The sequence below is a fragment of the Hippocampus zosterae genome, chromosome 10, assembly GCF_025434085.1.
Source record: "Hippocampus zosterae strain Florida chromosome 10, ASM2543408v3, whole genome shotgun sequence".
NCBI lineage: Eukaryota > Metazoa > Chordata > Actinopteri > Syngnathiformes > Syngnathidae > Hippocampus > Hippocampus zosterae.
The window spans coordinates 117,074-405,431 of record NC_067460.1 but is presented as its reverse complement, the minus strand read 5'-3'; positions in this window follow the sequence as shown (position 1 = coordinate 405,431).

Sequence of the window (288,358 nt, the reverse complement as noted above, 5' to 3'; positions counted from 1 at the left end):
GTTTTGTGGCTTACATGTTCACTAGTAAGCGTCAAAATGACCTTATTAGTTAACTAGTGAGTGTTTTGTGGCTTACATGTTCACTAGTAAGCGTCAAAATGACCTTACTAGTGAACTAGTGAGCGTTTTGTGGCTTACATGTTCACTAGTAAGCATCAAAATGATCTTACCAGTGAACTCGTGGGCGTTTTGCGGCTTACATGTCAACTCGTAAGCCTCAAAATGATTACTAGTGAACTAGTGGGCGTTTTGTGGCTTACATGTTCACGAGTAAGCGTCAAAATGATCTTACTAGTGAACTAGTGGGCGTTTTGCGGCTTGCATGTCAACAAGTAAGCCTCAAAATGATCTTACTAGTGAACTAGTGGGTGTTTTGTGGCTTACATGTTCACTAGTAAGCGTCAAAAGGACCTTACTAGTGAACTAGTGAGCGTTTTGTGGCTTACATGTTCACTAGTAAGCATCAAAATGATCTTACCAGTGAACTCGTGGGCGTTTTGCGGCTTACATGTCAACTACTAAGCCTCACAATGATCTTACTAGTGAACTAGTGGGCATTTTGTGGCTGACATGTCAACTACTAAGCCTCAAAATGATCTTACTAGTGAACTAGTGGGCACATTTATGGCCTTACATGTTCACTTGTAAGCCTCAAAATGATCTTACGAGTAAGCTAAGGGGCGTTTTGCGGCTTACATGTCAACGAGTAAGCCTCAAAATGATCTTACTAGTGAACTAGTGGGCACATTTATGGCCTTACATGTTCACTAGTAAGCGTCAAAATGATCTTACTAGTAAACTAGTGGGCAAGTTTATGGCCTTACATGTTCACTAGTAAGCGTGAAAATGACCTTACTAGTGAACTAGTGACAATTTGTGGCTTACATGTTCACGAGTAAGCGTCAGAATGACCTTACTAGTGAACTAGTGAGCGTTTTGTGGCTTACATGTTCACTAGTAAGCCTCAAAATGATCTTCCGAGTGAGCTAAGGGGCGTTTTGTGGCTTACATGTCAACTAGTAAGCCTCAAAATGATCTTACTAGTGAACTAGTGGGCGTTTTGTGGCTTACATGTTCACTAGTAAGCCTCAAAATGATCTTACTAGTGAACTAGTGGGCACATTTATGGCCTTACATGTTCACTAGTAAGCGTCAAAATGATCTTACTAGTGAACTCTTGTGCATTTTGCGGCTTGCATGTCAAAAAGTAAGCCTCAAAATGATCTTACTAGTGAACTAGTGGGCGTTTTGTGGCTTACATGTTCACTAGTAAGTGTCAAAATGACCTTATTAGTTAACTAGTGAGTGTTTTGTGGCTTACATGTTCACTAGTAAGCATCAAAATGATCTTACCAGTGAACTCGTGGGCGTTTTGCGGCTTACATGTCAACTAGTAAGCCTCAAAATGATCTTACTAGTGAACTAGTGGGCATTTTGTGGCTTACATGTCAACCAGTAAGCCTCAAAATGATCTTACTAGTGAACTAGTGGTCACATTTATGGCCTTACATGTTCACTAGTAAGCGTCAAAATGATCTTACTAGTAAAGTAGTGGGCACATTTATGGCCTTACATGTTCACTAGTAAGCGTCAAAATGACCTTACTAGTGAACTAGTGGGCGTTTTGTGGCTTACATGTCAACTCGTAAGCCTCAAAATGATCTTACGAGTGAGCTATTGGGCGTTTTGCGGCTTACATTTCAACTACTAAGCCTCACAATGATCTTACTAGTGAACTAGTGGGCATTTTGTGGCTTACATGTCAACTACTAAGCCTCACAATGATCTTACTAGTGAACTAGTGAGCGTTTTGTGGCTTACATGTTCACTAGTAAGCGTAAAATTATCTTACTAGTGAACTAGTGGGCGTTTTGTGGCTTACATGTTCATTAGTAAGCCTCAAATGATCTTACTAGTGAACTAGTGGGCGTTTTGTGGCTTACATATCAAATAGTAAGCCTCAAAATGATCTTACCAGTGAACTGGTGGGCGTTTTGCGGCTTACATGTCAACTAGTAAGCCTCAAAATTATCTTACTAATGAACTAGTGGGCATTTTGTGGCTTACATGTCAACCAGTAAGCCTCAAAATGATCTTACTAGTGAACTAGTGGGCACATTTATGGCCTTACATGTTCACTAGTAAGCGTCAAAATGATCTTACTAGTAAACTAGTGGGCACATTTATGGCCTTACATGTTCACTAGTAAGCCTCAAAATGATCTTACTAGTGAACTAGTGGGTTCTTTTGTGGCTTACATGTTCACTAGTAAGCATCACAATGACCTTACTTGTGAACTAGTGAGCGTTTTGTGGCTTACATGTTCACTAGTAAGCGTAAAATTATCTTACTAGTGAACTAGTGAGCGTTTTGTGGCTTACATGTCAACGAGTAAGCCTCAAAATGATCTTACTAGTGAACTAGTGGGCGTTTTGTGGCTTACATATCAAATAGTAAGCCTCAAAATGATCTTACTAGTGAACTAGTGGGCACATTTATGGCCTTACATGTTCACTAGTAAGCGTCAAAATGATTTTACTCGTGAACTAGTGGGCACATTTATGGCCTTACATGTTCACTAGTAAGCCTCAAAATGATCTTACCAGTGAACTAGTGGGCGTTTTGCGGCTTACATGTCAACTAGTAAGCCTCAAAATGATCTTACTAGTGAACTATTGGGGATTTTGTGGCTTACATGTCAACTAGTAAGCCTCAAAATGATCTTACTAGTGAACTAGTGGGCACATTTATGGCCTTATATGTTCACTAGTAAGCCTCAAAATGATCTTACTAGTGAACTAGTGGGCGTTTTGCGGCTTGCATGTCAACTAGTAAGCCTCAAAATGATCTTACGAGTGAACTAGTGGGCGTTTTGCGGCTTACATGTCAACAAGTAAGCCTCAAAATGATCTTACTAATGAACTAGTGGGTGTTTTGTGGCTTACATGTTCACTAGTAAGCGTCAAAATGACCTTAATTGTGAATTAGTGAGCGTTTTGTGGCTTACATGTCAACTAGTAAGCCTCAAAATGATCTTACTAGTGAAGTAGTGGGCGTTTTGTGGCTTACATGTTCACTAGTAAGCCTCAAAATGATCTTACTAGTGAACTAGTGGGCACATTTATGGCCTTACATGTTCACTAATAAGCGTCAAAATGATCTTACTAGTGAGCTAGTGGGCATTTTGTGGCTTACATGTCAACTAGTAAGCCTCAAAATGATCTTACTAGTGAACTAGTGGGCACATTTATTGCCTTACATGTTCACTAGTAAGCCTCAAAATGATCTTACTAATGAACTAGTGGGTGTTTTGTGGCTTACATGTTCACTAGTAAGCGTCAAAATGACCTTACTAGTGAATTGTTGAGCGTTTTGTGGCTTACATGTCAACTCGTAAGCCTCAAAATGATCTTACGAGTGAACTAGTGGGCGTTTTGCGGCTTACATGTTAACAAGTAAGCCTCAAAATGATCTTACTAATGAACTAGTGGGCGTTTTTTGGCTTACATGTTCAATAGTAAGCGTCAAAATGACCTTACTAGTGAATTAGTGAGCGTTTTGTGGCTTACATCTCAACTAGTAAGCCTCAAAATGATCTTACTAGTGAACTAGTGGGCACATTTATGGCCTTACATGTTCACTAGTATGCGTGAAAATGATCTTACTTGTGAACTAGTGGGCACATTTATGGCCTTACATGTTCACTAGTAAGCGTCAAAATGATCTTACTAGTGAACTAGTGGGCACATTTATGGCCTTACATGTTCACTAGTAAGTGTCAAAATGACCTTACTAGTGAATTAGTGAGCGTTTTGTGGCTTACATGTCAACTAGTAAGCCTCAAAATGATCTTACTAGTGAACTAGTGGGTGTTTTGTGTCTTACATGTTCACTAGTAAGCCTCAAAATGATCTTCCGAGTGAGCTAAGGGGCGTTTTGTGGCTTGCATGTCAACAAGTAAGTCTCAAAATGATTACTAGTGAACTAGTGGGCACATTTATGGCCTTACATGTTCACTAGTAAGCGTCAAAATGATCTTACTAGTAAACTAGTGGGCAAGTTTATGGCCTTACATGTTCACTAGTAAGCGTGAAAATGACCTTACTAGTGAACTAGTGACAATTTGTGGCTTACATGTTCACCCGTAAGCGTCAAAATGACCTTACTAGTGAACTAGTGGGCGTTTTGTGGCTTACATGTTCACTAGTAAGCGTCAAAATGACCTTACTAGTGAACTAGTGAGCGTTTTGTGGCTTACATGTTCACTAGTAAGCATCAAAATGATCTTACCAGTGAACTCGTGGGCGTTTTGCGGCTTACATGTCAACTAGTAAGCCTCAAAATGATTACTAGTGAACTAGTGGGCGTTTTGTGGCTTACATGTTCACGAGTAAGCGTCAAAATGATCTTACTAGTGAACTAGTAGGCGTTTTGCGGCTTGCATGTCAACAAGTAAGCCTCAAAATGATCTTACTAGTGAACTAGTGGGCGTTTTGTGGCGTACATGTTCACTAGTAAGTATCAAAATGACCTTACTAGTTAACTAGTGAGTGTTTTGTGGCTTACATGTTCACTAGTAAGCGTCAAAATGACCTTACTAGTGAACTAGTGAGCGTTTTGTGGCTTACATGTTCACTAGTAAGCATCAAAATGATCTTACCAGTGAACTCGTGGGCGTTTTGCGGCTTACATGTCAACTAGTAAGCCTCAAAATGATCTTACTAGTGAACTAGTGGGCATTTTGTGGCTTACATGTCAACCAGTAAGCCTCAAAATGATCTTACTAGTGAACTAGTGGGCACATTTATGGCCTTACATGTTCACTAGTAAGCGTCAAAATGATCTTACTAGTAAACTAGTGGGCACATTTATGGCCTTACATGTTCACTAGTAAGCGTCAAAATGACCTTACTAGTGAACTAGTGGGCGTTTTGTGGCTTACATGTCAACTCGTAAGCCTCAAAATGATCTTACGAGTGAGCTAGTGGGCGTTTTGCGGCTTACATGTCAACTACTAAGCCTCACAATGATCTTACTAGTGAACTAGTGGGCATTTTGTGGCTGACATGTCAACTACTAAGCCTCAAAATGATCTTACTAGTGAACTAGTGGGCACATTTATGGCCTTACATGTTCACTTGTAAGCCTCAAAATGATCTTACGAGTAAGCTAAGGGGCGTTTTGCGGCTTAAATGTCAACGAGTAAGCCTCAAAATGATCTTACTAGTGAACTAGTGGGCACATTTATGGCCTTACATGTTCACTAGTAAGCGTCAAAATGATCTTACTAGTAAACTATTGGGCACGTTTATGGCCTTACATGTTCACTAGTAAGCGTGAAAATGACCTTACTAGTGAACTAGTGACAATTTGTGGCTTACATGTTCACCCGTAAGCGTCAAAATGACCTTACTAGTGAACTAGTGAGCGTTTTGTGGCTTACATGTTCACTAGTAAGCCTCAAAATGATCTTCCGAGTGAGCTAAGGGGCGTTTTGTGGCTTACATGTCAACTAGTAAGCCTCAAAATGATCTTACTAGTGAACTAGTGGGCGTTTTGTGGCTTACATGTTCACTAGTAAGCCTCAAAATGATCTTACTAGTGAACTAGTGGGCACATTTATGGCCTTACATGTTCACTAGTAAGCGTCAAAATGATCTTACTAGTGAACTCTTGTGCATTTTGCGGCTTGCATGTCAACAAGTAAGCCTCAAAATGATCTTACTAGTGAACTAGTGGGCGTTTTGTGGCTTACATGTTCACTAGTAAGCGTCAAAATGACCTTATTAGTTAATTAGTGAGTGTTTTGTGGCTTACATGTTCACTAGTAAGCGTCAAAATGACCTTACTAGTGAACTAGTGAGCGTTTTGTGGCTTACATGTTCACTAGTAAGCATCAAAATGATCTTACCAGTGAACTCGTGGGCGTTTTGCGGCTTACATGTCAACTCGTAAGCCTCAAAATGATTACTAGTGAACTAGTGGGCGTTTTGTGGCTTACATGTTCACGAGTAAGCGTCAAAATGATCTTACTAGTGAACTAGTGGGCGTTTTGCGGCTTGCATGTCAACAAGTAAGCCTCAAAATGATCTTACTAGTGAACTAGTGGGTGTTTTGTGGCTTACATGTTCACTAGTAAGCGTCAAAAGGACCTTACTAGTGAACTAAAGAGCGTTTTGTGGCTTACATGTTCACTAGTAAGCATCAAAATGATCTTACCAGTGAACTCGTGGGCGTTTTGCGGCTTACATGTCAACTACTAAGCCTCACAATGATCTTACTAGTGAACTAGTGGGCATTTTGTGGCTGACATGTCAACTACTAAGCCTCAAAATGATCTTACTAGTGAACTAGTGGGCACATTTATGGCCTTACATGTTCACTTGTAAGCCTCAAAATGATCTTACGAGTAAGCTAAGGGGCGTTTTGCGGCTTACATGTCAACGAGTAAGCCTCAAAATGATCTTACTAGTGAACTAGTGGGCACATTTATGGCCTTACATGTTCACTAGTAAGCGTCAAAATGATCTTACTAGTAAACTAGTGGGCAAGTTTATGGCCTTACATGTTCACTAGTAAGCGTGAAAATGACCTTACTAGTGAACTAGTGACAATTTGTGGCTTACATGTTCACGAGTAAGCGTCAGAATGACCTTACTAGTGAACTAGTGAGCGTTTTGTGGCTTACATGTTCACTAGTAAGCCTCAAAATGATCTTCCGAGTGAGCTAAGGGGCGTTTTGTGGCTTACATGTCAACTAGTAAGCCTCAAAATGATCTTACTAGTGAACTAGTGGGCGTTTTGTGGCTTACATGTTCACTAGTAAGCCTCAAAATGATCTTACTAGTGAACTAGTGGGCACATTTATGGCCTTACATGTTCACTAGTAAGCGTCAAAATGATCTTACTAGTGAACTCTTGTGCATTTTGCGGCTTGCATGTCAAAAAGTAAGCCTCAAAATGATCTTACTAGTGAACTAGTGGGCGTTTTGTGGCTTACATGTTCACTAGTCAGTGTCAAAATGACCTTATTAGTTAACTAGTGAGTGTTTTGTGGCTTACATGTTCACTAGTAAGCATCAAAATGATCTTACCAGTGAACTCGTGGGCGTTTTGCGGCTTACATGTCAACTAGTAAGCCTCAAAATGATCTTACTAGTGAACTAGTGGGCATTTTGTGGCTTACATGTCAACCAGTAAGCCTCAAAATGATCTTACTAGTGAACTAGTGGTCACATTTATGGCCTTACATGTTCACTAGTTAGCGTCAAAATGATCTTACTAGTAAAGTAGTGGGCACATTTATGGCCTTACATGTTCACTAGTAAGCGTCAAAATGACCTTACTAGTGAACTAGTGGGCGTTTTGTGGCTTACATGTCAACTCGTAAGCCTCAAAATGATCTTACGAGTGAGCTATTGGGCGTTTTGCGGCTTACATGTCAACTACTAAGCCTCACAATGATCTTACTAGTGAACTAGTGGGCATTTTGTGGCTTACATGTCAACTACTAAGCCTCAAAATGATCTTACTAGTGAACTAGTGGGCACATTTATGGCCTTACATGTTCACTTGTAAGCCTCAAAATGATCTTACGAGTAACCTAAGGGGCGTTTTGCGGCTTACATGTCAACGAGTAAGCCTCAAAATGATCTTACTAGTGAACTAGTGGGCACATTTATGGCCTTACATGTTCACTAGTAAGCGTCAAAATGATCTTACTAGTAAACTAGTGGGCAAGTTTATGGCCTTACATGTTCACTAGTAAGCGTGAAAATGACCTTACTGGTGAACTAGTGACAATTTGTGGCTTACATGTTCACGAGTAAGTATCAAAATGACCTTACTAGTGAACTAGTGAGCGTTTTGTGGCTTACATGTTCACTAGTAAGCCTCAAAATTATCTTGCGAGTGAGCTAAGGGGCGTTTTGTGGCTTACATGTCAACTAGTAAGCCTCAAAATGATCTTACTAGTGAACTAGTGGGCGTTTTGTGGCTTACATGTTCACTAGTAAGTGTCAAAATGACCTTACTAGTTAACTAGTGAGTGTTTTGTGGCTTACATGTTCACTAGTAGGCGTCAAAATGATATTACTAGTGAACTAGTGAGCGTTTTGTGGCTTACATGTTCAATAGTAAGCCTCAAAATGATCTTACTAGTGAACTAGTGGGCACATTTATGGCCTTACATGTTCACTAGTAAGCCTCAAAATGATCTTACCAGTGAACTAGTGGGCGTTTTGCGTCTTACATGTCAACTAGTAAGCCTCAAAATGATCTTACTAGTGAACTAGTGGGTATTTTGTGGCTTACCTGTTCACTAGTAAGCGTCAAAATGATCTCACAGGTAAACTAGTGGGCAAGTTTATGGCCTTACATGTTCACTAGTAAGCGTCAAAATGACCTTACTAGTGAACTAGTGGGCGTTTTGTGGCTTACATGTCAACTCGTAAGCCTCAAAATGATCTTACGAGTGAGCTATTGGGCGTTTTGCGGCTTACATGTCAACTACTAAGCCTCAAAATGATCTTACTAGTGAACTAGTGGGCACATTTATGGCCTTACATGTTCACTAGTAAGCGTCAAAATGATCTTACTAGTAAACTAGTGGGCAAGTTTATGGCCTTACATGTTCACTAGTAAGCGTGAAAATGAACTTACTGGTGAACTAGTGACAATTTGTGGCTTACATGTTCACGAGTAAGTATCAAAATGACCTTACTAGTGAACTAGTGAGCGTTTTGTGGCTTACATGTTCACTAGTAAGCCTCAAAATTATCTTGCGAGTGAGCTAAGGGGCGTTTTGTGGCTTACATGTCAACTAGTAAGCCTCAAAATTATCTTACTAGTGAACTAGTGGGCGTTTTGTGGCTTACATGTTCACTAGTAAGTGTCAAAATGACCTTACTAGTTAACTAGTGAGTGTTTTGTGGCTTACATGTTCACTAGTAGGCGTCAAAATGATATTACTAGTGAACTAGTGAGCGTTTTGTGGCTTACATGTTCAATAGTAAGCCTCAAAATGATCTTACTAGTGAACTAGTGGGCACATTTATGGCCTTACATGTTCACTAGTAAGCCTCAAAATGATCTTACCAGTGAACTAGTGGGCGTTTTGCGTCTTACATGTCAACTAGTAAGCCTCAAAATGATCTTACTAGTGAACTAGTGGGTATTTTGTGGCTTACCTGTTCACTAGTAAGCGTCAAAATGATCTCACTAGTAAACTAGTGGGCAAGTTTATGGCCTTACATGTTCACTAGTAAGCGTGAAAATGACCTTACTAGTGAACTAGTGACAATTTGTGGCTTACATGTTCACGAGTAAGTATCAAAATGACCTTACTAGTGAACTAGTGAGCGTTTTGTGGCTTACATGTTCACTAGTAAGCCTCAAAATTATCTTCCGAGTGAGCTAAGGGGCGTTTTGTGGCTTACATGTCAACTAGTAAGCCTCAAAATGATCTTACTAGTGAACTAGTGGGCGTTTTGTGGCTTACATGTTCACTAGTAAGTGTCAAAATGACCTTACTAGTTAACTAGTGAGTGTTTTGTGGCTTACATGTTCATTAGTAGGCGTCAAAATGATCTTACTAGTGAACTAGTGAGCGCTTTGTGGCTTAAATGTTCAATAGTAAGCCTCAAAATGATCTTACTAGTGAACTAGTGGGCACATTTATGGCCTTACATGTTCACTAGTAAGCCTCAAAATGATCTTACCAGTGAACTAGTGGGCGTTTTGCGTCTTACATGTCAACTAGTAAGCCTCAAAATGATCTTACTAGTGAACTACTGGGTATTTTGTGGCTTACATGTCAACTAGTAAGCCTCAAAATGATCTTACTAGTGAACTAGTGGGCACATTTATGGCCTTATATGTTAACTAGTAAGCCTCAAAATGATCTTACTAGTGAAGTAGTGGGCGTTTTGTGACTTACATGTTCACGAGTAAGCGTCAAAATGATCTTACTAGTGAACTAGTGGGCGTTTTGCAGCTTGCATGTCAACTAGTAAGCCTCAAAATGATCTTACTAGTGAACTAGTGGGCGTTTTGTGGCTTACATGTCAACTAGTAAGCCTCAAAATGATTACTAGTGAACTAGTGGGCGTTTTGTGGCTTACATGTTCACGAGTAAGCGTCAAAATGATCTTACTAGTGAACTAGTGTGCGTTTTGCGGCTTGCATGTCAACAAGTAAGCCTCAAAATGATCTTACTAGTGAACTAGTGGGCGTTTTGCGGCTTACATGTCAACTACTAAGCCTCAAAATGATCTTACTAGTCAACTAGTGGGCATTTTGTGGCTTACATGTCAACTAGTAAGCCTCAAAATGATTACTAGTGAACTAGTGGGCGTTTTGTGGCTTACATGTTCACGAGTAAGCGTCAAAATGATCTTACTAGTGAACTAGTGGGCGTTTTGCGGCTTGCATGTCAACAAGTAAGCCTCAAAATGATCTTACTAGTGAACTAGTGGGCGTTTTGTGGCGTACATGTTCACTAGTAAGTGTCAAAATGACCTTACTAGTTAACTAGTGAGTGTTTTGTGGCTTACATGTTCACTAGTAAGCGTCAAAATGACCTTACTAGTGAACTAGTGAGTGTTTTGTGGCTTACATGTTCACTAGTAAGCGTCAAAATGACCTTACTAGTGAACTAGTGAGCGTTTTGTGGCGTACATGTTCACTAGTAAGCATCAAAATGATCTTACCAGTGAACTCGTGGGCGTTTTGCGGCTTACATGTCAACTAGTAAGCCTCAAAATGATCTTACTAGTCAACTAGTGGGCATTTTGTGGCTTACATGTCAACCAGTAAGCCTCAAAATGATCTTACTAGTGAACTAGTGGTCACATTTATGGCCTTACATGTTCACTAGTAAGCGTCAAAATGATCTTACTAGTAAACTAGTGGGCACATTTATGGCCTTACATATTCACTAGTAAGCGTCAAAATGACCTTACTAGTGAACTAGTGGGCGTTTTGCGGCTTACATGTCAACTACTAAGCCTCACAATGATCTTACTAGTGAACTAGTGGGCATTTTGTGGCTTACATGTCAACTACTAAGCCTCAAAATGATCTTACTAGTGAACGAGTGGGCACATTTATGGCCTTACATGTTCACTTGTAAGCCTCAAAATGATCTTACGAGTAAGCTAAGGGGCGTTTTGCGGCTTACATGTCAACGAGTAAGCCTCAAAATGATCTTACTAGTGAACTAGTGGGCACATTTATGGCCTTACATGTTCACTAGTAAGCGTCAAAATGATCTTACTAGTAAACTAGTGGGCAAGTTTATGGCCTTACATGTTCACTAGTAAGCGTGAAAATGACCTTACTGGTGAACTAGTGACAATTTGTGGCTTACATGTTCACGAGTAAGTATCAAAATGACCTTACTAGTGAACTAGTGAGCGTTTTGTGGCTTACATGTTCACTAGTAAGCCTCAAAATTATCTTGCGAGTGAGCTAAGGGGCGTTTTGTGGCTTACATGTGAACTAGTAAGCCTCAAAATGATCTTAATAGTGAACTAGTGGGCGTTTTGTGGCTTACATGTTCACTAGTAAGTGTCAAAATGACCTTACTAGTTAACTAGTGAGTGTTTTGTGGCTTACATGTTCACTAGTAGGCGTCAAAATGATATTACTAGTGAACTAGTGAGCGTTTTGTGGCTTACATGTTCAATAGTAAGCCTCAAAATGATCTTACTAGTGAACTAGTGGGCACATTTATGGCCTTACATGTTCACTAGTAAGCCTCAAAATGATCTTACCAGTGAACTAGTGGGCGTTTTGCGTCTTACATGTCAACTAGTAAGCCTCAAAATGATCTTACTAGTGAACTAGTGGGTATTTTGTGGCTTACCTGTTCACTAGTAAGCGTCAAAATGATCTCACTAGTAAACTAGTGGGCAAGTTTATGGCCTTACATGTTCACTAGTAAGCGTGAAAATGACCTTACTAGTGAACTAGTGAGCGTTTTGTGGCTTACATGTTCAATAGTAAGCCTCAAAATGATCTTACTAGTGAACTAGTGGGCACATTTATGGCCTTACATGTTCACTAGTAAGCCTCAAAATGATCTTACCAGTGAACTAGTGGGCGTTTTGCGTCTTACATGTCAACTAGTAAGCCTCAAAATGATCTTACTAGTGAACTACTGGGTATTTTGTGGCTTACATGTCAACTAGTAAGCCTCAAAATGATCTTACTAGTGAACTAGTGGGCACATTTATGGCCTTATATGTTAACTAGTAAGCCTCAAAATGATCTTACTAGTGAAGTAGTGGGCGTTTTGTGACTTACATGTTCACGAGTAAGCGTCAAAATGATCTTACTAGTGAACTAGTGGGCGTTTTGCAGCTTGCATGTCAACTAGTAAGCCTCAAAATGATCTTACTAGTGAACTAGTGGGCGTTTTGTGGCTTACATGTCAACTAGTAAGCCTCAAAATGATTACTAGTGAACTAGTGGGCGTTTTGTGGCTTACATGTTCACGAGTAAGCGTCAAAATGATCTTACTAGTGAACTAGTGTGCGTTTTGCGGCTTGCATGTCAACAAGTAAGCCTCAAAATGATCTTACTAGTGAACTAGTGGGCGTTTTGCGGCTTACATGTCAACTACTAAGCCTCAAAATGATCTTACTAGTCAACTAGTGGGCATTTTGTGGCTTACATGTCAACTAGTAAGCCTCAAAATGATTACTAGTGAACTAGTGGGCGTTTTGTGGCTTACATGTTCACGAGTAAGCGTCAAAATGATCTTACTAGTGAACTAGTGGGCGTTTTGCGGCTTGCATGTCAACAAGTAAGCCTCAAAATGATCTTACTAGTGAACTAGTGGGCGTTTTGTGGCGTACATGTTCACTAGTAAGTGTCAAAATGACCTTACTAGTTAACTAGTGAGTGTTTTGTGGCTTACATGTTCACTAGTAAGCGTCAAAATGACCTTACTAGTGAACTAGTGAGTGTTTTGTGGCTTACATGTTCACTAGTAAGCGTCAAAATGACCTTACTAGTGAACTAGTGAGCGTTTTGTGGCGTACATGTTCACTAGTAAGCATCAAAATGATCTTACCAGTGAACTCGTGGGCGTTTTGCGGCTTACATGTCAACTAGTAAGCCTCAAAATGATCTTACTAGTCAACTAGTGGGCATTTTGTGGCTTACATGTCAACCAGTAAGCCTCAAAATGATCTTACTAGTGAACTAGTGGTCACATTTATGGCCTTACATGTTCACTAGTAAGCGTCAAAATGATCTTACTAGTAAACTAGTGGGCACATTTATGGCCTTACATATTCACTAGTAAGCGTCAAAATGACCTTACTAGTGAACTAGTGGGCGTTTTGCGGCTTACATGTCAACTACTAAGCCTCACACTGATCTTACTAGTGAACTAGTGGGCATTTTGTGGCTTACATGTCAACTACTAAGCCTCAAAATGATCTTACTAGTGAACGAGTGGGCACATTTATGGCCATACATGTTCACTTGTAAGCCTCAAAATGATCTTACGAGTAAGCTAAGGGGCGTTTTGCGGCTTACATGTCAACGAGTAAGCCTCAAAATGATCTTACTAGTGAACTAGTGGGCACATTTATGGCCTTACATGTTCACTAGTAAGCGTCAAAATGATCTTACTAGTAAACTAGTGGGCAAGTTTATGGCCTTACATGTTCACTAGTAAGCGTGAAAATGACCTTACTGGTGAACTAGTGACAATTTGTGGCTTACATGTTCACGAGTAAGTATCAAAATGACCTTACTAGTGAACTAGTGAGCGTTTTGTGGCTTACATGTTCACTAGTAAGCCTCAAAATTATCTTGCGAGTGAGCTAAGGGGCGTTTTGTGGCTTACATGTGAACTAGTAAGCCTCAAAATGATCTTAATAGTGAACTAGTGGGCGTTTTGTGGCTTACATGTTCACTAGTAAGTGTCAAAATGACCTTACTAGTTAACTAGTGAGTGTTTTGTGGCTTACATGTTCACTAGTAGGCGTCAAAATGATATTACTAGTGAACTAGTGAGCGTTTTGTGGCTTACATGTTCAATAGTAAGCCTCAAAATGATCTTACTAGTGAACTAGTGGGCACATTTATGGCCTTACATGTTCACTAGTAAGCCTCAAAATGATCTTACCAGTGAACTAGTGGGCGTTTTGCGTCTTACATGTCAACTAGTAAGCCTCAAAATGATCTTACTAGTGAACTAGTGGGTATTTTGTGGCTTACCTGTTCACTAGTAAGCGTCAAAATGATCTCACTAGTAAACTAGTGGGCAAGTTTATGGCCTTACATGTTCACTAGTAAGCGTGAAAATGACCTTACTAGTGAACTAGTGAGCGTTTTGTGGCTTACATGTTCAATAGTAAGCCTCAAAATGATCTTACTAGTGAACTAGTGGGCACATTTATGGCCTTACATGTTCACTAGTAAGCCTCAAAATGATCTTACCAGTGAACTAGTGGGCGTTTTGCGTCTTACATGTCAACTAGTAAGCCTCAAAATGATCTTACTAGTGAACTAGTGGGTATTTTGTGGCTTACATGTCAACTAGTAAGCCTCAAAATGATCTTACTAGTGAACTAGTGGGCACATTTATGGCCTTATATGTTAACTAGTAAGCCTCAAAATGATCTTACTAGTGAACTAGTGGGCGTTTTGTGACTTACATGTTCACGAGTAAGCGTCAAAATGATCTTACTAGTGAACTAGTGTGCGTTTTGCGGCTTGCATGTCAACAAGTAAGCCTCAAAATGATCTTACTAGTAAACTAGTGGGCACATTTATGGCCTTACATATTCACTAGTAAGCGTCAAAATGACCTTACTAGTGAACTAGTGGGCGTTTTGTGGCTTACATGTCAACTAGTAAGCCTCAAAATGATCTTACTAGTGAACTCGTGGGTGTTTTGTTGCTTACATGTTCACGAGTAAGCGTCAAAATGACCTTACTAGTGAACTAGTGAGCGTTTTGCGGCTTACATGTCAACTAGCAAGCCTCAAAATGATCTTACTAGTGAACTAGTGGGCACATTTATGGCCTTACATGTTCACTATTAGGAGTCAAAATGATCTTACTAGTGAACTAGTAGGCACATTTATGGCCTTACATGTTCACTAGTAAGCCTCAAAATGATCTTACTAGTGAACTAGTGGGCGTTTTGTGGCTTACATGTTCACTAGTAAGCGTCAAAATGACCTTACTAGTGAATTAGTGAGCGTTTTGTGGCTTACATGTCAACTAGTAAGCCTCAAAATGATCTTACTAGTGAACTCGTGGGCGTTTTGTGGCTTACATGTTCACTAGTAAGCCTCAAAATGATCTTACTAGTGAACTAGTGGGCACATTTATGGCCTTACATGTTCACTATTAAGAGTCAAAATGATCTTACTATTGAACTAGTGGGCACATTTATGGCCTTACATGTTCACTGGTAAGCCTCAAAATGATCTTACTAGTGAACTAGTGGGCGTTTTGTGGCTTACATGTTCACTAGTAAGCGTCAAAATGACCTTACTAGTGAATTAGTGAGCGTTTTGTGGCTTACATGTCAACTAGTAAGCCTCAAAATGATCTTACTAGTGAACTCGTGGGTGTTTTGTGGCTTACATGTTCACTAGTAAGCCTCAAAATGATCTTACTAGTGGACTAGTGGGCACATTTATGGCCTTACATGTTCACTATTAAGAGTCAAAATGATCTTACTAGTGAACTAGTGGGCACATTTATGGCCTTACATGTTCACTAGTAAGCCTCAAAATGATCTTACTAGTGAACTAGTGGGCATTTTGTGGCTTACATGTTCACTAGTAAGCGTCAAAATGACCTTACTAGTGAATTAGTGAGCGTTTTGTGGCTTACATGTCAACTAGTAAGCCTCAAAATGATCTTACTAGTGAACTCGTGGGCGTTTTGTGGCTTACATGTTCACTAGTAAGCCTCAAAATGATCTTACTAGTGAACTAGTGGGCGTTTTGTGGCTTACATCTTCACTCGTTAGCCTCAAAATGATCTTACTAGTGAACTAGTGAACTAGTGGGCGTTTTGTGGCTTACATGTTCACTAGTAAGCCTCAAAATGATCTTACCAGTGAACTAGTGGGGGTTTTGCGGCTTATATGTCAACTAGTAAGCCTCAAAATGATCTTACTAGTGAACTAGTGGGGATTTTGTGGCTTACATGTCAACTAGTAAGCGTCAAAATGATCTTACTAGTGAACTAGTGGGCACATTTATGGCCTTACATGTTCACTAGTAAGCCTCAAAATGATCTTACCAGTGAACTAGTGGGCGTTTTGTGGCTTACATGTTCACTAGTAAGCCTCAAAATGATCTTACCAGTGAACTAGTGGGGGTTTTGCGGCTTATATGTCAACTAGTAAGCCTCAAAATGATCTTACTAGTGAACTAGTGGGGATTTTGTGGCTTACATGTCAACTAGTAAGCGTCAAAATGATCTTACTAGTGAACTAGTGGGCACATTTATGGCCTTACATGTTCACTAGTAAGCCTCAAAATGATCTTACCAGTGAACTAGTGGGCGTTTTGTGGCTTACATGTTCACGAGTAAGCGTCAAAATGATCTTAATAGTGAACTAGTGGCCGTTTTGCGGCTTACATGTCAACAAGTAAGCCTCAAAATGATCTTACTAATGAACTAGTGGGCGTTTTGTGGCTTACATGTTCACTAGTAAGCGTCAAAATGACCTTACTAGTGAATTAGTGAGTGTTTTGTGGCTTACATGTCAAGGAGTAAGCCTCAAAATGATCTTACTAGTGAACTAGTGGGCGTTTTGCGGCTTGCATGTCAACTAGTAAGCCTCAAAATGATCTTACGAGTGAACTAGTGGGTGTTTTGCGGCTTACATGTCAACAAGTAAGCCTCAAAATGATCTTACTAGTGAACTAGTGGGCGTTTTGCGGCTTACATGTTAACTAGTAAGCGTCAAAATGACCTTACTAGTGAACTAGTGACAATTTGTGGCTTAAAAGTTCACGAGTAAGCGTTAAAATGACCTTACTAGTGAACTAGTGAGCGTTTTGCGGCTTACATGTCAACTAGCAAGCCCCAAAATGATCTTACGAGTGAGCTAAGGGGCGTATTGCGGCTTATATGTCACCTAGTAAGCCTCAAAATGATCTTACTAGTGAACTAGTGGGCACATTTATGGCCTTACATGTTCACTATTAAGAGTCAAAATGATCTTACTAGTGAACTAGTGGGCACATTTATGGCCTTACATGTTCACTAGTAAGCGTCAAAATGATCTTACTAGTGAACAAGTGGGCGTTTTGTGGCTTACATCTTCACTAGTAAGCCTCAAAATGATCTTACTAGAGAACTAGTGGGAATTTTGTGGCTTACATGTCAACTAGTAAGCCTCAAAATGATCTTACTAGTGAACTAATGGGCACATTTATGGCCTTACATGTTCACTAGTAAGCGTCAAAATGATCTTACTAGTGAACTAGTGGGCGTTTTGCGGCTTACATGTCAACTAGTAAGCCTCAAAATGATCTTACTAGTGAACTAGTGGGCATTTTGTGGCTTACATGTCAACTAGTAAGCCTCAAAATGATCTTACTAGTGAACTAATGGGCACATTTATGGCCTTACATGTTCACTAGTAAGCGTCAAAATGATCTTACTAGTGAACTAGTGGGTGTTTTGCGGCTTACATGTCAACAAGTAAGCCTCAAAATGATCTTACTAGTGAACTAGTGGGCGTTTTGTGGCTTACATGTTAACTAGTAAGCGTCAAAATGACCTTACTAGTGAACTAGTGACAATTTGTGGCTTACATGTTCACTAGTAAGCGTCAAAATGACCTTACTAGTGAATTAGTGAGCGTTTTGTGGCTTACATGTCAACGAGTAAGCCTCAAAATGATCTTACTAGTGAACTAGTGGGCACATTTATGGCCTTACATGTTCACTAGTAAGCGTCAAAATGATCTTACTAGTGAACTAGTGGGCGTTTTGCGGCTTGCATGTCAACTAGTAAGCCTCAAAATGATCTTACGAGTGAACTAGTGGGTGTTTTGCGGCTTACATGTCAACAAGTAAGCCTCAAAATGATCTTACTAGTGAACTAGTAGGCGTTTTGTGGCTTACATGTTAACTAGTAAGCGTCAAAATGACCTTACTAGTGAACTAGTGACAATTTGTGGCTTACATGTTCACGAGTAAGCGTCAAAATGACCTTACTAGTGAACTAGTGAGCGCTTTGCGGCTTACATGTCAACTAGCAAGCCTCAAAATGATCTTACTAGTGAACTAGTGGGCACATTTATGGCCTTACATGTTCACTATTAAGATTCAAAATGATCTTACTAGTGAACTAGTGGGCACATTTATGGCCTTACATGTTCACTAGTAAGCGTCAAAATGATCTTACGAGTGAGCTAAGGGGCGTTTTGCGGCTTATATGTCAACTAGTAAGCCTCAAAATGATCTTACTAGTGAACTAGTGGGCACATTTATGGCCTTACATGTTCACTAGTAAGCGTCAAAATGATCTTACCAGTGAACTAGTGGGCGTTTTGCGGCTTTCATGTCAACTAGTAAGCCTCAAAATGATGTTACGAGTGAGCTAGTGGGCATTTTGCGGCTTACATGTCAACTAGTAAGCCTCAAAATGATCTTAATAGTGAACTAGTGGGTTCTTTTGTGGCTTACATGTTCACTAGTAAGCGTCACAATGACCTTACTTGTGAACTAGTGAGCGTTTTGTGGCTTACATGTTCACTATTAAGCCTCACAATGATCTTACTAGTGAACTAGTGGGCGTTTTGTGGCTTACATGTCAAATAGCAAGCCTCAAAATGATCTTACTAGTGAACTAGTGGGCACATTTATGGCCTTACATGTTCACTAGTAAGCCTCAAAATGATCTTACCAGTGAACTACTGGGCTTTTTGCGGCTTACATGTAAACTAGTAAGCCTCAAAATGATCTTACCAGTGAACTAGTGGGCGTTTTGCGGCTTACATGTAAACTAGTAAGCCTCAAAATGATCTTACCAGTGAACTAGTGGGCACATTTATGGCCTTACATGTTCACCAGTAAGCCTCAAAATGATCTTACCAGTGAACTAGTGGGCGTTTTGTGGCTTACATGTTGACGAGTAAGCGTCAAAATGATCTTACTAGTGAACTGGTGGCCGTTTTGCGGCTTACATGTCACCAAGTAAGCCTCAAAATGATCTTACTAATAAACTAGTGGGCGTTTTGTGGCTTACATGTTCACTAGTAAGCGTCAAAATGACCTTACTAGTGAATTAGTGAGCGTTTTGTGGGTTACATGTCAACGACTAAGCCTCAAAATGATCTTACTAGTGAACTAGTGGGCACATTTATGGCCTTACATGTTCACTAGTAAGCGTCAAAATGATCTTACTAGTGAACTAGTGGGCGTTTTGCGGCTTGCATGTCAACTAGTAAGCCTCAAAATGATCTTACAAGTGAACTAGTGGGTGTTTTGCGGCTTACATGTCAACAAGTAACCCTCAAAATGATCTTACTAGTGAACTAGTGGGCGTTTTGTGGCTTACATGTTAACTAGTAAGCGTCAAAATGACCTTACTAGTGAACTAGTGACAATTTGTGGCTTACATGTTCACTAGTAAGCGTCAAAATGACCTTACTAGTGAATTAGTGAGCGTTTTGTGGCTTACATGTCAACGAGTAAGCCTCAAAATGATCTTACTAGTGAACTAGTGGGCACACTTATGGCCTTACATGTTCACTAGTAAGCGTCAAAATGATCTTACTAGTGAACTAGTGGGCGTTTTGCGGCTTGCATGTCAACTAGTAAGCCTCAAAATGATCTTACGAGTGAACTAGTGGGTGTTTTGCGGCTTACATGTCAACAAGTAAGCCTCAAAATGATCTTACTAGTGAACTAGTGGGCGTTTTGTGGCTTACATGTTAACTAGTAAGCGTCAAAATGACCTTACTAGTGAACTAGTGACAATTTGTGGCTTACATGTTCACGAGTAAGCGTCAAAATGACCTTACTAGTGAACTAGTGAGCGCTTTGCGGCTTACATGTCAACTAGCAAGCCTCAAAATGATCTTACTAGTGAACTAGTGGGCACATTTATGGCCTTACATGTTCACTACTAAGAGTCAAAATGATCTTACTAGTGAACTAGTGGGCACATTTATGGCCTTACATGTTCACTAGTAAGCGTCAAAATGATCTTACTAGTGAACAAGTGGGCGTTTTGTGGCTTACATCTTCACTAGTAAGCCTCAAAATGATCTTACTAGAGAACTAGTGGGCATTTTGTGGCTTACATGTCAACTAGTAAGCCTCAAAATCATCTTACTAGTGAACTAATGGGCACATTTATGGCCTTACATGTTCACTAGTAAGCGTCAAAATGATCTTACCAGTGAACTAGTGGGCACGTTTATGGCCTTACATGTTCACTAGGAAGCGTGAAAATGATCTTCATCGTGAACTAGTGGGCACGTTTATGGCCTTACATGTTCACTAGGAAGCGTGAAAATGATCTTCATCATGAACTAGTGGGCGTTTTGCGGCTTTCATGTCAACTAGTAAGCCTCAAAATGATGTTACGAGTGAGCTAGTGGGCATTTTGCGGCTTACATATCAACTAGTAAGCCTCAAAATGATCTTAATAGTGAACTAGTGGGTTCTTTTGTGGCTTACATGTTCACTAGTAAGCGTCACAATGACCTTACTTGTGAACTAGTGAGCGTTTTGTGGCTTACATGTTCACTATTAAGCCTCACAATGATCTTACTAGTGAACTAGTGGGCGTTTTGTGGCTTACATGTCAAATAGCAAGCCTCAAAATGATCTTACTAGTGAACTAGTGGGCACATTTATGGCCTTACATGTTCACTAGTAAGCCTCAAAATGATCTTACCAGTGAACTAGTGGGCGTTTTGCGGCTTACATGTAAACTAGTAAGCCTCAAAATGATCTTACTAGTGAACTAGTGGGCATTTTGTGGCTTACATGTCAACTAGTAAGCCTAAAAATGATCTTACTAGTGAACTAGTGGGCACATTTATGGCCTTAAATGTTCACTAGTAAGCCTCAAAATGATCTTACTAGTGAACTAGTGGGCGTTCTGTGGCTTACATGTTCACGGGTAAGCGTCAAAATGATTTTACTAGTGAACTAGTGGCCGTTTTGTGGCTTACATGTTCACTAGTAAGCCTCAAAATGATCTTACTAGTGAACTAGTGGGCGTTTTGTGGCTTACATGTTAACTAGTAAGCGTCAAAATGACCTTACTAGTGAACTAGTGACAATTTGTGGCTTACATGTTCACGAGTAAGCGTCAAAATGACCTTACTAGTGAACTAGTGAGCGTTTTGTGGCTTACATGTTCACTAGTAAGCCTCAAAATGATCTTACGAGTGAGCTAAGGGGCGTTTTGTGGCTTACATTACAACTAGTAAGCCTCAAAATGATCTTACTAGTGAACTAGTGGGTTCTTTTGTGGCTGACATGTTCACTAGTAAGCGTCACAATGACCTTACTTGTGAACTAGTGAGCGTTTTGTGGCTTACATGTTCACTAGTAAGCGTCAAAATGATCTTACTAGTGAACTAGTGGGCGTTTTGTGGCTTACATGTTCACTAGTAAGCCTCAAAATGATCTTACTAGTGAACTAGTGGGCGTTTTGTGGCTTACATGTCAACTAGTTAGCCTCAAAATGATCTTACTAGTGAACTAGTCGGCACATTTATGGCGTTACATGTTCACTAGTAAGCCTCAAAATGATCTTACCAGTGAACTAGTGGGGGTTTTGCAGCTTATATATCAACTAGTAAGCCTCAAAATGATCTTACTAGTGAACTAGTGGGGATTTTGTGGCTTACATGTCAACTAGTAAGCCTCAAAATAATCTTACCAGTGAACTAGTGGGCACATTTATGGCCTTACATGTTCACCAGTAAGCCTCAAAATGATCTTACCAGTGAACTAGTGGGCGTTTTGTGGTTTACATGTTCACTAGTAAGCGTCAAAATGATCTTACTAGTGAACTACTGGCCGTTTTGCGGCTTACATGTCAATAAGTAAGCCTCAAAATGATCTTACTAATGAACTAGTGGGCGTTTTGTGGCTTACACGTTCACTCGTAAGCGTCAAAATGACCTTACTAGTGAATTAGTGAGCGTTTTGTGGCTTACATGTCAACGAGTAAGCCTCAAAATGATATTACTATTGAACTAGTGGGCACATTTATGGCCTTACATGTTCACTATTAAGAGTCAAAATGATCTTACTAGTGAACTAGTGGGCACAATTATGGCCTTACATGTTCACTAGTAAGCGTCAAAATGATCTTACTAGTGAACAAGTGGGCGTTTTGTGGCTTACATCTTCACTAGTAAGCCTCAAAATGATCTTACTAGAGAACTAGTGGGCATTTTGTGGCTTACATGTCAACTAGTAAGCCTCAAAATTATCTTACTAGTGAACTAATGGGCACATTTATGGCCTGACATGTTCACTAGTAAGCGTCAAAATGATCTTACTAGTGAACTAGTGAGCGTTTTGCGGCTTACATGTCAACTAGCAAGCCTCAAAATGATCTTACTATTGAACTAGTGGGCACATTTATGGCCTTACATGTTCACTATTAAGAGTCAAAATGATCTTACTAGTGAACTAGTGGGCACAATTATGGCCTTACATGTTCACTAGTAAGCGTCAAAATGATCTTACTAGTGAACAAGTGGGCGTTTTGTGGCTTACATCTTCACTAGTAAGCCTCAAAATGATCTTACTAGAGAACTAGTGGGCATTTTGTGGCTTACATGTCAACTAGTAAGCCTCAAAATTATCTTACTAGTGAACTAATGGGCACATTTATGGCCTGACATGTTCACAAGTAAGCCTCAAAATGATTTTACTAATGAACTAGTGGGCGTTTTGTGGCTTACATGTTCACTAGTAAGCGTCAAAATGACCTTACTAGTGAATTAGTGAGCGTTTTGTGGCTTACATGTCAACGAGTAAGCCTCAAAATGATCTTACTAGTGAACTAGTGACAATTTGTGGCTTACATGTTCACGAGTAAGCGTCAAAATGACCTTACTAGTGAACTAGTGAGCGTTTTGCGGCTTACATGTCAACTAGCAAGCCTCAAAATGATCTTACGAGTGAACTAGTGGGCACATTTATGGCCTTACATGTTCACTATTAAGAGTCAAAATGATCTTACTCGTGAACAGGTGGGCACATTTATGGCCTGACATGTTCACTAGTAAGCCTCAAAATGATCTTACTAGTGAACTAGTGGGCGTTTTGTGGCTTACATGTCAACTAGTAAGCCTAAAAATGATCTTACTAGTGAACTCCTGGGCGTTTTGTGGCTTACATGTTCACTAGTAAGCCTCAAAATGATCTTACTAGTGAACTAGTGGCGTTTTGTGGCTTACATCTTCACTCGTTAGCCTCAAAATGATCTTACTAGTGAAGTAGTGGGCGTTTTGTGGCTTACATGTTCACTAGTCAGCCTCAAAATGATCTTACCAGTGAACTAGTGGGGGTTTTGCGGCTTATATGTCAACTAGTAAGCCTCAAAATGATCTTACTAGTGAACTAGTGGGGATTTTGTGGCTTACATGTCAACTAGTAAGCGTCAAAATGATCTTACTAGTGAACTAGTGGGCACATTTATGGCCTTACATGTTCACTAGTAAGCCTCAAAATGATCTTTACAGTGAACTAGTGGGCGTTTTGTGGCTTACATGTTCACGAGTAAGCGTCAAAATGATCTTACTAGTCAACTAGTGGCCGTTTTGCGGCTTACATGTCAACAAGTAAGCCTCAAAATGATCTTACTAATGAACTAGTGGGCGTTTTGTGGCTTACATGTTCACTAGTAAGCGTCAAAATGACCTTACTAGTGAATTAGTGAGTGTTTTGTGGCTTACATGTTCACGAGGAAGCGTCAAAATGACCTTACTAGTGAACTAGTGAGCGTTTTGTGGCTTACATGTTCACTAGTAAGCATCAAAATGATCTTACCAGTGAACTCGTGGGCGTTTTGCGGCTTACATGTCAACTAGTAAGCCTCAAAATGATCTTACTAGTGAACTAGTGGGCATTTTGTGGCTTACATGTCAACCAGTAAGCCTCAAAATGATCTTACTAGTGAACTAGTGGGCACATTTATGGCCTTACATGTTCACTAGTAAGCGTCAAAATGATCTTACTAGTAAACTAGTGGGCACATTTATGGCCTTACATGTTCACTAGTAAGCGTCAAAATGACCTTACTAGTGAACTAGTGGGCGTTTTGTGGCTTACATGTCAACTCGTAAGCCTCAAAATGATCTTACGAGTGAGCTAGTGGGCGTTTTGCGGCTTACATGTCAACTACTAAGCCTCACAATGATCTTACTAGTGAACTAGTGGGCATTTTGTGGCTTACATGTCAACTACTAAGCCTCAAAATGATCTTACTAGTGAACTAGTGGGCACATTTATGGCCTTACATGTTCACTTGTAAGCCTCAAAATGATCTTACTAGTGAACTAATGAGCGTTTTGTGGCTTACATGTTCACTAGTAAGTGTCAAAATGACCTTACTGGTGAACTAGTGAGTGTTTTGTGGCTTACATGTTCACTAGTAAGCCTAAAAATGATCTTACCAGTGAACTAGTGGGCGTTTTGTGGCTTACATGTTCACTAGTAAGCCTCAAAATGATCTTACTAGTGAACTAGTGGGCGTTTTGTGGCTTACATCTTCACTCGTTAGCCTCAAAATGATCTTACTAGTGAACTAGTGGGCGTTTTGTGGCTTACATGTCAACTAGTAAGCCTCAAAATGATCTTACTAGTGAACTAGTGGGGGTTTTGCGGCTTATATGTCAACTAGTAAGCCTCAAAATGATCTTACTAGTGAACTAGTGGGGATTTTGTGGCTTACATGTCAACTAGTAAGCCTCAAAATGATCTTACCATTGAACTAGTGGGCACATTTATGGCCTTACATGTTCACTAGTAAGCCTCAAAATGATCTTACCAGTGAACTAGTGGGCGTTTTGTGGCTTACATGTTCACGAGTAAGTGTCAAAATGATCTTACTAGTGAACTAGTGGCCGTTTTGCGGCTTACATGTCAACAAGTAAGCCTCAAAATGATTTTACTAATGAACTAGTGGGCGTTTTGTGGCTTACATGTTCACTAGTAAGCGTCAAAATGACCTTACTAGTGAATTAGTGAGCGTTTTGTGGCTTACATGTCAACGAGTAAGCCTCAAAATGATCTTACTAGTGAACTAGTGACAATTTGTGGCTTACATGTTCACGAGTAAGCGTCAAAATGACCTTACTAGTGAACTAGTGAGCGTTTTGCGGCTTACATGTCAACTAGCAAGCCTCAAAATGATCTTACGAGTGAACTAGTGGGCACATTTATGGCCTTACATGTTCACTATTAAGAGTCAAAATGATCTTACTAGTGAACAGGTGGGCACATTTATGGCCTGACATGTTCACTAGTAAGCCTCAAAATGATCTTACTAGTGAACTAGTGGGCGTTTTGTGGCTTACATGTCAACTAGTAAGCCTCAAAATGATCTTACTAGTGAACTCCTGGGCGTTTTGTGGCTTACATGTTCACTAGTAAGCCTCAAAATGATCTTACTAGTGAACTAGTGGGCGTTTTGTGGCTTACATCTTCACTCGTTAGCCTCAAAATGATCTTACTAGTGAAGTAGTGGGCGTTTTGTGGCTTACATGTTCACTAGTCAGCCTCAAAATGATCTTACCAGTGAACTAGTGGGGGTTTTGCGGCTTATATGTCAACTAGTAAGCCTCAAAATGATCTTACTAGTGAACTAGTGGGGATTTTGTGGCTTACATGTCAACTAGTAAGCGTCAAAATGATCTTACTAGTGAACTAGTGGGCACATTTATGGCCTTACATGTTCACTAGTAAGCCTCAAAATGATCTTTACAGTGAACTAGTCGGCGTTTTGTGGCTTACATGTTCACGAGTAAGCGTCAAAATGATCTTACTAGTGAACTAGTGGCCGTTTTGCGGCTTACATGTCAACAAGTAAGCCTCAAAATGATCTTACTAATGAACTAGTGGGCGTTTTGTGGCTTACATGTTCACTAGTAAGCGTCAAAATGACCTTACTAGTGAATTTGTGAGTGTTTTGTGGCTTACATGTCAACGAGTAAGCCTCAAAATGATCTTACTAGTGAACTAGTGGGCGTTTTGCGGCTTGCATGTCAACTAGTAAGCCTCAAAATGATCTTACGAGTGAACTAGTGGGTGTTTTGCGGCTTACATGTCAACAAGTAAGCCTCAAAATGATCTTACGAGTGAACTAGTGGGTGTTTTGCGGCTTACATGTCAACAAGTAAGCCTCAAAATGATCTTACTAGTGAACTAGTGGGCGTTTTGCGGCTTACATGTTAACTAGTAAGCGTCAAAATGACCTTACTAGTGAACTAGTGACAATTTGTGGCTTACATGTTCACGAGTAAGCGTCAAAATGACCTTACTAGTGAACTAGTGAGCGTTTTGCGGCTTACATGTCAACTAGCAAGCCTCAAAATGATCTTACGAGTGAGCTAAGGGGCGTATTGCGGCTTATATGTCAACTAGTAAGCCTCAAAATGATCTTACTAGTGAACTAGTGGGCACATTTATGGCCTTACATGTTCACAAGAAAGCCTCAAAATGATCTTACTAGTGAACTAGTGGGCACATTTATGGCCTTACATGTTCACTAGTAAGCCTCAAAATGATCTTACTAGTGAACTAGTGGGCGTTTTGTGGATTACATGTTCACTAGTAAGTGTCAAAATGACCTTACTAGTTAACTAGTGAGTGTTTTGTGGCTTACATGTTCACGAGGAAGCGTCAAAATGACCTTACTAGTGAACTAGTGAGCGTTTTGTGGCTTACATGTTCACTAGTAAGCATCAAAATGATCTTACCAGTGAACTCGTGGGCGTTTTGCGGCTTACATGTCAACTAGTAAGCCTCAAAATGATCTTACTAGTGAACTAGTGGGCATTTTGTGGCTTACATGTCAACCAGTAAGCCTCAAAATGATCTTACTAGTGAACTAGTGGGCACATTTATGGCCTTACATGTTCACTAGTAAGCGTCAAAATGATCTTACTAGTAAACTAGTGGGCACATTTATGGCCTTACATGTTCACTAGTAAGCGTCAAAATGACCTTACTAGTGAACTAGTGGGCGTTTTGTGGCTTACATGTCAACTCGTAAGCCTCAAAATGATCTTACGAGTGAGCGAGTGGGCGTTTTGCGGCTTACATGTCAACTACTAAGCCTCACAATGATCTTACTAGTGAACTAGTGGGCATTTTGTGGCTTACATGTCAACTACTAAGCCTCAAAATGATCTTACTAGTGAACTAGTGGGCACATTTATGGCCTTACATGTTCACTTGTAAGCCTCAAAATGATCTTACTAGTGAACTAATGAGCGTTTTGTGGCTTACATGTTCACTAGTAAGTGTCAAAATGACCTTACTGGTGAACTAGTGGGGATTTTGTGGCTTACATGTCAACTAGTAAGCCTCAAAATGATCTTACCAGTGAACTAGTGGGCACATTTATGGCCTTACATGTTCACTAGTAAGCCTCAAAATGATCTTACCAGTGAACTAGTGGGCGTTTTGTGCCTTACATGTTCACGAGTAAGTGTCAAAATGATCTTACTAGTGAACTAGTGGGCATTTTGTGGCTTACATGTCAACTAGTAAGCCTCAAAATGATCTTACTAGTGAACTAGTGGGCACATTTATGACCTTACATGTTCACTAGTAAGCCTCAAAATGATCTTACCAGTGAACTAGTGGGGGTTTTGCGGCTTATATGTCAACTAGTAAGCCTCAAAATGATCTTACTAGTGAACTAGTGGGGATTTTGTGGCTTACATGTCAACTAGTAAGCCTCAAAATGATCTTACCAGTGAACTAGTGGGCACATTTATGGCCTTACATGTTCACTAGTAAGCCTCAAAATGATCTTACCAGTGAACTAGTGGGCGTTTTGTGCCTTACATGTTCACGAGTAAGTGTCAAAATGATCTTACTAGTGAACTAGTGGCCGTTTTGCGGCTTACATGTCAACAAGTAAGCCTCAAAATGATCTTACTAATGAACTAGTGGGCGTTTTGTGGCTTACATGTTCACTAGTAAGCGTCAAAATGACCTTACTAGTGAATTAGTGAGCGTTTTGTGGCTTACATGTCAACGAGTAAGCCTCAAAATGATCTTACTAGTGAACTAGTGACAATTTGTGGCTTACATGTTCACGAGTAAGCGTCAAAATGACCTTACTAGTGAACTAGTGAGCGTTTTGCGGCTTACATGTCAACTAGCAAGCCTCAAAATGATCTTACGAGTGAACTAGTGGGCACATTTATGGCCTTACATGTTCACTATTAAGAGTCAAAATGATCTTACTAGTGAACAGGTGGGCACATTTATGGCCTGACATGTTCACTAGTAAGCCTCAAAATGATCTTACTAGTGAACTAGTGGGCGTTTTGTGGCTTACATGTTCACTAGTAAGCGTCAAAATGACCTTACTAGTGAATTAGTGAGCGTTTTGTGGCTTACATGTCAACTATTAAGCCTCAAAATGATCTTACTAGTGAACTCCTGGGCGTTTTGTGGCTTACATGTTCACTAGTAAGCCTCAAAATGATCTTACTAGTGAACTAGTGGGCGTTTTGTGGCTTACAACTTCACTCGTTAGCCTCAAAATGATCTTACTAGTGAACTAGTGGGCGTTTTGTGGCTTACATGTTCACTAGTAAGCCTCAAAATGATCTTACCAGTGAACTAGTGGGGGTTTTGCGGCTTATATGTCAACTAGTAAGCCTCAAAATGATCTTACTAGTGAACTAGTGGGGATTTTGTGGCTTACATGTCAACTAGTAAGCCTCAAAATGATCTTACTAGTGAACTAGTGGGCACATTTATGGCCTTACATGTTCACTAGTAAGCCTCAAAATGATCTTTCCAGTGAACTAGTGGGCGTTTTGTGGCTTACATGTTCACGAGTAAGCGTCAAAATGATCTTACTAGTGAACTAGTGGCCGTTTTGCGGCTTACATGTCAACAAGTAAGCCTCAAAATGATCTTACTAATGAACTAGTGGGCGTTTTGTGGCTTACATGTTCACTAGTAAGCGTCAAAATGACCTTACTAGTGAATTAGTGAGTGTTTTGTGGCTTACATGTCAACGAGTAAGCCTCAAAATGATCTTACTAGTGAACTAGTGGGCGTTTTGCGGCTTGCATGTCAACTAGTAAGCCTCAAAATGATCTTACGAGTGAACTAGTGGGTGTTTTGCGGCTTACATGTCAACAAGTAAGCCTCAAAATGATCTTACTAGTGAACTAGTGGGCGTTTTGCGGCTTACATGTTAACTAGTAAGCGTCAAAATGACCTTACTAGTGAACTAGTGACAATTTGTGGCTTACATGTTCACGAGTAAGCGTCAAAATGACCTTACTAGTGAACTACTGAGCGTTTTGCGGCTTACATGTCAACTAGCAAGCCTCAAAATGATCTTACGAGTGAGCTAAGGGGCGTATTGCGGCTTATATGTCAACTAGTAAGCCTCAAAATGATCTTACTAGTGAACTAGTGGGCACATTTATGGCCTTACATGTTCACTATTAAGAGTCAAAATGATCTTACTAGTTAACTAGTGGGCACATTTATGGCCTTACATGTTCACTAGTAAGCGTCAAAATGATCTTACTAGTGAACAAGTGGGCGTTTTGTGGCTTACATCTTCACTAGTAAGCCTCAAAATGATCTTACTAGAGAACTAGTGGGCATTTTGTGGCTTACATGTCAACTAGTAAGCCTCAAAATGATCTTACTAGTGAACTAATGGGCACATTTATGGCCTTACATGTTCACTAGTAAGCGTCAAAATGATCTTACTAGTGAACTAGTGGGCGTTTTGCGGCTTACATGTCAACTAGTAAGCCTCAAAATGATCTTACCAGTGAACTAGTGGGCACATTTATGGCCTTACATGTTCACCAGTAAGCCTCAAAATGATCTTACCAGTGAACTAGTGGGCGTTTTGTGGCTTACATGTTCACGAGTAAGCGTCAAAATGATCTTACTAGTGAACTAGTGGGCGTTTTGTGGCTTACATGTTCACTAGTAAGCGTCAAAATGACCTTACTAGTGAATTAGTGAGCGTTTTGTGGCCTACATGTCAACGAGTAAGCCTCAAAATGATCTTACTAGTGAACTAGTGGGTACATTTATGGCCTTACATGTTCACTAGTAAGCGTCAAAATGATCTTACTAATAAACTAGTGGGCGTTTTGTGGCTTACATGTTCACTAGTAAGCGTCAAAATGACCTTACTAGTGAATTAGTGAGCGTTTTGTGGCCTACATGTCAACGAGTAAGCCTCAAAATGATCTTACTAGTGAACTAGTGGGTACATTTATGGCCTTACATGTTCCCTAGTAAGCGTCAAAATGATCTTACCAGTGAACTAGTGGGCGTTTTGCGGCTTGCATGTCAACTAGTAAGCCTGAAAATGATCTTACGAGTGAACTAGTGGGTGTTTTGCGGCTTACATGTCAACAAGTAAGCCTCAAAATGATCTTACTAGTGAACTAGTGGGCGTTTTGTGGCTTACATGTTAACTAGTAAGCGTCAAAATGACCTTAGTAGTGAACTAGTGGGCACATTTATGGCCTTACATGTTCACTAGTAAGCCTCAAAATGATCTTACCAGTGAACTAGTGGGCGTTTTGCGGCTTACATGTAAACTAGTAAGCCTCAAAATGATCTTACTAGTGAACTAGTGGGCATTTTGTGGCTTACATGTCAACTAGTAAGCCTCAACATGATCTTACTAGTGAACTAGTGGGCACATTTATGGCCTTAAATGTTCACTAGTAAGCCTCAAAATGATCTTACTAGTGAACTAGTGGGCGTTTTTTGGCTTACATGTTCACGAGTAAGGGTCAAAATGATCTTACTAGTGAACTAGTGGGCGTTTTGCGGCTTGCATGTCAACTAGTAAGCCTCAAAATGATCTTACGAGTGAACTAGTGGGCGTTTTGCGGCTTACATGTCAACAAGTAAGCCTCAAAATGATCTTACTAATGAACTAGTGGGCGTTTTGCGGTTTACATGTCAACTAGTAAGCCTCACAATGATCTTACTAGTGAACTAGTGGGCATTTTGTGGCTTACATGTCAACTACTAAGCCTCAAAATGACCTTACTAGTGAACTAGTGGGCACATTTATGGCCTTACATGTTCACTAGTAAGCCTCAAAATGATCTTACTAGTGAGCGTTTTGTGGCTTACATGTTCACTAGTAAGTGTCAAAATGATCTTACTAGTGAACTAGTGAGTGTTTTGTGGCTTACATGTCAACTAGTAAGCCTCAAAATGATCTTACTAGTGAACTAGTGGGCGTTTTGTGGCTTACATGTTCACTAGTAAGTGTCAAAATGACCTTACTAGTTAACTAGTGAGTGTTTTGTGGCTTACATGTTCACTAGTAGGCGTCAAAATGATCTTACTAGTGAACTAGTGAGCTTTTTGTGGCTTACATGTTCACTAGTAAGCCTCAAAATGATCTTACTAGTGAACTAGTGGGCACATTTATGGCCTTACATGTTCACTAGTAAGCCTCAAAATGATCTTACTAGTGAACTAGTGGGCACATTTATGGCCTTACATGTTCACTAGTAAGCGTCAAAATGACCTTACTAGTGAATTAGTGACAATTTGTGGCTTACATGTTCACGAGTAAGCGTCAAAATGACCTTACTAGTGAACTAGTGAGCGTTTTGTGGCTTACATGTTCACTAGTAAGCCTCAAAATGATCTTACGAGTGAGCTAAGGGGCGTTTTGTGGCTTACATGTCAAATAGTAAGCCTCAAAATGATCTTACCAGTGAACTAGTGGGCACATTTATGGCCTTACATGTTCACTAGTAAGCCTCAAAATGATCTTACCAGTGAACTAGTGGGCGTTTTGTGGCTTACATGTTCACGAGTAAGCGTCAAAATGATCTTACTAGTGAACTAGTGGCCGTTTTGCGGCTTACATGTCAACAAGTAATCCTCAAAATGATCTTACGAGTGAACTAGTGGGCACATTTATGGCCTTACATGTTCACTATTAAGAGTCAAAATGATCTTACTAATGAACTAGTGGGCGTTTTGTGGCTTACATGTTCACTAGTAAGCGTCAAAATGACCTTACTAGTGAATTAGTGAGTGTTTTGTGGCTTACATGTCAACGAGTAAGCCTCAAAATTATCTTACTTGTGAACTAGTGGGCGTTTTGCGGCTTGCATGTCAACTAGTAAGCCTCAAAATGATCTTACGAGTGAACTAGTGACAATTTGTGGCTTACATGTTCACTAGTAAGCGTCAAAATGACCTTACTAATGAACTAGTGGGCGTTTTGTGGCTTACATGTTCACTAGTAAGCGTCAAAATGACCTTACTAGTGAATTAGTGAGCGTTTTGTGGCTTACATGTCAACGAGTAAGCCTCAAAATGATCTTACTAGTGAACTAGTGACAATTTGTGGCTTACATGTTCACGAGTAAGCGTCAAAATGACCTTGCTAGTGAACTAGTGAGCGTTTTGCGGCTTACATGTCAACTAGCAAGCCTCAAAATGATCTTACGAGTGAACTAGTGGGCACATTTATGGCCTTACATGTTCACTATTAAGAGTCAAAATGATCTTACTAATGAACTAGTGGGCGTTTTGTGGCTTACATGTTCACTAGTAAGCGTCAAAATGACCTTACTAGTGAATTAGTGAGTGTTTTGTGGCTTACATGTCAACGAGTAAGCCTCAAAATTATCTTACTTGTGAACTAGTGGGCGTTTTGCGGCTTGCATGTCAACTAGTAAGCCTCAAAATGATCTTACGAGTGAACTAGTGGGTGTTTTGCGGCTTACATGTCAACAAGTAAGCCTCAAAATGATCTTACTAGTGAACTAGTGGGCGTTTTGCGGCTTACATGTTAACTAGTAAGCGTCAAAATGACCTTACTAGTGAACTAGTGACAATTTGTGGCTTACATGTTCACTAGTAAGCGTCAAAATGACCTTACTAGTGAATTAGTGAGCGTTTTGTGGCTTACATGTCAACGAGTAAGCCTCAAAATGATCTTACTAGTGAACTAGTGACAATTTGTGGCTTACATGTTCACGAGTAAGCGTCAAAATGACCTTGCTAGTGAACTAGTGAGCGTTTTGCGGCTTACATGTCAACTAGCAAGCCTCAAAATGATCTTACGAGTGAACTAGTGGGCACATTTATGGCCTTACATGTTCACTATTAAGAGTCAAAATGATTTTACTAGTGAACTAGTGGGCACATTTATGGCCTTACATGTTCACTAGTAAGCCTCAAAATGATCTTACTAGTGAACTAGTGGGCGTATTGTGGCTTACATGTTCACGAGTAAGCGTCAAAATGACCTTACTAGTGAATTAGTGAGCGTTTTGTGGCTTACATGTCAACTAGTAAGCCTCAAAATGATCTTACTAGTGAACTCGTGGGCGTTTTGTGGCTTACATGTTCACTAGTAAGCCTCAAAATGATCTTACTAGTGAACTAGTGGGCGTTTTGTGGCTTACATCTTCACTCGTTAGCCTCAAAATGATCTTACTAGTGAACTAGTGGGCGTTTTGTGGCTTACATGTTCACTAGTAAGCCTCAAAATGATCTTACCAGTGAACTAGTGGGGGCTTTGCGGCTTATATGTCAACTAGTAAGCCTCAAAATGATCTTACTAGTGAACTAGTGGGGATTTTGTGGCTTACATGTCAACTAGTAAGCCTCAAAATGATCTTACTAGTGAACTAGTGGGCACATTTATGGCCTTACATGTTCACTAGTAAGCCTCAAAATGATCTTACCAGTGAACTAGTGGGCGTTTTGTGGCTTACATGTTCACGAGTAAGCGTCAAAATGATCTTACTAGTGAACTAGTGGCCGTTTTGCGGCTTACATGTCAACAAGTAAGCCTCAAAATGATCTTACTAATGAACTAGTGGGCGTTTTGTGGCTTACATGTTCACTAGTAAGCGTCAAAATGACCTTACTAGTGAATTAGTGAGTGTTTTGTGGCTTACATGTCAACGAGTAAGCCTCAAAATGATCTTACTAGTGAACTAGTGGGCGTTTTGCGGCTTGCATGTCAACTAGTAAGCCTCAAAATGATCTTACGAGTGAACTAGTGGGTGTTTTGCGGCTTACATGTCAACAAGTAAGCCTCAAAATGATCTTACTAGTGAACTAGTGGGCGTTTTGCGGCTTACATGTTAACTAGTAAGCGTCAAAATGACTTTACTAGTGAACTAGTGACAATTTGTGGCTTACATGTTCACGAGTAAGCGTCAAAATGATCTTACCAGTGAACTCGTGGGCGTTTTGCGGCTTGCATGTCAACTAGTAAGCCTCAAAATGATCTTACGAGTGAACTAGTGGGTGTTTTGCGGCTTACATGTCAACTAGTAAGCCTCAAAATGATCTTACTAGTGAACTAGTGGGCACATTTATGGCCTTACATGTTCACTATTAAGAGTCAAAATGATCTTACTAGTGAACTAGTGGGCACATTTATGGCCTTACATGTTCACTAGTAAGCGTCAAAATGATCTTACTAGTGAACAAGTGGGCGTTTTGTGGCTTACATCTTCACTAGTAAGCCTCAAAATGATCTTACTCGAGAACTAGTGGGCATTTTGTGGCTTACATGTCAACTAGTAAGCCTCAAAATGATCTTACTAGTGAACTAATGGGCACATTTATGGCCTTACATGTTCACTCGTAAGCGTCAAAATGATCTTACTAGTGAACTAGTGGGCGTTTTGCGGCTTACATGTCAACTAGTAAGCCTCAAAATGATCTTACCAGTGAACTAGTGGGCACATTTATGGCCTTACATGTTCACCAGTAAGCCTCAAAATGATCTTACCAGTGAACTAGTGGGCGTTTTGTGGCTTACATGTTCACGAGTAAGCGTCAAAATGATCTTACTAGTGAACTAGTGGGCGTTTTGTGGCTTACATGTTCACTAGTAAGCGTCAAAATGACCTTACTAGTGAATTAGTGAGCGTTTTGTGGCCTACATGTCAACGAGTAAGCCTCAAAATGATCTTACTAGTGAACTAGTGGGTACATTTATGGCCTTACATGTTCACTAGTAAGCGTCAAAATGATCTTACTAATAAACTAGTGGGCGTTTTGTGGCTTACATGTTCACTAGTAAGCGTCAAAATGACCTTACTAGTGAATTAGTGAGCGTTTTGTGGCCTACATGTCAACGAGTAAGCCTCAAAATGATCTTACTAGTGAACTAGTGGGTACATTTATGGCCTTACATGTTCACTAGTAAGCGTCAAAATGATCTTACCAGTGAACTAGTGGGCGTTTTGCGGCTTGCATGTCAACTAGTAAGCCTCAAAATGATCTTACGAGTGAACTAGTGGGTGTTTTGCGGCTTACATGTCAACAAGTAAGCCTCAAAATGATCTTACTAGTGAACTAGTGGGCGTTTTGTGGCTTACATGTTAACTAGTAAGCGTCAAAATGACCTTAGTAGTGAACTAGTGGGCACATTTATGGCCTTACATGTTCACTAGTAAGCCTCAAAATGATCTTACCAGTGAACTAGTGGGCGTTTTGCGGCTTACATGTAAACTAGTAAGCCTCAAAATGATCTTACTAGTGAACTAGTGGGCATTTTGTGGCTTACATGTCAACTAGTAAGCCTCAAAATGATCTTACTAGTGAACTAGTGGGCACATTTATGGCCTTAAATGTTCACTAGTAAGCCTCAAAATGATCTTACTAGTGAACTAGTGGGCGTTTTTTGGCTTACATGTTCACGAGTAAGGGTCAAAATGATCTTACTAGTGAACTAGTGGGCGTTTTGCGGCTTGCATGTCAACTAGTAAGCCTCAAAATGATCTTACGAGTGAACTAGTGGGCGTTTTGCGGCTTACATGTCAACAAGTAAGCCTCAAAATGATCTTACTAATGAACTAGTGGGCGTTTTGCGGTTTACATGTCAACTAGTAAGCCTCACAATGATCTTACTAGTGAACTAGTGGGCATTTTGTGGCTTACATGTCAACTACTAAGCCTCAAAATGACCTTACTAGTGAACTAGTGGGCACATTTATGGCCTTACATGTTCACTAGTAAGCCTCAAAATGATCTTACTAGTGAGCGTTTTGTGGCTTACATGTTCACTAGTAAGTGTCAAAATGATCTTACTAGTGAACTAGTGAGTGTTTTGTGGCTTACATGTTCACTAGTAGGCCTCAAAATGATCTTACTAGTGAACTAGTGGGCACATTTATGGCCTTACATGTTCACTAGTAAGCCTCATAATGATCTTACCAGTGAACTAGTGGGCGTTTTGCGGCTTACATGTTCACTAGTAAGCCTCAAAATGATCTTACCAGTGAACTAGTGGGCGTTTTGCGGCTTACATGTAAACTAGTAAGCCTCAAAATGATCTTACTAGTGAACTAGTGGGCATTTTGTGGCTTACATGTCAACTAGTAAGCCTCAAAATGATCTTACTAGTGAACTAGTGGGCACATTTATGGCCTTAAATATTCACTAGTAAGCCTCAAAATGATCTTACTAGTGAACTAGTGGGCGTTTTGTGGCTTACATGTTCACGAGTAAGGGTCAAAATGATCTTACTAGTGAACTAGTGGGCGTTTTGCGGCTTGCATGTCAACTAGTAAGCCTCAAAATGATCTTACGAGTGAACTAGTGGGCGTTTTGCGGCTTACATGTCAACTACTAAGCCTCAAAATGATCTTACTAGTGAACTAGTGGGCGTTTTGCGGCTTACATGTCAACAAGTAAGCCTCAAAATGATCTTACTAATGAACTAGTGGGCGTTTTGCGGTTTACATGTCAACTAGTAAGCCTCACAATGATCTTACTAGTGAACTAGTGGGCATTTTGTGGCTTACATGTCAACTACTAAGCCTCAAAATGACCTTACTAGTGAACTAGTGGGCACATTTATGGCCTTACATGTTCACTAGTAAGCCTCAAAATGATCTTACTAATGAACTAGTGGGCGTTTTGCGGTTTACATGCCAACTAGTAAGCCTCACAATGATCTTACTAGTGAACTAGTGGGCATTTTGTGGCTTACATGTCAACTACTAAGCCTCAAAATGATCTTACTAGTGAACTAGTGGGCGTTTTGCGGCTTACATGTCAACTAGTAAGCCTCAAAATGATCTTACCAGTGAACTAGTGGGCACATTTATGGCCTTACATGTTCACCAGTAAGCCTCAAAATGATCTTACCAGTGAACTAGTATGCGTTTTGTGGCTTACATGTTCACGAGTAAGCGTCAAAATGATCTTACTAGTGAACTAGTGGCCGTTTTGCGGCTTACATGTCAACAAGTAAGCCTCAAAATGATCTTACTAATAAACTAGTGGGCGTTTTGTGGCTTACATGTTCACTAGTAAGCGTCAAAATGACCTTACTAGTGAATTAGTGAGCGTTTTGTGGCTTACATGTCAACGAGTAAGCCTCAAAATGATCTTACTAGTGAACTAGTGGGTACATTTATGGCCTTACATGTTCACTAGTAAGCGTCAAAATGATCTTACCAGTGAACTAGTGGGCGTTTTGCGGCTTGCATGTCAACTAGTAAGCCTCAAAATGATCTTACGAGTGAACTAGTGGGTGTTTTGCGGCTTACATGTCAACAAGTAAGCCTCAAAATGATCTTACTAGTGAACTAGTGGGCGTTTTGTGGCTTACATGTTAACTAGTAAGCGTCAAAATGACCTTAGTAGTGAACTAGTGGGCACATTTATGGCCTTACATGTTCACTAGTAAGCCTCAAAATGATCTTACCAGTGAACTAGTGGGCGTTTTGCGGCTTACATGTCAACTAGTAAGCCTCAAAATGATCTTACTAGTGAACTAGTGGGCGTTTTGAGGCTTGCATGTCAACTAGTAAGCCTCAAAATGATCTTACGAGTGAACTAGTGGGCGTTTTGCGGCTTACATGTCAACAAGTAAGCCTCAAAATGATCTTACTAATGAACTAGTGGGCGTTTTGCGGTTTACATGTCAACTAGTAAGCCTCACAATGATCTTACTAGTGAACTAGTGGGCATTTTGTGGCTTACATGTCAACTACTAAGCCTCAAAATGACCTTACTAGTGAACTAGTGGGCACATTTATGGCCTTACATGTTCACTAGTAAGCCTCAAAATGATCTTACTAGTGAACTAGTGAGCGTTTTGTGGCTTACATGTTCACTAGTAAGTGTCAAAATGACCTTACTAGTGAACTAGTGAGTGTTTTGTGGCTTACATGTTAACTAGTAAGCGTCAAAATGACCTTACTAGTGAACTAGTGACAATTTGTGGCTTACATGTTCGCGAGTAAGCGTCAAAATGACCTTACTAGTGAGCTAAGGGGCGTTTTCTGGCTTACATGACAACTAGTAAGCCTCAAAATGATCTTACTAGTGAACTAGTGGGTTCTTTTGTGGCTGACATATTCACTAGTAAGCGTCACAATGACCTTACTTGTGAACTAGTGAGCGTTTTGTGGCTTACATGTTCACTAGTAAGCGTCAAAATGATCTTACTAGTGAACTAGTGGGCGTTTTGTGGCTTACTTGTTCACTAGTAAGTGTCAAAATGACCTTACTAGTTAACTAGTGAGTGTTTTGTGGCTTACATGTTCACTAGTAGGCGTCAAAATGATCTTACTAGTGAACTAGTGAGCGTTTTGTGGCTTACATATTAACTAGTAAGCCTCAAAATGATCTTACTAGTGAACTCGTGGGCGTTTTGTGGCTTACTGGTTCACTAGTAAGCCTCAAAATGATCTTACTAGTGAACTAGTGGGCGTTTTGTGGCTTACATGTCAACTAGTTAGCCTCAAAATGATCTTACTAGTGAACTAGTCGGCACATTTATGGCCTTACATGTTCACTAGTAAGCCTCAAAATGATCTTACGAGTGAGCTAAGGGGCGTTTTGTGGCTTACATGTCAACTAGTAAGCCTCAAAATGATCTTACTAGTGAACTAGTGGGCGTTTTGTGGCTTACATGTTCACTAGTAAGTGTCAAAATGACCTTACTAGTTAACTAGTGAGTGTTTTGTGGCTTACATGTTCACTAGTAGGCGTCAAAATGATCTTACTAGTGAACTAGTGAGCGTTTTGTGGCTTACATATTAACTAGTAAGCCTCAAAATGATCTTACTAGTGAACTCGTGGGCGTTTTGTGGCTTACATGTTCACTAGTAAGCCTCAAAATGATCTTACGAGTGAGCTAAGGGGCGTTTTGTGGCTTACATGTCAACTAGTAAGCCTCAAAATGATCTTACTAGTGAACTAGTGGGCGTTTTGTGGCTTACATGTTCACTAGTAAGTGTCAAAATGACCTTACTAGTTAACTAGTGAGTGTTTTGTGGCTTACATGTTCACTGGTAGGTGTCAAAATGATCTTACTAGTGAACTAGTGAGCGTTTTGTGGCTTACATGTTCAATAGTAAGCCTCAAAATGATCTTACTAGTGAACTAGTGGGCACATTTATGGCCTTACATGTTCACTAGTAAGCCTTAAAATGATCTTACAAGTGAACTCGTGGGCGTTTTGTGGCTTACATGTTCACTAGTAAGCCTCAAAATGATCTTACGAGTGAGCTAAGGGGCGTTTTGTGGCTTACATGTCAACTAGTAAGCCTCAAAATGATCTTACTAGTGAACTAGTGGGCGTTCTGTGGCTTACATGTTCACTAGTAAGTGTCAAAATGACCTTACTAGTTAACTAGTGAGTGTTTTGTGGCTTACATGTTCACTGGTAGGCGTCAAAATGATCTTACTAGTGAACTAGTGAGCGTTTTGTGGCTTATATGTTCACTAGTAAGCCTCAAAATGATCTTACTAGTGAACTAGTGGGCACATTTATGGCCTTACATGTTCACTAGTAAGCCTCAAAATCATCTTACTAGTGAACTAGTGGGCACATTTATGGCCTTACATGTTCACTAGTAAGCCTCAAAATGATCTTACTAGTGAACTAGTGGGCGTTTTGTGGATTACATGTTCAGTAGTAAGTGTCAAAATGACCTTACTAGTTAACTAGTGAGTGTTTTGTGGCTTACATGTTCACTAGTAAGCGTCAAAATGACCTTACTAGTGAACTAGTGAGCGTTTTGTGGCTTACATGTTCACTAGTAAGCCTCAAAATGATCTTACCAGTGAACTCGTGGGCGTTTTGCGGCTTACATGTCAACTACTAAGCCTCACAATGATCTTACTAGTGAACTAGTGGGCATTTTGTGGCTTACATGTCAACTACTAAGCCTCAAAATGATCTTACTAGTGAACTAGTGGGCACATTTATGACCTTACATGTTCACTAGTAAGCCTCAAAATGATCTTACCAGTGAACTAGTGGGGGTTTTGCGGCTTATATGTCAACTAGTAAGCCTCAAAATGATCTTACTAGTGAACTAGTGGGGATTTTGTGGCTTACATGTCAACTAGTAAGCCTCAAAATGATCTTACCAGTGAACTAGTGGGCACATTTATGGCCTTACATGTTCACTAGTAAGCCTCAAAATGATCTTACCAGTGAACTAGTGGGCGTTTTGTGGCTTACATGTTCACGAGTAAGCGTCAAAATGATCTTACTAGTGAACTAGTGGCCGTTTTGCGGCTTACATGTCAACAAGTAAGCCTCAAAATGATCTTACTAATGAACTAGTGGGCGTTTTGTGGCTTACATGTTCACTAGTAAGCGTCAAAATGACCTTACTAGTGAATTAGTGAGCGTTTTGTGGCTTACATGTCAACGAGTAAGCCTCAAAATGATCTTACTAGTGAACTAGTGACAATTTGTGGCTTACATGTTCACGAGTAAGCGTCAAAATGACCTTGCTAGTGAACTAGTGAGCGTTTTGCGGCTTACATGTCAACTAGCATGCCTCAAAATGATCTTACGAGTGAACTAGTGGGCACATTTATGGCCTTACATGTTCACTATTAAGAGTCAAAATGATCTTACTAGTGAACTAGTGGGCACATTTATGGCCTTACATGTTCACTAGTAAGCCTCAAAATGATCTTACTAGTGAACTAGTGGGCGTTTTGTGGCTTACATGTTCACGAGTAAGCGTCAAAATGACCTTACTAGTGAATTAGTGAGCGTTTTGTGGCTTACATGTCAACTCGTAAGCCTCAAAATGATCTTACTAGTGAACTCGTGGGCGTTTTGTGGCTTACATGTTCACTAGTAAGCCTCAAAATGATCTTACTAGTGAACTAGTGGGCGTTTTGTGGCTTCCATCTTCACTCGTTAGCCTCAAAATGATCTTACTAGTGAACTAGTGGGCGTTTTGTGGCTTACATGTTCACTAGTAAGCCTCAAAATGATCTTACCAGTGAACTAGTGGGGGTTTTGCGGCTTATATGTCAACTAGTAAGCCTCAAAATGATCTTACTCGTGAACTAGTGGGCACATTTATGGCCTTACATGTTCACTAGTAAGCCTCAAAATGATCTTACCAGTGAACTAGTGGGCGTTTTGTGGCTTACATGTTCACGAGTAAGCGTCAAAATGATCTTACTAGTGAACTAGTGGCCGTTTTGCGGCTTGCATGTCAACTAGTAAGCCTCAAAATGATCTTACGAGTGAACTAGTGGGTGTTTTGCGGCTTACATGTTCACTAGTAAGTGTCAAAATGACCTTACTAGTGAACTAGTGAGTGTTTTGTGGCTTACATGTTCACTAGTAGGCCTCAAAATGATCTTACTAGTGAACTAGTGGACACATTTATGGCCTTACATGTTCACTAGTAAGCCTCATAATGATCTTACCAGTGAACTAGTGGGCGTTTTGCGGCTTACATGTAAACTAGTAAGCCTCAAAATGATCTTACTAGTGAACTAGTGAGCGTTTTGTGGCTTACATGTTCACTAGTAAGTGTCAAAATGACCTTACTAGTGAACTAGTGAGTGTTTTGTGGCTTACATGTTCACTAGTAGGCCTCAAAATGATCTTACTAGTGAACTAGTGGGCACATTTATGGCCTTACATGTTCACTAGTAAGCCTCATAATGATCTTACCAGTGAACTAGTGGGCGTTTTGCGGCTTACATGTAAACTAGTAAGCCTCAAAATGATCTTAGTAGTGAACTAGTGGGCACATTTATGGCCTTACATGTTCACTAGTAAGCCTCAAAATGATCTTACCAGTGAACTAGTGGGCGTTTTGCGGCATAGATGTTCACGAGTAAGGGTCAAAATGATCTTACTAGTGAACTAGTGGGCGTTTTGCGGCTTGCATGTCAACTAGTAAGCCTCAAAATGATCTTACGAGTGAACTAGTGGGCGTTTTGCGGCTTACATGTCAACAAGTAAGCCTCAAAATGATCTTACTAATGAACTAGTGGGCGTTTTGCGGTTTACATGCCAACTAGTAAGCCTCACAATGATCTTACTAGTGAACTAGTGGGCATTTTGTGGCTTACATGTCAACTACTAAGCCTCAAAATGACCTTACTAGTGAACTAGTGGGCACATTTATGGCCTTACATGTTCACTAGTAAGCCTCAAAATGATCTTACTAGTGAACTAGTGAGCGTTTTGTGGCTTACATGTTCACTAGTAAGTGTCAAAATGACCTTACTAGTGAACTAGTGAGTGTTTTGTGGCTTACATGTTCACTAGTAGGCGTCAAAATGATCTTACCAGTGAACTAATGGGCACATTTATGGCCTTACATGTTCACTAGTAAGCCTCAAAATGATCTTACTAGTGAACTTGTGGGCGTTCTGTGGCTTACATGTTCACGGGTAAGCCTCAAAATGATCTTACTAGTGAACTAGTGGGCATTTTGTGGCTTACATGTCAACTAGTAAGCCTCAAAATGATCTTACTAGTGAACTAGTGGGCACATTTATGGCCTTAAATGTTCACTAGTAAGCCTCAAAATGATCTTACTAGTGAACTAGTGGGCGTTTTGTGGCTTACATGTTCACGAGTAAGGGTCAAAATGATCTTACTAGTGAACTAGTGGGCGTTTTGCGGCTTGCATGTCAACTAGTAAGCCTCAAAATGATCTTACGAGTGAACTAGTGGGCGTTTTGCGGCTTACATGTCAACAAGTAAGCCTCAAAATGATCTTACTAATGAACTAGTGGCCGTTTTGCGGTTTACATGCCAACTAGTAAGCCTCACAATGATCTTACTAGTGAACTAGTGGGCATTTTGTGGCTTACATGTCAACTACTAAGCCTCAAAATGACCTTACTAGTGAACTAGTGGGCACATTTATGGCCTTACATGTTCACTAGTAAGCCTCAAAATGATCTTACTAGTGAACTAGTGAGCGTTTTGTGGCTTATATGTTCACTAGTAAGTGTCAAAATGACCTTACTAGTGAACTAGTGAGTGTTTTGTGGCTTACATGTTCACTAGTAGGCGTCAAAATGATCTTACCAGTGAACTAATGGGCACATTTATGGCCTTACATGTTCACTAGTAAGCCTCAAAATGATCTTACTAGTGAACTAGTGGGCGTTCTGTGGCTTACATGTTCACGGGTAAGCGTCAAAATGATTTTACTAGTGAACTAGTGGCCGTTTTGTGGCTTACATGTTCACTAGTAAGCCTCAAAATGATCTTACTAGTGAACTAGTGGGCGTTTTGTGGCTTACATGTTAACTAGTAAGCGTCAAAATGACCTTACTAGTGAACTAGTGACAATTTGTGGCTTACATGTTCGCGAGTAAGCGTCAAAATGACCTTACTAGTGAGCTAAGGGGCGTTTTGTGGCTTACATGACAACTAGTAAGCCTCAAAATGATCTTACTAGTGAACTAGTGGGTTCTTTTGTGGCTGACATGTTCACTAGTAAGTGTCAAAATGACCTTTCTAGTGAACTAGTGAGTGTTTTGTGGCTTACATGTTCACTAGTAGGCGTCAAAATGATCTTACCAGTGAACTAATGGGCACATTTATGGCCTTACATGTTCACTAGTAAGCCTCAAAATGATCTTACTAGTGAACTTGTGGGCGTTCTGTGGCTTACATGTTCACGGGTAAGCCTCAAAATGATCTTACTAGTGAACTAGTGGGCATTTTGTGGCTTACATGTCAACTAGTAAGCCTCAAAATGATCTTACTAGTGAACTAGTGGGCACATTTATGGCCTTAAATGTTCACTAGTAAGCCTCAAAATGATCGTACTAGTGAACTAGTGGGCGTTTTGTGGCTTACATGTTCACGAGTAAGGGTCAAAATGATCTTACTAGTGAACTAGTGGGCGTTTTGCGGCTTGCATGTCAACTAGTAAGCCTCAAAATGATCTTACGAGTGAACTAGTGGGCGTTTTGCGGCTTACATGTCAACAAGTAAGCCTCAAAATGATCTTACTAATGAACTAGTGGCCGTTTTGCGGTTTACATGCCAACTAGTAAGCCTCACAATGATCTTACTAGTGAACTAGTGGGCATTTTGTGGCTTACATGTCAACTACTAAGCCTCAAAATGACCTTACTAGTGAACTAGTGGGCACATTTATGGCCTTACATGTTCACTAGTAAGCCTCAAAATGATCTTACTAGTGAACTAGTGAGCGTTTTGTGGCTTATATGTTCACTAGTAAGTGTCAAAATGACCTTACTAGTGAACTAGTGAGTGTTTTGTGGCTTACATGTTCACTAGTAGGCGTCAAAATGATCTTACCAGTGAACTAATGGGCACATTTATGGCCTTACATGTTCACTAGTAAGCCTCAAAATGATCTTACTAGTGAACTAGTGGGCGTTCTGTGGCTTACATGTTCACGGGTAAGCGTCAAAATGATTTTACTAGTGAACTAGTGGCCGTTTTGTGGCTTACATGTTCACTAGTAAGCCTCAAAATGATCTTACTAGTGAACTAGTGGGCGTTTTGTGGCTTACATGTTAACTAGTAAGCGTCAAAATGACCTTACTAGTGAACTAGTGACAATTTGTGGCTTACATGTTCGCGAGTAAGCGTCAAAATGACCTTACTAGTGAGCTAAGGGGCGTTTTGTGGCTTACATGACAACTAGTAAGCCTCAAAATGATCTTACTAGTGAACTAGTGGGTTCTTTTGTGGCTGACATGTTCACTAGTAAGCCTCAAAATGATCTTACCAGTGAACTAGTGGGCGTTTTGTGGCTTACATGTTCACGAGTAAGCGTCAAAATGATCTTACTAGTGAACTAGTGGCCGTTTTGCGGCTTGCATGTCAACTAGTAAGCCTCAAAATGATCTTACGAGTGAACTAGTGGGTGTTTTGCGGCTTACATGTTCACTAGTAAGTGTCAAAATGACCTTACTAGTGAACTAGTGAGTGTTTTGTGGCTTACATGTTCACTAGTAGGCCTCAAAATGATCTTACTAGTGAACTAGTGGGCACATTTATGGCCTTACATGTTCACTAGTAAGCCTCATAATGATCTTACCAGTGAACTAGTGGGCGTTTTGCGGCTTACATGTAAACTAGTAAGCCTCAAAATGATCTTACTAGTGAACTAGTGAGCGTTTTGTGGCTTACATGTTCACTAGTAAGTGTCAAAATGACCTTACTAGTGAACTAGTGAGTGTTTTGTGGCTTACATGTTCACTAGTAGGCCTCAAAATGATCTTACTAGTGAACTAGTGGGCACATTTATGGCCTTACATGTTCACTAGTAAGCCTCATAATGATCTTACCAGTGAACTAGTGGGCGTTTTGCGGCTTACATGTAAACTAGTAAGCCTCAAAATGATCTTAGTAGTGAACTAGTGGGCACATTTATGGCCTTACATGTTCACTAGTAAGCCTCAAAATGATCTTACCAGTGAACTAGTGGGCGTTTTGCGGCTTACATGTAAACTAGTAAGCCTCAAAATGATCTTACTAGTGAACTAGTGGGCATTTTGTGGCTTACATGTCAACTAGTAAGCCTCAAAATGATCTTACTAGTGAACTAGTGGGCACATTTATGGCCTTAAATGTTCACTAGTAAGCCTCAAAATGATCTTACTAGTGAACGAGTGGGCGTTTTGTGGCTTACATGTTCACGAGTAAGGGTCAAAAAGATATTACTAGTGAACTAGTGGGCGTTTTGCGGCTTGCATGTCAACTAGTAAGCCTCAAAATGATCTTACGAGTGAACTAGTGGGCGTTTTGCGGCTTACATGTCAACAAGTAAGCCTCAAAATGACCTTACTAGTGAACTAGTGGGCACATTTATGGCCTTACATGTTCACTAGTAAGCCTCAAAATGATCTTACTAGTGATTTAGTGAGCGTTTTGTGGCTTACATGTTCACTAGTAAGTGTCAAAATGACCTTACTAGTGAACTAGTGAGTGTTTTGTGGCTTACATGTTCACTAGTAGGCGTCAAAATGATCTTACCAGTGAACTAATGGGCACATTTATGGCCTTACATGTTCACTAGTAAGCCTCAAAATGATCTTACTAGTGAACTAGTGGGCGTTTTGTGGCTTACATGTTAACTAGTAAGCGTCAAAATGACCTTACTAGTGAACTAGTGACAATTTGTGGCTTACATGTTCGCGAGTAAGCGTCAAAATGACCTTACTAGTGAGCTAAGGGGCGTTTTGTGGCTTACATGACAACTAGTAAGCCTCAAAATGATCTTACTAGTGAACTAGTGGGTTCTTTTGTGGCTGACATGTTCACTAGTAAGCGTCACAATGACCTTACTTGTGAACTAGTGAGCGTTTTGTGGCTTACATGTTCACTAGTAAGCGTCAAAATGATCTTACTAGTGAACTAGTGAGCGTTTTGTGGCTTACATGTTCACTAGTAAGCCTCAAAATGATCTTACTAGTGAACTAGTGGGCGTTTTGTGGCTTACATGTCAACTAGTTAGCCTCAAAATGATCTTACTAGTGAACTAGTCGGCACATTTATGGCCTTACATGTTCACTAGTAAGCCTCAAAATGATCTTACGAGTGAGCTAAGGGGCGTTTTGTGGCTTACATGTCAACTAGTAAGCCTCAAAATGATCTTACTAGTGAACTAGTGGGCGTTTTGTGGCTTACATCTTCACTAGTAAGTGTCAAAATGAACTTACTAGTGAACTAGTGGGCACATTTATGGCCTTACATGTTCACTAGTAAGCCTCAAAATGATCTTACTAGTGAACTAGTGGGCATTTTGTGGCTTACATGTCAACTAGTAAGCCTCAAAATGATCTTACTAGTGAACTAGTGGGCACATTTATGGCCTTACATGTTCACCAGTAAGCCTCAAAATGATCTTACTAGTGAACTAGTGGCCGTTTTGCGGCTTACATGTCAACAAGTAAGCCTCAAAATGATCTTACTAATAAACTAGTGGGCGTTTTGTGGCTTACATGTTCACTAGTAAGCGTCAAAATGACCTTACTAGTGAATTAGTGAGCGTTTTGTGGCTTACATGTCAACGAGTAAGCCTCAAAATGATCTTACTAGTGAACTAGTGGGCACATTTATGGCCTTACTAGTAAGCGTCAAAATGATCTTACTAGTGAACTAGTGGGCGTTTTGCGGCTTGCATGTCAACTAGTAAGCCTCAAAATGATCTTACGAGTGAACTAGTGGGTGTTTTGCGGCTTACATGTCAACAAGTAAGCCTCAAAATGATCTTACTAGTGAACTAGTGGGCGTTTTGTGGCTTACATGTTAACTAGTAAGCGTCAAAATGACCTTACTAGTGAACTAGTGGGCACATTTATGGCCTTAAATGTTCACTAGTAAGCCTCAAAATGATCTTACTAGTGAACTAGTGGGCGTTTTGTGGCTTACATGATCACGAGTAAGGGTCAAAATGATCTTACTAGTGAACTAGTGGCCGTTTTGCGGCTTGCATGTCAACTAGTAAGCCTCAAAATGATCTTACTAGTGAACTAGTGGGCACATTTATGGCCTTACATGTTCACTAGTAAGCCTCAAAATGATCTTACCAGTGAACTAGTGGGCGTTTTGCGGCTTACATGTAAACTAGTAAGCCTCAAAATGATCTTACTAGTGAACTAGTGGGCATTTTGTGGCTTACATGTCAACTAGTAAGCCTCAAAATGATCTTACTAGTGAACTAGTGGGCACATTTATGGCCTTAAATGTTCACTAGTAAGCCTCAAAATGATCTTACTAGTGAACTGGTGGGCGTTTTGTGGCTTACATGTTCACGAGTAAGGGTCAAAATGATCTTACTAGTGAACTAGTGGGCGTTTTGCGGCTTGCATGTCAACTAGTAAGCCTCAAAATGATCTTACGAGTGAACTAGTGGGCGTTTTGCGGCTTACATGTCAACTACTAAGCCTCAAAATGATCTTACTAATGAACTAGTGGGCGTTTTGCGGTTTAGGTGTCAACTAGTAAGCCTCACAATGATCTTACTAGTGAACTAGTGGGCATTTTGTGGCTTACATGTCAACTACTAAGCCTCAAAATGACCTTACTAGTGAACTAGTGGGTACATTTATGGCCTTACATGTTCACTAGTAAGCCTCAAAATGATCTTACTAGTGAACTAGTGAGCGTTTTGTGGCTTACATGTTCACAATTAAGTGTCAAAATGACCTTACTAGTGAACTAGTGAGTGTTTTGTGGCTTACATGTTCACTAGTAGGCGTCAAAATGATCTTACTAGTGAACTAATGGGCACATTTATGGCCTTACATGTTCACTAGTAAGCCTCAAAATGATCTTACTAGTGAACTAGTGGGCGTTCTGTGGCTTACATTTTCACGGGTAAGCGTCAAAATGATTTTACTAGTGAACTAGTGGCCGTTTTGTGGCTTACATGTTCACTAGTAAGCCTCAAAATGATCTTACTAGTGAACTAGTGGGCGTGTTGTGGCTTACATGTTAACTAGTAAGCGTCAAAATGACCTTACTAGTGAACTAGTGACAATTTGTGGCTTACATGTTCGCGAGTAAGCGTCAAAATGACCTTACTAGTGAGCTAAGGGGCGTTTTGTGGCTTACATGACAACTAGTAAGCCTCAAAATGATCTTACTAGTGAACTAATGGGTTCTTTTGTGGATGACATGTTCACTAGTAAGCGTCACAATGACCTTACTTGTGAACTAGTGAGCGTTTTGTGGCTTACATGTTCACTAGTAAGCGTCAAAATGATCTTCCTAGTGAACTAGTGGGCGTTTTGTGGCTTACATGTTCACTAGTAAGCCTCAAAATGATCTTACTAGTGAACTAGTGGGCGTTTTGTGGCTTACATGTCAACTAGTTAGCCTCAAAATTATCTTACTAGTGAACTAGTCGGCACATTTATGGCCTTACATGTTCACTAGTAAGCCTCAAAATGATCTTACTAGTGAACTAGTGGGCGTTCTGTGGCTTACATTTTCACGGGTAAGCGTCAAAATGATTTTACTAGTGAACTAGTGGCCGTTTTGTGGCTTACATGTTCACTAGTAAGCCTCAAAATGATCTTACTAGTGAACTAGTGGGCGTGTTGTGGCTTACATGTTAACTAGTAAGCGTCAAAATGACCTTACTAGTGAACTAGTGACAATTTGTGGCTTACATGTTCGCGAGTAAGCGTCAAAATGACCTTACTAGTGAGCTAAGGGGCGTTTTGTGGCTTACATGACAACTAGTAAGCCTCAAAATGATCTTACTAGTGAACTAATGGGTTCTTTTGTGGATGACATGTTCACTAGTAAGCGTCACAATGACCTTACTTGTGAACTAGTGAGCGTTTTGTGGCTTACATGTTCACTAGTAAGCGTCAAAATGATCTTCCTAGTGAACTAGTGGGCGTTTTGTGGCTTACATGTTCACTAGTAAGCCTCAAAATGATCTTACTAGTGAACTAGTGGGCGTTTTGTGGCTTACATGTCAACTAGTTAGCCTCAAAATTATCTTACTAGTGAACTAGTCGGCACATTTATGGCCTTACATGTTCACTAGTAAGCCTCAAAATGATCTTACGAGTGAGCTAAGGGGCGTTTTGTGGCTTACATGTCAACTAGTAAGCCTCAAAATGATCTTACTAGTGAACTAGTGGGCGTTTTGTGGCTTACATGTTCACTAGTAAGTGTCAAAATGACCTTACTAGTTAACTAGTGAGTGTTTTGTGGCTTACATGTTCACTAGTAGGCGTCAAAATGATCTTACTAGTGAACTAGTGAGCTTTTTGTGGCTTACATATTAACTAGTAAGCCTCAAAATGATCTTACTAGTGAACTCGTGGGCGTTTTGTGGCTTACATGTTCACTAGTAAGCCTCAAAATGATCTTACGAGTGAGCTAAGGGGCGTTTTGTGGCTTACATGTCAACTAGTAAGCCTCAAAATGATCTTACTAGTGAACTAGTGGACGTTTTGTGGCTTACATGTTCACTAGTAAGTGTCAAAATGACCTTACTAGTTAACTAGTGAGTGTTTTGTGGCTTACATGTTCACTAGTAGGCGTCAAAATGATCTTACTAGTAAACTAGTGAGCGTTTTGTGGCTTACATGTTCACTAGTAAGCCTCAAAATGATCTTACTAGTGAACTAGTGGGCACATTTATGGCCTTACATGTTCACTAGTAAGCCTCAAAATGATCTTACTAGTGAACTAGTGGGCACATTTATGGCCTTACATGTTCACTAGTAAGCGTCAAAATGATCTTACTAGTGAACTAGTGGGCATTTTGTGGCTTACATGTCAACTAGTAAGCCTCAAAATGATCTTACTAGTGAACTAGTGGGCACATTTATGGCCTTACATGTTCACTAGTAAGCCTCAAAATGATCTTACTAGTGAACTCGTGGGCGTTTTGTGGCTTACATGTTCACTAGTAAGCCTCAAAATGATCTTACGAGTGAGCTAAGGGGCGTTTTGTGGCTTACATGTCAACTAGTAAGACTCAAAATGATCTTACTAGTGAACTAGTGGGCGTTTTGTGGCTTACATGTTCACTAGTAAGTGTCAAAATGACCTGACTAGTTAACTAGTGTTTGTTTTGTGGCTTACATGTTCACTGGTAGGCGTCAAAATGATCTTACTAGTGAACTAGTGAGCGTTTTGTGGCTTACATGTTCACTAGTAAGCCTCAAAATGATCTTACTAGTGAACTAGTGGGCACATTTATGGCCTTACATGTTCACTAGTAAGCCTCAAAATGATCTTACTAGTGAACTAGTGAGCGTTTTGTGGCTTACATGTTCACTAGTAAGTGTCAAAATGATCTTACTAGTGAACTAATGGGCACATTTATGGCCTTACATGTTCACTAGTAAGCCTCAAAATGATCTTACTAGTGAACTAGTGGGCGTTCTGTGGCTTACATGTTCACGGGTAAGCGTCAAAATGATTTTACTAGTGAACTAGTGGCCGTTTTGTGGCTTACATGTTCACTAGTAAGCCTCAAAATGATCTTACTAGTGAACTAGTGGGCGTTTTGTGGCTTACATGTTAACTAGTAAGCGTCAAAATGACCTTACTAGTGAACTAGTGACAATTTGTGGCTTACATGTTCGCGAGTAAGCGTCAAAATGACCTTACTAGTGAGCTAAGGGGCGTTTTGTGGCTTACATGACAACTAGTAAGCCTCAAAATGATCTTACTAGTGAACTAGTGGGTTCTTTTGTGGCTGACATGTTCACTAGTAAGCGTCACAATGACCTTACTTGTGAACTAGTGAGCGTTTTGTGGCTTACATGTTCACTAGTAAGTGTCAAAATGATCTTACTAGTGAACTAGTGGGCGTTTTGTGGCTTAAATGTTCACTAGTAAGCCTCAAAATGATCTTACTAGTGAACTAGTGGGCGTTTTGTGGCTTACATGTGAACTAGTTAGCCTCAAAATGATCTTACTAGTGAACTAGTCGGCACATTTATGGCCTTACATGTTCACTAGTAAGCCTCAAAATGATCTTACGAGTGAGCTAAGGGGCGTTTTGTGGCTTACATGTCAACTAGTAAGCCTCAAAATGATCTTACTAGTGAACTAGTGGGCGTTTTGTGGCTTACATCTTCACTAGTAAGTGTCAAAATGACCTTACTAGTTAACTAGTGAGTGTTTTGTGGCTTACATGTTCACTAGTAGGCGTCAAAATGATCTTACTAGTGAACTAGTGAGCGTTTTGTGGCTTACATATCAACTAGTAAGCCTCAAAATGATCTTACTAGTGAACTCGTGGGCGTTTTGTGGCTTACATGTTCACTAGTAAGCCTCAAAATGATCTTACGAGTGAGCTAAGGGGCGTTTTGTGGCTTACATGTCAACTAGTAAGCCTCAAAATGATCTTACTAGTGAACTAGTGAGTGTTTTGTGGCTTACATGTTCACTAGTAGGCGTCAAAATGATCTTACTAGTGAACTAGTGAGCGTTTTGTGGCTTACATGTTCACTAGTAAGCCTCAAAATGATCTTACTAGTGAACTAGTGGGCACATTTATGGCCTTACATGTTCACTAGTAAGCCTCAAAATGATCTTACTAGTGAACTAGTGGGCATTTTGTGGCTTAGATGTCAACTAGTAAGCCTCAAAATGATCTTACTAGTGAACTAGTGGCCGTTTTGCGGCTTACATGTCAACAAGTAAGCCTCAAAATGATCTTACTAATAAACTAGTGGGCGTTTTGTGGCTTACATGTTCACTAGTAAGCGTCAAAATGACCTTACTAGTGAATTAGTGAGCGTTTTGTGGCTTACATGTCAACGAGTAAGCCTCAAAATGATCTTACTAGTGAACTAGTGGGCACATTTATGGCTTTACATGTTCACTAGTAAGCGTCAAAATGATCTTACTAGTGAACTAGTGGGCGTTTTGCGGCTTGCATGTCAACTAGTAAGCCTCAAAATGATCTTACGAGTGAACTAGTGGGTGTTTTGCGGGTTACATGTCAACAAGTAAGCCTCAAAATGATCTTACTAGTGAACTAGTGGGCGTTTTGTGGCTTACATGTTAACTAGTAAGCGTCAAAATGACCTTACTAGTGAACTAGTGGGCACATTTATGGCCTTAAATGTTCACTAGTAAGCCTCAAAATGATCTTACTAGTGAACTAGTGGGCGTTTTGTGGCTTACATGTTCACGAGTAAGGGTCAAAATGATCTTACTAGTGAACTAGTGGGCGTTTTGCGGCTTGCATGTCAACTAGTAAGCCTCAAAATGATCTTACTAGTGAACTAGTGGGCACATTTATGGCCTTACATGTTCACTAGTAAGCCTCAAAATGATCTTACCAGTGAACTAGTGGGCGTTTTGCGGCTTACATGTAAACTAGTAAGCCTCAAAATAATCTTACTAGTGAACTAGTGGGCATTTTGTGGCTTACATGTCAACTAGTAAGCCTCAAAATGATCTTACTAGTGAACTAGTGGGCACATTTATGGCCTTAAATGTTCACTAGTAAGCCTCAAAATGATCTTACTAGTGAACTAGTGGGCGTTTTGTGGCTTACATGTTCACGAGTAAGGGTCAAAATGATCTTACTAGTGAACTAGTGGGCGTTTTGCGGCTTGCATGTCAACTAGTAAGCCTCAAAATGATCTTACGAGTGAACTAGTGGGCGTTTTGCGGCTTACATGTCAACAAGTAAGCCTCAAAATGATCTTACTAATGAACTAGTGGGCGTTTTGCGGTTTACATGTCAACTAGTAAGCCTCACAATGATCTTACTAGTGAACTAGTGGGCATTTTGTGGCTTACATGTCAACTACTAAGCCTCAAAATGACCTTACTAGTGAACTAGTGGGCACATTTATGGCCTTACATGTTCACTAGTAAGCCTCAAAATGATCTTACTAGTGAACTAGTGAGCGTTTTGTGGCTTACATGTTCACTAGTAAGTGTCAAAATGACCTTACTAGTGAACTAGTGAGTGTTTTGTGGCTTACATGTTCACTAGTAGGCGTCAAAATGATCTTACTAGTGAACTAATCGGCACATTTATGGCCTTACATGTTCACTAGTAAGCCTCAAAATGATCTTACTAGTGAACTAGTGGGCGTTCTGTGGTTTACATGTTCACGGGTAAGCGTCAAAATGATTTTACTAGTGAACTAGTGGGTTCTTTTGTGGCTGACATGTTCACTAGTAAGCGTCACAATGACCTTACTTGTGAACTAGTGAGCGTTTTGTGGCTTACATGTTCACTAGTAAGCGTCAAAATGATCTTACTAGTGAACTAGTGGGCGTTTTGTGGCTTACATGTTCACTAGTAAGCCTCAAAATGATCTTACTAGTGAACTAGTGGGCGTTTTGTGGCTTACATGTCAACTAGTTAGCCTCAAAATGATCTTACTAGTGAACTAGTCGGCACATTTATGGCCTTACATGTTCACTAGTAAGCCTCAAAATGATCTTACGAGTGAGCTAAGGGGCGTTTTGTGGCTTACATGTCAACTAGTAAGCCTCAAAATGATCTTACTAGTGAACTAGTGGGCGTTTTGTGGCTTACTTGTTCACTAGTAAGTGTCAAAATGACCTTACTAGTTAACTAGTGAGTGTTTTGTGGCTTACATGTTCACTAGTAGGCGTCAAAATGATCTTACTAGTGAACTAGTGAGCGTTTTGTGGCTTACATATTAACTAGTAAGCCTCAAAATGATCTTACTAGTGAACTCGTGGGCGTTTTGTGGCTTACATGTTCACTAGTAAGCCTCAAAATGATCTTACTAGTGAACTAGTGGGCGTTTTGTGGCTTACATGTCAACTAGTTAGCCTCAAAATGATCTTACTAGTGAACTAGTCGGCACATTTATGGCCTTACATGGTCACTAGTAAGCCTCAAAATGATCTTACGAGTGAGCTAAGCGGCGTTTTGTGGCTTACATGTCAACTAGTAAGCCTCAAAATGATCTTACTAGTGAACTAGTGGGCGTTTTGTGGCTTACATGTTCACTAGTACGTGTCAAAATGACCTTACTAGTTAATTAGTGAGTGTTTTGTGGCTTACATGTTCACTAGTAGGCGTCAAAATGATCTTACTAGTGAACTAGTGAGCGTTTTGTGGCTTACATATTAACTAGTAAGCCTCAAAATGATCTTACTAGTGAACTCGTGGGCGTTTTGTGGCTTACATGTTCACTAGTAAGCCTCAAAATGATCTTAGGAGTGAGCTAAGGGGCGTTTTGTGGCTTACATGTCAACTAGTAAGCCTCAAAATGATCTGACTAGTGAACTAGTGGGCGTTTTGTGGCTTACATGTTCACTAGTAAGTGTCAAAATGACCTTACTAGTTAACTAGTGAGTGTTTTGTGGCTTACATGTTCACTAGTAGGCGTCAAAATGATCTTACTAGTGAACTAGTGAGCGTTTTGTGGCTTACATGTTCACTAGTAAGCCTCAAAATGATCTTACTAGTGAACTAGTGGGCACATTTATGGCCTTACATGTTCACTAGTAAGCCTCAAAATGATCTTACTAGTGAACTAGTGGGCACATTTATGGCCTTACATGTTCACTAGTAAGCGTCAAAATGATCTTACTAGTGAACTAGTGGGCATTTTGTGGCTTACATGTCAACTAGTAAGCCTCAAAATGATCTTACTAGTGAACTAGTGGGCACATTTATGGCCTTACATGTTCACTAGTAAGCCTCAAAATGATCTTACTAGTGAACTCGTGGGCGTTTTGTGGCTTACATGTTCACTAGTAAGCCTCAAAATGATCTTACGAGTGAGCTAAGGGGCGTTTTGTGGCTTACATGTCAACTAGTAAGCCTCAAAATGATCTTACTAGTGAACTAGTGGGCGTTCTGTGGCTTACATGTTCACTAGTAGGTGTCAAAATGACCTTACTAGTTAACTAGTGAGTGTTTTGTGGCTTACATGTTCACTGGTAGGCGTCAAAATGATCTTACTAGTGAACTAGTGAGCGTTTTGTGGCTTACATGTTCACTAGTAAGCCTCAAAATGATCTGACTAGTGAACTAGTGGGCACATTTATGGCCTTACATGTTCACTAATAAGCCTCAAAATCATCTTACTAGTGAACTAGTGGGCACATTTATGGCCTTACATGTTCACTAGTAAGCCTCAAAATCATCTTACTAGTGAACTAGTGGGCACATTTATGGCCTTACATGTTCACTAGTAAGCCTCAAAATGATCTTACTAGTGAACTAGTGGGCGTTTTGTGGATTACATGTTCAGTAATAAGTGTCAAAATGACCTTACTAGTTAACTAGTGAGTGTTTTGTGGCTTACATGTTCACTAGTAAGCGTCAAAATGACCTTACTAGTGAACTAGTGAGCGTTTTGTGGCTTACATGTTCACTAGTAAGCCTCAAAATGATCTTACCAGTGAACTCGTGGGCGTTTTGCGGCTTACATGTCAACTACTAAGCCTCACAATGATCTTACTAGTGAACTAGTGGGCATTTTGTGGCTTACATGTCAACTACTAAGCCTCAAAATGATCTTACTAGTGAACTAGTGGGCACATTTATGACCTTACATGTTCACTAGTAAGCCTCAAAATGATCTTACCAGTGAACTAGTGGGGGTTTTGCGGCTTATATGTCAACTAGTAAGCCTCAAAATGATCTTACTAGTGAACTAGTGGGGATTTTGTGGCTTACATGTCAACTAGTAAGCCTCAAAATGATCTTACCAGTGAACTAGTGGGCACATTTATGGCCTTACATGTTCACTAGTAAGCCTCAAAATGATCTTACCAGTGAACTAGTGGGCGTTTTGTGGCTTACATGTTCACGAGTAAGCGTCAAAATGATCTTACTAGTGAACTAGTGGCCGTTTTGCGGCTTACATGTCAACAAGTAAGCCTCAAAATGATCTTACTAATGAACTAGTGGGCGTTTTGTGGCTTACATGTTCACTAGTAAGCGTCAAAATGACCTTACTAGTGAATTAGTGAGCGTTTTGTGGCTTACATGTCAACGAGTAAGCCTCAAAATGATCTTACTAGTGAACTAGTGACAATTTGTGGCTTACATGTTCACGAGTAAGCGTCAAAATGACCTTGCTAGTGAACTAGTGAGCGTTTTGCGGCTTACATGTCAACTAGCATGCCTCAAAATGATCTTACGAGTGAACTAGTGGGCACATTTATGGCCTTACATGTTCACTATTAAGAGTCAAAATGATCTTACTAGTGAACTAGTGGGCACATTTATGGCCTTACATGTTCACTAGTAAGCCTCAAAATGATCTTACTAGTGAACTAGTGGGCGTTTTGTGGCTTACATGTTCACGAGTAAGCGTCAAAATGACCTTACTAGTGAATTAGTGAGCGTTTTGTGGCTTACATGTCAACTAGTAAGCCTCAAAATGATCTTACTAGTGAACTCGTGGGCGTTTTGTGGCTTACATGTTCACTAGTAAGCCTCAAAATGATCTTACTAGTGAACTAGTGGGCGTTTTGTGGCTTCCATCTTCACTCGTTAGCCTCAAAATGATCTTACTAGTGAACTAGTGGGCGTTTTGTGGCTTACATGTTCACTAGTAAGCCTCAAAATGATCTTACCAGTGAACTAGTGGGGGTTTTGCGGCTTATATGTCAACTAGTAAGCCTCAAAATGATCTTACTCGTGAACTAGTGGGCACATTTATGGCCTTACATGTTCACTAGTAAGCCTCAAAATGATCTTACCAGTGAACTAGTGGGCGTTTTGTGGCTTACATGTTCACGAGTAAGCGTCAAAATGATCTTACTAGTGTACTAGTGGCCGTTTTGCGGCTTGCATGTCAACTAGTAAGCCTCAAAATGATCTTACGAGTGAACTAGTGGGTGTTTTGCGGCTTACATGTTCACTAGTAAGTGTCAAAATGACCTTACTAGTGAACTAGTGAGTGTTTTGTGGCTTACATGTTCACTAGTAGGCCTCAAAATGATCTTACTAGTGAACTAGTGGGCACATTTATGGCCTTACATGTTCACTAGTAAGCCTCATAATGATCTTACCAGTGAACTAGTGGGCGTTTTGCGGCTTACATGTAAACTAGTAAGCCTCAAAATGATCTTACTAGTGAAGTAGTGAGCGTTTTGTGGCTTACATGTTCACTAGTAAGTGTCAAAATGACCTTACTAGTGAACTAGTGAGTGTTTTGTGGCTTACATGTTCACTAGTAGGCCTCAAAATGATCTTACTAGTGAACTAGTGGGCACATTTATGGCCTTACATGTTCACTAGTAAGCCTCATAATGATCTTACCAGTGAACTAGTGGGCGTTTTGCGGCTTACGTGTAAACTAGTAAGCCTCAAAATGATCTTAGTAGTGAACTAGTGGGCACATTTATGGCCTTACATGTTCACTAGTAAGCCTCAAAATGATCTTACCAGTGAACTAGTGGGCGTTTTGCGGCATAGATGTTCACGAGTAAGGGTCAAAATGATCTTACTAGTGAACTAGTGGGCGTTTTGCGGCTTGCATGTCAACTAGTAAGCCTCAAAATGATCTTACGAGTGAACTAGTGGGCGTTTTGCGGCTTACATGTCAACAAGTAAGCCTCAAAATGATCTTACTAATGAACTAGTGGGCGTTTTGCGGTTTACATGCCAACTAGTAAGCCTCACAATGATCTTACTAGTGAACTAGTGGGCATTTTGTGGCTTACATGTCAACTACTAAGCCTCAAAATGACCTTACTAGTGAACTAGTGGGCACATTTATGGCCTTACATGTTCACTAGTAAGCCTCAAAATGATCTTACTAGTGAACTAGTGAGCGTTTTGTGGCTTACATGTTCACTAGTAAGTGTCAAAATGACCTTACTAGTGAACTAGTGAGTGTTTTGTGGCTTACATGTTCACTAGTAGGCGTCAAAATGATCTTACCAGTGAACTAATGGGCACATTTATGGCCTTACATGTTCACTAGTAAGCCTCAAAATGATCTTACTAGTGAACTAGTGGGCGTTCTGTGGCTTACATGTTCACGGGTAAGCCTCAAAATGATCTTACTAGTGAACTAGTGGGCATTTTGTGGCTTACATGTCAACTAGTAAGCCTCAAAATGATCTTACTAGTGAACTAGTGGGCACATTTATGGCCTTAAATGTTCACTAGTAAGCCTCAAAATGATCTTACTAGTGAACTAGTGGGCGTTTTGTGGCTTACATGTTCACGAGTAAGGGTCAAAATGATCTTACTAGTGAACTAGTGGGCGTTTTGCGGCTTGCATGTCATCTAGTAAGCCTCGAAATGATCTTACGAGTGAACTAGTGGGCGTTTTGCGGCTTACATGTCAACAAGTAAGCCTCAAAATGATCTTACTAATGAACTAGTGGCCGTTTTGCGGTTTACATGCCAACTAGTAAGCCTCACAATGATCTTACTAGTGAACTAGTGGGCATTTTGTGGCTTACATGTCAACTACTAAGCCTCAAAATGACCTTACTAGTGAACTAGTGAGCGTTTTGTGGCTTATATGTTCACTAGTAAGTGTCAAAATGACCTTACTAGTGAACTAGTGAGTGTTTTGTGGCTTACATGTTCACTAGTAGGCGTCAAAATGATCTTACCAGTGAACTAATGGGCACATTTATGGCCTTACATGTTCACTAGTAAGCCTCAAAATGATCTTACTAGTGAACTAGTGAGCGTTTTGTGGCTTATATGTTCACTAGTAAGTGTCAAAATGACCTTACTAGTGAACTAGTGAGTGTTTTGTGGCTTACATGTTCACTAGTAGGCGTCAAAATGATCTTACCAGTGAACTAATGGGCACATTTATGGCCTTACATGTTCACTAGTAAGCCTCAAAATGATCTTACTAGTGAACTAGTGGGCGTTCTGTGGCTTACATGTTCACGGGTAAGCGTCAAAATGATTTTAATAGTGAACTAGTGGCCGTTTTGTGGCTTACATTTTCACTAGTAAGCCTCAAAATGATCTTACTAGTGAACTAGTGGGCGTTTTGTGGCTTACATGTTAACTAGTAAGCGTCACAATGACCTTACTAGTGAACTAGTGACAATTTGTGGCTTACATGTTCGCGAGTAAGCGTCAAAATGACCTTACTAGTGAGCTAAGGGGCGTTTTGTGGCTTACATGACAACTAGTAAGCCTCAAAATGATCTTACTAGTGAACTAGTGGGTTCTTTTGTGGCTGACATGTTCACTAGTAAGCCTCAAAATGATCTTACCAGTGAACTAGTGGGCGTTTTGTGGCTTACATGTTCACGAGTAAGCGTCAAAATGATCTTACTAGTGAACTAGTGGCCGTTTTGCCGCTTGCATGTCAACTAGTAAGCCTCAAAATGATCTTACGAGTGAACTAGTGGGTGTTTTGCGGCTTACATGTTCACTAGTAAGTGTCAAAATGACCTTACTAGTGAACTAGTGAGTGTTTTGTGGCTTACATGTTCACTAGTAGGCCTCAAAATGATCTTACTAGTGAACTAGTGGGCACATTTATGGCCTTACATGTTCACTAGTAAGCCTCATAATGATCTTACCAGTGAACTAGTGGGCGTTTTGCGGCTTACATGTAAACTACTAAGCCTCAAAATGATCTTACTAGTGAACTAGTGAGCGTTTTGTGGCTTACATGTTCACTAGTAAGTGTCAAAATGACCTTACTAGTGAACTAGTGAGTGTTTTGTGGCTTACATGTTCACTAGTAGGCCTCAAAATGATCTTACTAGTGAACTAGTGGGCACATTTATGGCCTTACATGTTCACTAGTAAGCCTCATAATGATCTTACCAGTGAACTAGTGGGCTTTTTGCGGCTTACATGTAAACTAGTAAGCCTCAAAATGATCTTAGTAGTGAACTAGTGGGCACATTTATGGCCTTACATGTTCACTAGTAAGCCTCAAAATGATCTTACCAGTGAACTAGTGGGCGTTTTGCGGCTTACATGTAAACTAGTAAGCCTCAAAATGATATTACTAGTGAACTAGTGGGCATTTTGTGGCTTACATGTCAACTAGTAAGCCTCAAAATGATCTTACTAGTGAACTAGTGGGCACATTTATGGCCTTAAATGTTCACTAGTAAGCCTCAAAATGATCTTACTAGTGAACTAGTGGGCGTTTTGTGGCTTACATGTTCACGAGTAAGGGTCAAAATGATATTACTAGTGAACTAGTGGGCGTTTTGCGGCTTGCATGTCAACTAGTAAGCCTCAAAATGATCTTACGAGTGAACTAGTGGGCGTTTTGCGGCTTACATGTCAACAAGTAAGCCTCAAAATGATCTTACTAATGAACTAGTGGCCGTTTTGCGGTTTACATGCCAACTAGTAAGCCTCACAATGATCTTACTAGTGAACTAGTGGGCATTTTGTGGCTTACATGTCAACTACTAAGCCTCAAAATGACCTTACTAGTGAACTAGTGGGCACATTTATGGCCTTACATGTTCACTAGTAAGCCTCAAAATGATCTTACTAGTGAACTAGTGAGCGTTTTGTGGCTTACATGTTCACTAGTAAGTGTCAAAATGACCTTACTAGTGAACTAGTGAGTGTTTTGTGGCTTACATGTTCACTAGTAGGCGTCAAAATGATCTTACCAGTGAACTAATGGGCACATTTATGGCCTTACATGTTCACTAGTAAGCCTCAAAATGATCTTACTAGTGAACTAGTGGGCGTTTTGTGGCTTACATGTTAACTAGTAAGCGTCAAAATGACCTTACTAGTGAACTAGTGACAATTTGTGGCTTACATGTTCGCGAGTAAGCGTCAAAATGACCTTACTAGTGAGCTAAGGGGCGTTTTGTGGCTTACATGACAACTAGTAAGCCTCAAAATGATCTTACTAGTGAACTAGTGGGTTCTTTTGTGGCTGACATGTTCACTAGTAAGCGTCACAATGACCTTACTTGTGAACTAGTGAGCGTTTTGTGGCTTACATGTTCAATAGTAAGCGTCAAAATGATCTTACTAGTGAACTAGTGAGCGTTTTGTGGCTTACATGTTCACTAGTAAGCCTCAAAATGATCTTACTAGTGAACTAGTGGGCGTTTTGTGGCTTACATGTCAACTAGTTAGCCTCAAAATGATCTTACTAGTGAACTAGTCGGCACATTTATGGCCTTACATGTTCACTAGTAAGCCTCAAAATGATCTTACGAGTGAGCTAAGGGGCGTTTTGTGGCTTACATGTCAACTAGTAAGCCTCAAAATGATCTTACTAGTGAACTAGTGGGCGTTTTGTGGCTTACATCTTCACTAGTAAGTGTCAAAATGACCTTACTAGTTAACTAGTGAGTGTTTTGTGGCTTACATGTTCACTAGTAGGCGTCAAAATGATCTTACTAGTGAACTAGTGAGCGTTTTGTGGCTTACATATCAACTAGTAAGCCTCAAAATGATCTTACTAGTGAACTCGTGGGCGTTTTGTGGCTTACATGTTCACTAGTAAGCCTCAAAATGATCTTACGAGTGAGCTAAGGGGCGTTTTGTGGCTTACATGTCAACTAGTAAGCCTCAAAATGATCTTACTAGTGAACTAGTGGGCGTTTTGTGCCTTACATGTTCACTAGTAAGTGTCAAAATGACCTTACTAGTTAACTAGTGAGTGTTTTGTGGCTTACATGTTCACTAGTAGGCGTCAAATCGATCTTACTAGTGAACTAGTGAGCTTTTTGTGGCTTACATGTTCACTAGTAAGCCTCAAAATGATCTTACTAGTGAACTAGTGGGCACATTTATGGCCTTACATGTTCACTAGTAAGCCTCAAAATGATCTTACTAGTGAACTAGTGGGCACATTTATGGCCTTACATGTTCACTAGTAAGCCTCAAAATGATCTTACTAGTGAACTAGTGGGCATTTTGTGGCTTACATGTCAACTAGTAAGCCTCAAAATGATCTTACTAGTGAACTAGTGGGCACATTTATGGCCTTACATGTTCACCAGTAAGCCTCAAAATGATCTTACTAGTGAACTAGTGGCCGTTTTGCGGCTTACATGTCAACAAGTAAGCCTCAAAATGATCTTACTAATAAACTAGTGGGCGTTTTGTGGCTTACATGTTCACTAGTAAGCGTCAAAATGACCTTACTAGTGAATTAGTGAGCGTTTTGTGGCTTACATGTCAACGAGTAAGCCTCAAAATGATCTTACTAGTGAACTAGTGGGCACATTTATGGCCTTACTAGTAAGCGTCAAAATGATCTTACTAGTGAACTAGTGGGCGTTTTGCGGCTTGCATGTCAACTAGTAAGCCTCAAAATGATCTTACGAGTGAACTAGTGGGTGTTTTGCGGCTTACATGTCAACAAGTAAGCCTCAAAATGATCTTACTAGTGAACTAGTGGGCGTTTTGTGGCTTACTTGTTAACTAGTAAGCGTCAAAATGACCTTACTAGTGAACTAGTGGGCACATTTATGGCCTTAAATGTTCACTAGTAAGCCTCAAAATGATCTTACTAGTGAACTAGTGGGCGTTTTGTGGCTTACATGATCACGAGTAAGGGTCAAAATGATCTTACTAGTGAACTAGTGGGCGTTTTGCGGCTTGCATGTCAACTAGTAAGCCTCAAAATGATCTTACTAGTGAACTAGTGGGCACATTTATGGCCTTACATGTTCACTAGTAAGCCTCAAAATGATCTTACCAGTGAACTAGTGGGCGTTTTGCGGCTTACATGTAAACTAGTAAGCCTCAAAATGATCTTACTAGTGAACTAGTGGGCATTTTGTGGCTTACATGTCAACTAGTAAGCCTCAAAATGATCTTACTAGTGAACTAGTGGGCACATTTATGGCCTTACATGTTCACTAGTAAGCCTCAAAATGATCTTACCAGTGAACTAGTGGGCGTTTTGCGGCTTACATGTAAACTAGTAAGCCTCAAAATGATCTTACTAGTGAACTAGTGGGCATTTTGTGGCTTACATGTCAACTAGTAAGCCTCAAAATGACCTTACTAGTAAACTAGTGGGCACATTTATGGCCTTACATGTTCACTAGTAAGCGTCAAAATGATCTTACTAGTGAACTAGTGGGCACCTTTGTGGCCTTACATGTTCACTAGTAAGCGTCAAAATGACCTTACTAGTGAATTAGTGAGCGTTTTGTGGCTTACATGTCAACGAGTAAGCCTCAAAATGATCTTACGAGTGAACTAGTGGGCGTTTTGCGGCTTACATGTCAACTACTAAGCCTCAAAATGATCTTACTAATGAACTAGTGGGCGTTTTGCGGTTTACGTGTCAACTAGTAAGCCTCACAATGATCTTACTAGTGAACTAGTGGGCATTTTGTGGCTTACATGTCAACTACTAAGCCTCAAAATGACCTTACTAGTGAACTAGTGGGCACATTTATGGCCTTACATGTTCACTAGTAAGCCTCAAAATGATCTTACTAGTGAACTAGTGAGCGTTTTGTGGCTTACATGTTCACAATTAAGTGTCAAAATGACCTTACTAGTGAACTAGTGAGTGTTTTGTGGCTTACATGTTCACTAGTAGGCGTCAAAATGATCTTACTAGTGAACTAATGGGCACATTTATGGCCTTACATGTTCACTAGTAAGCATAAAAATGATCTTACTAGTGAACTAGTGGGCGTTCTGTGGCTTACATTTTCACGGGTAAGCGTCAAAATGATTTTACTAGTGAACTAGTGGCCGTTTTGTGGCTTACATGTTCACTAGTAAGCCTCAAAATGATCTTACTAGTGAACTAGTGGGCGTGTTGTGGCTTACATGTTAACTAGTAAGCGTCAAAATGACCTTACTAGTGAACTAGTGACAATTTGTGGCTTACATGTTCGCGAGTAAGCGTCAAAATGACCTTACTAGTGAGCTAAGGGGCGTTTTGTGGCTTACATGACAACTAGTAAGCCTCAAAATGATCTTACTAGTGAACTAATGGGTTCTTTTGTGGCTGACATGTTCACTAGTAAGCGTCACAATGACCTTACTTGTGAACTAGTGAGCGTTTTGTGGCTTACATGTTCACTAGTAAGCGTCAAAATGATCTTCCTAGTGAACTCGTGGGCGTTTTGTGGCTTACATGTTCACTAGTAAGCCTCAAAATGATCTTACTAGTGAACTAGTGGGCGTTTTGTGGCTTACATGTCAACTAGTTAGCCTCAAAATTATCTTACTAGTGAACTAGTCGGCACATTTATGGCCTTACATGTTCACTAGTAAGCCTCAAAATGATCTTACGAGTGAGCTAAGGGGCGTTTTGTGGCTTACATGTCAACTAGTAAGCCTCAAAATGATCTTACTAGTGAACTAGTGGGCGTTTTGTGGCTTACATGTTCACTAGTAAGTGTCAAAATGACCTTACTAGTTAACTAGTGAGTGTTTTGTGGCTTACATGTTCACTAGTAGGCGTCAAAATGATCTTACTAGTGAACTAGTGAGCGTTTTGTGGCTTACATATTAACTAGTAAGCCTCAAAATGATCTTACTAGTGAACTCGTGGGCGTTTTGTGGCTTACATGTTCACTAGTAAGCCTCAAAATGATCTTACGAGTGAGCTAAGGGGCGTTTTGTGGCTTACATGTCAACTAGTAAGCCTCAAAATGATCTTACTAGTGAACTAGTGGACGTTTTGTGGCTTACATGTTCACTAGTAAGTGTCAAAATGACCTTACTAGTTAACTAGTGAGTGTTTTGTGGCTTACATGTTCACTAGTAGGCGTCAAAATGATCTTACTAGTGAACTAGTGAGCGTTTTGTGGCTTACATGTTCACTAGTAAGCCTCAAAATGATCTTACTAGTGAACTAGTGGGCACATTTATGGCCTTACATGTTCAATAGTAAGCGTCAAAATGATCTTACTAGTTAACTAGTGGGCATTTTGTGGCTTACATGTCAACTAGTAAGCCTCAAAATGATCTTACTAGTGAACTAGTGGGCACATTTATGGCCTTACATGTTCACTAGTAAGCCTCAAAATGATCTTACTAGTGAACTCGTGGGCGTTTTGTGGCTTACATGTTCACTAGTAAGCCTCAAAATTATCTTACGAGTGAGCTAAGGGGCGTTTTGTGGCTTACATGTCAACTAGTAAGCCTCAAAATGATCTTACTAGTGAACTAGTGGGCGTTTTGTGGCTTACATGTTCACTAGTAAGTGTCAAAATGACCTGACTAGTTAACTAGTGATTGTTTTGTGGCTTACATGTTCACTGGTAGGCGTCAAAATGATCTTACTAGTGAACTAGTGAGCGTTTTGTGGCTTACATGTTCACTAGTAAGCCTCAAAATGATCTTACTAGTGAACTAGTGGGCACATTTATGGCCTTACATGTTCACTAGTAAGCCTCAAAATGATCTTACTAGTGAACTAGTGAGCGTTTTGTGGCTTACATGTTCACTAGTAAGTGTCAAAATGATCTTACTAGTGAACTAATGGGCACATTTATGGCCTTACATGTTCACTAGTAAGCCTCAAAATGATCTTACTAGTGAACTAGTGGGCGTTCTGTGGCTTACATGTTCACGGGTAAGCGTCAAAATGATTTTACTAGTGAACTAGTGGCCGTTTTGTGGCTTACATGTTCACTAGTAAGCCTCAAAATGATCTTACTAGTGAACTAGTGGCCGTTTTGTGGCTTACATGTTAACTAGTAAGCGTCAAAATGACCTTACTAGTGAACTAGTGACAATTTGTGGCTTACATGTTCGCGAGTAAGCGTCAAAATGACCTTACTAGTGAGCTAAGGGGCGTTTTGTGGCTTACATGACAACTAGTAAGCCTCAAAATTATCTTACTAGTGAACTAGTGGGTTCTTTTGTGGCTGACATGTTCACTAGTAAGCGTCACAATGACCTTACTTGTGAACTAGTGAGCGTTTTGTGGCTTACATGTTCACTAGTAAGCGTCAAAATGATCTTACTAGTGAACTAGTGGGCGTTTTGTGGCTTACATGTTCACTAGTAAGCCTCAAAATGATCTTACTAGTGAACTAGTGGGCGTTTTGTGGCTTACATGTCAACTAGTTAGCCTCAAAATGATCTTACTAGTGAACTAGTCGGCACATTTATGGCCTTACATGTTCACTAGTAAGCCTCAAAATGATCTTACGAGTGAGCTAAGGGGCGTTTTGTGGCTTACATGTCAACTAGTAAGCCTCAAAATGATCTTACTAGTGAACTAGTGGGCGTTTTGTGGCTTACATCTTCACTAGTAAGTGTCAAAATGACCTTACTAGTTAACTAGTGAGTGTTTTGTGGCTTACATGTTCACTAGTAGGCGTCAAAATGATCTTACTAGTGAACTAGTGAGCGTTTTGTGGCTTACATATCAACTAGTAAGCCTCAAAATGATCTTACTAGTGAACTCGTGGGCGTTTTGTGGCTTACATGTTCACTAGTAAGCCTCAAAATGATCTTACGAGTGAGCTAAGGGGCGTTTTGTGGCTTACATGTCAACTAGTAAGCCTCAAAATGATCTTACTAGTGAACTAGTGGGCGTTTTGTGGCTTACATGTTCACTAGTAAGTGTCAAAATGACCTTACTAGTTAACTAGTGAGTGTTTTGTGGCTTACATGTTCACTAGTAGGCGTCAAAATGATCTTACTAGTGAACTAGTGAGCGTTTTGTGGCTTACATGTTCACTAGTAAGCCTCAAAATGATCTTACTAGTGAACTAGTGGGCACATTTATGGCCTTACATGTTCACTAGTAAGCCTCAAAATGATCTTACTAGTGAACTAGTGGGCACATTTATGGCCTTACATGTTCACTAGTAAGCCTCAAAATGATCTTACTAGTGAACTAGTGGGCATTTTGTGGCTTACATGTCAACTAGTAAGCCTCAAAATGATCTTACTAGTGAACTAGTGGCCGTTTTGCGGCTTACATGTCAACAAGTAAGCCTCAAAATGATCTTACTAATAAACTAGTGGGCGTTTTGTGGCTTACATGTTCACTAGTAAGCGTCAAAATGACCTTACTAGTGAATTAGTGAGCGTTTTGTGGCTTACATGTCAACGAGTAAGCCTCAAAATGATCTTACTAGTGAACTAGTGGGCACATTTATGGCTTTACATGTTCACTAGTAAGCGTCAAAATGATCTTACTAGTGAACTAGTGGGCGTTTTGCGGCTTGCATGTCAACTAGTAAGCCTCAAAATGATCTTACGAGTGAACTAGTGGGTGTTTTGCGGCTTACATGTCAACAAGTAAGCCTCAAAATGATCTTACTAGTGAACTAGTGGGCGTTTTGTGGCTTACATGTTAACTAGTAAGCGTCAAAATGACCTTACTAGTGAACTAGTGGGCACATTTATGGCCTTAAATGTTCACTAGTAAGCCTCAAAATGATCTTACTAGTGAACTAGTGGGCGTTTTGTGGCTTACATGTTCACGAGTAAGGGTCAAAATGATCTTACTAGTGAACTAGTGGGCGTTTTGCGGCTTGCATGTCAACTAGTAAGCCTCAAAATGATCTTACTAGTGAACTAGTGGGCACATTTATGGCCTTACATGTTCACTAGTAAGCCTCAAAATGATCTTACCAGTGAACTAGTGGGCGTTTTGCGGCTTACATGTAAACTAGTAAGCCTCAAAATGATCTTACTAGTGAACTAGTGGGCATTTTGTGGCTTACATGTCAACTAGTAAGCCTCAAAATGATCTTACTAGTGAACTAGTGGGCACATTTATGGCCTTAAATGTTCACTAGTAAGCCTCAAAATGATCTTACTAGTGAACTAGTGGGCGTTTTGTGGCTTACATGTTCACGAGTAAGGGTCAAAATGATCTTACTAGTGAACTAGTGGGCGTTTTGCGGCTTGCATGTCAACTAGTAAGCCTCAAAATGATCTTACGAGTGAACTAGTGGGCGTTTTGCGGCTTACATGTCAACAAGTAAGCCTCAAAATGATCTTACTAATGAACTAGTGGGCGTTTTGCGGTTTACATGTCAACTAGTAAGCCTCACAATGATCTTACTAGTGAACTAGTGGGCATTTTGTGGCTTACATGTCAACTACTAAGCCTAAAAATGACCTTACTAGTGAACTAGTGGGCACATTTATGGCCTTACATGTTCACTAGTAAGCCTCAAAATGATCTTACTAGTGAACTAGTGAGCGTTTTGTGGCTTACATGTTCACTAGTAAGTGTCAAAATGACCTTACTAGTGAACTAGTGAGTGTTTTGTGCCTTACATGTTCACTAGTAGGCGTCAAAATGATCTTACTAGTGAACTAATCGGCACATTTATGGCCTTACATGTTCACTAGTACGCCTCAAAATGATCTTACTAGTGAACTAGTGGCCGTTTTGTGGCTTACATGTTCACTAGTAAGCCTCAAAATGATCTTACTAGTGAACTAGTGACAATTTGTGGCTTACATGTTCGCGAGTAAGCGTCAAAATGACCTTACTAGTGAGCTAAGGGGCGTTTTGTGGCTTACATGACAACTAGTAAGCCTCAAAATGATCTTACTAGTGAACTAGTGGGTTCTTTTGTGGCTGACATGTTCACTAGTAAGCGTCACAATGACCTTACTTGTGAACTAGTGAGCGTTTTGTGGCTTACATGTTCACTAGTAAGCGTCAAAATGATCTTACTAGTGAACTAGTGGGCGTTTTGTGGCTTACATGTTCACTAGTAAGCCTCAAAATGATCTTACTAGTGAACTAGTGGGCGTTTTGTGGCTTACATGTCAACTAGTTAGCCTCAAAATGATCTTACTAGTGAACTAGTCGGCACATTTATGGCCTTACATGTTCACTAGTAAGCCTCAAAATGATCTTACGAGTGAGCTAAGGGGCGTTTTGTGGCTTACATGTCAACTAGTAAGCCTCAAAATGATCTTACTAGTGAACTAGTGGGCGTTTTGTGGCTTACTTGTTCACTAGTAAGTGTCAAAATGACCTTACTAATTAACTAGTGAGCGTTTTGTGGCTTACATATCAACTAGTAAGCCTCAAAATGATCTTACTAGTGAACTCGTGGGCGTTTTGTGGCTTACATGTTCACTAGTAAGCCTCAAAATGATCTTACGAGTGAGCTAAGGGGCGTTTTGTGGCTTACATGTCAACTAGTAAGCCTCAAAATGATCTTACTAGTGAACTAGTGGGCGTTTTGTGGCTTACATGTTCACTAGTAAGTGTCAAAATGACCTTACTAGTTAACTAGTGAGTGTTTTGTGGCTTACATGTTCACTAGTAGGCGTCAAAATGATCTTACTAGTGAACTAGTGAGCGTTTTGTGGCTTACATGTTCACTAGTAAGCCTCAAAATGATCTTACTAGTGAACTAGTGGGCACATTTATGGCCTTACATGTTCACTAGTAAGCCTCAAAATGATCTTACTTGTGAACTAGTGGGCACATTTATGGCCTTACATGTTCACTAGTAAGCCTCAAAATGATCTTACTAGTGAACTAGTGGGCATTTTGTGGCTTACATGTCAACTAGTAAGCCTCAAAATGATCTTACTAGTGAACTAGTGGCCGTTTTGCGGCTTACATGTCAACAAGTAAGCCTCAAAATGATCTTACTAATAAACTAGTGGGCGTTTTGTGGCTTACATGTTCACTAGTAAGCGTCAAAATGACCTTACTAGTGAATTAGTGAGCGTTTTGTGGCTTACATGTCAACGAGTAAGCCTCAAAATGATCTTACTAGTGAACTAGTGGGCACATTTATGGCTTTACATGTTCACTAGTAAGCGTCAAAATGATCTTACTAGTGAACTAGTGGGCGTTTTGCGGCTTGCATGTCAACTAGTAAGCCTCAAAATGATCTTACGAGTGAACTAGTGGGTGTTTTGCGGCTTACATGTCAACAAGTAAGCCTCAAAATGATCTTACTAGTGAACTAGTGGGCGTTTTGTGGCTTACATGTTAACTAGTAAGCGTCAAAATGACCTTACTAGTGAACTAGTGGGCACATTTATGGCCTTAAATGTTCACTAGTAAGCCTCAAAATGATCTTACTAGTGAACTAGTGGGCGTTTTGTGGCTTACATGTTCACGAGTAAGGGTCAAAATGATCTTACTAGTGAACTAGTGGGCGTTTTGCGGCTTGCATGTCAACTAGTAAGCCTCAAAATGATCTTACTAGTGAACTAGTGGGCACATTTATGGCCTTACATGTTCACTAGTAAGCCTCAAAATGATCTTACCAGTGAACTAGTGGGCGTTTTGCGGCTTACATGTAAACTAGTAAGCCTCAAAATGATCTTACTAGTGAACTAGTGGGCATTTTGTGGCTTACATGTCAACTAGTAAGCCTCAAAATGATCTTACTAGTGAACTAGTGGGCACATTTATGGCCTTAAATGTTCACTAGTAAGCCTCAAAATGATCTTACTAGTGAACTAGTGGGCGTTTTGTGGCTTACATGTTCACGAGTAAGGGTCAAAATGATCTTACTAGTGAACTAGTGGGCGTTTTGCGGCTTGCATGTCAACTAGTAAGCCTCAAAATGATCTTACGAGTGAACTAGTGGGCGTTTTGCGGCTTACATGTCAACAAGTAAGCCTCAAAATGATCTTACTAATGAACTAGTGGGCGTTTTGCGGTTTACATGTCAACTAGTAAGCCTCACAATGATCTTACTAGTGAACTAGTGGGCATTTTGTGGCTTACATGTCAACTACTAAGCCTAAAAATGACCTTACTAGTGAACTAGTGGGCACATTTATGGCCTTACATGTTCACTAGTAAGCCTCAAAATGATCTTACTAGTGAACTAGTGAGCGTTTTGTGGCTTACATGTTCACTAGTAAGTGTCAAAATGACCTTACTAGTGAACTAGTGAGTGTTTTGTGCCTTACATGTTCACTAGTAGGCGTCAAAATGATCTTACTAGTGAACTAATCGGCACATTTATGGCCTTACATGTTCACTAGTAAGCCTCAAAATGATCTTACTAGTGAACTAGTGGCCGTTTTGTGGCTTACATGTTCACTAGTAAGCCTCAAAATGATCTTACTAGTGAACTAGTGACAATTTGTGGCTTACATGTTCGCGAGTAAGCGTCAAAATGACCTTACTAGTGAGCTAAGGGGCGTTTTGTGGCTTACATGACAACTAGTAAGCCTCAAAATGATCTTACTAGTGAACTAGTGGGTTCTTTTGTGGCTGACATGTTCACTAGTAAGCGTCACAATGACCTTACTTGTGAACTAGTGAGCGTTTTGTGGCTTACATGTTCACTAGTAAGCGTCAAAATGATCTTACTAGTGAACTAGTGGGCGTTTTGTGGCTTACATGTTCACTAGTAAGCCTCAAAATGATCTTACTAGTGAACTAGTGGGCGTTTTGTGGCTTACATGTCAACTAGTTAGCCTCAAAATGATCTTACTAGTGAACTAGTCGGCACATTTATGGCCTTACATGTTCACTAGTAAGCCTCAAAATGATCTTACGAGTGAGCTAAGGGGCGTTTTGTGGCTTACATGTCAACTAGTAAGCCTCAAAATGATCTTACTAGTGAACTAGTGGGCGTTTTGTGGCTTACTTGTTCACTAGTAAGTGTCAAAATGACCTTACTAATTAACTAGTGAGTGTTTTGTGGCTTACATGTTCACTAGTAGGCGTCAAAATGATCTTACTAGTGAACTAGTGAGCGTTTTGTGGCTTACATATTAACTAGTAAGCCTCAAAATGATCTTACTAGTGAACTCGTGGGCGTTTTGTGGCTTACATGTTCACTAGTAAGCCTCAAAATGATCTTACTAGTGAACTAGTGGGCGTTTTGTGGCTTACATGTCAACTAGTTAGCCTCAAAATGATCTTACTAGTGAACTAGTCGGCACATTTATGGCCTTACATGGTCACTAGTAAGCCTCAAAATGATCTTACGAGTGAGCTAAGCAGCGTTTTGTGGCTTACATGTCAACTAGTAAGCCTCAAAATGATCTTACTAGTGAACTAGTGGGCGTTTTGTGGCTTACATGTTCACTAGTAAGTGTCAAAATGACCTTACTAGTTAATTAGTGAGTGTTTTGTGGCTTACATGTTCACTAGTAGGCGTCAAAATGATCTTACTAGTGAACTAGTGAGCGTTTTGTGGCTTACATATTAACTAGTAAGCCTCAAAATGATCTTACTAGTGAACTCGTGGGCGTTTTGTGGCTTACATGTTCACTAGTAAGCCTCAAAATGATCTTAGGAGTGAGCTAAGGGGCGTTTTGTGGCTTACATGTCAACTAGTAAGCCTCAAAATGATCTTACTAGTGAACTAGTGGGCGTTTTGTGGCTTACATGTTCACTAGTAAGTGTCAAAATGACCTTACTAGTTAACTAGTGAGTGTTTTGTGGCTTACATGTTCACTAGTAGGCGTCAAAATGATCTTACTAGTGAACTAGTGAGCGTTTTGTGGCTTACATGTTCACTAGTAAGCCTCAAAATGATCTTACTAGTGAACTAGTGGGCACATTTATGGCCTTAAATGTTCACTAGTAAGCCTCAAAATGATCTTACTAGTGAACTAGTGGGCACATTTATGGCCTTAAATGTTCACTAGTAAGCCTCAAAATGATCTTACTAGTGAACTAGTGGGCGTTTTGTGGCTTACATGTTCACTATTAAGAGTCAAAATGATCTTACTAGTGAATTAGTGGGCACATTTATGGCCTTACATGTTCACTAGTAAGCGTCAAAATGATCTTACTAGTGAACAAGTGGGCGTTTTGTGGCTTACATCTTCACTAGTAAGCCTCAAAATGATCTTACTAGAGAACTAGTGGGCATTTTGTGGCTTACATGTCAACTAGTAAGCCTCAAAATGATCTTACTAGTGAACTAATGGGCACATTTATGGCCTTACATGTTCACTAGTAAGCGTCAAAATGATCTTACTAGTGAACTAGTGGGCGTTTTGCGGCTTACATGTCAACTAGTAAGCCTCAAAATGATCTTACTAGTGAACTAGTGGGCATTTTGTGGCTTACATGTCAACTAGTAAGCCTCAAAATGATCTTACCAGTGAACTAGTGGGCACATTTATGGCCTTACATGTTCACCAGTAAGCCTCAAAATGATCTTACCAGTGAACTAGTGGGCGTTTTGTGGCTTACATGTTCACTAGTAAGCGTCAAAATGACCTTACTAGTGAATTAGTGAGCGTTTTGTGGCTTACATGTCAACGAGTAAGCCTCAAAATGATCTTACTAGTGAACTAGTGGGAACCCTTTATGGCCTTACATGTTCACTAGTAAGCGTCAAAATGATCTTACTAGTGAACTAGTGGGCGTTTTGCGGCTTGCATGTCAACTAGTAAGCCTCAAAATGATCTTACGAGTGAACTAGTGGGCGTTTTGCGGCTTACATGTCAACAAGTAAGCCTCAAAATGATCTTACTAATGAACTAGTGGGCGTTTTGCGGTTTACATGTCAACTAGTAAGCCTCACAATGATCTTACTAGTGAACTAGTGGGCATTTTGTGGCTTACATGTCAACTACTAAGCCTCAAAATGACCTTACTAGTGAACTAGTGGGCACATTTATGGCCTTACATGTTCACTAGTAAGCCTCAAAATGATCTTACTAGTGAACTAGTGGGCGTTTTGTGGCTTACATGTTCACGAGTAAGGGTCAAAATGATCTTACTAGTGAACTAGTGGGCGTTTTGCGGCTTGCATGTGTCAGGTTGGTCCAAATTGACACTCAAGAATAACCAAAAGGAGGAGACAGGAGACTCGATTCTGGTACCAGGAGGGAACGAGGAGAAGCGTTCGGTTTCAGTTCTCCACACGTAACCCTAACGATCTCCCCCTTCACCTCCTCATTTATTGGGAAGAGCTACTACATAGGTGTGTCCAACCTAAAGGGTGGGGGCTGTTGAACACACACTGAACTTGTTTGACTATGTGTGTGTATGTGAGTGCAATTTACGTACATGTGTGAAAATAGACATAAACATCCCGTTGCAGCTGGTGTTGATGTCTCCATTCACGGTTCAGCCTTGCTCGCTGTTTAGTCTTAACAGTTATCTCTTCCCAGCCACGTCCTCGGAAAGGTGGTTGCGACCCTAACTTCTCACACGGTACAGCAAGCAAAAGTGAGCACATAATGAAGAACATATAATGATTATAGATGTGAGTAAATAATAAAGGATAAATCTTTATTGAAAGCATAAGCGTTCTTCATTGCAGGCAAAGCCAACTAATGATTGCAAGCATAAGCGTTCTTCTTTGCAAGCAAAATCAAACTATACTGACAGGCAGAAGCATTCTTCATTGCGAGCATAAAATGACGACACGAGAATCAACCGAATAATACGTGAATGTATGATTACTAAACAATAATAAATCCAACATTCCCCCCTGTTCATCCTACATTTGCACGTATCATCACACAGAACCTTCCCGACGGTCTTTATTCAGTGGAGTCAATGCCGCACACGCAAACATAGTTACACCCAGGGGCAGGGAGCAAAACGACTAAAAACCATCTATGACCCCCTGATGCCGAAGCGAAATCACGTCATCATCCGAAGAGGCATAATCAACACCAGAATCACTGCCATCAAACAACAACAGAGGATACATCTCATTCACTTTAGACGTCGTGGGCGAGACAGCCGTAGTAATAAGCCGGATAAGCAGCACTCTGATACAGGGAATGCAACAGCATCCACACAACGTCAAGACAGCTGCAAAAAGAGCAAAAGAGATTAGTACATAAAACACCAAATCCTTGTAGTCTCCGAAGGCCTTATGCCACCACTCCGCCCAGAAGGACGTATTCATGCCGGAATGGGCCCTTATTTGGCGAGTCAGGGTGCGGAGGCCTCCAATGGCCTTGGCGAGGGCGCCATCAGGTGCGGTGTTGTTAGGTATGAACGTACAACACTGGTCACCAAACATCGCACATACTCCATTGGTCTCTGCCAAGAGCATATCAACCGCGATGCGGTTCTGAAACGCCATCAGGGAGGTGGCCGCCAATTGCTCTTTTATAGCCAAGACGGCTTCTTCAGTAAAATTTCCGAGCCTCTGGACGTTGTAGTGGAGGTAGTTGATCCTGTCAACATTCTTATTAGGGGTAACCCAAATGAAAATGGATTCCCAACCGGCAGCAATCTGGTTAACCAACTTATACTCATCTGGCACGCCACGAGGAACCCCAATTGCGTCTATATAGGTGGGATCGCCATCCCTCCAGGAGGCGTCACGCCGGAACCGGAGAAGGCTACTCTCCGTCATCGACGATAACGCAGCCCCCTGTATATCCTCCGCTGTTGATGGAAACACAGTTACTGGCAAAAGCAGTGATACCAATGCGCAGACACCAGAAAATGAAAAACACTCGCCTGCGATAACCATAATTTGCCTTCAAAATCATTAGAAGTACACTACTTCATCACACCGTATCCGCAGTAACATAAAGTAAAAATAAAATAACAAAAGAATGAAAAATAGCTCAACATTCTGCAGAGAATAACTACATCACCGTCGGGTCGTTTTCCTTTTTCCTTTTACCACCAAAGAAAAGATCGTAAACGCATAAAATCACCTAAGAAATGTATTTAAAATCCATATCTGAACCATTACGACCAAATCAATGCACCATTTGAACTAGAAATAAATCAAAAAACGGTTATAAATTCAATTTCAGCCGAGCAACATCACCAGAGGAGCACAGTACACAAATCACTTCAATCTCCAAAACAAACCCAAATAAAAAAGTTGTGCTCTTTTCTACCACTCATGGTGTGTTCACTTCTCAATTTTTATTTTTTATTTTCATGAGATCGACTAGATCGATTATAAATAAAATACTTTTGCCACCAAAACAAAAAAGTATACAACAATTTGCGCCGCAATGTGTTTCTTCATTTCCCTTCCCCAGATCATCTAGATCACAGGTGTCAAAGTCGAAACCCCATGTACTTATATGGCCCGTGAAAGCAATTGACGCGTATCAACCTCCATAAACCCTGCTAAAATCTGTACCGAAATGCCCAAATTCTATATGAATAATGTCGAGATTTTGTGATAATTTTGTTACCTGTTAAAACACTCAACCAAACAATAATTGAACAAAATATGACTGGCTTCAGAATTGGCACAATTCATCCATATGTAGTTGTTAGCAAATAATTTCATCATTGTATTTCTGATATATCCACTCCATGTACATATCTTTGTATACAGCGGTGGTTGATTCAAGTCGCTCTATAAACACAGTTGAGTTGAGTTGTACAATTAATAAAATATAACCATTTAATCAAATTTCTCCGTCGTACCGGCCCATCGAAGGAAGGTGTAACCCCAAAGCGGCCTCAAAGATGAGTTTGACACCCCTGGTCTAGATCTATTTGCAAAATGTAGGTTATTATTTAAAAATACATCCCCATTCACATGTGCTAAAGGAGAGCACAAATACCATATAAAAAAGGAGAACAGTCGACCATGTGTTAGTGTGATCATATAACAGGAAATGACATACCACCACTGATATTCTAGCATGTCGACAGAAACACACCCTAAATGAGTGCAAAGGTGTCTTGAAACTTCTTCCGCCGGTCGTTTGATGTTCCCAGTAACTAAAATACTGTGCCCATCGCGTCACCGGACTTCGCTCACCTTCCTCAGTGGATGTTTCTGTCGAGATGACCTTTTCACAATGTCCATCAAACGGTGTGGTCATCAACACTTCAAAGAAACACAATGTTTGTTTTTCATGTTTCGAATCAGAGCCATGCCCGCTGGAACCTGCTGTGGAAAAGCACAATCGTCCTACAGCAATCTCAATTCATTTTTTTCTAAACATTCTCACATATTGTCAACCGAATCAGCTTAATTTCCTAGTTCACAATTTTGTAGAAATTATCAATAATATATATAGTCTCCCAAACAATATTTCGAACAAAGAAGAAAACACCATTCTCGTAATATTAACATATAAGTCAATTCAATTTCAATTCAATTTCTTTAATCGAATTTTAACCATATACTTTCAGACTTGCTACCAATCCTGCAGATTGTGGATGGCAGGAGCAATAGTGTCTCAAATAAAATGTGAAACATGCATTCCATCTTATCAATTTTCGACCCATATTGGAAAAGCCTCAACCAAACCCCCTCATTACTTCACCGAAAACCATCTACATTATCTGAAATGGAGATGTAGTTCAAAATGTACCGTATTCCAACATTGGTTAAAACCATAGGTTGTATCATGTTTCCGAACCAGAGACACCATTCCCCCTGCCAATGCGTGAAATAATCCATGACACAAAAAAGAAGTTTGGGTTCACTGCCCAATTTGTTGCCGCATATAAAACAGAAGTGAACTGAACCCAAAACGTTATCATGTTGCTGTTAGTCAGCAAGTCCCCCCTAAAAAAAAAACAAATCGCTGCCGTGTGAGCCGCGTAACTATCACAACATGATACAAAAACGAACAACATTCGTCACACTGAATTAACAATACTTCACGTGTTATACAACATACTCCACTTAACAAGGCACATTCACAACAACCGCGACCTTAACAAAGAAAGTAAAAATAAATTTTCCATGTCCTCGTCAAAAAGACCGTCAAGCATTAGAAAGAAAAGCCAAATGAGCTCCTGCTGCAGGCATCGCACGTCAAATCTTGAGTCGCTCGACAGTATGGACCCTGACGACTTGGACATCAAGATGGCCGTTGGCCACCATGCTGACCAGAAAATGTGCGACCCACCCGCTGTGTCCAAAAAGAGGTCCAAAAGCAAACCGCAAAATAACTATACAAATCAGTTTTAAGCCAATAAACTGATGAGATGCCGTAATGTAACGGGGCACCAATTTTGAAAAGCGACGCATAAATATGCTCCCGTATATGCTCAAACAGTTTGTGCACAAACTGAAAGTCGCACAAACCTACCTAAATATAGCCCGCAAAACGCGCTTGTTTATATCCAGATTCCTCCCTTCGCCCGTTAAACCGAGATGTACCCAAAAAAACGACCCATCACTATATGAAGCAATACATTCAGTCATTCAATGTCCGATCCGCTTTTATCCTCACGAGGTTCGCGGGGGTGACAGCCATCTCCGGGCAGTAGGAGGGGGACAACCCGAACCGGTCGACAACCAATTACAGGGCACACAGACACAAGCACAAACACCCAAGCCCATGCTCACACCTAGGGACAATTTAGAGTTTCCAATCAGGCAGTCATGCAGGTCATCTCAATATTAATATGAAACAAATCAACACACACAAAAACGGGAGATAAGATGAGATGAGTTTGTTGTACATCCTCCTACAACCTCTCAAATCACTATTACCTGTTCACATTCCAACAAACAAACAAACAAACAAACAAACAAACAAACAAACAAACAAACAAACAAACAAACACCCATCAGGAAGCCACAACAAAGCAGCACGGTTAAGCACTGTGCATTTTTCCAGCGTTAAAGGGGATCGACATAACAACATAGACACACAAAATAAATGCCAACCATGCGACAAAAAAACGTCATGTTAGTGTGCAACAGCTCATCCCTTTATCTTTTTTTTTTTTCTAGTAAGTTTTTTCTTACTAGTGAACTACTGGCCGTTTTGCGGCTTACATGTCAATAAGTAAGCCTCAAAATGATCTTACTAATGAACTAGTGGGCGTTTTGTGGCTTACATGTTCACTAGTAAGCGCCAAAATGACCTTACTAGTGAATTAGTGACCGTTTTGTGGCTTACATGTCAACGAGTAAGCCTCAAAATGATCTTACTAGTGAACTAGTGGGCGTTTTGCGGCTTGCATGTCAACTAATAAGCCTCAAAATGATCTTACGAGTGAACTAGTGGGTGTTTTGCGGCTTACATGTCAACAAGTAAGCCTCAAAATGATCTTACTAGTGAACTAGTGGGCGTTTTGCGGCTTACATGTTAACTAGTAAGCGTCAAAATGACCTTACTAGTGAACTAGTGACAATTTGTGGCTTACATGTTCACGAGTAAGCGTCAAAATGACCTTACTAGTGAACTAGTGAGCGTTTTGCGGCTTACATGTCAACTAGCAAGCCTCAAAATGATCTTACGAGTGAGCTCAGGGGCGTATTGCGGCTTATATGTCAACTAGTAAGCCTCAAAATGATCTTACTAGTGAACTAGTGGGCACATTTATGGACTTACATGTTCACTATTAAGAGTCAAAATGATCTTACTAGTGAACTAGTGGCCACATTTATGGCCTTACATTTTCACTAGTAAGCGTCAAAATGATCTTACTAGTGAACAAGTGGGCGTTTTGTGGCTTACATCTTCACTAGTAAGCCTCAAAATGATCTTACTAGAGAACTAGTGGGCATTTTGTGGCTTACATGTCAACTAGTAAGCCTCAAAATGATCTTACTAGTGAACTAATGGGCACATTTATGGCCTTACATGTTCACTAGTAAGCGTCAAAATGATCTTACTAGTGAACTAGTGGGCGTTTTGCGGCTTACATGTCAACTAGTAAGCCTCAAAATGATCTTACTAGTGAACTAGTGGGCATTTTGTGGCTTACATGTCAACTAGTAAGCATCAAAATGATCTTACCAGTGAACTAGTGGGCACATTTATGGCCTTACATGTTCACCAGTAAGCCTCAAAATGATCTTACCAGTGAACTAGTGGGCGTTTTGTGGCTTACATGTTCACGAGTAAGCGTCAAAATGATCTTACTAGTGAACTAGTGGCCGTTTTGCGGCTTACATGTCAACAAGTAAGCCTCAAAATGATCTTACTAATAAACTAGTGGGCGTTTTGTGGCTTACATGTTCACTAGTAAGCGTCAAAATGACCTTACGAGTGAATTAGTGAGCGTTATGTGGCTTACATGTCAACGAGTAAGCCTCAAAATGATCTTACTAGTGAACTAGTGGGCACATTTATGGACTTACATGTTCACTATTAAGAGTCAAAATAATCTTACCAGTGAACTAGTGGGCACATTTATGGCCTTACATGTTCACCAGTAAGCCTCAAAATGATCTTACCAGTGAACTAGTGGGCGTTTTGTGGTTTACATGTTCACGAGTAAGCGTCAAAATGATCTTACTAGTGAACTACTGGCCGTTTTGCGGCTTACATGTCAATAAGTAAGCCTCAAAATGATCTTACTAATGAACTAGTGGGCGTTTTGTGGTTTACATGTTCACTAGTAAGCGCCAAAATGACCTTACTAGTGAATTAGTGAGCGTTTTGTGGCTTACATGTCAACGAGTAAGCCTCAAAATGATCTTACTAGTGAACTAGTGGGCGTTTTGCGGCTTGCATGTCAACTAATAAGCCTCAAAATGATCTTACGAGTGAACTAGTGGGTGTTTTGCGGCTTACATGTCAACAAGTAAGCCTCAAAATGATCTTACTAGTGAACTAGTGGGCGTTTTGCGGCTTACATGTTAACTAGTAAGCGTCAAAATGACCTTACTAGTGAACTAGTGACAATTTGTGGCTTACATGTTCACGAGTAAGCGTCAAAATGACCTTACTAGTGAACTAGTGAGCGTTTTGCGGCTTACATGTCAACTAGCAAGCCTCAAAATTATCTTACTAGTGAACTAGTGGGCACATTTATGGACTTACATGTTCACTATTAAGAGTCAAAATGATCTTACTAGTGAACTAGTGGGCACATTTATGGCCTTACATGTTCACTAGTAAGCGTCAAAATGATCTTACTAGTGAACAAGTGGGCGTTTTGTGGCTTACATCTTCACTAGTAAGCCTCAAAATGATCTTACTAGAGAACTAGTGGGCATTTTGTGGCTTACATGTCAACTAGTAAGCCTCAAAATGATCTTACTAGTGAACTAATGGGCACATTTATGGCCTTACATGTTCACTAGTAAGCGTCAAAATGATCTTACTAGTGAACTAATGGGCGTTTTGCGGCTTACATGTCAACTAGTAAGCCTCAAAATGATCTTACTAGTGAACTAGTGGGCATTTTGTGGCTTACATGTCAACTAGTAAGCATCAAAATGATCTTACCAGTGAACTAGTGGGCACATTTATGGCCTTACATGTTCACCAGTAAGCCTCAAAATGATCTTACCAGTGAACTAGTGGGCGTTTTGTGGCTTACATGTTCACGAGTAAGCGTCAAAATGATCTTACTAGTGAACTAGTGGCCGTTTTGCGGCTTACATGTCAACAAGTAAGCCTCAAAATGATCTTACTAATAAACTAGTGGGGGTTTTGTGGCTTACATGTTCACTAGTAAGCGTCAAAATGACCTTACGAGTGAATTAGTGAGCGTTTTGTGGCTTACATGTCAACGAGTAAGCCTCAAAATGATCTTACTAGTGAACTAGTGGGAACCCTTTATGGCCTTACATGTTCACTAGTAAGCGTCAAAATGATCTTACTAGTGAACTAGTGGGCGTTTTGCGGCTTGCATGTCAACTAGTAAGCCTCAAAATGATCTTACTAGTGAACTAGTGGGCGTTTTGTGGCTTACATGTTAACTAGTAAGCGTCAAAATGACCTTACTAGTGAACTAGTGGGCACATTTATGGCCTTAAATGTTCACTAGTAAGCCTCAAAATGATCTTACCAGTGAACTAGTGGGGGTTTTGCGGCTTATATATCAACTAGTAAGCCTCAAAATGATCTTACTAGTGAACTAGTGGGGATTTTGTGGCTTACATGTCAACTAGTAAGCCTCAAAATAATCTTACCAGTGAACTAGTGGGCACATTTATGGCCTTACATGTTCACCAGTAAGCCTCAAAATGATCTTACCAGTGAACTAGTGGGCGTTTTGTGGTTTACATGTTCACGAGTAAGCGTCAAAATGATCTTACTAGTGAACTACTGGCCGTTTTGCGGCTTACATGTCAATAAGTAAGCCTCAAAATGATCTTACTAATGAACTAGTGGGCGTTTTGTGGCTTACATGTTCACTAGTAAGCGCCAAAATGACCTTACTAGTGAATTAGTGAGCGTTTTGTGGCTTACATGTCAACGAGTAAGCCTCAAAATGATCTTACTAGTGAACTAGTGGGCGTTTTGCGGCTTGCATGTCAACTAATAAGCCTCAAAATGATCTTACGAGTGAAGTAGTGGGTGTTTTGCGGCTTACATGTCAACAAGTAAGCCTCAAAATGATCTTACTAGTGAACTAGTGGGCGTTTTGCGGCTTACATGTTAACTAGTAAGCGTCAAAATGACCTTACTAGTGAACTAGTGACATTTTTGTGGCTTACATGTTCACGAGTAAGCGTCAAAATGACCTTACTAGTGAACTAGTGAGCGTTTTGCGGCTTACATGTCAACTAGCAAGCCTCAAAATGATCTTACGAGTGAGCTAAGGGGCGTATTGCGGCTTATATGTCAACTAGTAAGCCTCAAAATGATCTTACTAGTGAACTAGTGGGCACATTTATGGACTTACATGTTCACTATTAAGAGTCAAAATGATCTTACTAGTGAACTAGTGGGCACATTTATGGCCTTACATGTTCACTAGTAAGCGTCAAAATGATCTTACTAGTGAACAAGTGGGCGTTTTGTGGCTTACATGTTCACGAGTAAGGGTCAAAATGATCTTACTAGTGAACTAGTGGGAGTTTTGCGGCTTGCATGTCAACTAGTAAGCCTCAAAATGATCTTACTAGTGAACTAGTGGGCGTTTTGCGGCTTGCATGTCAACTAGTAAGCCTCAAAATGATCTTACTAGTGAACTAGTGGGCGTTTTGTGGCTTACATGTTAACTAGTAAGCGTCAAAATGACCTTACTAGTGAACTAGTGGGCACATTTATGGCCTTACATGTTCACTAGTAAGCGTCAAAATGATCTTACTAGTGAACTAATGGGCACATTTATGGCCTTACATGTTCACTAGTAAGCCTCAAAATGATCTTACTAGTGAACTAATGGGCACATTTATGGCCTTACATGTTCACTAGTAAGCGTCAAAATGATCTTACTAGTGAACTAATGGGCACATTTATGGCCTTACATGTTCACTAGTAAGCGTCAAAATGATCTTACTAGTGAACTAGTGGGCGTTTTGTGGCTTACATGTTCACGAGTAAGGGTCAAAATGATCTTACTAGTGAACTAGTGGGAGTTTTGCGGCTTGCATGTCAACTAGTAAGCCTCAAAATGATCTTACTAGTGAACTAGTGAGCGTTTTGTGGCTTACATGTTCACTAGTAAGTGTCAAAATGACCTTACTAGTGAACTAGTGAGTGTTTTGTGGCTTACATGTTCACTAGTAGGCATCAAAATGATCTTACTAGTGAACTAATGGGCACATTTATGGCCTTACATGTTCACTAGTAAGCCTCAAAATGATCTTACTAGTGAACTAGTGGGCGTTCTGTGGCTTACATGTTCACGTGTAAGCGTCAAAATGATTTTACTAGTGAACTAGTGGCCGTTTTGTGGCTTACGTGTTCACTCGTAAGCCTCAAAATGATCTTACTAGTGAACTAGTGGGCGTTTTGTGGCTTACATGTTAACTAGTAAGCGTCAAAATGACCTTACTAGTGAACTAGTGACAATTTGTGGCTTACATGTTCACGAGTAAGCGTCAAAATGACCTTACTAGTGAACTAGTGAGCGTTTTGTGGCTTACATGTTCACTAGTAAGCCTCAAAATGATCTTACGAGTGAGCTAAGGGGCGTTTTGTGGCTTACATGACAACTAGTAAGCCTCAAAATGATCTTACTAGTGAACTAGTGGCTTCTTTTGTGGCTGACATGTTTACTAGTAAGTGTCACAATGACCTTACTTGTGAACTAGTGAGCGTTTTGTGGCTTACATGTTCACTAGTAAGCGTCAAAATGATCTTACTAGTGAACTAGTGGGCGTTTTGTGGCTTACATGTTCACTAGTAAGCCTCAAAATGATCTTACTAGTGAACTAGTGGGCGTTTTGTGGCTTACATGTCAACTAGTTAGCCTCAAAATGATCTTACTAGTGAACTAGTCGGCACATTTATGGCCTTACATGTTCACTAGTAAGCCTCAAAATGATCTTACCAGTGAACTAGTGGGGGTTTTGCGGCTTATATATCAACTAGTAAGCCTCAAAATGATCTTACTAGTGAACTAGTGGGGATTTTGTGGCTTACATGTCAACTAGTAAGCCTCAAAATAATCTTACCAGTGAACTAGTGGGCACATTTATGGCCTTACATGTTCACCAGTAAGCCTCAAAATGATCTTACCAGTGAACTAGTGGGCGTTTTGTGGTTTACATGTTCACGAGTAAGCGTCAAAATGATCTTACTAGTGAACTACTGGCCGTTTTGCGGCTTACATGTCAATAAGTAAGCCTCAAAATGATCTTACTAATGAACTAGTGGGCGTTTTGTGGCTTACATGTTCACTAGTAAGCGCCAAAATGACCTTACTAGTGAATTAGTGACCGTTTTGTGGCTTACATGTCAACGAGTAAGCCTCAAAATGATCTTACTAGTGAACTAGTGGGCGTTTTGCGGCTTGCATGTCAACTAATAAGCCTCAAAATGATCTTACGAGTGAACTAGTGGGTGTTTTGCGGCTTACATGTCAACAAGTAAGCCTCAAAATGATCAAAATGATCTTACTAGCAATGATCTTACTGCGGCAAACGCAGTGGTCAGCTCGTGAAATTGAAACGGGATCTGAGACACACTTCGATCGCTCCGGCGTGGTGTGCCCTCGACCCCGTCGCCTCGTGCTTGCTAACAGTCGTTGGCTCTCCCATCGTGCCACGGCATTTCTACCCTGCGCGCCTTTCTCGGGGAGGAATTCAGCGAAACCTTTTGAGGGAATTCCCCCGGGCTCGGCGATTGACAGAGGGAAGCCCTCCCATTGCTACTTCCACAAGGATCGCGTTGTTAAACGCCCGGTCGCTGACGAACAAGACCCATATTCTGAGGGAGTATTTTCTTTCCAATGACTTGGATTTTTTGTGTCTGACGGAGACTTGGGCAGGTACCGGTGAGTACAAAGCTTTGATTGAATTGTTACCACCTGACTGTGATTTCCTCGATACCCCGAGGACATCAGGACGTGGTGGAGGTACGGTAAGCATTTTTAAGAACAATTTCAAATGTAAACGGTGCACATTCACCACATCTGCCAACAGCTTTGAAGCAACCTTCTTTGAAGTTGGTCGTGTTTTCCCGGTGCTTTGTGCTGTCATTTACCGTCCTCCTAAATACAACAAAGACTTTTTAAGCGACTTCTCAAGCTTTCTTGCGGAAATCAGGCTGAGATATGATCGTATTCTCCTAATGGGGGATTTTAATATCCATGTATGTTGTCCGGAAAAAACGCTAGCAAAAGACTTCTTAAGACTTATCGACTCTTTTAATTTTGTGCAGTATGTGACCAGCCCGACACACGAACAAGGACATATTTTAGACCTTGTCCTTGCTCATGGTATAACGGTGTCAAATCTGGAAGTCCTTGAAAATGGAATTTCTGATCACATGGCAGTTTTATTTGACGTAGTATTATCGCATGCTGCTGTGAAATCTGGCGCTCCTAGTTGTAAACGCCGAATTTTTAACCCTCGCACTGCTAGTCGTTTCTCTGATGCCTTTAAGAGTCAAAATGATCTTACTAGTGAACTAGTGGGCACATTTATGGCCTTACATTTTCACTAGTAAGCGTCAAAATGATCTTACTAGTGAACAAGTGGGCGTTTTGTGGCTTACATCTTCACTAGTAAGCCTCAAAATGATCTTACTAGAGAACTAGTGGGCATTTTGTGGCTTACATGTCAACTAGTAAGCCTCAAAATGATCTTACTAGTGAACTAATGGGCACATTTATGGCCTTACATGTTCACTAGTAAGCGTCAAAATGATCTTACTAGTGAACTAGTGGGCGTTTTGCGGCTTACATGTCAACTAGTAAGCCTCAAAATGATCTTACTAGTGAACTAGTGGGCATTTTGTGGCTTACATGTCAACTAGTAAGCATCAAAATGATCTTACCAGTGAACTAGTGGGCACATTTATGGCCTTACATGTTCACCAGTAAGCCTCAAAATGATCTTACCAGTGAACTAGTGGGCGTTTTGTGGCTTACATGTTCACGAGTAAGCGTCAAAATGATCTTACTAGTGAACTAGTGGCCGTTTTGCGGCTTACATGTCAACAAGTAAGCCTCAAAATGATCTTACTAATAAACTAGTGGGCGTTTTGTGGCTTACATGTTCACTAGTAAGCGTCAAAATGACCTTACGAGTGAATTAGTGAGCGTTATGTGGCTTACATGTCAACGAGTAAGCCTCAAAATGATCTTACTAGTGAACTAGTGGGCACATTTATGGACTTACATGTTCACTATTAAGAGTCAAAATAATCTTACCAGTGAACTAGTGGGCACATTTATGGCCTTACATGTTCACCAGTAAGCCTCAAAATGATCTTACCAGTGAACTAGTGGGCGTTTTGTGGTTTACATGTTCACGAGTAAGCGTCAAAATGATCTTACTAGTGAACTACTGGCCGTTTTGCGGCTGACATGTCAATAAGTAAGCCTCAAAATGATCTTACTAATGAACTAGTGGGCGTTTTGTGGTTTACATGTTCACTAGTAAGCGCCAAAATGACCTTACTAGTGAATTAGTGAGCGTTTTGTGGCTTACATGTCAACGAGTAAGCCTCAAAATGATCTTACTAGTGAACTAGTGGGCGTTTTGCGGCTTGCATGTCAACTAATAAGCCTCAAAATGATCTTACGAGTGAACTAGTGGGTGTTTTGCGGCTTACATGTCAACAAGTAAGCCTCAAAATGATCTTACTAGTGAACTAGTGGGCGTTTTGCGGCTTACATGTTAACTAGTAAGCGTCAAAATGACCTTACTAGTGAACTAGTGACAATTTGTGGCTTACATGTTCACGAGTAAGCGTCAAAATGACCTTACTAGTGAACTAGTGAGCGTTTTGCGGCTTACATGTCAACTAGCAAGCCTCAAAATGATCTTACTAGTGAACTAGTGGGCACATTTATGGACTTACATGTTCACTATTAAGAGTCAAAATGATCTTACTAGTGAACAAGTGGGCGTTTTGTGGCTTACATCTTCACTAGTAAGCCTCAAAATGATCTTACTAGAGAACTAGTGGGCATTTTGTGGCTTACATGTCAACTAGTAAGCCTCAAAATGATCTTACTAGTGAACTAATGGGCACATTTATGGCCTTACATGTTCACTAGTAAGCGTCAAAATGATCTTACTAGTGAACTAATGGGCGTTTTGCGGCTTACATGTCAACTAGTAAGCCTCAAAATGATCTTACTAGTGAACTAGTGGGCATTTTGTGGCTTACATGTCAACTAGTAAGCATCAAAATGATCTTACCAGTGAACTAGTGGGCACATTTATGGCCTTACATGTTCACAAGTAAGCCTCAAAATGATCTTACCAGTGAACTAGTGGGCGTTTTGTGGCTTACATGTTCACGAGTAAGCGTCAAAATGATCTTACTAGTGAACTAGTGGCCGTTTTGCGGCTTACATGTCAACAAGTAAGCCTCAAAATGATCTTACTAATAAACTAGTGGGGGTTTTGTGGCTTACATGTTCACTAGTAAGCGTCAAAATGACCTTACGAGTGAATTAGTGAGCGTTTTGTGGCTTACATGTCAACGAGTAAGCCTCAAAATGATCTTACTAGTGAACTAGTGGGAACCCTTTATGGCCTTACATGTTCACTAGTAAGCGTCAAAATGATCTTACTAGTGAACTAGTGGGCGTTTTGCGGCTTGCATGTCAACTAGTAAGCCTCAAAATGATCTTACTAGTGAACTAGTGGGCGTTTTGTGGCTTACATGTTAACTAGTAAGCGTCAAAATGACCTTACTAGTGAACTAGTGGGCACATTTATGGCCTTAAATGTTCACTAGTAAGCCTCAAAATGATCTTACTAGTGAACTAGTGGGCGTTTTGTGGCTTACATGTTCACGAGTAAGGGTCAAAATGATCTTACTAGTGAACTAGTGGGCGTTTTGCGGCTTGCATGTCAACTAGTAAGCCTCAAAATGATCTTACTAGTGAACTAGTGGGCACATTTATGGCCTTACATGTTCACTAGTAAGCCTCAAAATGATCTTACCAGTGAACTAGTGGGCGTTTTGCGGCTTACATGTAAACTAGTAAGCCTCAAAATGATCTTACTAGTGAACTAGTGGGCATTTTGTGGCTTACATGTCAACTAGTAAGCTTCAAAATGATCTTACTAGTGAACTAGTGGGCACATTTATGGCCTTAACTGTTCACTAGTAAGCCTCAAAATGATCTTACTAGTGAACTAGTGGGAGTTTTGTGGCTTACATGTTCACGAGTAAGGGTCAAAATGATCTTACTAGTGAACTAGTGGGAACCCTTTATGGCCTTACATGTTCACTAGTAAGCGTCAAAATGATCTTACTAGTGAACTAGTGGGCGTTTTGCGGCTTGCATGTCAACTAGTAAGCCTCAAAATGATCTTACTAGTGAACTAGTGGGCGTTTTGTGGCTTACATGTTAACTAGTAAGCGTCAAAATGACCTTACTAGTGAACTAGTGGGCACATTTATGGCCTTAAATGTTCACTAGTAAGCCTCAAAATGATCTTACTAGTGAACTAGTGGGCGTTTTGTGGCTTACATGTTCACGAGTAAGGGTCAAAATGATCTTACTAGTGAACTAGTGGGCGTTTTGCGGCTTGCATGTCAACTAGTAAGCCTCAAAATGATCTTACTAGTGAACTAGTGGGCACATTTATGGCCTTACATGTTCACTAGTAAGCCTCAAAATGATCTTACCAGTGAACTAGTGGGCGTTTTGCGGCTTACATGTAAACTAGTAAGCCTCAAAATGATCTTACTAGTGAACTAGTGGGCATTTTGTGGCTTACATGTCAACTAGTAAGCTTCAAAATGATCTTACTAGTGAACTAGTGGGCACATTTATGGCCTTAACTGTTCACTAGTAAGCCTCAAAATGATCTTACTAGTGAACTAGTGGGAGTTTTGTGGCTTACATGTTCACGAGTAAGGGTCAAAATGATCTTACTAGTGAACTAGTGGGCGTTTTGCGGCTTGCATGTCAACTAGTAAGCCTCAAAATGATCTTACGAGTGAACTAGTGGGCGTTTTGCGGCTTACATGTTCACTAGTAAGCCTCAAAATGATCTTACTAGTGAACTAGTGGGCACATTTATGGCCTTACATGTTCACTAGTAAGCCTCAAAATGATCTTACTAGTGAACTAGTGGGCGTTCTGTGGCTTACATGTTCACGGGTAAGCGTCAAAATGATTTTACTAGTGAACTAGTGGCCGTTTTGTGGCTTACATGTTCACTAGTAAGCCTCAAAATGATCTTACTAGTGAACTAGTGGGCCTTTTGTGGCTTACATGTTAACTAGTAAGCGTCAAAATGACCTTACTAGTGAACTAGTGACAATTTGTGGCTTACATGTTCACGAGTAAGCGTCAAAATGACCTTACTAGTGAACTAGTGAGCGTTTTGTGGCTTACATGTTCACTAGTAAGCCTCAAAATGATCTTACGAGTGAGCTAAGGGGCGTTTTGTGGCTTACATGACAACTAGTAAGCCTCAAAATGATCTTACTAGTGAACTAGTGGGTTCTTTTGTGGCTGACATGTTCACTACTAAGCCTCAAAATGATCTTACTAGTGAACTAGTGGGCGTTTTGTGGCTTACATGTCAACTATTTAGCCTCAAAATGATCTTACTAGTGAACTAGTCGGCACATTTATGGCCTTACATGTTCACTAGTAAGCCTCAAAATGATCTTACCAGTGAACTAGTGGGGGTTTTGCGGTTTATATATCAACTAGTAAGCCTCAAAATGATCTTACTAGTGAACTAGTGGGGATTTTGTGGCTTACATGTCAACTAGTAAGCCTCAAAATAATCTTACCAGTGAACTAGTGGGCACATTTATGGCCTTACATGTTCACCAGTAAGCCTCAAAATGATCTTACCAGTGAACTAGTGGGCGTTTTGTGGTTTACATGTTCACGAGTAAGCGTCAAAATGATCTTACTAGTGAACTACTGGCCGTTTTGCGGCTTACATGTCAATAAGTAAGCCTCAAAATGATCTTACTAATGAACTAGTGGGCGTTTTGTGGCTTACATGTTCACTAGTAAGCGTCAAAATGACCTTACTAGTGAATTAGTGAGCGTTTTGTGGCTTACATGTCAACGAGTAAGCCTCAAAATGATCTTACTAGTGAACTAGTGGGCACATTTATGGCCTTACATGTTCACTATTAAGAGTCAAAATGATCTTACTAGTGAACTAGTGGGCACATTTATGGCCTTACATGTTCACTAGTAAGCGTCAAAATGATCTTACTAGAGAACTAGTGGGCATTTTGTGGCTTACATGTCAACTAGTAAGCCTCAAAATTATCTTACTAGTGAACTAGTGGCCGTTTTGTGGCTTACATGTTCACTAGTAAGCCTCAAAATGATCTTACTAGTGAACTAGTGGGCGTTTTGTGGCTTACATCTTCACTAGTAAGCCTCAAAATGATCTTACTAGAGAACTAGTGGGCATTTTGTGGCTTACATGTCAACTAGTAAGCCTCAAAATAATCTTACTAGTGAACTAGTGGGCGTTCTGTGGCTTACATGTTCACGGGTAAGCGTCAAAATGACCTTACTAGTGAACTAGTGACAATTTGTGGCTTACATGTTCACGAGTAAGCGTCAAAATGACCTTACTAGTGAACTAGTGAGCGTTTTGTGGCTTACATGTTCACTAGTAAGCCTCAAAATGATCTTACGAGTGAGCTAAGGGGCGTTTTGTGGCTTACATGACAACTAGTAAGCCTCAAAATGATCTTACTAGTGAACTAGTGGGTTCTTTTGTGGCTGACATGTTCACTAGTAAGCGTCAAAATGATCTTACTAGTGAACTAGTGGGAGTTTTGTGGCTTACATGTTCACGAGTAAGGGTCAAAATGATCTTACTAGTGAACTAGTGGGCGTTTTGCGGCTTGCATGTCAACTAGTAAGCCTCAAAATGATCTTACGAGTGAACTAGTGGGCGTTTTGCGGCTTACATGTTCACTAGTAAGCCTCAAAATGATCTTACTAGTGAACTAGTGGGCACATTTATGGCCTTACATGTTCACTAGTAAGCCTCAAAATGATCTTACTAGTGAACTAGTGGGCGTTCTGTGGCTTACATGTTCACGGGTAAGCGTCAAAATGATTTTACTAGTGAACTAGTGGCCGTTTTGTGGCTTACATGTTCACTAGTAAGCCTCAAAATGATCTTACTAGTGAACTAGTGGGCGTTTTGTGGCTTACATCTTCACTAGTAAGCCTCAAAATGATCTTACTAGAGAACTAGTGGGCATTTTGTGGCTTACATGTCAACTAGTAAGCCTCAAAATAATCTTACTAGTGAACTAGTGGGCGTTCTGTGGCTTACATGTTCACGGGTAAGCGTCAAAATGACCTTACTAGTGAACTAGTGACAATTTGTGGCTTACATGTTCACGAGTAAGCGTCAAAATGACCTTACTAGTGAACTAGTGAGCGTTTTGTGGCTTACATGTTCACTAGTAAGCCTCAAAATGATCTTACGAGTGAGCTAAGGGGCGTTTTGTGGCTTACATGACAACTAGTAAGCCTCAAAATGATCTTACTAGTGAACTAGTGGGTTCTTTTGTGGCTGACATGTTCACTAGTAAGCGTCAAAATGATCTTACTAGTGAACTAGTGGGAGTTTTGTGGCTTACATGTTCACGAGTAAGGGTCAAAATGATCTTACTAGTGAACTAGTGGGCGTTTTGCGGCTTGCATGTCAACTAGTAAGCCTCAAAATGATCTTACGAGTGAACTAGTGGGCGTTTTGCGGCTTACATGTTCACTAGTAAGCCTCAAAATGATCTTACTAGTGAACTAGTGGGCACATTTATGGCCTTACATGTTCACTAGTAAGCCTCAAAATGATCTTACTAGTGAACTAGTGGGCGTTCTGTGGCTTACATGTTCACGGGTAAGCGTCAAAATGATTTTACTAGTGAACTAGTGGCCGTTTTGTGGCTTACATGTTCACTAGTAAGCCTCAAAATGATCTTACTAGTGAACTAGTGGGCCTTTTGTGGCTTACATGTTAACTAGTAAGCGTCAAAATGACCTTACTAGTGAACTAGTGACAATTTGTGGCTTACATGTTCACGAGTAAGCGTCAAAATGACCTTACTAGTGAACTAGTGAGCGTTTTGTGGCTTACATGTTCACTAGTAAGCCTCAAAATGATCTTACGAGTGAGCTAAGGGGCGTTTTGTGGCTTACATGACAACTAGTAAGCCTCAAAATGATCTTACTAGTGAACTAGTGGGTTCTTTTGTGGCTGACATGTTCACTACTAAGCCTCAAAATGATCTTACTAGTGAACTAGTGGGCGTTTTGTGGCTTACATGTCAACTATTTAGCCTCAAAATGATCTTACTAGTGAACTAGTCGGCACATTTATGGCCTTACATGTTCACTAGTAAGCCTCAAAATGATCTTACCAGTGAACTAGTGGGGGTTTTGCGGCTTATATATCAACTAGTAAGCCTCAAAATAATCTTACCAGTGAACTAGTGGGCACATTTATGGCCTTACATGTTCACCAGTAAGCCTCAAAATGATCTTACCAGTGAACTAGTGGGCGTTTTGTGGTTTACATGTTCACGAGTAAGCGTCAAAATGATCTTACTAGTGAACTACTGGCCGTTTTGCGGCTTACATGTCAATAAGTAAGCCTCAAAATGATCTTACTAATGAACTAGTGGGCGTTTTGTGGCTTACATGTTCACTAGTAAGCGTCAAAATGACCTTACTAGTGAATTAGTGAGCGTTTTGTGGCTTACATGTCAACGAGTAAGCCTCAAAATGATCTTACTAGTGAACTAGTGGGCACATTTATGGCCTTACATGTTCACTATTAAGAGTCAAAATGATCTTACTAGTGAACTAGTGGGCACATTTATGGCCTTACATGTTCACTAGTAAGCGTCAAAATGATCTTACTAGAGAACTAGTGGGCATTTTGTGGCTTACATGTCAACTAGTAAGCCTCAAAATTATCTTACTAGTGAACTAGTGGCCGTTTTGTGGCTTACATGTTCACTAGTAAGCCTCAAAATGATCTTACTAGTGAACTAGTGGGCGTTTTGTGGCTTACATCTTCACTAGTAAGCCTCAAAATGATCTTACTAGAGAACTAGTGGGCATTTTGTGGCTTACATGTCAACTAGTAAGCCTCAAAATAATCTTACTAGTGAACTAGTGGGCGTTCTGTGGCTTACATGTTCACGGGTAAGCGTCAAAATGACCTTACTAGTGAACTAGTGACAATTTGTGGCTTACATGTTCACGAGTAAGCGTCAAAATGACCTTACTAGTGAACTAGTGAGCGTTTTGTGGCTTACATGTTCACTAGTAAGCCTCAAAATGATCTTACGAGTGAGCTAAGGGGCGTTTTGTGGCTTACATGACAACTAGTAAGCCTCAAAATGATCTTACTAGTGAACTAGTGGGTTCTTTTGTGGCTGACATGTTCACTAGTAAGCGTCACAATGACCTTACTTGTGAACTAGTGAGCGTTTTGTGGCTTACATGTTCACTAGTAAGCGTCAAAATGATCTTACTAGTGAACTAGTGGGCGTTTTGTGGCTTACATGTTCACTAGTAAGCCTCAAAATGATCTTACTAGTGAACTAGTGGGCGTTTTGTGGCTTACATGTCAAATAGTTAGCCTCAAAATGATCTTACTAGTGAACTAGTCGGCACATTTATGGCCTTACATGTTCACTAGTAAGCCTCAAAATGATCTTACCAGTGAACTAGTGGGGGTTTTGCGGCTTATATATCAACTAGTAAGCCTCAAAATGATCTTACTAGTGAACTAGTGGGGATTTTGTGGCTTACATGTCAACTAGTAAGCCTCAAAATAATCTTACCAGTGAACTAGTGGGCATTTTGTGGCTTACATGTCAACTAGTAAGCTTCAAAATGATCTTACTAGTGAACTAGTGGGCACATTTATGGCCTTAACTGTTCACTAGTAAGCCTCAAAATGATCTTACTAGTGAACTAGTGGGAGTTTTGTGGCTTACATGTTCACGAGTAAGGGTCAAAATGATCTTACTAGTGAACTAGTGGGCGTTTTGCGGCTTGCATGTCAACTAGTAAGCCTCAAAATGATCTTACGAGTGAACTAGTGGGCGTTTTGCGGCTTACATGTTCACTAGTAAGCCTCAAAATGATCTTACTAGTGAACTAGTGAGCGTTTTGTGGCTTACATGTTCACTAGTAAGTGTCAAAATGACCTTACTAGTGAACTAGTGAGTCTTTTGTGGCTTACATGTTCACTAGTAGGCGTCAAAATGATCTTACTAGTGAACTAATGGGCACATTTATGGCCTTAAATGTTCACTAGTAAGCCTCAAAATGATCTTACTAGTGAACTAGTGGGCGTTCTGTGGCTTACATGTTCACGGGTAAGCGTCAAAATGATTTTACTAGTGAACTAGTGGCCGTTTTGTGGCTTACATGTTCACTAGTAAGCCTCAAAATGATCTTACTAGTGAACTAGTGGGCGTTTTGTGGCTTACATGTTAACTAGTAAGCGTCAAAATGACCTTACTAGTGAACTAGTGACAATTTGTGGCTTACATGTTCACGAGTAAGCGTCAAAATGACCTTACTAGTGAACTAGTGAGCGTTTTGTGGCTTACATGTTCACTAGTAAGCCTCAAAATGATCTTACGAGTGAGCTAAGGGGCGTTTTGTGGCTTACATGACAACTAGTAAGCCTCAAAATGATCTTACTAGTGAACTAGTGGGTTCTTTTGTAATAATAATAATAATACATCACATTTGTAAGCGCCTTTCACAACACTCAAGGACACTGTACAGCCAAGACCAATAGTAAAACACAGATAAAATAATAAATAAAGAAAGAAAGATTTAAGGCGGGTAGGCAAGTCTGAATAGGTGGGTTTTGAGCTGGGTTTTGAATAAGGAAAGAGAGTCAATATTACGAATGTTGGGAGGAAGTGAGTTCCAGAGTTTGGGGGCAGAGCGACTGAAGGCTCTGCACCCCATTGTACTGAGATGGGCAGAGGGTAGAAAAAGGTGGAGGGAGGATGAGGACCTGAGTGAGCGAGAGGGAATGGAGATTTGAAGAAGATCTGACAGATAGGGGGGCGCAAGGTTATGGATGGCTTTGAATGTATAGAGAAGTATTTTGAAGTTGATTCTAAGTTTGACAGGAAGCCAGTGGAGCTGTCGGAGGATGGGGGTGATATGATGGAAGGAGGGGGTTCTCGTGATGATCCGGGCTGCTGAATTCTGAACAAGTTGAAGTTTATGGAGGAATTTTTGATGGACACCGAAGAGGAGTGAGTTGCAGTAGTCAATACGGGAAGTGACGAGACTGTGAACAAGGATAGCGGTGGTGTGCGGAGTGAGTGAGGGACGGAGGCGGTTTATATTGCGAAGGTGGAAATGAGCGGACCGGGTAATGTTATTGATGTGGGAGTGAAAGGATAGTGAACTGTCAAGGATGACACCCAGACTCTTCACCTGGGGGGAAGGAGATATAGTGGCATTATCAATTGTGAGGGAGAAACTGTCGGCTTTGTTTAGAGTGGATTTGGTACCGACGAGTAGGAGTTCAGTTTTATTGCTGTTTAGCTTGAGGAAATTGTGGGTGAACCAAGATTTGATTTCTGAGAGACAGTGAGAGAGGGACGAGGGTGGGAGAGAAGCGTCGGGTTTGCTGGAGAGATAGAGCTGGGTGTCATCCGCAAAGCAGTGAAAGTGTAAGCCAAATTTGCGGAAAATGTTTCCGAGTGGAAGGAGGTAGACAATGAAGAGGAGCGGACCGAGGACAGAACCCTGGGGAACACCAGAAGAAACGGGGAGGGATTGTGAAGTAAAAGAATCAACTTGAATGAATTGAGAGCGGCCAGTGAGATATGAGTGGAACCAATGTAGAGGGGTGTTGGTGATGCCTATGGTAGAGAGTCGATTGAGGAGGATGGGGTGAGAGATTGTGTCGAAGGCTGCACTCAGGTCAAGGAGGATGAGGATGGAGATAAGGCCAGAGTCTGCTGCCATGAGAAGATCGTTTGTGATTTTTATGAGGGCTGTTTCAGTACTGTGACGGGGACGGAAGCCGGACTGGAATTGTTCATAAAGACTATTGTCGGTGAGGTGGGAGTGGATCTGAGAGGCGACAGTTTTCTCCAGAATTTTCGAGATGAAGGGAAGATGGGAAATGGGGCGTAGGTTATTGAAGTCATTGGGATCTGAACCAGTTTTTTTCAGGATTGGTGTGACAGCTGCAGTTTTGAAGAGCACAGGAACAATTCCAGTCGACAGAGAGGAATGGATAATGGCTGAGATGAAGGGAAGCAGAGAGGGTAGGCAGGATTTGACCAGAACTGTGGGGAGGGGATCATTTTGTGGCTGACATGTTCACTACTAAGCCTCAAAATGATCTTACTAGTGAACTAGTGGGCGTTTTGTGGCTTACATGTCAACTATTTAGCCTCAAAATGATCTTACTAGTGAACTAGTCGGCACATTTATGGCCTTACATGTTCACTAGTAAGCCTCAAAATGATCTTACCAGTGAACTAGTGGGGGTTTTGCGGCTTATATATCAACTAGTAAGCCTCAAAATGATCTTACTAGTGAACTAGTGGGAGTTTTGCGGCTTGCATGTCAACTAGTAAGCCTCAAAATGATCTTACTAGTGAACTAGTGAGCGTTTTGTGGCTTACATGTTCACTAGTAAGTGTCAAAATGACCTTACTAGTGAACTAGTGAGTGTTTTGTGGCTTACATGTTCACTAGTAGGCATCAAAATGATCTTACTAGTGAACTAATGGGCACATTTATGGCCTTACATGTTCACTAGTAAGCCTCAAAATGATCTTACTAGTGAACTAGTGGGCGTTCTGTGGCTTACATGTTCACGTGTAAGCGTCAAAATGATTTTACTAGTGAACTAGTGGCCGTTTTGTGGCTTACGTGTTCACTAGTAAGCCTCAAAATGATCTTACTAGTGAACTAGTGGGCGTTTTGTGGCTTACATGTTAACTAGTAAGCGTCAAAATGACCTTACTAGTGAACTAGTGACAATTTATGGCCTTACATGTTCACTAGTAAGCGTCAAAATGATCTTACTAGTGAACTAGTGGGCGTTTTGCGGCTTACATGTCAACTAGTAAGCCTCAAAATGATCTTACTAGTGAACTAGTGGGCATTTTGTGGCTTACATGTCAACTAGTAAGCATCAAAATGATCTTACCAGTGAACTAGTGGGCACATTTATGGCCTTACATGTTCACCAGTAAGCCTCAAAATGATCTTACCAGTGAACTAGTGGGCGTTTTGTGGCTTACATGTTCACGAGTAAGCGTCAAAATGATCTTACTAGTGAACTAGTGGCCGTTTTGCGGCTTACATGTCAACAAGTAAGCCTCAAAATGATCTTAGTAATAAACTAGTGGGCGTTTTGTGGCTTACATGTTCACTAGTAAGCGTCAAAATGACCTTACGAGTGAATTAGTGAGCGTTATGTGGCTTACATGTCAACGAGTAAGCCTCAAAATGATCTTACTAGTGAACTAGTGGGCACATTTATGGACTTACATGTTCACTATTAAGAGTCAAAATAATCTTACCAGTGAACTAGTGGGCACATTTATGGCCTTACATGTTCACCAGTAAGCCTCAAAATGATCTTACCAGTGAACTAGTGGGCGTTTTGTGGTTTACATGTTCACGAGTAAGCGTCAAAATGATCTTACTAGTGAACTACTGGCCGTTTTACGGCTTACATGTCAATAAGTAAGCCTCAAAATGATCTTACTAATGAACTAGTGGGCGTTTTGTGGTTTACATGTTCACTAGTAAGCGCCAAAATGACCTTACTAGTGAATTAGTGAGCGTTTTGTGGCTTACATGTCAACGAGTAAGCCTCAAAATGATCTTACTAGTGAACTAGTGGGCGTCTTGCGGCTTGCATGTCAACTAATAAGCCTCAAAATGATCTTACGAGTGAACTAGTGGGTGTTTTGCGGCTTACATGTCAACAAGTAAGCCTCAAAATGATCTTACTAGTGAACTAGTGGGCGTTTTGCGGCTTACATGTTAACTAGTAAGCGTCAAAATGACCTTACTAGTGAACTAGTGACAATTTGTGGCTTACATGTTCACGAGTAAGCGTCAAAATGACCTTACTAGTGAACTAGTGAGCGTTTTGCGGCTTACATGTCAACTAGCAAGCCTCAAAATGATCTTACTAGTGAACTAGTGGGCACATTTATGGACTTACATGTTCACTATTAAGAGTCAAAATGATCTTACTAGTGAACTAGTGGGCACATTTATGGCCTTACATGTTCACTAGTAAGCGTCAAAATGATCTTACTAGTGAACAAGTGGGCGTTTTGTGGCTTACATCTTCACTAGTAAGCCTCAAAATGATCTTACTAGAGAACTAGTGGGCATTTTGTGGCTTACATGTCAACTAGTAAGCCTCAAAATGATCTTACTAGTGAACTAATGGGCACATTTATGGCCTTACATGTTCACTAGTAAGCGTCAAAATGATCTTACTAGTGAACTAATGGGCGTTTTGCGGCTTACATGTCAACTAGTAAGCCTCAAAATGATCTTACTAGTGAACTAGTGGGCATTTTGTGGCTTACATGTCAACTAGTAAGCATCAAAATGATCTTACCAGTGAACTAGTGGGCACATTTATGGCCTTACATGTTCACCAGTAAGCCTCAAAATGATCTTACCAGTGAACTAGTGGGCGTTTTGTGGCTTACATGTTCACGAGTAAGCGTCAAAATGATCTTACTAGTGAACTAGTGGCCGTTTTGCGGCTTACATGTCAACAAGTAAGCCTCAAAATGATCTTACTAATAAACTAGTGGGGGTTTTGTGGCTTACATGTTCACTAGTAAGCGTCAAAATGACCTTACGAGTGAATTAGTGAGCGTTTTGTGGCTTACATGTCAACGAGTAAGCCTCAAAATGATCTTACTAGTGAACTAGTGGGAACCCTTTATGGCCTTACATGTTCACTAGTAAGCGTCAAAATGATCTTACTAGTGAACTAGTGGGCGTTTTGCGGCTTGCATGTCAACTAGTAAGCCTCAAAATGATCTTACTAGTGAACTAGTGGGCGTTTTGTGGCTTACATGTTAACTAGTAAGCGTCAAAATGACCTTACTAGTGAACTAGTGGGCACATTTATGGCCTTAAATGTTCACTAGTAAGCGTCAAAATGACCTTACTAGTGAACTAGTGGGCACATTTATGGCCTTAAATGTTCACTAGTAAGCCTCAAAATGATCTTACTAGTGAACTAGTGGGCGTTTTGCGGCTTGCATGTCAACTAGTAAGCCTCAAAATGATCTTACTAGTGAACTAGTGGGCGTTTTGTGGCTTACATGTTAACTAGTAAGCGTCAAAATGACCTTACTAGTGAACTAGTGGGCACATTTATGGCCTTAAATGTTCACTAGTAAGCCTCAAAATGATCTTACTAGTGAACTAGTGGGCGTTTTGTGGCTTACATGTTCACGAGTAAGGGTCAAAATGATCTTACTAGTGAACTAGTGGGCGTTTTGCGGCTTGCATGTCAACTAGTAAGCCTCAAAATGATCTTACTAGTGAACTAGTGGGCACATTTATGGCCTTACATGTTCACTAGTAAGCCTCAAAATGATCTTACCAGTGAACTAGTGGGCGTTTTGCGGCTTACATGTAAACTAGTAAGCCTCAAAATGATCTTACTAGTGAACTAGTGGGCATTTTGTGGCTTACATGTCAACTAGTAAGCTTCAAAATGATCTTACTAGTGAACTAGTGGGCACATTTATGGCCTTAACTGTTCACTAGTAAGCCTCAAAATGATCTTACTAGTGAACTAGTGGGAGTTTTGTGGCTTACATGTTCACGAGTAAGGGTCAAAATGATCTTACTAGTGAACTAGTGGGCGTTTTGCGGCTTGCATGTCAACTAGTAAGCCTCAAAATGATCTTACGAGTGAACTAGTGGGCGTTTTGCGGCTTACATGTTCACTAGTAAGCGTCAAAATGATCTTACTAGTGAACTAGTGGGCACATTTATGGCCTTACATGTTCACTAGTAAGCCTCAAAATGATCTTACTAGTGAACTAGTGGGCGTTCTGTGGCTTACATGTTCACGGGTAAGCGTCAAAATGATTTTACTAGTGAACTAGTGGCCGTTTTGTGGCTTACATGTTCACTAGTAAGCCTCAAAATGATCTTACTAGTGAACTAGTGGGCCTTTTGTGGCTTACATGTTAACTAGTAAGCGTCAAAATGACCTTACTAGTGAACTAGTGACAATTTGTGGCTTACATGTTCACGAGTAAGCGTCAAAATGACCTTACTAGTGAACTAGTGAGCGTTTTGTGGCTTACATGTTCACTAGTAAGCCTCAAAATGATCTTACGAGTGAGCTAAGGGGCGTTTTGTGGCTTACATGACAACTAGTAAGCCTCAAAATGATCTTACTAGTGAACTAGTGGGTTCTTTTGTGGCTGACATGTTCACTACTAAGCCTCAAAATGATCTTACTAGTGAACTAGTGGGCGTTTTGTGGCTTACATGTCAACTATTTAGCCTCAAAATGATCTTACTAGTGAACTAGTCGGCACATTTATGGCCTTACATGTTCACTAGTAAGCCTCAAAATGATCTTACCAGTGAACTAGTGGGGGTTTTGCGGCTTATATATCAACTAGTAAGCCTCAAAATGATCTTACTAGTGAACTAGTGGGGATTTTGTGGCTTACATGTCAACTAGTAAGCCTCAAAATAATCTTACCAGTGAACTAGTGGGCACATTTATGGCCTTACATGTTCACCAGTAAGCCTCAAAATGATCTTACCAGTGAACTAGTGGGCGTTTTGTGGTTTACATGTTCACGAGTAAGCGTCAAAATGATCTTACTAGTGAACTACTGGCCGTTTTGCGGCTTACATGTCAATAAGTAAGCCTCAAAATGATCTTACTAATGAACTAGTGGGCGTTTTGTGGCTTACATGTTCACTAGTAAGCGTCAAAATGACCTTACTAGTGAATTAGTGAGCGTTTTGTGGCTTACATGTCAACGAGTAAGCCTCAAAATGATCTTACTAGTGAACTAGTGGGCACATTTATGGCCTTACATATTCACTATTAAGAGTCAAAATGATCTTACTAGTGAACTAGTGGGCACATTTATGGCCTTACATGTTCACTAGTAAGCGTCAAAATGATCTTACTAGAGAACTAGTGGGCATTTTGTGGCTTACATGTCAACTAGTAAGCCTCAAAATTATCTTACTAGTGAACTAGTGGCCGTTTTGTGGCTTACATGTTCACTAGTAAGCCTCAAAATGATCTTACTAGTGAACTAGTGGGCGTTTTGTGGCTTACATCTTCACTAGTAAGCCTCAAAATGATCTTACTAGAGAACTAGTGGGCATTTTGTGGCTTACATGTCAACTAGTAAGCCTCAAAATAATCTTACTAGTGAACTAGTGGGCGTTCTGTGGCTTACATGTTCACGGGTAAGCGTCAAAATGACCTTACTAGTGAACTAGTGACAATTTGTGGCTTACATGTTCACGAGTAAGCGTCAAAATGACCTTACTAGTGAACTAGTGAGCGTTTTGTGGCTTACATGTTCACTAGTAAGCCTCAAAATGATCTTACGAGTGAGCTAAGGGGCGTTTTGTGGCTTACATGACAACTAGTAAGCCTCAAAATGATCTTACTAGTGAACTAGTGGGTTCTTTTGTGGCTGACATGTTCACTAGTAAGCGTCACAATGACCTTACTTGTGAACTAGTGAGCGTTTTGTGGCTTACATGTTCACTAGTAAGCGTCAAAATGATCTTACTAGTGAACTAGTGGGCGTTTTGTGGCTTACATGTTCACTAGTAAGCCTCAAAATGATCTTACTAGTGAACTAGTGGGCGTTTTGTGGCTTACATGTCAACTAGTTAGCCTCAAAATGATCTTACTAGTGAACTAGTCGGCACATTTATGGCCTTACATGTTCACTAGTAAGCCTCAAAATGATCTTACCAGTGAACTAGTGGGGGTTTTGCGGCTTATATATCAACTAGTAAGCCTCAAAATGATCTTACTAGTGAACTAGTGGGGATTTTGTGGCTTACATGTTAACTAGTAAGCGTCAAAATGACCTTACTAGTGAACTAGTGAGCGTTTTGTGGCTTACATGTTCACTAGTAAGCCTCAAAATGATCTTACGAGTGAGCTAAGGGGCGTTTTGTGGCTTACATGACAACTAGTAAGCCTCAAAATGATCTTACTAGTGAACTAGTGGGTTCTTTTGTGGCTGACATGTTCACTAGTAAGCGTCACAATGACCTTACTTGTGAACTAGTGAGCGTTTTGTTGCTTACATGTTTACTAGTAAGCGTCAAAATGATCTTACTAGTGAACTAGTGGGCGTTTTGTGGCTTACATGTTCACTAGTAAGCCTCAAAATGATCTTACTAGTGAACTAGTGGGCGTTTTGTGGCTTACATGTCAACTAGTTAGCCTCAAAATGATCTTACTAGTGAACTAGTCGGCACATTTATGGCCTTACATGTTCACTAGTAAGCCTCAAAATGATCTTACCAGTGAACTAGTGGGGGTTTTGCGGCTTATATATCAACTAGTAAGCCTCAAAATGATCTTACTAGTGAACTAGTGGGGATTTTGTGGCTTACATGTCAACTAGTAAGCCTCAAAATAATCTTACCAGTGAACTAGTGGGCATTTTGTGGCTTACATGTCAACTAGTAAGCTTCAAAATGATCTTACTAGTGAACTAGTGGGCACATTTATGGCCTTAACTGTTCACTAGTAAGCCTCAAAATGATCTTACTAGTGAACTAGTGGGAGTTTTGTGGCTTACATGTTCACGAGTAAGGGTCAAAATGATCTTACTAGTGAACTAGTGGGCGTTTTGCGGCTTGCATGTCAACTAGTAAGCCTCAAAATGATCTTACGAGTGAACTAGTGGGCGTTTTGCGGCTTACATGTTCACTAGTAAGCCTCAAAATGATCTTACTAGTGAACTAGTGAGCGTTTTGTGGCTTACATGTTCACTAGTAAGTGTCAAAATGACCTTACTAGTGAACTAGTGAGTCTTTTGTGGCTTACATGTTCACTAGTAGGCGTCAAAATGATCTTACTAGTGAACTAATGGGCACATTTATGGCCTTAAATGTTCACTAGTAAGCCTCAAAATGATCTTACTAGTGAACTAGTGGGCGTTCTGTGGCTTACATGTTCACGGGTAAGCGTCAAAATGATTTTACTAGTGAACTAGTGGCCGTTTTGTGGCTTACATGTTCACTAGTAAGCCTCAAAATGATCTTACTAGTGAACTAGTGGGCGTTTTGTGGCTTACATGTTAACTAGTAAGCGTCAAAATGACCTTACTAGTGAACTAGTGACAATTTGTGGCTTACATGTTCACGAGTAAGCGTCAAAATGACCTTACTAGTGAACTAGTGAGCGTTTTGTGGCTTACATGTTCACTAGTAAGCCTCAAAATGATCTTACGAGTGAGCTAAGGGGCGTTTTGTGGCTTACATGACAACTAGTAAGCCTCAAAATGATCTTACTAGTGAACTAGTGAGCGTTTTGTGGCTTACATGTTCACTAGTAAGCCTCAAAATGATCTTACGAGTGAGCTAAGGGGCGTTTTGTGGCTTACATGACAACTAGTAAGCCTCAAAATGATCTTACTAGTGAACTAGTGGGTTCTTTTGTGGCTGACATGTTCACTAGTAAGCGTCACAATGACCTTACTTGTGAACTAGTGAGCGTTTTGTGGCTTACATGTTCACTAGTAAGCGTCAAAATGATCTTACTAGTGAACTAGTGGGCGTTTTGTGGCTTACATGTTCACTAGTAAGCCTCAAAATGATCTTACGAGTGAGCTAAGGGGCGTTTTGTGGCTTACATGACAACTAGTAAGCCTCAAAATGATCTTACTAGTGAACTAGTGGGTTCTTTTGTGGCTGACATGTTCACTACTAAGCCTCAAAATGATCTTACTAGTGAACTAGTGGGCGTTTTGTGGCTTACATGTCAACTATTTAGCCTCAAAATGATCTTACCAGTGAATTAGTGGGGGTTTTGCGGCTTATATATCAACTAGTAAGCCTCAAAATGATCTTACTAGTGAACTAGTGGGGATTTTGTGGCTTACATGTTAACTAGTAAGCGTCAAAATGACCTTACTAGTGAACTAGTGAGCGTTTTGTGGCTTACATGTTCACTAGTAAGCCTCAAAATGATCTTACGAGTGAGCTAAGGGGCGTTTTGTGGCTTACATGACAACTAGTAAGCCTCAAAATGATCTTACTATTGAACTAGTGGGTTCTTTTGTGGCTGACATGTTCACTAGTAAGCGTCACAATGACCTTACTTGTGAACTAGTGAGCGTTTTGTGGCTTACATGTTCACTAGTAAGCGTCAAAATGATCTTACTAGTGAACTAGTGGGCGTTTTGTGGCTTACATGTTCACTAGTAAGCCTCAAAATGATCTTACTAGTGAACTAGTGGGCGTTTTGTGGCTTACATGACAACTAGTAAGCCTCAAAATGATCTTACTAGTGAACTAGTGGGTTCTTTTGTGGCTGACATGTTCACTACTAAGCCTCAAAATGATCTTACTAGTGAACTAGTGGGCGTTTTGTGGCTTACATGTCAACTATTTAGCCTCAAAATGATCTTACTAGTGAACTAGTGGGGGTTTTGCGGCTTATATATCAACTAGTAAGCCTCAAAATGATCTTACTAGTGAACTAGTGGGGATTTTGTGGCTTACATGTTAACTAGTAAGCGTCAAAATGACCTTACTAGTGAACTAGTGAGCGTTTTGTGGCTTACATGTTCACTAGTAAGCCTCAAAATGATCTTACGAGTGAGCTAAGGGGCGTTTTGTGGCTTACATGACAACTAGTAAGCCTCAAAATGATCTTACTAGTGAACTAGTGGGTTCTTTTGTGGCTGACATGTTCACTAGTAAGCGTCACAATGACCTTACTTGTGAACTAGTGAGCGTTTTGTGGCTTACATGTTCACTAGTAAGCGTCAAAATGATCTTACTAGTGAACTAGTGGGCGTTTTGTGGCTTACATGTTCACTAGTAAGCCTCAAAATGATCTTACGAGTGAGCTAAGGGGCGTTTTGTGGCTTACATGACAACTAGTAAGCCTCAAAATGATCTTACTAGTGAACTAGTGGGTTCTTTTGTGGCTGACATGTTCACTACTAAGCCTCAAAATGATCTTACTAGTGAACTAGTGGGCGTTTTGTGGCTTACATGTCAACTATTTAGCCTCAAAATGATCTTACCAGTGAACTAGTGGGGGTTTTGCGGCTTATATATCAACTAGTAAGCCTTAAAATGATCTTACTAGTGAACTAGTGGGGATTTTGTGGCTTACATGTTAACTAGTAAGCGTCAAAATGACCTTACTAGTGAACTAGTGAGCGTTTTGTGGCTTACATGTTCACTAGTAAGCCTCAAAATGATCTTACGAGTGAGCTAAGGGGCGTTTTGTGGCTTACATGACAACTAGTAAGCCTCAAAATGATCTTACTAGTGAACTAGTGGGTTCTTTTGTGGCTGACATGTTCACTAGTAAGCGTCACAATGACCTTACTTGTGAACTAGTGAGCGTTTTGTGGCTTACATGTTCACTAGTAAGCGTCAAAATGATCTTACTAGTGAACTAGTGGGCGTTTTGTGGCTTACATGTTCACTAGTAAGGCTCAAAATGATCTTACTAGTGAACTAGTGGGCGTTTTGTGGCTTACATGTCAACTAGTTAGCCTCAAAATGATCTTACTAGTGAACTAGTCGGCACATTTATGGCCTTACATGTTCACTAGTAAGCCTCAAAATGATCTTACCAGTGAACTAGTGGGGGTTTTGCGGCTTATATATCAACTAGTAAGCCTCAAAATGATCTTACTAGTGAACTAGTGGGGATTTTGTGGCTTACATGTCAACTAGTAAGCCTCAAAATAATCTTACCAGTGAACTAGTGGGCATTTTGTGGCTTACATGTCAACTAGTAAGCTTCAAAATGATCTTACTAGTGAACTAGTGGGCACATTTATGGCCTTAACTGTTCACTAGTAAGCCTCAAAATGATCTTACTAGTGAACTAGTGGGAGTTTTGTGGCTTACATGTTCACGAGTAAGGGTCAAAATGATCTTACTAGTGAACTAGTGGGCGTTTTGCGGCTTGCATGTCAACTAGTAAGCCTCAAAATGATCTTACGAGTGAACTAGTGGGCGTTTTGCGGCTTACATGTTCACTAGTAAGCCTCAAAATGATCTTACTAGTGAACTAGTGAGCGTTTTGTGGCTTACATGTTCACTAGTAAGTGTCAAAATGACCTTACTAGTGAACTAGTGAGTCTTTTGTGGCTTACATGTTCACTAGTAGGCGTCAAAATGATCTTACTAGTGAACTAATGGGCACATTTATGGCCTTAAATGTTCACTAGTAAGCCTCAAAATGATCTTACTAGTGAACTAGTGGGCGTTCTGTGGCTTACATGTTCACGGGTAAGCGTCAAAATGATTTTACTAGTGAACTAGTGGCCGTTTTGTGGCTTACATGTTCACTAGTAAGCCTCAAAATGATCTTACTAGTGAACTAGTGGGCGTTTTGTGGCTTACATGTTAACTAGTAAGCGTCAAAATGACCTTACTAGTGAACTAGTGACAATTTGTGGCTTACATGTTCACGAGTAAGCGTCAAAATGACCTTACTAGTGAACTAGTGAGCGTTTTGTGGCTTACATGTTCACTAGTAAGCCTCAAAATGATCTTACGAGTGAGCTAAGGGGCGTTTTGTGGCTTACATGACAACTAGTAAGCCTCAAAATGATCTTACTAGTGAACTAGTGGGTTCTTTTGTGGCTGACATGTTCACTACTAAGCCTCAAAATGATCTTACTAGTGAACTAGTGGGCGTTTTGTGGCTTACATGTCAACTATTTAGCCTCAAAATGATCTTACTAGTGAACTAGTCGGCACATTTATGGCCTTACATGTTCACTAGTAAGCCTCAAAATGATCTTACCAGTGAACTAGTGGGGGTTTTGCGGCTTATATATCAACTAGTAAGCCTCAAAATGATCTTACTAGTGAACTAGTGGGGATTTTGTGGCTTACATGTCAACTAGTAAGCCTCAAAATAATCTTACCAGTGAACTAGTGGGCACATTTATGGCCTTACATGTTCACCAGTAAGCCTCAAAATGATCTTACCAGTGAACTAGTGGGCGTTTTGTGGTTTACATGTTCACGAGTAAGCGTCAAAATGATCTTACTAGTGAACTACTGGCCGTTTTGCGGCTTACATGTCAATAAGTAAGCCTCAAAATGATCTTACTAATGAACTAGTGGGCGTTTTGTGGCTTACATGTTCACTAGTAAGCGTCAAAATGACCTTACTAGTGAATTAGTGAGCGTTTTGTGGCTTACTTTTCAACGAGTAAGCCTCAAAATGATCTTACTAGTGAACTAGTGGGCACATTTATGGCCTTACATGTTCACTATTAAGAGTCAAAATGATCTTACTAGTGAACTAGTGGGCACATTTATGGCCTTACATGTTCACTAGTAAGCGTCAAAATGATCTTACTAGAGAACTAGTGGGCATTTTGTGGCTTACATGTCAACTAGTAAGCCTCAAAATTATCTTACTAGTGAACTAGTGGCCGGTTTGTGGCTTACATGTTCACTAGTAAGCCTCAAAACGATCTTACTAGTGAACTAGTGGGCGTTTTGTGGCTTACATCTTCACTAGTAAGCCTCAAAATGATCTTACTAGAGAACTAGTGGGCATTTTGTTGCTTACATGTCAACTAGTAAGCCTCAAAATAATCTTACTAGTGAACTAGTGGGCGTTCTGTGGCTTACATGTTCACGGGTAAGCGTCAAAATGACCTTACTAGTGAACTAGTGACAATTTGTGGCTTACATGTTCACGAGTAAGCGTCAAAATGACCTTACTAGTGAACTAGTGAGCGTTTTGTGGCTTACATGTTCACTAGTAAGCCTCAAAATGATCTTACGAGTGAGCTAAGGGGCGTTTTGTGGCTTACATGACAACTAGTAAGCCTCAAAATGATCTTACTAGTGAACTAGTGGGTTCTTTTGTGGCTGACATGTTCACTAGTAAGCGTCACAATGACCTTACTTGTGAACTAGTGAGCGTTTTGTGGCTTACATGTTCACTAGTAAGCGTCAAAATGATCTTACTATTGAACTAGTGGGCGTTTTGTGGCTTACATGTTCACTAGTAAGCCTCAAAATGACCTTACTAGTGAACTAGTGAGCGTTTTGTGGCTTACATGTTCACTATTAAGCCTCAAAATGATCTTACGAGTGAACTAGTCGGCACATTTATGGCCTTACATGTTCACTAGTAAGCCTCAAAATGATCTTACCAGTGAACTAGTGGGGGTTTTGCGGCTTACATGTTCACTATTAAGCCTCAAAATGATCTTACGAGTGAGCTAAGGGGCGTTTTGTGGCTTACATGACAACTAGTAAGCCTCAAAATGATCTTACTAGTGAACTAGTGGGTTCTTTTGTGGCTGACATGTTCACTAGTAAGCGTCACAATGACCTTACTTGTGAACTAGTGAGCGTTTTGTGGCTTACATGTTCACTAGTAAGCGTCAAAATGATCTTACTAGTGAACTAGTGGGCGTTTTGTGGCTTACATGTTCACTAGTAAGCCTCAAAATGATCTTACTAGTGAACTAGTGGGCGTTTTGTGGCTTACATGTCAACTAGTTAGCCTCAAAATGATCTTACTAGTGAACTAGTCGGCACATTTAAGGCCTTACATGTTCACTAGTAAGCCTCAAAATGATCTTACCAGTGAACTAGTGGGGGTTTTGCGGCTTATATATCAACTAGTAAGCCTCAAAATGATCTTACTAGTGAACTAGTGGGGATTTTGTGGCTTACATGTCAACTAGTAAGCCTCAAAATAATCTTACCAGTGAACTAGTGGGCACATTTATGGCCTTACATGTTCACCAGTAAGCCTCAAAATGATCTTACCAGTGAACTAGTGGGCGTTTTGTGGTTTACATGTTCACGAGTAAGCGTCAAAATGATCTTACTAGTGAACTACTGGCCGTTTTGCGGCTTACATGTCAATAAGTAAGCCTCAAAATGATATTACTAATGAACTATTGGGCGTTTTGTGGCTTACATGTTCACTAGTAAGCGTCAAAATGACCTTACTAGTGAATTAGTGAGCGTTTTGTGGCTTACATGTCAACGAGTAAGCCTCAAAATGATCTTACTAGTGAACTAGTGGGCACATTTATGGCCTTACATGTTCACTATTAAGAGTCAAAATGATCTTACTAGTGAACTAGTGGGCACATTTATGGCCTTACATGTTCACTAGTAAGCGTCAAAATGATCTTACTAGTGAACAAGTGGGCGTTTTGTGGCTTACATCTTCACTACAAAGCCTCAAAATGATCTTACTAGAGAACTAGTGGGCATTTTGTGGCTTACATGTCAACTAGTAAGCCTCAAAATTATCTTACTAGTGAACTAATGGGCTCATTTATGGCCTTACATGTTCACTAGTAAGCGTCAAAATGATCTTACTAGTGAACTAGTGGGCACGTTTATGGCCTTACATGTTCACTAGTAAGCGTGAAAATGATCTTCATCGTGAACTAGTGGGCGTTTTGCGGCTTACATGTCAACTAGTAAGCCTCAAAATGATCTTACGAGTGAGCTAGTGGGCGTTTTGCGGCTTACATGTCAACTAGTAAGCCTCAAAATGATCTTAATAGTGAACTAGTGGGTTCTTTTGTGGCTTACATTTTCACTAGTAAGCGTCACAATGACCTTACTTGTGAAGTAGTGAGCGTTTTGTGGCTTACATGTTCACTAGCAAGCCTCACAATGATCTTACTAGTGAACTAGTGGGCGTTTTGTGGCTTACATGTCAAATAGCAAGCCTCAAAATGATCTTACTAGTGAACTAGTGGGCACATTTATGGCCTTACATGTTCACTAGTAGGCCTCAAAATGATCTTACCAGTGAACTAGTGGGCGTTTTGCGGCTTACATGTCAACTAGCAAGCCTCAAAATGATCTTACTAGTGAACTAGTGGGCATTTTGTGGCTTACATGTCAACTAGTAAGCCTCAAAATGATCTTACTAGTGAACTAGTGGGCACATTTATGGCCTTAAATGTTCACTAGTAAGCCTCAAAATGATCTTACGAGTGAACTAGTGGGCGTTTTGCGGCTTACATGTCAACAAGTAAGCCTCAAAATGATCTTACTAGTGAACTAGTGGGTTCTTTTGTGGCTGACATGTTCACTAGTAAGCGTCACAATGACCTTACTAGTGAACTAGTGAGCGTTTTGTGGCTTACATGTTCACTAGTAAGTGTCAAAATGACCTTACTAGTGAACTAGTGAGTGTTTTGTGGCTGACATGTTCACTAGTAAGCGTCAAAATGACCTTACTAGTGAACTAGTGACAATTTGTGGCTTACATGTTCACGAGTAAGCGTCAAAATGACCTTATTAGTGAACTAGTGAGCGTTTTTTGGCTTACATGTTCACTAGTAAGCCTCAAAATGATCTTACGAGTGAGCTAGTGGGCGTTTTGCGGCTTACATGTCAACTAGTAAGCCTCAAAATGATCTTAATAGTGAACTAGTGGGTTCTTTTGTGGCTTACATTTTCACTAGTAAGCGTCACAATGACCTTACTTGTGAAGTAGTGAGCGTTTTGTGGCTTACATGTTCACTAGCAAGCCTCACAATGATCTTACTAGTGAACTAGTGGGCGTTTTGTGGCTTACATGTCAAATAGCAAGCCTCAAAATGATCTTACTAGTGAACTAGTGGGCACATTTATGGCCTTACATGTTCACTAGTAGGCCTCAAAATGATCTTACCAGTGAACTAGTGGGCGTTTTGCGGCTTACATGTCAACTAGCAAGCCTCAAAATGATCTTACTAGTGAACTAGTGGGCATTTTGTGGCTTACATGTCAACTAGTAAGCCTCAAAATGATCTTACTAGTGAACTAGTGGGCACATTTATGGCCTTAAATGTTCACTAGTAAGCCTCAAAATGATCTTACGAGTGAACTAGTGGGCGTTTTGCGGCTTACATGTCAACAAGTAAGCCTCAAAATGATCTTACTAGTGAACTAGTGGGTTCTTTTGTGGCTGACATGTTCACTAGTAAGCGTCACAATGACCTTACTAGTGAACTAGTGAGCGTTTTGTGGCTTACATGTTCACTAGTAAGTGTCAAAATGACCTTACTAGTGAACTAGTGAGTGTTTTGTGGCTGACATGTTCACTAGTAAGCGTCAAAATGACCTTACTAGTGAACTAGTGACAATTTGTGGCTTACATGTTCACGAGTAAGCGTCAAAATGACCTTATTAGTGAACTAGTGAGCGTTTTTTGGCTTACATGTTCACTAGTAAGCCTCAAAATGATCTTACGAGTGAGCTAAGGGGCGTTTTGTGGCTTACATGTCAACTAGTAAGCCTCAAAATGATCTTACTAGTGAACTAGTGGGCGTTTTGTGGCTTACATGTTCACTAGTAAGACTCAAAATGATCTTACTAGTGAACTAGTGGGCGTTTTGTGGCTTACATCTTCACTCGTTACCCTCAAAATGATCTTACTCGTGAACTAGTGGGCGTTTTGTGGCTTACATGTCAACTAGTAAGCCTCAAAATGATCTTACTAGTGAACTAGTGGACACATTTATGGCCTTACATGTTCACTAGTAAGCCTCAAAATGATCTTACCAGTGAACTAGTGGCCGTTTTGTGGCTTACATGTTCACGAGTAAGCGTCAAAATGATCTTACTCGTGAACTAGTGGGCGTTTTGCGGCTTACATGTCAACAAGTAAGCCTCAAAATGATCTTACTAATGAACTAGTGGGCGTTTTGTGGCTTACATGTTCACTAGTAAGCGTCAAAATGACCTTACTAGTGAATTAGTGAGCGTTTTGTGGCTTACATGTCAACTAGTAAGCCTCAAAATGATCTTACTAGTGAACTAGTGGGCACATTTGTGGCCTTACATGTTCACTAGTAAGCGTCAAAATTATCTTACTAGTGAACTACTGCGCATTTTGCGGCTTGCATGTCAACTAGTAAGCCTCAAAATGATCTTACGAGTGAACTAGTGGGCGTTTTGCGGCTTACATGTCAACAAGTAAGCCTCAAAATGATCTTACTAGTGAACTAGTGGGCGTTTTGTGGCTTACATGTTAACTAGTAAGCGTCAAAATGACCTTACTAGTGAACTAGTGGGCGTTTTGTGGCTTACATGTTCACTAGTAAGCCTCAAAATGATCTTACTAGTGAACTAGTGGGCGTTTTGTGGCTTACATGTCAACTAGTAAGCCTCAAAATGATCTTACTAGTGAACTAGTGGGCACATTTATGGCCTTACATGTTCACTTGTAAGCCTCAAAATGATCTTACTAGTGAACTAGTGGGGATTTTGTGGCTTACATGTCAACTAGTAAGCCCCAAAATGATCTTACTAGTGAACTAGTGGACACATTTATGGCCTTACATGTTCACTAGTAAGCCTCAAAATGATCTTACCAGTGAACTAGTGGCCGTTTTGTGGCTTACATGTTCACGAGTAAGCGTCAAAATGATCTTACTCGTGAACTAGTGGGCGTTTTGCGGCTTACATGTCAACAAGTAAGCCTCAAAATGATCTTACTAATGAACTAGTGGGCGTTTTGTGGCTTACATGTTCACTAGTAAGCGTCAAAATGACCTTACTAGTGAATTAGTGAGCGTTTTGTGGCTTACATGTCAACTAGTAAGCCTCAAAATGATCTTACTAGTGAACTAGTGGGCACATTTGTGGCCTTACATGTTCACTAGTAAGCGTCAAAATTATCTTACTAGTGAACTAGTGCGCATTTTGCGGCTTGCATGTCAACTAGTAAGCCTCAAAATGATCTTACGAGTGAACTAGTGGGCGTTTTGCGGCTTACATGTCAACAAGTAAGCCTCAAAATGATCTTACTAGTGAACTAGTGGGCGTTTTGTGGCTTACATGTTAACTAGTAAGCGTCAAAATGACCTTACTAGTGAACTAGTGGGCGTTTTGTGGCTTACATGTTCACTAGTAAGCCTCAAAATGATCTTACTAGTGAACTAGTGGGCGTTTTGTGGCTTACATGTCAACTAGTAAGCCTCAAAATGATCTTACTAGTGAACTAGTGGGCACATTTATGGCCTTACATGTTCACTTGTAAGCCTCAAAATGATCTTACTAGTGAACTAGTGGGGATTTTGTGGCTTACATGTCAACTAGTAAGCCCCAAAATGATCTTACGAGTGAACTAGTGGGAGTTTTGCGGCTTACATGTCAACAAGTAAGCCTCAAAATGATCTTACTAATGAACTAGTGGGCGTTTTGTGGCTTACATGTTCACTAATAAGTATCAAAATGACCTTACTAGTGAATTAGTGAGCGTTTTGTGGCTTACATGTGAACTAGTAAGCCTCAAAATGATCTTACTAGTGAACTAGTGGGCGTTTTGTGGCTTACATCTTCACTCGTAAGCCTCAAAAGGATCTTACTAGTGAACTAGTGGGCACATTTATGGCCTTACATGTTCACTAGTAAGCCTCAAAATGATCTTACCAGTGAACTAGTGGGGATTTTGTGGCTTATATGTCAACTAGTAAGCCTCAAAATGATCTTACTAGTGAACTAGTGGGCGTTTTGTGGCTTAAATGTTCACTAGTAAGCCTCAAAATGATCTTACCAGTGAACTAGTGGCCGTTTTGTGGCTTACATGTTCACGAGTAAGCGTCAAAATGATCTTACTAGTGAACTAGTGGGCGTTTTGCGGCTTACATGTCAACAAGTAAGCCTCAAAATGATCTTACTAATGAACTAGTGGGCGTTTTGTGGCTTACGTGTTCACTAGTAAGCGTCAACATGACCTTACTAGTGAACTAGTGGGCGTTTTGTGGCTTACATGTTCACGAGTAAGCGTCAAAATGATCTTACGAGTGAACTAGTGGGCGTTTTGCGGCTTACATGTCAACAAGTAAGCCTCATAATGATCTTACCAATGAACTAGTGGGCATTTTGTGGCTTACATGTCAACTACTAAGCCTCAAAATGATCTTACTAGTGAACTAGTGGGCACATTTATGGCCTTACATGTTCACTAGTAAGCCTCAAAATGATCTTACTAGTGAACTAGTGAGCGTTTTGTGGCTTACATGTTCACTAGTAAGTGTCAAAATGACCTTACTAGTGAACTAGTGAGTGTTTTGTGGCTTACATGTTCACTAGTAGGCGTCAAAATGATCTTACTAGTGAACTAGTGGGCACATTTATGGCCTTACATGTTCACTAGTAAGCCTCAAAATGATCTTACTAGTGAACTAGTGGGCCTTCTGTGGCTTACATGTTCACGGGTAAGCGTCAAAATGCTCTTACTAGTGAACTAGTGGCCGTTTTGTGGCTTACATGTTCACGAATAAGCGTCAAAATGCTCTTACTAGTGAACTAGTGGGCGTTTTGTGGCTTACATGTTCACGGGTAAGCGTCAAAATGCTCTTACTAGTGAACTAGTGGCCGTTTTGTGGCTTACATGTTCACGAGTAAGCGTCAAAATGCTCTTACTAGTGAACTAGTGGGCGTTTTGTGGCTTACATGTTCACGAGTAAGCGTCAAAATGACCTTACTAGTGAATTAGTGAGCGTTTTGTGTTTTGTTTTTGTTTGCAACGGCCTTCACCCTGGGCGGGTTGAACCGGCTTCTTCCTTGGCGCGCACGACATCCCTGATCATGGCGGCCCAAGCGCGGCGATCCTGTGCCACGTCAACCGACAGCTTCAGCCAGTCCTGGTTCCACCGTCTCAGACCCACCACCAAGGGGCCGGAAAGATACGCGAGGTCTTCTTTCATCGTGGTGGCCCAGGTCTTGACTTGTCCACCACGCCGCTTGCGCCAGGCTGGCAAAGGAGCAGGAAGGAGAACATCCCTGATCAACTCGCCCTCCTGGTGGCGTGCCGCATGCCCGAACCAACGAAGTCGGCGTTGCAAGAGACACGCTGGTAAGGGGCTAAGGTGCAGGCAGCGACGAAGGTCAGCAGTGGGGACCCGGTCCGATCGGCGGCGGCGGAGAATACGGCGGACGCAATCGTTATCAAAGACTTCCAGCTTGCGCTGGTCAGCCACTCTCATAGGCCAGGTCTCACAGCCATAAAGCAGGATGGTCCGCACGATCGCCTGGTAGACACGCCCCTTTGTCACTGCCGAGATCTCGCGCCGACCCCACAGATGGTGTTGTAGGAGGACGAAAGCGGATCTGGCAGCCCCGATGCGATGCACGACTTCTGCTTCTCCTTGCCCCGACGGAACCACAGAGCAGCCGAGATATGTGAAGGAATCAACGTTTTCCAGGGTCATGCCCTCCAGTGACAGCGACCGTTGGTCAGCTGGGTTGGTGAGGGAGGACATGATCTTGGTCTTCGAGGCGTTGATGCGCATTCCAACGGTCAGGGCCGTTCGATGGATTTTCATCAGCGCGTTTTTAACTTCCTCGAACGTGTTTCCAAGTAGAGCGATGTCATCTGCGTATGCCAGGTCCGACACTGCGACATCTCGGCCGACCCTCACTCCCTCAAAGCCATGGAGAGCAGTGTTGAGGATGTGGTCGATGGCATAGTTGAATAAGGTTGGCGAGAGCGCGCAGCCTTGTCGGACACCCGACCGCACCTCAAAGGTTTCTGATTCGCTGCCGTAGGCCCGCACTCGGACTCGGGTTGACCGGTAGTACCCCTGGATGAGCCGAAGCAGTTTCACAGGGATCCCATCAGCCTTCATGATCATCCACAACACACCCCGGTCAACTGAATCAAATGCTGCGGCAAAGTCAATGAAGCACACGACTGTTGATTGTTGGTAGGCCCATCGTTGCTCCAAGGTGCGACGCAGGCTAAAAATCTGGTCTACGCATCCCCTTCCGGGGCGAAAGCCACCCTGAGTTGGGCGAGTCCGGTGGTCACGGGCCATCTGGAAGCGTTTCAGCAGAAGGACGACGAATGCTTTTGCAGCCACATCGAGAAGGCTAATGCCTCTGTAGTTGGCGCACAGCTTCTTGTCTCCCTTCTTGAAAAGGGGTATTAACACCGCTTCGCTCCAGTCATCCGGGATGGTCTCGGACGTCCATACGGCGTTGTATACGCGATGAAGCCACGCTGCGAAGACGTCAATGTTGCTTTTGTAAACTTCCGCCGGGATGCCGTCTTCACCTGGGGCTTTATTATTCCTGAGCTGAAGCAGGACGCCTCGAATTTCGTCTAACGTAGGTGCGTCCGAGCTGCAGTCGTACTCCTCATCAATTGCAGGAAGCACAGGCGCCAACACTGGTGGTGGGTGATTGAGTAGGACTTCGAAGTGTTCGCGCCAACGTTGCAGCCGTTCCTCTAGGGAGGTTATCACAGAACCGTTCACTGTGCAGATTGTTTCGCTGACTCCAGCGGATTTCCTGCTCGCCTTCTTTACCAGCTGATAAAGCTTGCGGGTATCACCCGCAGCGGCGGCCCTCTCAGTTTCTTCGGCAAAGTCGCACCAATAGGCATTTCGATCTGCCCGAATCGCCCGAGTGGTAAGTCGCCGTAGTTCGCGGAAGTTGGCTGCTCCCGTTACTCGCGCAAGCCTGGATCGTTCTGCAAGGGCCAGAGTGTTTGCAGTGATCCAGTCACAGTTCTGGCGTTTGGTGGAGATGAGGTGTGAGCGTGCAGCTGCAATGATGGTAGATTTGAGTTCCCGCCACTCCTGCTCTGGCTCATTGGAAGCCGGTTGTAGTTGAGCGAAGCGGTTTTGGACCTCCACTTGAAAATTCTTCCCTCCATCCAGCTTCAATTTCGCGACATCAATCCGCATGGTGCGTTTTGAAGGGCGATTAACTTTAAGTCTGATGCGAAGGGTAGCACGCACAAGCACGTGGTCGGAGCCGCTCTTGCCTCCCGTGTCTGCTCCACGGTACGCCCGTGCGTCGAGGACTGAACTCGCCCAACGTGACCGAACCCGTATGTAGTCAATCTGGTTAGTCGTCCGCCCATCGTTCGAGTACCAGGTGACTAGCTGATGTTGGGGGTGTTGGAAGCGTGTATTCATCATGACTAGGCGATTTGAGGCGGCGAAGTTAACGAGCCGTTCGCCATTGTCGCAGCGTCTTCCCAGAGCAAAACACCCCAGCACTCGTTGCGTGGTGTCAGTCGCCGGTCCGGTGCGCGCATTCCAGTCTCCTGCGATCACCAAGATGTCATTGGAGGGGATGCCATCGACAGTCGTCTGGAGCTTATGATAGAACTGCTCCTTGTCCACGTCATCAGCGTTCAGTGTGGGCGCGTATACCGCCACGACAGAGATGTTGGCAATGGCACCCCTCAAGCGCACCCTGGCAAGGCGGGGGGAGATGGGTTCCCACCCCAGCAGTGCAGCCTGTGCCTCGGGAGCAAGGGCGATTGCAACGGCGTGCCGGCCGCTGTTGTCCGTCACTCCACTATGGTAGAGGTTGTAGACCACATTTACACCAGGGACCTTCAGCTCTCGCTGCCCGGCATCAGGGAGGCGTACTTCAGAGAGGCATGCCACACTGACGCCATAGTTGTGAAGTGACCTCATGGTGAGGGCTTGGGTCCCTTCGTCGCGGAGAGTCCGGACGTTCCAGCAAGCAATTTTGAGGCGCTCACGGCGTCGGAGGAGGTGATGGTGGAGGGGATAGTGGTGCCCGACTTGCACATTTATCACCCGCCCTGTCGAGCTGAGAGCAGGCGCGTCGGTTCCCGCGGACGCCGTAGCTCGAGTCGTAATTGCAGTCAGTCGTGAAGTCATGAAGAAGATTCGTGGGAATTTATTGAGAAGCCGGGTCCACAGCCCTGCTTCTACCAGAGCCTTCTGTTGGCCGGGTAGATTACCCGTTCACCCCCCCACCACGATGAGGTCGAAGGTTGGAATTTAAGGGGGGGGGGGGGGAACTAGTGACAATTTGTGGCTTACATGTTCACGAGTAAGCGTCAAAATGACCTTACTAGTGAACTAGTGAGCGTTTTGTGGCTTACATGTTCACTAGTAAGCGTCAAAATGATCTTACTAGTGGGCGTTTTGTGGCTTACATGTTCACTAGTAAGCCTCAAAATGATTATACTAGTGAACTAGTGGGCGTTTTGTGGCTTACATGTCAAATAGTAAGCCTCAAAATGATCTTACTAGTGAACTAGTGGGCACATTTATGGCCTTACATGTTCACTAGTAAGCCTCAAAATGATCTTACCAGTGAACTAGTGGGCGTTTTGCGGCTTACATGTCAACTAGTAAGCCTCAAAATGATCTTACTAGTGAACTAGTGGGGATTTTGTGGCTTACATGTCAACTAGTAAGCCCCAAAATGATCTTACGAGTGAACTAGTGGGCACATTTATGGCCTTACATGTTCACTTGTAAGCCTCAAAATGATCTTACTAGTATAGTAGTGGGCGTTTTGTGGCTTACATGTTCACGAGTAAGCGTCAAAATGATCTTACTGGTGAACTAGTGGGTGTTTTGCGGCTTGCATGTCAACTAGTAAGCCTCAAAATGATCTTACGAGTGAACTAGTGGGAGTTTTGCGGCTTACATGTCAACAAGTAAGCCTCAAAATGATCTTACTAGTGAACTAGTGGCCGTTTTGTGGCTTACATGTTAACTAGTAAGCGTCAAAATGACCTTACTAGTGAACTAGTGACAATTTGTGGCTTACATGTTCACGAGTAAGCGTCAAAATGACCTTACTAGTGAACTAGTGAGCATTTTGCGGCTTACATGTCAACTAGCAAGCCTCAAAATGATCTTACGAGTGAGCTAAGGGGCGTTATGCGGCATATATGTCAACTAGTAAGCCTCAAAATGATCTTACTAGTGAACTAGCAGGCACATTTATGGCCTTACATGTTCACTAGTATGCGTCAAAATGATCTTACTAGTGAACTAGTAGGAGTTTTGTGGCTTACATGTCAACTAGTAAGCCTCAAAATGATCTTACTAGTGAACTAGTGTGCGTTTTGCGGCTTACATGTTCACTAGTAAGCGTCAAAATGATCTTACGAGTGAGCTCGTGGGAGTTTTGCGGCTTGGATGTCAACTAGTAAGCCTCAAAATGATCTTACGAGTGAACTAGTGGGCGTTTGGCGGCTTACATGTCAACAAGTAAGCCTCAAAATGATCTTACTAATGAACTAGTGGGCGTTTTGCGGCTTACATGTCAACTACTAAGCCTCAAAATGATCTTACTAGTGAACTACTGGGCACATTTATGGCCTTACATGTTCACTAGTAAGCCTCAAAATGATCTTACTAGTGAACTAGTGAGCGTTTTGTGGCTTACATGTTCACTAGTAAGTGTCAAAATGACCTTACTAGTGAACTAGTGGGCACATTTATGGCCTTACATGTTCACGAGTAAGCGTCAAAATGCTCTTACTAGTGAACTAGTGGGCGTTTTGTGGCTTACATGTTCACTAGTAAGCGTCAAAATTACCTTACTAGTGAACCAGTGAGCGTTTTGTGGCTTACATGTTCACTAGTAAGCGTCAAAATGATCTTACTAGGGAACGAGTGGGCGTTTTGTGGCTTACATGTTCACGAGTAAGCCTCAAAATGATCTTACTAGTGAACTAGTGGGCGTTTTGTGGCTTACATGTCAAATAGTAAGCCTCAATATGATCTTACTAGTGAACTAGTGGGCACATTTATGGCCTTACGTGTTCACTAGTAAGCGTCAAAATGATCTTATTAGTAAACTAGTGGGGGTTTTGCGGCTTACATATCAACTAGTAAGCCTCAAAATGATCTTACCAGTGAACTAGTCGGCACATTTATGGCCTTACATGTTCACCAGTAAGCCTCAAAATGATCTTACTAATGAACTAGTGGGCGTTTTGTGGCTTACATGTTCACTAGTAAGCGTCAAAATGACCTTACTAGTGAATTAGTGAGCGTTTTGTGGCTTACATGTCAACGAGTAAGCCTCAAAATGATCTTACTAGTGAAGTAGTGGGCACATTTATGGCCTTACATGTTCACTAGTAAGCGTCAAAATGATCTTACTAGTGAACTAGTGGGCGTTTTGCGGCTTACATGTCAACAAGTAAGCCTCAAAATTATCTTACTAGTGAACTAGTGGGCACATTTATGGCCTTACACGTCAACTAGTAAGCGTGAAAATGATCTTACTTGTGAGCTAGTGGGCGTTTTGCGGCTTACATGTCAACTAGTAAGCCTCAAAATGATCATAATAGTGAACTAGTGGGTTCTTTTGTGGCTTACATGTTCACTAGTAAGCGTCACAATGACCTTACTTGTGAACTAGTGAGCGTTTTGTGGCTTACATGTTCACTAGTAAGCCTCAAAATGATCTTACTCATGAACTAGTGGGCGTTTTGTGGCTTACATGTCAAATAGCAAGCCTCAAAATGATCTTACTAGTGAACTAGTGGGCACATTTATGGCATTACATGTTCACTAGTAAGCCTCAAAATGATCTTACAGGTGAACTAGTGGGCGTTTTGCGGCTTACATGTCAACTAGTAAGCCTCAAAATGATCTTACTAGTGAAGTAGTGGGCATTTTGTGGCTTACATGTCAACTAGTAAGCCTCAAAATGATCTTACTAGTGAACTAGTGGGCACATTTATGGCCTTACATGTTCACTAGTAAGCCTCAAAATGATCTTACAGGTGCACTAGTGGGCGTTTTGTGGCTTACATGTTCACGAGTAAGCGTCAAAATGATCTTACTAGTGAACTAGTGGGCGTTTTGCGGCTTGCATGTCAACTAGTAAGCCTCAAAATGATCTTACGAGTGAACTAGTGGGCGTTTTGCGACTTACATGTCAACAAGTAAGCCTCAAAAGGATCTTACTAATGAACTAGTGGGCGTTTTGCGGCTTACATGGTAACTAGTAAGCCTCACAATGATCTTACTAGTGAACTAGTGGGCATTTTGTGGCTTACATGTCAACTACTAAGCCTCAAAATGATCTTACTAGTGAACTAGTGGGCACATTTATGGCCTTACATGTTCACTAGTAAGCCTCAAAATGATCTTACTAGTGAACTAGTGGACGTTTTGTGGCTTACATGTTCACTAGTAAGCCTCAAAATGATCTTACTAGTGAACTAGTGGGCCTTTTGTGGCTTACATGTTAACTAGTAAGCGTCAAAATGACCTTACTAGTGAACTAGTGACAATTTGTGGCTTACATGTTCACGAGTAAGCGTCAAAATGACCTTACTAGTGAACTAGTGAGCGTTTTGTGGCTTACATGTTCACTAGTAAGCGTCAAAATGATCTTACTAGTGAACTAGTGGGCGTTTTGTTGCTTACATGTTCACTAGTAAGCCTCAAAATGATTATACTAGTGAACTAGTGGGCATTTTGTGGCTTACATGTCAACTAGTAAGCCTCAAAATGATCTTACTAGTGAACTAGTGGGCACATTTATGGCCTTACATGTTCACTAGTAAGCCTCAAAATGATCTTACTAGTGAACTAGTGGGCGTTTTGTGGCTTACATGTTCACGAGTAAGCGTCAAAATGATCTTACTAGTGAACTAGTGGGCGTTTTGCGGCTTGCATGTCAACTAGTAAGCCTCAAAATGATCTTATGAGTGAACTAGTGGCCGTTTTGCGACTTACATGTCAACAAGTAAGCCTCAAAATGATCTTACTAATGAACTAGTGGGCGTTTTGCGGCTTACATGTCAACTAGTAAGCCTCACAATGATCTTACTAGTGAACTAGTGGGCATTTTGTGGCTTACATGTCAACTACTAAGCCTCAAAATGATCTTACTAGTGAACTAGTGGGCACATTTATGGCCTTACATGTTCACTAGTAAGCCTCAAAATGATCTTACTAGTGAACGAGTGGACGTTTTGTGGCTTACATGTTCACTAGTAAGCCTCAAAATGATCTTACTCGTGAACTAGTGGGCCTTTTGTGGCTTACATGTTAACTAGTAAGCGTCAAAATGACCTTACTAGTGAACTAGTGACAATTTGTGGCTTACATGTTCACGAGTAAGCGTCAAAATGACCTTACTAGTGAACTAGTGAGCGTTTTGTGGCTTACATGTTCACTAGTAAGCGTCAAAATGATCTTACTAGTGAACTAGTGGGCGTTTTGTTGCTTACATGTTCACTAGTAAGCCTCAAAATGATTATACTAGTGAACTAGTGGGCGTTTTGTGGCTTACATGTCAAATAGTAAGCCTCAATATGATCTTACTAGTGAACTAGTGGGCACATTTATGGCCTTACACGTTCACTAGTAAGCGTCAAAATGATCTTACTAGTAAACTAGTGGGCGTTTTGTGGCTTACATCTTCACTTGTAAGCCTCAAAATGATCTTACTAGTGAACTCGTGGGCGTTTTGTGGCTTACATGTCAACTAGTTAGCCTCAAAATGATCTTACTAGTGAACTAGTGGGCACATTTATGGCCTTACATGTTCACTAGTAAGCCTCAAAATGATCTTACCAGTGAACTAGTGTGCGTTTTGCGGCTTACATGTCAACTAGTAAGCCTCAAAATGATCTTACTAGTGAACTAGTGGGGATTTTGTGGCTTACATGTCAACTAGTAAGCCCCAAAATGATCTTACGAGTGAACTAGTGGGCACCTTTATGGCCTTACATGTTCACTTGTAAGCCTCAAAATGATCTTACTAGTATAGTAGTGGGCGTTTTGTGGCTTACATGTTCACTAGTAAGCGTCAAAATGACCTTACTAGTATAGTAGTGGGCGTTTTGTGGCTTACGTGTTCACTAGTAAGCGTCAAAATGACCTTACTAGTGAACTAGTGGGCGTTTTGTGGCTTACATGTTCACGAGTAAGCGTCAAAATGATCTTACTAGTGAACTAGTGGCCGTTTTGCGGCTTACATGTCAACAAGTAAGCCTCAAAATGATCTTACTAATGAACGAGTGGGCGTTTTGTGGCTTACATGTTCACTAGTAAGTGTCAAAATGACCTTACTAGTGAATTAGTGAGCGTTTTGTGGCTTACATGTCAACGAGTAAGCCTCAAAATGATCTTACTAGTGAACTAGTGGGCACATTTATGGCCTTACATGTTCACTAGTAAGCGTCAAAATGATCTTACTAGTGAACTAGTGGGCGTTTTGCGGCTTGCATGTCAACTAGTAAGCCTCAAAATGATCTTACGAGTGAACAAGTGGGTGTTTTGCGGCTTACATGTCAACAAGTAAGCCTCAAAATGATCTTACTAGTGAACTAGTGGCCGTTTTGTGGCTTACATGTTAACTAGTAAGCGTCAAAATGACCTTACTAGTGAACTAGTGACAATTTGTGGCTTACATGTTCACGAGTAAGCGTCAAAATGATCTTACTAGTGAACTAGTAGGTTTTTGCGGCTTACATGTCAACTAGTAAGCCTCAAAATGATCTTACGAGTGAGCTAAGGGGCGTTATGCGGCGTATATGTCAACTAGTAAGCGTCAAAATGATCTTACTAGTGAACTAGCAGGCACATTTATGGCCTTACATGTTCATTAGTAAGCGTCAAAATGATCTTACTAGTGAACTAGTAGGCGTTTTGCGGCTTACATGTCAACTAGTAAGCCTCAAAATGATCTTACTAGTGAACTAGTGTGCGTTTTGCGGCTTACATGTTCACTAGTAAGCCTCAAAATGATCTTACGAGTGAACTAGTGGGCGTTTGGCGGCTTACATGTCAACAAGTAAGCCTCAAAATGATCTTACTAATGAACTAGTGGGCGTTTTGCGGTTTACATGTCAACTAGTAAGCCTCACAATGATCTTACTAGTGAACTAGTGGGCACATTTATGGCCTTACATGTTCACTAGTAAGCCTCAAAATGATCTTACCAGTGAACTAGTGGGGGTTTTGCGGCTTATATGTAAACTAGTAAGCCTCAAAATGATCTTACTAGTGAACTAGTGGGGATTTTGTGGCTTACATGTCAACTAATAAGCCTCAAAATGATCTTACCAGTGAACTCTTGGGCGTTTTGTGGCTTACATGTTCACGAGTAAGCGTCAAAATGATCTTACTAGTGAACTAGTGGCCGTTTTGCGGCTTACATGTCAACAAGTAAGCCTCAAAATGATCTTACTAATGAACTAGTGGGCGTTTTGTGGCTTACATGTTCACTAGTAAGCGTCAAAATGATCTTACTAGTGAACTAGTGGGCGTTTTGCGGCTTGCATGTCAACTAGTAAGCCTCAAAATGATCTTACCAGTGAACTAGTGTGCGTTTTGCGGCTTACATGTCAACTAGTAAGCCTCAAAATGATCTTACTAGTGAACTAGTGGGGATTTTGTGGCTTACATGTCAACTAGTAAGCCCCAAAATGATCTTACGAGTGAACTAGTGGGCACCTTTATGGCCTTACATGTTCACTTGTAAGCCTCAAAATGATCTTACTAGTATAGTAGTGGGCGTTTTGTGGCTTACATGTTCACTAGTAAGCGTCAAAATGACCTTACTAGTATAGTAGTGGGCGTTTTGTGGCTTACGTGTTCACTAGTAAGCGTCAAAATGACCTTACTAGTGAACTAGTGGGCGTTTTGTGGCTTACATGTTCACGAGTAAGCGTCAAAATGATCTTACTAGTGAACTAGTGGCCGTTTTGCGGCTTACATGTCAACAAGTAAGCCTCAAAATGATCTTACTAATGAACGAGTGGGCGTTTTGTGGCTTACATGTTCACTAGTAAGTGTCAAAATGACCTTACTAGTGAATTAGTGAGCGTTTTGTGGCTTACATGTCAACGAGTAAGCCTCAAAATGATCTTACTAGTGAACTAGTGGGCACATTTATGGCCTTACATGTTCACTAGTAAGCGTCAAAATGATCTTACTAGTGAACTAGTGGGCGTTTTGCGGCTTGCATGTCAACTAGTAAGCCTCAAAATGATCTTACGAGTGAACAAGTGGGTGTTTTGCGGCTTACATGTCAACAAGTAAGCCTCAAAATGATCTTACTAGTGAACTAGTGGCCGTTTTGTGGCTTACATGTTAACTAGTAAGCGTCAAAATGACCTTACTAGTGAACTAGTGACAATTTGTGGCTTACATGTTCACGAGTAAGCGTCAAAATGATCTTACTAGTGAACTAGTAAGTTTTTGCGGCTTACATGTCAACTAGTAAGCCTCAAAATGATCTTACGAGTGAGCTAAGGGGCGTTATGCGGCTTATATGTCAACTAGTAAGCGTCAAAATGATCTTACTAGTGAACTAGCAGGCACATTTATGGCCTTACATGTTCACTAGTAAGCGTCAAAATGATCTTACTAGTGAACTAGTAGGCGTTTTGCGGCTTACATGTCAACTAGTAAGCCTCAAAATGATCTTACTAGAGAACTAGTGGGCGTTTTGTGGCTTACATGTTCACGAGTAAGCGTCAAAATGATCTTACTAGTGAACTAGTGGGCGTTTTGCGGCTTGCATGTCAACTAGTAAGCCTCAAAATGATTTTACGAGTGAACTAGTGGGGATTTTGTGGCTTACATGTCAACTAGTAAGCCCCAAAATGATCTTACGAGTGAACTAGTGGGCACATTTATGGCCTTACATGTCAACAAGTAAGCCTCAAAATGATCTTACTAATGAACTAGTGGGCGTTTTGTGGCTTACATGTTCACTAGTAAGCGTCAAAATGATCTTACTAGTGAACTAGTGGGCGTTTTGCGGCTTGCATGTCAACTAGTAAGCCTCAAAATGATCTTACGAGTGAACTAGTGGGTGTTTTGCGGCTTACATGTCAACAAGTAAGCCTCAAAATTATCTTACTAGTGAACTAGTGGGCGTTTTGTGGCTTACATGTTAACTAGTAAGCGTCAAAATGATCTTACTAGTGAACAAGTGGGCGTTTTGTGGCTTACATCTTCACTAGTAAGCCTCAAAATGATCTTACTAGAGAACTAGTGGGTATTTTGTGGCTTACATGTCAACTAGTAAGCCTCAAAATGATCTTACTAGTGAACTAGTGGGCGTTTTGTGGCTTACATGTTCACGAGTAAGCGTCAAAATGATCTTACTAGTGAACTAGTGGGCGTTTTGCGGCTTGCATGTCAACTAGTAAGCCTCAAAATGATTTTACGAGTGAACTAGTGGGCGTTTGGCGGCTTACATGTCAACAAGTAAGCCTCAAAATGATCTTACTAATGAACTAGTGGGCGTTTTGCGGCTTACATGTCAACTAGTAAGCCTCACAATGATCTTACTAGTGAACTAGTGGGCACATTTATGGCCTTACATGTTCACTAGTAAGCCTCAAAATGATCTTACCAGTGAACTAGTGGGCGTTTTGCGGCTTACATGTCAACTAGTAAGCCTCAAAATGATCTTACTAGTGAACTAGTGGGGATTTTGTGGCTTACATGTCAACTAGTAAGCCCCAAAATGATCTTACGAGTGAACTAGTGGGCACATTTATGGCCTTACATGTTCACTTGTAAGCCTCAAAATGATCTTACTAGTATAGTAGTGGGCGTTTTGTGGCTTACATGTTCACGAGTAAGCGTCAAAATGATCTTACTAGTGAACTAGTGGGCACATTTATGGCCTTACATGTTCACTAGTAAGCGTCAAAATGATCTTACTAGTGAACGTTTTGCGGCTTGCATGTCAACTAGTAAGCCTCAAAATGATCTTACGAGTGAACTAGTGGGCGTTTTGCGGCTTACATGTCAACTAGTAAGCGTCAAAATGATCTTACTAGTGAACTAGTGGGCACATTTATGGCCTTAAATGTTCACTAGTAAGCCTCAAAATGATCTTACTAGTGAACTAGTGGGCGTTTTGTGGCTTACATGTTCACTAGTAGGCGTCAAAATGATCTTACTAGTGAACTAGTGGGCACATTTATGGGTTTACATGTTCACTAGTAAGCCTCAAAATGATCTTACTTGTGAACTAGTGGGCGTTCTGTGGCTTACATGTTCACGGGTAAGCGTCAGAATGATCTTACTAGTGAACTAGTGGCCGTTTTGTAGCTTACATGTTCAATAGTAAGCCTCAAAATGATCTTACTAGTGAACTAGTGGGCGTTTTGTGGCTTACATGTTCACGAGTAAGCGTCAAAATGACCTTACTAGTGAACTAGTGAGCGTTTTGCGGCTTACATGTCAACTAGTAAGCCTCACAATGATCTTACTAGTGAACTAGTGGGCACATTTATGGCCTTACATGTTCACTAGTAAGCCTCAAAATGATCTTACCAGTGAACTAGTGGGCGTTTTGCGGCTTACATGTCAACTAGTAAGCCTCAAAATGATCTTACTAGTGAACTAGTGGGGATTTTGTGGCTTACATGTCAACTAGTAAGCCCCAAAATGATCTTACGAGTGAACTAGTGGGCACATTTATGGCCTTACATGTTCACTTGTAAGCCTCAAAATGATCTTACTAGTATAGTAGTGGGCGTTTTGTGGCTTACATGTTCACGAGTAAGCGTCAAAATGATCTTACTAGTGAACTAGTGGGCACATTTATGGCCTTACATGTTCACTAGCAAGCGTCAAAATGATCTTACTAGTGAACGTTTTGCGGCTTGCATGTCAACTAGTAAGCCTCAAAATGATCTTATGAGTGAACTAGTGGGCGTTTTGCGGCTTACATGTCAACTAGTAAGCGTCAAAATGATCTTACTAGTGAACTAGTGAGTGTTTTGTTGCTTACATGTTCACTAGTAGGCGTCAAAATGATCTTACTAGTGAACTAGTGGGCACATTTATGGGTTTACATGTTCACTAGTAAGCCTCAAAATGATCTTACTTGTGAACTAGTGGGCGTTCTGTGGCTTACATGTTCACGGGTAAGCGTCAGAATGATCTTACTAGTGAACTAGTGGCCGTTTTGTGGCTTACATGTTCAATAGTAAGCCTCAAAATGATCTTACTAGTGAACTAGTGGGCGTTTTGTGGCTTACATGTTCACGAGTAAGCGTCAAAATGACCTTACTAGTGAACTAGTGAGCGTTTTGCGGCTTACATGTCAACTAGTAAGCCTCACAATGATCTTACTAGTGAACTAGTGGGCACATTTATGGCCTTACATGTTCACTAGTAAGCCTCAAAATGATCTTACCAGTGAACTAGTGGGCGTTTTGCGGCTTACATGTCAACTAGTAAGCCTCAAAATGATCTTACTAGTGAACTAGTGGGGATTTTGTGGCTTACATGTCAACTAGTAAGCCCCAAAATGATCTTACGAGTGAACTAGTGGGCACATTTATGGCCTTACATGTTCACTTGTAAGCCTCAAAATGATCTTACTAGTATAGTAGTGGGCGTTCTGTGGCTTACATGTTCACGGGTAAGCGTCAGAATGATATTACTAGTGAACTAGTGGCCGTTTTGTGGCTTACATGTTCAATAGTAAGCCTCAAAATGATCTTACTAGTGAACTAGTGGGCGTTTTGTGGCTTACATGTTCACGAGTAAGCGTCAAAATGACCTTACTAGTGAACTAGTGGGCGTTTTGTGGCTTACATGTTCACGAGTAAGCCTCACAATGATCTTACTAGTGAACTAGTGGGCATTTTGTGGCTTACAGGTCAACTACTAAGCCTCAAAATGATCTTACTAGTGAACTAGTGGGCACATTTATGGCCTTACATGTTCACTAGTAAGCCTCAAAATGATCTTACCAGTGAACTAGTGGGCGTTTTGCGGCTTACATGTCAACTAGTAAGCCTCAAAATGATCTTACTAGTGAACTAGTGGGGATTTTGTGGCTTACATGTCAACTAGTAAGCTCCAAAATGATCTTACGAGTGAACTAGTGGGCACATTTATGGCCTTACATGTTCACTTGTAAGCCTCAAAATGATCTTACTAGTATAGTAGTGGGCGTTTTGTGGCTTACATGTTCACGAGTAAGCGTCAAAATGATCTTACTAGTGAACTAGTGGGCACATTTATGGCCTTACATGTTCACTAGTAAGCGTCAAAATGATCTTACTAGTGAACGTTTTGCGGCTTGCATGTCAACTAGTAAGCCTCAAAATGATCTTACGAGTGAACTAGTGGGCGTTTTGCGGCTTACATGTCAACAAGTAAGCCTCAAAATTATCTTACTAGTGAACTAGTGGGCGTTTTGTGGCTTACATATTCACTTGTAAGCCTCCAAATGATCTTACTAGTGAACTAGTGGGCGTTTTGTGGCTTACATGTCAACTAGTTAGCCTCAAAATGATCTTACTAGTGAACTAGTGGGCACATTTATGGCCTTACATGTCAACTAGTAAGCGTGAAAATGATCTTACTCGTGAACTAGTGGGCGTTTTGCGGCTTACATGTCAACTAGTAAGCCTCAAAATGATCTTAATAGTGAACTAGTGGGTTCTTTTGTGGCTTACATGTTCACTTGTAAGCGTGACAATGACCTTACTTGTGAACTAGTGAGCCTTTGGTGGCTTACATGTTCACTAGTAAGCCTCCAAATGATCTTACTAGTGAACTAGTGGGCACATTTATGGCCTTACATGTTCACTAGTAAGCCTCAAAATGATCTTACCAGTGAACTAGTGGGCGTTTTGCGGCTTACATGTCAACTAGTAAGCCTCAAAATGATCTTACGAGTGAACTAGTGGGCGTTTTGCGGCTTACATGTCAACAAGTAAGCCTCAAAATGATCTTACTAATGAACTAGTGGGCGTTTTGCGGCTTACATGTCAACTAGTAAGCCTCACAATGATCTTACTAGCGAACTAGTGGGCACATTTATGGCCTTACACGTTCACTAGTAAGCGTTAAAATGATCTTACTAGTGAACTAGTGGGCGTTTTGCGGTTCGCATGTCAACTAGTAAGCCTCAAAATGATCTTACGAGTGAACTAGTGGGTGTTTTGCGGCTTACATGTCAACAAGTAAGCCTCAAAATGATCTTACTAGTGAACTAGTGGGCGTTTTGTGGCTTACATGTTAACCAGTAAGCGTCAAAATGACCTTACTAGTGAACTAGTGGGCGTTTTGCGGCTTACATGTCAACTAGCAAGCCTCAAAATGATCTTACTAGTGAGCTAAGGGGCGTTTTGCGGCTTATATGTCAACCAGTAAGCCTCAAAATGATCTTACTAGTGAACTAGTGGGCACATTTATGGCCTTACATGTTCACTAGTAAGCGTCAAAATGATCTTACTAGTGAACAAGTGGGCGTTTTGCGGCTTACATCTTCACTAGTAAGCCTCAAAATGATCTTACTAGAGAACTAGTGGGCATTTTGTGGCTTACATGTCAACTAGTAAGCCTCAAAATGATCTTACTAGTGAACTAATGGGCACATTTATGGCCTTACATGTTCACTAGTAAGCGTCAAAATGATCTTACTAGTGAACTAGTGGGCACGTTTATAGCCTTACATGTTCACTAGTAAGCGTGAAAATGATCTTCATCGTGAACTAGTGGGCGTTTTGCGGCTTACATGTAAACTAGTAAGCCTCAAAATGATCTTACGAGTGAGCTAGTGGGCGTTTTGCGGCTTACATGTCAACTAGTAAGCCTCAAAATGATCTTAATAGTGAACTAGTGGGTTCTTTTGTTGCTTACATGTTCACTAGTAAGTGTCACAATGACCTTACTTGTGAACTAGTGAGCGTTTTGTGGCTTACATGTTCACTAGTAAGCCTCAAAATGATCTTACTAGTGAACTAGTGGGCATTTTGTGGCTTACATGTCAACTAGTAAGCCTCAAAATGATCTTACTAGTGAACTAGTGGGCAGATTTATGGCCTTACATGTTCACTAGTAAGCCTAAAAATGATCTTACTAGTGAACTAGTGGGCACATTTATGGCCTTAAATGTTCACTAGTAAGCCTCAAAATGATCTTACTAGTGAACTAGTGGGCGTTTTGTGGCTTACATGTTCACGAGTAAGCGTCAAAATGATCTTACTAGTGAACTAGTGGGCGTTTTGCGGCTTGCACGTCAACTAGTAAGCCTCAAAATGATCTTACGAGTGAACTAGTGGGCGTTTTGCGGCTTACATGTAAACAAGTAAGCCTCAAAATGATCTTACTAATGAACTAGTGGGCGTTTTGCGGCTTACATGTCAACTAGTAAGCCTCACAATGATCTTACTAGTGAACTAGTGGGCATTTTGTGGCTTACATGTCAAATACTAAGCCTCAAAATGATCTTACTAGTGAACTAGTGGGCACATTTATGGCCTTACATGTTCACGAGTAAGCCTCAAAATGATCTTACTAGTGAACTAGTGAGCGTTTTGTGGCTTACATGTTCACTAGTAAGCGTCAAAATGATCTTACTAGTGAACTAGTAGGCGTTTTGTGGCTTACATCTTCACTAGTAAGCCTCAAAATGACCTTACTAGTGAGCGTTTTGTGGCTTACATGTTCACGAGTAAGCCTCAAAATGATCTTACTAGTGAACTAGTGAGCGTTTTGTGGCTTACATGTTCACTAGTAAGCGTCAAAATGATCTTACTAGTGAACTAGTAGGCGTTTTGTGGCTTACATCTTCACTAGTAAGCCTCAAAATGACCTTACTAGTGGGCATTTTGTGGCTTACATGTCAAATACTAAGCCTCAAAATGATCTTACTAGTGAACTAGTGGGCACATTTATGGCCTTCAATGTTCACTAGTAAGCGTCAAAATGATCTTACTAGTGACCTAGTGGGCACATTTATGACCTAACATGTTCACTAGTAAGCATAAAAATGATCTTACTAGTGAACTAGTGGGCACATTTATGACCTAACATGTTCACTAGTAAGCGTCAAAATTATCTTACTAGTGAACTAGTAGGTGTTTTGCGGCTTACATGTCAACTAGTAAGCCTCAAAATGATCTTACTAGTGAACTAGTGTGCGTTTTGCGGCTTACATGTTCACTAGTAAGCGTCAAAATGATCTTACGAGTGAGCTAGTGGGCGTTTTGCGGCTTACATGTCAACTAGTAAGCCTCAAAATGATCTTACTAGTGAACTAGTGAGCGTTTTGTGGCTTACATGTTCACTAGTAAGCCTCACAATGATCTTACTAGTGAACTAGTGGGCATTTTGTGGCTTACATGTCAACTACTAAGCCTCAAAATGATCTTACTAGTGAACTAGTGGGCACATTTATGGCCTTACATGTTCACTAGTAAGCCTCAAAATGATCTTAATAGAGAGCGTTTTGTGGCTTACATGTTCACTAGTAAGTGTCAAAATGACTTTACTAGTGAACTAGTGAGTGTTTTGTGGCTTACATGTTCACTAGTAAGCGTCAAAATGATCTTACTAGTGAACTAGTGGGCACATTTATGGCCTAACATGTTCACTAGTAAGCGTCAAAATGATCTTACTAGTGAACTAGTTGGCGTTTTGCGGCTTACATGTCAACTAGTAAGCCTCAAAAGATCTTACTAGTGAACTAGTGAGCGGTTTGTGGCTTACATGTTCACTAGTATGCCTCACAATGATCTTACTAGTGAACTAGTGGGCATTTTGTGGCTTACATGTCAACTACTAAGCCTCAAAATGATCTTACTAGTGAACTAGTGGGCACATTTATGGCCTTACATGTTCACGAGTAAGCCTCAAAATGATCTTACTAGTGAACTAGTGAGCGTTTTGTGGCTTACATGTTCACTAGTAAGTGTCAAAATGATCTTACTAGTGAACTAGTGGGCACATTTATGGCTTTACATGTTCACTAGTAAGCCTCAAAATGATCTTACTAGTGAACTAGTGGGCGTTCTGTGGCTTACATGTTCACCGGTAAGCGTCAGAATGATCTTACTAGTGAACTAGTGGCCGTTTTGTGGCTTACATGTTCAATAGTAAGCCTCAAAATGATCTTACTAGTGAACTATTGGCCGTTTTGTGGCTTACATGTTCACGAGTAAGGGTCAAAATGACCTTATGTCAGGTTGGTCCAAATTGACACTCAAGAATAACCTAAAGGAGGAGACAGGAGACTCGATTCTGGTACCAGGAGGGAACGAGGAGAAGCGTTCGGTTTCAGTTCTCCACACGTAACCCTAACGATCTCCCCCTTCACCTCCTCATTTATTGGGAAAAGCTACTACATAGGTGTGTCCAACCTAAAGGGTGGGGGCTGTTGAACACACACTGAACTTGTTTGACTATGTGTGTGTATGTGAGTGCAATTTACATACATGTGTGCAAATAGACATAAACATCCCGTTGCAGCTGGTGTTGATGTCTCCATTCACGGTTCAGCCTTGCTCGCTGTTTAGTCTTAACAGTTATCTCTTCCCAGCCACGTCCTCGGAAAGGTGGTTGCGACCCTAACTTCTCACAAAGTACAGCAAGCAAAAGTGAGCACATAATGAAGAACATATAATGATTATAGATGTGAGTAAATAATAAAGGATAAATCTTTATTGAAAGCATAAGCGTTCTTCATTGCAGGCAAAGCCAACTAATGATTGCAAGCATAAGCGTTCTTCTTTGCAAGCAAAATCAAACTATACCGACAGGCAGAAGCATTCTTCATTGCGAGCATAAAATGACGACACGAGAATCAACCGAATAATACGTGAATGTATGATTACTAAACAATAATCAATCCAACACCTTACTAGTGAACTAGTGAGCGTTTTGTGGCTTACATGTTCACTAGTAAGCCTCAAAATGATCTTACGAGTGAGCTAAGGGGCGTTTTGTGGCTTACATGTCAACTAGTAAGCCTCAAAATGATCTTACTAGTGAACTAGTGGGTTCTTTTGTGGATGACATGTTCACTAGTAAGCGTCACAATGACCTTACTTGTGAACTAGTGAGCGTTTTGTGGCTTACATGTTCACTAGTAAGCGTCAAAATGATCTTACTAGTGAACTAGTGGGCGTGTTGTGGCTTACATGTTCACTAGTAAGACTCAAAATGATCTTACTAGTGAACTAGTGGGCGTTTTGTGGCTTACATGTTCACTAGTTAGCCTCAAAATGATCTTACTAGTGAACTAGTGGGCGTTTTGTGGCTTACATGTGAACTAGTAAGCCTCAAAATGATCTTACTAGTGAACTAGTGGGCACATTTATGGCCTTACATGTTCACTAGTAAGCCTCAAAATGATCTTACCAGTGAACTAGTGGGCGTTTTGCGGCTTACATGTCAACTAGTAAGCCTCAAAATGATCTTACTAGTGAACTAGTGGGGATTTTGTGGCTTACATGTCAACTAGTAAGCCCCAAAATGATCTTACGAGTGAACTAGTGGGCACATTTATGGCCTTACATGTTCACTTGTAAGCCTCAAAATGATCTTACTAGTATAGTAGTGGGCGTTTTGTGGCTTACATGTTCACGAGTAAGCGTCAAAATGATCTTACTAGTGAACTAGTGGGTGTTTTGCGGCTTGCATGTCAACTAGTAAGCCTCAAAATTATCTTACGAGTGAACTAGTGGGAGTTTTGCGGCTTACATGTCAACAAGGAAGCCTCAAAATTATCTTACTAATGAACTAGTGGGCGTTTTGTGGCTTACATGTTCACTAATAAGCGTCAAAATGACCTTACTAGTGAATTAGTGAGCGTTTTGTGGCTTACATGTCAACTAGTAAGCCTCAAAATGATCTTACTAGTGAACTAGTGGGCGTTTTGTGGCTTACATCTTCACTCGTAAGCCTCAAAATGATCTTACTAGTGAACTAGTGGGCGTTTGTGGCTTACATGTCAACTAGTAAGCCTCAAAATGATCTTACTAGTGAACTAGTGGGCGTTTTGTGGCTTAAATGTTCACTAGTAAGCCTCAAAATGATCTTACCAGTGAACTAGATGCCGTTTTGTGGCTTACATGTTCACGAGTAAGCGTCAAAATGATCTTACTAGTGAACTAGTGGGCGTTTTGCGGCTTGCACGTACACTAGTAAGCCTCAAAATGATCTTACGAGTGAACTAGTGGGCGTTTTGCGGCTTACATGTCAACTAGTAAGCCTCAAAATGATCTTACTAGTGAACGAGTGGGGATTTTGTGGCTTACATGTCAACTAGTAAGCCCCAAAATGATCTTACGAGTGAACTAGTGGGCACATTTATGGCCTTACATGTTCACTTGTAAGCCTCAAAATGATCTTACTAGTATAGTAGTGGGCGTTTTGTGGCTTACATGTTCACGAGTAAGCGTCAAAATGATCTTACTAGTGAACTAGTGGGTGTTTTGCGGCTTGCATGTCAACTAGTAAGCCTCAAAATTATCTTACGAGTGAACTAGTGGGAGTTTTGCGGCTTACATGTCAACAAGGAAGCCTCAAAATTATCTTACTAATGAACTAGTGGGCGTTTTGTGGCTTACATGTTCACTAGTAAGCGTCAAAATGACCTTACTAGTGAATTAGTGAGCGTTTTGTGGCTTACATGTCAACTAGTAAGCCTCAAAATGATCTTACTAGTGAACTAGTGGGCGTTTTGTGGCTTACGTCTTCACTCGTAAGCCTCAAAATGATCTTACTAGTGAACTAGTGGGCGTTTTGTGGCTTAAATGTTCACTAGTAAGCCTCAAAATGATCTTACCAGTGAACTAGTGGCCGTTTTGTGGCTTACATGTTCACGAGTAAGCGTCAAAATGATCTTACTCGTGAACTAGTGGGCGTTTTGCGGCTTGCACGTACACTAGTAAGCCTCAAAATGATCTTACGAGTGAACTAGTGGGCGTTTTGCGGCTTACATGTCAACAAGTAAGCCTCAAAATGATCTTACTAATGAACTAGTGGGCGTTTTGCGGCTTACATGTCAACTAGTAAGCCTCACAATGATCTTACTAGTGAACTAGGAGGCGTTTTGTGGCTTACATGTTCACGAGTAAGCCTCAAAATGATCTTACTAGTGAACTAGTGAGCGTTTTGTGGCTTACATGTTCACTAGTAAGCGTCAAAATGATCTTACTAGTGAACTAGGAGGCGTTTTGTGGCTTACATCTTCACTAGTAAGCCTCAAAATGACCTTACTAGTGAGCGTTTTGTGGCTTACATGTTCACTAGTAAGCGTCAAAATGACCTTACTAGTGAACTAGTGGGCACATTTATGGCCTTACATGTTCACTAGTAAGCGTCAAAATGATCTTACTAGTGACTTAGTGGGCACATTTATGGCCTTACATGTTCACTAGTAAGCATAAAAATGATCTTACTAGTGAACTAGTGGGCGTTTTGCGGCTTACATGTCAACTAGTAAGCCTCAAAATGATCTTACTAGTGAACTAGTGGGCACATTTATGACCTAACATGTTCACTAGTAAGCGTCAAAATGATCTTACTAGTGAACTAGTATGGGTTTTGCGGCTTACATGTCAACTAGTAAGCCTCAAAATGATCTTACTAGTGAACTAGTGTGCGTTTTGCGGCTTACATGTTCACTAGTAAGCGTCAAAATGATCTTACGAGTGAGCTAGTGGGCGTTTTGCGGCTTACATGTCAACTAGTAAGCCTCAAAATGATTTTACTAGTGAACTAGTGGGCATTTTGTGGCTTACATGTCAACTACTAAGCCTCAAAATGATCTTACTAGTGAACTAGTGGGCACATTTATGGCCTTACATGTTCACTAGTAAGCCTCAAAATGATCTTACTAGAGAGCGTTTTGTGGCTTACATGTTCACTAGTAAGTGTGAAAATGACTTTACTAGTGAACTAGTGAGTGTTTTGTGGCTTACATGTTCACTAGTAAGCGTCAAAATGATCTTACTAGTGAACTAGTGGGCGTTTTGTGGCTTACATGTTCACTAGTAAGCCTCAAAATGATCTTACTAGTGAACTAGTGGGCGTTTTGTGGCTTACATGTCAAATAGTAAGCCTCAATATGATCTTACTAGTGAACTAGTGGGCACATTTATGGCCTTACGTGTTCACTAGTAAGCGTCAAAATGATCTTACTAGTAAACTAGTGGGCGTTTTGTGGCTTACATCTTCACTTGTAAGCCTCAAAATGATCTTACTAGTGAACTAGTGGGCGTCAAAATGATCTTACTAGTGACTTAGTGGGCACATTTATGGCCTTACATGTTCACTAGTAAGCATAAAAATGATCTTACTAGTGAACTAGTGGGCGTTTTGCGGCTTACATGTCAACTAGTAAGCCTCAAAATGATCTTACTAGTGAACTAGTGGGCACATTTATGACCTAACATGTTCACTAGTAAGCGTCAAAATGATCTTACTAGTGAACTAGTAGGCGTTTTGCGGCTTACATGTCAACTAGTAAGCCTCAAAATGATCTTACTAGTGAACTAGTGTGCGTTTTGCGGCTCACATGTTCACTAGTAAGCGTCATAATGATCTTACGAGTGACCTAGTGGGCGTTTTGCGGCTTACATGTCAACTAGTAAGCCACAAAATGATCTTACTAGTGAACTAGTGGGCATTTTGTGGCTTACATGTCAACTACTAAGCCTCAAAATGATCTTACTAGTGAACTAGTGGGCACATTTATGGCCTTACATGTTCACTAGTAAGCCTCAAAATGATCTTACTAGAGAGCGTTTTGTGGCTTACATGTTCACTAGTAAGTGTCAAAATGACTTTACTAGTGAACTAGTGAGTGTTTTGTGGCTTACATGTTCACTAGTAAGCGTCAAAATGATCTTACTAGTGAACTAGTGGGCACATTTATGGCCTAACATGTTCACTAGTAAGCGTCAAAATGATCTTACCAGTGAACTAGTGGGCGTTTTGCGGCTTACATGTCAACTAGTAAGCCTCAAAATGATCTTACTAGTGAACTAGTGGGGATTTTGTGGCTTACATGTCAACTAGTAAGCCCCAAAATGATCTTACGAGTGAACTAGTGGGCACATTTATGGCCTTACATGTTCACTTGTAAGCCTCAAAATGATCTTACTAGTATAGTAGTGGGCGTTTTGTGGCTTACATGTTCACGAGTAAGCGTCAAAATGATCTTACTAGTGAACTAGTGGGTGTTTTGCGGCTTGCATGTCAACTAGTAAGCCTCAAAATTATCTTACGAGTGAACTAGTGGGAGTTTTGCGGCTTACATGTCAACAAGGAAGCCTCAAAATTATCTTACTAATGAACTAGTGGGCGTTTTGTGGCTTACATGTTCACTAATAAGCGTCAAAATGACCTTACTAGTGAATTAGTGAGCGTTTTGTGGCTTACATGTCAACTAGTAAGCCTCAAAATGATCTTACTAGTGAACTAGTGGGCGTTTGTGGCTTACATGTCAACTAGTAAGCCTCAAAATGATCTTACTAGTGAACTAGTGGGCGTTTTGTGGCTTAAATGTTCACTAGTAAGCCTCAAAATGATCTTACCAGTGAACTAGTGGCCGTTTTGTGGCTTACATGTTCACGAGTAAGCGTCAAAATGATCTTACTAGTGAACTAGTGGGCGTTTTGCGGCTTGCACGTACACTAGTAAGCCTCAAAATGATCTTACGAGTGAACTAGTGGGCGTTTTGCGGCTTACATGTCAACTAGTAAGCCTCAAAATGATCTTACTAGTGAACGAGTGGGGATTTTGTGGCTTACATGTTCACTAGTAAGCGTCAAAATGACCTTACTAGTGAATTAGTGAGCGTTTTGTGGCTTACATGTCAACTAGTAAGCCTCAAAATGATCTTACTAGTGAACTAGTGGGCGTTTTGTGGCTTACATCTTCACTCGTAAGCCTCAAAATGATCTTACTAGTGAACTAGTGGGCGTTTGTGGCTTACATGTCAACTACTAAGCCTCAAAATTATCTTACTAGTGAACTAGTGGGCACATTTATGGCCTTACATGTTCACTAGTAAGCCTCAAAATGATCTTACCAGTGAACTAGTGGGCGTTTTGTGGCTTACATGTTCACTAGTAAGCGTCAAAATGACCTTACTAGTGAATTAGTGAGCGTTTTGTGGCTTACATGTCAACTAGTAAGCCTCAAAATGATCTTACTAGTGAACTAGTGGGCGTTTTGTGGCTTACGTCTTCACTCGTAAGCCTCAAAATGATCTTACTAGTGAACTAGTGGGCGTTTTGTGGCTTAAATGTTCACTAGTAAGCCTCAAAATGATCTTACCAGTGAACTAGTGGCCGTTTTGTGGCTTACATGTTCACGAGTAAGCGTCAAAATGATCTTACTCGTGAACTAGTGGGCGTTTTGCGGCTTGCACGTACACTAGTAAGCCTCAAAATGATCTTACGAGTGAACTAGTGGGCGTTTTGCGGCTTACATGTCAACAAGTAAGCCTCAAAATGATCTTACTAATGAACTAGTGGGCGTTTTGCGGCTTACATGTCAACTAGTAAGCCTCACAATGATCTTACTAGTGAACTAGGAGGCGTTTTGTGGCTTACATGTTCACGAGTAAGCCTCAAAATGATCTTACTAGTGAACTAGTGAGCGTTTTGTGGCTTACATGTTCACTAGTAAGCGTCAAAATGATCTTACTAGTGAACTAGGAGGCGTTTTGTGGCTTACATCTTCACTAGTAAGCCTCAAAATGACCTTACTAGTGAGCGTTTTGTGGCTTACATGTTCACTAGTAAGCGTCAAAATGACCTTACTAGTGAACTAGTGGGCACATTTATGGCCTTACATGTTCACTAGTAAGCGTCAAAATGATCTTACTAGTGACTTAGTGGGCACATTTATGGCCTTACATGTTCACTAGTAAGCATAAAAATGATCTTACTAGTGAACTAGTGGGCGTTTTGCGGCTTACATGTCAACTAGTAAGCCTCAAAATGATCTTACTAGTGAACTAGTGGGCACATTTATGACCTAACATGTTCACTAGTAAGCGTCAAAATGATCTTACTAGTGAACTAGTATGGGTTTTGCGGCTTACATGTCAACTAGTAAGCCTCAAAATGATCTTACTAGTGAACTAGTGTGCGTTTTGCGGCTTACATGTTCACTAGTAAGCGTCAAAATGATCTTACGAGTGAGCTAGTGGGCGTTTTGCGGCTTACATGTCAACTAGTAAGCCTCAAAATGATCTTACTAGTGAACTAGTGGGCATTTTGTGGCTTACATGTCAACTACTAAGCCTCAAAATGATCTTACTAGTGAACTAGTGGGCACATTTATGGCCTTACATGTTCACTAGTAAGCCTCAAAATGATCTTACTAGAGAGCGTTTTGTGGCTTACATGTTCACTAGTAAGTGTGAAAATGACTTTACTAGTGAACTAGTGAGTGTTTTGTGGCTTACATGTTCACTAGTAAGCGTCAAAATGATCTTACTAGTGAACTAGTGGGCGTTTTGTGGCTTACATGTTCACTAGTAAGCCTCAAAATGATCTTACTAGTGAACTAGTGGGCGTTTTGTGGCTTACATGTCAAATAGTAAGCCTCAATATGATCTTACTAGTGAACTAGTGGGCACATTTATGGCCTTACGTGTTCACTAGTAAGCGTCAAAATGATCTTACTAGTAAACTAGTGGGCGTTTTGTGGCTTACATCTTCACTTGTAAGCCTCAAAATGATCTTACTAGTGAACTAGTGGGCGTCAAAATGATCTTACTAGTGACTTAGTGGGCACATTTATGGCCTTACATGTTCACTAGTAAGCATAAAAATGATCTTACTAGTGAACTAGTGGGCGTTTTGCGGCTTACATGTCAACTAGTAAGCCTCAAAATGATCTTACTAGTGAACTAGTGGGCACATTTATGACCTAACATGTTCACTAGTAAGCGTCAAAATGATCTTACTAGTGAACTAGTAGGCGTTTTGCGGCTTACATGTCAACTAGTAAGCCTCAAAATGATCTTACTAGTGAACTAGTGTGCGTTTTGCGGCTCACATGTTCACTAGTAAGCGTCATAATGATCTTACGAGTGACCTAGTGGGCGTTTTGCGGCTTACATGTCAACTAGTAAGCCTCAAAATGATCTTACTAGTGAACTAGTGGGCATTTTGTGGCTTACATGTCAACTACTAAGCCTCAAAATGATCTTACTAGTGAACTAGTGGGCACATTTATGGCCTTACATGTTCACTAGTAAGCCTCAAAATGATCTTACTAGAGAGCGTTTTGTGGCTTACATGTTCACTAGTAAGTGTCAAAATGACTTTACTAGTGAACTAGTGAGTGTTTTGTGGCTTACATGTTCACTAGTAAGCGTCAAAATGATCTTACTAGTGAACTAGTGGGCACATTTATGGCCTAACATGTTCACTAGTAAGCGTCAAAATGATCTTACCAGTGAACTAGTGGGCGTTTTGCGGCTTACATGTCAACTAGTAAGCCTCAAAATGATCTTACTAGTGAACTAGTGGGGATTTTGTGGCTTACATGTCAACTAGTAAGCCCCAAAATGATCTTACGAGTGAACTAGTGGGCACATTTATGGCCTTACATGTTCACTTGTAAGCCTCAAAATGATCTTACTAGTATAGTAGTGGGCGTTTTGTGGCTTACATGTTCACGAGTAAGCGTCAAAATGATCTTACTAGTGAACTAGTGGGTGTTTTGCGGCTTGCATGTCAACTAGTAAGCCTCAAAATTATCTTACGAGTGAACTAGTGGGAGTTTTGCGGCTTACATGTCAACAAGGAAGCCTCAAAATTATCTTACTAATGAACTAGTGGGCGTTTTGTGGCTTACATGTTCACTAATAAGCGTCAAAATGACCTTACTAGTGAATTAGTGAGCGTTTTGTGGCTTACATGTCAACTAGTAAGCCTCAAAATGATCTTACTAGTGAACTAGTGGGCGTTTTGTGGCTTACATCTTCACTCGTAAGCCTCAAAATGATCTTACTAGTGAACTAGTGGGCGTTTGTGGCTTACATGTCAACTAGTAAGCCTCAAAATGATCTTACTAGTGAACTAGTGGGCGTTTTGTGGCTTAAATGTTCACTAGTAAGCCTCAAAATGATCTTACCAGTGAACTAGTGGCCGTTTTGTGGCTTACATGTTCACGAGTAAGCGTCAAAATGATCTTACTAGTGAACTAGTGGGCGTTTTGCGGCTTGCACGTACACTAGTAAGCCTCAAAATGATCTTACGAGTGAACTAGTGGGCGTTTTGCGGCTTACATGTCAACTAGTAAGCCTCAAAATGATCTTACTAGTGAACGAGTGGGGATTTTGTGGCTTACATGTTCACTAGTAAGCGTCAAAATGACCTTACTAGTGAATTAGTGAGCGTTTTGTGGCTTACATGTCAACTAGTAAGCCTCAAAATGATCTTACTAGTGAACTAGTGGGCGTTTTGTGGCTTACATCTTCACTCGTAAGCCTCAAAATGATCTTACTAGTGAACTAGTGGGCGTTTGTGGCTTACATGTCAACTACTAAGCCTCAAAATTATCTTACTAGTGAACTAGTGGGCACATTTATGGCCTTACATGTTCACTAGTAAGCCTCAAAATGATCTTACCAGTGAACTAGTGGGCGTTTTGTGGCTTACATGTTAACTAGTAAGCGTCAAAATGACCTTACTAGTGAACTAGTGACAATTTGTGGCTTACATGTTCACGAGTAAGCGTCAAAATGACCTTACTAGTGAACTAGTGGGCGTTTTGTGGCTTACATGTTCACTAGTAAGCCTCAAAATGATCTTACTAGTGAACTAGTGGGCGTTTTGTGGCTTACATGTTCACTAGTAAGCCTCAAAATGATCTTACTAGTGAACTAGTGGGCGTTTTGTGACTTACATGTCAAATAGTAAGCCTCAATATGATCTTACTAGTGAACTAGTGGGCACATTTATGGCCTTACGTGTTCAGTAGTAAGCGTCAAAATGATCTTACTAGTAAACGAGTGGGCGTTTTGTGGCTTACATCTTCACTTGTAAGCCTCAAAATGATCTTACTAGTGAACTAGTGGGCGTTTTGTGGCTTACATGTCAACTAGTTAGCCTCAAAATGATCTTACCAGTGAACTAGTGGGCGTTTTTCGGCTTACATGTCAACTAGTAAGCCTCAAAATGATCTTACTAGTGAACTAGTGGGGATTTTGTGGCTTACATGTCAACTAGTAAGCCCCAAAATGATCTTACGAGTGAACTAGTTGGAAAGTTGATGGCCGTACATGTTCACTTGTAAGCCTCAAAATGATCTTACTAATATACTAGTGGGCGTTTTGTGGCTTACATGTTCACGAGTAAGCGTCAAAATGATCTTACTAGTGAACTAGTGGGTGTTTTGCGGCTTACATGTCAACAAGTAAACCTCAAAATGATCTTACTAATGAACTAGTGGGCGTTTTGTGGCTTACATGTTCACTAGTAAGCGTCAGAATGACCTTACTAGTGAATTAGTGAGCGTTTTGTGGCTTACATGTCAACTAGTAAGCCTCAAAATGATCTTACTAGTGAACTAGTGGGCGTTTTGTGGCTTACATCTTCACTCGTAAGCCTCAAAATGATCTTACTAGTGAACTAGTGGGCGTTTGTGGCTTACATGTCAACTAGTAAGCCTCAAAATGATCTTACTAGTGAACTAGTGGGCACATTTATGGCCTTACATGTTCACTAGTAAGCCTCAAAATGATCTTACCAGTGAACTAGTGGGCGTTTTGCGGCTTACATGTCAACTAGTAAGCCTCAAAATGATCTTACTAGTGAACTAGTGGGGATTTTGTGGCTTACATGGCAACTAGTAAGCCTCATAATGATCTTACTAGTGAACTAGTGGGCGTTTTGCGGCTTACATGTCAACAAGTAAGCCTCAAAATGATCTTACTAATGAACTAGTGGGCGTTTTGTGGCTTACATGTTCACTAGTAAGCGTCAAAATGACCTTACTAGTGAATTAGTGAGCGTTTTGTGGCTTACATGTCAACTAGTAAGCCTCAAAATGATCTTACTAGTGAACTAGTGGGCACATTTATGGCCTTACATATTCACTAGTAAGCGTCAAAATGATCTTACTAGTGAACTAGTGGGCATTTTGCGGCTTGCATGTCAACTAGTAAGCCTCAAAATGATCTTACGAGTGAACTAGTGGGCGTTTTGCGGATTACATGTCAACAAGTAAGCCTCAAAATGATCTTACTAGTGAACTAGTGGGCGTTTTGTGGCTTACATGTTCACTAGTAAGCCTCAAAATGATCTTACGAGTGAACTAGTGGGCGTTTTGCGGCTTACATGTCAACAAGTAAGCCTCAAAATGATCTTACTAGTGAACTAGTGGGCGTTTTGTGGCTTACATGTTCACGAGTAAGCGTCAAAATGATCTTACTAGTGAACTAGTGGCCATTTTGCGGCTTACATGTCAACAAGTAAGCCTCAAAATGATCTTACCAGTGAACTAGTGGGGGTTTTGCGGCTTATATGTCAACTAGTAAGCCTCAAAATGATCTTACCAGTGAACTAGTGGGAACATTTATGGCCTTACATGTTCACTAGTAAGCCTCAAAATGATCTTACCAGTGAACTCGTGGGCGTTTTGTGGCTTACATGTTCACGAGTAAGCGTCAAAATGATCTTACTAGTGAACTAGTGGCCGTTTTGCGGCTTACATGTCAACTAGTAAGCCTCAAAATGATCTTACTAGTGAACTAGTGTGCGTTTTGCGGCTTACATGTTCACTAGTAAGAGTCAAAATGATCTTACGAGTGAGCTAGTTGGCGTTTTGCGGCTTACATGTCAACTAGTAAGCCTCACAATGATCTTACTAGTGAACTAGTGGGCATTTTGTGGCTTACATGTCAACTACTAAGCCTCAAAATGATCTTACTAGTGAACTAGTGGGCACATTTATGGCCTTACATGTTCACGAGTAAGCCTCAAAATGATCTTACTAGTGAACTAGTGGGCGTTTTGCGGCTTACATGTCAACTAGTAAGCCTCAAAATGATCTTACTAGTGAACTAGTGGGCACATTTATGACCTAACATGTTCACTAGTAAGCGTCAAAATGATCTTACTAGTGAACTAGTATGGGTTTTGCGGCTTACATGTCAACTAGTAAGCCTCAAAATGATCTTACTAGTGAACTAGTGTGCGTTTTGCGGCTTACATGTTCACTAGTAAGCGTCAAAATGATCTTACGAGTGAGCTAGTGGGCGTTTTTCCGGCTTACATGTCAACTAGTAAGCCTCAAAATGATCTTACTAGTGAACTAGTGGGCATTTTGTGGCTTACATGTCAACTACTAAGCCTCAAAATGATCTTACTAGTGAACTAGTGGGCACATTTATGGCCTTACATGTTCACTAGTAAGCCTCAAAATGATCTTACTAGAGAGCGTTTTGTGGCTTACATGTTCACTAGTAAGTGTGAAAATGACTTTACTAGTGAACTAGTGAGTGTTTTGTGGCTTACATGTTCACTAGTAAGCGTCAAAATGATCTTACTAGTGAACTAGTGGGCGTTTTGTGGCTTACATGTCAAATAGTAAGCCTCAATATGATCTTACTAGTGAACTAGTGGGCACATTTATGGCCTTACGTGTTCACTAGTAAGCGTCAAAATGATCTTACTAGTAAACTAGTGGGCGTTTTGTGGCTTACATCTTCACTTGTAAGCCTCAAAATGATCTTACTAGTGAACTAGTGGGCGTCAAAATGATCTTACTAGTGACTTAGTGGGCACATTTATGGCCTTACATGTTCACTAGTAAGCATAAAAATGATCTTACTAGTGAACTAGTGGGCGTTTTGCGGCTTACATGTCAACTAGTAAGCCTCAAAATGATCTTACTAGTGAACTAGTGGGCACATTTATGACCTAACATGTTCACTAGTAAGCGTCAAAATGATCTTACTAGTGAAATAGTAGGCGTTTTGCGGCTTACATGTCAACTAGTAAGCCTCAAAATGATCTTACTAGTGAACTAGTGTGCGTTTTGCGGCTCACATGTTCACTAGTAAGCGTCATAATGATCTCACGAGTGACCTAGTGGGCGTTTTGCGGCTTACATGTCAACTAGTAAGCCTCAAAATGATCTTACTAGTGAACTAGTGGGCATTTTGTGGCTTACATGTCAACTACTAAGCCTCAAAATGATCTTACTAGTGAACTAGTGGGCACATTTATGGCCTTACATGTTCACTAGTAAGCCTCAAAATGATCTTACTAGTGAACTAGTGAGCGTTTTGTGGCTTACATGTTCACTAGTAAGTGTCAAAATGATCTTACTAGTGAACTAGTGGGCACATTTATGGCTTTACATGTTCACTAGTAAGCCTCAAAATGATCTTACTAGTGAACTAGTGGGCGTTCTGTGGCTTACATGTTCACCGGTAAGCGTCAGAATGATCTTACTAGTGAACTAGTGGCCGTTTTGTGGCTTACATGTTCAATAGTAAGCCTCAAAATGATCTTACTAGTGAACTAGTGGCCGTTTTGTGGCTTACATGTTCACTAGTAAGCCTCAAAATGATCTTACGAGTGAGCTAAGGGGCGTTTTGTGGCTTACATGTCAACTAGTAAGCCTCAAAATGATCTTACTAGTGAACTAGTGGGTTCTTTTGTGGATGACATGTTCACTAGTAAGCGTCACAATGACCTTACTTATGAACTAGTGAGCGTTTTGTGGCTTACATGTTCACTAGTAAGCGTCAAAATGATCTTACTAGTGAACTAGTGGGCGTTTTGTGGCTTACATGTTCACTAGTAAGACTCAAAATGATCTTACTAGTGAACTAGTGGGCTTTTTTGTGGCTTACATGTCAACTAGTAAGCCTCAAAATGATCTTACGCGTGAACTAGTGGGCACATTTATGGCCTTACATGTTCACTAGTAAGCCTCAAAACGATCTTACCAGTGAACTAGTGGGGGTTTTGCGGCTTATATGTTCACTAGTAAGCCTCACAATGATCTTACTAGTGAACTAGTGGGCATTTTGTGGCTTACATGTCAACTACTAAGCCTCAAAATGATCTTACTAGTGAACTAGTGGGCACATTTATGGCCTTACATGTTCACGAGTAAGCCTCAAAATGATGTTACTAGTGAACTAGTGAGCGTTTTGTGGCTTACATGTTCACTAGTAAGTGTCAAAATGATCTTACTAGTGAACTAGTGGGCACATTTATGGCTTTACATGTTCACTAGTAAGCCTCAAAATGATCTTACTAGTGAACTAGTGGGCGTTCTGTGGCTTACATGTTCACCGGTAAGCGTCAGAATGATCTTACTAGTGAACTAGTGGCCGTTTTGTGGCTTACATGTTCAATAGTAAGCCTCAAAATGATCTTACTATTGAACTAGTGGCCGTTTTGTGGCTTACATGTTCACGAGTAAAGGTCAAAATGACCTTACTAGTGAACTAATGAGCGTTTTGTGGCTTACATGTTCACTAGTAAGCCTCAAAATGATCTTACGAGTGAGCTAAGGGGCGTTTTGTGGCTTACATGTCAACTAGTAAGCCTCAAAATGATCTTACTAGTGAACTAGTGGGTTCTTTTGTGGATGACATGTTCACTAGTAAGCGTCACAATGACCTTACTTATGAACTAGTGAGCGTTTTGTGGCTTACATGTTCACTAGTAAGCGTCAAAATGATCTTACTAGTGAACTAGTGGGCGTTTTGTGGCTTACATGTTCACTAGTAAGACTCAAAATGATCTTACTAGTGAACTAGTGGGCGTTTTGTGGCTTACATGTCAACTAGTAAGCCTCAAAATGATCTTACTCGTGAACTAGTGGGCACATTTATGGCCTTACATGTTCACTAGTAAGCCTCAAAACGATCTTACCAGTGAACTAGTGGGGGTTTTGCGGCTTATATGTCAACTAGTAAGCCTCAAAATGATCTTACTAGTGAACTAGTGGGGATTTTGTGGCTTACATGTCAACTAGTAAGCCTCAAAATGATCTTACCAGTGAACTAGTGGGCACATTTAAGGCCTTACATGTTCACTAGTAAGCCTCAAAATGATCTTACCAGTGAACTCGTGGGCGTTTTGTGGCTTACATGTTCACGAGTAAGCGTCAAAATGATCTTACTAGTGAACTAGTGGCCATTTTGCGGCTTACATGTCAACAAGTAAGCCTCAAAATGATCTTACCAGTGAACTAGTGGGGGTTTTGCGGCTTATATGTCAACTAGTAAGCCTCAAAATGATCTTACCAGTGAACTAGTGGGAACATTTATGGCCTTACATGTTCACTAGTAAGCCTCAAAATGATCTTACCAGTGAACTCGTGGGCGTTTTGTGGCTTACATGTTCACGAGTAAGCGTCAAAATGATCTTACTAGTGAACTAGTGGCCGTTTTGCGGCTTACATGTCAACTAGTAAGCCTCAAAATGATCTTACTAGTGAACTAGTGTGCGTTTTGCGGCTTACATGTTCACTAGTAAGAGTCAAAATGATCTTACGAGTGAGCTAGTTGGCGTTTTGCGGCTTACATGTCAACTAGTAAGCCTCACAATGATCTTACTAGTGAACTAGTGGGCATTTTGTGGCTTACATGTCAACTACTAAGCCTCAAAATGATCTTACTAGTGAACTAGTGGGCACATTTATGGCCTTACATGTTCACGAGTAAGCCTCAAAATGATCTTACTAGTGAACTAGTAGGCGTTTTGCGGCTTACATTTCAACTAGTAAGCCTCAAAATGATCTTACTAGTGAACTAGTGTGCGTTTTGCGGCTTACATGTTCACTAGTAAGAGTCAAAATGATCTTACGAGTGAGCTAGTTGGCGTTTTGCGGCTTACATGTCAACTAGTAAGCCTCAAAATGATCTTACTAGTGAACTAGTGAGCGTTTTGTGGCTTACATGTTCACTAGTAAGCCTCACAATGATCTTACTAGTGAACTAGTGGGCATTTTGTGGCTTACATGTCAACTACTAAGCCTCAAAATGATCTTACTAGTGAACTAGTGGGCACATTTATGGCCTTACATGTTCACGAGTAAGCCTCAAAATGATCTTACTAGTGAACTAGTGAGCGTTTTGTGGCTTACATGTTCACTAGTAAGTGTCAAAATGATCTTACTAGTGAACTAGTGGGCACATTTATGGCTTTACATGTTCACTAGTAAGCCTCAAAATGATCTTACTAGTGAACTAGTGGGCGTTCTGTGGCTTACATGTTCACCGGTAAGCGTCAGAATGATCTTACTAGTGAACTAGTGGCCGTTTTGTGGCTTACATGTTCAATAGTAAGCCTCAAAATGATCTTACTAGTGAACTAGTGGCCGTTTTGTGGCTTACATGTTCACTAGTAAGCCTCAAAATGATCTTACGAGTGAGCTAAGGGGCGTTTTGTGGCTTACATGTCAACTAGTAAGCCTCAAAATTATCTTACTAGTGAACTAGTGGGTTCTTTTGTGGATGACATGTTCACTAGTAAGCGTCACAATGACCTTACTTATGAACTAGTGAGCGTTTTGTGGCTTACATGTTCACTAGTAAGCGTCAAAATGATCTTACTAGTGAACTAGTGGGCGTTTTGTGGCTTACATGTTCACTAGTAAGACTCAAAATGATCTTACTAGTGAACTAGTGGGCTTTTTTGTGGCTTACATGTCAACTAGTAAGCCTCAAAATGATCTTACTCGTGAACTAGTGGGCACATTTATGGCCTTACATGTTCACTAGTAAGCCTCAAAACGATCTTACCAGTGAACTAGTGGGGGTTTTGCGGCTTATATGTCAACTAGTAAGCCTCAAAATGATCTTACTAGTGAACTAGTGGGGATTTTGTGGCTTACATGTCAACTAGTAAGCCTCAGAATGATCTTACCAGTGAACTAGTGGGCACATTTATGGCCTTACATGTTCACTAGTAAGCCTCAAAATGATCTTACCAGTGAACTCGTGGGCGTTTTGTGGCTTACATGTTCACGAGTAAGCGTCAAAATGATCTTACTAGTGAACTAGTGGCCGTTTTGCGGCTTACATGTCAACAAGTAAGCCTCAAAATGATCTTACCAGTGAACTAGTGGGGGTTTTGCGGCTTATATGTCAACTAGTAAGCCTCAAAATGATCTTACCAGTGAACTAGTGGGCACATTTATGGCCTTACATGTTCACTAGTAAGCCTCAAAATGATCTTACCAGTGAACTCGTGGGCGTTTTGTGGCTTACATGTTCACGAGTAAGCGTCAAAATTATCTTACTAGTGAACTAGTGGGCACATTTATGGCCTTACATGTTCACTAGTAAGCGTCAAAATGATCTTACTAGTGAACTAGTGGGCGTTTTGTGGCTTACATGTCAACTAGTAAGCCTCAAAATTATCTTACTAGTGAACTAGTGGGCACATTTATAGCCTTACATGTTCACTAGTAAGCGTCAAAATGATCTCACTAGTGAACTAGTGGGCACATTTATAGCCTTACATTTTCACTAGTAAGCCTCAAAATGATCTTACTCGTGAACTAGTGGGCGTTTTGCGGCTTACATGTCAACTAGTACGCCTCAAAATGATCTTACTAGTGAACTAGTGGGCGTTTTGTGGCTTACATGTCAATTAGTAAGCCTCAAAATGATCTTACTAGTGAACTAGTGGGCACATTTATGGCCTTACATGTTCACTAGTAAGCGTCAAAATGATCCTACTAGTGAACTAGTGGGCACATTTATGGCCTTACATGTTCACTAGTAAGCGTCAAAATGATCTTACTAGTGAACTAGTGGGCATTTTGTGGCTTACATGTTCACTAGTAAGCGTCAAAATGACCTTACTAGTGAATTAGTGAGCGTTTTGTGGCTTACATGTCAACGAGTAAGCCTCAAAATGATCTTACTAGTGAACTAGTGGGCACATTTATGGCCTTACATGTTCACTAGTAAGCGTCAAAATGATCTTACTAGTGAACTAGTGGGCGTTTTGCGGCTTGCATGTCAACTAGTAAGCCACAAAATGATCTTACGAGTGAACTAGTGGGCATTTTGCGGCTTACATGTCAACAAGTAAGCCTCAAAATTATCTTACTAGTGAACTAGTGGGCGTTTTGTGGCTTACATGTTAACTAGTAAGCGTCAAAATGATCTTACTAGTGAACAAGTGGGCGTTTTGTGGCTTAAATCTTCACTAGTAAGCCTCAAAATGATCTTACTAGAGAACTAGTGGGCATTTTGTGGCTTACATGTCAACTAGTAAGCCTCAAAATGATCTTACTAGTGAACTAGTGGGCACGTTTATGGCCTTACATGTCAACTAGTAAGCGTGAAAATGATCTTACTCGTGAACTAGTGGGCGTTTTGCGGCTTACATGTCAACTAGTAAGCCTCAAAATGATCTTAATAGTGAACTAGTGGGTTCTTTTGTGGCTTACGTGTTCACTAGTAAGCGTCACAATGACCTTACTTGTGAACTAGTGAGCGTTTTGTGGCTTACATGTTCACTAGTAAGCGTCAAAATGATCTTACTAGTGAACAAGTGGGCGTTTTGTGGCTTACATCTTCACTTGTAAGCCTCAAAATGATCTTACTATTGAACTAGTGGGCGTTTTGTGGCTTACATGTCAACTAGTTAGCCTCAAAATGATCTTACTAGTGAACTAGTGGGCGTTTTGTGGCTTATATGTCAAATAGTAAGCCTCAATATGATCTTACTAGTGAACTAGTGGGCACATTTATGGCCTTCCGTGTTCACTAGTAAGCGTCAAAATGATCTTACTAGTAAACTAGTGGGCGTTTTGTGGCTTACATCTTCACTTGTAAGCCTCAAAATGATCTTACTATTGAACTAGTGGGCGTTTTGTGGCTTACATGTCAACTAGTTAGCCTCAAAATGATCTTACTAGTGAACTAGTGGGCACATTTATGGCCTTACATGTTCACTAGTAAGCCTCAAAATGATCTTACCAGTAAACTAGTGGGCGTTTTGCGGCTTACATGTCAACTAGTAAGCCTCAAAATGATCTTACTAGTGAACTAGTGGGGATTTTGTGGCTTACATGTCAACTAGTAAGCCCCAAAATGATCTTACGAGTGAACTAGTGGGCACATTTATGGCCTTACATGTTCACTTGTAAGCCTCAAAATGATCTTACTAGGATAGTAGTGGGCGTTTTGTGGCTTACATCTTCACGAGTAAGCGTGAAAATGATCTTACTAGTGAACTAGTGGGTGTTTTGCGGCTTGCATGTCAACTAGTAAGCCTCAAAATTATCTTACGAGTGAACTAGTGGGAGTTTTGCGGCTTACATGTCAACAAGGAAGCCTCAAAATTATCTTACTAATGAACTAGTGGGCGTTTTGTGGCTTACATGTTCACTAGTAAGCGTCAAAATGACCTTACTAGTGAATTAGTGAGCGTTATGTGGCTTACATGTCAACTAGTAAGCCTCAAAATGATCTTACTAGTGAACTAGTGGGCGTTTTGTGGCTTACATCTTCACTCGTAAGCCTCAAAATGATCTTACCAGTGAACTAGTGGCCGTTTTGTGGCTTACATGTTCACGAGTAAGCGTCAAAATGATCTTACTAGTGAACTAGTGGGCGTTTTGCGGCTTACATGTCAACAAGTAAGCCTCAAAATGATCTTCCTAATGAACTAGTGGGCGTTTTGTGGCTTACATGTTCACTAGTAAGCGTCAAAATGACCTTACTAGTGAACTAGTGGGCGTTTTGTGGCTTACATGTTCACGAGTAAGCGTCAAAATGATCTTACTAGTGAACTAGTGGGCGTTTTGCGGCTTGCATGTCAACTAGTAAGCATCAAAATCATCTTACGAGTGAACTAGTGGGCGTTTTGCGGCTTACATGTCAACAAGTAAGCCTCATAATGATCTTACTAATGAACTAGTGGGCGTTTTGCGGCTTACATGTCAACTAGTAAGCCTCACAATGATCTTACTAGTGAACTAGTGGGCATTTTGTGGCTTACATGTCAACTACTAAGCCTCAAAATGATCTTACTAGTGAACTAGTGGGCACATTTATGGCCTTACATGTTCACTAGTAAGCCTCAAAATGATCTTACTAGTGAACTAGTGAGCGTTTTGTGGCTTACATGTTCAATAGTAAGTGTCAAAATGACCTTACTAGTGAACTAGTGAGTGTTTTGTGGCTTACATGTTCACTAGTAGGCGTCAAAATGATCTTACTAGTGAACTAGTGGGCACATTTATGGCCTTACATGTTCACTAGTAAGCCTCAAAATGATCTTACTAGTGAACTAGTGGGCGTTCTGTGGCTTACATGTTCACGGGTAAGCGTCAAAATGACCTTACTAGTGAACTAGTGACAATTTGTGGCTTACATGTTCACGAGTAAGCGTCAAAATAACCTTACTAGTGAACTAGTGGGCGTTTTGTGGCTTACATGTTCACTAGTAAGCCTCAAAATGATCTTACTAGTGAACTAGTGGGCGTTTTGTGACTTACATGTCAAATAGTAAGCCTCAATATGATCTTACTAGTGAACTAGTGGGCACATTTATGGCCTTACGTGTTCACTAGTAAGCGTCAAAATGATCTTACTAGTAAACGAGTGGGCGTTTTGTGGCTTACATCTTCACTTGTAAGCCTCAAAATGATCTTACTAGTGAACTAGTGGGCGTTTTGTGGCTTACATGTCAACTAGTTAGCCTCAAAATGATCTTACCAGTGAACTAGTGGGCGTTTTGCGGCTTACATGTCAACTAGTAAGCCTCAAAATGATCTTACTAGTGAACTAGTGGGGATTTTGTGGCTTACATGTCAACTAGTAAGCCCCAAAATGATCTTACGAGTGAACTAGTGGGAACATTGATGGCCGTACATGTTCACTTGTAAGCCTCAAAATGATCTTACTAGTATACTAGTGGGCACATTTATGGCTTTACATGTTCACTAGTAAGCCTCAAAATGATCTTACTAGTGAACTAGTGGGCGTTTTGTGGCTTACATGTTCACTAGTAAGTGTCAAAATGATCTTACTAGTGAACTAGTGGGCACATTTATGGCTTTACATGTTCACTAGTAAGCCTCAAAATGATCTTACTAGTGAACTAGTGGGCGTTCTGTGGCTTACATGTTCACCGGTAAGCGTCAGAATGATCTTACTAGTGAACTAGTGGCCGTTTTGTGGCTTACATGTTCAATAGTAAGCCTCAAAATGATCTTACTAGTGAACTAGTGGCCGTTTTGTGGCTTACATGTTCACGAGTAAGGGTCAAAATGACCTTACTAGTGAACTAATGAGCGTTTTGTGGCTTACATGTTCACTAGTAAGCCTCAAAATGATCTTACGAGTGAGCTAAGGGGCGTTTTGTGGGTTACATGTCAACTAGTAAGCCTCAAAATGATCTTACTAGTGAACTAGTGGGTTCTTTTGTGGATGACATGTTCACTAGTAAGCGTCACAATGACCTTACTTATGAACTAGTGAGCGTTTTGTGGCTTACATGTTCACTAGTAAGCGTCAAAATGATCTTACTAGTGAACTAGTGGGCGTTTTGTGGCTTACATGTTCACTAGTAAGACTCAAAATGATCTTACTAGTGAACTAGTGGGCGTTTTGTGGCTTACATGTCAACTAGTAAGCCTCAAAATGATCTTACTCGTGAACTAGTGGGCACATTTATGGCCTTACATGTTCACTAGTAAGCCTCAAAACGATCTTACCAGTGAACTAGTGGGGGTTTTGCGGCTTATATGTCAACTAGTAAGCCTCAAAATGATCTTACTAGTGAACTAGTGGGGATTTTGTGGCTTACATGTCAACTAGTAAGCCTCAAAATGATCTTACCAGTGAACTAGTGGGCACATTTATGGCCTTACATGTTCACTAGTAAGCCTCAAAATGATCTTACCAGTGAACTCGTGGGCGTTTTGTGGCTTACATGTTCACGAGTAAGCGTCAAAATGATCTTACTAGTGAACTAGTGGCCATTTTGCGGCTTACATGTCAACAAGTAAGCCTCAAAATGATCTTACCAGTGAACTAGTGGGGGTTTTGCGGCTTATATGTCAACTAGTAAGCCTCAAAATGATCTTACCAGTGAACTAGTGGGAACATTTATGGCCTTACATGTTCACTAGTAAGCCTCAAAATGATCTTACCAGTGAACTCGTGGGCGTTTTGTGGCTTACATGTTCACGAGTAAGCGTCAAAATGATCTTACTAGTGAACTAGTGGCCGTTTTGCGGCTTACATGTCAACTAGTAAGCCTCAAAATGATCTTACTAGTGAACTAGTGTGCGTTTTGCGGCTTACATGTTCACTAGTAAGAGTCAAAATGATCTTACGAGTGAGCTAGTTGGCGTTTTGCGGCTTACATGTCAACTAGTAAGCCTCACAATGATCTTACTAGTGAACTAGTGGGCATTTTGTGGCTTACATGTCAACTACTAAGCCTCAAAATGATCTTACTAGTGAACTAGTGGGCACATTTATGGCCTTACATGTTCACGAGTAAGCCTCAAAATGATCTTACTAGTGAACTAGTAGGCGTTTTGCGGCTTACATTTCAACTAGTAAGCCTCAAAATGATCTTACTAGTGAACTAGTGTGCGTTTTGCGGCTTACATGTTCACTAGTAAGAGTCAAAATGATCTTACGAGTGAGCTAGTTGGCGTTTTGCGGCTTACATGTCAACTAGTAAGCCTCAAAATGATCTTACTAGTGAACTAGTGAGCGTTTTGTGGCTTACATGTTAGCTAGTAAGCCTCACAATGATCTTACTAGTGAACTAGTGGGCATTTTGTGGCTTACATGTCAACTACTAAGCCTCAAAATGATCTTACTAGTGAACTAGTGGGCACATTTATGGCTTTACATGTTCACGAGTAAGCCTCAAAATGATCTTACTAGTGAACTAGTGGGCGTTCTGTGGCTTACATGTTCACCGGTAAGCGTCAGAATGATCTTACTAGTGAACTAGTGGCCGTTTTGTGGCTTACATGTTCAATAGTAAGCCTCAAAATGATCTTACTAGTGAACTAGTGGCCGTTTTGTGGCTTACATGTTCACTAGTAAGCCTCAAAATGATCTTACGAGTGAGCTAAGGGGCGTTTTGTGGCTTACATGTCAACTAGTAAGCCTCAAAATGATCTTACTAGTGAACTAGTGGGTTCTTTTGTGGATGACATGTTCACTAGTAAGCGTCACAATGACCTTACTTATGAACTAGTGAGCGTTTTGTGGCTTACATGTTCACTAGTAAGCGTCAAAATGATCTTACTAGTGAACTAGTGGGCGTTTTGTGGCTTACATGTTCACTAGTAAGACTCAAAATGATCTTACTAGTGAACTAGTGGGCTTTTTTGTGGCTTACATGTCAACTAGTAAGCCTCAAAATGATCTTACTCGTGAACTAGTGGGCACATTTATGGCCTTACATGTTCACTAGTAAGCCTCAAAACGATCTTACCAGTGAACTAGTGGGGGTTTTGCGGCTTATATGTCAACTAGTAAGCCTCAAAATGATCTTACTAGTGAACTAGTGGGGATTTTGTGGCTTACATGTCAACTAGTAAGCCTCAGAATGATCTTACCAGTGAACTAGTGGGCACATTTATGGCCTTACATGTTCACTAGTAAGCCTCAAAATGATCTTACCAGTGAACTCGTGGGCGTTTTGTGGCTTACATGTTCACGAGTAAGCGTCAAAATGATCTTACTAGTGAACTAGTGGCCGTTTTGCGGCTTACATGTCAACAAGTAAGCCTCAAAATGATCTTACCAGTGAACTAGTGGGGGTTTTGCGGCTTATATGTCAACTAGTAAGCCTCAAAATGATCTTACCAGTGAACTAGTGGGCACATTTATGGCCTTACATGTTCACTAGTAAGCCTCAAAATGATCTTACCAGTGAACTCGTGGGCGTTTTGTGGCTTACATGTTCACGAGTAAGCGTCAAAATTATCTTACTAGTGAACTAGTGGGCACATTTATGGCCTTACATGTTCACTAGTAAGCGTCAAAATGATCTTACTAGTGAACTAGTGGGCGTTTTGTGGCTTACATGTCAACTAGTAAGCCTCAAAATTATCTTACTAGTGAACTAGTGGGCACATTTATAGCCTTACATGTTCACTAGTAAGCGTCAAAATGATCTCACTAGTGAACTAGTGGGCACATTTATAGCCTTACATTTTCACTAGTAAGCCTCAAAATGATCTTACTCGTGAACTAGTGGGCGTTTTGCGGCTTACATGTCAACTAGTACGCCTCAAAATGATCTTACTAGTGAACTAGTGGGCGTTTTGTGGCTTACATGTCAATTAGTAAGCCTCAAAATGATCTTACTAGTGAACTAGTGGGCACATTTATGGCCTTACATGTTCACTAGTAAGCGTCAAAATGATCCTACTAGTGAACTAGTGGGCACATTTATGGCCTTACATGTTCACTAGTAAGCGTCAAAATGATCTTACTAGTGAACTAGTGGGCATTTTGTGGCTTACATGTTCACTAGTAAGCGTCAAAATGACCTTACTAGTGAATTAGTGAGCGTTTTGTGGCTTACATGTCAACGAGTAAGCCTCAAAATGATCTTACTAGTGAACTAGTGGGCACATTTATGGCCTTACATGTTCACTAGTAAGCGTCAAAATGATCTTACTAGTGAACTAGTGGGCGTTTTGCGGCTTGCATGTCAACTAGTAAGCCACAAAATGATCTTACGAGTGAACTAGTGGGCATTTTGCGGCTTACATGTCAACAAGTAAGCCTCAAAATTATCTTACTAGTGAACTAGTGGGCGTTTTGTGGCTTACATGTTAACTAGTAAGCGTCAAAATGATCTTACTAGTGAACAAGTGGGCGTTTTGTGGCTTAAATCTTCACTAGTAAGCCTCAAAATGATCTTACTAGAGAACTAGTGGGCATTTTGTGGCTTACATGTCAACTAGTAAGCCTCAAAATGATCTTACTAGTGAACTAGTGGGCACGTTTATGGCCTTACATGTCAACTAGTAAGCGTGAAAATGATCTTACTCGTGAACTAGTGGGCGTTTTGCGGCTTACATGTCAACTAGTAAGCCTCAAAATGATCTTAATAGTGAACTAGTGGGTTCTTTTGTGGCTTACGTGTTCACTAGTAAGCGTCACAATGACCTTACTTGTGAACTAGTGAGCGTTTTGTGGCTTACATGTTCACTAGTAAGCGTCAAAATGATCTTACTAGTGAACAAGTGGGCGTTTTGTGGCTTACATCTTCACTTGTAAGCCTCAAAATGATCTTACTATTGAACTAGTGGGCGTTTTGTGGCTTACATGTCAACTAGTTAGCCTCAAAATGATCTTACTAGTGAACTAGTGGGCGTTTTGTGGCTTATATGTCAAATAGTAAGCCTCAATATGATCTTACTAGTGAACTAGTGGGCACATTTATGGCCTTCCGTGTTCACTAGTAAGCGTCAAAATGATCTTACTAGTAAACTAGTGGGCGTTTTGTGGCTTACATCTTCACTTGTAAGCCTCAAAATGATCTTACTATTGAACTAGTGGGCGTTTTGTGGCTTACATGTCAACTAGTTAGCCTCAAAATGATCTTACTAGTGAACTAGTGGGCACATTTATGGCCTTACATGTTCACTAGTAAGCCTCAAAATGATCTTACCAGTAAACTAGTGGGCGTTTTGCGGCTTACATGTCAACTAGTAAGCCTCAAAATGATCTTACTAGTGAACTAGTGGGGATTTTGTGGCTTACATGTCAACTAGTAAGCCCCAAAATGATCTTACGAGTGAACTAGTGGGCACATTTATGGCCTTACATGTTCACTTGTAAGCCTCAAAATGATCTTACTAGGATAGTAGTGGGCGTTTTGTGGCTTACATCTTCACGAGTAAGCGTGAAAATGATCTTACTAGTGAACTAGTGGGTGTTTTGCGGCTTGCATGTCAACTAGTAAGCCTCAAAATTATCTTACGAGTGAACTAGTGGGAGTTTTGCGGCTTACATGTCAACAAGGAAGCCTCAAAATTATCTTACTAATGAACTAGTGGGCGTTTTGTGGCTTACATGTTCACTAGTAAGCGTCAAAATGACCTTACTAGTGAATTAGTGAGCGTTATGTGGCTTACATGTCAACTAGTAAGCCTCAAAATGATCTTACTAGTGAACTAGTGGGCGTTTTGTGGCTTACATCTTCACTCGTAAGCCTCAAAATGATCTTACCAGTGAACTAGTGGCCGTTTTGTGGCTTACATGTTCACGAGTAAGCGTCAAAATGATCTTACTAGTGAACTAGTGGGCGTTTTGCGGCTTACATGTCAACAAGTAAGCCTCAAAATGATCTTCCTAATGAACTAGTGGGCGTTTTGTGGCTTACATGTTCACTAGTAAGCGTCAAAATGACCTTACTAGTGAACTAGTGGGCGTTTTGTGGCTTACATGTTCACGAGTAAGCGTCAAAATGATCTTACTAGTGAACTAGTGGGCGTTTTGCGGCTTGCATGTCAACTAGTAAGCATCAAAATCATCTTACGAGTGAACTAGTGGGCGTTTTGCGGCTTACATGTCAACAAGTAAGCCTCATAATGATCTTACTAATGAACTAGTGGGCGTTTTGCGGCTTACATGTCAACTAGTAAGCCTCACAATGATCTTACTAGTGAACTAGTGGGCATTTTGTGGCTTACATGTCAACTACTAAGCCTCAAAATGATCTTACTAGTGAACTAGTGGGCACATTTATGGCCTTACATGTTCACTAGTAAGCCTCAAAATGATCTTACTAGTGAACTAGTGAGCGTTTTGTGGCTTACATGTTCAATAGTAAGTGTCAAAATGACCTTACTAGTGAACTAGTGAGTGTTTTGTGGCTTACATGTTCACTAGTAGGCGTCAAAATGATCTTACTAGTGAACTAGTGGGCACATTTATGGCCTTACATGTTCACTAGTAAGCCTCAAAATGATCTTACTAGTGAACTAGTGGGCGTTCTGTGGCTTACATGTTCACGGGTAAGCGTCAAAATGACCTTACTAGTGAACTAGTGACAATTTGTGGCTTACATGTTCACGAGTAAGCGTCAAAATAACCTTACTAGTGAACTAGTGGGCGTTTTGTGGCTTACATGTTCACTAGTAAGCCTCAAAATGATCTTACTAGTGAACTAGTGGGCGTTTTGTGACTTACATGTCAAATAGTAAGCCTCAATATGATCTTACTAGTGAACTAGTGGGCACATTTATGGCCTTACGTGTTCACTAGTAAGCGTCAAAATGATCTTACTAGTAAACGAGTGGGCGTTTTGTGGCTTACATCTTCACTTGTAAGCCTCAAAATGATCTTACTAGTGAACTAGTGGGCGTTTTGTGGCTTACATGTCAACTAGTTAGCCTCAAAATGATCTTACCAGTGAACTAGTGGGCGTTTTGCGGCTTACATGTCAACTAGTAAGCCTCAAAATGATCTTACTAGTGAACTAGTGGGGATTTTGTGGCTTACATGTCAACTAGTAAGCCCCAAAATGATCTTACGAGTGAACTAGTGGGAACATTGATGGCCGTACATGTTCACTTGTAAGCCTCAAAATGATCTTACTAGTATACTAGTGGGCACATTTATGGCTTTACATGTTCACTAGTAAGCCTCAAAATGATCTTACTAGTGAACTAGTGGGCGTTTTGTGGCTTACATGTTCACTAGTAAGTGTCAAAATGATCTTACTAGTGAACTAGTGGGCACATTTATGGCTTTACATGTTCACTAGTAAGCCTCAAAATGATCTTACTAGTGAACTAGTGGGCGTTCTGTGGCTTACATGTTCACCGGTAAGCGTCAGAATGATCTTACTAGTGAACTAGTGGCCGTTTTGTGGCTTACATGTTCAATAGTAAGCCTCAAAATGATCTTACTAGTGAACTAGTGGCCGTTTTGTGGCTTACATGTTCACGAGTAAGGGTCAAAATGACCTTACTAGTGAACTAATGAGCGTTTTGTGGCTTACATGTTCACTAGTAAGCCTCAAAATGATCTTACGAGTGAGCTAAGGGGCGTTTTGTGGGTTACATGTCAACTAGTAAGCCTCAAAATGATCTTACTAGTGAACTAGTGGGTTCTTTTGTGGATGACATGTTCACTAGTAAGCGTCACAATGACCTTACTTATGAACTAGTGAGCGTTTTGTGGCTTACATGTTCACTAGTAAGCGTCAAAATGATCTTACTAGTGAACTAGTGGGCGTTTTGTGGCTTACATGTTCACTAGTAAGACTCAAAATGATCTTACTAGTGAACTAGTGGGCGTTTTGTGGCTTACATGTCAACTAGTAAGCCTCAAAATGATCTTACTCGTGAACTAGTGGGCACATTTATGGCCTTACATGTTCACTAGTAAGCCTCAAAACGATCTTACCAGTGAACTAGTGGGGGTTTTGCGGCTTATATGTCAACTAGTAAGCCTCAAAATGATCTTACTAGTGAACTAGTGGGGATTTTGTGGCTTACATGTCAACTAGTAAGCCTCAAAATGATCTTACCAGTGAACTAGTGGGCACATTTATGGCCTTACATGTTCACTAGTAAGCCTCAAAATGATCTTACCAGTGAACTCGTGGGCGTTTTGTGGCTTACATGTTCACGAGTAAGCGTCAAAATGATCTTACTAGTGAACTAGTGGCCATTTTGCGGCTTACATGTCAACAAGTAAGCCTCAAAATGATCTTACCAGTGAACTAGTGGGGGTTTTGCGGCTTATATGTCAACTAGTAAGCCTCAAAATGATCTTACCAGTGAACTAGTGGGAACATTTATGGCCTTACATGTTCACTAGTAAGCCTCAAAATGATCTTACCAGTGAACTCGTGGGCGTTTTGTGGCTTACATGTTCACGAGTAAGCGTCAAAATGATCTTACTAGTGAACTAGTGGCCGTTTTGCGGCTTACATGTCAACTAGTAAGCCTCAAAATGATCTTACTAGTGAACTAGTGTGCGTTTTGCGGCTTACATGTTCACTAGTAAGAGTCAAAATGATCTTACGAGTGAGCTAGTTGGCGTTTTGCGGCTTACATGTCAACTAGTAAGCCTCACAATGATCTTACTAGTGAACTAGTGGGCATTTTGTGGCTTACATGTCAACTACTAAGCCTCAAAATGATCTTACTAGTGAACTAGTGGGCACATTTATGGCCTTACATGTTCACGAGTAAGCCTCAAAATGATCTTACTAGTGAACTAGTAGGCGTTTTGCGGCTTACATTTCAACTAGTAAGCCTCAAAATGATCTTACTAGTGAACTAGTGTGCGTTTTGCGGCTTACATGTTCACTAGTAAGAGTCAAAATGATCTTACGAGTGAGCTAGTTGGCGTTTTGCGGCTTACATGTCAACTAGTAAGCCTCAAAATGATCTTACTAGTGAACTAGTGAGCGTTTTGTGGCTTACATGTTAGCTAGTAAGCCTCACAATGATCTTACTAGTGAACTAGTGGGCATTTTGTGGCTTACATGTCAACTACTAAGCCTCAAAATGATCTTACTAGTGAACTAGTGGGCACATTTATGGCTTTACATGTTCACGAGTAAGCCTCAAAATGATCTTACTAGTGAACTAGTGGGCGTTCTGTGGCTTACATGTTCACCGGTAAGCGTCAGAATGATCTTACTAGTGAACTAGTGGCCGTTTTGTGGCTTACATGTTCAATAGTAAGCCTCAAAATGATCTTACTAGTGAACTAGTGGCCGTTTTGTGGCTTACATGTTCACTAGTAAGCCTCAAAATGATCTTACGAGTGAGCTAAGGGGCGTTTTGTGGCTTACATGTCAACTAGTAAGCCTCAAAATGATCTTACTAGTGAACTAGTGGGTTCTTTTGTGGATGACATGTTCACTAGTAAGCGTCACAATGACCTTACTTATGAACTAGTGAGCGTTTTGTGGCTTACATGTTCACTAGTAAGCGTCAAAATGATCTTACTAGTGAACTAGTGGGCGTTTTGTGGCTTACATGTTCACTAGTAAGACTCAAAATGATCTTACTAGTGAACTAGTGGGCTTTTTTGTGGCTTACATGTCAACTAGTAAGCCTCAAAATGATCTTACTCGTGAACTAGTGGGCACATTTATGGCCTTACATGTTCACTAGTAAGCCTCAAAACGATCTTACCAGTGAACTAGTGGGGGTTTTGCGGCTTATATGTCAACTAGTAAGCCTCAAAATGATCTTACTAGTGAACTAGTGGGGATTTTGTGGCTTACATGTCAACTAGTAAGCCTCAGAATGATCTTACCAGTGAACTAGTGGGCACATTTATGGCCTTACATGTTCACTAGTAAGCCTCAAAATGATCTTACCAGTGAACTCGTGGGCGTTTTGTGGCTTACATGTTCACGAGTAAGCGTCAAAATGATCTTACTAGTGAACTAGTGGCCGTTTTGCGGCTTACATGTCAACAAGTAAGCCTCAAAATGATCTTACCAGTGAACTAGTGGGGGTTTTGCGGCTTATATGTCAACTAGTAAGCCTCAAAATGATCTTACCAGTGAACTAGTGGGCACATTTATGGCCTTACATGTTCACTAGTAAGCCTCAAAATGATCTTACCAGTGAACTCGTGGGCGTTTTGTGGCTTACATGTTCACGAGTAAGCGTCAAAATGATCTTACTAGTGAACTAGTGGCCGTTTTGCGGCTTACATGTCAACAAGTAAGCCTCAAAATGATCTTACTAATGAACTAGTGGGCGTTTTGTGGCTTACATGTTCACTAGTAAGCGTCAAAATGACCTTACTAGTGAATTAGTGAGCGTTTTGTGGCTTACATGTCAATGAGTAAGCCTCAAAATGATCTTACTAGTGAACTAGTGGGCACATTTATGGCCTTACATGTTCACTAGTAAGCGTCAAAATGATCTTACTAGTGAACTAGTGGGCGTTTTGCGGCTTGCATGTCAACTAGTAAGCCACAAAATGATCTTACGAGTGAACTAGTGGGCATTTTGCGGCTTACATGTCAACAAGTAAGCCTCAAAATTATCTTACTAGTGAACTAGTGGGCGTTTTGTGGCTTACATGTTAACTAGTAAGCGTCAAAATGATCTTACTAGTGAACAAGTGGGCGTTTTGTGGCTTACATCTTCACTAGTAAGCCTCAAAATGATCTTACTAGAGAACTAGTGGGCATTTTGTGGCTTACATGTCAACTAGTAAGCCTCAAAATGATCTTACTAGTGAACTAGTGGGCACGTTTATGGCCTTACATGTCAACTAGTAAGCGTGAAAATGATCTTACTCGTGAACTAGTGGGCGTTTTGCGGCTTACATGTCAACTAGTAAGCCTCAAAATGATCTTAATAGTGAACTAGTGGGTTCTTTTGTGGCTTACGTGTTCACTAGTAAGCGTCACAATGACCTTACTTGTGAACTAGTGAGCGTTTTGTGGCTTACATGTTCACTAGTAAGCGTCAAAATGATCTTACTAGTGAACAAGTGGGCGTTTTGTGGCTTACATGTTCACTAGTAAGCCTCAAAATGATCTTACTAGTGAACTAGTGGGCGTTTTGTGGCTTATATGTCAAATAGTAAGCCTCAATATGATCTTACTAGTGAACTAGTGGGCACATTTATGGCCTTCCGTGTTCACTAGTAAGCGTCAAAATGATCTTACTAGTAAACTAGTGGGCGTTTTGTGGCTTACATCTTCACTTGTAAGCCTCAAAATGATCTTACTATTGAACTAGTGGGCGTTTTGTGGCTTACATGTCAACTAGTTAGCCTCAAAATGATCTTACTAGTGAACTAGTGGGCACATTTATGGCCTTACATGTTCACTAGTAAGCCTCAAAATGATCTTACCAGTAAATTAGTGGGCGTTTTGCGGCTTACATGTCAACTAGTAAGCCTCAAAATGATCTTACTAGTGAACTAGTGGGGATTTTGTGGCTTACATGTCAACTAGTAAGCCCCAAAATGATCTTACGAGTGAACTAGTGGGCACATTTATGGCCTTACATGTTCACTTGTAAGCCTCAAAATGATCTTACTAGGATAGTAGTGGGCGTTTTGTGGCTTACATCTTCACGAGTAAGCGTGAAAATGATCTTACTAGTGAACTAGTGGGTGTTTTGCGGCTTGCATGTCAACTAGTAAGCCTCAAAATTATCTTACGAGTGAACTAGTGGGAGTTTTGCGGCTTACATGTCAACAAGGAAGCCTCAAAATTATCTTACTAAAGAACTAGTGGGCGTTTTGTGGCTTACATGTTCACTAGTAAGCGTCAAAATGACCTTACTAGTGAATTAGTGAGCGTTATGTGGCTTACATGTCAACTAGTAAGCCTCAAAATGATCTTACTAGTGAACTAGTGGGCGTTTTGTGGCTTACATCTTCACTCGTAAGCCTCAAAATGATCTTACCAGTGAACTAGTGGGCGTTTGTGGCTTACATGTCAACTAGTAAGCCTCAAAATGATCTTACTAGTGAACTAGTGGGCACATTTATGGCCTTACATGTTCACTAGTAAGCCTCAAAATGATCTTACCAGTGAACTAGTGGGCGTTTTGCGGCTTACATGTCAACTAGTAAGCCTCAAAATGATCTTACTAGTGAACTAGTGGGGATTTTGTGGCTTACATGTCAACTAGTAAGCCTCAAAATGATCTTACTAGTGAACTAGTGGGCGTTTTGTGGCTTAAATGTTCACTAGTAAGCCTCAAAATGATCTTACCAGTGAATTAGTGGCCGTTTTGTGGCTTACATGTTCACGAGTAAGCATCAAAATGATCTTACTAGTGAACTAGTGGGCGTTTTGCGGCTTACATGTCAACAAGTAAGCCTCAAAATGATCTTCCTAATGAACTAGTGGGCGTTTTGTGGCTTACATGTTCACTAGTAAGCGTCAAAATGACCTTACTAGTGAACTAGTGGGCGTTTTGTGGCTTACATGTTCACGAGTAAGCGTCAAAATGATCTTACTAGTGAACTAGTGGGCGTTTTGCGGCTTGCATGTCAACTAGTAAGCATCAAAATGATCTTACGAGTGAACTAGTGGGCGTTTTGCGGCTTACATGTCAACAAGTAAGCCTCATAATGATCTTACTAATGAACTAGTGGGCGTTTTGCGGCTTACATGTCAACTAGTAAGCCTCACAATGATCTTACTAGTGAACTAGTGGGCATTTTGTGGCTTACATGTCAACTACTAAGCCTCAAAATGATCTTACTAGTGAACTAGTGGGCACATTTATGGCCTTACATGTTCACTAGTAAGCCTCAAAATGATCTTACTAGTGAACTAGTGATCGTTTTGTGGCTTACATGTTCACTAGTAAGTGTCAAAATGACCTTACTAGTGAACTAGTGAGTGTTTTGTGGCTTACATGTTCACTAGTAGGCGTCAAAATGATCTTACTAGTGAACTAGTGGGCACATTTATGGCCTTACATGTTCACTAGTAAGCCTCAAAATGATCTTACTAGTGAACTAGTGGGCGTTCTGTGGCTTACATGTTCACGGGTAAGCGTCAAAATGACCTTACTAGTGAACTAGTGACAATTTGTGGCTTACATGTTCACGAGTAAGCGTCAAAATGACCTTACTAGTGAACTAGTGGGCGTTTTGTGGCTTACATGTTCACTAGTAAGCCTCAAAATGATCTTACTAGTGAACTCGTGGGCGTTTTGTGACTTACATGTCAAATAGTAAGCCTCAATATGTTCTTACTAGTGAATTAGTGGGCACATTTATGGCCTTACGTGTTCACTAGTAAGCGTCAAAATGATCTTACTAGTAAACGAGTGGGCGTTTTGTGGCTTACATCTTCACTTGTAAGCCTCAAAATGATCTTACTAGTGAACTAGTGGGCGTTTTGTGGCTTACATGTCAACTAGTTAGCCTCAAAATGATCTTACCAGTGAACTAGTGGGCGTTTTGCGGCTTACATGTCAACTAGTAAGCCTCAAAATGATCTTACTAGTGAACTAGTGGGGATTTTGTGGCTTACATGTCAACTAGTAAGCCCCAAAATGATCTTACGAGTGAACTAGTGGGAACATTGATGGCCGTACATGTTCACTTGTAAGCCTCAAAATGATCTTACTAGTATACTAGTGGGCGTTTTGTGGCTTACATGTTCACGAGTAAGCGACAAAATGATCTTACTAGAGAACTAGTGGGCGTTTTGTGGCTTACATCTTCACTCGTAAGCCTCAAAATGATCTTACTAGTGAACTAGTGGGCGTTTGTGGCTTACATGTCAACTAGTAAGCCTCAAAATGATCTTACTAGTGAACTAGTGGGCACATTTATGGCCTTACATGTTCACTAGTAAGCCTCAAAATGATCTTACCAGTGAACTAGTGGGCGTTTTGTGGCTTACATGTTAACTAGTAAGCGTCAAAATGACCTTACTAGTGAACTAGTGACAATTTGTGGCTTACATGTTCACGAGTAAGCGTCAAAATGACCTTACTAGTGAACTAGTGGGCGTTTTGTGGCTTACATGTTCACTAGTAAGCCTCAAAATGATCTTACTAGTGAACTAGTGGGCGTTTTGTGGCTTACATGTTCACTAGTAAGCCTCAAAATGATCTTACTAGTGAACTAGTGGGCGTTTTGTGACTTACATGTCAAATAGTAAGCCTCAATATGATCTTACTAGTGAACTAGTGGGCACATTTATGGCCTTACGTGTTCACTAGTAAGCGTCAAAATGATCTTACTAGTAAACGAGTGGGCGTTTTGTGGCTTACATCTTCACTTGTAAGCCTCAAAATTATCTTACTAGTGAACTAGTGGGCGTTTTGTGGCTTACATGTCAACTAGTTAGCCTCAAAATGATCTTACCAGTGAACTAGTGGGCGTTTTTCGGCTTACATGTCAACTAGTAAGCCTCAAAATGATCTTACTAGTGAACTAGTGGGCATTTTGTGGCTTACATGTCAACTACTAAGCCTCAAAATGATCTTACTAGTGAACTAGTGGGCACATTTATGGCCTTACATGTTCACTAGTAAGCCTCAAAATGATCTTACTAGTGAACTAGTGATCGTTTTGTGGCTTACATGTTCACTAGTAAGTGTCAAAATGACCTTACTAGTGAACTAGTGAGTGTTTTGTGGCTTACATGTTCACTAGTAGGCGTCAAAATGATCTTACTAGTGAACTAGTGGGCACATTTATGGCCTTACATGTTCACTAGTAAGCCTCAAAATGATCTTACTAGTGAACTAGTGGGCGTTCTGTGGCTTACATGTTCACGGGTAAGCGTCAAAATGACCTTACTAGTGAACTAGTGACAATTTGTGGCTTACATGTTCACGAGTAAGCGTCAAAATGACCTTACTAGTGAACTAGTGGGCGTTTTGTGGCTTACATGTTCACTAGTAAGCCTCAAAATGATCTTACTAGTGAACTCGTGGGCGTTTTGTGACTTACATGTCAAATAGTAAGCCTCAATATGTTCTTACTAGTGAATTAGTGGGCACATTTATGGCCTTACGTGTTCACTAGTAAGCGTCAAAATGATCTTACTAGTAAACGAGTGGGCGTTTTGTGGCTTACATCTTCACTTGTAAGCCTCAAAATGATCTTACTAGTGAACTAGTGGGCGTTTTGTGGCTTACATGTCAACTAGTTAGCCTCAAAATGATCTTACCAGTGAACTAGTGGGCGTTTTGCGGCTTACATGTCAACTAGTAAGCCTCAAAATGATCTTACTAGTGAACTAGTGGGGATTTTGTGGCTTACATGTCAACTAGTAAGCCCCAAAATGATCTTACGAGTGAACTAGTGGGAACATTGATGGCCGTACATGTTCACTTGTAAGCCTCAAAATGATCTTACTAGTATACTAGTGGGCGTTTTGTGGCTTACATGTTCACGAGTAAGCGACAAAATGATCTTACTAGAGAACTAGTGGGCGTTTTGTGGCTTACATCTTCACTCGTAAGCCTCAAAATGATCTTACTAGTGAACTAGTGGGCGTTTGTGGCTTACATGTCAACTAGTAAGCCTCAAAATGATCTTACTAGTGAACTAGTGGGCACATTTATGGCCTTACATGTTCACTAGTAAGCCTCAAAATGATCTTACCAGTGAACTAGTGGGCGTTTTGTGGCTTACATGTTAACTAGTAAGCGTCAAAATGACCTTACTAGTGAACTAGTGACAATTTGTGGCTTACATGTTCACGAGTAAGCGTCAAAATGACCTTACTAGTGAACTAGTGGGCGTTTTGTGGCTTACATGTTCACTAGTAAGCCTCAAAATGATCTTACTAGTGAACTAGTGGGCGTTTTGTGGCTTACATGTTCACTAGTAAGCCTCAAAATGATCTTACTAGTGAACTAGTGGGCGTTTTGTGACTTACATGTCAAATAGTAAGCCTCAATATGATCTTACTAGTGAACTAGTGGGCACATTTATGGCCTTACGTGTTCACTAGTAAGCGTCAAAATGATCTTACTAGTAAACGAGTGGGCGTTTTGTGGCTTACATCTTCACTTGTAAGCCTCAAAATGATCTTACTAGTGAACTAGTGGGCGTTTTGTGGCTTACATGTCAACTAGTTAGCCTCAAAATGATCTTACCAGTGAACTAGTGGGCGTTTTTCGGCTTACATGTCAACTAGTAAGCCTCAAAATGATCTTACTAGTGAACTAGTGGGGATTTTGTGGCTTACATGTCAACTAGTAAGCCCCAAAATGATCTTACGAGTGAACTAGTTGGAACATTGATGGCCGTACATGTTCACTTGTAAGCCTCAAAATGATCTTACTAATATACTAGTGGGCGTTTTGTGGCTTACATGTTCACGAGTAAGCGTCAAAATGATCTTACTAGTGAACTAGTGGGTGTTTTGCGGCTTACATGTCAACAAGTAAACCTCAAAATGATCTTACTAATATACTAGTGGGCGTTTTGTGGCTTACATGTTCACGAGTAAGCGTCAAAATGATCTTACTAGTGAACTAGTGGGCGTTTTGTGGCTTACATGTTCACTAGTAAGCGTCAAAATGATCTTACTAGTGAACTAGTGGGCGTTTTGTGGCTTATATGTCAAATAGTAAGCCTCAATATGATCTTACTAGTGAACTAGTGGGCACATTTATGGCCTTCCGTGTTCACTAGTAAGCGTCAAAATGATCTTACTAGTAAACTAGTGGGCGTTTTGTGGCTTACATCTTCACTTGTAAGCCTCAAAATGATCTTACTATTGAACTAGTGGGCGTTTTGTGGCTTACATGTCAACTAGTTAGCCTCAAAATGATCTTACTAGTGAACTAGTGGCCACATTTATGGCCTTACATGTTCACTAGTAAGCCTCAAAATGATCTTACCAGTAAACTAGTGGGCGTTTTGCGGCTTACATGTCAACTAGTAAGCCTCAAAATGATCTTACTAGTGAACTAGTGGGGATTTTGTGGCTTACATGTCAACTAGTAAGCCCCAAAATGATCTTACGAGTGAACTAGTGGGCACATTTATGGCCTTACATGTTCACTTGTAAGCCTCAAAATGATCTTACTAGGATAGTAGTGGGCGTTTTGTGGCTTACATCTTCACGAGTAAGCGTGAAAATGATCTTACTAGTGAACTAGTGGGTGTTTTGCGGCTTGCATGTCAACTAGTAAGCCTCAAAATTATCTTACGAGTGAACTAGTGGGAGTTTTGCGGCTTACATGTCAACAAGGAAGCCTCAAAATTATCTTACTAAAGAACTAGTGGGCGTTTTGTGGCTTACATGTTCACTAGTAAGCGTCAAAATGACCTTACTAGTGAATTAGTGAGCGTTATGTGGCTTACATGTCAACTAGTAAGCCTCAAAATGATCTTACTAGTGAACTAGTGGGCGTTTTGTGGCTTACATCTTCACTCGTAAGCCTCAAAATGATCTTACCAGTGAACTAGTGGGCGTTTGTGGCTTACATGTCAACTAGTAAGCCTCAAAATGATCTTACTAGTGAACTAGTGGGCACATTTATGGCCTTACATGTTCACTAGTAAGCCTCAAAATGATCTTACCAGTGAACTAGTGGGCGTTTTGCGGCTTACATGTCAACTAGTAAGCCTCAAAATGATCTTACTAGTGAACTAGTGGGGATTTTGTGGCTTACATGTCAACTAGTAAGCCTCAAAATGATCTTACTAGTGAACTAGTGGGCGTTTTGTGGCTTAAATGTTCACTAGTAAGCCTCAAAATGATCTTACCAGTGAATTAGTGGCCGTTTTGTGGCTTACATGTTCACGAGTAAGCATCAAAATGATCTTACTAGTGAACTAGTGGGCGTTTTGCGGCTTACATGTCAACAAGTAAGCCTCAAAATGATCTTCCTAATGAACTAGTGGGCGTTTTGTGGCTTACATGTTCACTAGTAAGCGTCAAAATGACCTTACTAGTGAAGTAGTGGGCGTTTTGTGGCTTACATGTTCACGAGTAAGCGTCAAAATGATCTTACTAGTGAACTAGTGGGCGTTTTGCGGCTTGCATGTCAACTAGTAAGCATCAAAATGATCTTACGAGTGAACTAGTGGGCGTTTTGCGGCTTACATGTCAACAAGTAAGCCTCATAATGATCTTACTAATGAACTAGTGGGCGTTTTGCGGCTTACATGTCAACTAGTAAGCCTCACAATGATCTTACTAGTGAACTAGTGGGCATTTTGTGGCTTACATGTCAACTACTAAGCCTCAAAATGATCTTACTAGTGAACTAGTGGGCACATTTATGGCCTTACATGTTCACTAGTAAGCCTCAAAATGATCTTACTAGTGAACTAGTGATCGTTTTGTGGCTTACATGTTCACTAGTAAGTGTCAAAATGACCTTACTAGTGAACTAGTGAGTGTTTTGTGGCTTACATGTTCACTAGTAGGCGTCAAAATGATCTTACTAGTGAACTAGTGGGCACATTTATGGCCTTACATGTTCACTAGTAAGCCTCAAAATGATCTTACTAGTGAACTAGTGGGCGTTCTGTGGCTTACATGTTCACGGGTAAGCGTCAAAATGACCTTACTAGTGAACTAGTGACAATTTGTGGCTTACATGTTCACGAGTAAGCGTCAAAATGACCTTACTAGTGAACTAGTGGGCGTTTTGTGGCTTACATGTTCACTAGTAAGCCTCAAAATGATCTTACTAGTGAACTAGTGGGCGTTTTGTGACTTACATGTCAAATAGTAAGCCTCAATATGTTCTTACTAGTGAATTAGTGGGCACATTTATGGCCTTACGTGTTCACTAGTAAGCGTCAAAATGATCTTACTAGTAAACGAGTGGGCGTTTTGTGGCTTACATCTTCACTTGTAAGCCTCAAAATGATCTTACTAGTGAACTAGTGGGCGTTTTGTGGCTTACATGTCAACTAGTTAGCCTCAAAATGATCTTACCAGTGAACTAGTGGGCGTTTTGCGGCTTACATGTCAACTAGTAAGCCTCAAAATGATCTTACTAGTGAACTAGTGGGGATTTTGTGGCTTACATGTCAACTAGTAAGCCCCAAAATGATCTTACGAGTGAACTAGTGGGAACATTGATGGCCGTACATGTTCACTTGTAAGCCTCAAAATGATCTTACTAGTATACTAGTGGGCGTTTTGTGGCTTACATGTTCACGAGTAAGCGTCAAAATGATCTTACTAGAGAACTAGTGGGCGTTTTGTGGCTTACATCTTCACTCGTAAGCCTCAAAATGATCTTACTAGTGAACTAGTGGGCGTTTGTGGCTTACATGTCAACTAGTAAGCCTCAAAATGATCTTACTAGTGAACTAGTGGGCACATTTATGGCCTTACATGTTCACTAGTAAGCCTCAAAATGATCTTACCAGTGAACTAGTGGGCGTTTTGTGGCTTACATGTTAACTAGTAAGCGTCAAAATGACCTTACTAGTGAACTAGTGACAATTTGTGGCTTACATGTTCACGAGTAAGCGTCAAAATGACCTTACTAGTGAACTAGTGGGCGTTTTGTGGCTTACATGTTCACTAGTAAGCCTCAAAATGATCTTACTAGTGAACTAGTGGGCGTTTTGTGGCTTACATGTTCACTAGTAAGCCTCAAAATGATCTTACTAGTGAACTAGTGGGCGTTTTGTGACTTACATGTCAAATAGTAAGCCTCAATATGATCTTACTAGTGAACTAGTGGGCACATTTATGGCCTTACGTGTTCACTAGTAAGCGTCAAAATGATCTTACTAGTAAACGAGTGGGCGTTTTGTGGCTTACATCTTCACTTGTAAGCCTCAAAATGATCTTACTAGTGAACTAGTGGGCGTTTTGTGGCTTACATGTCAACTAGTTAGCCTCAAAATGATCTTACCAGTGAACTAGTGGGCGTTTTTCGGCTTACATGTCAACTAGTAAGCCTCAAAATGATCTTACTAGTGAACTAGTGGGGATTTTGTGGCTTACATGTCAACTAGTAAGCCCCAAAATGATCTTACGAGTGAACTAGTTGGAACATTGATGGCCGTACATGTTCACTTGTAAGCCTCAAAATGATCTTACTAATATACTAGTGGGCGTTTTGTGGCTTACATGTTCACGAGTAAGCGTCAAAATGATCTTACTAGTGAACTAGTGGGTGTTTTGCGGCTTACATGTCAACAAGTAAACCTCAAAATGATCTTACTAATATACTAGTGGGCGTTTTGTGGCTTACATGTTCACGAGTAAGCGTCAAAATGATCTTACTAGTGAACTAGTGGGCGTTTTGTGGCTTACATGTTCACTAGTAAGCGTCAAAATGACCTTACTAGTGAATTAGTGAGCGTTTTGTGGCTTACATGTCAACTAGTAAGCCTCAAAATGATCTTACTAGTGAACTAGTGGGCGTTTTGTGGCTTACATCTTCACTCGTAAGCCTCAAAATGATCTTACTAGTGAACTAGTGGGCGTTTGTGGCTTACATGTCAACTAGTAAGCCTCAAAATGATCTTACTAGTGAACTAGTGGGCACATTTATGGCCTTACATGCTCACTAGTAAGCCTCAAAATGATCTTACCAGTGAACTAGTGGGCGTTTTGCGGCTTACATGTCAACTAGTAAGCCTCAAAATGATCTTACTAGTGAACTAGTGGGGATTTTGTGGCTTACATGTCAACTAGTAAGCCTCATAATGATCTTACTAGTGAACTAGTGGGCGTTTTGCGGCTTACATGTCAACAAGTAAGCCTCAAAATGATCTTACTAATGAACTAGTGGGCGTTTTGTGGCTTACATGTTCACTAGTAAGCGTCAAAATGACCTTACTAGTGAATTAGTGAGCGTTTTGTGGCTTACATGTCAACTAGTAAGCCTCAAAATGATCTTACTAGTGAACTAGTGGGCACATTTATGGCCTTACATATTCACTAGTAAGCGTCAAAATGATCTTACTAGTGAACTAGTGGGCATTTTGCGGCTTGCATGTCAACTAGTAAGCCTCAAAATGATCTTACGAGTGAACTAGTGGGCGTTTTGCGGCTTACATGTCAACAAGTAAGCCTCAAAATGATCTTACTAGTGAACTAGTGGGCGTTTTGTGGCTTACATGTTCACTAGTAAGCCTCAAAATGATCTTACTAGTGAAATAGTGGGCACATTTATGGCCTTACGTGTTCACTAGTAAGCGTCAAAATGATCTTACTAGTGAACTAGTGGGCGTTTTGTGGCTTACATCTTCACTCGTAAGCCTCAAAATGATCTTACTCGTGAACTAGTGCGCGTTTTGTGGCTTACATGTCAACTAGTAAGCCTCAAAATGATCTTACTCGTGAACTAGTGGGCGTTTTGTGGCTTACATGTCAACTAGTAAGCCTCAAAATGATCTTACGAGTGAGCTAAGGGGCGTTTTGTGGCTTACATGTCAACCAGTAAGCCTCAAAATGATCTTACTAGTGAACTAGTGGGCACATTTATGGCCTTACATGTTCACTAGTAAGCCTCAAAAGTATCTTACCAGTGAACTAGTGGGCGTTTTGTGGCTTACATGTTCACGAGTAAGCGTCAAAATGATCTTACTAGTGAACTAGTCTGCGTTTTGCGGCTTACATTTCAACAAGTAAACCTCAAAATGATCTTACTAATGAACTAGTGGGCGTTTTGTGGCTTACATGTTCACTAGTAAGCGTCAAAATGACCTTACTAGTGAATTAGTGAGCGTTTTGTGGCTTACATGTCAACTAGTAAGCCTCAAAATGATCTTACTAGTGAACTAGTGGGCACATTTATGGCCTTACATGTTCACTAGTAAGCGTCAAAATGATCTTACTAGTGAACTAGTGGGCGTTTTGTGGCTTACATGTCAACTAGTAAGCCTCAAAATTATCTTACTAGTGAACTAGTGGGCACATTTATAGCCTTACATGTTCACTAGTAAGCGTCAAAATGATCTCACTAGTGAACTAGTGGGCACATTTATAGCCTTACATTTTCACTAGTAAGCCTCAAAATGATCTTACTCGTGAACTAGTGGGCGTTTTGCGGCTTACATGTCAACTAGTACGCCTCAAAATGATCTTACTAGTGAACTAGTGGGCGTTTTGTGGCTTACATGTCAATTAGTAAGCCTCAAAATGATCTTACTAGTGAACTAGTGGGCACATTTATGGCCTTACATGTTCACTAGTAAGCGTCAAAATGATCCTACTAGTGAACTAGTGGGCACATTTATGGCCTTACATGTTCACTAGTAAGCGTCGAAATGATCTTACTAGTGAACTAGTGGGCATTTTGTGGCTTACATGTCAACTAGTAAGCCTCAAAATGATCTTACTAGTGAACTAGTGGGCGTTTTGTGGCTTACATGTCAATTAGTAAGCCTCAAAATGATCTTACTAGTGAACTAGTGGGCACATTTATGGCCTTACATGTTCACTAGTAAGCGTCAAAATGATCTTACTAGTGAACTAGTGGGCACATTTATGGCCTTACATGCTCACTAGTAAGCGTCAAAATGATCTTACTAGTGAACTAGTGGGCACATTTATGGCCTTACATGTTCACTAGTAAGAGTCAAAATGATCTTACTAGTGAACTAGTGGGCGTTTTGTGGCTTACATGTTCACTAGTAAGCGTCAAAATGACCTTACTAGTGAACTAGTGAGCGTTTTGTGCCTTACATGTTCACTAGTAAGCGTCAAAATGATCTTACTAGTGAACTAGTAGGCGTTTTGTGGCTTACATCTTCACTAGTAAGCCTCAAAATGACCTTACTAGTGAACTAGTGGGCGTTTTGTGGCTTACATGTCAACTAGTAAGCCTCAAAATGATCTTACGAGTGAGCTAAGGGGCGTTTTGTGGCTTACATGTCAACCAGTAAGCCTCAAAATGATCTTACTAGTGAACTAGTGGGCACATTTATGGCCTTACATGTTCACTAGTAAGCCTCAAAAGTATCTTACCAGTGAACTAGTGGGCGTTTTGTGGCTTACATGTTCACGAGTAAGCGTCAAAATGATCTTACTAGTGAACTAGTCGGCGTTTTGCGGCTTACATGTCAACAAGTAAACCTCAAAATGATCTTACTAATGAACTAGTGGGCGTTTTGTGGCGTACATGTTCACTAGTAAGCGTCAAAATGACCTTACTAGTGAATTAGTGAGCGTTTTGTGGCTTACATGTCAACTAGTAAGCCTCAAAATGATCTTACTAGTGAACTAGTGGGCACATTTATGGCCTTATATGTTCACTAGTAAGCGTCAAAATGATCTTACTAGTGAACTAGTGGGCGTTTTGTGGCTTACATGTCAACTAGTAAGCCTCAAAATTATCTTACTAGTGAACTAGTGGGCACATTTATAGCCTTACATCTTCACTAGTAAGCCTCAAAATGATCTTACTCGTGAACTAGTGGGCGTTTTGCGGCTTACATGTCAACTAGTACGCCTCAAAATGATCTTACTAGTGGGCGTTTTGTGGCTTACATGTCAATTAGTAAGCCTCAAAATGATCTTACTAGTGAACTAGTGGGCACATTTATGGCCTTACATGTTCACTAGTAAGCGTCAAAATGATCCTACTAGTGAACTAGTGGGCACATTTATGGCCTTACATGTTCACTAGTAAGCGTCAAAATGATCTTACTAGTGAACTAGTGGGCATTTTGTGGCTTACATGTCACCTAGTAAGCCTCAAAATGATCTTACTAGTGAACTAGTGGGCGTTTTGCGGCTTACATGTCAAGTAGTAAGCCTCAAAATGATCTTACTAGTGAACTAGTGGGCACATTTATGGCCTTACATGTTCACTAGTAAGCCTCAAAAGTATCTTACCAGTGAACTAGTGGGCGTTTTGTGGCTTACATGTTCACGAGTAAGCGTCAAAATGATCTTACTAGTGAACTAGTCGGCGTTTTGCGGCTTACATGTCAACAAGTAAACCTCAAAATGATCTTACTAGTGAACTAGTGGCCGTTTTGTGGCTTACATGTTCAATAGTAAGCCTCAAAATGATCTTACTAGTGAACTAGTGGCCGTTTTGTGGCTTACATGTTCACGAGTAAGGGTCAAAATGACCTTACTAGTGAACTAATGAGCGTTTTGTGGCTTACATGTTCACTAGTAAGCGTCAAAATGACCTTACTAGTGAATTAGTGAGCGTTTTGTGGCTTACATGTCAACTAGTAAGCCTCAAAATGATCTTACTAGTGAACTAGTGGCCGTTTTGTGGCTTACATGTTCAATAGTAAGCCTCAAAATGATCTTACTAGTGAACTAGTGGCCGTTTTGTGGCTTACATGTCAACAAGTAAACCTCAAAATGATCTTACTAATGAACTAGTGGGCGTTTTGTGGCGTACATGTTCACTAGTAAGCGTCAAAATGACCTTACTAGTGAATTAGTGAGCGTTTTGTGGCTTACATGTCAACTAGTAAGCCTCAAAATGATCTTACTAGTGAACTAGTGGGCACATTTATGGCCTTACATGTTCACTAGTAAGCGTCAAAATGATCCTACTAGTGAACTAGTGGGCACATTTATGGCCTTACATGTTCACTAGTAAGCCTCAAAATGATCTTACGAGTGAGCTAAGGGGCGTTTTGTGGCTTACATGTCAACTAGTAAGCCTCAAAATGATCTTACTTATGAACTAGTGAGCGTTTTGTGGCTTACATGTTCACTAGTAAGCGTCAAAATGATCTTACTAGTGAACTAGTGGGCGTTTTGTGGCTTACATGTTCACTAGTAAGACTCAAAATGATCTTACTAGTGAAGTGGTGGGCGTTTTGTGGCTTACATGTCAACTAGTAAGCCTCAAAATGATCTTACTCGTGAACTAGTGGGCACATTTATGGCCTTACATGTTCACTAGTAAGCCTCAAAACGATCTTACCAGTGAACTAGTGGGGGTTTTGCGGCTTATATGTCAACTAGTAAGCCTCAAAATGATCTTACTAGTGAACTAGTGGGGATTTTGTGGCTTACATGTCAACTAGTAAGCCTCAGAATGATCTTACCAGTGAACTAGTGGGCACATTTATGGCCTTACATGTTCACTAGTAAGCCTCAAAATGATCTTACCAGTGAACTCGTGGGCGTTTTGTGGCTTACATGTTCACGAGTACGCGTCAAAATGATCTTACTAGTGAACTAGTGGCCGTTTTGCGGCTTACATGTCAACAAGTAAGCCTCAAAATGATCTTACCAGTGAACTAGTGGGGGTTTTGCGGCTTATATGTCAACTAGTAAGCCTCAAAATGATCTTACCAGTGAACTAGTGGGCACATTTATGGCCTTACATGTTCACTAGTAAGCCTCAAAATGATCTTACCAGTGAACTCGTGGGCGTTTTGTGGCTTACATGTTCACGAGTAAGCGTCAAAATGATCTTACTAGTGAACTAGTGGCCGTTTTGCGGCTTACATGTCAACAAGTAAGCCTCAAAATGATCTTACTAATGAACTAGTGGGCGTTTTGTGGCTTACATGTTCACTAGTAAGCGTCAAAATGACCTTACTAGTGAATTAGTGAGCGTTTTGTGGCTTACATGTCAACGAGTAAGCCTCAAAATGATCTTACTAGTGAACTAGTGGGCACATTTATGGCCTTACATGTTCACTAGTAAGCGTCAAAATGATCTTACTAGTGAACTAGTGGGCGTTTTGCGGCTTGCATGTCAACTAGTAAGCCACAAAATGATCTTAAGAGTGAACTAGTGGGCATTTTGCGGCTTACATGTCAACAAGTAAGCCTCAAAATTATCTTACTAGTGAACTAGTGGGCGTTTTGTGGCTTACATGTTAACTAGTAAGCGTCAAAATGATCTTACTAGTGAACAAGTGGGCGTTTTGTGGCTTACATCTTCACTAGTAAGCCTCAAAATGATCTTACTAGAGAACTAGTGGGCATTTTGTGGCTTACATGTCAACTAGTAAGCCTCAAAATGATCTTACTAGTGAACTAGTGGGCACGTTTATGGCCTTACATGTCAACTAGTAAGCGTGAAAATGATCTTACTCGTGAACTAGTGGGCGTTTTGCGGCTTATATGTCAACTAGTAAGCCTCAAAATGATCTTACTAGTGAACTAGTGGGGATTTTGTGGCTTACATGTCAACTAGTAAGCCTCAGAATGATCTTACCAGTGAACTAGTGGGCACATTTATGGCCTTACATGTTCACTAGTAAGCCTCAAAATGATCTTACCAGTGAACTCGTGGGCGTTTTGTGGCTTACATGTTCACGAGTAAGCGTCAAAATGATCTTACTAGTGAACTAGTGGCCGTTTTGCGGCTTACATGTCAACAAGTAAGCCTCAAAATGATCTTACCAGTGAACTAGTGGGGGTTTTGCGGCTTATATGTCAACTAGTAAGCCTCAAAATGATCTTACCAGTGAACTAGTGGGCACATTTATGGCCTTACATGTTCACTAGTAAGCCTCAAAATGATCTTACCAGTGAACTCGTGGGCGTTTTGTGGCTTACATGTTCACGAGTAAGCGTCAAAATGATCTTACTAGTGAACTAGTGGCCGTTTTGCGGCTTACATGTCAACAAGTAAGCCTCAAAATGATCTTACTAATGAACTAGTGGGCGTTTTGTGGCTTACATGTTCACTAGTAAGCGTCAAAATGACCTTACTAGTGAATTAGTGAGCGTTTTGTGGCTTACATGTCAACGAGTAAGCCTCAAAATGATCTTACTAGTGAACTAGTGGGCACATTTATGGCCTTACATGTTCACTAGTAAGCGTCAAAATGATCTTACTAGTGAACTAGTGGGCGTTTTGCGGCTTGCATGTCAACTAGTAAGCCACAAAATGATCTTAAGAGTGAACTAGTGGGCATTTTGCGGCTTACATGTCAACAAGTAAGCCTCAAAATTATCTTACTAGTGAACTAGTGGGCGTTTTGTGGCTTACATGTTAACTAGTAAGCGTCAAAATGATCTTACTAGTGAACAAGTGGGCGTTTTGTGGCTTACATCTTCACTAGTAAGCCTCAAAATGATCTTACTAGAGAACTAGTGGGCATTTTGTGGCTTACATGTCAACTAGTAAGCCTCAAAATGATCTTACTAGTGAACTGGTGGGCACGTTTATGGCCTTACATGTCAACTAGTAAGCGTGAAAATGATCTTACTCGTGAACTAGTGGGCGTTTTGCGGCTTACATGTCAACTAGTAAGCCTCAAAATGATCTTAATAGTGAACTAGTGGGTTCTTTTGTGGCTTACGTGTTCACTAGTAAGCGTCACAATGACCTTACTTGTGAACTAGTGAGCGTTTTGTGGCTTACATGTTCACTAGTAAGCGTCAAAATGATCTTACTAGTGAACAAGTGGGCGTTTTGTGGCTTACATGTTCACTAGTAAGCCTCAAAATGATCTTACTAGTGAACTAGTGGGCGTTTTGTGGCTTATATGTCAAATAGTAAGCCTCAATATGATCTTACTAGTGAACTAGTGGGCATATTTATGGCCTTCCGTGTTCACTAGTAAGCGTCAAAATGATCTTACTAGTAAACTAGTGGGCGTTTTGTGGCTTACATCTTCACTTGTAAGCCTCAAAATGATCTTACTATTGAACTAGTGGGCGTTTTGTGGCTTACATGTCAACTAGTTAGCCTCAAAATGATCTTACTAGTGAACTAGTGGGGATTTTGTGGCTTACATGTCAACTAGTAAGCCTCAAAATGATCTTACCAGTGAACTAGTGGGCGTTTTGCGGCTTACATGTCAAATAGTAAGCCTCAATATGATCTTACTAGTGAACTAGTGGGCACATTTATGGCCTTACGTGTTCACTAGTAAGCGTCAAAATGATCTTACTAGTAAACGAGTGGGCGTTTTGTGGCTTACATCTTCACTTGTAAGCCTCAAAATGATCTTACTAGTGAACTAGTGGGCGTTTTGTGGCTTACATGTCAACTAGTTAGCCTCAAAATGATCTTACCAGTGAACTAGTGGGCGTTTTTCGGCTTACATGTCAACTAGTAAGCCTCAAAATGATCTTACTAGTGAACTAGTGGGGATTTTGTGGCTTACATGTCAACTAGTAAGCCCCAAAATGATCTTACGAGTGAACTAGTTGGAACATTGATGGCCGTACATGTTCACTTGTAAGCCTCAAAATGATCTTACTAATATACTAGTGGGCGTTTTGTGGCTTACATGTTCACGAGTAAGCGTCAAAATGATCTTACTAGTGAACTAGTGGGTGTTTTGCGGCTTACATGTCAACAAGTAAACCTCAAAATGATCTTACTAATATACTAGTGGGCGTTTTGTGGCTTACATGTTCACGAGTAAGCGTCAAAATGATCTTACTAGTGAACTAGTGGGCGTTTTGTGGCTTACATGTTCACTAGTAAGCGTCAAAATGACCTTACTAGTGAATTAGTGAGCGTTTTGTGGCTTACATGTCAACTAGTAAGCCTCAAAATGATCTTACTAGTGAACTAGTGGGCGTTTTGTGGCTTACATCTTCACTCGTAAGCCTCAAAATGATCTTACTAGTGAACTAGTGGGCGTTTGTGGCTTACATGTCAACTAGTAAGCCTCAAAATGATCTTACTAGTGAACTAGTGGGCACATTTATGGCCTTACATGCTCACTAGTAAGCCTCAAAATGATCTTACCAGTGAACTAGTGGGCGTTTTGCGGCTTACATGTCAACTAGTAAGCCTCAAAATGATCTTACTAGTGAACTAGTGGGGATTTTGTGGCTTACATGTCAACTAGTAAGCCTCATAATGATCTTACTAGTGAACTAGTGGGCGTTTTGCGGCTTACATGTCAACAAGTAAGCCTCAAAATGATCTTACTAATGAACTAGTGGGCGTTTTGTGGCTTACATGTTCACTAGTAAGCGTCAAAATGACCTTACTAGTGAATTAGTGAGCGTTTTGTGGCTTACATGTCAACTAGTAAGCCTCAAAATGATCTTACTAGTGAACTAGTGGGCACATTTATGGCCTTACATATTCACTAGTAAGCGTCAAAATGATCTTACTAGTGAACTAGTGGGCATTTTGCGGCTTGCATGTCAACTAGTAAGCCTCAAAATGATCTTACGAGTGAACTAGTGGGCGTTTTGCGGCTTACATGTCAACAAGTAAGCCTCAAAATGATCTTACTAGTGAACTAGTGGGCGTTTTGTGGCTTACATGTTCACTAGTAAGCCTCAAAATGATCTTACTAGTGAAATAGTGGGCACATTTATGGCCTTACGTGTTCACTAGTAAGCGTCAAAATGATCTTACTAGTGAACTAGTGGGCGTTTTGTGGCTTACATCTTCACTCGTAAGCCTCAAAATGATCTTACTCGTGAACTAGTGCGCGTTTTGTGGCTTACATGTCAACTAGTAAGCCTCAAAATGATCTTACTCGTGAACTAGTGGGCGTTTTGTGGCTTACATGTCAACTAGTAAGCCTCAAAATGATCTTACGAGTGAGCTAAGGGGCGTTTTGTGGCTTACATGTCAACCAGTAAGCCTCAAAATGATCTTACTAGTGAACTAGTGGGCACATTTATGGCCTTACATGTTCACTAGTAAGCCTCAAAAGTATCTTACCAGTGAACTAGTGGGCGTTTTGTGGCTTACATGTTCACGAGTAAGCGTCAAAATGATCTTACTAGTGAACTAGTCTGCGTTTTGCGGCTTACATTTCAACAAGTAAACCTCAAAATGATCTTACTAATGAACTAGTGGGCGTTTTGTGGCTTACATGTTCACTAGTAAGCGTCAAAATGACCTTACTAGTGAATTAGTGAGCGTTTTGTGGCTTACATGTCAACTAGTAAGCCTCAAAATGATCTTACTAGTGAACTAGTGGGCACATTTATGGCCTTACATGTTCACTAGTAAGCGTCAAAATGATCTTACTAGTGAACTAGTGGGCGTTTTGTGGCTTACATGTCAACTAGTAAGCCTCAAAATTATCTTACTAGTGAACTAGTGGGCACATTTATAGCCTTACATGTTCACTAGTAAGCGTCAAAATGATCTCACTAGTGAACTAGTGGGCACATTTATAGCCTTACATTTTCACTAGTAAGCCTCAAAATGATCTTACTCGTGAACTAGTGGGCGTTTTGCGGCTTACATGTCAACTAGTACGCCTCAAAATGATCTTACTAGTGAACTAGTGGGCGTTTTGTGGCTTACATGTCAATTAGTAAGCCTCAAAATGATCTTACTAGTGAACTAGTGGGCACATTTATGGCCTTACATGTTCACTAGTAAGCGTCAAAATGATCCTACTAGTGAACTAGTGGGCACATTTATGGCCTTACATGTTCACTAGTAAGCGTCGAAATGATCTTACTAGTGAACTAGTGGGCATTTTGTGGCTTACATGTCAACTAGTAAGCCTCAAAATGATCTTACTAGTGAACTAGTGGGCGTTTTGTGGCTTACATGTCAATTAGTAAGCCTCAAAATGATCTTACTAGTGAACTAGTGGGCACATTTATGGCCTTACATGTTCACTAGTAAGCGTCAAAATGATCTTACTAGTGAACTAGTGGGCACATTTATGGCCTTACATGCTCACTAGTAAGCGTCAAAATGATCTTACTAGTGAACTAGTGGGCACATTTATGGCCTTACATGTTCACTAGTAAGAGTCAAAATGATCTTACTAGTGAACTAGTGGGCGTTTTGTGGCTTACATGTTCACTAGTAAGCGTCAAAATGACCTTACTAGTGAACTAGTGAGCGTTTTGTGCCTTACATGTTCACTAGTAAGCGTCAAAATGATCTTACTAGTGAACTAGTAGGCGTTTTGTGGCTTACATCTTCACTAGTAAGCCTCAAAATGACCTTACTAGTGAACTAGTGGGCGTTTTGTGGCTTACATGTCAACTAGTAAGCCTCAAAATGATCTTACGAGTGAGCTAAGGGGCGTTTTGTGGCTTACATGTCAACCAGTAAGCCTCAAAATGATCTTACTAGTGAACTAGTGGGCACATTTATGGCCTTACATGTTCACTAGTAAGCCTCAAAAGTATCTTACCAGTGAACTAGTGGGCGTTTTGTGGCTTACATGTTCACGAGTAAGCGTCAAAATGATCTTACTAGTGAACTAGTCGGCGTTTTGCGGCTTACATGTCAACAAGTAAACCTCAAAATGATCTTACTAATGAACTAGTGGGCGTTTTGTGGCGTACATGTTCACTAGTAAGCGTCAAAATGACCTTACTAGTGAATTAGTGAGCGTTTTGTGGCTTACATGTCAACTAGTAAGCCTCAAAATGATCTTACTAGTGAACTAGTGGGCACATTTATGGCCTTATATGTTCACTAGTAAGCGTCAAAATGATCTTACTAGTGAACTAGTGGGCGTTTTGTGGCTTACATGTCAACTAGTAAGCCTCAAAATTATCTTACTAGTGAACTAGTGGGCACATTTATAGCCTTACATCTTCACTAGTAAGCCTCAAAATGATCTTACTCGTGAACTAGTGGGCGTTTTGCGGCTTACATGTCAACTAGTACGCCTCAAAATGATCTTACTAGTGGGCGTTTTGTGGCTTACATGTCAATTAGTAAGCCTCAAAATGATCTTACTAGTGAACTAGTGGGCACATTTATGGCCTTACATGTTCACTAGTAAGCGTCAAAATGATCCTACTAGTGAACTAGTGGGCACATTTATGGCCTTACATGTTCACTAGTAAGCGTCAAAATGATCTTACTAGTGAACTAGTGGGCATTTTGTGGCTTACATGTCACCTAGTAAGCCTCAAAATGATCTTACTAGTGAACTAGTGGGCGTTTTGCGGCTTACATGTCAAGTAGTAAGCCTCAAAATGATCTTACTAGTGAACTAGTGGGCACATTTATGGCCTTACATGTTCACTAGTAAGCCTCAAAAGTATCTTACCAGTGAACTAGTGGGCGTTTTGTGGCTTACATGTTCACGAGTAAGCGTCAAAATGATCTTACTAGTGAACTAGTCGGCGTTTTGCGGCTTACATGTCAACAAGTAAACCTCAAAATGATCTTACTAGTGAACTAGTGGCCGTTTTGTGGCTTACATGTTCAATAGTAAGCCTCAAAATGATCTTACTAGTGAACTAGTGGCCGTTTTGTGGCTTACATGTTCACGAGTAAGGGTCAAAATGACCTTACTAGTGAACTAATGAGCGTTTTGTGGCTTACATGTTCACTAGTAAGCGTCAAAATGACCTTACTAGTGAATTAGTGAGCGTTTTGTGGCTTACATGTCAACTAGTAAGCCTCAAAATGATCTTACTAGTGAACTAGTGGCCGTTTTGTGGCTTACATGTTCAATAGTAAGCCTCAAAATGATCTTACTAGTGAACTAGTGGCCGTTTTGTGGCTTACATGTCAACAAGTAAACCTCAAAATGATCTTACTAATGAACTAGTGGGCGTTTTGTGGCGTACATGTTCACTAGTAAGCGTCAAAATGACCTTACTAGTGAATTAGTGAGCGTTTTGTGGCTTACATGTCAACTAGTAAGCCTCAAAATGATCTTACTAGTGAACTAGTGGGCACATTTATGGCCTTACATGTTCACTAGTAAGCGTCAAAATGATCCTACTAGTGAACTAGTGGGCACATTTATGGCCTTACATGTTCACTAGTAAGCCTCAAAATGATCTTACGAGTGAGCTAAGGGGCGTTTTGTGGCTTACATGTCAACTAGTAAGCCTCAAAATGATCTTACTTATGAACTAGTGAGCGTTTTGTGGCTTACATGTTCACTAGTAAGCGTCAAAATGATCTTACTAGTGAACTAGTGGGCGTTTTGTGGCTTACATGTTCACTAGTAAGACTCAAAATGATCTTACTAGTGAAGTGGTGGGCGTTTTGTGGCTTACATGTCAACTAGTAAGCCTCAAAATGATCTTACTCGTGAACTAGTGGGCACATTTATGGCCTTACATGTTCACTAGTAAGCCTCAAAACGATCTTACCAGTGAACTAGTGGGGGTTTTGCGGCTTATATGTCAACTAGTAAGCCTCAAAATGATCTTACTAGTGAACTAGTGGGGATTTTGTGGCTTACATGTCAACTAGTAAGCCTCAGAATGATCTTACCAGTGAACTAGTGGGCACATTTATGGCCTTACATGTTCACTAGTAAGCCTCAAAATGATCTTACCAGTGAACTCGTGGGCGTTTTGTGGCTTACATGTTCACGAGTACGCGTCAAAATGATCTTACTAGTGAACTAGTGGCCGTTTTGCGGCTTACATGTCAACAAGTAAGCCTCAAAATGATCTTACCAGTGAACTAGTGGGGGTTTTGCGGCTTATATGTCAACTAGTAAGCCTCAAAATGATCTTACCAGTGAACTAGTGGGCACATTTATGGCCTTACATGTTCACTAGTAAGCCTCAAAATGATCTTACCAGTGAACTCGTGGGCGTTTTGTGGCTTACATGTTCACGAGTAAGCGTCAAAATGATCTTACTAGTGAACTAGTGGCCGTTTTGCGGCTTACATGTCAACAAGTAAGCCTCAAAATGATCTTACTAATGAACTAGTGGGCGTTTTGTGGCTTACATGTTCACTAGTAAGCGTCAAAATGACCTTACTAGTGAATTAGTGAGCGTTTTGTGGCTTACATGTCAACGAGTAAGCCTCAAAATGATCTTACTAGTGAACTAGTGGGCACATTTATGGCCTTACATGTTCACTAGTAAGCGTCAAAATGATCTTACTAGTGAACTAGTGGGCGTTTTGCGGCTTGCATGTCAACTAGTAAGCCACAAAATGATCTTAAGAGTGAACTAGTGGGCATTTTGCGGCTTACATGTCAACAAGTAAGCCTCAAAATTATCTTACTAGTGAACTAGTGGGCGTTTTGTGGCTTACATGTTAACTAGTAAGCGTCAAAATGATCTTACTAGTGAACAAGTGGGCGTTTTGTGGCTTACATCTTCACTAGTAAGCCTCAAAATGATCTTACTAGAGAACTAGTGGGCATTTTGTGGCTTACATGTCAACTAGTAAGCCTCAAAATGATCTTACTAGTGAACTAGTGGGCACGTTTATGGCCTTACATGTCAACTAGTAAGCGTGAAAATGATCTTACTCGTGAACTAGTGGGCGTTTTGCGGCTTATATGTCAACTAGTAAGCCTCAAAATGATCTTACTAGTGAACTAGTGGGGATTTTGTGGCTTACATGTCAACTAGTAAGCCTCAGAATGATCTTACCAGTGAACTAGTGGGCACATTTATGGCCTTACATGTTCACTAGTAAGCCTCAAAATGATCTTACCAGTGAACTCGTGGGCGTTTTGTGGCTTACATGTTCACGAGTAAGCGTCAAAATGATCTTACTAGTGAACTAGTGGCCGTTTTGCGGCTTACATGTCAACAAGTAAGCCTCAAAATGATCTTACCAGTGAACTAGTGGGGGTTTTGCGGCTTATATGTCAACTAGTAAGCCTCAAAATGATCTTACCAGTGAACTAGTGGGCACATTTATGGCCTTACATGTTCACTAGTAAGCCTCAAAATGATCTTACCAGTGAACTCGTGGGCGTTTTGTGGCTTACATGTTCACGAGTAAGCGTCAAAATGATCTTACTAGTGAACTAGTGGCCGTTTTGCGGCTTACATGTCAACAAGTAAGCCTCAAAATGATCTTACTAATGAACTAGTGGGCGTTTTGTGGCTTACATGTTCACTAGTAAGCGTCAAAATGACCTTACTAGTGAATTAGTGAGCGTTTTGTGGCTTACATGTCAACGAGTAAGCCTCAAAATGATCTTACTAGTGAACTAGTGGGCACATTTATGGCCTTACATGTTCACTAGTAAGCGTCAAAATGATCTTACTAGTGAACTAGTGGGCGTTTTGCGGCTTGCATGTCAACTAGTAAGCCACAAAATGATCTTAAGAGTGAACTAGTGGGCATTTTGCGGCTTACATGTCAACAAGTAAGCCTCAAAATTATCTTACTAGTGAACTAGTGGGCGTTTTGTGGCTTACATGTTAACTAGTAAGCGTCAAAATGATCTTACTAGTGAACAAGTGGGCGTTTTGTGGCTTACATCTTCACTAGTAAGCCTCAAAATGATCTTACTAGAGAACTAGTGGGCATTTTGTGGCTTACATGTCAACTAGTAAGCCTCAAAATGATCTTACTAGTGAACTGGTGGGCACGTTTATGGCCTTACATGTCAACTAGTAAGCGTGAAAATGATCTTACTCGTGAACTAGTGGGCGTTTTGCGGCTTACATGTCAACTAGTAAGCCTCAAAATGATCTTAATAGTGAACTAGTGGGTTCTTTTGTGGCTTACGTGTTCACTAGTAAGCGTCACAATGACCTTACTTGTGAACTAGTGAGCGTTTTGTGGCTTACATGTTCACTAGTAAGCGTCAAAATGATCTTACTAGTGAACAAGTGGGCGTTTTGTGGCTTACATGTTCACTAGTAAGCCTCAAAATGATCTTACTAGTGAACTAGTGGGCGTTTTGTGGCTTATATGTCAAATAGTAAGCCTCAATATGATCTTACTAGTGAACTAGTGGGCATATTTATGGCCTTCCGTGTTCACTAGTAAGCGTCAAAATGATCTTACTAGTAAACTAGTGGGCGTTTTGTGGCTTACATCTTCACTTGTAAGCCTCAAAATGATCTTACTATTGAACTAGTGGGCGTTTTGTGGCTTACATGTCAACTAGTTAGCCTCAAAATGATCTTACTAGTGAACTAGTGGGGATTTTGTGGCTTACATGTCAACTAGTAAGCCTCAGAATGATCTTACCAGTGAACTAGTGGGCACATTTATGGCCTTACATGTTCACTAGTAAGCCTCAAAATGATCTTACCAGTGAACTCGTGGGCGTTTTGTGGCTTACATGTTCACGAGTAAGCGTCAAAATGATCTTACTAGTGAACTAGTGGCCGTTTTGCGGCTTACATGTCAACAAGTAAGCCTCAAAATGATCTTACCAGTGAACTAGTGGGGGTTTTGCGGCTTATATGTCAACTAGTAAGCCTCAAAATGATCTTACCAGTGAACTAGTGGGCACATTTATGGCCTTACATGTTCACTAGTAAGCCTCAAAATGATCTTACCAGTGAACTCGTGGGCGTTTTGTGGCTTACATGTTCACGAGTAAGCGTCAAAATGATCTTACTAGTGAACTAGTGGCCGTTTTGCGGCTTACATGTCAACAAGTAAGCCTCAAAATGATCTTACTAATGAACTAGTGGGCGTTTTGTGGCTTACATGTTCACTAGTAAGCGTCAAAATGACCTTACTAGTGAATTAGTGAGCGTTTTGTGGCTTACATGTCAACGAGTAAGCCTCAAAATGATCTTACTAGTGAACTAGTGGGCACATTTATGGCCTTACATGTTCACTAGTAAGCGTCAAAATGATCTTACTAGTGAACGAGTGGGCGTTTTGCGGCTTGCATGTCAACTAGTAAGCCACAAAATGATCTTAAGAGTGAACTAGTGGGCATTTTGCGGCTTACATGTCAACAAGTAAGCCTCAAAATTATCTTACTAGTGAACTAGTGGGCGTTTTGTGGCTTACATGTTAACTAGTAAGCGTCAAAATGATCTTACTAGTGAACAAGTGGGCGTTTTGTGGCTTACATCTTCACTAGTAAGCCTCAAAATGATCTTACTAGAGAACTAGTGGGCATTTTGTGGCTTACATGTCAACTAGTAAGCCTCAAAATGATCTTACTAGTGAACTAGTGGGCACGTTTATGGCCTTACATGTCAACTAGTAAGCGTGAAAATGATCTTACTCGTGAACTAGTGGGCGTTTTGCGGCTTACATGTCAACTAGTAAGCCTCAAAATGATCTTAATAGTGAACTAGTGGGTTCTTTTGTGGCTTACGTGTTCACTAGTAAGCGTCACAATGACCTTACTTGTGAACTAGTGAGCGTTTTGTGGCTTACATGTTCACTAGTAAGCGTCAAAATGATCTTACTAGTGAACAAGTGGGCGTTTTGTGGCTTACATGTTCACTAGTAAGCCTCAAAATGATCTTACTAGTGAACTAGTGGGCGTTTTGTGGCTTATATGTCAAATAGTAAGCCTCAATATGATCTTACTAGTGAACTAGTGGGCATATTTATGGCCTTCCGTGTTCACTAGTAAGCGTCAAAATGATCTTACTAGTAAACTAGTGGGCGTTTTGTGGCTTACATCTTCACTTGTAAGCCTCAAAATGATCTTACTATTGAACTAGTGGGCGTTTTGTGGCTTACATGTCAACTAGTTAGCCTCAAAATGATCTTACTAGTGAACTAGTGGGCACATTTATGGCCTTACATGTTCACTAGTAAGCCTCAAAATGATCTTACCAGTAAACTAGTGGGCGTTTTGCGGCTTACATGTCAACTAGTAAGCCTCAAAATGATCTTACTAGTGAACTAGTGGGGATTTTGTGGCTTACATGTCAACTAGTAAGCCCCAAAATGATCTTACGAGTGAACTAGTGGGCACATTTATGGCCTTACATGTTCACTTGTAAGCCTCAAAATGATCTTACTAGGATAGTAGTGGGCGTTTTGTGGCTTACATCTTCACGAGTAAGCGTGAAAATGATCTTACTAGTGAACTAGTGGGTGTTTTGCGGCTTGCATGTCAACTAGTAAGCCTCAAAATTATCTTACGAGTGAACTAGTGGGAGTTTTGCGGCTTACATGTCAACAAGGAAGCCTCAAAATTATCTTACTAATGAACTAGTGGGCGTTTTGTGGCTTACATGTTCACTAGTAAGCGTCAAAATGACCTTACTAGTGAATTAGTGAGCGTTATGTGGCTTACATGTCAACTAGTAAGCCTCAAAATGATCTTACTAGTGAACTAGTGGGCGTTTTGTGGCTTACATCTTCACTCGTAAGCCTCAAAATGATCTTACCAGTGAACTAGTGGGCGTTTGTGGCTTACATGTCAACTAGTAAGCCTCAAAATGATCTTACTAGTGAACTAGTGGGCACATTTATGGCCTTACATGTTCACTAGTAAGCCTCAAAATGATCTTACCAGTGAACTAGTGGTCGTTTTGCGGCTTACATGTCAACTAGTAAGCCTCAAAATGATCTTACTAGTGAACTAGTGGGGATTTTGTGGCTTACATGTCAACTAGTAAGCCTCAAAATGATCTTACTAGTGAACTAGTGGGCGTTTTGTGGCTTAAATGTTCACTAGTAAGCCTCAAAATGATCTTACCAGTGAACTAGTGGCCGTTTTGTGGCTTACATGTTCACGAGTAAGCGTCAAAATGATCTTACTAGTGAACTAGTGGGCGTTTTGCGGCTTACATGTCAACAAGTAAGCCTCAAAATGATCTTCCTAATGAACTAGTGGGCGTTTTGTGGCTTACATGTTCACTAGTAAGCGTCAAAATGACCTTACTAGTGAACTAGTGGGCGTTTTGTGGCTTACGTGTTCACGAGTAAGCGTCAAAATGATCTTACTAGTGAACTAGTGGGCGTTTTGCGGCTTGCATGTCAACTAGTAAGCATCAAAATGATCTTACGAGTGAACTAGTGGGCGTTTTGCGGCTTACATGTCAACAAGTAAGCCTCATAATGATCTTACTAATGAACTAGTGGGCGTTTTGCGGCTTACATGTCAACTAGTAAGCCTCACAATGATCTTACTAGTGAACTAGTGGGCATTTTGTGGCTTACATGTCAACTACTAAGCCTCAAAATGATCTTACTAGTGAACTAGTGGGCACATTTATGGCCTTACATGTTCACTAGTAAGCCTCAAAATGATCTTACTAGTGAACTAGTGAGCGTTTTGTGGCTTACATGTTCACTAGTAAGTGTCAAAATGACCTTACTAGTGAACTAGTGAGTGTTTTGTGGCTTACATGTTCACTAGTAGGCGTCAAAATGATCTTACTAGTGAACTAGTGGGCACATTTATGGCCTTACATGTTCACTAGTAAGCCTCAAAATGATCTTACTAGTGAACTAGTGGGCGTTCTGTGGCTTACATGTTCACGGGTAAGCGTCAAAATGACCTTACTAGTGAACTAGTGACAATTTGTGGCTTACATGTTCACGAGTAAGCGTCAAAATGACCTTACTAGTGAACTAGTGGGCGTTTTGTGGCTTACATGTTCACTAGTAAGCCTCAAAATGATCTTACTAGTGAACTAGTGGGCGTTTTGTGACTTACATGTCAAATAGTAAGCCTCAATATGATCTTACTAGTGAACTAGTGGGCACATTTATGGCCTTACGTGTTCACTAGTAAGCGTCAAAATGATCTTACTAGTAAACGAGTGGGCGTTTTGTGGCTTACATCTTCACTTGTAAGCCTCAAAATGATCTTACTAGTGAACTAGTGGGCGTTTTGTGGCTTACATGTCAACTAGTTAGCCTCAAAATGATCTTACCAGTGAACTAGTGGGCGTTTTGCGGCTTACATGTCAACTAGTAAGCCTCAAAATGATCTTACTAGTGAACTAGTGGGGATTTTGTGGCTTACATGTCAACTAGTAAGCCCCAAAATGATCTTACGAGTGAACTAGTGGGAACACTGATGGCCGTACATGTTCACTTGTAAGCCTCAAAATGATCTTACTAGTATACTAGTGGGCGTTTTGTGGCTTACATGTTCACGAGTAAGCGTCAAAATGATCTTACTAGTGAACTAGTGGGTGTTTTGCCGCTTGCATGTCAACTAGTAAGCCTCAAAATTATCTTACGAGTGAACTAGTGGGAGTTTTGTGGCTTACATGTCAACAAGTAAACCTCAAAATGATCTTACTAATGAACTAGTGGGCGTTTTGTGGCTTACATGTTCACTAGTAAGCATCAAAATGATCTTACGAGTGAACTAGTGGGCGTTTTGCGGCTTACATGTCAAAGTAAGCCTCATAATGATCTTACTAATGAACTAGTGGGCGTTTTGCGGCTTACATGTCAACTAGTAAGCCTCACAATGATCTTACTAGTGAACTAGTGGGCATTTTGTGGCTTACATGTCAACTACTAAGCCTCAAAATGATCTTACTAGTGAACTAGTGGGCACATTTATGGCCTTACATGTTCACTAGTAAGCCTCAAAATGATCTTACTAGTGAACTAGTGAGCGTTTTGTGGCTTACATGTTCACTAGTAAGTGTCAAAATGACCTTACTAGTGAACTAGTGAGTGTTTTGTGGCTTACATGTTCACTAGTCGGCGTCAAAATGATCTTACTAGTGAACTAGTGGGCACATTTATGGCCTTACATGTTCACTAGTAAGCCTCAAAATGATCTTACTAGTGAACTAGTGGGTGTTTTGCCGCTTGCATGTCAACTAGTAAGCCTCAAAATGATCTTACGAGTGAACTAGTGGGAGTTTTGCGGCTTACATGTCAACAGGTAAACCTCAAAATGATCTTACTAATGAACTAGTGGGCGTTTTGTGGCTTACATGTTCACTAGTAAGCGTCAAAATGACCTTACTAGTGAATTAGTGAGCGTTTTGTGGCTTACATGTCAACTAGTAAGCCTCAAAATGATCTTACTAGTGAACTAGTGGGCGTTTTGTGGCTTACATCTTCACTCGTAAGCCTCAAAATGATCTTACTAGTGAACTAGTGGGCACATTTATGGCCTTACATGTTCACTAGTAAGCCTCAAAATGATCTTACCAGTGAACTAGTGGGCGTTTTGTGGCTTACATGTTCACTAGTAGGCGTCAAAATGATCTTACTAGTGAACTAGTGGGCACATTTATGGCCTTACATGTTCACTAGTAAGCCTCAAAATGATCTTACTAGTGAACTAGTGGGCGTTCTGTGGCTTACATGTTCACGGGTAAGCGTCAAAATGACCTTACTCGTGAACTAGTGACAATTTGTGGCTTACATGTTCACGAGTAAGCGTCAAAATGACCTTACTAGTGAACTAGTGGGCGTTTTGTGGCTTACATGTTCACTAGTAAGCCTCAAAATGATCTTACTAGTGAACTAGTGGGCGTTTTGTGACTTACATGTCAAATAGTAAGCCTCAATATGATCTTACTAGTGAACTAGTGGGCACATTTATGGCCTTACGTGTTCACTAGTAAGCGTCAAAATGATCTTACTAGTAAACGAGTGGGCGTTTTGTGGCTTACATCTTCACTTGTAAGCCTCAAAATGATCTTACTAGTGAACTAGTGGGCGTTTTGTGGCTTACATGTCAACTAGTTAGCCTCAAAATGATCTTACCAGTGAACTAGTGGGCGTTTTGCGGCTTACATGTCAACTAGTAAGCCTCAAAATGATCTTACTAGTGAACTAGTGGGGATTTTGTGGCTTACATGTCAACTAGTAAGCCCCAAAATGATCTTACGAGTGAACTAGTGGGAACATTGATGGCCGTACATGTTCACTTGTAAGCCTCAAAATGATCTTACTAGTGAACTAGTGGGCGTTTTGTGACTTACATGTCAAATAGTATGCCTCAATATGATCTTACTAGTGAACTAGTGGGCACATTTATGGCCTTACGTGTTCACTAGTAAGCGTCAAAATGATCTTACTAGTAAACGAGTGGGCGTTTTGTGGCTTACATCTTCACTTGTAAGCCTCAAAATGATCTTACTAGTGAACTAGTGGGCGTTTTGTGGCTTACATGTCAACTAGTTAGCCTCAAAATGATCTTACCAGTGAACTAGTGGGTGTTTTGCCGCTTGCATGTCAACTAGTAAGCCTCAAAATGATCTTACGAGTGAACTAGTGGGAGTTTTGCGGCTTACATGTCAACAAGTAAGCCTCATAATGATCTTACTAATGAACTAGTGGGCGTTTTGCGGCTTACATGTCAACTAGTAAGCCTCACAATGATCTTACTAGTGAACTAGTGGGCATTTTGTGGCTTACATGTCAACTACTAAGCCTCAAAATGATCTTACTAGTGAACTAGTGGGCACATTTATGGCCTTACATGTTCACTAGTAAGCCTCAAAATGATCTTACTAGTGAACTAGTGAGCGTTTTGTGGCTTACATGTTCACTAGTAAGTGTCAAAATGACCTTACTAGTGAACTAGTGAGTGTTTTGTGGCTTACATGTTCACTAGTAGGCGTCAAAATGATCTTACTAGTGAACTAGTGGGCACATTTATGGCCTTACATGTTCACTAGTAAGCCTCAAAATGATCTTACTAGTGAACTAGTGGGCGTTCTGTGGCTTACATGTTCACGGGTAAGCGTCAAAATGACCTTACTAGTGAACTAGTGACAATTTGTGGCTTACATGTTCACGAGTAAGCGTCAAAATGACCTTACTAGTGAACTAGTGGGCGTTTTGTGGCTTACATGTTCACTAGTAAGCCTCAAAATGATCTTACTAGTGAACTAGTGGGCGTTTTGTGACTTACATGTCAAATAGTATGCCTCAATATGATCTTACTAGTGAACTAGTGGGCACATTTATGGCCTTACGTGTTCACTAGTAAGCGTCAAAATGATCTTACTAGTAAACGAGTGGGCGTTTTGTGGCTTACATCTTCACTTGTAAGCCTCAAAATGATCTTACTAGTGAACTAGTGGGCGTTTTGTGGCTTACATGTCAACTAGTTAGCCTCAAAATGATCTTACCAGTGAACTAGTGGGCGTTTTGCGGCTTACATGTCAACTAGTAAGCCTCAAAATGATCTTACTAGTGAACTAGTGGGGATTTTGTGGCTTACATGTCAACTTGTAAGCCCCAAAATGATCTTACGAGTGAACTAGTGGGAACATTGATGGCCGTACATGTTCACTTGTAAGCCTCAAAATGATCTTACTAGTATACTAGTGGGCGTTTTGTGGCTTACATGTTCACGAGTAAGCGTCAAAATGATCTTACTAGTGAACTAGTGGGTGTTTTGCCGCTTGCATGTCAACTAGTAAGCCTCAAAATGATCTTACGAGTGAACTAGTGGGAGTTTTGCGGCTTACATGTCAACAGGTAAACCTCAAAATGATCTTACTAATGAACTAGTGGGCGTTTTGTGGCTTACATGTTCACTAGTAAGCGTCAAAATGACCTTACTAGTGAATTAGTGAGCGTTTTGTGGCTTACATGTCAACTAGTAAGCCTCAAAATGATCTTACTAGTGAACTAGTGGGCGTTTTGTGGCTTACATCTTCACTCGTTAGCCTCAAAATGATCTTACTAGTGAACTAGTGGGCGTTTGTGGCTTACATGTCAACTAGTAAGCCTCAAAATGATCTTACTAGTGAACTAGTGGGCACATTTATGGTCTTACATGTTCACTAGTAAGCCTCAAAATGATCTTACCAGTGAACTAGTGGGCGTTTTGTGGCTTACATGTTAACTAGTAAGCGTCAAAATGACCTTACTAGTGAACTAGTGACAATTTGTGGCTTACATGTTCACGAGTAAGCGTCAAAATGACCTTACTAGTGAACTAGTGGGCGTTTTGTGGCTTACATGTTCACTAGTAAGCCTCAAAATGATCTTACTAGTGAACTAGTGGGCGTTTTGTGGCTTACATGTTCACTAGTAAGCCTCAAAATGATCTTACTAGTGAACTAGTGGGCGTTTTGTGACTTACATGTCAAATAGTAAGCCTCAATATGATCTTACTAGTGAACTAGTGGGCACATTTATGGCCTTACGTGTTCACTAGTAAGCGTCAAAATGATCTTACTAGTAAACGAGGGGGCGTTTTGTGGCTTACATCTTCACTTGTAAGCCTCAAAATGATCTTACTAGTGAACTAGTGGGCGTTTTGTGGCTTACATGTCAACTAGTTAGCCTCAAAATGATCTTACCAGTGAACTAGTGGGCGTTTTTCGGCTTACATGTCAACTAGTAAGCCTCAAAATGATCTTACTAGTGAACTAGTGGGGATTTTGTGGCTTACATGTCAACTAGTAAGCCTCAAAATGATCTTACGAGTGAACTAGTTGGAACATTGATGGCCGTACATGTTCACTTGTAAGCCTCAAAATGATCTTACTAATATACTAGTGGGCGTTTTGTGGCTTACATGTTCACGAGTAAGCGTCAAAATGATCTTACTAGTGAACTAGTGGGTGTTTTGCGGCCTACATGTCAACAAGTAAACCTCAAAATGATCTTACTAATGAACTAGTGGGCGTTTTGTGGCTTACATGTTCACTAGTAAGCGTCAAAATGACCTTACTAGTGAATTAGTGAGCGTTTTGTGGCTTACATGTCAACTAGTAAGCCTCAAAATGATCTTACTAGTGAACTAGTGGGCGTTTTGTGGCTTACATCTTCACTCGTAAGCCTCAAAATGATCTTACTAGTGAACTAGTGGGCGTTTGTGGCTTACATGTCAACTAGTAAGCCTAGAAAAGATCTTACTAGTGAACTAGTGGGCACATTTATGGCCTTACATGTTCACTAGTAAGCCTCAAAATGATCTTACCAGTGAACTAGTGGGCGTTTTGCGGCTTACATGTCAACTAGTAAGCCTCAAAATGATCTTACTAGTGAACTAGTGGGGATTTTGTGGCTTACATGTCAACTAGTAAGCCTCATAATGATCTTACTAGTGAACTAGTGGGCGTTTTGCGGCTTACATGTCAACAAGTAAGCCTCAAAATGATCTTACTAATAGTGGGCGTTTTGTGGCTTACATGTTCACTAGTAAGCGTCAAAATGACCTTACTAGTGAATTAGTGAGCGTTTTGTGGCTTACATGTCAACTAGTAAGCCTCAAAATGATCTTACTAGTGAACTAGTGGGCACATTTATGGCCTTACATATTCACTAGTAAGCGTCAAAATGATCTTACTAGTGAACTAGTGGGCATTTTGCGGCTTGCATGTCAACTAGTAAGCCTCAAAATGATCTTACGAGTGAACTAGTGGGCGTTTTGCGGCTTACATGTCAACAAGTAAGCCTCAAAATGATCTTACTAGTGAACTAGTGGGCGTTTTGTGGCTTACATGTTCACTAGTAAGCCTCAAAATGATCTTACTAGTGAAATAGTGGGCACATTTATGGCCTTACGTGTTCACTAGTAAGCGTCAAAATGATCTTACTAGTGAACTAGTGGGCGTTTTGTGGCTTACATCTTCACTCGTAAGCCTCAAAATGATCTTACTCGTGAACTAGTGGGCGTTTTGTGGCTTACATGTCAACTAGTAAGCCTCAAAATGATCTTACTCGTGAACTAGTGGGCGTTTTGTGGCTTACATGTCAACTAGTAAGCCTCAAAATGATCTTACGAGTGAGCTAAGGGGCGTTTTGTGGCTTACATGTCAATCAGTAAGCCTCAAAATGATCTTACTAGTGAACTAGTGGGCACATTTATGGCCTTACATGTTCACTAGTAAGCCTCAAAAGTATCTTACCAGTGAACTAGTGGGCGTTTTGTGGCTTACATGTTCACGAGTAAGCGTCAAAATGATCTTACTAGTGAACTAGTCTGCGTTTTGCGGCTTACATTTCAACAAGTAAACCTCAAAATGATCTTACTAATGAACTAGTGGGCGTTTTGTGGCTTACATGTTCACTAGTAAGCGTCAAAATGACCTTACTAGTGAATTAGTGAGCGTTTTGTGGCTTACATGTCAACTAGTAAGCATCAAAATGATCTTACTAGTGAACTAGTGGGCACATTTATGGCCTTACATGTTCACTAGTAAGCGTCAAAATGATCTTACTAGTGAACTAGTGGGCGTTTTGTGGCTTACATGTCAACTAGTAAGCCTCAAAATTATCTTACTAGTGAACTAGTGGGCACATTTATAGCCTTACATGTTCACTAGTAAGCGTCAAAATGATCTCACTAGTGAACTAGTGGGCACATTTATAGCCTTACATTTTCACTAGTAAGCCTCAAAATGATCTTACTCGTGAACTAGTGGGCGTTTTGCAGCTTACATGTCAACTAGTACGCCTCAAAATGATCTTACTAGTGAACTAGTGGGCGTTTTGTGGCTTACATGTCAATTAGTAAGCCTCAAAATGATCTTACTAGTGAACTAGTGGGCACATTTATGGCCTTACATGTTCACTAGTAAGCGTCAAAATGATCCTACTAGTGAACTAGTGGGCACATTTATGGCCTTACATGTTCACTAGTAAGCGTCAAAATGATCTTACTAGTGAACTAGTGGGCATTTTGTGGCTTACATGTCAACTAGTAAGCCTCAAAATGATCTTACTAGTGAACTAGTGGGCGTTTTGTGGCTTACATGTCAATTAGTAAGCCTCAAAATGATCTTACTAGTGAACTAGTGGGCACATTTATGGCCTTACATGTTCACTAGTAAGCGTCAAAATGATCTTACTAGTGAACTAGTGGGCACATTTATGGCCTTACATACTCACTAGTAAGCGTCAAAATGATCTTACTAGTGAACTAGTGGGCACATTTATGGCCTTACATGTTCACTAGTAAGAGTCAAAATGATCTTACTAGTGAACTAGTGGGCGTTTTGTGGCTTACATGTTCACTAGTAAGCGTCAAAATGACCTTACTAGTGAACTAGTGAGCGTTTTGTGCCTTACATGTTCACTAGTAAGCGTCAAAATGATCTTACTAGTGAACTAGTAGGCGTTTTGTGGCTTACATCTTCACTAGTAAGCCTCAAAATGACCTTACTAGTGAACTAGTGGGCGTTTTGTGGCTTACATGTCAACTAGTAAGCCTCAAAATGATCTTACGAGTGAGCTAAGGGGCGTTTTGTGGCTTACATGTCAACCAGTAAGCCTCAAAATGATCTTACTAGTGAACTAGTGGGCACATTTATGGCCTTACATGTTCACTAGTAAGCCTCAAAAGTATCTTACCAGTGAACTAGTGGGCGTTTTGTGGCTTACATGTTCACGAGTAAGCGTCAAAATGATCTTACTAGTGAACTAGTCGGCGTTTTGCGGCTTACATGTCAACAAGTAAACCTCAAAATGATCTTACTAATGAACTAGTGGGCGTTTTGTGGCTTACATGTTCACTAGTAAGCGTCAAAATGACCTTACTAGTGAATTAGTGAGCGTTTTGTGGCTTACATGTCAACTAGTAAGCCTCAAAATGATCTTACTAGTGAACTAGTGGGCACATTTATGGCCTTATATGTTCACTAGTAAGCGTCAAAATGATCTTACTAGTGAACTAGTGGGCGTTTTGTGGCTTACATGTCAACTAGTAAGCCTCAAAATTATCTTACTAGTGAACTAGTGGGCACATTTATAGCCTTACATCTTCACTAGTAAGCCTCAAAATGATCTTACTCGTGAACTAGTGGGCGTTTTGCGGCTTACATGTCAACTGGTACGCCTCAAAATGATCTTACTAGTGGGCGTTTTGTGGCTTACATGTCAATTAGTAAGCCTCAAAATGATCTTACTAGTGAACTAGTGGGCACATTTATGGCCTTACATGTTCACTAGTAAGCGTCAAAATGATCCTACTAGTGAACTAGTGGGCACATTTATGGCCTTACATGTTCACTAGTAAGCGTCAAAATGATCTTACTAGTGAACTAGTGGGCATTTTGTGGCTTACATGTCACCTAGTAAGCCTCAAAATGATCTTACTAGTGAACTAGTGGGCGTTTTGCGGCTTACATGTCAAGTAGTAAGCCTCAAAATGATCTTACTAGTGAACTAGTGGGCACATTTATGGCCTTACATGTTCACTAGTAAGCGTCAAAATGATCTTACTAGTGAACTAGTGGGCACATTTATGGCCTTACATGCTCACTAGTAAGCGTCAAAATGATCTTACTAGTGAACTAGTGGGCACATTTATGGCCTTACATGTTCACTAGTAAGAGTCAAAATGATCTTACTAGTGAACTAGTGGGCGTTTTGTGGCTTACATGTTCACTAGTAAGCGTCAAAATGATCTTACTAGTAAACTAGTAGGCGTTTTCTGGCTTACATCTTCACTAGTAAGCCTCAAAATGACTTTACTAGTGAGCGTTTTGTGGCTTACATGTTCACTAGTAAGCGTCAAAATGACCTTACTAGTGAACTAGTGGGCACATTTATGGCCCTACATGTTCACTAGTAAGCGTCAAAATGATCTTACTAGTGACCTAGTGGGCACATTTATGGCCTTACATGTTCACTAGTAAGCATAAAAATGATCTTACTAGTGAACTAGTGGGCGTTTTGCGGCTTACATGTCAACTAGTAAGTCTCAAAATGATCTTACTAGTGAACTAGTGGGCACATTTATGACCTAACATGTTCACTAGTAAGCGTCAAAATGATCTTACTAGTGAACTAGTAGGTGTTTTGCGGCTTACATGTCAACTAGTAAGCCTCAATATGATCTTACTAGTGAACTAGTGTGCGTTTTGCGGCTTACATGTTCACTAGTAAGAGTCAAAATGATCTTACGAGTGAGCTAGTGGGCGTTTTGCGGCTTACATGTCAACTAGTAAGCCTCAAAATGATCTTACGAGTGAACTAGTGAGCGTTTTGTGGCTTACATGTTCACTAGTAAGTGTCAAAATTACCTTACTAGTGAACTAGTGAGTGTTTTGTGGCTTACATGTTCACTAGTAGGTGTCAAAATGATCTTACTAGTGAACTAGTGAGCGTTTTGTGGCTTGCATGTTCACTAGTAAGCGTCAAAATGACCTTACTAGTGAACTAGTGAGTGTTTTGTGGCTTACATGTTCACTAGTAAGCGTCAAAATTATCTTACCAGTGAACTAGTGGGCGTTTTGCGGCTTACATGTCAACTAGTAAGCCTCAAAATGATCTTACTAGTGAACTAGTGGGCATTTTGTGGCTTGCATGTCAACCAGTAAGCCTCAAAATGATCTTACTAGTGAACAAGTGGGCACATTTATGGCCTTACATGTTCACTAGTAAGCGTCAAAATGATCTTACTAGTGAACCAGTGGGCGTTTTGTGGCTTACATCTTCACTAGTAAGCCTCAAAATGATCTTACGAGTGAACTAGTGGGCGTTTTGTGGCTTACATGTCAACTAGTAAGCCTCAAAACGATCTTATTAGTGAACTAGTGGGCACATTTATGGCCTTACATGTTCACTAGTAAGCGTCAAAATGATCTTACTAGTGAACTAGTATTTATTTGTATTTTTTTTAGCATTACTACTATGCATACAGTGCATCATCCTATGTATGTTTGCCTGCTCTAATTCCTGATAGCCAAGCAGAGCTGCTCCTGTTCCCTTTATGTGTGCTTAACATTTTGTAATGCATATTCTACTTGGCAGTATTTTTCTTTATTTTCAAGTTCAACATTAGATGTTTTATTTTTACGTCACATGTTAAACTTACCTTGAGCATTGTAAAAAGTGGTTTCATTTAATTTCTAAAACTCAATTGAAAATGTTTCGATATAATATCCTCATCAAACACACCAGTCTTTTTTGTCTCTTATCTGTGACAAGCATGCACATACACTCATCCTGGGATTTGCTCTTTCTTATTAAATCTTGTTAATTACTTTGCACTTTGTGAATGTTTTACAAGATAACCAGCACAAACTAAAACCAACCAGCAAACATACATGCTCACCTTGGTGAGTTTTACCAGGTCACCATACTAGTACATACTGCCACTAAATGGATAGCGGAAAACAAAAAAAGGTCCATTTATCACTACACTATAAATGGGCTATAGTGTTGACGGTGAGTCTTTGTAAATGGTTGTCTGTCTCTGAGTCCTAAAACAGTGTATGGTTTATGAAATAAATATATTTTTTCCCAATTGCAAAGCAGAGACAATCTTTTTTTTTTACAACTGAGACTGTTACGGCTTTGTAATACACATTTCCCTTTGTCTATGGGGAGTCACTATTTTTCATGTCATCAAAGGGATTAAGGCCTACTCCAATAATTTAGTCATTCAAACTTGCATCATAAACTGAATTTTCTTGCTGTGGAAAAAAAATACCACAAACCACAGGCAGCATTGTGACTTTCCCAATTTTCTTTTCATAAAATGACAACTAGTCAAACTAAAACAATGCCCTAAGTAATTGGAATGCCATTGTCATTAAACCAAAAGATAGGTTTAGAGTAGGTAGAGTGGTTTCTGGTAGAGGTGGGTGTGTGTCGGAAATTGGGGTGTCCTTTTCAAATCGGCAGAAAAACATGTTTAGTTCATTAGCAAGACCCTTATTGTTCACTGTTTGGGGGGGGGGGGGGTGGCATTCTATAGTTAGTGATTGCTTTCAGGCCATTCCATACAGATGCAGTCTTTAGCAGAGAACTGGTTTTTCAGACTCTCTGCATAGCTTCTCTTAGCGATGTTAACTTCCTTTGTCAATTGGTTTCGGGCGTGTTTGTACAGTGCCCGATCTCCACTTCTAAATGCAGCCTCTTTCTCTTTCCTGAGTTTCCCGAGTTTGGGAGTAAACCATGGCGGAAGAACTTCGTTGGTACACACATGTGCTCACAGAAACTGATGTATGATGTTACAGTGTCTGTGTATTCATCCAGTGTGCCCGTTGAAGTTTCAAAGACGCCCCAATCAGTGCAGTCTAAGCATTCTTGTAGAGCTAGCTTTGCTTCATCCGTCCATTTTTTTTCACAGTCTTAACAACCGGTTTAACACATTTGAGTTTCTGTCTGTATGTAGGTATTAAGTGGATTACATTGTGGTCAGAAAGACCCAATGCTGCACGGGCGACCGATCGGTATGCATTTTTTATTGTTGTATAGCAGTGGTCTAGAATGTTGCCTTCTCTGGTGAAACAGTCGATGTGCTGCTTATATCTGGGAAGTTCACGGTTAAGATGTGCTCTATTAAAATCGCCCAAAATGATCAGGGGTGACTCTGGGTATTTTAGTTCGAGTTTGTTTACTTGTTTGGCTAGCGTTTGTATCGCCGTGTTAGCGTTAGCTTGTGGCGCAATGAAAACACCGACTAGTAAAAAGGAGGTGAACTCACGTGGCGAGTAGAATGGCTTGCAGTTTAAAGACAGCGACTCCAGGTCCGGGCTGCAGTGTGCGTCGAGCTTCGTGACATCAGTGCACCATTCTTCGTTTATATAGAAACAAATCCCACCACCTCTCGTTTTCCCTGATAGCTCCGTGTCGCGGTCGGCTCGGAGAAGGCGGAAGCTGGGTAGATGTAGCGTGCAAAGGTTTTGTTGGTCTTTGTGAGAAAAAGTCCATCCATCTTAGTTGGCAGAGATCGTAGATTAGCAAGATGGATCGATGGGAGCGGGGTTTGAAATCCGCGCTGCCGGAGCTTAACGAGCACGCCGGCTCGCTTCCCCCTCCTCCGGCGGCGTTTCCATGCTCCGTACAGCGCAGCCGCTCCGCTCGCGATTAGCTCCGAAAAACCTTGTGGATTTTCGTGTGCTGGTGAAAAAAGACCTAGCGTAGCCTCCCCAATGCGCAGCAACTTTTCCCTCGTGTAAGTAAGCCGCTCAGGGTCGCCAAAAACAAACGAAAATGACAAAAACAGGGATAATACTAGGGAGCGTGTGACTGAGGCTGCCATACCTGTCGGCGCCTGATGGCTCCTCTGAAATGAAAGTGTGCCCATACATTAGCGTCGGCATATACGATGCGCTGATTGGCTCATTTGAATTTAAGGTGTGTCCATACCTAAGCGTCAGCATATACGATGCGCTGATTGGCCCATTTGAATTTAAGGGTGCCCATACCTAAGCGTCAGCATATACGATACGCTGATTGGCTCATTTGAATTTAAGGTGTGCCCATACGTAACCGTCAACACGCGTCTATCCCAATACATACGCATTCAAAATGCCTCGGACGAGTAGAGAGAGGGGGGCGGCGGGAGGGCAAATGATTTTATTTTTCATTTCAGACGACAACACAAGGTGCGTACATTTCGAATCCCGCACGCGGCTTTCGCGCACATGGCTAATTTGCATGCGCGCTGGGGCGTTCCGAGCCCTTGTCTCACAGTGCGTTGCAAGCTGGCGCGGTCGGAGCCGGGCAGCGGCGGCCATCGACCCGCCGCGCGCGGCGACCCGAAGGGCGCGCCTCGGACGATACCCGCCGTCGAACCCGAGCGTCGCGGGGAGCAAAAACGAGACGGCCTGCGCAACCCGAAGGGCGCGCCTCGGACGATACCCGCCGTCGAACCCGAGCGTCGCGGGGAGCAAAAACGAGACGGCCCTACACCCGCATAGTGCGCAGGATTTTCCAACAAACTGCAAGCCATTCTACTCGCTACGTGAGTTCACCTCCTTTTTACTAGTCGGTGTTTACATTGCGCCACAAGCTAACGCTAACACGGCGATTCAAAATTGAGGATTGTGTCCGGAAACAGACGCATGCGCGACACCACAGTGTGCTCACAGCTTCAGCCCAGGAGAGCCGCACATAGACAATTAGACAAAACGAATCGCGGGAGGTTTCCATTGTGTGCAGTTCTGCTCCCGTCTACCCGGGGTTATTTTCATGCACCCCATTATTGATTGGTTGTGAGGAGTGTTGTTTTGTATAAGCTTGGCTTTACCATACTAAATGGGCATATAGCCCTGCTACCCATGATTCCCGTGCATGAAATCGGACCTTGGTCTTATTAAAAAAAACAAAAGTGGACCTTCAGCATTTCTAGTTGAGGACCACTGGCCCATTAGATCATGCTGCAACAGCGGATAGAGGTAACCTAAAAAATAAATAAATAAATAAATAAAAAACTTGAGTAACTTTTTAATGCCTTTGAAAATTATACATTTTTTAAAAAGTATTTACAGTATGTGAACTGAATAAAAAAGTTACTCATTAAGGTCAAAGTAAAATTATATATAATATGGTGTGGTCACTTAACAGTCCTGAGGTTGGTTGTTAGAATCCAAGCTTGGGCCTCCAGAAGTTTGCATGCCCTCTCCATGCTTTTCGGGATTTTATGCCAGTACTCTGGCTTCCTCCTGCATTCCAAAACCACACTTTTTGGGTTAATTGAAAACTAAAAACAAATCCTTAGGTGTGAATGAATGTTTGTCGATAAGTGCCCTGCAATAGAGACGCGGCCAGTCCAGGGTTTATCATGCCTAATCGGGATTGAGCTGTGATAGGATCCAGGTCACCTGTGACTCTCATGAGCAATATAGAGAATAGGTGAACGAATGTTACAGTTGTGTTTCCTTCAATTACACACCTTAGGCAAGTTAAAAAATCATTTCCAGAACATTTAAAAAAATGTTTTTACGGTGTTTTAACACATTTTTTAAATGATCAAACACAGTTAAAATGTATCATACAGTCTATTAAGAGAGACATATCAACAAATAAAAATATTTGTACTCATAACGACTCACGACGGCGATGATGAAGCAGCCATAACACAGTACAAGGCTGAAATAAAGGTGTTTTCTTTGTAAAAAAAATATGACCAACCTGGTGTTGAAATTGACCATTGAAAATGTCAAGTATGCATGAGCATATAGTACGTCTGCATATAAACATAGTCTCTGTGCTTTTGCATCGGTGACTTGTTATATTTCTCACAAACATCTTTTTGGGCAGGTGTTGGCTGCTTGTGGGTTTTTTTTCTGTTGCAAACCCGGGTGGCTCCGCCATTGTTGTTTTGGAACTGCAGTGCATCACCATGTCAGCAAGCCACCACTCCGTTAACATTGCATTCCATAGGGAAAGCATGAACGCTGAAGTAATCAGCAATGTTTGTGCTGTATCTCAAGAACACAATAGTCAATCAGGGACTGTATATATTTTTAAAAAAAAATCCTCGTCTCACCCACCCTCGGGTGCTGTCTGTCCCTCATTCAGCTCGGGTCCTCTACCAGAGGCCAGGAAGCTTGAGGGTTCTGCGCAGTATCCTTGCTGTTCCCAGCACTCCACATTTCTGGACTGAGATGTCCGATGTTGTTCCCGGGATCTGTTGCAACCACTCATCATCTAGTTTGGGGGTCACTGCCCCGAGTGGTCCGACCACCACAGGCACGACTGTCACCTTTACCTTCCAGGCTCTCTCCAGCTCCTCTCTGAGCCCTTGGGATTTCTCGAGTTTCTCGTGTTCCTTCTTTCTGATGTTTCCATCACTTGGGACCGCTACATCCACTACAACGGCTTTCCTCTGCCCTTTATCTATGATCAGGATATCTGGTTGGTTCGCCATTACCATCTTGTCAGTCTGGATCTGGAAGTCCCACAGGATCTTCGCTCTGTCATTCTCCACCACCTTCGGAGGTGTTTCCCATTTTGACCTTGGGGTGTCCAGTCCATACTCTGCACAGATGTTTCGGTAGACTATGCCAGCCACCTGGTTATGGCGTTCCATATAGGCTTTCCCTGCCAGCACCTTACACCCTGCAGTTATGTGTTAGATCGTCTCAGGTGCCTCTTTGCACAACCTACACCTTGGGTCTTGGCTGGTGTGGTATATCTAGGCCTCGATGGCTCTGGTGCTCAGGGCCTGCTCCTGAGCAGCCAGTATGAGTGCCTCTGTGCTGTCCTTCAGGCCAGCCCTCTCTAGAACTCTGATAGGACTTCTTGAGATTGGCCACGGCAGTTATTGTCCGGTGGTACATCCCGTGTAGGGGCTTGTCCTCCCATGATGGTCCCTCTTCCAGCACCTCATCTTCTGTTCCCCATTGTCTGAGACATTCTCTGAGTACATCATCCGTTGGTGCCTTCTCCTTGATGTATTTGTGGAGCTTGGATGTTTCATCCTGGACAGTGGCTCTCACACTCACTAGTCCCCGGCCTCCTTCCTTTCGGCTTGTGTACAGTCTCAGGGTGCTGGACTTGGGATGGAACCCTCCATGCATGGTATCAAGCTTTCGGGTCTTAACATCCGTGGTCTGAATCTCTTCCTTTGGCCACCTTATTTTTCCTGCAGGGTATCTGATCACTGGAAAGGGCATAGCTGTTTATTGCCCGGGTCTTATTCTTGCCATTGAGCTGGCTTCTTAGGACTTGCCTCACTCGCTGGAGGTATTTGGCCGTAGCCGCTTTCCTTGTTGCCAGTTTGAGGTTGCCATTGGCTTATGGTATACCGAGGTACTTGTAGCTGTCCTCAATGTCTGCTATTGTTCCTTCAGGGAGTGAGACCCCTTCAGTGCGGACTACCCTTCCTCTCTTAGTCACCATCCGACTACATTTCTCCAGCCCGAATGACATCCCGATGTTGCTGCTGTAGATCCTGATTGTGTGGATCAGGGAGTCTATGTCCCTTTCGCTCTTAGCAAACAGCTACATGTCATCCTTGTAGAGGAGGTGACTGATCGTAGCTCCATTTCTGAGGCGGTATCCATGGCCTGTCTTGGTGATTACTTGGCTTAGGGGGTTCAGTCCTATGCAGAACAGCAGTGGGGAGAGTGCATCACCTTGGTATATGCCACATTTGATGGACACTTGGGTAAGTGGCTTGCCATTGGCTTCAAGTGTGGTTTTCCACATCCTCATCAAGTTCGCAACGAAGGCTCTTAGGGTCCTGTTCAACTTATACATATCCAAGCATTCAGTGATCCATGTATGTGGCATCGAGTCGTAGGCTTTCTTGTAATCAATCCAGCCTGTGCACAGGTTGGTACATCGGGACCTGCAGTCTTGTGCGACTGTTCTGTCAACCAGGAGCTGATGTTTGGCTCCCCTGGTATCTCTACCAATGCCCTTCCGTGCTTCGCTCATGTATTGATCCATGTGTGCACTTATCTTAGCCGCAACATGAGCTTCCATGTTGTGGAGAGACAGGTTAATGGCCGATAGTTGGATGCGACTGCACCCTTTGAGGGATCCTTCATGATCAGTATCGTTCGCCCTTCGGTTAGCCATCCCGGGTATGTCCCATCCCTCAGCAGCTGGTTCGTTTATGCTGCTCGACGCTCATGGAGTGCTGTGAGTTTCTTTAGCCAGTAGGTGTGGACCATGTCCGGGCCTGGTGCTGTCCATTTCTTCATATCTGAGACTCTTTCCTGTATGTCTGCCACTGTTATGGTAACTGGATTCTGTTCAGGGAGGTGTCTGTGCTCCTCTCTCAGGGAGACCAGCCATTGTGCACTGCTGTTATGTGCAACCTCCTTCTCCCATATGCCTTTCCAGTACCTTTTAGGACCCTGCCACTGAGCGTACACTTTCGCAGGTTGTGTTGTGAACAGCCTGTTTATTCGTCTGGCCTCATTCTCTTTCGTGTACCGCTTTAGGCGGCTGGACAAGGCTCTCAGGTATCGGCCTTTTCATCACACCTCTCTGGGCCTCCGTCAATGGACTCACATCTTTCTGAGCCGCCTTGATCTTAGCCTCCAACCGTCTTTTCCATGGTCGGTAATGTATCTCATGACTTCCATGGTTGCTCTTATAGCCAAGCATCTCAAGGATCACTGATGCTGAAGCGCATATCAGTTCATTTCCGTGATTGTTACGGTAGGGTTCGCCCTCAGAGCTGCATTCACACTTTCCATGAGACTTTCAGGTGGTACTTCACATAGCCGTTGTAATCGGTTTCTAGGTTTCCCAGCTTTCATTCTTGCCATGATCTTAGCTTTCAGGTCAGTTGCTGCCTCGCTCAGCATTTCATTCATTCACAGCACTCCCAATCTCATCATCTGCATTCACTCTGGTATGAACTCCTCCTCTGATCTGGCAGCCTGGGGCCCCTCACCATGGAACCTGCATTGTACCTCATCAATCTCAAGTTGTGACAGCAGTTGCCGTTTGTGGATGTTGGAACACTGAGTTACTAGTTGTTTCGTGGTCACCCGTGACTGTGGGTTTTGAAGTAACCATTTAGCCCAGGTTCTCTGCATGTAACCTCTCTGACTAGGCTTGCTTGAGTAGTAGCAGTAGTAGTAGTAGCCGAGGGGAGGGAGGCCGGGGACTGGTGGGTGTCGGCGCCGCTTTCTGGGATGGGACATCCGGGCTCCATGAATGCATCGGGGGGCGGGGGCTCCGGCGGGTGACGTGCTTGGAGAGTGTCTCGGACAGTGGGGAGCGGAGGGACGGGCGCTGGGGGGGGGGGCCATCGTGGGGGGGCGGGCCCCTACGCGGGATGTGCCACCGGACCATGGCTGAGGTGGCTGATCTCAAGAAGTCCTATCGGTGGCTGGAGGGGGCTTGCCTGGGGGACAGCGCAGGGGCGCTCATCCTGGCTGCTCAGGAGCGGGCCTTGGGCGCCGGAGCCGTCGAGGCCCGGATGTGCCGCGCCGGACAGGACCCGGGGTGTGGGTTGTGCGGGGAGGCGCCTGGGACGATCCGGCACGTGGCTGCGGGGTGTGGGATGCTGGCAGGGGGGGCCTGCGTGGAGCGCCATGGCCAGGTGGCTGGCGTGGTCTGCCGAGGCATCTGTGCGGAGTGTGGACTGGGGGCCCCGGGGTCGGAGTGGCGGGCACCTACGAATGGTGGTGGAGGGTGGCGGAGCGGGGATCCTGTGGGACTTCCGGATCCAGACTGGCGGGATGATGGTGGCGAGTCAACCAGATGTCGTGGTCGTGGATGGGGGGCAGAGGAGGGCCGTTGCGGTGGATGTGGCGGTCCCAGGTGGTGGAGGCATCGGAAGGGGGGAGCATGGGGGGCTCGGGGGGTACCAGGGGCTCGGGGAGGGGCTGGGGAGGGCCTGGGGGGTGGGGGTGGCGGTCGTGCCTGTGGTGGTCGGGGCGCTCGGGGCAGTGACCCCCGGACTGGATGGGTGGTTTCCGACGGATCCCGGGAGCAGCGTCGGACATCTCGGTCCGGAGGTGTGCGGTGCTGGGAGCGGCGGGGGTACTGCGCGGGGCCCTCGGGCTTCCTGGCCTCTGGTGGAGGACCCGAGCTGAATGAGGGACGGGCACCACCCGAGGACACCTCCTATTGGCTCCATGATAAGAGCTCCACCCAGCAAAGAATTAACCCTTTAAAACCTGATTCTGAGCTTTCACAATTATTTACCGCCATTTGCGTAATATCTACAGTATACAGAAATTTGTGGTGTAGATGCGAATTTAGGAGAGCAGGACAATATATCGCATTGCAATTGGAGCAGCAGCTTGGTTGATGATGTCCCCAAACCGGCTCATCTATTATATTTGTCGTGCAATACAATGAAAATGAGCACAATTGCAAAACATAGGCTTCTTATATTTTAAAATAAAATAATCACATGTTTACCGTTCTGGGGTTTCTACAATCATGAATGGAGGCATTATTTACAGCAGGTTGACAGCAGTGTGATCGAGCAGATTAGATGGAGTAGAATTTGAATGGGGCTTCACTGATTTATTTCATACAATTCATATCTAAAACACAGTTGAAAAATATTTGATTGTTAAAATATTTAAATACAAGAACTATATCAAGAAATTAACAAAACATAGTTTTTTTAATTACGAGAAAAGTCTAAAAACATATCACAAATGACAAACGTTGTGCCTCTCCTCCTCCTGTTCTTCAATGAAGCTGATCACCCTCCAGCTCCCGTTAGAAACATCGTGCTGCTGAATTTGTGCCGGCAGAATGGTTGTGATACAGGAGGTGCTGTGGACTCTCCCAGAAACGAGGACCTAGTTTAGTTGTAGATCCAGTAAAACATAGTGCAAATGTGACATTATTTATAATGCACAGTTACAGTCTTGTGAATATTAAAAAATGTACTTCATGTAATGCAGGAAGCGAATAATTCAAACGAACTAAGGCAGCAAACAGTAAGAGCAAAATCGTGTTCCAAACATTAACTTTAACTCTTTTTAAATGTCAATTAGCTTGTGAGTAATAAGACAAAATGTGACTGTGACAGAGAACTGTCAGAGCAAACGGCAGATTTTGGAAAGTCCTGCCGAAATAAATCTGCACCCGACTGCGACTGTCAGCGTTGAACTGCCGCCATTGCTGTCAAAGTCAGACACATCTCCGAAATCGTTGGAGCAAATTTTTAAGCAGGCTTCATCTTGATAAATTGACCACGTATTTGACATTTACACCATAACGTTACCGCCTAAAATAATCGTAAAACAAAATTTTGTGTAACAACAAGAGTAATATGTACCCCAAAAGCTTTCAAAGCGTCTGAAAGTTTTCTCCTCCGTTTTTGTTGGGGCTTGGCTCGAAATGCATCATGATTGGCTGCCCGAAGTCCACGTGTCTGTCGGACGTGCTCTCATTGGTCTACAATACCATCACGGTTGAATAAATACTCAAAGGGCTTGCCAGGCAAGCCCTTAGAACCCTTTAAATACTCAATGGGCGTGCCTGGCAAGCCCTTTGAGTATTTATTCCATATTGCCCAATAGTTCACTAGTAAGGTCATTTTGACGCTTACTAGTGAACATGTAAGGCCATAAATGTGCCCACTAGTTCACTAGTAAGATCATTTTGAGGCTTACTAGTTGACATGTAAGCCACAAAACGCCCGCTAGTTCACTAGTAAGATAATTTTGAGGCTTCTAGTGAACATGTAAGCCACAAAACGCCCACTAGTTCACTAGTAAGATAATTTTGACGCTTACGAGTGAACATGTAAGCCACAAAACACTCACTAGTTCACTAGTAAGGTCATTTTGATGCTTACTAGTGAACATGTAAGCCACAAAACGCTCACTGGTTCACTAGTAAGGTAATTTTGACGCTTACTAGTGAACATGTAAGCCACAAAACGCCCACTAGTTCCCTAGTAAGATCATTTTGACGCTTACTAGTGAACATGTAAGCCACAAAACGCTCACTAGTTCACTAGTAAGGTCATTTTGACGCTTACTAGTGAACATGTAAGCCACAAAACGCTCACTGGTTCACTAGTAAGGTAATTTTGACGCTTACTAGTGAACATGTAAGCCACAACACGCCCACTAGTTCCCTAGTAAGATCATTTTGACGCTTACTAGTGGAAATGTAAGCCACAAAACGCTCACTAGTTCACTAGTAAGGTCATTTTGACGCTTACTAGTGAACATGTGAGCCACAAAACGCTCACTGGTTCACTAGTAAGGTAATTTTGACGCTTACTAGTGAACATGTAAGCCACAAAACGCCCACTAGTTCCCTAGTAAGATCATTTTGACGCTTATTTATGAACATGTCAGCCACAAAACGCTCACTAGTTCATTAGTAAGGTCATTTTGATGCTTACTAGTGAACATGTAAGCCACAAAACGCTCACTAGTTCACTAGTAAGGTCATTTTGACGCTTACTAGTGAACATGTAAGCCACAAAACGCTCACTGGTTCACTAGTAAGGTGATTTTGAGGCTTACTAGTTGACATGTAAGCCGATAAACGCCCACTAGTTCACTCGTAAGATCATTTTGAGGCTTACTCGTTGACATGTAAGCCGCAAAACGCCCACTAGTTCACTAGTAAGATCATTTTGAGGCTTACTAGTTGACATGTAAGCCGCAAAACGCCCACTAGTTCACTAGTAAGATCATTTTGACGCTTACTAGTGAACATTTAAGGCCATAAATGTGCCCACTAGTTCACTAGTAAGATCATTTTGACGCTTACTAGTTGACATGTAAGCCGCAAAACACCCACTAGTTCACTAATAAGGTCATTTTGACGCTTACTAGTGAACATGTAAGGCCATAAATGTGCCCGCTAGTTCACTAGTAAGTTCATTTTGAGGCTTACTAGTTGACATGTAAGCCACAAATCGCCTACTTGTTCACTAGTAAGATCATTTTGAGGCTTACTAGTGAACATGTAAGCCACAAAACGCCAACTAGTTCACTAGTAAGATCATTTTGACGCTTACTAGTGAACATGTAAGCCACAAAACGCCCACTAGTAAGATCATTTTGAGGCTTACTAGTTGACATGTAAGCCGCAAAACACCCACTAGTTCACTAATAAGGTCATTTTGACGCTTACTAGTGAACATGTAAGGCCATAAATGTGCCCACTAGTTCACTGGTAAGATGATTTTGACGCTTACTAGTGAACATGTAAGGCCATAAATGTGCCCACTTGTAGTGCTAGTGACATTACACTGTACTTGCATTAAATGCAAATAAGGATGATTACGAAAACATGTAACGGTATCCTATTGGCTGTACGTTTCAAAATAGTATCATCCCACCAGTCAACCCTCATGATTTTGGAAATTCTGTGCCCACTTAGTTTTTTAAAACAACAATGGCGGACAGCGTCCTGAGACGTATTCGTCGAAGGTGCAGGGCAATAGAGAGTGCCTGTCGTCAAGGGTCTGCCGGTGAAAGTGAAGCACGCGCGATAAACATTTCAATTGCTAATTTAAGAAGAGTTAGTGACCAGTTTAGCGCTGATACTATTCAAAATTTGATTCAAAGTCTAATAGATCTCCGATCTGTCATCATTGCGGGACCCGCTCCTAATGGTGGATGTGTTTGTTCCCGTGTGGCACATCGTTTGCACACAGGTAAAATGGCTACCATTTTTTTGTCATTGCTTTTTTGTATGTGTTTTTATTCGAACTACACACGGGTTTTACTGACGACTTGCTGTGACTTACCTTCTACCACCCTGTCAAACGTCGTTTTAGACCAGTGGTTTTCCTGCAAATCGGTAGACTATTAAGTAACGCGATGGATATACACTTATAAGCAATAACTAGTGATCTTTTAGTTATTCAATTATAAGTTTGAATTATTTTTTTCTTGAGTAAAATGGTTAGAGAAAATAGCTGCTCGCGCTTTTGAAGCTGCATATACTTTTATGTACATCTGTGTCTATATGCCTGTACTGTATACAGTACTGTATATAAAAAACACGTAGTGATTCATTTGCTTGAATTCCTAAATCCTTTTATTTCCATACTTTAGGTAGACGAGGAAGACCAGCACTTGACATTACAACGGATCAAATTGAACTGCTCCCCACTCAGGGCTTTACAGTGAGAGCCATCACGGAGATGTTGTGTTGTTCCTCTTCATACCTGCATAAAAAAATGAAGTTTTTTCAGATTTCAACCAGAAATAGATTTACTCCCATTCATGATGTTGACCTGGAAGAGCATGTCAGAAGATTGCACAGCCAATTTCCCAGATCAGGCTCGGAAGCAAGTGTTCTGCTACATACTCTTGTCCCTTCATGTATATATCATTATATTCATTGTGAAAGTGTACTTTCTTTATTGTGTTGTTTTATGAACCTGTTGCAGATGATGAGGGCATACCTGCGTGCTGATGGTATTGTAGTACAAAGAAAAAGAGTTCGAGAAATCCTCAACCGTATTGAGCCAGCTGCTGCAGCCCAGAGATGGAGCCAGACTGTGGCTAGAAGAACATACTATGTGCCATTCCCCAATAGTTTATGGCACATAGATGGGCCTATGCGTCTCATTCGGTAATAAGGGATCATCTTATATTTGTACTCGTGGGAGCATTAGAAAGCCATATTGTATGGACAGCACAGATTAAATTGAATTTTATCATTTGTATATCCAAGTTACACAAACTCCAAATTGCCTCCATGTAGTCTTAAGTGCACAGCAATACCTTCTCTACCGAGATGATATTTCAAACAAGATATGAAACTTGATTGTTTTCTTGTATTTAATCATTATTCTTTTCATGTTTGTTTTACAGGTGGGGGTTTGTGACACATGCTGGCATTGATGGGAATTCCAGGCTAATAACGTACCTTCAACTGGAGCACAGACAACACAGCTTTGACAGTGTTGAAATATTTTGTCCAAGCCACCTGCCTGTATGGGTTACCCTCCAGAGTAAGATCCGACCATGGTGGTGAAAAGACTGGTTGCTCTTTTAATGAACCTACTGCAGGGACAAGAAACCAAAATTATTTCTAGCTCCAGCCAACACCCCCTCACAATTTACTCACACCTCCCATGGCCTGATTATCCACCAACAGGGGCCCTTTTTGGATTATCATTTTGGCATAGGAACTTTCCTTTCCTATCCTAACCGAGTGAGATGAGCCGGTAGCACCTGGAGCAAAGATCGTCTAAATTTTAATAATGCTTAGGAAAGGTTCTGACCATCCTTTACGAAAGGAAAGGAGATATATTATGCAGCAGGAATATTTAAAGGGGAAGTCTTTTTTTATTTTCAATGCCTTTACAATCATACATTCTACGCACATGCACTGGTCTAAACATGGTATTCAGATTAATTTTATATGAATTTATATGAATATGAATTATGCAGAAAATCTCACTTGTTTTTACCCAAATCAGGGGCCTAACATTTTGTACTTGCTATTGACCGAACAGTACATCACAGTTTCTGTGAGGACAAAAATTCTGGTTCTGTCACAGTCCACCGGAATCAGAAATTGCTTTCACATTGCGCAGCCGTAACTTGGGCCGATCACAAGTGCTGCTTAACTTGTTAAACTAAATGAAGAGATGCCTCCGTGCAATACTCAGAGTAAGATGACATTGTGTAAAGGAAGTGGCATGATTTATAGAAGTTAATGGAGTGCTGTGTCTGTCTCCTAAATACAATAAGGACTTTTTAAATGGCTTTTCAATGTTTCTTGCAGGGAAAATTGTACATCTATATATCCTCTGTATATCTATAAAAAAAACTCCTCGTCTCACCCCTCAGGTGGTGTCCATCCCTCATTCAGCTGGGGTCCTCTACCCGAGGCCAGGAAGCTTGATGGTTCTGCGCAGTATCCTTGCTGTTCCCAGCACTGCACGTTTCTGGACTGAGATGTCCGATGTTGTTCCCGGGATCTGTTGCAACCACTCATCATCTAGTTTGGGGGTCACTGCCCCGAGTGCTCCGACCACCACAGGCACGACTGTCACCTTTACCTTCCAGGCTCTCTCCAGCTCCTCTCTGAGCCCTTGGGATTTCTCGAGTTTCTCGTGTTCCTTCTTTCTGATGTTTCCATCACTTGGGACCGCTACATCCACTACAACGGCTTTCCTCTGCCCTTTATCTATGATCAGGATATCTGGTTGGTTCGCCATTACCATCTTGTCAGTCTGGATCTGGAAGTCCCACAGGATCTTCGCTCTGTCATTCTCCACCACCTTCGGAGGTGTTTCCCATTTTGACCTTGGGGTGTCCAGTCCATACTCCGCACAGATGTTTCGGTAGACTATGCCAGCCACCTGGTTATGGCGTTCCATATAGGCTTTCCCTGCCAGCACCTTACACCCTGCAGTTATGTGTTAGATCGTCTCAGGTGCCTCTTTGCACAACCTACACTTTGGGTCTTGGCTAGTGTGGTATATCTAGGCCTCGATGGCTCTGGTGCTCAGGGCCTGCTCCTGAGCAGCCAGGATGAGTGCCTCTGTGCTGTCCTTCAGGCCAGCCCTATCTAGAACTCTGATAGGACTTCTTGAGATTGGCCGCGGCAGTTATTGTCCGGTGGTACATCCCGTGTAGGGGCTTGTCCTCCCATGATGTGCCCTCTTCCAGCACCTCATCTTCTGTTCCCCATTGTCTGAGACATTCTCTGAGTACATCATCCGTTGGTGCCTTCTCCTTGATGTATTTGTGGAGCTTGGATGTTTCATCCTGGACAGTGGCTCTCACACTCACTAGTCCCCGGCCTCCTTCCTTTCGGCTTGTGTACAGTCTCAGGGTGCTGGATTTGGGATGGAACCCTCCATGCATGGTAACGAGCTTTCGGGTCTTAACATCCGTGGTCTGAATCTCTTCACTAGATCACTGGAAAGGGCATAGCTGTTTATTGCCCGGGTCTTATTCTTGCCATTGAGCTGGCTTCTTAGGACTTGCCTCACTCGCTGGAGGTATTTGGCCGTAGCCGCTTTCCTTGTTGCCAGTTTGAGGTTGCCATTGGCTTGTGGTATACCGAGGTACTTGTAGCTGTCCTCAATGTCTGCTATTGTTCCTTCAGGGAGTGAGACCCCTTCAGTGCGGACTACCCTTCCTCTCTTAGTCACCATCCGAATACATTTCTCCAGCCCGAATGACATCCCGATGTCGCTGCTGTAGATCCTGATTGTGTGGATCAGGGAGTCTATGTCCCTTTCGCTCTTAGCAAACAGCTACATGTCATCCTTGTAGAGGAGGTGACTGATCGTAGCTCCATTTCTGAGGCGGTATCCATGGCCTGTCTTGGTGATTACTTGGCTTAGGGGGTTCAGTCCTACGCAGAACAGCAGTGGGGAGAGTGCATCACCTTGGTATATGCCACATTTGATGGACACTTGGGTAAGTGGCTTGCCATTGGCTTCAAGTGTGGTTTTCCACATCCTCATCAAGTTCGCAACGAAAGCTCTTAGGGTCCTGTTCAACTTATACATATCCAAGCATTCAGTGATCCATGTATGTGGCATCGAGTCATAGGCTTTCTTGTAATCAATCCAGCCTGTGCACAGGTTGGTACATCGGGACCTGCAGTCTTGTGCGACTGTTCTGTCAACCAGGAGCTGATGTTTGGCTCCCCCGGTATCTCTACCAATGCCCTTCCGTGCTTCGCTCATGTATTGATCCATGTGTGCACTTATCTTAGCCGCAGCATGAGCTTCCATGTTGTGGAGAGATAGGTTAATGGCCGATAGTTGGATGCGACTGAACCCTTTGAGGGATCCTTCATGATCAGTATCGTTCGCCCTTCGGTTAGCCATCCCTCAGCAGCTGGTTCGTTTATGCTGCTCGACGCTCATGGAGTGCTGTGAGTTTCTTTAGCCAGTAGGTGTGGACCATGTCCGGGCCTGGTGCTGTCCATTTCTTCATATCTGAGACTCTTTCCTGTATGTCTGCCACTGTTATGGTAACTGGATTCTGTTCAGGGAGGTGTCTGTGCTCCTCTCTCAGGGAGACCAGCCATTGTGCACTGCTGTTATGTGCAACCTCCTTCTCCCATATGCCTTTCCAGTACCTTTTAGGACCCTGCCACTGAGCGTACACTTTCGCAGGTTGTGTTGTGAACAGCCTGTTTATTCGTCTGGCCTCATTCTCTTTCGTGTACCGCTTTAGGCGGCTGGACAAGGCTTGGAGCCTTTGTTTGGCAGTTTCGAGTGCTTCAGGTATGGTCATCTGGATGTACCTCTCAGGTATCGGCCTTTTCATCACACCTCTCTGGGCCTCCGTCAATGGACTCACATCTTTCTGAGCCGCCTTGATCTTAGCCTCCAACCGTCTTTTCCATGGTCGGTAATGTATCTCATGACTTCCATGGTTGCTCTTATAGCCAAGCATCTCAAGGATCACTGATGCTGAAGCGCATATCAGTTCATTTCCGTGATTGTTACGGTAGGGTTCGCCCTCAGAGCTGCATTCACACTTTCCATGAGACTTTCAGGTGGTACTTCACATAGCCGTTGTAATCGGTTTCTAGGTTTCCCAGCTTTCATTCTTGCCATGATCTTAGCTTTCAGGTCAGTTGCTGCCTCGCTCAGCATTTCATTCATTCACAGCACTCCCAATCTCATCATCTGCATTCACTCTGGTATGAACTCCTCCTCTGATCTGGCAGCCTGGGGCCCCTCACCATGGAACCTGCGTTGTACCTCATCAATCTCAAGTTGTGACAGCAGTTGCCGTTTGTGGATGTTGGAACACTGAGTTACTAGTTGTTTCGTGGTCACCCGTGACTGTGGGTTTTGAAGTAACCATTTAGCCCAGATTCTCTGCATGTAACCTCTCTGACTAGGCTTGCTTGAGTAGTAGCATTCCAACAGAGCCATGTTATTGCATCTTGCCCATCTCCGCTCCATTTTTCATCAAGGTGCTCTGGTTCCCCAGCACCTGACGCAGACCTTGTTTGGCCGGGCGACCTCTAAGCTGGCATGTCATTCATTTTATTGTCTCTCATCATTGTATGAGGTACGCATTAGCGTGAAGGCTCTTGCCCAAGGACCCACACTGGATTGTGTTATGTGCTCATTTTTTGCCCCAAGCGGGACCCAAGCGAACCAGCGTCTCCCGTACGCCAAACCTTACCAACTGAGCTATCCAGCTATATATATAGAGACTGTGTGCGCGGGCCGAGGGGAGGGAGGCCGGGGACTGGTGGGTGTCGGCGCCGCTTTCTGGGATGGGACATCCGGGCTCCATGAATGCATCGGGGGCCGGGGGCTCCGGCGGGTGACGTGCTTGGAGAGTGTCTCGGACAGTGGGGAGCGGAGGGACGGGCGCTGGGGGGGGGGACCATCGTGGGGGGGCGGGCCCCTACGCGGGATGTGCCACCGGACCATGGCTGAGGTGGCTGATCTCAAGAAGTCCTATCGGTGGCTGGAGGGGGCTTGCCTGGGGGACAGCGCAGGGGCGCTCATCCTGGCTGCTCAGGAGCGGGCCTTGGGCGCCGGAGCCGTCGAGGCCCGGATGTGCCGCGCCGGACAGGACCCGGGGTGTGGGTTGTGCGGGGAGGCGCCTGGGACGATCCGGCACGTGGCTGCGGGGTGTGGGATGCTGGCAGGGGGGGCCTGCGTGGAGCGCCATGGCCAGGTGGCTGGCGTGGTCTGCCGAGGCATCTGTGCGGAGTGTGGACTGGGGGCCCCGGGGTCGGAGTGGGGGGCACCTACGAGGGTGGTGGAGGGTGGCGGAGCGGGGATCCTGTGGGACTTCCGGATCCAGACTGGCGGGATGTTGGTGGCGAGTCAACCAGATGTCGTGGTCGTGGATGGGGGGCAGAGGAGGGCCGTTGTGGTGGATGTGGCGGTCCCAGGTGGTGGAGGCATCGGGAGGGGGGAGCATGGGGGGCTCGGGGGGTACCAGGGGCTCGGGGAGGGGCTGGGGAGGGCCTGGGGGGTGGGGGTGGCGGTCGTGCCTGTGGTGGTCGGGGCGCTCGGGGCAGTGACCCCCTTACTGGATGGGTGGTTGCGACGGATCCCGGGAGCAGCGTCGGACATCTCGGTCCGGAGGTGTGCGGTGCTGGGAGCGGCGGGGGTACTGCGCGGGGACCTCGGGCTTCCTGGCCTCTGTTGGAGGACCCGAGCTGAATGAGGGACGGACACAACCCGAGGACACCTCCTATTGGCTCCATGATAAGAGCTCCACCCAGCAAAGAATTAACCCTTTAAAACCTGATTCTGAGCTTTCACAATTATTTACCGCCATTTGCGTAATAACTACAGTATACAGAAATTTGTGGTGTAGATGCGAATTTAGGAGAGCAGGACAATATATCGCATTGCAATTGGAGCAGCAGCTTGGTTGATGATGTCCCCAAACCGGCTCATCTATTATATTTGTCGTGCAATACAATGAAAATGAGCACAATTGCAAAACATAGGCTTCTTATATTTTAAAATAAAATAATCACATGTTTACCGTTCTGGGTTTTCTACAATCATGAATGGAGGCATTATTTACAGCAGGTTGACAGCAGTGTGATCGAGCAGATTAGATGGAGTAGAATTTGAATGGGGCTTCACTGATTTATTTCATACAATTCATATCTAAAACACAGTTGAAAAATATTTGATTGTTAAAATATTTAAATACAAGAACTATATCAAGAAATTAACAAAACATACAGTTTTTTTAATTAGGAGAAAAGTCTAAAAACATATCACAAATGACAAACGTTGTGCCTCTCCTCCTCCTGTTCTTCAATGAAGCTGATCACCCTCCAGCTCCCGTTAGAAACATCGTGCTGCTGAAGGTGTGCCGGCAGAATGGTTGTGATACAGGAGGTGCTGTGGACTCTCCCAGAAACGAGGACCTAGTTTAGTTGTAGATCCAGTAAAACATAGTGCAAATGTGACATTATTTATAATGCACAGTTACAGTCTTGTGAATATTAAAAAATGTACTTCATGTAATGCAGGAAGCGAATAATTCAAACGAACTAAGGCAGCAAACAGTAAGAGCAAAATCGTGTTCCAAACATTAACTTTAACTCTTTTTTAAATGTCAATTAGCTTGTGAGTAATAAGACAAAATGTGACTGTCAGACAGAGAACTGTCAGAGCAAACGGCAGATTTTGGAAAGTCCTGCCGAAATAAATCTGTACCCGACTGCGACTGTCAGCGTTGAACTGCCGCCATTGCTGTCAAAGTCAGACACATCTCCGAAATCGTTGGAGCAAATTTTTAAGCAGGCTTCATCTTGATAAATTGACCACGTATTTGACATTTACACCATAACGTTACCGCCTAAAATAATCGTAAAACAAAATTTTGTGTAACAACAAGAGTAATATGTACCCCAAAAGCTTTCAAAGCGTCTGAAAGTTTTCTCCTCCGTTTTTGTTGGGGCTTGGCTCGAAATGCATCATGATTGGCTGCCCGAAGTCCACGTGTCTGTCGGACGTGCTCTCATTGGTCTACAATACCATCACGGATGAATAAATACTCAAAGGGCTTGCCAGGCAAGCCCTTTGAGTATTTATTCCATATTGCCCACTAGTTCACTAGTAAGGTCATTTTGACGCTTACTAGTGAACATGTAAGGCCATCAATGTGCCCACTAGTTCACTAGTAAGATCATTTTGACGCTTACTAGTGAACATGTAAGCCACAAAACGCTCACTAGTTCACTAGTAAAGTCATTTTGACGCTTACTAGTGAACATGTAATCCACAAAACGCTCACTGGTTCACTAGTAAGGTAATTTTGTCGCTTACTAGTGAACATGGAAGCCACAAAACGCTCACTAGTTCACTAGTAAGGTCATTTTGACGCTTATTTATGAACATGTCAGCCACAAAACGCTCACTGGTTCACTAGTAAGGTAATTTTGACGCTTACTAGTGAACATGTAAGCCACAAAACGCCCACTAGTTCCCTAGTAAGATCATTTTGACGCTTATTTATGAACATGTCAGCCACAAAACGCTCACTAGTTCACTAGTAAGGTCATTTTGACGCTTACTAGTGAACATGTAAGCCACAAAACGCTCACTGGTTCACTAGTAAGGTAATTTTGAGGCTTACTAGTTGACATGTAAGCCGATAAACGCCCACTAGTTCACTCGTAAGATCATTTTGAGGCTTACTCATTGACATGTAAGCCGCAAAACGCCCACTAGTTCACTAGTAAGGTCATTTTGAGGCTTACTAGTTGACATGTAAGCCGCAAAACGCCCACTAGTTCACTAGTAAGATCATTTTGACGCTTACTAGTGAACATGTAAGGCCATAAATGTGCCCGCTAGTTCACTAGTAAGTTCATTTTGAGGCTTACTAGTTGACATGTAAGCCACAAATCGCCTACTAGTTCACTAGTAAGTTCATTTTGAGGCTTACTAGTTGACATGTAAGCCACAAATCGCCTACTAGTTCACTAGTAAGATCATTTTGAGGCTTACTAGTGAACATGTAAGCCACAAAACGCCCACTAGTTCACTAGTAAGATCATTTTGACGCTTACTAGTGAACATGTAAGCCACAAAACGCTCACTAGTTCACTAGTAAGGTCATTTTTACGCTTACTAGTGAACATGTAAGCCACAAAACGCTCACTAGTTCACTAGTAAGGTCATTTTGACGCTTACTAGTGAACATGTAAGCCGCAAAACGCCCACTAGTTCACTAGTAAGATCATTTTGACGCTTACTCGTGAACATGTAAGCCACAAAACGCTCACTAGTTCACTAGTAAGGTCATTTTGACGCTTAAAAAAAAAGCCGGGCCGTCTTTTTTTTTAATCTCTCAATCTGCTGCCCGGCCGCCGAGCCGGCCCGCTCTCCGACGCCCGTTAAAATTAATGGCCTTTTGCCTACTACACCGCCCTCTGGCGGACACAAGCGCTATTGCCGAGAATGAATGACGGGATTTTTCAATTTCATCTGCAAACTAAATACATGTTGAAATGTGTGCATAAGTCCTTTGGTTTAGGCGTGACACTCAATTTGAGTTTTATTGCTTTAAATGCATTTTCAGGCCGAGTTGTGCACGTTTTCTGAGCTTGAATGTATCTTTATGGGAATGAGTTGTATAGTCAAATTAGTCATCCTGAACTAAATAAATGTTGAAATGTGTGCATAAGTCCTTTGGTTTAGGCGTGACACTCATTTTGAGTATTTATTGCTTTAAATGCATTTTCAGGCCGAGCTGAGAAGGTTTTCAAAAGATGTCCTGATTCATGTTATGGTCTGTGTCGCCCTCTACTGACCAATATCCGATATTGTCTCCGAGGCCTGAAACTATTTTCATTTATATGACTGTATAACTGTACTCTTCAGCCAATTATTCCATGACTCTTTGTTCTTGAACTAATTATAACTCAACGCGGGTAACATGACTATACTCAATTTCAGTTTTTATTGCTTTAAGTGCAGTTTCAGTCTGAGCTGAGCTCGTTTTCTGAGTTTGAATGTTTTTTAATAGGAATGAGTTGTGTGATCAAATTAATGCTCATTTAGGCTTCAGGAGGTCATCCTGAACTAAATTCATGTTGATGTGTGCGCATAAGTCCTTTGGTTGAGGCGTGACACTCAATTTGAGTTTTTATTGCTTTAAATGCATTTTCAGGCCGAGTTGACCACGTTTTCTGACTTTTAATGTATCTTCATAGGAATGAGTTGTGTGGTCAAATTAATGCTCATTTAGCCTTCAGGAGGTCATCCTGAACTAAATTCATGTTGAAATGTGGCCATAAGTCCTTTTGTTTAGGCGTGACACTCAATTTGAGTTTTTATTGCTTTAAATGCATTTTCAGGCCGAGCTGAGCACGTTTTCTGACTTTGAATGTATCTTTGTAGGAATGAGTCGTGTAGTCAAATTAATGGTCATTTAGGCGTCAGGAGGTCAACCTGAACTAAATACATGTTGAAATGTGTGCATAAGTCCTTTGGTTTATTCGTGACACTCAATTTGAGTTTTTTATTGCTTTAAATGCATTTTCAGGCCGCACTGAGCGTGTTTTCTGAGTTTGTATTTATCTACATAGGAATGAGTTGTGTAGTCAAATTAATGCTCATTTAGGCTTCAGGAGATCATCCTGAACTAAATTCATGTTGAAATGTGTGCACAAGTCCTTTGGTTCAGGTGTGACACTCAATTTTAGTTTTTATTGCTTTAAATGCATTTTCTGGCCGAGCTGAGTACGTTTACTGACTTTGAATGTATCTTCATAGGAATGAGTTGTATAGTCAAATTAATGGTCATTTAGGCTTCAGGAGGTCATCCTGAACTAAATAAATGTTTAAATGTGTGCATATGTCCTTTGGTTTAGGCGTGACACTCATTTTCAGGCCGAGCTGAGAAGGTTTTCAAAAGATGTCTTGAATCATGTTATGGTCTGTGTCGCCCTCTACTGACCAAATTCCGATATTGTCTCCGAGGCCTGAAACCATTTTCATTCATATGACTGTATAACTGTACTCTTCAGCCAATTATTCCATGACTCTTTGTTCTTGAACTAATTATAACTCAACGCGGGTACCATGACTATACTCAATTTCAGTTTTTATTGCTTTAAGTGCAGTTTGAGTCGGAGCTGAGCTCGTTTTCTGAGTTTGAATGTTTTTTAATAGGAATGAGTTGTGTGATCAAATTAATGCTCATTTAGGCTAGAGGAAGTCTCCTGAACTAAATACATGTTGAAATGTGTGCATAAGTCCTACGGTTGAGGCGTGACACTCAATTTGAGTTTTTATTGTTTTAAATGCATTTTCAGGCCGAGTTGAGCACGTTTTCTGACTTTGAATGTATCTTCATAGGAATGAGTTGTGTGTTCAAATTAATGCTCATTTAGGCTTCAGGAGGTCATCCTGAACTAAATTAATGTTGAAATGTGTGCATAAGTCCTTTGGTTTAGGTGTGACGCTCGATTTGACTTTTCATTGCTTTAAATGCATTTTCAGGCCGAGTTGAGCACGTTTTCTGAGTTTGAATGTATCTTCATAGGAATGAGTTGTGTGGTGAAATTAATGCTCATTTAGGCTTCAGGACATCAACCTGACCTAAATACATGTTGAAATGTGTGCATAAGTCCTTTGGTTTAGGCGTGACGCTCAATTTGAGTTTTATTGCTTTGAATGCATTTTCGGGTCGAGCTGAGCACATTTTGTGACTTTGAATGTATCTTCATAGGAATGAGATCTTAGGTCAAATTAATGCTCATTTAGGCTTCAGGAGGTCAACCTGAACTAAATACATGTTGAAATGTTTACATAATGTTTTGGTTTAGGCGTGACACTCAATTTGACTTTTATTGCTTTAAATGCATTTTCAGGCCGAGCTTAGCGCGTTTTCTGAGTTTGAACATATCTTCATAGAATGAGTTGTGTGATCAAATTAATGGTCATTTAGGCTTCAGGAGGTCAACCTGAACTTAATACATGTTGAAGTGTGTGCATGAGTTGTCTGATCAAATTAATGGTCATTTAGGCTTCAGGTGGTCATCCTGAACAAAATACATGTTGAAATGTTTACATAATGTTTTGGTTTAGCCGTGACACTCAATTTGAGTTTTATTTATTTTAAATGCATTTTCAGGCCGAGCTGAGCACGTTTTTTGACTTGGAATGTATCTTCATGGGACTGAGTTGTGTGATCAAGTTAAAGGTAAGTTAGGCTTCAGGAAGACATCCTGAACTAAATTCATGTTGAAATGTGTGCATAAGTCCTTTGGCTTAGGCGTGACACTCAACTTGAGTTTTTATTGCTTTAAATGCATTTTCAGGCCGAGCTGAGCACGTTTTCATAGTTTGAATGTATCTTCATAGGAATGAGTTCTGTGGTCAAATTATTGCTCATTTAGGCTTCAGGGGGTCATCCTGAACAAAATACATGTTGAAGTGTGTGAATAAGTCCTTTGGTTTAGGCGTTATACTCAATTAGAATTTTTATTGCTTTAAATGCATTTTCAGGCTGAGCTGAGCACGTTTTTTGATAATGAATGTATCTTCATAGGAATGAGTTGTGGAGTCAAATTAATTTTCATTTAGGCTTCAGGAGGTCAACCTGAACTAAATACATGTTGAAATGTGTGCATAAAACCTTTGGTTTACGCGTGACACTCAATTTGAGTTTTATTTATTTTAAATGCATTTTCAGGCCGAGCTGAGCACATTTTCTGACTTTGAATGTATATTCATAGGAATGAGTTGTGTGGTCAAATTAATGCTCATTTAGGCTTCAGGAGGTCAACCTGAACTAAATACATGTTGAAGTGTGTGCTTAAGTCATTTGGTTTAGGCGTTACACTCAATTAGAATTTTTATTGCTTTAAATGCGTTTTCAGGCCGAGCTGAGCACGTTTTTTGATTTTGAATGTATCTTCATAGGAATGAGTTGTGTATCCATCCATCCATCCATCCATCCATCCATCCATCCATCCATCATCTACCGCTTATCGGGTCACGGGGGCAACAGCTTTAGCAGGGAAGCCCAGACTTCCCTCTCCCTAGCTACTTCTTCCAGCTCTCCCTGGTGGATCCCAAGTCGTTCCCAGGCAAGCTGGGTGACATAGTCTCTCCAGCGTGTCCTGGGTCTTCCTCGGGGTCTCCTCCCGGTGGGACATGACCGGAACACCTCACCGGGGAGGCGCTCAGGGGGCATCCGAATCAGATGCCCAAGCCACCTCATCTGGCTCCTCTCGATGTGGAGGAGAAGCGGCTCGACTCTGAGCCCCTCCCGGATGACTGAGCTTCTCACCTTATCTCTAAGGGAGAGCCCGGACACCCTGCGGAGAAAACTCATTTCAGCCGCTTGTATCCGGGATCTCGTTCTTTCGGTCACGACCCATAGCTCGTGACCATAGGTGAGGGTTGGGACGTAGATCGACCGGTAAATTGAGAGCTTCGCCCTTTGGCTCAGCTCCTTCTTCACCACGACAGACCGATACAACGTCCGCATCACAGCAGACGCTGCACCGATCCGCCTGTCGATCTCCCGCTCCCTCCTACCCCCACTCGTGAACAAGACCCCAAGATACTTGAACTCCTCCACTTGGGGTAAGATCTCCTCCCCGACCCGGAGGGGGCACTCCACCCTTTTCCGACTGAGGACCATGGTTTCAGATTTGGAGGTGCTGATTTTCATCCCAACCGCTTCACACTCGGCTGCGAAACGCTCCAGTGAGAGTTGGAGAGCCCCGTTTGAAGGAGCCAACAGCACCACATCATCTGCAAAAAGCAGGGATGTAATACTGAGGCCCCCAAAACGGACCCCCTCAACGCTTCGGCTGCGCCTAGAAATTCTGTCCATAAAGGTTATGAACAGAATCGGCGACAAAGGGCAGCCTTGGCGGAGTCCTACCCCCACTGGAAACGATTCCGACTTACTGCAGGCAATGCGAACCAAACTCTGACATCGGTGGTATAGTGACCGAACAGCCCGTATCAGGGGGTTCGGTACCCCATACCCACGAAGCACCCCCCACAGAATTCCCCGAGGGACACGGTCAAACGCCTTCTCCAAGTCCACAAAACACATGTAGACTGGTTGGGCGAATTCCCACATACCCTCAAGGACCCTGCTAAGGGTGTAGAGCTGGTCCACTGTTCCACGGCCGGGACGAAAACCACACTGCTCCTCCTCAATCTGAGGCTCGACTTCCTGACGGACCCTCCTCTCCAGCACCCCTGAATAGACCTTACCAGGGAGGCTGAGGAGTGTGATCCCTCTGTAGTTGGAACACACCCTCCGGTCCCCCTTTTTAAAAAGAGGGACTACCACCCCGGTCTGCCAATCCAGAGGCACTCTCCCTGTTGACCACGCGATGTTGCAGAGGCGTGTCAACCAGGACAGCCCCACAACATCCAGAGCCTTGAGGAACTCCGGGCGGATCTCATCCACCCCTGGGGCCTTGCCACCGTGGAGCTTTTTAACAACATCGGTGACTTCAACCACAGAGATAGGAGAGCCCACCTCAGAGTCCCCAGGCTCTGCTTCCTCCAAGGAAGGCGTGTTGGTGGAGTTGAAGAGGTCTTCAAAGTACCCTGCCCACCGGTTCACAACGTCCAGAGTCGAAGTCAGCAGCGCCCCATCCCCACTGTACACAGTGTTAGTGGTGCACTGCTTCCCCCTCCTGAGACGTCGGATGGTGGACCAGAATTTCCTCTAAGCCGTCCGGAAGTCGGCTTCCATGGCCTCACCGAACTCTTCCCACGCTCGGGTTTTTGCCTCGGCGACCACCGAAGCCGCGGTCCGCTTGGCCAGTCGATACCCGTCAGCTGCCTCTGGGGTCTCACAGGCCATAAAGGCTCGATAGGACTCCTTCTTCAGCTTGACGGCATCCCTTACTGCTGGTGTCCACCAGCGAGTACGGGGATTGCCGCCACGACAGGCACCAACCACCTTACGGCCACAACTCAGATTGGCCGCCTCAACAATAGAGGCACGGAACATGGTCCACTCGGGCTCAATGTCCCCCGCCTCCCCCGGAACATGGGAAAAGCTCTGTCGGAGGTGGGAGTTGAAACTCCTTCTGACAGGGGATTCCGCCAGACGCTCCCAACAAACCCTCACTATACGTTTGGGTCTGCCAGGACGGACCGGCATCTTCCCCCACCATCGGAGCCTACTCACCACCAGGTGGTGATCAGTTGACAGCTCCGCCCCTCTCTTCACACGAGTGTCCAGAACATGCGGCCGCAAATCCGATGATACAACTACAAAGTCGATCATCGAACTGCGGCCTAGGGTGTCCTGGTGCCAAGTGCACATATGGACACCCTTATGTTTGAACAAGGTGTAAGTTATGGACAATCCGTGACGAGCACAGAAGTCCAATAACAAAACACCACTCGGGTTTTGATCGGGGGGGGCCGTTCCTCCCAATCACGCCCCTCCAGGTATCACTGTCATTGCCCACGTGAGCATTGAAGTCCCCCAGCAGAACAATGGAGTCCCCAGCAGGAGTACTCTCCAGCACATCCTCCAAGGACTCCAAAAAGGGTGGGTATGCTGAGCTGCTGTTTGGTGCATATGCACAAACAACAGTCAGGACCCGTCCACCCACCCGAAGGCTTAGGGAGGCAACCCTCTCGTCTACCGGTGTGAACCCCAATGTACAGGCACTGAGCCGGGGGGCAATGAGTATGCCCACACCTGCTCTGCGCCTCTCACCGTGAGCAACTCCAGAGTGGAAGAGAGTCCAACCCCTCTCGAGAGAACTGGTACCAGAACCCAGGCTGTGTGTGGAGGCAAGTCCGACTATATCCAGTCGGAAATTCTCTGCCTCACATACCAGCTCGGGCTCCTTCCCTTGCAGAGAGGTGACATTCCATGTCCCAAGAGCTAGCTTCTGCAGCCGAGGATCGGACCGCCAGGGTCCCCGCCTTTGGCTGCCGCCCAGCTCACATTGCACCCGACCCCTTTGGCCCCTCTCATGGGTGGTGAGCCCATGGGAAGGGGGACCCACGTTGCCTCTTCGGGCTGTGCCCGGCCGGGCCCCATGGGTGTAAGCCCGGCCACCAGGCGCCTGCCAACGAGCCCCACCTCCAGGCCTGGCTCCAGAGGGGGGCCCCGGTGACCCGCGTCCGGGCAAGGGAAACTGAGATCCATTAATTTTACTCATCATAAGGGGTCTTTTGAGCCGTGCTTTGTCTGGCCCCTCACCTAGAACCTGTTTGCCATGGGTGACCCTGCCAGGGGCATAAAGCCCCAGACAACTTAGCTTCTAGGATCATTGGGACACACAAACCCCTCCACCACGGTAAGGTGACGACTCACGGAGGGGATGAGTTGTGTAGTCAAATTAATTGTCATTTAGGCTTCAGGAGGTCAACCTGGACAAAATACATGTTGAAGTGTGTGCATAAGTCCTTTGCTTTAGGCGTGACACTCAATTTGAGTTTTATTGCTTTAAATGCATTTTCAGACCGAGCTGAGAACATTTTTTGACTTTGAATGTATCTTCATAGGAATGAATTGTGCGGTCAAATTAATGCTCGTTTAAGCTTCAGGAGGTCAACCTGAACTAAATCCATGTTGAGTGTGTGCATAAAACCTTTGGTTTAGGCGTGACACTCAATTTGAGTTTTTATTGCTTTAAATGCATTTTCAGGCCGAGCTGAGCACATTTTCTGACTATGAATGTATCTTCATAGGAATGAGTTGTGTGATCAAATTAATGGTCATTTAGGCTTCAGGAGGTCAACCTGAACTTATTAATACATGTCGAAGTGTGTGTATGAGTTGTGTGATCAAATTAATGGTCATTTAGGCTTCAGGAGGTCAACCTGAACAAAATACATGTTGAAGTGTGTGCATAAGTCCTTTGCTTTAGGCGTGACACTCAATTTGAGTTTTTATTGCTTTAAATGCATTTTCAGACCGAGCTGAGAACATTTTTTGACTTTGAATGTATCTTCATAGGAATGAATTGTGCGGTCAAATTAATGCTCGTTTAAGCTTCAGGAGGTCAACCTGAACTAAATCCATGTTGAGTGTGTGCATAAAACCTTTGGTTTAGGCGTGACACTCAATTTGAGTTTTTATTGCTTTAAATGCATTTTCAGGCCGAGCTGAGCACATTTTCTGACTATGAATGTATCTTCATAGGAATGAGTTGTGTGATCAAATTAATCGTCATTTAGGCTTCAGGAGGTCAACCTGAACTTATTAATACATGTCGAAGTGTGTGTATGAGTTGTGTGATCAAATTAATGGTCATTTAGGCTTTAGGAGGTCAACCTGAACTAAATACATGTTGAAATGTGTGTGTAAGTCCTTTGGTTTAGGCGTGACACTCAATTTGAGTTTTTATTGCTTTAAATGCATTTTCAGGCCGAGCTGAGCATTGTATTGTATGAGTTGTATGATCAAATTAATGCTCATTTTGTCACGTTGTGCCGAGGCGATGAAACAACAAAATAACGAGGTGGATCCCCAGGTAAAGCAGACACGAAAAGATTTTGTAAGAACACAAAAAGTCTTTAATAACGAACAGAAAGAGCCCGACAGGGAAACAGTAACAAAAAACCCTGGTCAAATAAGGACCAGGGAAGAAATAAGGAAACAACCGAAAACGCTCGCTGAAAAAACAAAGTGCGAGGAAGTACTGATTAGGCAATATAGAAGTATACAATTTAGTGACTAATGCGAATAGCAAGAGTAATGGCCGCAAGGCAAGAAGGCAACGAGTAATCTACAATAGATGAATTAGCAATGGCACGGCGTGGAATTCTCCGGCAGTGAGTGGACTGCCGGAGCCTCTTAAAAAAGGCAGGTAATCAGCCCGAAATTACGGACAGGTGTGCAGTTGGCGGAGGGAAAAGCCCGCCACCTGCTGGCGGGCACGGGACGTGACAGTTCCCCCCCCCCTCAATCGACGCCTCCCGGCGGACAACCCGGCTTGGACGGATGAGCAGTGTGGAAGTCGCTCAAAAGGGACGGATCAAGGATCCAGGAGCGGGGCACCCATTGCCGCTCCTCCGGCCCGTAGCCCTCCCAGTCGACCAGGTACTGGAAACCCCTGCCCCTGCGCCGAGAGTCCAGGATGGCACGTACCGCGTACACTGGACCACCATCGACCAAACGCGGAGGTGGTGGCGGAGCGGGAGAAGGCGCCAAGATACTGGAAGACACAGGCTTGAGCAAGGAGATGTGGAACACGGGGTGAACCTTCATGGTGGCCGGTAGCCGGAGCCTGACTGCGACGGGACTGATGACGGCCTCGACCTCGAATGGTCCAGTGAATCGGGGTCCCAGCTTTGCAGACGAAGATCCTTCGTTGCCAGCCACACCTTCTGTCCCTCCACATATGAGGGCGCCGGGCGCCGACGACGATCTGCGATCTGCCGGTTCCGGGTCGCAGTGCAGGACAACGCAGCCCGGGCCTCCTTCCACACGCGATGGGCCCGCTTAAGGTGGTGCTGTACAGAAGGGACCTCCACCTGCCCCTCCTCGGACGGGAACAGCGGCGGCTGGTAACCGTAAGCCGTCATGAATGGCGATCTGCCTGTGGCGGAAGAGACGAGGGTGTTGTGTGCATATTCCACCCAGGGTAGGTGGTCGACCCAGGATGCGGGACGGTGGAGGCACACACAGCGGAGGGCCGCCCCCAGATCCTGGTTGGCGCGCTCAGCCTGTCCATTGGACTGGGGGTGGTATCCCGAGGTCAGGCTGGCCGTAGCTCCGAGGGACCGGCAGAACCACTTCCAGACGCGAGACACGAACTGGGGCCCCCGATCCGACACAATGTCCGCCCGAATGCCGTGGAGACGGAAGACGTGTTTGACGAGGAGATCGGCGGTCTCCAGCGCCGACGGCAACCTGGACAAAGGCACAAAATGAGCAGCCTTGGAGAAGCGGTCCACGATCGTGAGCACGACAGTTCGACCCCGGGAAGGAGGAAGGCCCGTGATGAAGTCCAGAGCGATGTGGGACCACGGGCGAGGAGGAATGGGCAACGGCTGGAGCAGTCCCGCCGGAGGTTGATGGGACGACTTGCCGCAGGCGCAGGAGGTGCAGGCCTTGATGAACTCCGTCACGTCACTACGGAGCTCCGGCCACCAGAACCGCTGGGCGACGAGTTGCACCGTCCGGTTCACCCCGGGGTGACATGCCACCTTGGACCCATGTCCCCACTGCAGAACTTCAGATCGCAGGGGCGGAGGCACGAACAGCCTCCCCGCTGGGCACCTCGCCGGCACCTGAACCCCCTCCAGGGCTGCCTGGATCCGCTGCTCAATCTCCCATTGGACGGCCCCCACGATGCACTGGGCCGGGAGGATGGTTTCCGGGGACCGGTCCCTCCCCGCAGGTTCGTGGAGACAGGAAAGGGCGTCGGGCTTGGTGTTCTTGGACCCGGGAGAGTAGGTAAGGATAAAGTCGAACCTGGTGAGGAACAGGGCCCACCGGGCCTGACGGGCGTTCAGTCTTTTAGCGGAACGGAGATAAGCGAGATTCTTATGATCAGTGTAGACCGTGAAGGGTTCCTTTGCCCCCTCGAGCCAGTGCCGCCACTCCTGCAAGACGGTCACAACAGCCAACAGTTCACGGTTGCCCACGTCGTAATTGGATTCGGCAGCACTGAGACGACGGGAGAAAAAGGCGCAGGGGTGCAGCCTCTGGTCGACCGGAGAGCGCTGGGACAGCACAGCCCCCACCCCCGAATCCGAGGCGTCCACCTCCACGATAAAGGGGAGATCAGTATCAGGATGTTGTAGTACGGGGGCACTGGTAAACGCCGCCTTCAGGTTCGCGAACGCCGCATCCGCGGGCGGATCCCACTTAAATGTGATTTTAATGGACGTAAGGCGAGTTAAGGGGAGCGCCTTCTGACTGTAACCGCGGATGAAGCGTCGGTAGAAGTTTGCGAACCCCAAAAAGCGCTGCAGTTCCTTGCGATTGGTAGGAACCGGCCAGTTAGTGACTGCACGCGTCTTAATGGGGTCCGCTCTTAACCTGCCCTGTTCGATAATGAACCCCAGGAAGGAGATGACGGGGACATGGAATTCACACTTTTCTGCCTTGACGAAGAGCCGGTTTTCCAGTAGACGTTGTAACACCAGCCTAACGTGTTGCTGGTGCTTGTGTAATGACCGGGAAAAAATCAAAATGTCGTCAAGATAAACGAAACAAAAAATGTTAATCATGTCCCTTAAAACGTCGTTGATCAGGTTCTGGAACACGGCAGGAGCGTTTGTCAGCCCAAAAGGCATAACCAAGTATTCGAAATGACCCAGAGGGGTCTTAAAAGCTGTTTTCCACTCGTCACCCTCCCGGATGCGAACCAAGTGGTAAGCGCTGCGTAAGTCTAATTTTGAGAAAATGATGGCTGATTGTAATGGGGCAAAGGCGGAGTCCAACAAGGGTAGCGGGTATCTATTCTTAATTGTAATTTCGTTTAATCCACGATAGTCTACGCAGGGTCGCAGGGTCTTGTCCTTCTTCCCTATGAAGAAAAAACCCGCCCCTAACGGTGAACGCGATGGTCTAATGAGACCTGCAGCGAGCGAGCTGTTGATGTACTCCGTCAACGCCTCGCGCTCGGGTTGGGACACCTGATACAGCCGCGAGGTCGGCAACGGAGCGCCCGCCTGCAGGTCTATCGCGCAATCGTAGGGTGGTGTGGGGGCAAAGAGCGTGCACGATCCTCGCTGAACACCTCCTTAAGATCCCGATAGCAATCCGGCACTCCGTCAAGGCAGATCTCCTCGGGGGGTGTGACACGTTCGTGCTTCCCGACGGCCGATTGTAGACAGTGCTGGTAACAATACTGGCTCCAGCTATCTATTGCTGGGCGCGCCCAGGAAATCACGGGGTTGTGTGTCTTAAGCCAGGGTAATCCGAGAATGATCGGGGCGTTGCGGGACCGCATTAAGTAAAAACGGCGATGCTCGACATGGTTGCCGGAGAGTTGAAGTTTCAACGGCTCCGTTCTATGCGTTACTACGGCCAGGAGGCGCCCATCAAGATCACAAACCCGCTTCCTATCGATCAATTTCTCCACGGAACAACCCAGCTCGGATGCGAGATTGGTGTCCATTAAACAGTCATCTGCCCCCGAGTCTACCAGGGCCCGAACCCGCCACGACCGGGACCCACCAAATATCTCCCCCTCGAGCTCAAGTCTGTTGGGGTGTCCCGGCCGCGAGTCGACTCGCCTAGACTCGAAGGGTGGCGCGCGAGGTCGTGACTCACAGTACTCAGGGTGGACAGGGGATGACGACCCCGGATAGCTGGTTGCGGCGTGAGGAGATGGTTGAACGCTGTCAGTCGTCGCTCGATCGCTGAAACGACGCCTTCTTTCTTCCGCACCAACGTCCTTGCCTCCCAGCTGCATCTGTTCCTCCGTGGGTGTACGCCGGAACTGGAACCGATCACCTCCACGCTCCCGGCTTCGCTCCCTCAGGCGATTGTCCATGAGGAGGGAGAGGTCGATTAACTCCTGCAGGTCGGTGCTGTGGTCGCGGGTCGCCAGTTCGTCCTTGAGTTGAGGGTTTAGTCCGCGGCGAAACAGACCACACAATGCCCGATCACCGTATCCACTCTGGGCGGCCAGGATCAGGAACTCGATGGAGTAATCTGCTACCGATCGCTCTCCCTGGTGGAGGGCGAGTAACCGGCCTTCTGCCTCTCTGCCCCGCACGGGATGGTGGAACACGCGGCGGAACGCTGCCACAAAGTCGGGGAACGAAGTACGGAGATTCGGCTTCGCGTCACTGGTTGCTATCGCCCATGACGCCGCCGGACCTGTCAACAAGCTCATAACATATGCCACTCTCGCGGCGTCATTAGCGAAGGCAGATGGTTGTTGGTCGAAAATGAGGGAGCATTGGTGGAGGAAGTGTCACACTGCCCGTGCTCACCCCCCTTAGGGGGGTGTGGAAGCGATGGCTCCCTCGTCATAGTGGGATATGAGGAGGGCGCTTCAGGAATGATTGAACGAACCCCGGGGGGAGATGGTCTCTGCTCCTCCACCCAGACCAACCGAGGTTCTAAATCATCGTACCAATGAGTCAGCATGGAGACCGCGCCGCGGAGTTCCTTAATGGCTTGGCCCTGCTGACTCATCTGTTGCTCTTGTCGGGAAAGAGCGGCCAAAATTTTTTTGATGTCTGCGGGATCCATGTTGGCCGGAGAATTCTGTCACGTTGTGCCCGAGGCGATGAAAGATCACCTCGTGCACAACAAAATAACGAGGTGGATCCCCAGGTAAAGCAGACACGAAAAGATTTTGTAGGAACACAAAAAGTCTTTAATAACGAACAGAAAGAGCCCGACAGGGAAACAGTAACAAAAAACACTGGTCAAATAAGGACCAGGGAAGAAATAAGGAAACAACCGAAAACGCTCGCTGAAAAAACAAAGTGCGAGGAACTACTGATTAGGCAATATAGAAGTATACAATTTAGTGACTAACGCGAATAGCAAGAGTAATGGCCGCAAGGCAAGAAGGCAACGAGTAATCTACAATAGAGGAATTAGCACGAGAGAACAATGGCACGGCGTGGAATTCTCCGGCAGTGAGTGGACTGCCGGAGCCTCTTAATAAAGGCAGGTAATCAGCCCGAAATTACGGACAGGTGTGCAGTTGGCGGAGGGAAAAGCCCGCCACCTGCTGGCCGGCACGGGACGTGACACATTTAGGCTTCAGGAGGTTATCCTGAACTAAATACATTTTGAAGTGTGTGCATAAGTCCTTATGTTTAGGCGTGACACTCAATTTGAGTTTTTATTGCTTTAAATGCATTTTCAGGCCGAATTGAGCACGTTTTCTGAGTTTGAATGTATCTTCATAGGAATGTGTTGTGTGGTCAAATTAATGCTCATTTAGGCTTCAGGAGGTCAACCTGAACTAAATACATGTTGAGTGTGTGCATAAGTCCTTTGGTTTAGGCGTGACACTCAATTTGAATTTTATTGCTTAAAATGTATTTTCAGGCCGAGCTGAGCACAATTTCTGAGTTTGAATGTATCTTCATAGGAATGAGTTGTGTGGTCAAATTAATGCTCATTTAGGCTTCAGGAGGTCAACCTGAACTAAATATGTGTTGAAATGTGTGCATAAAACCTTTGGTTTACGCGTGACACTCAATTTGAGTCTTATTTATTTTAAATGCATATTCAGGCCGAGCTGAGCACATTTTCTGACTTTGAATGTATCTTCATGGGAATGAGTTGTGTGATTAAATTAATGGTCATTTAGGCTTCAGGTGGTCATCCTGAACAAAATACATGTTGAAGTGTGTGCATAAGTCCTTTGGTTTAGGCGTGACACTCAATTTGAATTTTATTGCTTAATATGTATTTTCAGGCCGAGCTGAGCACAATTTCTGAGTTTGAATGTATCTTCATAGGAATGAGTTTTGTGGTCAAATTGATGCTCATTTAGGCTTCAGGAGGTCAACCTGAACTTATTAATACATGTCGAAGTGTGTGTATGAGTTGTGTGATAGAATTAATGGTCATTATGCATTAAGAGGTCAACCTGAACTAAATACATGTTGAAATGTGTGCATAAGTCGTTTGGTTTAGGCGTGACACTCAATTTGAGTTTTATTTATTTTAAATCCATTTTCAGGCCGTGCTGAGCATATTTTCTGACTTTGGATGTATCTTCATAGGAATGAGTTGTGCGGTCAAACTAATGCTCATTTAGGCTTCAGGAGGTCAACCTGAACTAAATACATGTTGAAGTGTGTGCATAAGTCATTTGGTTTAGGCGTTAAACTCAATTAGAATTTTTATTGCTTTACATGCATTTTCAGGCCGAGCTTAGCACGTTTTTTGATTTTGAATGTATCTTCATAGGAATGAGTTGTGTGGTCAAATTAATGCTCATTTAGGCTTCAGGAGGTCAACCTGAACTAAATACATGTTGAAATGTGTGCATAAGTCCTTTGGTTTAGGCGTGACACTCAATTTGAGTTTTTATTGCTTTAAATGCATTTTCAGACCGAGCTGAGCACATTTTTTGACTTTGAATGTATCTTCATAGGAATGAGTTGTGCGGTCAAACTAATGTTCATTTAGGCTTCAGGAGGTCAACCTGAACTAAAGACATGTTGAGTGTGTGCATAAGTCCTTTGGTTTAGGTGTGACACTCAATTTGAGTTTTATTGCTTAAAATGTATTTTCACGCCGAGCTGAGCACATTTTCTGAGTTTGAATGTATCTTCATAGGAATGAGTTGTGTGGTCAAATTAATGCTGAGCTGAGCACGTTTTCTGACTTTGAATGTATCTTTATAGGAATGAGTTGTCTGGTCAAATTAATGCTCATTTAGTCATCAGGAGGTCAACCTGAACAAAATGAATGTTCAAATGTGTGCATAAAACCTTTGGTTTATGCGTGACACTCAATTTGAGTTGTATTTGTTTTAAATGCATTTTCAGGCCGAGCTGAGCACGTTTTCCCACTGTGAATGTATCATCAAGGGAATGAGTTGTGTGATCAAATTAATGGTAATTTAGGCTTCAGGAGGTCAACCTGAACTAAATACATGTTGAAATGTGTGCATAAGTCCTTTGGTTTAGGCGTGACACTCAATTTGAATTTTTATTGCTTAAAATGTATTTTCACGCCGAGCTGAGCACATTTTCTGAGTTTGAATGTATCTTCATAGGAATAAGTTGTGACGTCAAATTAGTGATCATTTAGACTTCAGGAGGTCAGCCTGAACTAAATACATGTTGAAATGTTGACATAATGTTTTGGTTTAGGCGTGACACTCAATTTGAGTTTTTATTGCTTTAAATGCATTTTCAGGCCGAGCTGAGCACCTTTTCAGAGTTTTAATGTATTTTCATAGGAATGAGTTCTGTGGTCAAATTAATGCTCATTTAGGCTTTAGGGGGTCATCCTGAACAAAATACATGTTGAAGTGTGTGCATAAGTCCTTTGGTTTAGGCGTGACACTCAATTTGAGTTTTATTGCTTTAAATGCATTTTCAGACCGAGTTGAGCACATTTTCTGAGTTTGAATGCATCTTCATAGGAATGAGTTGTGTAGTCCAATTAATTGTCATTTAGGCTTCAGGAGGTCAACCTGAACTAAATACGTGTTGAAATGTGTGCATAAAACCTTTGGTTTACGCGTGACACTCAATTTGAGTTTTATTTATTTTAAATGCATTTTCAGGCCGAGCTGAGCACATTTTCTGACTTTGAATGTATATTCATAGGAATGAGTTGTGTGGTCAAATTAATGCTCATTTAGGCTTCTGGAGGTCAACCTGAACTTAAATACATGTTGAAATGTGTGCGTAAGTCCTTTGGTTTAGGCGTGACACTCAATTTGAGTTTTTATTGCTTTAAATGCATTTTCAGACCTAGCTGAGCACATTTTTTTTACTTTGAATGTATCTTCATAGGAATGAGTTGTGCGGTCAAATTAATGCTCATTTAGGCTTCAGGAGGTCAACCTGAACTAAATACATGTTGAGTGTGTGCATAAGTCCTTTGGTTTAGGTGTGACACTCAATTTGAGGTTTATTGCTTTAAATGTATTTTCAGGCCGAGCTGAGCACATTTTCTGAGTTTGAATGTATCTTCATAGGAATGAGTTGTGTGGTCCAATTAATGCTGAGCTGAGCACGTTTTCTGACTTTGAATGTATCTTTATAGGAATGAGTTGTGTGGTCAAATTAATGCTCATTTAGTCATCAGGAAGTCAACCTGAAGAAAATGCATGTTCAAATGTGTGCATAAAACCTTTGGTTTATGCGTGACACTCAATTTGAGTTGTATTTGTTTTAAATGCATTTTCAGGCCGAGCTGAGCACGTTTTTTGATTTTGAATGTATCTTCATAGGAATGAGTTGTGTAGTCAAATTAATTGTCATTTAGGCTTCAGGAGGTCAACCTGAACTAAATGCGTGTTGAAATGTGTGCATAAAACCTTTGGTTTACGTGTGACACTCAATTTGAGTTTTATTTATTTTAAATGCATTTTCAGGCCGAGCTGAGCACATTTTCTGAGTTTGAATGTATCTTCATAGGAATGAGTTGTGTGGTCAAATTAATGCTCATTTAGGCTTCTGGAGGTCAACCTGAACTAAATACATGTTGAAATGTGTGCGTAAGTCCTTTGGTTTAGGCGTGACACTCAATTTGAGTTTTTATTGCTTTAAATGCAATTTCAGGCCGAGCTGAGCACGTTTTCAGAGTTTGAATGTATCTTCATAGGAATGAGTTCTGTGGTCAAATTAATGCTCATTTAGGCTTCAGGAGGTCAACCTGAACTAAATACATGTTGAGGTGTGCATAAGTCCTTTGGTTTTGGCGTGACACTCAATTTGAGTTTTATTGCTTAAAATGTATTTTCAGGCCGAGCTGAGCACATTTTCTGAGTTTGAATGTATCTTCATAGGAATGAGTTGTGTGGTCAAATTAGTGATCATTTAGGCTTCAGGAGGTCAACCTGAACTAAATACATGTTGAAATGTGTGCACAAGTCCTTTGGTTTAGGCGTGACACTCAATTTGAGTTTTTATTGCTTTAAATGCATTTTCAGGCCGAGCTGAGCACGTTTTATGACTTTGAATGTATCTTCATAAAAATGAGTTGTGTGATCAAATTAATTGTCATTTAGGCTTCAGGAGGTCAACCTGAACAAAATGCATGTTGAAGTGTGTGCATAAGTCCTTTGCTTTAGGCGTGACACTCAATTTGAGTTTTTATTTCTTTCAATGCATTTTCAGACCAAGCTGAGCACATTTTTTGACTTTGAATGTATCTTCATAGGAATGAGTTGTGCGGTCAAATTAATGCTCATTTAGGCTTCAGGAGGTCAACCTGAACTAAATACATGTTGAGTGTGTGCATAAGTCCTTTGGTTTAGGCGTGACACTCAATTTGAGTTTTATTGCTTTAAATGCATTTTCAGACCGAGTTGAGCACATTTTCTGAGTTTGAATGCATCTTCATAGGAATGAGTTGTGTAGTCAAATTAATTGTCATTTAGGCTTCAGGAGGTCAACCTGAACTAAATACGTGTTGAAATATGTGCATAAAACCTTTGGTTTACGCGTGACACTCAATTTGAGTTTTATTTATTTTAAATGCATTTTCAGGCCGAGCTGAGCACATTTTTTGAGTTTGAATGTATCTTCATAGGAATGAGTTGTGTGGTCAAATTAATGCTCATTTAGGCTTCTGGAGGTCACCCTGAACTGAATACATGTTGAAATGTGTGCGTAAGTCCTTTGGTTTAGGCGTGACACTCAATTTGAGTTTTTATTGCTTTAAATGCAATTTCAGGCCGAGCTGAGCACATTTTCTGAGTTTGAATGTATCTTCATAGGAATGAGTTCTGTGGTCAAATTAATGCTCATTTAGGCTTCAGGAGGTCAACCTGAACTAAATACATGTTGAGTGTGTGCATAAGTCCTTTGGTTTAGGTGTGACACTCAATTTGAGGTTTATTGCTTTAAATGTATTTTCAGGCCGAGCTGAGCACATTTTCTGAGTTTGAATGTATCTTCATAGGAATGAGTTGTGTGGTCAAATTAATGCTGAGCTGAGCACGTTTTCTGACTTTGAATGTATCTTTATAGGAATGAGTTGTGTGGTCAAATTAATGCTCATTTAGTCATCAGGAAGTCAACCTGAACAAAATGCATGTTCAAATGTGTGCATAAAACCTTTGGTTTATGCGTGACACTCAATTTGAGTTTTATTTATTTTAAATGCATTTTCAGGCCGAGCTGAGCACATTTTCTGAGTTTGAATGTATCTTCATAGGAATGAGTTGTGTGGTCAAATTAATGCTCATTTAGGCTCCAGGAGGTCAACCTGAACTAAATACATGTTGAAATGTGTGCACAAGTCCTTTGGTTTAGGCGTGACACTCAATTTGAGTTTTTATTGCTTTAAATGCAATTTCAGGCCGAGCTGAGCATGTTTTCAGAGTTTGAATGTATCTTCATAGGAATGAGTTCTGTGGTCAAATTAATGCTCATTTAGGCTTTAGGGGGTCATCCAGTTGTGCGGTCAAATTAATGCTCATTTAGGCTTCAGGAGGTCAACCTGAACTAAATACATGTTGAGTGTGTGCATAAGTCCTTTGGTTTTGGCGTGACACTCAATTTGAGTTTTATTGCTTAAAATGTATTTTCAGGCCGAGCTGAGCACATTTTCTGAGTTTGAATGTATCTTCATAGGAATGAGTTGTGTGGTCAAATTAGTGATCATTTAGGCTTCAGGAGGTCAACCTGAACTAAATACATGTTGAAATGTGTGCACAAGTCCTTTGGTTTAGGCGTGACACTCAATTTGAGTTTTTATTGCTTTAAATGCATTTTCAGGCCGAGCTGAGCACGTTTTATGACTTTGAATGTATCTTCATAAAAATGAGTTGGGTGATCAAATTAATTGTCATTTAGGCTTCAGGAGGTCAACCTGAACAAAATACATGTTGAAGTGTGTGCATAAGTCCTTTGCTTTAGGCGTGACACTCAATTTGAGTTTTTATTTCTTTCAATGCATTTTCAGACCAAGCTGAGCACATTTTTTGACTTTGAATGTATCTTCATAGGAATGAGTTGTGCGGTCAAATTAATGCTCATTTAGGCTTCAGGAGGTCAACCTGAACTAAATACATGTTGAGTGTGTGCATAATTCCTTTGGTTTAGGCGTGACACTCAATTTGAGTTTTATTGCTTAAAATGTATTTTCAGGGCGAGCTGAGCACATTTTCTGAGTTTGAATGTATCTTCATAGGAATGAGTTGTGTGGTCAAATGAATGCTCATTTAGTCATCAGGAGGTCAACCTGAACAAAATGCATGTTCAAATGTGTGCATAAAACCTTTGGTTTATGCGTGACACTCAATTTGAGTTGTATTTGTTTTAAATGCATTTTCAGGCCGAGCTGAGCACGTTTTCTGACTGTGAATGTATCATCATGGGAATGAGTTGTGTGATCAAATTAATGGTCATTTAGGCTTCAGGAAGTCAACCTGAACAAAATACATGTTGAGTGTGTGCATAAGTCCTTTGGTTTAGGTGTGACACTCAATTTGAGGTTTATTGCTTTAAATGTATTTTCAGGCCGAGCTGAGCACATTTTCTGAGTTTGAATGTATCTTCATAGGAATGAGTTGTGTGGTCAAATTAATGCTGAGCTGAGCACGTTTTCTGACTTTGAATGTATCTTTATAGGAATGAGTTGTGTGGTCAAATTAATGCTCATTTAGTCATCAGGAAGTCAACCTGAACAAAATGCATGTTCAAATGTGTGCATAAAACCTTTGGTTTATGCGTGACACTCAATTTGAGTTTTATTTATTTTAAATGCATTTTCAGGCCGAGCTGAGCACATTTTCTGAGTTTGAATGTATCTTCATAGGAATGAGTTGTGTGGTCAAATTAATGCTCATTTAGGCTCCAGGAGGTCAACCTGAACTAAATACATGTTGAAATGTGTGCACAAGTCCTTTGGTTTAGGCGTGACACTCAATTTGAGTTTTTATTGCTTTAAATGCAATTTCAGGCCGAGCTGAGCACGTTTTCAGAGTTTGAATGTATCTTCATAGGAATGAGTTCTGTGGTCAAATTAATGCTCATTTAGGCTTTAGGGGGTCATCCAGTTGTGCGGTCAAATTAATGCTCATTTAGGCTTCAGGAGGTCAACCTGAACTAAATACATGTTGAGTGTGTGCATAAGTCCTTTGGTTTTGGCGTGACACTCAATTTGAGTTTTATTGCTTAAAATGTATTTTCAGGCCGAGCTGAGCACATTTTCTGAGTTTGAATGTGTCTTCATAGGAATGAGTTGTGTGGTCAAATTAGTGATCATTTAGGCTTCAGGAGGTCAACCTGAACTAAATACATGTTGAAATGTGTGCACAAGTCCTTTGGTTTAGGCGTGACACTCAATTTGAGTTTATATTGCTTTAAATGCATTTTCAGGCCGAGCTGAGCACGTTTTATGACTTTGAATGTATCTTCATAAAAATGAGTTGGGTGATCAAATTAATTGTCATTTAGGCTTCAGGAGGTCAACCTGAACAAAATACATGTTGAAGTGTGTGCATAAGTCCTTTGCTTTAGGCGTGACACTCAATTTGAGTTTTTATTTCTTTCAATGCATTTTCAGACCAAGCTGAGCACATTTTTTGACTTTGAATGTATCTTCATAGTAATGAGTTGTGCGGTCAAATTAATGCTCATTTAGGCTTCAGGAGGTCAACCTGAACTAAATACATGTTGATTGTGTGCATAAGTCCTTTGGTTTAGGCGTGACACTCAATTTGAGTTTTATTGCTTAAAATGTATTTTCAGGCCGAGCTGAGCACATTTTCTGAGTTTGAATGTATCTTCATAGGAATGAGTTGTGCGGTCAAATTAATGCTCATTTAGGCTTCAGGAGGTCAACCTGAACAAAATGCATGTTCAAATGTGTGCATAAAACCTTTGGTTTATGCGTGACACTCAATTTGAGTTGTATTTGTTTTAAATGCATTTTCAGGCCGAGCTGAGCACGTTTTCTGACTGTGAATGTATCATCATGGGAATGAGTTGTGTGATCAAATTAATGGTCATTTAGGCTTCAGGAGGTCAAACTGAACTAAATACATGTTGAAGTGTGTGCATAAGTCCTTTGGTTTAGTCGTGACACTCAATTTGAATTTTTATTGCTTTAAATGCATTTTCATGCCGAGCTGAGCACGTTTTTTTTTACTTTGAATGTATCTTCATAGGAATAAGTTGTGAGGTCAAAGTAATTGTCATTTAGGCTTCAGGAGGTCAACCTGAACTAAATACGTGTTGAAATGTGTGCATAAAACCTTTGGTTTACGCGTGACACTCAATTTGAGTTTTATTTATTTTAAATGCATTTTCAGGCCGAGTTGAGCACATTTTTTGAGTTTGAATGTATCTTCATAGGAATGAGTTGTGTGGTCAAATTAATGCTCATTTAGGCTTCAGGAGGTCAACCTGAACTAAATACATGTTGAAATGTGTGCATAAGTCCTTTGGTTTAGGCGTGACACTCAATTTGAGTTTTTATTGCTTTAAATACATTTTCAGGCTGAGTCGAGAACGTTTTCTGAGTTTGAATGTATCTTCATAAAAATGAGTTGTGTGATCAAATTAATTGTCATTTGGGCTTCAGGAGGTCAACCTGAACAAAATACATGTTGAAGAGTGTGCATAAGTCCTTTGCTTTAGGCGTGATACTCAATTTGAGTTTTTATTGCTTTAAATGCATTTTCAGACTGAGCTAAACACATTTTTTTACTTTGAATGTATCTTCATAGTAATGAGTTGTGCGGTCAAATTAATGCTCATTTAGGCTTCAGGAGGTCAACCTGAACTAAATACATGTTGATTGTGTGCATAAGTCCTTTGGTTTAGGCGTGACACTCAATTTGAGTTTTATTGCTTAAAATGTATTTTCAGGCAGAGCTGAGCACATTTTCTGAGTTTGAATGTATCTTCATAGGAATGAGTTGTGCGGTCAAATTAATGCTCATTTAGGCTTCAGGAGGTCAACCTGAACTAAATACATGTTGATTGTGTGCATAAGTCCTTTGGTTTAGGCGTGACACTCAATTTGAATTTTTATTGCTTTAAATGCATTTTCAGGCCGAGCTGAGCACATTTTCTGAGTTTGAATGTATCTTCATAGGAATGAGTTGTGTGATCAAATTAATTGTCATTTAGGCTTCAGGAGGTCAACCTGAACAAAATACAAGTTGAAGTGTGTGCATAAGTCCTTTGCTTTAGGCGTGACACTCAATTTGAGTTTTTATTGCTTTAAATGCATTTTCAGGCCGAGCTGAGCACGTTTTTTTGACTTTGAATGTATCTTCATAGGAATAAGTTGTGAGGTCAAAGTAATTGTCATTTAGGCTTCAGGAGGTCAACCTGAACTAAATACGTGTTGAAATGTGTATAAAACCTTTGGTTTACGCGTGACACTCAATTTGAGTTTTTATTGCTTTAAATGCATTTTCAGACCGAGCTGAGCACATTTTTTGACTTTGAATGTATCTTCATAGGAATGAGTTGTGCGGTCAAATTAATGCTCATTTAGGCTTCAGGAGGTCAACCTGAACTAAATACGTGTTGAGTGTGTGCATAAGTCCTTTGGTTTTGGCGTGACACTCAATTTGAGTTTTATTGCTTAAAATGTATTTTCAGGCCGAGCTGAGCACATTTTCTGAGTTTGAATGTATCTTCATAGGAATGAGTTGTGTGGTCAAATTAATGCTGAGCTGAGCACGTTTTCTGACTTTGAATGTATCTTTATAGGAATGAGTTGTGTGGTCAAATTAATGCTCATTTGGTCATCAGGAGGTCAACGTGAACAAAATGCATGTTCAAATGTGTGCATAAAACCTTTGGTTTATGCGTGACACTCAATTTGAGTTGTATTTGTTTTAAATGCATTTTCAGGCCGAGCTGAGCACGTTTTCTGACTGTGAATGTATCATCATGTGAATGAGTTGTGTGATCAAATTAATGGTCATTTAGGCTTCAGGAGGTCAACCTGAACTAAATACATGTTGAATTGTGTGCATAAGTCCTTTGGTTTAGGCGTGACACTCAATTTGAATTTTTATTGCTTTAAATGCATTTTCAGGCTGAGCTTAGCACGTTTTTTTGACTTTGAATGTATCTTCATAGGAATAAGTTGTGAGGTCAAATTAATGCTCATTTAGTCATCAGGAAGTCATCCTGAACAAAATACATGTTGAAGTGTGTGCATAAGTCCTTTGGTTTAGGCGTGACACTCAATTTTGAATTTTATTGCTTAAAATGTATTTTCAGGCCGAGCTGAGAACGTTTTCTGAGTTTGAATGTATCTTCATAGGAATGAGTTGTGTGGTCAAATTAATGCTCATTTAGGCTTCAGGAGGTTATCCTGAACTAAATACATGTTGAAGTGTGTGCATAAGTCCTTATGTGTAGGCGTGACACTCAATTTTGAGTTTTTATTGCTTTAAATGCACTTTCAGGCCGAATTGAGCACGTTTTCTGAGTTTGAATGTATCTTCATAGGAATGAGTTGTGTGGTCAAATTAATGCTGAGCTGAGCACGTTTTCTGAGTTTGAATGTATCTTCATAGGAATGAGTTGTGTGGTCAAAGTAATGCTCATTTAGGCTTCAGGAGGTTAACCTGAACTAAATATGTGTTGAAATGTGTACATAAAACCTTTGGTTTACGCGTGACACTCAATTTGAGTTTTATTTATTTTAAATGCATTTTCAGGCCGAGGTGAGCACATTTTCTGACTTTAAATGTATCTTCATAGGAATGAGTTGTGTGGTCAAATTAATGCTCATTTAGGCTTCAGGAGGTCAACCTGAACTAAATACGTGTTGAAATGTGTGCATAAAACCTTTGGTTTACGTGTGACACTCAATTTGAGTTTTATTTATTTTAAATGCATTTTCAGGCCGAGCTGAGCACATTTTCTTACTTTGAATGTATATTCATAGGAATGAGTTGTGTGGTCAAATTAATGCTCATTTAGGCTTCAGGAGGTCAACCTGAACTAAATACATGTTGAAGTGTGTGCACAAGTCCTTTGGTTTAGGCGTGACACTCAATTTGAGTTTTTATTGCTTTAAATGCATTTTCAGGCCGAGCTGAGCACGTTTTATGACTTTGAATGTATCTTCATAAAAATGAGTTGTGTGATCAAATTAATTGTCACTTAGGCTTCAGGAGGCCAACCTGAAAAAAATACATGTTGAAGTGTGTGCATAAGTCCTTTGCTTTAGGCGTGACACTCAATTTGAGTTTTTATTGCTTTAAATGCATTTTCAGACCGAGCTGAGCACATTTTTTGACTTTGAATGTATCTTCATAGGAATGAGTTTTGCGGTCAAATTAATGCTCATTTAGGCTTCAGGAGGTCAACCTGAACTAAATACATGTTGACTGTATGCATAAGTCCTTTGGTTTTGGCGTGACACTCAATTTGAGTTTTATTGCTTAAAATGTATTTTCAGGCCGAGCTGAGCACATTTTCTGAGTTTGAATGTATCTTCATAAAAATGAGTTGTGTGATCAAATTAATTGTCATTTAGGCTTCAGGAGGTCAACCTGAACAAAATGCATGTTCAAATGTGTGCATAAAACCTTTGGTTTATGCGTGACACTCAATTTGAGTTGTATTTGTTTTAAATGCATTTTCAGGCCGAGCTGAGCACGTTTTCTGAGTTTGAATGTATCTTATAGGAATGAGTTGTGTGGTTAAATTAATGCTCATTTAGGCTTCAGGGGATCATCTTGAACAAAATACATGTTGAAGTGTTCGCATAAGTCCTTTGCTTTAGGCGTGACACTCAATTTGAGTTTTTATTGCTTAAAATGCATTTTCAGACCGAGTTGAGCACGTTTTCTGAGTTTGAATGTATCTTCATAGGAATGAGTTGTGTGGTCAAATTAATGCTCATTTAGGCTTCAGGAGGTTATCCTGAACTAAATACTTGTTGAAGTGTGTGCATAAGTCCTTATGTTTAGGCGTGACACTCAATTTTGAGTTTTTATTGCTTTAAATGCACTTTCAGGCCGAATTGAGCACGTTTTCTGAGTTTGAATGTATCTTCATAGGAATGAGTTGTGTGGTCAAATTAATGCTCATTTAGGCTTCAGGAGGTCAACCTGAACTAAATACATGTTTAGTGTGTGCATAAGTCCTTTGGTTTAGGCGTGACACTCAATTTGAGTTTTATTGCTTAAAATGTATTTTCAGGCCGAGCTGAGCACATTTTCTGAGTTTGAATGTATCTTCTTAGGAATGAGTTGTGTGGTCAAATTAGTGATCATTTAGGCTTCAGGAGGTCAACCTGAACTAAATACATGTTGAAATGTGTGCACAAGTCCTTTGGTTTAGGCGTGACACTCAATTTGAGTTTTTATTGCTTTAAATGCATTTTCAGGCCGAGCTGAGCACGTTTTATGACTTTGAATGTATCTTCATAAAAATGAGTTGTGTGATCAAATTAATTGTCACTTAGGCTTCAGGAGGCCAACCTGAAAAAAATGCATGTTGAAGTGTGTGCATAAGTCCTTTGCTTTAGGCGTGACACTCAATTTGAGTTTTTATTGCTTTAAATGCATTTTCAGACCGAGCTGAGCACATTTTTTGACTTTGAATGTATCTTCATAGGAATGAGTTTTGCGGTCAAATTAATGCTCATTTAGGCTTCAGGAGGTCAACCTGAACTAAATACATGTTGACTGTATGCATAAGTCCTTTGGTTTTGGCGTGACACTCAATTTGAGTTTTATTGCTTAAAATGTATTTTCAGGCCGAGCTGAGCACATTTTCTGAGTTTGAATGTATCTTCATAAAAATGAGTTGTGTGATCAAATTAATTGTCATTTAGGCTTCAGGAGGTCAACCTGAACAAAATGCATGTTCAAATGTGTGCATAAAACCTTTGGTTTATGCGTGACACTCAATTTGAGTTGTATTTGTTTTAAATGCATTTTCAGGCCGAGCTGAGCACGTTTTCTGAGTTTGAATGTATCTTATAGGAATGAGTTGTGTGGTTAAATTAATGCTCATTTAGGCTTCAGGGGATCATCCTGAACAAAATACATGTTGAAGTGTGCGCATAAGTCCTTTGCTTTAGGCGTGACACTCAATTTGAGTTTTTATTGCTTAAAATGCATTTTCAGACCGAGTTGAGCACATTTTCTGAGTTTGAATGCATCTTCATAGGAATGAGTTGTGTGGTCAAATTAATTGTCATTTAGGCTTCAGGAGGTCAACCTGAACTAAATACGTGTTGAAATGTGTGCATAAAACCTTTGGTTTATGCGTGACACTCAATTTTGAGTTTTTATTGCGTTAAATGCACTTTCAGGCCGAATTGAGCACGTTTTCTGAGTTTGAATGTATCTTCATAGGAATGAGTTGTGTGGTCAAATTAATGCTCATTTAGGCTTCAGGAGGTCAACCTGAACTAAATACATGTTTAGTGTGTGCATAAGTCCTTTGGTTTAGGCGTGACACTCAATTTGAGTTTTATTGCTTAAAATGTATTTTCAGGCCGAGCTGAGCACATTTTCTGAGTTTGAATGTATCTTCTTAGGAATGAGTTGTGTGGTCAAATTAGTGATCATTTAGGCTTCAGGAGGTCAACCTGAACTAAATACATGTTGAAATGTGTGCACAAGTCCTTTGGTTTAGGCGTGACACTCAATTTGAGTTTTTATAGCTTTAAATGCATTTTCAGGCCGAGCTGAGCACGTTTTATCACTTTGAATGTATCTTCATAAAAATGAGTTGTGTGATCAAATTAATTGTCATTTAGGCTTCAGGAGGTCAACCTGAACAAAATACATGTTGAAGTGTGTGCATAAGTCCTTTGCTTTAGGCGTGACACTCAATTTGAGTTTTTATTGCTTTAAATGCATTTTCAGGCCGAGTTGAGCGCGTTTCTGACTTTGAATGTATCTTCATAGGAATGAGTTGTGTAGTCAAATTAATGCTCATTTAGGCTTCAGGACGTCAACCTGAACAGAATACATGTTGAAGTGTGTGCATAAGTCCTTTGGTTTAGGCGTGACACTCAATTTGAATTTTTATTGCTTTAAATGCATTTTCAGGCCGAGCTGAGCACGTTTTTTTGACTTTGAATGTATCTTCATAGGAATAAGTTGTGAGGTCAAAGTAATTGTCATTTAGGCTTCAGGAGGTCAACCTGAACTAAATACGTGTTGAAATGTGTGCATAAAACCTTTGGTTTACGCGTGACACTCAATTTGAGTTTTATTTATTTTAAATGCATTTTCAGGCCGAGCTGAGCACATTTTTTGAGTTTGAATGTATCTTCATAGGAATGAGTTGTGTGGTCAAATTAATGCTCATTTAGGCTTCAGGAGGTCAACCTGAACTAAATACATGTTGAAATGTGTGCATAAGTCATTGGTTTAGGCATGACACTCAATTTGAGTTTTTATTGCTTTAAATGCATTTTCAGGCTGAGTCGAGCACGTTTTCTGAGTTTGAATGTATCTTCATAAAAATGAGTTGTGTGATCAAATTAATTGTCAATTGGGCTTCAGGAGGTCAACCTGAACAAAATACATCTTGAAGAGTGTGCATAAGTCCTTTGCTTTAGGCGTGATACTCAATTTGAGTTTTTATTGCTTTAAATGCATTTTCAGGCTGAGTCGAGCACGTTTTCTGAGTTTGAATGTATCTTCATAAAAATGAGTTGTGCGGTCAAATTAATGCTCATTTAGGCTTCAGGAGGTCAACCTGAACTAAATACATGTTGATTGTGTGCATAAGTCCTTTGGTTTAGGCGTGACACTCAATTTGAGTTTATTGCTTAAAATGTATTTTCAGGCCGAGCTGAGCACATTTTCTGAGTTTGAATGTATCTTCATAGGAATGAGTTGTGTGGTCAAATTAATGCTCATTTAGTCATCAGGAGGTCAACCTGAACAAAATGCACGTTCAAATGTGTGCATAAAACCTTTGGTTTATGCGTGACACTCAATTTGAGTTGTATTTATTTTAAATGCATTTTTAGGCCGAGCTGAGCACATTTTTCTGAGTTTGAATGTATCTTAATAGGAATGAGTTGTGTGGTAAAATTAATGCTCATTTAGGCTTCAGGAGGTCAACCTGAACTAAATACATGTTGAAATGTGTGCATAAGTCCTTATGTTTAGGCGTGACACTCAATTTTGAGTTTTTATTGCTTTAAATGCACTTTCAGGCCGAATTGAGCACGTTTTCTGAGTTTGAATGTATCTTCATAGGAATGAGTTGTGTGGTCAAATTAATGCTCATTTAGGCTTCAGGAGGTCAACCTGAACTAAATACATGTTGAGTGTGTGCATAAGTCCTTTGCTTTAGGCGTGACACTCAATTTGAGTTTGTATTGCTTTAAATGCATTTTCAGACCAAGCTCAGCACATTTTTTGACTTTGAATGTATCTTCATAGGAATGAGTGTTGCTGTCAAATTAATGCTCATTTAGGCTTCAGGAGGTCAACCTGAACTAAATACACGTTGAAATGTGTGCGTAAGTCCTTTGGTTTAGGCGTGACACTCAATTTGAGTTTTTATTGCTTTAAATGCATTTTCAGACCGAGCTGAGCACATTTTTTGACTTTGAATGTATCTTCATAGGAATGAGTTGTGCGGTCAAATTAATGCTCATTTAGGCTTCAGGAGGTCAACCTGAACTAAATACATGTTGAGTGTGTGCATCAGTCCTTTGGTTTAGGTGTGACACTCAATTTGAGGTTTATTGCTTTAAATGTATTTTCAGGCCGAGCTGAGCACATTTTCTGAGTTTGAATGTATCTTCATAGGAATGAGTTGTGTGGTCAAATTAATGCTGAGCTGAGCACGTTTTCTGACTTTGAATGTATCTTCATAGGAATGAGTTGTGTGGTCAAATTAATGCTCATTTAGTCATCAGGAGGTCAACCTGAACTAAATGCGTGTTGAAATGTGTGCATAAAACCTTTGGTTTACACGTGACACTCAATTTGAGTTTTATTTATTTTAAATGCATTTTCAGGCCGAGCTGAGCACATTTTCTGAGTTTGAATGTATATTCATAGGAATGAGTTGTGTGGTCAAATTAATGCTCATTTAGGCTTCAGGAGGTCAACCTGAACTAAATACATGTTGAAATGTGTGCACAAGTCCTTTGGTTTAGGCGTGACACTCAATTTGAGTTTTTATTGCTTTAAATGCATTTTCAGGCCGAGCTGAGCACGTTTTATGACTTTGAATGTATCTTCATAAAAATGAGTTGTGTGATCAAATTAATTGTCACTTAGGCTTCAGGAGGCCAACCTGAACAAAATACATGTTGAAGTGTGTGCATAAGTCCTTTGCTTTAGGCGTGACAGTCAATTTGAGTTTTTATTGCTTTAAATGCATTTTCAGACCGAGCTGAGCACATTTTTTGACTTTGAATGTATCTTCATAGGAATGAGTTTTGCGGTCAAATTAATGCTCATTTAGGCTTCAGGAGGTCAACCTGAACTAAATACATGTTGAGTGTGTGCATAAGTCCTTTGGTTTTGGCGTGACACTCAATTTGAGTTTTATTGCTTAAAATGTATTTTCAGGCCGAGCTGAGCACATTTTCTGACTTTGAATGTATATTCATAGGAATGAGTTGTGTGGTCAAATTAATGCTCATTTAGGCTTCAGGAGGTCAACCTGAACTAAATACGTGTTGAAATGTGTGCATAAAACCTTTGGTTTAAGCGTGACACTCAATTTGAGTTTTATTTATTTTAAATGCATTTTCAGGCCGAGCTGAGCACATTTTCTGAGTTTGAATGTATCTTCATAGGAATGAGTTGTGTGATCAAATTAATTGTCATTTAGGCTTCAGGAGGTCAACCTGAACAAAATACAAGTTGAAGTGTGTGCATAAGTCCTTTGCTTTAGGCGTGACACTCAATTTGAGTTTTTATTGCTTTAAATGCATTTTCAGGCCGAGCTGAGCACGTTTTTTTGACTTTGAATGTATCTTCATAGGAATAAGTTGTGAGGTCAAAGTAATTGTCATTTAGGCTTCAGGAGGTCAACCTGAACTAAATACGTGTTGAAATGTGTATAAAACCTTTGGTTTACGCGTGACACTCAATTTGAGTTTTTATTGCTTTAAATGCATTTTCAGACCGAGCTGAGCACATTTTTTGACTTTGAATGTATCTTCATAGGAATGAGTTGTGCGGTCAAATTAATGCTCATTTAGGCTTCAGGAAGTCAACCTGAACTCAATACATGTTGAGTGTGTGCATAAGTCCTTTGGTTTAGGCGTGACACTCAATTTGAGTTTATTGCTTAAAATGTATTTTCAGGCCGAGCTGAGCACATTTTCTGAGTTTGAATGTATCTTCATAGGAATGAGTTGTGTGGTCAAATTAATGCTCATTTAGTCATCAGGAGGTCAACCTGAACAAAATGCACGTTCAAATGTGTGCATAAAACCTTTGGTTTATGCGTGACACTCAATTTGAGTTGTATTTATTTTAAATGCATTTTTAGGCCGAGCTGAGCACATTTTTCTGAGTTTGAATGTATCTTAATAGGAATGAGTTGTGTGGTAAAATTAATGCTCATTTAGGCTTCAGGAGGTCAACCTGAACTAAATACATGTTGAAATGTGTGCATAAGTCCTTATGTTTAGGCGTGACACTCAATTTTGAGTTTTTATTGCTTTAAATGCACTTTCAGGCCGAATTGAGCACGTTTTCTGAGTTTGAATGTATCTTCATAGGAATGAGTTGTGTGGTCAAATTAATGCTCATTTAGGCTTCAGGAGGTCAACCTGAACTAAATACATGTTGAGTGTGTGCATAAGTCCTTTGCTTTAGGCGTGACACTCAATTTGAGTTTGTATTGCTTTAAATGCATTTTCAGACCAAGCTCAGCACATTTTTTGACTTTGAATGTATCTTCATAGGAATGAGTGTTGCTGTCAAATTAATGCTCATTTAGGCTTCAGGAGGTCAACCTGAACTAAATACACGTTGAAATGTGTGCGTAAGTCCTTTGGTTTAGGCGTGACACTCAATTTGAGTTTTTATTGCTTTAAATGCATTTTCAGACCGAGCTGAGCACATTTTTTGACTTTGAATGTATCTTCATAGGAATGAGTTGTGCGGTCAAATTAATGCTCATTTAGGCTTCAGGAGGTCAACCTGAACTAAATACATGTTGAGTGTGTGCATCAGTCCTTTGGTTTAGGTGTGACACTCAATTTGAGGTTTATTGCTTTAAATGTATTTTCAGGCCGAGCTGAGCACATTTTCTGAGTTTGAATGTATCTTCATAGGAATGAGTTGTGTGGTCAAATTAATGCTGAGCTGAGCACGTTTTCTGACTTTGAATGTATCTTCATAGGAATGAGTTGTGTGGTCAAATTAATGCTCATTTAGTCATCAGGAGGTCAACCTGAACTAAATGCGTGTTGAAATGTGTGCATAAAACCTTTGGTTTACACGTGACACTCAATTTGAGTTTTATTTATTTTAAATGCATTTTCAGGCCGAGCTGAGCACATTTTCTGAGTTTGAATGTATATTCATAGGAATGAGTTGTGTGGTCAAATTAATGCTCATTTAGGCTTCAGGAGGTCAACCTGAACTAAATACATGTTGAAATGTGTGCACAAGTCCTTTGGTTTAGGCGTGACACTCAATTTGAGTTTTTATTGCTTTAAATGCATTTTCAGGCCGAGCTGAGCACGTTTTATGACTTTGAATGTATCTTCATAAAAATGAGTTGTGTGATCAAATTAATTGTCACTTAGGCTTCAGGAGGCCAACCTGAACAAAATACATGTTGAAGTGTGTGCATAAGTCCTTTGCTTTAGGCGTGACAGTCAATTTGAGTTTTTATTGCTTTAAATGCATTTTCAGACCGAGCTGAGCACATTTTTTGACTTTGAATGTATCTTCATAGGAATGAGTTTTGCGGTCAAATTAATGCTCATTTAGGCTTCAGGAGGTCAACCTGAACTAAATACATGTTGAGTGTGTGCATAAGTCCTTTGGTTTTGGCGTGACACTCAATTTGAGTTTTATTGCTTAAAATGTATTTTCAGGCCGAGCTGAGCACATTTTCTGACTTTGAATGTATATTCATAGGAATGAGTTGTGTGGTCAAATTAATGCTCATTTAGGCTTCAGGAGGTCAACCTGAACTAAATACGTGTTGAAATGTGTGCATAAAACCTTTGGTTTACGCGTGACACTCAATTTGAGTTTTATTTATTTTAAATGCATTTTCAGGCCGAGCTGAGCACATTTTCTGAGTTTGAATGTATCTTCATAGGAATGAGTTGTGTGGTCAAATTAATGCTCATTTAGGCTTCAGGAGGTCAACCTGAACTAAATACGTGTTGAAATGTGTATAAAACCTTTGGTTTACGCGTGACACTCAATTTGAGTTTTTATTGCTTTAAATGCATTTTCAGGCCGAGCTGAGCACGTTTTTTTGACTTTGAATGTATCTTCATAGGAATAAGTTGTGAGGTCAAAGTAATTGTCATTTAGGCTTCAGGAGGTCAACCTGAACTAAATACGTGTTGAAATGTGTATAAAACCTTTGGTTTACGCGTGACACTCAATTTGAGTTTTTATTGCTTTAAATGCATTTTCAGACCGAGCTGAGCACATTTTTTGACTTTGAATGTATCTTCATAGGAATGAGTTGTGCGGTCAAATTAATGCTCATTTAGGCTTCAGGAAGTCAACCTGAACTCAATACATGTTGAGTGTGTGCATAAGTCCTTTGGTTTTGGCGTGACACTCAATTTGAGTTTTATTGCTTAAAATGTATTTTCAGGCCGAGCTGAGCACATTTTCTGAGTTTGAATGTATCTTCATAGGAATGAGTTGTGTGGTCAAATTAATGCTGAGCTGAGCACGTTTTCTGACTTTGAATGTATCTTTATAGGAATGAGTTGTGTGGTCAAATTAATGCTCATTTGGTCATCAGGAGGTCAACCTGAACAAAATGCATGTTCAAATGTGTGCATAAAACCTTTGGTTTATGCGTGACACTCAATTTGAGTTGTATTTGTTTTAAATGCATTTTCAGGCCGAGCTGAGCACGTTTTCTGACTGTGAATGTATCATCATGTGAATGAGTTGTGTGATCAAATTAATGGTCATTTAGGCTTCAGGAGGTCAACCTGAACTAAATACATGTTGAATGGTGTGCATAAGTCCTTTGGTTTAGGCGTGACACTCAATTTGAATTTTTATTGCTTTAAATGCATTTTCAGGCTGAGCTTAGCACGTTTTTTTGACTTTGAATGTATCTTCATAGGAATAAGTTGTGAGGTCAAATTAATGCTCATTTAGTCATCAGGAAGTCATCCTGAACAAAATACATGTTGAAGTGTGTGCATAAGTCCGTTGGTTTAGGCGTGACACTCAATTTTGAATTTTATTGCTTAAAATGTATTTTCAGGCCGAGCTGAGAACGTTTTCTGAGTTTGAATGTATCTTCATAGGAATGAGTTGTGTGGTCAAATTAATGCTCATTTAGGCTTCAGGAGGTTATCCTGAACTAAATACATGTTGAAGTGTGTGCATAAGTCCTTATGTGTAGGCGTGACACTCAATTTTGAGTTTTTATTGCTTTAAATGCACTTTCAGGCCGAATTGAGCACGTTTTCTGAGTTTGAATGTATCTTCATAGGAATGAGTTGTGTGGTCAAATTAATGCTGAGCTGAGCACGTTTTCTGAGTTTGAATGTATCTTCATAGGAATGAGTTGTGTGGTCAAAGTAATGCTCATTTAGGCTTCAGGAGGTTAACCTGAACTAAATATGTGTTGAAATGTGTACATAAAACCTTTGGTTTACGCGTGACACTCAATTTGAGTTTTATTTATTTTAAATGCATTTTCAGGCCGAGGTGAGCACATTTTCTGACTTTAAATGTATCTTCATAGGAATGAGTTGTGTGGTCAAATTAATGCTCATTTAGGCTTCAGGAGGTCAACCTGAACTAAATACGTGTTGAAATGTGTGCATAAAACCTTTGGTTTACGTGTGACACTCAATTTGAGTTTTATTTATTTTAAATGCATTTTCAGGCCGAGCTGAGCACATTTTCTTACTTTGAATGTATATTCATAGGAATGAGTTGTGTGGTCAAATTAATGCTCATTTAGGCTTCAGGAGGTCAACCTGAACTAAATACATGTTGAAGTGTGTGCACAAGTCCTTTGGTTTAGGCGTGACACTCAATTTGAGTTTTTATTGCTTTAAATGCATTTTCAGGCCGAGCTGAGCACGTTTTATGACTTTGAATGTATCTTCATAAAAATGAGTTGTGTGATCAAATTAATTGTCACTTAGGCTTCAGGAGGCCAACCTGAAAAAAATACATGTTGAAGTGTGTGCATAAGTCCTTTGCTTTAGGCGTGACACTCAATTTGAGTTTTTATTGCTTTAAATGCATTTTCAGACCGAGCTGAGCACATTTTTTGACTTTGAATGTATCTTCATAGGAATGAGTTTTGCGGTCAAATTAATGCTCATTTAGGCTTCAGGAGGTCAACCTGAACTAAATACATGTTGACTGTATGCATAAGTCCTTTGGTTTTGGCGTGACACTCAATTTGAGTTTTATTGCTTAAAATGTATTTTCAGGCCGAGCTGAGCACATTTTCTGAGTTTGAATGTATCTTCATAAAAATGAGTTGTGTGATCAAATTAATTGTCATTTAGGCTTCAGGAGGTCAACCTGAACAAAATGCATGTTCAAATGTGTGCATAAAACCTTTGGTTTATGCGTGACACTCAATTTGAGTTGTATTTGTTTTAAATGCATTTTCAGGCCGAGCTGAGCACGTTTTCTGAGTTTGAATGTATCTTATAGGAATGAGTTGTGTGGTTAAATTAATGCTCATTTAGGCTTCAGGGGATCATCCTGAACAAAATACATGTTGAAGTGTTCGCATAAGTCCTTTGCTTTAGGCGTGACACTCAATTTGAGTTTTTATTGCTTAAAATGCATTTTCAGACCGAGTTGAGCACGTTTTCTGAGTTTGAATGTATCTTCATAGGAATGAGTTGTGTGGTCAAATTAATGCTCATTTAGGCTTCAGGAGGTCAACCTGAACTAAATACATGTTTAGTGTGTGCATAAGTCCTTTGGTTTAGGCGTGACACTCAATTTGAGTTTTATTGCTTAAAATGTATTTTCAGGCCGAGCTGAGCACATTTTCTGAGTTTGAATGTATCTTCTTAGGAATGAGTTGTGTGGTCAAATTAGTGATCATTTAGGCTTCAGGAGGTCAACCTGAACTAAATACATGTTGAAATGTGTGCACAAGTCCTTTGGTTTAGGCGTGACACTCAATTTGAGTTTTTATTGCTTTAAATGCATTTTCAGGCCGAGCTGAGCACGTTTTATGACTTTGAATGTATCTTCATAAAAATAAGTTGTGTGATCAAATTAATTGTCACTTAGGCTTCAGGAGGCCAACCTGAAAAAAATACATGTTGAAGTGTGTGCATAAGTCCTTTGCTTTAGGCGTGACACTCAATTTGAGTTTTTATTGCTTTAAATGCATTTTCAGACCGAGCTGAGCACATTTTTTGACTTTGAATGTATCTTCATAGGAATGAGTTTTGCGGTCAAATTAATGCTCATTTAGGCTTCAGGAGGTCAACCTGAACTAAATACATGTTGACTGTATGCATAAGTCCTTTGGTTTTGGCGTGACACTCAATTTGAGTTTTATTGCTTAAAATGTATTTTCAGGCCGAGCTGAGCACATTTTCTGAGTTTGAATGTATCTTCATAAAAATGAGTTGTGTGATCAAATTAATTGTCATTTAGGCTTCAGGAGGTCAACCTGAACAAAATGCATGTTCAAATGTGTGCATAAAACCTTTGGTTTATGCGTGACACTCAATTTGAGTTGTATTTGTTTTAAATGCATTTTCAGGCCGAGCTGAGCACGTTTTCTGAGTTTGAATGTATCTTATAGGAATGAGTTGTGTGGTTAAATTAATGCTCATTTAGGCTTCAGGGGATCATCCTGAACAAAATACATGTTGAAGTGTGCGCATAAGTCCTTTGCTTTAGGCGTGACACTCAATTTGAGTTTTTATTGCTTAAAATGCATTTTCAGACCGAGTTGAGCACATTTTCTGAGTTTGAATGCATCTTCATAGGAATGAGTTGTGTGGTCAAATTAATTGTCATTTAGGCTTCAGGAGGTCAACCTGAACTAAATACGTGTTGAAATGTGTGCATAAAACCTTTGGTTTATGCGTGACACTCAATTTTGAGTTTTTATTGCGTTAAATGCACTTTCAGGCCGAATTGAGCACGTTTTCTGAGTTTGAATGTATCTTCATAGGAATGAGTTGTGTGGTCAAATTAATGCTCATTTAGGCTTCAGGAGGTCAACCTGAACTAAATACATGTTTAGTGTGTGCATAAGTCCTTTGGTTTAGGCGTGACACTCAATTTGAGTTTTATTGCTTAAAATGTATTTTCAGGCCGAGCTGAGCACATTTTCTGAGTTTGAATGTATCTTCTTAGGAATGAGTTGTGTGGTCAAATTAGTGATCATTTAGGCTTCAGGAGGTCAACCTGAACTAAATACATGTTGAAATGTGTGCACAAGTCCTTTGGTTTAGGCGTGACACTCAATTTGAGTTTTTATAGCTTTAAATGCATTTTCAGGCCGAGCTGAGCACGTTTTATCACTTTGAATGTATCTTCATAAAAATGAGTTGTGTGATCAAATTAATTGTCATTTAGGCTTCAGGAGGTCAACCTGAACAAAATACATGTTGAAGTGTGTGCATAAGTCCTTTGCTTTAGGCGTGACACTCAATTTGAGTTTTTATTGCTTTAAATGCATTTTCAGGCCGAGTTGAGCGCGTTTCTGACTTTGAATGTATCTTCATAGGAATGAGTTGTGTAGTCAAATTAATGCTCATTTAGGCTTCAGGACGTCAACCTGAACAGAATACATGTTGAAGTGTGTGCATAAGTCCTTTGGTTTAGGCGTGACACTCAATTTGAATTTTTATTGCTTTAAATGCATTTTCAGGCCGAGCTGAGCACGTTTTTTTGACTTTGAATGTATCTTCATAGGAATAAGTTGTGAGGTCAAAGTAATTGTCATTTAGGCTTCAGGAGGTCAACCTGAACTAAATACGTGTTGAAATGTGTGCATAAAACCTTTGGTTTACGCGTGACACTCAATTTGAGTTTTATTTATTTTAAATGCATTTTCAGGCCGAGCTGAGCACATTTTTTGAGTTTGAATGTATCTTCATAGGAATGAGTTGTGTGGTCAAATTAATGCTCATTTAGGCTTCAGGAGGTCAACCTGAACTAAATACATGTTGAAATGTGTGCATAAGTCATTGGTTTAGGCATGACACTCAATTTGAGTTTTTATTGCTTTAAATGCATTTTCAGGCTGAGTCGAGCACGTTTTCTGAGTTTGAATGTATCTTCTTAAAAATGAGTTGTGTGATCAAATTAATTGTCAATTGGGCATCAGGAGGTCAACCTGAACAAAATACATCTTGAAGAGTGTGCATAAGTCCTTTGCTTTAGGCGTGATACTCAATTTGAGTTTTTATTGCTTTAAATGCATTTTCAGGCTGAGTCGAGCACGTTTTCTGAGTTTGAATGTATCTTCATAAAAATGAGTTGTGCGGTCAAATTAATGCTCATTTAGGCTTCAGGAGGTCAACCTGAACTAAATACATGTTGATTGTGTGCATAAGTCCTTTGGTTTAGGCGTGACACTCAATTTGAGTTTATTGCTTAAAATGTATTTTCAGGCCGAGCTGAGCACATTTTCTGAGTTTGAATGTATCTTCATAGGAATGAGTTGTGTGGTCAAATTAATGCTCATTTAGTCATCAGGAGGTCAACCTGAACAAAATGCACGTTCAAATGTGTGCATAAAACCTTTGGTTTATGCGTGACACTTATTTTGAGTTGTATTTATTTTAAATGCATTTTTAGGCCGAGCTGAGCACGTTTTCTGAGTTTGAATGTATCTTCATAGGAATGAGTTGTGTGGTCAAATTAATGCTCATTTAGGCTTCAGGAGGTCAACCTGAACTAAATACATGTTGAGTGTGTGCATAAGTCCTTTGCTTTAGGCGTGACACTCAATTTGAGTTTGTATTGCTTTAAATGCATTTTCAGACCAAGCTCAGCACATTTTTTGACTTTGAATGTATCTTCATAGGAATGAGTTGTGTGGTCAAATTAATGCTCATTTAGGCTTCAGGATGATATCCTGAACTAAATACTTGTTGAAGTGTGTGCATAAGTCCTTATGTTTAGGCGTGACACTCAATTTTGAGTTTTTATTGCTTTAAATGCACTTTCAGGCCGAATTGAGCACGTTTTCTGAGTTTGAATGTATCTTCATAGGAATGAGTTGTGTGGTCAAATTAATGCTCATTTAGGCTTCAGGAGGTCAACCTGAACTAAATACATGTTGAAATGTGTGCACAAGTCCTTTGGTTTAGGCGTGACACTCAATTTGAGTTTTTATTGCTTAAAATTCATTTTCAGGCCGAGCTGAGCACGTTTTATGACTTTGAATGTATCTTCATAAAAATGAGTTGTGTGATCAAATTAATTGTCATTTAGGCTTCAGGAGGTCAACCTGAACTAAATACATGTTGAAATGTGTGCACAAGTCCTTTGGTTTAGGCGTGACACTCAATTTGAGTTTTTATTGCTTTAAATGCATTTTCAGACCGAGCTAAGCACATTTTTTGACTTTGAATGTATCTTCATAGGAATGAGTTGTGCAGTCAAATTAATGCTCATTTAGGCTTCAGGAGGTCAACCTGAACTAAATACATGTTGAGTGTGTGCATAAGTCCTTTGGTTTAGGTGTGACACTCAATTTGAGGTTTATTGCTTTAAATGTATTTTCAGACCGAGCTGAGCACATTTTCTGAGTTTGAATGTATCTTCATAAAAATGAGTTGTGTGATCAAATTAATTCTCATTTAGGCTTCAGGATATCAACCTGAACAAAATGCATGTTCAAATGTGTGCATAAAACCTTTGGTTTATGCGTGACACTCAATTTGAGTTGTATTTGTTTTAAATGCATTTTCAGGCCGAGCTGAGCACGTTTTCTGAGTTTGAATGTATCTTATAGGAATGAGTTGTGTGGTTAAATTAATGCTCATTTAGGCTTCAGGGGATCATCCTGAACAAAATACATGTTGAAGTGTGCGCATAAGTCCTTTGCTTTAGGCGTGACACTCAATTTGAGTTTTTATTGCTTAAAATGCATTTTCAGACCGAGTTGAGCACATTTTCTGAGTTTGAATGCATCTTCATAGGAATGAGTTGTGTGGTCAAATTAATTGTCATTTAGGCTTCAGGAGGTCAACCTGAACTAAATACGTGTTGAAATGTGTGCATAAAACCTTTGGTTTACGCGTGACACTCAATTTGATTTTTATTTATTTTAAATGCATTTTCAGGCCGAGCTGAGCACATTTTCTGAGTTTGAATGTATCTTATAGGAATGAGTTGTGTGGTCAAATTAATGCTCATTTAGGCTTCAGGAGGTTATCCTGAACTAAATACTTGTTGAAGTGTGTGCATAAGTCCTTATGTTTAGGCGTGACACTCAATTTTGAGTTTTTATTGCTTTAAATGCACTTTCAGGCCGAATTGAGCACGTTTTCTGAGTTTGAATGTATCTTCATAGGAATGAGTTGTGTGGTCAAATTAATGCTCATTTAGGCTTCAGGAGGTCAACCTGAACTAAATACATGTTGAAATGTGTGCACAAGTCCTTTGGTTTAGGCGTGACACTCAATTTGAGTTTTTATTGCTTAAAATTCATTTTCAGGCCGAGCTGAGCACGTTTTATGACTTTGAATGTATCTTCATAAAAATGAGTTGTGTGATCAAATTAATTGTCATTTAGGCTTCAGAAGGTCAACCTGAACTAAATACATGTTGAAATGTGTGCACAAGTCCTTTGGTTTAGGCGTGACACTCAATTTGAGTTTTTATTGCTTTAAATGCATTTTCAGACCGAGCTAAGCACATTTTTTGACTTTGAATGTATCTTCATAGGAATGAGTTGTATGGTCAAATTAATGCTGAGCTGAGCACGTTTTCTGACTTTGAATGTATCTTTATAGGAATGAGTTGTGTGGTCAAATTAATGCTCATTTAGTCATCAGGAGGTCAACCTGAACAAAATGCATGTTCAAATGTGTGCATAAAACCTTTGGTTTATGCGTGACACTCAATTTGAGTTGTATTTGTTTTAAATGCATTTTCAGGCCGAGCTGAGCACGTTTTCTGAGTTTGAATGTATTTTATAGGAATGAGTTGTGTGGTTAAATTAATGCTCATTTAGGCTTCAGGGGATCATCCTGAACAAAATACATGTTGAAGTGTGCGCATAAGTCCTTTGCTTTAGGCGTGACACTCAATTTGAGTTTTTATTGCTTAAAATGCATTTTCAGACCGAGTTGAGCACATTTTCTGATTTTGAATGCATCTTCATAGGAATGAGTTGTATGGTCAAATTAATGCTGAGCTGAGCACGTTTTCTGACTTTGAATGTATCTTCATAGGAATGAGTTGTGTAGTCAAATTAATTGTCATTTAGGCTTCAGGAGGCCAACCTGAAAAAAATACATGTTGAAGTGTGTGCATAAGTCCTTTGCTTTAGGCGTGACACTCAATTTGAGTTTTTATTGCTTTAAATGCATTTTCAGACCGAGCTGAGCACATTTTTTGACTTTGAATGTATCTTCATAGGAATGAGTTTTGCGGTCAAATTAATGCTCATTTAGGCTTCAGGAGGTCAACCTGAACTAAATACATGTTGACTGTATGCATAAGTCCTTTGGTTTTGGCGTGACACTCAATTTGAGTTTTATTGCTTAAAATGTATTTTCAGGCCGAGCTGAGCACATTTTCTGAGTTTGAATGTATCTTCATAAAAATGAGTTGTGTGATCAAATTAATTGTCATTTAGGCTTCAGGAGGTCAACCTGAACAAAATGCATGTTCAAATGTGTGCATAAAACCTTTGGTTTATGCGTGACACTCAATTTGAGTTGTATTTGTTTTAAATGCATTTTCAGGCCGAGCTGAGCACGTTTTCTGAGTTTGAATGTATCTTATAGGAATGAGTTGTGTGGTTAAATTAATGCTCATTTAGGCTTCAGGGGATCATCCTGAACAAAATACATGTTGAAGTGTGCGCATAAGTCCTTTGCTTTAGGCGTGACACTCAATTTGAGTTTTTATTGCTTAAAATGCATTTTCAGACCGAGTTGAGCACATTTTCTGAGTTTGAATGCATCTTCATAGGAATGAGTTGTGTGGTCAAATTAATTGTCATTTAGGCTTCAGGAGGTCAACCTGAACTAAATACGTGTTGAAATGTGTGCATAAAACCTTTGGTTTACGCGTGACACTCAATTTGATTTTTATTTATTTTAAATGCATTTTCAGGCCGAGCTGAGCACATTTTCTGAATTTGAATGTATCTTCATAGGAATGAGTTGTGTGGTCAAATTAATGCTCATTTAGGCTTCAGGAGGTTATCCTGAACTAAATACTTGTTGAAGTGTGTGCATAAGTCCTTATGTTTAGGCGTGACACTCAATTTGAGTTTTATTGCTTAAAATGTATTTTCAGGCCGAGCTGAGCACGTTTTATGACTTTGAATGTATTTTATAGGAATGAGTTGTGTGGTTAAATTAATGCTCATTTAGGCTTCAGGGGATCATCCTGAACAAAATACATGTTGAAGTGTGCGCATAAGTCCTTTGCTTTAGGCGTGACACTCAATTTGAGTTTTTATTGCTTAAAATGCATTTTCAGACCGAGTTGAGCACATTTTCTGATTTTGAATGCATCTTCATAGGAATGAGTTGTATGGTCAAATTAATGCTGAGCTGAGCACGTTTTCTGACTTTGAATGTATCTTCATAGGAATGAGTTGTGTAGTCAAATTAATTGTCATTTAGGCTTCAGGAGGCCAACCTGAAAAAAATACATGTTGAAGTGTGTGCATAAGTCCTTTGCTTTAGGCGTGACACTCAATTTGAGTTTTTATTGCTTTAAATGCATTTTCAGACCGAGCTGAGCACATTTTTTGACTTTGAATGTATCTTCATAGGAATGAGTTTTGCGGTCAAATTAATGCTCATTTAGGCTTCAGGAGGTCAACCTGAACTAAATACATGTTGACTGTATGCATAAGTCCTTTGGTTTTGGCGTGACACTCAATTTGAGTTTTATTGCTTAAAATGTATTTTCAGGCCGAGCTGAGCACATTTTCTGAGTTTGAATGTATCTTCATAAAAATGAGTTGTGTGATCAAATTAATTGTCATTTAGGCTTCAGGAGGTCAACCTGAACAAAATGCATGTTCAAATGTGTGCATAAAACCTTTGGTTTATGCGTGACACTCAATTTGAGTTGTATTTGTTTTAAATGCATTTTCAGGCCGAGCTGAGCACGTTTTCTGAGTTTGAATGTATCTTATAGGAATGAGTTGTGTGGTTAAATTAATGCTCATTTAGGCTTCAGGGGATCATCCTGAACAAAATACATGTTGAAGTGTGCGCATAAGTCCTTTGCTTTAGGCGTGACACTCAATTTGAGTTTTTATTTCTTAAAATGCATTTTCAGACCGAGTTGAGCACATTTTCTGAGTTTGAATGCATCTTCATAGGAATGAGTTGTGTGGTCAAATTAATTGTCATTTAGGCTTCAGGAGGTCAACCTGAACTAAATACGTGTTGAAATGTGTGCATAAAACCTTTGGTTTACGCGTGACACTCAATTTGATTTTTATTTATTTTAAATGCATTTTCAGGCCGAGCTGAGCACATTTTCTGAGTTTGAATGTATCTTCATAGGAATGTGTTGTGTGGTCAAATTAATGCTCATTTAGGCTTCAGGAGGTTATCCTGAACTAAATACTTGTTGAAGTGTGTGCATAAGTCCTTATGTTTAGGCGTGACACTCAATTTTGAGTTTTTATTGCTTTAAATGCACTTTCAGGCCGAATTGAGCACGTTTTCTGAGTTTGAATGTATCTTCATAGGAATGAGTTGTGTGGTCAAATTAATGCTCATTTAGGCTTCAGGAGGTCAACCTGAACTAAATACATGTTTAGTGTGTGCATAAGTCCTTTGGTTTAGGCGTGACACTCAATTTGAGTTTTATTGCTTAAAATGTATTTTCAGGCCGAGCTGAGCACGTTTTATGACTTTGAATGTATCTTCATAAAAATGAGTTGTGTGATCAAATTAATTGTCACTTAGGCTTCAGGAGGCCAACCTGAAAAAAATACATGTTGAAGTGTGTGCATAAGTCCTTTGCTTTAGGCGTGACACTCAATTTGAGTTTTTATTGCTTTAAATGCATTTTCAGACCGAGCTGAGCACATTTTTTGACTTTGAATGTATCTTCATAGGTATGAGTTTTGCGGTCAAATTAATGCTCATTTAGGCTTCAGGAGGTCAACCTGAACTAAATACATGTTGACTGTATGCATAAGTCCTTTGGTTTTGGCGTGACACTCAATTTGAGTTTTATTGCTTAAAATGTATTTTCAGGCCGAGCTCAGCACATTTTCTGAGTTTGAATGTATCTTCATAAAAATGAGTTGTGTGATCAAATTAATTGTCATTTAGGCTTCAGGAGGTCAACCTGAACAAAATGCATGTTCAAATGTGTGCATAAAACCTTTGGTTTATGCGTGACACTCAATTTGAGTTGTATTTGTTTTAAATGCATTTTCAGGCCGAGCTGAGAACGTTTTCTGAGTTTGAATGAATCTTATAGGAATGAGTTGTGTGGTTAAATTAATGCTCATTTAGGCTTCAGGGGATCATCCTGAACAAAATACATGTTGAAGTGTGCGCATAAGTCCTTTGCTTTAGGCGTGACACTCAATTTGAGTTTTTATTGCTTAAAATGCATTTTCAGACCGAGTTGAGCACATTTTCTGAGTTTGAATGCATCTTCATAGGAATGAGTTGTGTGGTCAAATTAATTGTCATTTAGGCTTCAGGAGGTCAACCTGAACTAAATACGTGTTGAAATGTGTGCATAAAACCTTTGGTTTACGCGTGACACTCAATTTGATTTTTATTTATTTTAAATGCATTTTCAGGCCGAGCTGAGCACATTTTCTGAGTTTGAATGTATCTTCATAGGAATGAGTTGTGTGGTCAAATTAATGCTCATTTAGGCTTCAGGAGGTTATCCTGAACTAAATACTTGTTGAAGTGTGTGCATAAGTCCTTATGTTTAGGCGTGACACTCAATTTTGAGTTTTTATTGCTTTAAATGCACTTTCAGGCCGAATTGAGCACGTTTTCTGAGTTTGAATGTATCTTCATAGGAATGAGTTGTGTGGTCAAATTAATGCTCATTTAGGCTTCAGGAGGTCAACCTGAACTAAATACATGTTTAGTGTGTGCATAAGTCCTTTGGTTTAGGCGTGACACTCAATTTGAGTTTTATTGCTTAAAATGTATTTTCAGGCCGAGCTGAGCACATTTTCTGAGTTTGAATGTATCTTCATAAAAATGAGTTGTGTGATCAAATTAATTGTCATTTAGGCTTCAGGAGGTCAACCTGAACAAAATACATGTTGAAGTGTGTGCATAAGTCCTTTGCTTTAGGCGTGACACTCAATTTGAGTTTTTATTGCTTTAAATGCATTTTCAGGCCGAGTTGAGCGCGTTTCTGACTTTGAATGTATCTTCATAGGAATGAGTTGTGTAGTCAAATTAATGCTCATTTAGGCTTCAGGACGTCAACCTGAACAGAATACATGTTGAAGTGTGTGCATAAGTCCTTTGGTTTAGGCGTGACACTCAATTTGAATTTTTATTGCTTTAAATGCATTTTCAGGCCGAGCTGAGCACGTTTTTTTGACTTTGAATGTATCTTCATAGGAATAAGTTGTGAGGTCAAAGTAATTGTCATTTAGGCTTCAGGAGGTCAACCTGAACTAAATACGTGTTGAAATGTGTGCATAAGTCATTGGTTTAGGCATGACACTCAATTTGAGTTTTTATTGCTTTAAATGCATTTTCAGGCTGAGTCGAGCACGTTTTCTGAGTTTGAATGTATCTTCATAAAAATGAGTTGTGTGATCAAATTAATTGTCAATTGGGCTTCAGGAGGTCAACCTGAACAAAATACATGTTGAAGAGTGTGCATAAGTCCTTTGCTTTAGGCGTGATACTCAATTTGAGTTTTTATTGCTTTAAATGCATTTTCAGGCTGAGTCGAGCACGTTTTCTGAGTTTGAATGTATCTTCATAAAAATGAGTTGTGCGGTCAAATTAATGCTCATTTAGGCTTCAGGAGGTCAACCTGAACTAAATACATGTTGATTGTGTGCATAAGTCCTTTGGTTTAGGCGTGACACTCAATTTGAGTTTTATTGCTTAAAATGTATTTTCAGGCCGAGCTGAGCACATTTTCTGAGTTTGAATGTATCTTCATAGGAATGAGTTGTGTGGTCAAATTAATGCTCACCTGAGCATGTTTTCTGACTTTGAATGTATCTTTATAGGAATGAGTTGTGTGGTCAAATTAATGCTCATTTAGTCATCAGGAGGTCAACCTGAACAAAATGCACGTTCAAATGTGTGCATAAAACCTTTGGTTTATGCGTGACACTCAATTTGAGTTTTATTTATTTTAAATGCATTTTTAGGCCGAGCTGAGCACATTTTCTGAGTTTGAATGTATCTTAATAGGAATGAGTTGTGTGGTAAAATTAATGCTCATTTAGGCTTCACGAGGTCAACCTGAACTAAATACATGTTGAAATGTGTGCATAAGTCCTTATGTTTAGGCGTGACACTCAATTTTGAGTTTTTATTGCTTTAAATGCACTTTTAGGCCGAATTGAGCACGTTTTCTGAGTTTGAATGTATCTTCATAGGAATGAGTTGTGTGGTCAAATTAATGCTCATTTGGGCTTCAGGAGGTCAACCTGAACTAAATACATGTTGAGTGTGTGCATAAGTCCTTTGCTTTAGGCGTGACACTCAATTTGAGTTTGTATTGCCTTAAATGCATTTTCAGACCAAGCTCAGCACATTTTTTGACTTTGAATGTATCTTCATAGGAATGAGTGTTGCTGTCAAATTAATGCTCATTTAGTCATCAGGAGGTCAACCTGAACTAAATGCGTGTTGAAATGTGTGCATAAAACCTTTGGTTTACACGTGACACTCAATTTGAGTTTCATTTATTTTAAATGCATTTTCAGGCCGAGCTGAGCACATTTTCTGAGTTTGAATGTATATTCATAGGAATGAGTTGTGTGGCCAAATTAATGCTCATTTAGGCTTCAGGAGGTCAACCTGAACTAAATACATGTTGAAATGTGTGCACAAGTCCTTTGGTTTAGGCGTGACACTCAATTTGAGTTTTTATTGCTTTAAATGCATTTTCAGGCCGAGCTGAGCACGTTTTATGACTTTGAATGTATCTTCATAAAAATGAGTTGTGTGATCAAATTAATTGTCATTTAGGCTTCAGGAGGTCAACCTGAACAAAATACATGTTGAAGTGTGTGCATAACTCCTTTGCTTTAGGCGTGACAGTCAATTTGAGTTTTTATTGCTTTAAATGCATTTTCAGACCGAGCTTAGCACATTTTTTGACTTTGAATGTATCTTCATAGGAATGAGTTTTGCGGTCAAATTAATGCTCATTTAGGCTTCAGGAGGTCAACCTGAACTAAATACATGTTGAAATGTGTGCGTAAGTCCTTTGGTTTAGGCGTGACACTCAATTTGAGTTTTTATTGCTTTAAATGCATTTTCAGACCGAGCTGAGCACATTTTTTGACTTTGAATGTATCTTCATAGGAATGAGTTGTGCGGTCAAATTAATGCTCATTTAGGCTTCAGGAGGTCAACCTGAACTAAATACATGTTGAGTGTGTGCATAAGTCCTTTGGTTTTGGCGTGACACTCAATTTGAGTTTTATTGCTTAAAATGTATTTTCAGGCCGAGCTGAGCACATTTTCTGAGTTTGAATGTATCTTCATAGGAATGAGTTGTGTGGTCAAATTAATGCTGAGCTGAGCACGTTTTCTGACTTTGAATGTATCTTCATAGGAATGAGTTGTGTAGTCAAATTAATTGTCATTTAGGCTTCAGGAGGTCAACCTGAACTAAATGCGTGTTGAAATGTGTTTATATAACCTTTGGTTTACGCGTGACACTCAATTTGAGTTTTATTTATTTTAAATGCACTTTCAGGCCGAATTGAGCACGTTTTCTGAGTTTGAATGTATCTTCATAGGAATGAGTTGTGTGGTCAAATTAATGCTCATTTAGGCTTCAGGAGGTTATCCTGAACTAAATACATGTTGAAATGTGTGCACAAGTCCTTTGGTTTAGGCGTGACACTCAATTTTGAGTTTTTATAGCTTTAAATGCACTTTCAGGCCGAATTGAGCACGTTTTCTGAGTTTGAATGTATCTTCATAGGAATGAGTTGTGTGGTCAAATTAATGCTCATTTAGGCTTCAGGAGGTCAACCTGAACTAAATACATGTTTAAATGTATGCACAAGTCCATAGGTTTAGGCGTGACACTCAATTTGAGTTTTTATTGCGTTAAATGCATTTTCAGGCCGAGCTGAGCACGTTTTATGACTTTGAATGTATCTTCATAAAAATGAGTTGTGTGATCAAATTAATTGTCATTTAGGCTTCAGGAGGTCAACCTGAACAAAATACATGTTGAAGTGTGTCCATAAGTCCTTTGCTTTAGGCGTGACACTCAATTTCAGTTTTTATTGCTTTAAATGCATTTTCAGACCGAGCTGAGCACATTTTTTGACTTTGAATGTATCTTCATAGGAATGAGTTGTGCGGTCAAATTAATGCTCATTTAGGGTTCAGGAGGTCAACCTGAACTAAATACATGTTGAGTGTGTGCATAAGTCCTTTGGTTTAGGTGTGACACTCAATTTGAGGTTTATTGCTTTAAATGTATTTTCAGGCCGAGCTGAGCACATTTTCTGAGTTTGAATGTATCTTCATAGGAATGAGTTGTGTGGTCAAATTAATGCTGAGCTGAGCACGTTTTCTGACTTTGAATGTATCTTTATAGGAATGAGTTGTGTGGTTTAATTAATGCTCATTTAGGCTTCAGGGGGATCATCCTGAACAAAATACATGTTGAAGTGTGCGCATAAGTCCTTTGGTTTAGACGTGACACTCAATTTGAGTTTTTATTGCTTTAAATACACTTTCAGGCTGAGCTGAGCACGTTTTCTGACTTTGAATGTATCTTTATAGGAATGAGTTGTGTGGTCAAATTAATGCTCATTTAGTCATCAGGAGGTCAACCTGAACAAAATGCATGTTCAAATGTGTGCATAAGTCCTTTGGTTTAGGCGTGACACTCAATTTGAGTTTTATTGCTTTAAATTCATTTTCGTGCCGAGCTGAGCACGTTTTCTGACTTTGAATGTATCTTCATAGGTTTGAGTTGTGTGATCAAATTAATGCTTATTTAGGCTTCAGGGGATCATCCTGAACAAAATACATGTTGAAGTGTGCGCATAAGTCCTTTGCTTTAGGCGTGACACTCAATTTGAGTTTTTTTGCTTTAAATGCATTTTCAGACCGAGCTGAGCACGTTTTCTGAGTTTGAATGTATTTTCATAGGAATGAGTTGTGTGGTTTAATTAATAATCATTTAGGCTTCAGGGGATCATCCTGAACTAAATACATGTTGAAGTGTGTGCATAAGTCGTTTGGTTTAGGCGTGACACTCAATTTGAGTTTTATTGCTGAAAATGTATTTTCAGGCTGAGCTGAGCACATTTTCTGACTTTGAATATATTTTCATAGGAATGAGTTGTGTGGTCAATTTAATGCTCATTTAGGCTTCAGGGGATCATCCTGAACAAAATACATGTTGAAGTGTGTGCATAAGTTATTTGCTTTATGCGTGAGACTCAATTTGAGTTTTTATTGCTTTAAATGCATTTTCATGCCGAGCTGAGCACGTTTTCTGACTTTGAATGTATCTTTAAAGGAATGAGTTGTGTGGTCAAATTAATGCTCATTTAGTCATCAGGAGGTCAACCTGAACAAAATGCATGTTCAAATGTGTGCATAAGTCCTTTGGTTTAGGCGTGACACTCAATTTGAGTTTTTATTGCTTTAACTGCATTTTCAGGCCGAGCCAAGCACGCGTTCTCAGTTTGAATGGATCTTCATAGGAATGAATTGTGTGGTCAAATTAATGCTCAGTTAGGCATCAGGAGGTCAACCTGAACAAAATACATGTTGAAATGTTTACATAATGTTTTGGTTTAGGCGTGACACTCAATTTGAGTTTTATTGCTTTAAATGCATTTTCGTGCCGAGCTGAGCACGTTTTCTGACTTTGAATGTATCTTCATAGGAATGAGTTGTGTGGTCAAATTAATGCTCATTTAGGTTTCAGGAGGTCAACCTGAACAAAATACATGTTGAAGTGTGTGCATAAGTTATTTGCTTTATGCGTGACACTCAATTTGAGTTTTTTTGCTTTAAATGCATTTTCAGACCGAGCTGAGCACGTTTTCTGACTTTGAATGTATCTTCATAGGAATGAGTTGTGTGATCAAATTAATGCTTATTTAGGCTTCAGGGGATCATCCTGAACAAAATACATGTTGAAGTGTGCGCATAAGTCCTTTGCTTTAGGCGTGACACTCAATTTGAGTTTTTTTGCTTTAAATGCATTTTCAGACCGAGCTGAGCACGTTTTCTGAGTTTGAATGTATTTTCATAGGAATGAGTTGTGTGGTTTAATTAATAATCATTTAGGCTTCAGGGGATCATCCTGAACTAAATACATGTTGAAGTGTGTGCATAAGTCGTTTGGTTTAGGCGTGACACTCAATTTGAGTTTTATTGCTGAAAATGTATTTTCAGGCTGAGCTGAGCACATTTTCTGACTTTGAATATATTTTCATAGGAATGAGTTGTGTGGTCAACTTAATGCTCATTTAGGCTTCAGGGGATCATCCTGAACAAAATACATGTTGAAGTGTGTGCATAAGTTATTTGCTTTATGCGTGACACTCAATTTGAGTTTTTATTGCTTTAAATGCATTTTCATGCCGAGCTGAGCACGTTTTCTGACTTTGAATGTATCTTTAAAGGAATGAGTTGTGTGGTCAAATTAATGCTCATTTAGTCATCAGGAGGTCAACCTCAACAAAATGCATGTTCAAATGTGTGCATAAGTCCTTTGGTTTAGGCGTGACACTCAATTTGAGTTTTTATTGCTTTAACTGCATTTTCAGGCCGAGCCGAGCACGCGTTCTCAGTTTGAATGGATCTTCATAGGAATGAATTGTGTGGTCAAATTAATGCTCAGTTAGGCATCAGGAGGTCAACCTGAACAAAATACATGTTGAAATGTTTACATAATGTTTTGGTTTAGGCGTGACACTCAATTTGAGTTTTATTGCTTTAAATGCATTTTCGTGCCGAGCTGAGCACGTTTTCTGACTTTGAATGTATCTTCATAGGAATGAGTTGTGTGGTCAAATTAATGCTCATTTAGGTTTCAGGAGGTCAACCTGAACAAAATACATGTTGAAGTGTGTGCATAAGTTATTTGCTTTATGCGTGACACTCAATTTGAGTTTTTTTGCTTTAAATGCATTTTCAGACCGAGCTGAGCACGTTTTCTGACTTTGAATGTATCTTCATAGGAATGAGTTGTGTGATCAAATTAATGCTTATTTAGGCTTCAGGGGATCATCCTGAACAAAATACATGTTGAAGTGTGCGCATAAGTCCTTTGCTTTAGGCGTGACACTCAATTTGAGTTTTTTTGCTTTAAATGCATTTTCAGACCGAGCTGAGCACGTTTTCTGAGTTTGAATGTATTTTCATAGGAATGAGTTGTGTGGTTTAATTAATAATCATTTAGGCTTCAGGGGATCATCCTGAACTAAATACATGTTCAAATATGTGCATAAAACCTTTGGTTTATGCGTGACACTCAATTTGAGTTGTATTTGTTTTAAATGCATTTTCAGGCCGAGCTGAGCACGTTTTCTGAGTTTGAATGTATCTTATAGGAATGAGTTGTGTGGTTAAATTAATGCTCATTTAGGCTTCAGGGGATCATCCTGAACAAAATACATGTTGAAGTGTGTGCATAAGTTATTTGCTTTATGCGTGACACTCAATTTGAGTTTTTATTGCTTTAAATGCATTTTCATGCCGAGCTGAGCACGTTTTCTGACTTTGAATGTATCTTTAAAGGAATGAGTTGTGTGGTCAAATTAATGCTCATTTAGTCATCAGGAGGTCAACCTGAACAAAATGCATGTTCAAATGTGTGCATAAGTCCTTTGGTTTAGGCGTGACACTCAATTTGAGTTTTTATTGCTTTAACTGCATTTTCAGGCCGAGCCGAGCACACGCGTTCTCAGTTTGAATGGATCTTCATAGGAATGAATTGTGTGGTCAAATTAATGCTCAGTTAGGCATCAGGAGGTCAACCTGAACAAAATACATGTTGAAATGTTTACATAATGTTTTGGTTTAGGCGTGACACTCAATTTGAGTTTTATTGCTTTAAATGCATTTTCGTGCCGAGCTGAGCACATTTTCTGACTTTGAATGTATCTTCATAGGAATGAGTTGTGTGGTCAAATTAATGCTCATTTAGGTTTCAGGAGGTCAACCTGAACAAAATATTTGTTGAAGTGTGTGCTTCTTCCTTTGGTTTAGGCGTGACCCTCAATTTGAGTTTTATTGCTTTGAATGCATTTTCAGGCCGAGCTGAGCACGTTTTCTGACTTTGAATGTATCTTCATAGGAATGAGTTGTGTGATCAAATTAATGCTTATTTAGGCTTCAGGGGATCATCCTGAACAAAATACATGTTGAAGTGTGCGCATAAGTCCTTTGCTTTAGGCGTGACACTCAATTTGAGTTTTTTTGCTTTAAATGCATTTTCAGCCCGAGCTGAGCACGTTTTCTGAGTTTGAATGTATTTTCATAGGAATGAGTTGTGTGGTTTAATTAATAATCATTTAGGCTTCAGGGGATCATCCTGAACTAAATACATGTTGAAGTGTGTGCATAAGTCGTTTGGTTTAGGTGTGACACTCAATTTGAGTTTTATTGCTGAAAATGTATTTTCAGGCTGAGCTGAGCACATTTTCTGACTTTGAATATATTTTCATAGGAATGAGTTGTGTGGTCAACTTAATGCTCATTTAGGCTTCAGGGGATCATCCTGAACAAAATACATGTTGAAGTGTGTGCATAAGTCCTTTGCTTTAGGCGTGACACTCAATTTGAGTTTTTATTGCTTTAAATGCATTTTCAGACCGAGCTGAGCACATTTTTTGACTTTGAATGTATCTTAATAGGAATGAGTTTTGCGGTCAAATTAATGCTCATTTAGGCTTCAGGAGGTCAACCTGAACTAAATACATGTTGACTGTATGCATAAGTCCTTTGGTTTTGGCGTGACACTCAATTTGAGTTTTATTGCTTAAAATGTATTTTCAGGCCGAGCTGAGCACATTTTCTGAGTTTGAATGTATCTTCATAGGAATGAGTTGTATGGTCAAATTAATGCTGAGCTGAGCACGTTTTCTGACTTTGAATGTATCTTTATAGGAATGAGTTGTGTGGTCAAATTAATGCTCATTTAGTCATCAGGAGGTCAACCTGAACAAAATGCATGTTCAAATGTGTGCATAAAACCTTTGGTTTATGCGTGACACTCAATTTGAGTTGTATTTGTTTTAAATGCATTTTCAGGCCGAGCTGAGCACGTTTTCTGAGTTTGAATGTATTTTATAGGAATGAGTTGTGTGGTTAAATTAATGCTCATTTAGGCTTCAGGGGATCATCCTGAACAAAATACATGTTGAAGTGTGCGCATAAGTCCTTTGCTTTAGGCGTGACACTCAATTTGAGTTTTTATTGCTTAAAATGCATTTTCAGACCGAGTTGAGCACATTTTCTGAGTTTGAATGCATCTTCATAGGAATGAGTTGTATGGTCAAATTAATGCTGAGCTGAGCACGTTTTCTGACTTTGAATGTATCTTCATAGGAATGAGTTGTGTAGTCAAATTAATTGTCATTTAGGCTTCAGGAGGCCAACCTGAAAAAAATACATGTTGAAGTGTGTGCATAAGTACTTTCCTTTAGGCGTGACACTCAATTTGAGTTTTTATTGCTTTAAATGCATTTTCAGACCGAGCTGAGCACATTTTTTGACTTTGAATGTATCTTCATAGGAATGAGTTTTGCGGTCAAATTAATGCTCATTTAGGCTTCAGGAGGTCAACCTGAACTAAATACATGTTGACTGTATGCATAAGTCCTTTGGTTTTGGCGTGACACTCAATTTGAGTTTTATTGCTTAAAATGTATTTTCAGGCCGAGCTGAGCACATTTTCTGAGTTTGAATGTATCTTCATAAAAATGAGTTGTGTGATCAAATTAATTGTCATTTAGGCTTCAGGAGGTCAACCTGAACAAAATGCATGTTCAAATGTGTGCATAAAACCTTTGGTTTATGCGTGACACTCAATTTGAGCTGTATTTGTTTTAAATGCATTTTCAGTCCGAGCTGAGCACGTTTTCTGAGTTTGAATGTATCTTATAGGAATGAGTTGTGTGGTTAAATTAATGCTCATTTAGGCTTCAGGGGATCATCCTGAACAAAATACATGTTGAAGTGTGCGCATAAGTCCTTTGCTTTAGGCGTGACACTCAATTTGAGTTTTTATTGCTTAAAATGCATTTTCCGACCGAGTTGAGCACATTTTCTGAGTTTGAATGCATCTTCATAGGAATGAGTTGTGTGGTCAAATTAATTGTGATTTTGGCTTCAGGAGGTCAACCTGAACTAAATACGTGTTGAAATGTGTGCATAAAACCTTTGGTTTACGCGTGACACTCAATTTGATTTTTATTTATTTTAAATGCATTTTCAGGCCGAGCTGAGCACATTTTCTGAGTTTGAATGTATCTTCATAGGAATGAGTTGTGTGGTCAAATTAATGCTCATTTAGGCTTCAGGAGGTTATCCTGAACTAAATACTTGTTGAAGTGTGTGCATAAGTCCTTATGTTTAGGCGTGACACTCAATTTTGAGTTTTTATTGCTTTAAATGCACTTTCAGGCCGAATTGAGCACGTTTTCTGAGTTTGAATGTATCTTCATAGGAATGAGTTGTGTGGTCAAATTAATGCTCATTTAGGCTTCAGGAGGTCAACCTGAACTAAATACATGTTTAGTGTGTGCATAAGTCCTTTGGTTTAGGCGTGACACTCAATTTGAGTTTTATTGCTTAAAATGTATTTTCAGGCCGAGCTGAGCACATTTTCTGAGTTTGAATGTATCTTCATAGGAATGAGTTGTGTAGTCAAATTAATGCTCATTTAGGCTTCAGGACGTCAACCTGAACAGAATACATGTTGAAGTGTGTGCATAAGTCCTTTGGTTTAGGCGTGACACTCAATTTGAATTTTTATTGCTTTAAATGCATTTTCAGGCCGAGCTGAGCACGTTTTTTTGACTTTGAATGTATCTTCATAGGAATAAGTTGTGAGGTCAAAGTAATTGTCATTTAGGCTTCAGGAGGTCAACCTGAACTAAATACGTGTTGAAATGTGTGCATAAGTCATTGGTTTAGGCATGACACTCAATTTGAGTTTTTATTGCTTTAAATGCATTTTCAGGCTGAGTCGAGCACGTTTTCTGAGTTTGAATGTATCTTCATAAAAATGAGTTGTGTGATCAAATTAATTGTCAATTGGGCTTCAGGAGGTCAACCTGAACAAAATACATGTTGAAGAGTGTGCATAAGTCCTTTGCTTTAGGCGTGATACTCAATTTGAGTTTTTATTGCTTTAAATGCATTTTCAGGCTGAGTCGAGCACGTTTTCTGAGTTTGAATGTATCTTCATAAAAATGAGTTGTGCGGTCAAATTAATGCTCATTTAGGCTTCAGGAGGTCAACCTGAACTAAATACATGTTGATTGTGTGCATAAGTCCTTTGGTTTAGGCGTGACACTCAATTTGAGTTTTATTGCTTAAAATGTATTTACAGGCCGAGCTGAGCACATTTTCTGAGTTTGAATGTATCTTCATAGGAATGAGTTGTGTGGTCAAATTAATGCTCACCTGAGCATGTTTTCTGACTTTGAATGTATCTTTATAGGAATGAGTTGTGTGGTCAAATTAATGCTCATTTAGTCATCAGGAGGTCAACCTGAACAAAATGCACGTTCAAATGTGTGCATAAAACCTTTGGTTTATGCGTGACACTCAATTTGAGTTTTATTTATTTTAAATGCATTTTTAGGCCGAGCTGAGCACATTTTCTGAGTTTGAATGTATCTTAATAGGAATGAGTTGTGTGGTAAAATTAATGCTCATTTAGGCTTCACGAGGTCAACCTGAACTAAATACATGTTGAAATGTGTGCATAAGTCCTTATGTTTAGGCGTGACACTCAATTTTGAGTTTTTATTGCTTTAAATGCACTTTCAGGCCGAATTGAGCACGTTTTCTGAGTTTGAATGTATCTTCATAGGAATGAGTTGTGTGGTCAAATTAATGCTCATTTAGGCTTCAGGAGGTCAACCTGAACTAAATACATGTTGAGTGTGTGCATAAGTCCTTTGCTTTAGGCGTGACACTCAATTTGAGTTTGTATTGCTTTAAATGCATTTTCAGACCAAGCTCAGCACATTTTTTGACTTTGAATGTATCTTCATAGGAATGAGTGTTGCTGTCAAATTAATGCTCATTTAGGCTTCAGGAGGTCAACCTGAACTAAATACATGTTGAAATGTGTGCGTAAGTCCTTTGGTTTAGGCGTGACACTTAATTTGAGTTTTTATTGCTTTAAATGCATTTTCAGACCGAGCTGAGCACATTTTTTGACTTTGAATGTATCTTCATAGGAATGAGTTGTGCGGTCAAATTAATGCTCATTTAGGCTTCAGGAGGTCAACCTGAACTAAATACATGTTGAGTGTGTGCATCAGTCCTTTGGTTTAGGTGTGACACTCAATTTGAGGTTTATTGCTTTAAATGTTTTTTCAGGCCGAGCTGAGCACATTTTCTGAGTTTGAATGTATCTTCATAGGAATGAGTTGTGTGGTCAAATTAATGCTGAGCTGAGCATGTTTTCTGACTTTGAATGTATCTTCATAGGAATGAGTTGTGTGGTCAAATTAATGATCATTTAGTCATCAGGAGGTCAACCTGAACTAAATGCGTGTTGAAATGTGTGCATAAAACCTTTGGTTTACACGTGACACTCAATTTGAGTTTTATTTATTTTAAATGCATTTTCAGGCCGAGCTGAGCACATTTTCTGAGTTTGAATGTCTATTCATAGGAATGAGTTGTGTGGTCAAATTAATGCTCATTTAGGCTTCAGGAGGTCAACCTGAACTAAATACATGTTGAAATGTGTGCACAAGTCCTTTGGTTTAGGCGTGACACTCAATTTGAGTTTTTATTGCTTTAAATGCATTTTCAGGCCGAGCTGAGCACGTTTTATGACTTTGAATGTATCTTCATAAAAATGAGTTGTGTGATCAAATTAATTGTCATTTAGGCTTCAGGAGGTCAACCTGAACAAAATACATGTTGAAGTGTGTGCATAACTCCTTTGCTTTAGGCGTGACAGTCAATTTGAGTTTTTATTGCTTTAAATGCATTTTCAGACCGAGCTGAGCACATTTTTTGACTTTGAATGTATCTTCATAGGAATGAGTTTTGCGGTCAAATTAATGCTCATTTAGGCTTCAGGAGGTCAACCTGAACTAAATACATGTTGAGTGTGTGCATAAGTCCTTTGGTTTTGGCGTGACACTCAATTTGAGTTTTATTGCTTAAAATGTATTTTCAGGCCGAGCTGAGCACATTTTCTAAGTTTGAATGTATCTTCATAGGAATGAGTTGTGCGGTCATATTAATGCTCATTTAGGCTTCAGGAGGTCAACCTGAACTAAATACATGTTGAAATGTGTGCGTAAGTCCTTTGGTTTAGGCGTGACACTCAATTTGAGTTTTTATTGCTTTAAATGCATTTTCAGACCGAGCTGAGCACATTTTTTGACTTTGAATGTATCTTCATAGGAATGAGTTGTGCGGTCAAATTAATGCTCATTTAGGCTTCAGGAGGTCAACCTGAACTAAATACATGTTGAGTGTGTGCATAAGTCCTTTGGTTTTGGCGTGACACTCAATTTGAGTTTTATTGCTTAAAATGTATTTTCAGGCCGAGCTGAGCACATTTTCTAAGTTTGAATGTATCTTCATAGGAATGAGTTGTGCGGTCATATTAATGCTCATTTAGGCTTCAGGAGGTCAACCTGAACTAAATACATGTTGAGTGTGTGCATAAGTCCTTTGGTTTAGGCGTGACACTCAATTTGAGGTTTATTGCTTTAAATGTATTTTCAGGCCGAGCTGAGCACATTTTCTGAGTTTGAATGTATCTTCATAGGAATGAGTTGTGTGGTCAAATTAATGCTGAGCTGAGCACGTTTTCTGACTTTGAATGTATCTTCATAGGAATGAGTTGTGTAGTCAAATTAATTGTCATTTAGGCTTCAGGAGGTCAACCTGAACTAAATGCGTGTTGAAATGTGTGCATATAACCTTTGGTTTACGCGTGACACTCAATTTGAGTTTTATTTATTTTAAATGCACTTTCAGGCCGAATTGAGCACGTTTTCTGAGTTTGAATGTATCTTCATAGGAATGAGTTGTGTGGTCAAATTAATGCTCATTTAGGCTTCAGGAGGTTATCCTGAACTAAATACATGTTGAAATGTGTGCACAAGTCCTTTGGTTTAGGCGTGACACTCAATTTTGAGTTTTTATAGCTTTAAATGCACTTTCAGGCCGAATTGAGCACGTTTTCTGAGTTTGAATGTCTCTTCATAGGAATGAGTTGTGTGGTCAAATTAATGCTCATTTAGGCTTCAGGAGGTCAACCTGAACTAAATACATGTTTAAATGTATGCACAAGTCCATAGGTTTAGGCGTGACACTCAATTTGAGTTTTTATTGCGTTAAATGCATTTTCATGCCGAGCTGAGCACGTTTTATGACTTTGAATGTATCTTCATAAAAATGAGTTGTGTGATCAAATTAATTGTCATTTAGGCTTCAGGAGGTCAACCTGAACAAAATACATGTTGAAGTGTGTCCATAAGTCCTTTGCTTTAGGCGTGACACTCAATTTCAGTTTTTATTGCTTTAAATGCATTTTCAGACCGAGCTGAGCACATTTTTTGACTTTGAATGTATCTTCATAGGAATGAGTTGTGCGGTCAAATTAATGCTCATTTAGGGTTCAGGAGGTCAACCTGAACTAAATACATGTTGAGTGTGTGCATAAGTCCTTTGGTTTAGGTGTGACACTCAATTTGAGGTTTATTGCTTTAAATGTATTTTCAGGCCGAGCTGAGCACATTTTCTGAGTTTGAATGTATCTTCATAGGAATGAGTTGTGTGGTCAAATTAATGCTGAGCTGAGCACGTTTTCTGACTTTGAATGTATCTTTATAGGAATGAGTTGTGTGGTTTAATTAATGCTCATTTAGGCTTCAGGGGGATCATCCTGAACAAAATACATGTTGAAGTGTGCGCATAAGTCCTTTGGTTTAGACGTGACACTCAATTTGAGTTTTTATTGCTTTAAATACACTTTCAGGCTGAGCTGAGCACGTTTTCTGACTTTGAATGTATCTTTATAGGAATGAGTTGTGTGGTCAAATTAATGCTCATTTAGTCATCAGGAGGTCAACCTGAACAAAATGCATGTTCAAATGTGTGCATAAGTCCTTTGGTTTAGGCGTGACACTCAATTTGAGTTTTATTGCTTTAAATTCATTTTCGTGCCGAGCTGAGCACGTTTTCTGACTTTGAATGTATCTTCATAGGAATGAGTTGTGTGGTCAAATTAATGCTCATTTAGGCTTCAGGAGGTTATCCTGAACTAAATACTTGTTGAAGTGTGTGCATAAGTCCTTATGTTTAGGCGTGACACTCAATTTTGTGTTTTTATTGCTTTAAATGCACTTTCAGGCCGAATTGAGCACGTTTTCTGAGTTTGAATGTATCTTCATAGGAATGAGTTGTGTGGTCAAATTAATGCTCATTTAGGCTTCAGGAGGTCAACCTGAACTAAATACATGTTTAGTGTGTGCATAAGTCCTTTGGTTTAGGCGTGACACTCAATTTGAGTTTTATTGCTTAAAATGTATTTTCAGGCCGAGCTGAGCACATTTTCTGAGTTTGAATGTATCTTCATAGGAATGAGTTGTGTAGTCAAATTAATGCTCATTTAGGCTTCAGGACGTCAACCTGAACAGAATACATGTTGAAGTGTGTGCATAAGTCCTTTGGTTTAGGCGTGACACTCAATTTGAATTTTTATTGCTTTAAATGCATTTTCAGGCCGAGCTGAGCACGTTTTTTTGACTTTGAATGTATCTTCATAGGAATAAGTTGTGAGGTCAAAGTAATTGTCATTTAGGCTTCAGGAGGTCAACCTGAACTAAATACGTGTTGAAATGTGTGCATAAGTCATTGGTTTAGGCATGACACTCAATTTGAGTTTTTATTGCTTTAAATGCATTTTCAGGCTGAGTCGAGCACGTTTTCTGAGTTTGAATGTATCTTCATAAAAATGAGTTGTGTGATCAAATTAATTGTCAATTGGGCTTCAGGAGGTCAACCTGAACAAAATACATGTTGAAGAGTGTGCATAAGTCCTTTGCTTTAGGCGTGATACTCAATTTGAGTTTTTATTGCTTTAAATGCATTTTCAGGCTGAGTCGAGCACGTTTTCTGAGTTTGAATGTATCTTCATAAAAATGAGTTGTGCGGTCAAATTAATGCTCATTTAGGCTTCAGGAGGTCAACCTGAACTAAATACATGTTGATTGTGTGCATAAGTCCTTTGGTTTAGGCGTGACACTCAATTTGAGTTTTATTGCTTAAAATGTATTTTCAGGCCGAGCTGAGCACATTTTCTGAGTTTGAATGTATCTTCATAGGAATGAGTTGTGTGGTCAAATTAATGCTCACCTGAGCATGTTTTCTGACTTTGAATGTATCTTTATAGGAATGAGTTGTGTGGTCAAATTAATGCTCATTTAGTCATCAGGAGGTCAACCTGAACAAAATGCACGTTCAAATGTGTGCATAAAACCTTTGGTTTATGCGTGACACTCAATTTGAGTTTTATTTATTTTAAATGCATTTTTAGGCCGAGCTGAGCACATTTTCTGAGTTTGAATGTATCTTAATAGGAATGAGTTGTGTGGTAAAATTAATGCTCATTTAGGCTTCACGAGGTCAACCTGAACTAAATACATGTTGAAATGTGTGCATAAGTCCTTATGTTTAGGCGTGACACTCAATTTTGAGTTTTTATTGCTTTAAATGCACTTTCAGGCCGAATTGAGCACGTTTTCTGAGTTTGAATGTATCTTCATAGGAATGAGTTGTGTGGTCAAATTAATGCTCATTTAGGCTTCAGGAGGTCAACCTGAACTAAATACATGTTGAGTGTGTGCATAAGTCCTTTGCTTTAGGCGTGACACTCAATTTGAGTTTGTATTGCTTTAAATGCATTTTCAGACCAAGCTCAGCACATTTTTTGACTTTGAATGTATCTTCATAGGAATGAGTGTTGCTGTCAAATTAATGCTCATTTAGGCTTCAGGAGGTCAACCTGAACTAAATACATGTTGAAATGTGTGCGTAAGTCCTTTGGTTTAGGCGTGACACTTAATTTGAGTTTTTATTGCTTTAAATGCATTTTCAGACCGAGCTGAGCACATTTTTTGACTTTGAATGTATCTTCATAGGAATGAGTTGTGCGGTCAAATTAATGCTCATTTAGGCTTCAGGAGGTCAACCTGAACTAAATACATGTTGAGTGTGTGCATCAGTCCTTTGGTTTAGGTGTGACACTCAATTTGAGGTTTATTGCTTTAAATGTTTTTTCAGGCCGAGCTGAGCACATTTTCTGAGTTTGAATGTATCTTCATAGGAATGAGTTGTGTGGTCAAATTAATGCTGAGCTGAGCATGTTTTCTGACTTTGAATGTATCTTCATAGGAATGAGTTGTGTGGTCAAATTAATGATCATTTAGTCATCAGGAGGTCAACCTGAACTAAATGCGTGTTGAAATGTGTGCATAAAACCTTTGGTTTACACGTGACACTCAATTTGAGTTTTATTTATTTTAAATGCATTTTCAGGCCGAGCTGAGCACATTTTCTGAGTTTGAATGTCTATTCATAGGAATGAGTTGTGTGGTCAAATTAATGCTCATTTAGGCTTCAGGAGGTCAACCTGAACTAAATACATGTTGAAATGTGTGCACAAGTCCTTTGGTTTAGGCGTGACACTCAATTTGAGTTTTTATTGCTTTAAATGCATTTTCAGGCCGAGCTGAGCACGTTTTATGACTTTGAATGTATCTTCATAAAAATGAGTTGTGTGATCAAATTAATTGTCATTTAGGCTTCAGGAGGTCAACCTGAACAAAATACATGTTGAAGTGTGTGCATAACTCCTTTGCTTTAGGCGTGACAGTCAATTTGAGTTTTTATTGCTTTAAATGCATTTTCAGACCGAGCTGAGCACATTTTTTGACTTTGAATGTATCTTCATAGGAATGAGTTTTGCGGTCAAATTAATGCTCATTTAGGCTTCAGGAGGTCAACCTGAACTAAATACATGTTGAGTGTGTGCATAAGTCCTTTGGTTTTGGCGTGACACTCAATTTGAGTTTTATTGCTTAAAATGTATTTTCAGGCCGAGCTGAGCACATTTTCTAAGTTTGAATGTATCTTCATAGGAATGAGTTGTGCGGTCATATTAATGCTCATTTAGGCTTCAGGAGGTCAACCTGAACTAAATACATGTTGAAATGTGTGCGTAAGTCCTTTGGTTTAGGCGTGACACTCAATTTGAGTTTTTATTGCTTTAAATGCATTTTCAGACCGAGCTGAGCACATTTTTTGACTTTGAATGTATCTTCATAGGAATGAGTTGTGCGGTCAAATTAATGCTCATTTAGGCTTCAGGAGGTCAACCTGAACTAAATACATGTTGAGTGTGTGCATAAGTCCTTTGGTTTTGGCGTGACACTCAATTTGAGTTTTATTGCTTAAAATGTATTTTCAGGCCGAGCTGAGCACATTTTCTAAGTTTGAATGTATCTTCATAGGAATGAGTTGTGCGGTCATATTAATGCTCATTTAGGCTTCAGGAGGTCAACCTGAACTAAATACATGTTGAGTGTGTGCATAAGTCCTTTGGTTTAGGCGTGACACTCAATTTGAGGTTTATTGCTTTAAATGTATTTTCAGGCCGAGCTGAGCACATTTTCTGAGTTTGAATGTATCTTCATAGGAATGAGTTGTGTGGTCAAATTAATGCTGAGCTGAGCACGTTTTCTGACTTTGAATGTATCTTCATAGGAATGAGTTGTGTAGTCAAATTAATTGTCATTTAGGCTTCAGGAGGTCAACCTGAACTAAATGCGTGTTGAAATGTGTGCATATAACCTTTGGTTTACGCGTGACACTCAATTTGAGTTTTATTTATTTTAAATGCACTTTCAGGCCGAATTGAGCACGTTTTCTGAGTTTGAATGTATCTTCATAGGAATGAGTTGTGTGGTCAAATTAATGCTCATTTAGGCTTCAGGAGGTTATCCTGAACTAAATACATGTTGAAATGTGTGCACAAGTCCTTTGGTTTAGGCGTGACACTCAATTTTGAGTTTTTATAGCTTTAAATGCACTTTCAGGCCGAATTGAGCACGTTTTCTGAGTTTGAATGTCTCTTCATAGGAATGAGTTGTGTGGTCAAATTAATGCTCATTTAGGCTTCAGGAGGTCAACCTGAACTAAATACATGTTTAAATGTATGCACAAGTCCATAGGTTTAGGCGTGACACTCAATTTGAGTTTTTATTGCGTTAAATGCATTTTCATGCCGAGCTGAGCACGTTTTATGACTTTGAATGTATCTTCATAAAAATGAGTTGTGTGATCAAATTAATTGTCATTTAGGCTTCAGGAGGTCAACCTGAACAAAATACATGTTGAAGTGTGTCCATAAGTCCTTTGCTTTAGGCGTGACACTCAATTTCAGTTTTTATTGCTTTAAATGCATTTTCAGACCGAGGTGAGCACATTTTTTGACTTTGAATGTATCTTCATAGGAATGAGTTGTGCGGTCAAATTAATGCTCATTTAGGCTTCAGGAGGTCAACCTGAACTAAATACATGTTGAGTGTGTGCATAAGTCCTTTGGTTTAGGTGTGACACTCAATTTGAGGTTTATTGCTTTAAATGTATTTTCAGGCCGAGCTGAGCACATTTTCTGAGTTTGAATGTATCTTCATAGGAATGAGTTGTGTGGTCAAATTAATGCTGAGCTGAGCACGTTTTCTGACTTTGAATGTATCTTTATAGGAATGAGTTGTGTGGTTTAATTAATGCTCATTTAGGCTTCAGGGGGATCATCCTGAACAAAATACATGTTGAAGTGTGCGCATAAGTCCTTTGGTTTAGACGTGACACTCAATTTGAGTTTTTATTGCTTTAAATACACTTTCAGGCTGAGCTGAGCACGTTTTCTGACTTTGAATGTATCTTTATAGGAATGAGTTGTGTGGTCAAATTAATGCTCATTTAGTCATCA